Source organism: Lotus japonicus, chromosome 2 (genome assembly GCF_012489685.1).
Source record: "Lotus japonicus ecotype B-129 chromosome 2, LjGifu_v1.2".
In the NCBI taxonomy this organism is placed as follows: domain Eukaryota; kingdom Viridiplantae; phylum Streptophyta; class Magnoliopsida; order Fabales; family Fabaceae; genus Lotus; species Lotus japonicus.
In genome coordinates this window covers 91274319-91525370 of record NC_080042.1, presented here as the reverse complement: position 1 = coordinate 91525370, position 251052 = coordinate 91274319, and the positions used below count along the sequence as shown (strand labels likewise).

The 251052-nt window shown below is 36.2% G+C and overlaps 31 protein-coding genes, 3 long non-coding RNA genes and 5 other non-coding genes across 54 annotated transcripts in view; 20 read left to right on the top strand and 19 right to left on the bottom strand.

Annotated features, from left to right (window-relative positions):
* Positions 1 to 8885: 8885 nt before the first annotated feature.
* Positions 8886 to 22327, bottom strand: LOC130740994 (uncharacterized). Of its 3 annotated transcripts, none has more exons than XM_057593743.1 (23): positions 22114 to 22327; positions 20841 to 21736; positions 20210 to 20325; positions 19630 to 19838; positions 18035 to 18154; positions 17761 to 17889; positions 17524 to 17649; positions 16970 to 17025; positions 16742 to 16841; positions 16233 to 16350; positions 15891 to 16100; positions 15377 to 15701; positions 15035 to 15128; positions 14302 to 14410; positions 13955 to 14220; positions 13714 to 13838; positions 12923 to 13157; positions 12271 to 12459; positions 11899 to 12182; positions 10797 to 11004; positions 10477 to 10716; positions 9430 to 9512; positions 8886 to 9291 (listed from the first exon to the last, which is right to left on the bottom strand). In XM_057593743.1, the coding sequence occupies exons 2-23, from the start codon at positions 21680 to 21682 to the stop codon at positions 9132 to 9134; spliced, it is 4344 nt and encodes a 1447-aa protein (XP_057449726.1). In that variant the 5' UTR covers positions 21683 to 21736; positions 22114 to 22327; the 3' UTR covers positions 8886 to 9131. The 3 variants fall into 3 exon arrangements, with proteins under 3 accessions (XP_057449726.1, XP_057449728.1, XP_057449727.1); XM_057593745.1 differs by having other exon boundaries at positions 17530 to 17649; XM_057593744.1 differs by having other exon boundaries at positions 20841 to 21730.
* A 672-nt stretch (positions 22328 to 22999) lies between these two features.
* TRNAV-AAC (transfer RNA valine (anticodon AAC)) lies at positions 23000 to 23073 on the bottom strand. Its single transcript has one exon. It is a non-coding gene; the product is annotated as a tRNA-Val (tRNA).
* An 817-nt stretch (positions 23074 to 23890) lies between these two features.
* On the bottom strand, positions 23891 to 35146 carry LOC130740993 (regulator of nonsense transcripts 1 homolog). The gene is made up of 29 exons (XM_057593742.1): positions 34437 to 35146; positions 32612 to 32863; positions 32356 to 32526; positions 32187 to 32237; positions 31918 to 32010; positions 31665 to 31760; positions 31178 to 31228; positions 30974 to 31092; positions 30497 to 30605; positions 29353 to 29475; positions 29167 to 29238; positions 29011 to 29082; positions 28834 to 28900; positions 28571 to 28713; positions 28422 to 28493; positions 28220 to 28348; positions 27899 to 28054; positions 27597 to 27710; positions 27416 to 27514; positions 27262 to 27339; positions 26990 to 27124; positions 26567 to 26641; positions 26278 to 26389; positions 25756 to 26129; positions 25590 to 25652; positions 25424 to 25495; positions 25124 to 25255; positions 24911 to 25030; positions 23891 to 24730 (listed from the first exon to the last, which is right to left on the bottom strand). The coding sequence occupies exons 1-29, from the start codon at positions 34947 to 34949 to the stop codon at positions 24608 to 24610; spliced, it is 3786 nt and encodes a 1261-aa protein (XP_057449725.1). The 5' UTR covers positions 34950 to 35146; the 3' UTR covers positions 23891 to 24607.
* A 1240-nt stretch (positions 35147 to 36386) lies between these two features.
* Positions 36387 to 37594, bottom strand: LOC130735867 (uncharacterized). Its single transcript, XR_009018586.1, has 4 exons — positions 37280 to 37594; positions 37040 to 37125; positions 36856 to 36937; positions 36387 to 36643 (listed from the first exon to the last, which is right to left on the bottom strand). It is a non-coding gene; the product is annotated as an uncharacterized LOC130735867 (long non-coding RNA).
* Positions 37595 to 39391: 1797 nt separating this feature from the next.
* Positions 39392 to 42987, bottom strand: LOC130740992 (immune-associated nucleotide-binding protein 9-like). Its single transcript, XM_057593740.1, has 6 exons — positions 42828 to 42987; positions 42250 to 42491; positions 41894 to 42171; positions 41043 to 41207; positions 40827 to 40949; positions 39392 to 39807 (listed from the first exon to the last, which is right to left on the bottom strand). Exons 2-6 carry the CDS (start codon positions 42479 to 42481, stop codon positions 39607 to 39609), a joined length of 999 nt encoding a protein of 332 aa, XP_057449723.1. The 5' UTR covers positions 42482 to 42491; positions 42828 to 42987; the 3' UTR covers positions 39392 to 39606.
* A 954-nt stretch (positions 42988 to 43941) lies between these two features.
* LOC130740991 (haloacid dehalogenase-like hydrolase domain-containing protein Sgpp) lies at positions 43942 to 46398 on the top strand. 2 transcript variants are annotated; one of them, XM_057593739.1, is made up of 6 exons: positions 43958 to 44100; positions 44280 to 44439; positions 45048 to 45162; positions 45329 to 45480; positions 45570 to 45831; positions 45908 to 46398. In XM_057593739.1, the coding sequence occupies exons 2-6, from the start codon at positions 44435 to 44437 to the stop codon at positions 46082 to 46084; spliced, it is 711 nt and encodes a 236-aa protein (XP_057449722.1). In that variant the 5' UTR covers positions 43958 to 44100; positions 44280 to 44434; the 3' UTR covers positions 46085 to 46398. The 2 variants fall into 2 exon arrangements, with proteins under 2 accessions (XP_057449721.1, XP_057449722.1); XM_057593738.1 differs by lacking the exon at positions 44280 to 44439 and having other exon boundaries at positions 43942 to 44100.
* A 1027-nt stretch (positions 46399 to 47425) lies between these two features.
* On the top strand, positions 47426 to 50011 carry LOC130737283 (protein FAR1-RELATED SEQUENCE 8-like). Its single transcript, XM_057589035.1, has 4 exons — positions 47426 to 47506; positions 47589 to 48748; positions 48846 to 49890; positions 50006 to 50011. The coding sequence occupies exons 1-4, from the start codon at positions 47426 to 47428 to the stop codon at positions 50009 to 50011; spliced, it is 2292 nt and encodes a 763-aa protein (XP_057445018.1).
* Positions 50012 to 56557: 6546 nt separating this feature from the next.
* Positions 56558 to 60157, bottom strand: LOC130740990 (immune-associated nucleotide-binding protein 9-like). The gene is made up of 6 exons (XM_057593737.1): positions 59998 to 60157; positions 59269 to 59502; positions 58896 to 59173; positions 57994 to 58158; positions 57773 to 57907; positions 56558 to 56877 (listed from the first exon to the last, which is right to left on the bottom strand). The coding sequence occupies exons 2-6, from the start codon at positions 59495 to 59497 to the stop codon at positions 56677 to 56679; spliced, it is 1008 nt and encodes a 335-aa protein (XP_057449720.1). The 5' UTR covers positions 59498 to 59502; positions 59998 to 60157; the 3' UTR covers positions 56558 to 56676.
* Positions 60158 to 62709: 2552 nt separating this feature from the next.
* Positions 62710 to 67315, top strand: LOC130740989 (uncharacterized). 2 transcript variants are annotated; one of them, XR_009020290.1, is made up of 5 exons: positions 62710 to 63873; positions 63964 to 64274; positions 64357 to 66300; positions 66393 to 66494; positions 66576 to 67315. XR_009020290.1 is itself a non-coding variant. In XM_057593736.1 (3 exons), the coding sequence occupies exons 1-3, from the start codon at positions 62720 to 62722 to the stop codon at positions 65241 to 65243; spliced, it is 2352 nt and encodes a 783-aa protein (XP_057449719.1). In that variant the 5' UTR covers positions 62710 to 62719; the 3' UTR covers positions 65244 to 66382. The 2 variants fall into 2 exon arrangements, 1 of the variants encoding a protein (XP_057449719.1); XM_057593736.1 differs by lacking the exons at positions 66393 to 66494; positions 66576 to 67315 and having other exon boundaries at positions 64357 to 66382.
* Positions 66381 to 70111, bottom strand: LOC130737282 (protein MAINTENANCE OF MERISTEMS-like). Its single transcript, XM_057589034.1, has 3 exons — positions 68213 to 70111; positions 67368 to 68128; positions 66381 to 66503 (listed from the first exon to the last, which is right to left on the bottom strand). The coding sequence occupies exons 1-3, from the start codon at positions 69261 to 69263 to the stop codon at positions 66381 to 66383; spliced, it is 1935 nt and encodes a 644-aa protein (XP_057445017.1). The 5' UTR covers positions 69264 to 70111.
* Positions 70112 to 70133: 22 nt separating this feature from the next.
* LOC130740988 (haloacid dehalogenase-like hydrolase domain-containing protein Sgpp) lies at positions 70134 to 72970 on the top strand. Of its 4 annotated transcripts, none has more exons than XM_057593733.1 (6): positions 70139 to 70287; positions 70696 to 70879; positions 71707 to 71821; positions 71994 to 72145; positions 72217 to 72478; positions 72555 to 72970. In XM_057593733.1, exons 2-6 carry the CDS (start codon positions 70731 to 70733, stop codon positions 72729 to 72731), a joined length of 855 nt encoding a protein of 284 aa, XP_057449716.1. In that variant the 5' UTR covers positions 70139 to 70287; positions 70696 to 70730; the 3' UTR covers positions 72732 to 72970. The 4 variants fall into 4 exon arrangements, with proteins under 4 accessions (XP_057449718.1, XP_057449716.1, XP_057449715.1 ...); XM_057593732.1 differs by having other exon boundaries at positions 71665 to 71821; XM_057593735.1 differs by lacking the exon at positions 70696 to 70879 and having other exon boundaries at positions 70134 to 70287.
* Positions 72971 to 75893: 2923 nt separating this feature from the next.
* On the bottom strand, positions 75894 to 79930 carry LOC130740986 (phosphoacetylglucosamine mutase). Its single transcript, XM_057593730.1, has 9 exons — positions 79776 to 79930; positions 79444 to 79706; positions 79161 to 79280; positions 78917 to 79059; positions 78553 to 78804; positions 77903 to 78306; positions 77630 to 77805; positions 76992 to 77088; positions 75894 to 76292 (listed from the first exon to the last, which is right to left on the bottom strand). The coding sequence occupies exons 1-9, from the start codon at positions 79834 to 79836 to the stop codon at positions 76150 to 76152; spliced, it is 1659 nt and encodes a 552-aa protein (XP_057449713.1). The 5' UTR covers positions 79837 to 79930; the 3' UTR covers positions 75894 to 76149.
* Positions 79931 to 80234: 304 nt separating this feature from the next.
* LOC130737281 (uncharacterized) lies at positions 80235 to 80534 on the top strand. The gene has a single exon (XM_057589033.1). It carries the CDS (start codon positions 80235 to 80237, stop codon positions 80532 to 80534), a length of 300 nt encoding a protein of 99 aa, XP_057445016.1.
* Positions 80535 to 81866: 1332 nt separating this feature from the next.
* Positions 81867 to 84110, bottom strand: LOC130740987 (vacuolar protein sorting-associated protein 55 homolog). Its single transcript, XM_057593731.1, has 5 exons — positions 83925 to 84110; positions 82846 to 82991; positions 82715 to 82754; positions 82492 to 82576; positions 81867 to 82298 (listed from the first exon to the last, which is right to left on the bottom strand). The coding sequence occupies exons 2-5, from the start codon at positions 82942 to 82944 to the stop codon at positions 82103 to 82105; spliced, it is 420 nt and encodes a 139-aa protein (XP_057449714.1). The 5' UTR covers positions 82945 to 82991; positions 83925 to 84110; the 3' UTR covers positions 81867 to 82102.
* A 381-nt stretch (positions 84111 to 84491) lies between these two features.
* On the top strand, positions 84492 to 87552 carry LOC130735866 (uncharacterized). The gene is made up of 3 exons (XR_009018585.1): positions 84492 to 85649; positions 85741 to 85836; positions 86052 to 87552. It is a non-coding gene; the product is annotated as an uncharacterized LOC130735866 (long non-coding RNA).
* Positions 87553 to 89235: 1683 nt separating this feature from the next.
* On the top strand, positions 89236 to 90549 carry LOC130737280 (uncharacterized). Its single transcript, XM_057589032.1, has one exon. The coding sequence runs from the start codon at positions 89236 to 89238 to the stop codon at positions 90547 to 90549; it is 1314 nt and encodes a 437-aa protein (XP_057445015.1).
* Positions 90550 to 101250: 10701 nt separating this feature from the next.
* LOC130737279 (uncharacterized) lies at positions 101251 to 101808 on the top strand. Its single transcript, XM_057589030.1, has one exon. The coding sequence runs from the start codon at positions 101251 to 101253 to the stop codon at positions 101806 to 101808; it is 558 nt and encodes a 185-aa protein (XP_057445013.1).
* Positions 101809 to 103148: 1340 nt separating this feature from the next.
* On the top strand, positions 103149 to 107091 carry LOC130740985 (uncharacterized). Its single transcript, XM_057593729.1, has 10 exons — positions 103149 to 103506; positions 103601 to 103728; positions 103848 to 103919; positions 104062 to 104198; positions 104283 to 104397; positions 104486 to 104566; positions 105010 to 105147; positions 105708 to 105795; positions 106307 to 106417; positions 106508 to 107091. Exons 1-10 carry the CDS (start codon positions 103281 to 103283, stop codon positions 106528 to 106530), a joined length of 1119 nt encoding a protein of 372 aa, XP_057449712.1. The 5' UTR covers positions 103149 to 103280; the 3' UTR covers positions 106531 to 107091.
* Positions 107092 to 108454: 1363 nt separating this feature from the next.
* Positions 108455 to 108527, top strand: TRNAK-CUU (transfer RNA lysine (anticodon CUU)). The gene has a single exon. It is a non-coding gene; the product is annotated as a tRNA-Lys (tRNA).
* An 8724-nt stretch (positions 108528 to 117251) lies between these two features.
* On the top strand, positions 117252 to 124808 carry LOC130740984 (two-component response regulator-like APRR2). Of its 3 annotated transcripts, none has more exons than XM_057593726.1 (12): positions 117252 to 117476; positions 118174 to 118323; positions 119333 to 119412; positions 119933 to 119999; positions 120411 to 120457; positions 120774 to 120851; positions 120939 to 121481; positions 122077 to 122217; positions 122372 to 122665; positions 122779 to 122847; positions 122975 to 123052; positions 124133 to 124808. In XM_057593726.1, exons 2-12 carry the CDS (start codon positions 118194 to 118196, stop codon positions 124301 to 124303), a joined length of 1698 nt encoding a protein of 565 aa, XP_057449709.1. In that variant the 5' UTR covers positions 117252 to 117476; positions 118174 to 118193; the 3' UTR covers positions 124304 to 124808. The 3 variants fall into 3 exon arrangements, with proteins under 3 accessions (XP_057449709.1, XP_057449711.1, XP_057449710.1); XM_057593728.1 differs by having other exon boundaries at positions 117259 to 117476; positions 122372 to 122641; XM_057593727.1 differs by lacking the exon at positions 117252 to 117476 and adding an exon at positions 117744 to 118021.
* Positions 124809 to 126919: 2111 nt separating this feature from the next.
* Positions 126920 to 132007, top strand: LOC130740983 (tobamovirus multiplication protein 2A-like). Of its 2 annotated transcripts, none has more exons than XM_057593724.1 (7): positions 126920 to 127080; positions 127376 to 127669; positions 127794 to 127893; positions 129335 to 129415; positions 129508 to 129612; positions 130395 to 130604; positions 131578 to 132007. In XM_057593724.1, exons 2-7 carry the CDS (start codon positions 127422 to 127424, stop codon positions 131683 to 131685), a joined length of 852 nt encoding a protein of 283 aa, XP_057449707.1. In that variant the 5' UTR covers positions 126920 to 127080; positions 127376 to 127421; the 3' UTR covers positions 131686 to 132007. The 2 variants fall into 2 exon arrangements, with proteins under 2 accessions (XP_057449707.1, XP_057449708.1); XM_057593725.1 differs by lacking the exon at positions 126920 to 127080 and adding an exon at positions 127125 to 127223.
* A 7058-nt stretch (positions 132008 to 139065) lies between these two features.
* On the top strand, positions 139066 to 144348 carry LOC130740979 (type I inositol polyphosphate 5-phosphatase 2-like). 2 transcript variants are annotated; one of them, XM_057593720.1, is made up of 12 exons: positions 139066 to 139174; positions 140188 to 140243; positions 140334 to 140439; positions 140522 to 140614; positions 140823 to 140910; positions 141002 to 141106; positions 141277 to 142045; positions 142497 to 142681; positions 142784 to 142892; positions 143056 to 143204; positions 143463 to 143724; positions 143906 to 144348. In XM_057593720.1, exons 2-11 carry the CDS (start codon positions 140214 to 140216, stop codon positions 143683 to 143685), a joined length of 1857 nt encoding a protein of 618 aa, XP_057449703.1. In that variant the 5' UTR covers positions 139066 to 139174; positions 140188 to 140213; the 3' UTR covers positions 143686 to 143724; positions 143906 to 144348. The 2 variants fall into 2 exon arrangements, with proteins under 2 accessions (XP_057449703.1, XP_057449704.1); XM_057593721.1 differs by lacking the exon at positions 139066 to 139174 and adding an exon at positions 139877 to 140111.
* Positions 144349 to 144838: 490 nt separating this feature from the next.
* Positions 144839 to 146742, top strand: LOC130740980 (peroxidase 20). Of its 2 annotated transcripts, none has more exons than XM_057593722.1 (4): positions 144839 to 145404; positions 145508 to 145705; positions 145988 to 146153; positions 146256 to 146742. In XM_057593722.1, the coding sequence occupies exons 1-4, from the start codon at positions 145192 to 145194 to the stop codon at positions 146681 to 146683; spliced, it is 1005 nt and encodes a 334-aa protein (XP_057449705.1). In that variant the 5' UTR covers positions 144839 to 145191; the 3' UTR covers positions 146684 to 146742. The 2 variants fall into 2 exon arrangements, with proteins under 2 accessions (XP_057449705.1, XP_057449706.1); XM_057593723.1 differs by having other exon boundaries at positions 144842 to 145404; positions 145508 to 145699.
* An 81-nt stretch (positions 146743 to 146823) lies between these two features.
* On the bottom strand, positions 146824 to 147615 carry LOC130740982 (uncharacterized). Its single transcript, XR_009020286.1, has 2 exons — positions 147267 to 147615; positions 146824 to 147119 (listed from the first exon to the last, which is right to left on the bottom strand). It is a non-coding gene; the product is annotated as an uncharacterized LOC130740982 (long non-coding RNA).
* On the bottom strand, positions 146839 to 146931 carry LOC130741653 (small nucleolar RNA Z101). Its single transcript, XR_009020539.1, has one exon. It is a non-coding gene; the product is annotated as a small nucleolar RNA Z101 (small nucleolar RNA).
* Positions 147015 to 147099, bottom strand: LOC130741659 (small nucleolar RNA snoR14). Its single transcript, XR_009020545.1, has one exon. It is a non-coding gene; the product is annotated as a small nucleolar RNA snoR14 (small nucleolar RNA).
* Positions 147616 to 149182: 1567 nt separating the features above from the next.
* Positions 149183 to 150761, bottom strand: LOC130740978 (uncharacterized). Its single transcript, XM_057593719.1, has one exon. It carries the CDS (start codon positions 150597 to 150599, stop codon positions 149460 to 149462), a length of 1140 nt encoding a protein of 379 aa, XP_057449702.1. The 5' UTR covers positions 150600 to 150761; the 3' UTR covers positions 149183 to 149459.
* A 255-nt stretch (positions 150762 to 151016) lies between these two features.
* On the top strand, positions 151017 to 157358 carry LOC130740977 (pyruvate kinase isozyme G, chloroplastic). Of its 2 annotated transcripts, XM_057593718.1 has the most exons (12): positions 151018 to 151300; positions 151418 to 151687; positions 151797 to 151962; positions 152311 to 152445; positions 152579 to 152689; positions 152814 to 152902; positions 153790 to 153852; positions 154564 to 154739; positions 156320 to 156422; positions 156563 to 156711; positions 156848 to 156956; positions 157043 to 157358. In XM_057593718.1, exons 1-12 carry the CDS (start codon positions 151124 to 151126, stop codon positions 157154 to 157156), a joined length of 1662 nt encoding a protein of 553 aa, XP_057449701.1. In that variant the 5' UTR covers positions 151018 to 151123; the 3' UTR covers positions 157157 to 157358. The 2 variants fall into 2 exon arrangements, with proteins under 2 accessions (XP_057449700.1, XP_057449701.1); XM_057593717.1 differs by having other exon boundaries at positions 151017 to 151687.
* A 1001-nt stretch (positions 157359 to 158359) lies between these two features.
* LOC130740976 (protein NRT1/ PTR FAMILY 7.3-like) lies at positions 158360 to 164465 on the bottom strand. Its single transcript, XM_057593716.1, has 5 exons — positions 164287 to 164465; positions 163881 to 163992; positions 160428 to 160645; positions 159730 to 160292; positions 158360 to 159560 (listed from the first exon to the last, which is right to left on the bottom strand). Exons 1-5 carry the CDS (start codon positions 164317 to 164319, stop codon positions 158687 to 158689), a joined length of 1800 nt encoding a protein of 599 aa, XP_057449699.1. The 5' UTR covers positions 164320 to 164465; the 3' UTR covers positions 158360 to 158686.
* Positions 164466 to 176779: 12314 nt separating this feature from the next.
* LOC130740974 (beta-amyrin 11-oxidase-like) lies at positions 176780 to 179924 on the top strand. The gene is made up of 8 exons (XM_057593713.1): positions 176780 to 177111; positions 177390 to 177873; positions 178198 to 178461; positions 178694 to 178783; positions 178861 to 178939; positions 179046 to 179152; positions 179271 to 179392; positions 179564 to 179924. The coding sequence occupies exons 1-8, from the start codon at positions 176870 to 176872 to the stop codon at positions 179655 to 179657; spliced, it is 1482 nt and encodes a 493-aa protein (XP_057449696.1). The 5' UTR covers positions 176780 to 176869; the 3' UTR covers positions 179658 to 179924.
* Positions 179925 to 180637: 713 nt separating this feature from the next.
* Positions 180638 to 182151, top strand: LOC130740975 (glycine cleavage system H protein 3, mitochondrial). Its single transcript, XM_057593715.1, has 4 exons — positions 180638 to 180873; positions 180955 to 181043; positions 181137 to 181307; positions 181819 to 182151. The coding sequence occupies exons 1-4, from the start codon at positions 180762 to 180764 to the stop codon at positions 181945 to 181947; spliced, it is 501 nt and encodes a 166-aa protein (XP_057449698.1). The 5' UTR covers positions 180638 to 180761; the 3' UTR covers positions 181948 to 182151.
* A 1133-nt stretch (positions 182152 to 183284) lies between these two features.
* Positions 183285 to 183413, bottom strand: LOC130741654 (U6atac minor spliceosomal RNA). Its single transcript, XR_009020540.1, has one exon. It is a non-coding gene; the product is annotated as a U6atac minor spliceosomal RNA (small nuclear RNA).
* A 1409-nt stretch (positions 183414 to 184822) lies between these two features.
* Positions 184823 to 187782, bottom strand: LOC130740973 (protein ABCI7, chloroplastic). The gene is made up of 3 exons (XM_057593712.1): positions 186837 to 187782; positions 185745 to 186004; positions 184823 to 185219 (listed from the first exon to the last, which is right to left on the bottom strand). Exons 1-3 carry the CDS (start codon positions 187743 to 187745, stop codon positions 184913 to 184915), a joined length of 1476 nt encoding a protein of 491 aa, XP_057449695.1. The 5' UTR covers positions 187746 to 187782; the 3' UTR covers positions 184823 to 184912.
* Positions 187783 to 200389: 12607 nt separating this feature from the next.
* Positions 200390 to 202798, top strand: LOC130740972 (NAC domain-containing protein 71-like). Its single transcript, XM_057593711.1, has 4 exons — positions 200390 to 201079; positions 201277 to 201566; positions 201770 to 202033; positions 202133 to 202798. Exons 1-4 carry the CDS (start codon positions 200929 to 200931, stop codon positions 202394 to 202396), a joined length of 969 nt encoding a protein of 322 aa, XP_057449694.1. The 5' UTR covers positions 200390 to 200928; the 3' UTR covers positions 202397 to 202798.
* Positions 202799 to 203352: 554 nt separating this feature from the next.
* On the bottom strand, positions 203353 to 206474 carry LOC130740970 (aluminum-activated malate transporter 12-like). The gene is made up of 6 exons (XM_057593710.1): positions 205980 to 206474; positions 205470 to 205610; positions 205072 to 205344; positions 204866 to 204987; positions 204630 to 204773; positions 203353 to 204295 (listed from the first exon to the last, which is right to left on the bottom strand). The coding sequence occupies exons 1-6, from the start codon at positions 206305 to 206307 to the stop codon at positions 203669 to 203671; spliced, it is 1635 nt and encodes a 544-aa protein (XP_057449693.1). The 5' UTR covers positions 206308 to 206474; the 3' UTR covers positions 203353 to 203668.
* An 8034-nt stretch (positions 206475 to 214508) lies between these two features.
* LOC130740969 (protein LOL1-like) lies at positions 214509 to 217088 on the top strand. 3 transcript variants are annotated; one of them, XM_057593708.1, is made up of 6 exons: positions 214509 to 214770; positions 214920 to 215055; positions 215964 to 216077; positions 216201 to 216314; positions 216408 to 216517; positions 216636 to 217088. In XM_057593708.1, the coding sequence occupies exons 2-6, from the start codon at positions 214992 to 214994 to the stop codon at positions 216672 to 216674; spliced, it is 441 nt and encodes a 146-aa protein (XP_057449691.1). In that variant the 5' UTR covers positions 214509 to 214770; positions 214920 to 214991; the 3' UTR covers positions 216675 to 217088. The 3 variants fall into 3 exon arrangements, with proteins under 3 accessions (XP_057449691.1, XP_057449692.1, XP_057449690.1); XM_057593709.1 differs by having other exon boundaries at positions 214510 to 214676; XM_057593707.1 differs by having other exon boundaries at positions 214510 to 214813.
* A 1704-nt stretch (positions 217089 to 218792) lies between these two features.
* LOC130740968 (uncharacterized) lies at positions 218793 to 220706 on the bottom strand. Its single transcript, XM_057593706.1, has 2 exons — positions 220253 to 220706; positions 218793 to 219307 (listed from the first exon to the last, which is right to left on the bottom strand). The coding sequence occupies exons 1-2, from the start codon at positions 220487 to 220489 to the stop codon at positions 219074 to 219076; spliced, it is 471 nt and encodes a 156-aa protein (XP_057449689.1). The 5' UTR covers positions 220490 to 220706; the 3' UTR covers positions 218793 to 219073.
* A 1903-nt stretch (positions 220707 to 222609) lies between these two features.
* Positions 222610 to 228264, bottom strand: LOC130740967 (AP-2 complex subunit mu). The gene is made up of 13 exons (XM_057593705.1): positions 227955 to 228264; positions 227440 to 227617; positions 227140 to 227230; positions 226332 to 226426; positions 225982 to 226071; positions 225851 to 225899; positions 225640 to 225778; positions 225355 to 225471; positions 224301 to 224391; positions 224076 to 224218; positions 223572 to 223686; positions 223073 to 223117; positions 222610 to 222998 (listed from the first exon to the last, which is right to left on the bottom strand). The coding sequence occupies exons 1-13, from the start codon at positions 228035 to 228037 to the stop codon at positions 222918 to 222920; spliced, it is 1317 nt and encodes a 438-aa protein (XP_057449688.1). The 5' UTR covers positions 228038 to 228264; the 3' UTR covers positions 222610 to 222917.
* A 21879-nt stretch (positions 228265 to 250143) lies between these two features.
* The window catches only part of LOC130740966 (AT-hook motif nuclear-localized protein 8-like), a 3805-nt gene continuing 2896 nt past the window's right edge, over positions 250144 to 251052 (top strand). The window contains exons 1-2 of the mRNA XM_057593704.1: positions 250144 to 250653; positions 250741 to 250793. Coding sequence (XP_057449687.1) covers positions 250266 to 250653; positions 250741 to 250793 — 441 coding nt within the window. The 5' untranslated portion in view covers positions 250144 to 250265. The remainder of the gene's footprint in view (positions 250654 to 250740; positions 250794 to 251052) is intronic.

Genomic DNA, 251052 nt, shown 5'->3' with positions numbered 1-251052 from the left:
GCAAGCCCAAGTTGAGTATCTCACTCAGCGGCAGGATTTTAAGCAAGAACAACGCCTGGAGGCGGAGGATGTAGTTGAATTTCAACCTTTTGTTCCAGCCATCACTAGGGTGGACATTCCAAAGCACCTGCAAACCATGGCATTAGACGCCTTTTCGGGCGAATCTGATCCTATGGAGCACCTTAGATATTTCAATACCAAAATGGTGATCGGCGGGGCGACGGATGCGGTAAAATGTCGATTATTGCCTTCCACGTTCAAAGGCATGGCGATGCAGTGGTTCATTCGACAACCGCTCTTCTCCATTGATAATTTCACTGATCTGTCCACTAAGTTTCTGACTCAATTTTCCGCCAATAAAACCACAAAAGCAACAATGTTTGATCTTATCAGCATACATCAGCAACCAGGCGAGAAATTAAAAACCTACATGGCACGCTTCACCAAGATGGCGGTGCAGTTGGAGGAGGAAAATCCAGATGTCTGTTTGGCGTCATTCAAAAATGGCCTTCGGGCGGGAGATTGAATAGAGGAAGGATATGATGGATCTTCGCGCACGTGTTCAAGAGTTCATATTGATCGAGCAAGATGATCAGAAGAAACAAGAAAGAGAGGAAGGACGCAAGCAGTCTCAATCTGGCGGTGTTTCACAGGACAAATCCAAGGCGGGGAAGGAAACCAGGGTAGCGCAAACCCCCCGTGTACCAAGACCGGGACCATACCAAAACTCTAAACCTGACTTTCAAAATACATGGCACAGAAATTCACAAGGTCCCACTGCTGCCACAGCTGGTCAGCCTGGTGCTTCGCCAACGCCAGTCCCACTTACTAAGTTGAATGCACCCTTAAGTACCATTTTAAGGGCAGTTGGGCAGACCAACGTTGTGCAGTACCCACCACCCCCACGGCGGCCGCCAGCTAACGTGGATACCAATAGGTGGTGCGAGTACCACAGGGCGTTGGGGCATACAACAGATAATTGTTGGAATTTAAGGCGGGAAATTGATTGCTTGATTAAAGTTGGCCATTTGGCAAACTTTGTTAAAGACACAGCAGCGCCGGAGGTAGCTAAGATCACTCAAGGGGACAAAGGCAAAGGTAAAGAGATAGTTGAAGAGTTGGGCGATCCTGTTGGGGAATGCTCATCTATTGCAGGAGGATTTGGTGGGGGTGCAATTTCAAGTAAGGCTAGAAAACGCTACGTGGCGGCAGTACACTCAGTACAGGAGTCGAACGAAGGCGAATGTTGGGTGAATCATTCCCCTATTATATTTACCCCTCAGGATTTCGCGCATGTAATTCCTCATGACAACGATCCAATTGTGGTGACAATCAGGGTTAACAATTATGTGACAAAGAAAGTATTCTTAGACCAGGGATCTTCGGCGGATATCATCTATGGAGACGCCTTTGATCGCTTGGGACTAAAGGAATCAGATTTGAAACCATACAAGGGAACTTTGGTGGGATTCACAGGGGACCGTGTCAGTGTGCGGGGATACGTCGAAATTCCGACTGCCTTTGGAGAAGGAGAGTTTGTCAAGAAATTTCAAGTAAAGTACTTAGTATTGGCGTGTAGAGCCAATTACAATGTACTCTTGGGGCGAGACACCCTCAACAAGGTCTGCGCGGTCATCTCAACCGCTCATTTAACTGTTAAATATCCCGCCTGCAACGGGAAGGTCGGGATATTGCGTGTAGACCAGAATGCAGCAAGGGAATGCTATTTGAGAAGCGTGGCGCTCTATGGGCGAAAGGCCGCCAAGGAGAGCCATCGAATTACAGAAATCTTCCCACAAGAAGGATTTAGCTTGGACCCAAGAGACGATGCTGATGATTTTCGCCCACAACCTCTGGAAGAAACTAAGCAGGTGCAAGTCAAGGACAAGCTTCTAAAGATTGGCAGTAGTTTGACAGCAGAACAAGAGGAAAGACTAATCACCCTTCTGGGTGATAATCTAGATCTCTTCGCATGGACCATCAATGATGTACCAGGGATTGATCCCAAGGTGATCACTCACAAACTAGCCATACGACCAGGGGCGACCCCAGTCATCCAACCAAGGCGAAGAATGAGTGAAGAAAAGAACAAGGCTGTACAATTAGAGACTGAAAAATTGGTCAAGGCCCGCTTCATCCGTGAGGTACAGTACCCAACGTGGCTCGCCAATGTTGTAATGGTCAAGAAGGCCAATGGGAAATGGCGAATGTGCACGGACTACACAAGCCTGAACAAAATGTGTCCCAAAGATTCGTACCCACTTCCCAATGTTGATAAGCTTGTGGATGGAGCTTCAGGGAATGAACTTTTAAGTCTCATGGACGCTTATTCGGGCTATAATCAGATTATGATGCACCCCTCGGATGAAGAAAGTACAGCATTTATGACTAATCAGGCGAACTATTGTTACAAGACAATGCCTTTTGGTTTGAAGAATGCAGGAGCTACGTACCAACGGCTTATGGATAAAAAAATTTCAAAACAAGTAGGCAGGAATATGGAGGTGTATGTGGACGACATGATCGTAAAGTCCGCCAGGGCTAGTGATCATGGGGGTGATCTCAAAGAAGCGTTTACTCAGTTAAGAACATATCAAATGAAGTTGAATCCTGAGAAGTGTTCTTTTGGGATCCAGGGAGGAAAGTTCTTGGGATTTATGTTAACATCAAGAGGAATAGAAGTGAACCCTGATAAGGGAAGGGCGATCTTGGAGATGAAAAGCCCAACAAGTGTAAAGGAGGTTCAGCGTTTGACAGGGCGAATGGCCGCCTTGTCATGTTTCTTGCCAATGGCGGGTGACAAAGCGGCCCCGTTCTTCACATGTTTAAAAAAGAATTCAAAGTTTCAGTGGACAGAGGAATGCGAACAAGCTTTTACCAAATTGAAAGAAACATTGGCCACATTACCAGTACTCTCCAAGCCAACACCAGGCGTTCCATTAGTGCTCTATTTAGCGGTTACTGACAAGGCGGTAAGTACGGTGTTGCTCCAGGAAGAAGGAAAAAAAAGCAGAAAGTTATATATTTCGTGAGCCATACTTTACAGGGGGCAGAATTGCGGTACCAAAAAATTGAAAAGGCGGCTTTGGCAATTCTGAAAACTGCAAGGCGCCTCAGACCTTACTTCCAAAGTTTCCAAGTCAAAGTTAAAACTGATGTTCCCTTAAGGCAAGTACTTCAGAAGCCTGATTTATCAGGGCGATTGGTTAGCTGGTCAGTTGAGCTATCAGAATATGACATACAATATGAGCCAAGGGGCCAAGTCACAGTCCAGAGTTTAATTGACTTCGTGGCGGAATTAACACCCACTGAAGGAGAGAAGACTCAAGGAGAATGGGTCCTGTCTGTGGATGGATCCTCTAATAACACTGGAAGTGGGGCGGGAATAACAATTGAAAGTCCAGATAAAATGATCATTGAACAGTCTCTCAAGTTCGAGTTCAAGGCGAGCAATAATCAATCTGAGTACGAGGCTCTGATTGCTGGCTTAAGGTTGGCCATTGAGTTGGGAGTCCAGAAGTTATTTATCAAAGGAGATTCGCAGTTAGTGGTTAAACAAGTGAAAGGCGAGTACCAGGTGAAGGATCCGCAACTGTCCAAATATCTGGAAGTGGTGCGCAGATTGATGATGGAGGTCAAAGAAATCAAAATAGAACATGTCCCGAGGGGACAAAATGAGAGGGCTGATGTGTTGGCAAAGTTGGCAAGCACAGGGAGATTGGGCAACTACCAAACAGTCATTCAAGAAACCCTGCCTCGCCCGAGCATTGATTTGGTAGAAATAAAGTTGAAAGCTGTAAAGTCAGTCAGTGAGGGCGAGCTACCTTGGATGGAATCAATTAAGACCTTCTTAGAGAACCCACCAAAGGAGGATGATTTGAACACGAGAACAAAACGCAGGGAAGCTAGTTTCTACACACTGGTGGATGGTGAGTTGTATCGGCGGGGAATCATGTCTCCTATGCTCAAATGTGTCGATACCAAGGACGCTCTCGGAATATTGACGGAAGTCCATAAAGGTGTGTGTTCTAGTCATATCGGCGGGCGATCCTTGGCAGTAAAAGTGATAAGAGCAGGATTCTATTGGCCAACAATGAAGAAGGATTGTTTGGAGTATGTTAAGAAATGCGAAAAATGTCAAGTCTTTTCTGACTTACACAAGGCTCCACCGGAAGAATTAACAACCATGATGGCGCCTTGGCCATTCGCCATGTGGGGGACTGATATCTTAGGACCATTCCCTGTAGCGAAGGCACAAATGAAATATATCATCGTGGCGGTTGATTACTTCACTAAGTGGATAGAAGCCGAGGCAGTGGCGACTATCACAGCTGCCAAGGTCAGGAACTTCCTGTGGCGAAGGATCGTTTGTAGATTTGGGGTCCCCATGGCGTTAGTAATGGATAATGGAACCCAATTCACAAGTAGTGTTACCCGGGAATTCTGTGCAGAAATGGGAATCGAGATGCGATTTGCCTCTGTAGAACATCCACAAACCAATGGGCAGGCTGAGTCGGCTAACAAGGTTATCCTGAAAGGGTTAAAGAAGAAACTGGATGAAGCAAAAGGGCTTTGGGCGGAGGAACTGCCAGGCGTTCTTTGGGCATACAACACCACTGAATAGTCAAGCACAAAGGAAACCCCGTATCGATTAACTTATGGGACTGACGCCATGCTCCCGGTAGAAATAGAAAACCAAAGTTGGCGAGTGGCTCGGTTTAATGAGAATGACAACGGGGAAAATCTGATAGCAAATCTAATTATGTTGCCAGAGGAACAACGGGAGGCACACATAAGGAATGAGGCGGGAAAAGTGAAGGTTGCAAGAAAATTCTCAACAAAAGTCGTGCCAAGAAAAATGAGGGTGGGAGACTTAGTGCTCCGAAAAAACACAATACCTGAAAAGCACAACAAGCTTTCGCCCAATTGGGGCGGGCCTTACAGGATTATAGGCGACGTTGGAGGAGGAGCTTATAAGTTGGAACAACTAAGCGGTCAAAAGGTTCCACGAACATGGAACGCCTCTCATCTAAAGCAGTATTTTAGTTAATAGAAACAACAAATGTAAATGAAGTCGCACTCTTTTTCCCTTTCTTTGGAAAGGTTTTTAATGAGGCGACATTTATAATGAAGGGACAATTGTTCCCATACGAAAGAAAATTAATGAAAAGATCATTTCAACAGAATCGCATATATTTTTTAATTTATATTATGAGTTCATGCAATGCAAATCGTATCAAGGTATGCAATACCGCGAGTAAACCTTTCGGAATAAGAGAGTATCGCCTTCAAAAGTTAAAAGCCTTGGCAATTCTAGTGGCCACTAGAAACCAAGCCTCGTCGAAAAATCGGCTAAGGTATGTAAACCAAAGTAACAACGAAAGTTGGAAACAACTAAAACAACGAATGAACTTAAGATGATATCCATTTAAAGTAGGGAAAAGGGGGCGACGCCCATACATGATTGGGAATGAAAATAAAAGACAGGGCAATGCCCAAAGAAAAATTTCAACTTCATAAAATAAAAAAAAATTCAAGCCAGGTTCTCGTTGTTGGCGTTGTTGCCCTGGCTTGTCCCAGCTTGAGGATCTTCCTTCTCTTGATCCTCATTCCTGTGCTGCTCATTCCCATCCTCGCCATCTTCTTCAGGCTCACTCTCATCATCGAATTGGGGAAGGAGGTCGAGGCTAATGTCATCATCACCAACTACTTGACCATCCTTGATCTCCTTCAGCCACCCAATGCGGGAAAGATCAAAGCCCGGCTCAACCACACTGATCTGCTCTTTGGCCGTCAGAAAGCCTTGATCATATTGAAGAGAAGCACGCCCTATGATGGAAGCATTCAGGCGATCATATTTCTTTTCCAACTTTTGATATTTGGCTTGAATGGCAGTGTGTTTGTCATTTATGGCTTCTTTAAGAGACTTGGTCTTTTGAAGAAGCAGGTCCGAAGCAGCCAAGTCTTCAGTTAACTTAGCACACTTCTCCTCAGCAGATTTCAGCTTTTTGTTGGCAGTCTCAGCATCAGTTTTAGCCCGCTCATAGGCTGTCTTATAATCAGCCGCCTTCTTTTCATAACGGTTCTTGGCCGATATCAACTCCTTCACGCACTGAGCCATTCCCGCCACAGTACTGGCGGCAGAAAGTGCGTGATGGATCGCCACGGAAGCAATGTTGGGGGGGCCTTGACCGGAAATGTCCTTGTGAATCCGGTTGTCAAAAGTACGGGTCATGAATTCAAGCCCATTGAAGTGAGGATCCGACAAGTTCAGCAAGGGGGGAGGAGCCTCGCCACCAATGGCTAAGCTAGGGCCAGCTTGGTTAAATGGAGTTGGTGGGCGGTTGATTAGCGCGCTTGAATCTTGTTGAGGGGGCGGGACATTGTCATGTCCCTTCTTTTTCTCAGCCGGATGACTTCTTGGATCGAGAGTCGATTGGTGGAGAGGCCTACCACCAGCAGCACTTGAAGTTTTTTGACGTTTAGGGTCCCTGACGTTGTCAGAACCCGAAGTACCTTCATTCTTCTTCTTTTGCTCAGTTTCGGCGGCCCTCTTCTTTGCCGCCGCAGCAGACTGGGCGAGGTACTCCTTCATCTTGATTGGGTTCGCGTCAACCTTGCTTTTTCCCATCGTAGCTGTATGAAAAACACCAATTAGACGAGATACATGAACAAAAAAAAAAAAAAAGTTACGTGTAAAGATTATGAACTTACTAAAAAACTGATTTAAAGTGCCGGATTTCGACGCCTCAATCAAGTCGTGACCGGAAATTACTGGTAGTGTGCGGAGGTAATCGGCGACGCCTTGTTCAGATTCATCCAAGGCGTCGTATGAAACGGATATTTTTCGGCGAGGGTTCTTTGTCCAGTAAAAAGGGAAGAGAGGGTTATTGTCGGAATCTCGGAACAAGTTCTTTATTTCGGGCGACTCCATAACTTTAAAGTATTTTTTCTGCCATACTTTGTAATGGCTTTTAAGTTCGGTAAACCGACTCATGTTCTTACGGGCTAAAAGTGGAACCCATTTCACAGAAGTAGGTTTAGTGGTGACTGATTTATAGAAAAGGAAGAACAAAGGATAGGTTGGAGTGAAACTCAAGTGTTCACAAAGAATTTCAAAGCAGCGGAGAAAACCCCAGGCGTTGGGCTGGAGTTGGCAAGGCGCCACATTCAGAAAAGAAAGAACGTGACATATAAACGGCGAGAAAGGAAGTTTGATGTTCAAATCTAAGAAGAAATAGCCATAAACAAAGAAGAAATCGGGCGATTCATCGGCTGGTTCTTTACGCAACAGAACACAGTCATCTTCGCCACATGGGAGGACATTTAACAGATGATCTTCATTATTCGAGGTGGCGGGATTTATCTTCGTGAACCCTTGAGCAGATATTCGAAGCGAATTAATGCTCCCAACGCTGCTCCAGATAGAACGCAACAGACATTTATCTTCAACTAAATGCACGTCAGAGCGCCATTCAGGTGAAGATAAATCTCCATTAGAGGAGAGAATTGAGTCTACAGAGCCGGCGGGACCGGAATCATCATGGGTAGAAGGCGAGGAGTGAATTTCAATTATAGAGGGGGCGACAACTTCCTCCTCCGTGGAGGGTGAAGAAAGTTCTAGGGAAGAAAGGCTAGCGTTTGGTAAAGACATGCGAGGCAGTTTCATAAAAAGAAGAAAGAAGATGAACAAACTAAAAGTAAAAAGAAGATGAACAGAGTCAAAAGAAGAAAGAAGATGAACAAACTAAAAGTAAAAAGAAGATGAACAGAGTCAAAAGAAGAAAGAAGATGAACAGAGTCAGAGAAAAAAGAAGTAAACGAAGAATCTCAGGAAAGAGAAAAACTAACCAGGGAAAGAACTGTGGATTTGAGAAAGGAGAACGTCGGCGATAGGGGAGCACCGCGCAATGACGACGGCCGGAGGAAGAAAAGGTTCACCGGAGTTCAAAGAAGAGAATGAAAGCTGCGGTGAAAAGGTTTTCAGAACAAAAGTTTTAAGAAAGTGAAAAATGAAAAGTGAAAAGGGGTTTTTATAGAGAGAAAGGAGGAGAGAGAATGAGTGGGGGAAGATCGTGGGATTGTGAGATTTGAAATTCGAAAAGGTAGGAAGCGAAAAGACATTACTCCTCGAGACGCACAACTGAAAATTGCATTTATAACAAATGATGACGAAATCCCGGAAAACAAGGATACGTGCGTCAGTTGAAAAGACGTGATTGACGGTTATAACTAATGGCGACATATCTTTGAAACGGCAACAAAGGTGGCGAAGCGTGAAAATGGCGATGTAACAACGAAAGTAAAATGGCGATGAACGAATAAACAATAGAGGCGAACTACTAGGTAACATGATGAAGACATTTCGACTCATTACTCGAGTCTCATGTCTTGGGGACATGTGGACTGGGCGGGACATAAAGAAGATTATGTCCCGCCCAAAATAAACAATAAACCATTGAAGATAGCCATGGCGGGAAGTGCGACACAACGAGCTTCATTGCCCTCCCTTAGATGATGGACCCACAAGCCAACTGGAAGATTCCTTTGGATTTGTCTTATATGTACAGGGATTTGGGCCCTGATTGTCAGGCCCAAATATAGGAAAGATCCATATCATGACCACCCCCTCTATAAAAGGGGAGGTCATCCACTTGTACGAAACCAACTTTTTTCAGCATTAATGAGAATATTCCTTTTATGGTAGTTTTGCTATTTTAGTGCTCTGCTAGGGTTTACTTTCTGTCATTCTTTTACGTAAGCTTGCCCTAGTACAGAACAGTTACCATCAAAATTTGGTGACAATATGAAAAAATTGAAATTAATGATAAAATACATAGATAAAGAACGACATAAATTTCAAAAAAAAAAAAACGCTTTGGTAATTAACCTCTGAGAAAGAGTCCCACTAATTTGAGACAAAAAAATACACGAATCTTGTATTATCCTTTGGAACCTGTGAAGTTTTTTTACAAAGCGAAAAATGCAGAACTAGATTCCCCTGTACATCTATAAATATATTCACACCGCAAGTTGGCAAGGCAACTAAGATACTCACGACCAAGCTAAATTCTAAAACTAGTCAAAAAATTAACGTCCATATTCACATTCTAATGATTCTACTCCTTTTGTCATAAACCAGATTCATGAGCCCAAAAAGCATCTGGATCCGGACAGAATAGAGAAAAATCTTGGATTTCTAGATTCGCTATGTGCCAATTGACTAAACGGACTTGTACAGACTTGAATAGAAAAAGGATGACAGGCAAAAGCCAGCATTTATCATCTTCCCTGCAAGAGAATTGTATCAAAAAGTTGAAAATAAATAATGCCAAGTTGATTTCTTACTGTACTGTCACAGGAAAATTTAAACAAGAAATGTAGGTTTCCTTGTTATATGGTCTTGTTTGAGATAAATTCAAGCATTACCTCTTGACACTACGTGTACTTGCCTCGTCAGGGTGAAGGTGGGATACTGCATAGTGAACTAGGCAACAGATAAAAGCCACACCCTGAACACATAGGCGCACATAAGTGTTACGTAAAAGCAGGAAATATATTTCAAATGATTGCATGAATATATAAAGTTAAGGATTCAATATGCCCAGAACTCCGTAAGTGCCATCCCCTGAACCAACAATGGTAAGGGATATAGGGCCTTGCCACCTCTGCAGTGTGAGAAACTGTGAGGGGGAGTCATTAAAAGAATTGATACAAGCGTCATTTGTAACTCGATAAATTCCAGCAATTCCCATTATGTATCTAATCTACGTTTACACAGAAGATTGCCCACAACAAACCTAGTCAGAGTGTATCCAGTGACGATTACTAAGTAATTTAGGCACTTTAAAACTATTCTAGACTGCTTACACCTCATTTTGAATGATCACATTAATGTTAAGTATCATAAGCATGATGGGGAAAAATTCTGCATGCAACTCATGATGAAATGATTATCATAAACTTTTTAGGGTAATATCAACCGGTGCCCTTAATATTATCAATGCATTAGAATGATTATTACAATTATAAAACTTTTTAGGGAAGCTGTTGAGGAAGAAAATTTTTCTTGGTAAATGTTGAATTCAACATTTCCCATGCATTAAGGGATTTCACCTAGGCTTCTGGCCCGGGTTCGATCCCCTCTGAGGTAAAAAAATAATACCTTTGTGGCCAGGGACATCACTACCGTATCCCGAGCCAGATTAGTCACGTGGGGCCCCTTTTCCCCGTGGAGACTGGTGGCCAAAGGACCAAAAAAACATTTCCCATGCATTATATACTGTAATTAAAAAAAGTTTCTATTTTTGGATTTCTGAACAAGTGACCTATGGCCACTGGTTAGCAGGACCCGACTTTTTATTAAAGTTCAATGAGCTCGGCATAATATTGTAATTGCAAGAGAAGCATGCTTCCTGCTTCTCATATGATTCACAAATGTGGCAACTATACCTAATGGGATTGCACAGAACTTACAATATTAGATAGAGAAGTAGCGCTCCACAGTGCATATACTCGAGAAAGTGAAGCTCTTCTAGGTTCTTTACTGAATAATGCGTTCAAACCGGCAGGAAATGGAGATAGTAGAGAAAGAGGGAGGATTAGTAAAACAGAAAGAAAAGCTGCAAGAGAAATCCAGTAGAACTGAAGTAACATGAGGAGAGTAACAGAAAGATCTGCTAAAAGCATCAGAGTGATCAGCAGTTGCACAGTATCCTGAAACAAATATGTCATGTATTAGATAATGTTCAGTTTATTGCTGTGGAGAGTTGAAGCACTGAAAATAAGTTAACTACCTGACGACCAACAGGTCTAGTGTTGCACAACAGCAGAGAAAGTGGGAATAGAAGATCCCTTTTAAAGTCTAGTGATTTTAAGGTAGCATCATTTATCAGGCCACCATTAATTCCTCCAGTTATCTTTTTAAGAGATAATGGATTGCTCATGTATGGCCGACTATGCTGCAGCTGCTTAAGATTCTTTCTACCACATGCCACATTTTTCCTGTCATGAGTATTAAACAAAAACCCTGTCAAGCTGATACAAATAAGGGACTTATAAAACAAACATAAAAATGAACACTGTCAAGAAGCCATGCAACTTAAAAGCTAATAGCAACTAGTTACAAAAGACTTCTGCATCCCTGACATGCTTCCTGATGAGAGAATCTACAAGCTTCGAAACATCATACATTCATTTTGCTATTCCAAGTTGTTAGGATAGAAAGATAAGGGGAAATTAGTTAAGGACAGTTAGAGGGGATTTGTAAGATAAATAATGGGAACCAAGATGGAGGGAGTCATTCAGAGAATTTAGAAAGTTGGATAAAAAAGGAAACTTTTGGTAAAAAATAAACCCTTGGAGGAGAGTTCTTTCTTTCTATCCGTTTTTCTTTTTTCAGTACCTATTAAATCTGTCAAATCCTCTTTGTGATCATGAAGTCAAGAACTGGATCCTTGGAAATGTCAATTGAATATCACAAAAAGGTGGCCAGGGAACATTGTTCTGAGATCTCAAAGATCAAAAAGAATGTCGGTGCAATAGACAGCATCGAACAGCTCTTGAGTATGTGGATGTAGAAGCAGGGCATCGAATGGGAGGACGAAGATAATAGTGAACAACCTTCGTGGAGGCGGCTCAACCTCACTTGACCAAGCAGTTCAAGAAAAATGTCAAAAGAGATGGGTCAGGGGAAATTTCTTAGCTATTCAACAATTTGTTCCTTATCTTTGTTTCTATCCATTTATGGTTTCTCTTTTGTGGGTTCATATATGGTTTCTACTGTTACTAGTAATTCTCGTAGGACAAACATGGTTGATCTCACTCCCTCCATTATTATTGGAATAAACTGTGGCTACAGTCTTTTGTATAAAGCATTAACTCAGGATCATTAATTACCCCATAGCTTCATCAGTACCGACCCAAGTATCAGACTGGTGCAAATCATGAAGGGAATAATCCCCAACTGCTACCACGATACCCAGCTGATAGTAACCAGAGGCTGTTGCTTGGAACCATCCAAGCTCAATTTTAACTCCATGGAACTCAAGTTGGGGATTTGCATGGCTATTTATCCAATCAACAACAGGACCTAGTGTGACACGAATTGATCCATGCCTCACTGTCCGTAACTGAGCATTCAGGCCAGCTACCAAACGATTCCAAACAGTTGCTGGGACATGCTGTGGATATCAAGTTTAGGTTTGTATCAGTTATGTATATAGAAAAAATAACAGACTAGATCTTGCAATGTTGATAATCAAGAGACACCTGGGCAAGGAGGTTGGTCAACAGTGCATCACTGTGAAGATTGTAAGGTGCCATGTAACTCCCATCCCCACCAAAAAGTATGCACATGGGAAATCTCTCCTGTATAATTGATACAATGTCTAATCGCTTCTCATCACCACCAAGGAAAAAATCAATGTATGAGACCATTAAATCCGGAGTCGCCCCAACCTGCATCATTTGTTTCTTAAATCAAAGACACCTCTTATATGAAAGTTTGCATCATTTAACACAATGGGAACCTTTTTACATTCCAATACAAGCTAGTCAGGAAGAATATAAATAAAATATGTTATACTTACATATGTATGAACAAAAATAATGCTGATGTTTATAATCACAGTATGCATACATATGCATAATAAAAATAAAACTGATGCTTATAATAACAGTGTTTTTTTTATACAAAAAAAAAAGGAATGCAAATAAAGGAATGCAGTCTAATAAACATGGCAACATCTGTATTATATAAAGCCATATTGCCAGTTGCTAGCTGAATATAAAAGTAGTGACTTCCTTTAGGAACTCCAAATCCAATGACAGAAATAACCAACAAAACTTGGTGAATCCAAGTGTTTCCAATTGAGGAAATTATAGCAGTTACTTATGATGTTAAATGCTTTTCAAATCAAACCTTCATCCCTTTGTACAAAGCTCGGGAACGGCAGGAGCGTAAACAAGAATGGTCATATTCAGACTTGACATATTCCTGAAGGCGACTAATTTTAACTCTTCGACGCCAATGTTTCCAGGACCAAGCACAAGGATATGCCACGACTGAAAGTATACTGTGCACTGATCCCTCCCACCAATCATATGCAGCAACTGAGTTGATCTCATCAATAAATCTATTAAAAGCATCTTCATACCTGCATCCCAGTAAGGATCAAATCTTAATCGAAACTAGACTTATTGTTAAGCTGAAATATAAAATCATTAACTTATCCACGCCTAATAGCTTGCGCTTTTAGGATGGTTGGTTCATGTCATGGTCCCAAAAGCATAAGATGTTAGATGAAGTGAAACGACATCTAAATTAATTACACCTCTAACAGATTCTATATCGAAAGATCATGACATATGGTAATATTAAATGAGATTTGAATGCTTATATATCATTAATATTCCCAAGCTGAGCTATCTCTTCCTTTATACTAAGATGCTTGATGTAGAATCATTACTGAATGTCTTTTAAACAAAGACATTTTTTGCAGTAGAAACTGTTAAGAGAAAATAAGTGTTTAGATGGTAAATATCAGGAGTTTTGTAGGATAAGTTTGACTTAGAGGGAAGACATGATCTTCAGAACACTGAAGATTGGTAATTTCAACTAAAATAAATGTTTTCAAAATTTATCAGCACATAGTCCACATATATGACATCACGATCCAAGACATGCACAAATGAATATGTAGTTTCTCTTACACAATTTCAATTATAGCGTGGGGAGGTGAGTAAGGAAGATGCCAGGGTTCTCTAAAAGTATTAGGACCCATAAAGTACATTCTGTGTACATGACTTTGAGTCTCTTCAGCTCTGGCTCCACGCACCTAGTTTTCAAACAGCAAAAATATTTTAGAGTTAAATAGTTTCAAAGGAGTTCAGGTTCAATTAATCCCGCAGAAATAACTAATTAAAAAGCGGAAATTTGTTATCAGAATAGTACCTCAGACAGAGATAGAAGATATGGAAAACGGTGATTATTATGGTGCTCAGTAGAACTTGAACTATGATATGAACCAGAACCAATCAACTTGACTCTCAAAGTACTTAGTAGTAGAGCCATAAGCAATAAAACTAATGACAACATTACTGAAAATGGCCAGGGACCACCAAATGTATAAATAAGCTCCTCTAGAGGTGTATAACAGTTGGGCATCCGATACTTGTCTGATATACATTTATATGGACAAGAACGCTTTGTAACCCCCCCTGCAGTGTAAAGGAGCATCCTAAAATTGAGAGAGGATATAAAGTTGGGCATGTAAAGCCAAGCTACACCATCAAACATACCTCGTTGATATATTAAATTTGCACGGTTCGGAAGAAGATCAAGAGGACAAGGAATGCAAAGATGTGGATCAGAACCATCAACATCTTTGTAAGTACCCAGAGGACATTCCTGAAAATTAACTTGCATGGTTCAATAAAATTTCGGAAAGTACATTCAATGCATTTGCAAGTATTATTAGATTTGCAGAGGGATTGGGCTGCCTCACTGCATTCCAACTCTCCTTATTTATGCTGTTTTGTTTTGTTTTACCTTTTCTCAGCGCTTGAAAAATAACTTATCCTTAACCTAAGGGAGTTAGTCTCTTACTTTCAATAATAATTTTTCAATCCAGACAAAAGAATAGAAAGACTTAACAATAAGACAGACAGCTTAAATACAGTAATACTTTTAATGACATACTGAAACCGGCAAAAGCAGATATGCCAGAAGTAGACATCTAAATTACAGTAACCATCCTCAGACAAACCAAACCGATGAACCACATAACTAATAGCATAAGCTGTTAAATGAAGTTGATAGAATAGATCTTCATTGATTTTTTTCTGTTAAATAAAAAAACATGCATTACAGAAGAGAAGGAGAATATTAAGAGCAGAGGATATGATATCATCCTAAAGATACTCAAAAAAGGTGGGGCGTAAGAAAGAAATTCATCTAAGTAGACTCACCGGTATCTTTGCTTACTTTATTTTCTGTGAAAAAAAGGAGTATGAAAAGAAACCTAGAACAAACCTCGCAGAAAATTCCATAAAGGCCTTTAGGGCATGCTTTCCCAGTTATGGTACCCTCCTGTCCATGAAGGCCATCATGGTCCCCAGCTCCTCCACTGTTGAAAATCATGAAGAAGGGATGCTGATTCTTTTAGAAGTTTATTTAAAGACAATGTCTATTACCATTCTACAAAAATAGTGGTGAAATTATTTACAGATGATCATGTTTCGAGTTCTTCAAAAGAGTAAACTTTCAACGATGGATTATATATCACCACATTAGTTCTAGCCCAAAAAATAGCAATAAGAGTCTATTATGTTCCAATTCTAAAGACAATAACAGAGGCATCATTAATATGTATACCTATAGTTCATGGTGCCACTGATACTTGCAACAGGCACGTACTCCTCCCCAATACCAATCTTTGACCAATGGAAATGAACTCGACCTCCACCTCCACCACCACCACCAAGGGAGCCACCATTGCCACCAACAACTGATAAGGAGGAATTCTCCAAAATCCTGAGTTCTTGAAGGAAAAGCAGGACTGTTCCACCAGAACCTCCACCAAGACCACCAACCAAAGATCCATCACTGCTTGTTATTGCTTTGCTAAAGCTTTCACCATCTGCCCTCAAGGACCCGTAAAGGTCAAGCCTCGAAAGTGGCCACTGAATGGATCCCATCACTAGCCAAAATTAACAAAAAATACTGTGATTGGAGAATATTATAAAAAGTAGATATTTTCCATTATATTAAGACAAGAGGCAAAGACAGATATAGCATTTGCTGCCATCTGCATCCATGCTAAGTAGTCAGAAGTCAAGCCAGAGAATCCCTTGAAACATATATACTCAAACGTATTTAAAATTATTACCAATCATCCCGCCTCCAACAACATGCCCATATGACTCATTAGGGCCCTTAGTTCCACTACCCAATTCACATGGAAGAATAGCATTTCCATATTCATCACCGCCAATACTCATTCTCCCATTGAAATATCCAGATCCTCCTCTTCCTCCATGTCCAGCACCACCGCCAGCTCCATTCAAAAAGTTTCCCTTGCCAATACCTTCAGTGCAACCTGAAAAGGTCATGGTCTAATCAGAATCTTAAAATTCTGCTATCCTTTGTTGCTACATAGCATTTTTACTAACATGGAATACAGGGACGAGCAGAAAGTAGCCATAAAAGGTTTTCAAAGAATTTTAATTACCTAATTCGGATGCAGTAATCATACCCTCAGTATCAACAATCACAGTTCTTGCCCTGTGAATGTGAATTATGCTTCCCTTCATTTTACCATTTACAAGAAGATCCTCAACTCGACAAATCTACAAAAACTAAGAACCCCACATAAGATTCTATTTGAATTTTGAACACCAAAATTGTGTTGTTTGTTTCATCGTATATAAGCCCAACCACAAACTGATGCCCAGAAAATGTTGACCGAAGGTAATGACGCCAATGAAAGAAAGACGTTAAATCTCATATATTACACATGCAGTAAATATACCCAAATATATGTACAAGCAAAATCCAAATGTAGCATTATAGCATGATTTAAAAACTAATATGGTGCTGAATATTTATTGCATATATGGAAAATTTTATTTTTTGGATACCAAGAGTTTAAAAAAATGAATACCAAAATAATCAGGCAAGAATTTCACTTTTAAAATATAGTACATATAAAAATTGGCCGGGCCTATTAACAAATCTTACTTGAAGTGAGAAGGAGAGTGTATAATTGACATGACAATCATCAGGTGGAGTTATTAAATCTATCGGGCATCTCTGTGTATCACAAAGATGTGTTGTCACCCTGCAAACATTATTAAAAAGACAAAACAATAAAATAGATTAAGTTTAGATTAGAGTTTCAAAGGAGTCCACAGGCTGGGCGGAACATGTTTAAATCTAGCAATGTAACTAGAAAGCAGTCCGACTTACGTGCCTCTACTAGCATCATCATCCAAAGGAGCTTCAAGTAAAGAACCTGATCCAACCTGTCAGGAGAGGAAGGCTGTTAAAATGCTGCACACAATGCAACTCCAAAGGGGGAAATATTGTGAATTTGAGGAAAACCGAAAACATCATGCCAAAATATATCTTAGTACGAAGGAGCTGAGCTATAACCAATATCAATTGAAGAATCTTCTTAACATCTCATATTGACAAGAGATATGGCCAAAATAGTCATATAAGTTTTTTGGCGATCTTCACCCTACAAGCTAGCTCTTTGGGTTGAGATAGATCAGGCCTAAATTCTAAGAAAGGTAAAGCCTTAAAAAGAGAACAGCTACAAAACATGTGCAGAGCATTAAAATACTATTGTTCTAATTCATTTGCACTGCAACTATTAAGGTATTTGCTTCTACTCAGAACAGGTAGAATGATCAGGAGAATATATTATTCAATTATCATTTTATTATATTAATCTCTTGCAAGTTGTAACCACCTAACATTATAAAAATATAAGAATTATTGTATATATAATTGCTTACAGTTACATTATAGAAGAGAGACAAGGATAGTCGCTGGCCTTTGATTGCATCACCATCACCAGTCAATTGTAGCAGTCCTTGACCATATAAGCCCAAGTTCGTGTTTGAACTAATGACAGAGGTTTGCTGCAAAGGCAAGAAATCACAACAGTGAAATCTCCGACTTAGCAAGAACAAAATATGGTTCTGTAGCCAAGGAAACTACAAGACTCGAATAAAGGATAAAGACCATTATACCCTTAGAACAGCAAGATTTCTCACTTCAAGTACTGAAGCAGCCACAACAGTACTTTTACCACCATCAATTTGAATCGTGGAGTTCCACATGAGTAGCATTTTAACAGAAACTCTAAATGCACCGAAAACCTTCATATATTGAAAGTATAATTGTTAAATAATGAGCTGAGACTGTAGCTCAACGAAATAGTAGTCCAAAACAAGTGACACCGATATAGGTCAAGAATGGGACCAAATATATAACAGTAAAACACTTTGAATCACAACCTAGTACCTTTACAATAGAATCACTCAATAAAAGCTCTTCTGCAACAAGCTCAAATTCAGAAATTGGATAATCTGACAGTCCAAAGATTAAGCTTCCGCCACTATATACACTGATCTGGCCTCTTACCTTCATAATTGGGGCATTCAAATTAATATCAAACATTACGCTTCAAGGTTTAAAACTTGCAAGGACTAATTAATTAAGGAAAAAATATAAAATGCAGCATTATTTTCAAAGACAACACAAAATGTAATACTACAAGATATAATCTTCACAGTTCACACAAGATCCTTGTTTATCTTTTCTTCAAGAATACTTTTACGGTTAAAGAGATGAAACTTTAAAAAGGGCCACTAAGAAAAACAATCGGCTCACTAAAATCCTAATAAAGATATCAGTGTAATGCAGGAGAATGTGAAATGTCCACAACATATAGGAAACATCCCTAGAATATCAACTAACATTGATGGGTTGAGCCACTTTGATATATGCTTTTAAAAGGTGGCCTTGACATATACAAGGGTATAAAAGGTGCTGCAATCCATGGAAGATAGGAAGTAGTAAATGAAGGAGGAAACAAGAAACAAATGATTGAATCCGAAGTCTAAGTTAAACAGCGAGGCTATATTATGAAGACATAATGTAATAATTACAAGATATTTTAGCCTACTTATATTATTTACTTATAATCCAACCCTCTCCCTCAAGCTAGAGCATATAAGCCATACGCACCAAGCTTAGTAGTTGGGACATGCATAACCTCTCACTACCTACGTATTTTTCAAATTGGGAATTATTCATAGGACCAAACCTTACTCTTGATATCATATTGAGAGGAAGAGAAACTAGGTTGAGAGAGCATTAGAAAGAGAGATCTGAGAATGAAAACAAAATATGATTTCTCGTGTGATTGATTGATCAAGAGACACAAGGAAAGCTCTTACACAGAGAGCTGAAACATGAAGCTTACAATGGAAGCTTATAACCGAAACTAACAGAACTCATCATAACAGAATAAAAAACTATAACAATCAAAATTAGAAACTGAATACGACAAACTGAAACAGAAACTTAAACCAACAGTTTACTCTAATAGACATGATGAAAGTGAGACTGATACAATAATTTTTACGGCAACAAACCAGTGTAAGCATGCTTTGCTAATTAAAATTTGCAACACCAAAAGAAGCAAACTTTCAAAAATAGATAATGGATAAAATGGCAATATGTGCTTGTGTGTATGTCTGTGGTAGTAAATAGACATACACAGGGCAGCTGAAACATGAAGCTTACAATGGAAGCTTATAACCGAAACTAACAGAACTCATCATAACAGAATAAAAAACTATAACAATCAAAATTAGAAACTGAATACGACAAACTGAAACAGAAACTTAAACCAACAGTTTACTCTAATAGACATGATGAAAGTGAGACTGATACAAGAATTTTTACGGCAACAAACCAGTGTAAGCATGCTTTGCTAATTAAAATTTGCAACACCAAAAGAAGCAAACTTTCAAAAATAGATAATGGATAAAATGGCAATATGTGCTTGTGTGTATGTCTGTGGTAGTACATAGCGTGTATAACTTTCTTACCTGAACTCTGGACCAGACAAGTGGAACCAAAACTTTCGCATTATTTTCCACATAAACGTTGGACCATAAAGGGCTGGTTGAGAAGTCAAGCAAAGGAGTCTCAGTTTCTGTTGTGACATTGTCATTGCTAACTTTCAAACTTAGTAAATTTGCATTGAAAAATGTGCCAGCTGCTCCAGAATTCCCAGGGCAGCCAATACTCAAACCTCCTGTGTCACAACAAATGCATGTAGAAGTTACTTCTTACTATCCTCATAAGAACAATGACACTTGCATATTATGTTATTTAGAAAGAAAGAAAAAAAATGATACAACTATGACAATGTCAACCAAAATCTTCTTATCAAAAGAAATAAAACTATCATATGCATAGTGTAGCACCACCAAAATATTCAGATCTTATGTGCATAACATAACTTATCTCAAATCTAATTTTATCTTATCATAACAAAACATATCTAATATCTCAACAGGTACTTTGATTCGCGTAGATTAAACTTAAGATTCTTGCAGTATAATTAAATATCAAGCTGGAGTCATCATTGGTTTAACCATGTACAGAAAGTGAATTGGAGCAAACCATGGACAGTAATTTTTAGATCTTCTTGGATGCTGTAACAATCAAGTGATAGTCTTCCTCCACCGCCTCCACCCCATCCCATCCCACCAGCAGCACTGATAGTACCATATCCCTTCCTACACTCATCCAACAAATAAAGCACAAAAGAGAAGTTACTAGCATAATCCATCCCTATGAAAGCTTCAATAGAGATTTCTGTAAACTAGAAATAAACCTTCAACAAAGACAAAACATTTCCAAAACCATCAGCATATTCTTCAGAAGAAAAAGAATACTGCTGTATGTAATTTGCAAATGACCATCAGTCAAATGAAAAATTAAATCCATGTAAAAAGAAAATTGGACAATATACCATCATCAAAACAAGCCACAAATCTCTGCCTCTATAATCATAATTTTCTTAAAAACGTCTGATATTATCTTACCATTTACACTTTACTCTTTGGCATGTAATAAAAAATTAAAAATACAAATTAAAATGTTGCAACTATCCGTAAAAGTGACTTACCATGCCAAAAAAAATTGCATTTAACTCAGTATTAGCTACAGTCTTAGGCCTTAACAGTAGTTTAGAAGCCATAATATGAAAAACAGGTATATGGTCATAAACTGACAAGTAGTTCATACTCACAGCTTTTTGGCATGTACCAATATACTTCCGCCAGAGCCACCTCCCCCATCAGATCCCCCATCTCCTCCTTTTGCAGTAATCGACCCATTTACAAATATAGTGTCATTCACTAGAATCTTAATACGCCCCCCACCATTCCCACCATATTGTTCTTTAGTATATTTACCACCACCCTTGCTCCCATAACTCCATGGTTGAGACAAAGTGGACCAAGCATATACATCCCCACCCCAATTCGTTTTAGTTTTTTTTACACAGGATGCACCACGCCCACCATGCCCTCCACCAGCTCCTTCATTGCCAACAGGTGTCCCACTAGTTTGTGAAGGCGGTGACCCACCCAAAGACGATGAGTTTATAGAAGATCTGTGTTCCATAGTCAGATTGGATGCTGATAAAACCACAGTACCAGCAACAATAGACGCATTTTGACCCAGTTTAACGTTGCCAGACACATTGACTGTTATCATGCACCCTTCGACAGGGCATGAAAGCGAAACATGAGAGAGTATCTCCATATTTCCAACCCCATATATGTAAATATCAGATTTCAAATAATGAGATGAGCTTAATAAGCATGTGGTATTAAAAGATCCTACACCTTCCAAGTCCTCACATGAAACTGACTCATTCAATGGCAATCTCAAAGTTGATGTTTTAGCAAATTCCGAAGCATGGAATGCAGAATCATCTCTTACAAGTGATCCAGAATAACTCAACCAGGTTTGTAAGGCAGTAGTCCTATTCAAATGCTGTCCTGAACTAAGAGAAAGGCGCGATATATAAAGGCATCCGAATAAAATGCAGCAGCAGAGGTACCTATGCATTATCACAAAATGCATCGCCGCCTAAGGACCGGTATCCACGGAAGTGAGTTCTATACATATATTCTGCAACTAAATAGAAAGGAAATATCAAACAATTAGAAAAATAGAAAGGTTAGGGTACTTTAGTTTTCATGTTTTTACATATAATAGAATAACACACTAAAGACTCTACACATTTCCAGAGAATCATCATGCATAATTTATAATCAACCTAATCAATCATATCATAGTGATTTTCAAGTCCACTGGCCAAATTGCCTAACTCAATTGCGAATCCATTAAAAAAACGCGAAAATAAACAAATAACTCATGCAATGTGATTGTGATCCGAATCAAGAAGAAAGAACGCATGATTGAAAACAAACAATTAATCAACATCGATGAGAATTTCAAAGCTGAAAAAGTGGAAAATCATGGAAGCGATTGTAGCTGAAGAAGTGACTAACCGTAAGGAGAGTTGAAAATTGGAGTGAATCGTTTGATAGTTTGAATTAGTAATGGTTGTTGGTCCAAGTCAGAAGCTGAATGGTGAGCATCGTTTTCTTTTTGCTTTTTGCTTTCTCGGTTTCGATGAGTAGAGAAGAGAAGAGAGAGTGTGATGGATGGAGTACGTGGTAGAAAGGAAGAGTCTCTATACGAGTCCAAGCTACGTTTTGCATAGCTGGATTCTCATTTCTATTAAACAAAACAAAACACAGCTAGTTTTCTGAATTATTGCACCAACTCTTTCTGGATCTACCCTCCGTCTTTTCCCTAATTTCGGAATTGCCCCACTCCTTCCATTCACCTTCGCTTATTTTCTACAACACAAATGGGAAAACATCAGAGATAGATACACGCGGTGTCTGTCTAGAAAACTGAATAAGACTTGAACGATATTTAATTTACGTTTGTGGGGTATATGTTTTCACTAGAAAATTAAAACTACTTTTTTTAGAGTATTCTATGTTATCTTTATTTATAACAAAAGAATGAGTCATGCAACTCACTTATCTTGTTATTTCAACCATCACCATGAATAAGCGACACAACATATGACTATTTTCATTCTTCTACTTTGAGGAAATTAAATACTCCACCCACATATCTTCGTACACCAGCCACACTTTGAAAAATGTCTAAAATACTATGTCATTCAAAAAAACTAACTATAAAGAGTAGGCTTTAAAAAATTATATATAATACTTTTGAAAAAAAAAATACATAATAGGTAACATTATTTGAATGATGTGAAAAGTACTGAACACTGAACAGGAAAGGCATTAGCTGAATTGACGATGCCGAACACAACTGGAAAAGATTAAACAAACTGAAAATTAGGATGGAAAAAAATGGCTTCGCCCGGGTTCGAACCGGAGACCTTCAGTGTGTTAGACTGACGTGATAACCAACTACACCACGAAACCGATTTGTACATAACTCGCTACGCTTAGTTATTTATACGCACTTAAATTGAAAACTGATCCATCTTCATATAATTATTCGTCATCTTAACGTGGAAAAAAAAATTTATCAATCAATTTTAATTCAGAAGGCTCAGTCTTTCAAAAAAAAAATTCAGAAGGCTAAGTAATTATCATGACCCCCATATCTTTACTGTTTTTTACATGAACCCAGATATACTAAATTACTAACTAAAATTATCCTCACACCATTAGGATGAAAATCTTCGAGGGAATTACCTCATTTACGGGTTTGATCTTGAAGAAATTTTCTCCATGAGGATGAGAACGAGAGTAGAATCTTGTAACAGAGCCTCGGAGTATGTCAGAAGCACACCTTAAGTTCGTTGAGAAAAATTATTTCTTGAAACAGACCAAAATCATCTGTCTCCTTTGATTCATTCCATGTCCCAACAATTAACTATATCACACCATTTAAAATTCACATGTATGTTTTATTTTGGTTACATGCAAGTTCATGCTCCCGTGCACTTTTTTTTTATTAACATGACAATTGACAATTAAGGAGAAACCAAATGGGGTAGAGGATCTTAATCACAAATTAAAATGGTCGACTTCTGTCTTCCTTTTCATTCCACCAATGTTAATAGACAAAATCAAAAACTCAACAAGTAAATCTGTCAACGAGGAAGAAATATTTGTGTAGGTTAAATACAAAGTACAACTTTAAATTGTTACCCAAAAATTAATATAACAAATTTTGATAAGCATTGAAACAATTTTATCACAATTTTAACCGTAACTATTATAGAAAATCCTGTTAAGACTTTTAAGGGCGATGAATATAATTGGATTTCAAACTTCTAACACAGAATGGTGTTTAACCCAGGAGATTGAACAATCTCATTTTTGGGAATTAGGCACTCATGACTAGCACTTGTTGCAAACCTAATTTACATGAAAAACAATCACACCTTTATATGCCCACACAATTTTGAGTGGCAATAGTTGCATAGTCTATAACTTTCCGACATATCAAGGAGTCTTAAAATATATCGAGTATAATTACATGTCAGGAAGAGCTGAAAGGGTTCACCGCATTCCTGCCTTCTGTACAGAACTCCCTTTGGCGATGATCAGTGCCATGTGGATTACTATATTAATCAGTATTTCACCGACGACAACAATTCAAACAGCTCCTTCTGCTTCCAAGATCGAAACCCTTTCGCCAAAACCATTCCATGTAATGCTTTCTCGAACAATTTCACTCTAATCCCAAACAATACAAAATTTCATCAAGGTAACAGGGTTATCTTTTCATTTTTCAGCTCGGGATGTGTCTGCCAGTATCTTCTTAATGCGCCACAATTGCACCAAACTCAGATCATATATACCAATCCTTTAGTATGGGTATCCCATGATGGAAATCCTTTAGACGTCTCATGCAACATATTTCAGCACAAAAGACAGGCACAAACCCAATTGCTGAATGCAAAGACTATAACCCATCAAAGCCACATTAAGCTCCTACAGTTTCTCAACCGTTGTAGTGAATTTTCTGATTTTGGGAGCTCTGACCCTGAGGCTGCTGTTGGGAAGCCTGCATGTTTGGCGGCTGTGTGTTGTAGTGAGCAAAAGGCTGAGAGTAGAGAGAACTCATCTGCAAAGAACCCAGATAAATTATTGGATGGAAGAGTTGCACGTGTCAAATAACATCAACAACCAAGATTGTCACTTGTCAGGAAAACAAGGGATAAAACAACCACATTATTTCAATTTTAATTGCTAATTGTTATATTATTAGGCATCATCATTATAAAAAGCTGGAACTACAGGAAACCTGAGATTGAAGAGGGTTAGCATTTGCCATGTTGAAATGGTTCTGTGTTGCATCATCTTGCAAGGGATCGCTGAATCCAACCTGAGTGAAGAGACCCTGTGATCCATGGGCCATGTAGTCCTGTAGATTAAAAAAAGGAAAATAAGAACAGGAATGACTAAGCAATTCAAATTGATGGGGAAAGAAAGATTCAATAGTAGCAACTTCAGCAACCTGAGACATAAAGTCATTTCCAGAACCAAAACGTGAATACCCAGCTTGAGAATTCTGATTAAGAAAGTTCCCTGGGAATCCACCTTGTGCTCCTTGTGTAGCATAATCAACAGCATACCCACTTTGAGAAGCCTTCCAGTAGACAAAGTGTTCGGAGGAAAAAAAATAGAAAGCAACAAAAAAATGAGCTGAATATTTAAAGCTTATGACTAATAAAAAGGCAGTAAATGAATGACGGGATTTAGGTTTCATAAAAACAAAGACTTGTGATGTACAAATTAACCATAACAGTTCACAAACCTGTGTAGAGAAATCCGTTACATTATAAGGAACATGAGATCCCTGGCTTTTGAAGTCATCACCCAAGAAGTCCTGATGATAATTTAAAACAAGACGACAACAATGAGCACATTTTACATAGAAATTAGAAACAATATCAAGATGCTACCAAATTAATATTAAGCACCTGAGACAATCCAGGTACAGTAAATTGATCTCGAAATGACTGGCCTGCCCCTTGGACTGGCATCTAATATTTGCAAGAAAATTAAAATCAGAACTTAACCGGAAAAAGAAAAGGTCACGGGCGCATGAAAATAGAACGATGAAGCTGGAATAAGGAAATTACATACATTATTGGCGAACCCAGGTTGCGACAGTGGGCCACCAACAGATGGCTGGCTGTTAGGACTCTCTAAACCAGGGAAGTTAAATGTAGATCCAATATTCCCAATAGGCTGTTGCGTGCCCTGTTGGTGTGGAAGATGATTACCAATTGGAGCACCGGAATTACCTCTACCTGCCCCAAAACCCCGACTTCCCGGAGATGGGACATGAGGAACAGCACCAACTGGTCCGTGAACAGCCCCACGAGATGGAATTGCATATGGTTGAGATTGGGGACCACCATGAAAAGGAGGCAAGGGAACCCTTGGTACAGGATATGCAGCAGGGTGCAATCCGGGTTTATGGGCTCCGTTTGGTGGGCCAGGAGGTATATAAGATCCTAAAGTTGACAGCAAAAATCATAAAGTCTAAGTGATTGAACAAAAGCTCCAGAAGCCAGAAGAGGGCGTAGGAGATAATAAGAACTTAATAAAACACCAGAAGTGTATTGAAAAAGAAACCAAGTCCCAAGAATAATAATTACATACCCCTTCCACGACCGCTCCGCCGATCTGAACTTGTGCCAGCACCAGAACCAAAATTGTCATTAGCTGCAATTCCAGGTCCACCCCCATAAAAAAGCCTTCGTTCATTGTAGATCTGTACAAAACAAGATGAAGTGTTATATTGATATGTAACATTGTTATTGTTGATAAACACATGCCTCATCAGAAAAACAACCCAGAAAAAAACCCTGGTGAATCCATTAACAACACTCTGCCACAGCCCGGGGTGTGAGGTACATAAACCAACACACTGTAATAATTTGATACCTACCTTCTTGGGTTTCTGGAACTGAACCATACTCTGCTTCAAGTTATTTAAAGGTCCTTCAACTAAGCATTCATGTTCCTGTTTAGAAAATGGGGGCAAAGCACAGCTCATTTAGAAAATTATAAACACTGCACAAAATGGAAACGTATCAAATCCCACATAAAATATGAGGGAGAAATTTTAACAATGAATCATAAAGGAGCAGTACTTGTCAAGATTAGCTTATTTTGAGGAAATAATGGTTTAGTGACTTCCTGAGAGAGCTTATGATAGGGGGGAAAATAGACTTTAAATGGGTGCGAAATAGATTTCTGTAGTTTCCACAAATATTCCAAATAAACTTCCAGCTCTTGCTGTGCTTGTATGTCTATTTTCAAAAAAGAAATCAACTACAGGAGCAATATATTTCTAATACACAAGAACTACCTTGTAGTGAGTCAATAAACCATTCCACAAAGGCTGCTTGCTCAGAACTTTAGGGTTTCCCAGAATAACAATACCATATCTTGCTCGTGTCAGAGCAACATTTAGCCTCCTAGGATCATTCAGGAATCCAATGCCCTAAAAAGGTATAGAAGCCAACCATTGATCCATCAAAATTTATAATAATAATGGCAACAAAATGTAGACATTTGAAGCAAGTGAACTTAGAACAAAGCCACAAATAATGCTAGCAAAAGGATGGGTTAGCTATCAACCTGATGTTCATTACTTCTAACACATGATAGAATAATGTAGTCTTTCTCCCTTCCTTGGAAGGAATCAACACTAGCAACCTGAAAAGAACAACATTAATGCTGCAACTGTGGCTAGGTCAGAGATAGCATATAAAACATGGTATCAGTATGAAACCTCAATCTCTTTGTAAAGTTGCTGCCTAAGAGAACCATTTCTTGACATATAGTTCACAATATAAGCTCTTTGCCCCTCATAAGGTGTTATCACACCAATCTGTTTAACATTAAAAGAGAGGAAAATATAAATATTAACAGCATTGACATAACATAACAACTAAATCCAGACCAAAAGATACCTGACTAGGAACCACCCCACTTTTTAAGAAAGTGGTTACAATCTTTTCAACATTTGCAGCTTCAGTCCTATTTAAATAAGATGTTCCGCTAGCACTTATCTCTTCTTGTCCCATCTAGACAACATTCCATAAACAATAAAAAGAAAACTGAGAGAACAGCAGAAGGGACAAAGGATATGATAAGTGGCAAGTTAAAAGAAGAAAACCAAAAATTCAATAGTGTCCATGGATGACCATCGAAATATTGCTACAACAAGAATCAACATTCACAAACATGACAAGTGTAATACGTATCACAATACCTGAACATAAAAAAGCATGGGACGGTTTGGTACAGGCCATGGGAAATCAATTCCTGAAGATTGCCTTTCATTAACAGTGACTCCATTTTGCAGAGTGCCTTCGTAAAAGCTGTTTGAGGGAAATTCTGAAAGGCATGGATGCATACGGTACTGAACCTGATATTTGACAGAGTAAAACAAAAACTTATAGTCAGCAAATAAAAAGTCAAGCCAAAACTAAAAGAACTCAGCATGAGATCCCAAGCCCTGACATAATCCAGCAGCTTGTCAAGATAGCAATTCATCCATGAATCGTCACATGAAAATTAAGAGATCCATTACCTGCAACCTAATTGGTTTGACACCGAGTAGAACAAGGCGCTCAAAAAGCGATTGTGCTAACCCAGCACGAGCTGCTTTCTTGCACATAATAACTGGACCAAGCTGACAATGATCACCAACAAGAACAACCTAAACAGAAACATCATGTTAAAACATCAACAATTAAAGAGTACACAACTGCATGTGCAGATTTGACAAATACCTGCTTTGCTCCAAGAACCAAAGGAATGAGGCACTCAGGTTCTGTTGCTTGGGTGGACTCGTCAATAAGTACCTTAAAAAGATATCGAAGGTGTAAGGAATTGAACAAGAATATGGCAATTATACATTGCAAGTAACATATATATCAACCTGACGGAACCTAAAGTTTGCAAGCCGAGGATCTCCAGCACCAACACATGTACAGCAGATCACATCAGCACTCTGAGAAATCTCCCTCTCGGTTGCTCGCTTAAGTGCTTTGTATTTTTTCTCATCACTGCTGGAAAGTTCTCCTGAAACATGATTAAACAAAATAATTGTCATTTTTGTAAGACAATATTTTCTGAACTTAGGATACCAATCAGACTATTTTCTAAGATTGATTAGCTTTTGAGCACAAATAAAGCCCAGACCTTGTTCATCCTTTAGCTGTTGTAACTTATGAAGTTCACTCTTATCAGATGTGTCAAGATGTCGAACCTGCAGGAGCCAATCACATTCAGACAATGTTCACCATTGATTTAAGAGGAAAAATAAACTAAAATGGCCAAGGTATGGAAAGAAAATTGGTGCTGAAATGTAACACTAACCTGATAGTGAAGAGTTAAATGCTCTACAGGTGAACTCACAGCTTCCCTCGATTTTGCACATAGCCTCACAACCTTGAATGAAATAATTGTATTACATGGAAGGTTAACAATTTTAATATATAACCAACTCTGAAACAGAATAAATAGCAATGATACCTTTAATCCAGTAGAACTTATTTTTTCAGCCAGTTGATCCACAGCTACATTACTGGGTGCACAAACCAAAACCTGAAAAATAAGTTGGGAGAGGAGTGGGCGATAGAATATGTGAATAAACAGAAGCAAGAGAAAAGCTGGAAAAGAAACTATAGATTTATATCTAGAAAAAATTTAAGAACATACCTGTCCCTGACCTTGTTTGGCCATGTGGTATACAAGCGCTGCAGAAGTTACAGTCTTACCAGTTCCAGGTGGTCCTTGAATCAAACTAATAGGCCTCTGGAGAACACTCTTGACGGCATAAACCTAGAACGTAGGAGATCAGTGAGTTTAAAAAACACCATCCAGAGGAAATTTTAAAAATAGTTTGTGATGAAGAGAGAATGAATATGAAAATGAGTATATTGTGCATTCTAATCTGAAACCTGATATTATAATCTCCTAGATAACTAATGTGCATAATGAAGCTTCTTAAGGAAGTTGTAACAGCTGTAACTAAGAGCAACAGTAAGCCTAAGCATAACAATAATCACCAGATATGCTGATCTATACTTCCAACATTTCATGAAACCATATCTAGTACAAAATAAAATTGAAGTTATTATTCCAATTTTGTGTAGGTATCATAATCTTTCACATTACTAAGTTAAGCATAGGAAAGTAATTCAAAAATCTAGAGTAACAACTAATAACAAATTCTTTCACTAAAATCCTTATTTGGATGAAGCCCGATTGGATAATGGAGGAGAAGAGAAGATCAAAGGAAAGCATTATCCTTACTTTAGAGATTTCTTAACTGAGAAGGGAAAATGAGACTCTGAAGTGTCCAAAATCCTCCAGCACAAACTTTTCAAAGTTCCCTAATTAGGGGGATTTTGGAGGAGACTAAAGTTGCTATATACCTTTAAATTTATAGCTACATCTCTGCTACATATTATAGTTAAAATATATTTTATAAGAATCATCATTAGAATACGCAGTTAGCATAACAGTTAGTTATTAATATATATATATATATATATATATATATATATATATATCTTTTAGGAAATAACGTTATCATAATAGTCAGTTAATAACAAAATTTAAAATGCCATATGTTTTCTCATCAATCTCAACCATCCAAATAAAGGATAACAGCATTTTGCTACACTATCCCCCACACCTCAAATAGGTTTGCTACCAATTCCCATAACATATTCTAAGAACAGATGAATGGGAAGTAGTTGATCTGACAACAGCAAGAAACAAAATGGAGATGTAAAACATGTTTGCGAGAATAATAAAACATGACTACGATAATAGATCAGGGGAAACTACACCATACTTGTGATGCATTCAGTTCGGGAAGCCCTGGTGCACCAAAGCGACGAGGCAATGCATTACGCACCAACTGAACCTCAACTTCATGACCCAATAAGTGATGATATATATACCTGCATATTAATCAGCAAAGTTAAGAATTACAGATGAACAAATGCAAAGCAAAAATCCATCAGAACAATATAAACTTTGTTAGGAGATCCCATAGTTAGTTAAAACAGACATAAAACTGCAATGATGCTATTGACATGATTGTTCCCTTACAATACACATATGCTCAAGCATGACTTCACACAACTGTCTCCTAAATCATCCTACGGACAAAACACTCAGTCCCAGGTAATAAAAGGATAGTGTATACTGGCCCATTGCCCACCCAATCCTAACCCCAAACAATGGAGGAAACATAACGTAAATGGAATAGTAGGAAATATAGCGCATCCAAACTAATGCGATTAAGCCCTGCCTAGGACCAACTTACCCACTAACACTTGTCTCATCTACGGCAAAGGTTTTCATAGCTCCTTGCATCCTATCAAAGCTGGTACTCTTCCAGACAAAATCAACACTGAAACCATGGTTAACATCAACTGGAACCCCCTGCATACGACCAAAGGAAATAAACACCAGGCAAGGATAAAGAGCTCGAGAGGTCTTACAGTTTGTAAATTAAAGCTAAATTTACCTGACTAGCGCGAAGCTCCAGTGCAACCTCCTCTTGTGCAGTTAACTTGATCTGAAAATAGAATATAATCACCTTACACAGCACATTACTGAATAATTAAAAGAAAGAAAAGAAACTAATTGTAGATATTAAAATAATCATAAATGTAGTTCCATATTAGTTGTTTGCATGCAGTAAACAAAGTGAACAATAAAACAAATTAACAGAGCAGTCAGCAGAGCTTCTTTTACTTTCAACAAAAGAATAGATAATGGGTAGTCGAAAGACTAATGGATCTAAAAAAGAGGATGATATAGGAGAGTTAAATTAAGTAGGAGTTTCACTATTTGAAAATAATTTTCGTTATTTTTTTATCAACCTTTTTCTTATTAATATTTTTTACTAAATTTAGGAATACTAACAGAGTAACAGTGCAGTTGAATGAGATTTTAACACAGACAGTAAGTTTTCGTTTTAGTACTGAAGATAAAATAACAGCCATGCATACCACATGACCCACTGACTGCCATGCAGGATGTGCAGCATCACCAGAATAACGCAAGCGTAGTTCATCACCAGGTACCAGCCGCAACTCGTTATCTTCCTACAATGACACAACCTTGTTTATCATCCAACAGCTAGAGTATAAATAACAAAGAAAACATTGAATATAAACAGTGAAAAACATAAGATGATATAATGAACATATAATAATGTACAACCATAGTAGTAACAATTGCACTGTGCAGAAGATATATTACCTTTGGAAATACAAAGTATGCAATACGCTTCTTGTTAAGACCAATATCCCATCGAATTGTGACATTGTCCTTGCTTTGTGATTCTTTCATCATCTACATCAACATGACGCATATAAGATACCAAACAAACATTATAAAAGATGGGAGGTATGGAGGAAAATCAGACTTTTTTTATAGTCGGTGAAGGTCAAAAAGTACATATAGTAAAATTAAAAAGCTAAGCAGCTAATGATACAATGTTATAAAACTGGAGTAAAGAAAAATATTACCTTATCATAATCAGCTTCAAGCTTAATAAGAGGTGCAAATACATTTTGATACTGAGAAACAAGGCAAAAAAAGAAACATAATAAGGTAAGCCCCCAAGGGTAAACCATGAAAATGGTGACATCTCCATAATACAAAAGCAAAACTTAAGAAGCCATCCTGAAGACGCACCTGATATGCATCTTCATATTTCAAAGCCACAGACTGAGGTTCATCATCTACACCAGGCTTCTCAAGGTCGTCAAAAGAAGCATCAGGATTTGTCTTCCACAACTCTTCCACCTTATTTATTTGTTGTGCACTAATTTGGCGTGCCCTTAACTGCTCTTGTTCAGATGGGATCTGCAGAAAACCACATTGTAACAAAGTTTAGCAAAATAAATAACCTTAGATTAATTAACACAAGGAAAGTAAGAAGCATAGAAACCTTGACAAGCCACTGCAAGAAACACCTATCATCAATCAAGGGGCACCATTGACTAAGGTCCCAATTCATGTCCTTCAAGGCATTAACACTTAAGCACGGTTCGCGACAAAGAAGGACAACTACACTTTCTGTCTTCGCAGAAATAAATCCAAGAAGAAACACATTACGACACCCGCAGTTGTAGCATTCAAGAATAGTTTCTCCCAATGGACTATCTTTGTGTAGACATACTTCCTTGTGTTTTGCTCGAACCTACATGAACAACAAAATAAGGAGAAATCGAAGCAAATTACTCATCAATGACAAATATATACTTAAAATATCCATACAACAGCAAAAATTTCAGGAGTTATGAGTCAACTAGTGATATGTTTGAATCTGAAATTCATAAACATATCCACTCCAAAGTCCAAAAAGCAACTTATTTATCGTCACTCACTGACTATATATAAAAATTGTGAGTTTTTGAAATTCAAACTAACCAGAGGAGATAGACAGTACAGATATAAATAGATTTTTATATTCATTTTTCTAGTATTTCCATTACAAGGCCTAATTACCCGCCATGTTACTTTGTAAGGATACTTTTAACTGTTTACGCAGTATTAAATCAGCTAAATGCAGTTAGTAGATAAAAAGAGATGATAAAGTGATCGTATACATAGTCATAAAAAAGGTAATAAAAGGAACATAGGCGGGTAAATGGCAAACATGCAAATCCAAAAGCAGTAATCGAACACACACACAAATCAATGATAAATATTACTTGAAATTCATAGCATATGCATACTTTAATAGTAGCAAACTAGCAATAAAAATCATAGGTCTTGAACAAAAGTTATATAACTAAAAAACAAAAAGATACATGGTACTTAACTACTTAAATACTAAAGTCGTAGGCCTACCTTAGCAGAGGATAGGGCAGAAGCTACCTAAGCAGAGCAGAGGAGATGTAAAAAACAGAGCTAGGGTTTAGTCCATTGCGAAACTCGGAAATTCCCCTAAATAAACAACCCAACGTTTAAATTTGGAGGGCATTTTTGGAAAACAGGAAATTTCACTGTCCTGCGGGGATCCCGCAGGAAATGCTGGGCTGGGATTGACAGGATGGGGGTGGTCATCCCAGTACTTGGCCGGGATGGGATGGGAAACTGGGATCCCGCCAGGATTGACAACTTAGATCTGATATACATTATCTATCAATATCTTAACATATCTTATCACCTGGATTCAAGAATAAAATGACAGCCTTCTGATCAAGAGACATCATATATATAACACAATGTGACGGACGGTCAGAAGAACAGTGTTACAGAATGAAAGTTTTTGCTAAAATCCAAAAGGGGGCATAAGCTAATATAAAGCGAATATAAATATATATTCTATAATAATCAAAACTTTTAAACTAAGACCTGTGATCATTGTCGTCCTATAGCTGCAAAGCAACGTCAATGTCAACAGTTTTAACACCATTATTAAGTTAGGGAAATGGAACCAAATATTCAAGTCACTTTCCAATTGGTGGTCATTGCAACTATCAACTTCATTCATTTGTCTAAATAACTATGTTCTAACAACATCAATTACCACATTTGATAAGTTGTGTAATAGGCACCCCTCAACTACTCTTAGTTTTTCAAATAACTATCTGATATTTGGTCAAAATAGATCCATACATCAGCATTTGATGAAGAACAAGCTAGAACTTCCTTACTCTCCAATTTCTAAATACACAAGATGAGTTCACCACTAACCCAAATACAAAGAACAACACAAATCGAAAATCAAACAACCAAAAAATGGCAATGCCGATACAACAACTCACCAGGTGATTCACGATATGCGATCCGGAAGTGTTCCCCCGCGAATTACAGAACCATTTGCGACAGGAAGGCACATTGCACCTCACGACACACGCAGGATTGGAAACCCCGCAATAACGACAAGCATGTTCAGTGAAATCCCCTTTACCATACTCATAATTATCATCATCCCCAGTATCCTCGAAATTCAACCCGCTCATCCCCGCAGCCAGTGCATCCACCACCTGGCTACTCCCACCGCTGCTCCCAGACCGCCCCTTGGTCGCGCTTCCAGGAGCCACCGAAACAGGCGAGGCATCAGACTGTTGGTCCGACCCGGCTCCACCTCGCTCAGACGGGTCAGCCAGCGAATCGGACGGTGTAGGCCATGCCACCGGTGACCTAATCGGGTCGCGAAACTCCGGGTAGTCGAAATCTTCTCCCTGAGTGTTGAATTCGAGGAAAGTGTAAGCGTCGTTGGCGGTGTCGGGTTGCGAAGCGGTGTCGAAGAGATTGTTGTTCTGCTGTGAATCCATCGGAAGGGGTTATCGGCGATCTTGTTGAGTTAGGGTTTTTGAGAGAGTGCGTTGTTGTTGTTGTGAGAGATTGGAAGAGAAAGGGTCATGAATTTTTGTGATTAGGGTTAGGGTTGGGAGTGAGAAAGGGAAAGGAAGAGGAAATAAAGAAGGAGACACTCGAACAACAACACATGATATGAGAATGAAATGAAGAGAGATAGACGTAGTAGAAACAAGATGAATGAGCGTATGAGTGTGTACACGCACGCGTATGTATGCTTGTGGTTGTCGACGTACAATATACGCACTCCTTGCTCACTGTCACGTGAGTAGTCACGTGAAGTATATAATTATACGAGTCAAATATATTTATAGTCTTTAATAAAATAAATAGATTTTAAAAAAAGACGAAATTCATTAATCAAGAAAACAAAAAAAATACATGGAGGCGAAAATGTCACGGTAAGTGAAGGAAGAAATGCTAGTGGAGATTTCTTTACCTGAACATAATTCTGAAAGGACTTAACACTTTCATAATTTTCTACCATTTATTGTAATACTCCACCGTCTCAAATTCCACCAATTTGATAATCTCACTTAACTTGGAACTTGGCAAATTCATCGGCTACAAAAGAACATTGACTTATTAGGGTTAATAACCTATCTAGAGACTTGGTCATAAGAAGCAAGAACTTGCTAAATGCACACTGTTTCTTGATCAGTTGCCCGGACAAATATGATATTGTAATTTGCAATCAACAAATTAGATATGAAAAGAGCAAACCTTGCAATTTGAATTCCACAAAGGGTAGATGAAACAATAGATTTATAAATCTGAGCATAAAATACTTCACCACACAAAATAAAGATGGACGAATGCTCCAATTTGTCTCTGAAAATGTTCCTTGAAAGATACCTTTTAAAGTCCTTGGATCTAATAAGTCGGTTAAGATGAATTAATGGTACCTGTTATTGGTTTTTATAATTTATTACAGTTAATTTGTATTTTACATCAAATCCCCTTTAGTGTAATTTATCCTTTCTCCTTCACCCTTCTTTGATTGCTTCTTTAGTGTAATTTATCCTTTCTCCTTCACCCTTCTTTGATACCCTTCTTTGATTGCTTCCCCAATCAAGCGTGCCACCATGACCATCTATGGTCAACCACCGTGTTCAGCTTTTCGCAGCGGAAATGCGTCAAATACAAGAGACGATTCAAAACCGCTTGAGAACTCTCAATTTATTTATAAGAAATTGAAGCGGTAGATTAAGTTACAACAGATGAACGCATTCACACATCTTAACCGACTTATTAGATCCAACAACTCTAAAAGATCTTAAACCAATGCAAAAATTAACAACTTGACCGGTATCTCAACTTGTAACTTAGAAGCCTCCATGAAAAACAAACACAATTCCACTTAATGTTAATTTTTTTATACAATAGTCATTTCATTCCAGGGTACCACGAATAGTAACAACACTCATATACAGTTCTTTATCACTTTCCTCTTCTCACATTACATCAATATCACATTTATTCTTTTTCTTTATTCTCATATATTTCAATGTATACAGTAAACAAAATGTGTCTACTATTTTATTGTGAAGTCTATGCACTAGGGTTGCACTTTAAAAAAAGGGATTTCCTATATAGCCTATATTTCTCCAGGGAACCTTCCCTCTGCTCTTTCTCTATCCCATTCTGCAATCTGCAAAACATAGAAATAAAAAAAATTAGAACAACAACAACAACAACAATAATAATAAAAATAATAAAACCTGGCTTCATTGTTCACATGTTTAAAATGAGATAGATTAAAAAGAAAAGTTCAGATTCCAATAAATTCTTTCTTAAATTATTTATTTCTTTGACAGTTTAATGAATCCCCCTTAAATTTTGAATTGCAAAGTGCTCACTGACCCATTCGGTTGGACAAGAGGACCTAAAATAGGTGGCCAGTTTCTCACATTCAGGTGCTTTTTCGCCCTTCTGCTGAATGCATCTGCTTTCCATCGTCACACAAACTTCTGAGTTTAGACACCGGAAGAAAACTAGAGGTTCTTGTTATTGAGCAAGAGAGAAGAAGAAATCGTGCATGACTTACCTGTGATACTCCACATATTTGACATAACAGTGGCGTGTTTGGTAATTTGTGGCAGCTGGTGATTCAGCTGCCTCTGGCGTTTCCCCCTGTTTCGAGTATAATTAAAGTGTCCAATTAGTTAAAGTATTTTAGAGCTCATGAACAATTTATTCCCTAAAGTATTTATAGTATCTAAATAATCATATCATATGTGAGGAATGGATTTGGAAATGGTTAAATCACATCGAAACATGTTGTTACCTTCCTGTTCTTCCTGTTCTTCTTGAACCTTCCTTGCCCTCATCTTGTCATGCGGATCCACCTGCGCCGCCGACATCTCTCTTCTCTTTTCCTCTCTGTCTGTGGATTCTGCTTGCTTCTACCGTGATTTTGCTTATGTGCCTGCGATTTTGCTTATATGCCTGCGTACTCAAATTGAAACAATTAACACACGAGTGTGATAAATAGTTAGTGGAATCATCAAAAGTCAAAAGCGGTTGTTTCTAATTTCACTTTTTTGTTACAATCTAGTTTCATGTGTCTTTGATAATACGCGCCATGTTTTGGCAATGCCACTTTGCAGTGATATGACACCTCACACCTAGCTTTTGGTCTCTAATACTCGTGTCATCACTCTGCCATAGCAAAGATTCTCATTTATATGTTATGAAAAAAAAATCTCATTCATGTGTCCTTCCTTTTAATTTTTAATTACAATTACAATTACAATTACAATTTTTATCATTATCTATCCATCTATTTGATCGTGTGACTTGACTCATTAATATTTACAATTTTAAATGAGTATATTTGGTCACATTTTTTTATTTTGTGAAAAATTATGTCATTCCTCTTCCCTCTAATTGATTACAAGAGTAGGGGTTTTAAGCGATGAAACACAAAAAATTATGACATAAAACATAAAGTATTGCATAGGTAGAGAGTAAAAAAAATTCAACATTAGAATGTTAATCACAATACTTAAAATGACCACCAACTTGTAAAAAATTATAGATGACATCAACGCTATCTAAATCCAGTGACATGGAAGAACTAACCTATAACCTATGTAACATTCATTTAATAACATGTATGTGCCTAACAGCCTAAGTGTATTTTACTTAAGCACAAAATATTATTTCTTTTAAAGAACGTCAAGTCATTTTTTTTTCTTCAACCCTCTCTCTCAAACCCCTCTTCATCTCAACCACCACCCATGCTCCATGGAAGTCCTCCTCCGTTTCCTTTTCATTGGCTCCAGTTACCGAGGATACAAAACCCTTTACCTACCTTGCCTAAACTTCTTTTAGGCTTCGTTTGGTAGAGAAGAGAGAGATAAAGAAGAGAGAGTAGGGAAGAGAGAAGTTGAGTAGAGAGAAATAGGTAAGAAATAGAGTGAATTTAGATATTGTTTGGTATGATAGAGATAAATGAGAAGTAATGAGGTGGAAGAGTGAGAAAATATTACTTTTAAAAGTTGATAAGACATTTTTATATATATTAAATCTTTTTGGCGGTCCAAAAGTCAATTAGTTGGGATGTGGCACCGCCACAAACAGGTTAACTATAAAAAAGAAAAAAAAAAGCTGCTGCAGTTGGATTTCTTCGCAATTTGCGAAGAGAGAAAAAATAAGGTGGGGCCCGCAATATTTGTCTCTCTCTTCTTTGGTTGTGTTGAACCAAACAAGGGAGGTAACTCCAACTCTCTTCTATCTCTCTCTTGGCTATCTCCCTCTCCTCAAACTCTTCTCTAACAAACAGGCCCTTATGGGTGACAATTCGGGTTGGTAGGCCGACCTCTATTGGCATGTTGAAACACGGGTCAGATTAAGTTGACCCACCTTTGAAATTTGGGTTAAAATTGACACTCAAATAGAATATCCCATTTTAAAAATAAAGTGAAATAAAAAAAGTTGAAGAAACTATCCAATCTATATATTAAAGAAATTAGATTGAAGAAATTTTCCAATCTATCAAAGAAAGATCGAAGCAACAATACATCAATACCTAAAAAAAAATATGGAAAAATGAATATTTTTTTTAACCAATCCGGGTATCTTGTCAAATTTTATAACCAAAATGAGGTCATAACCCACACTCCAATAAAATAGGCAATATGTAACACAAGCAATCGAAACAAACAACTATAAGAAAATGGGAAAAAGGAGGAGGTTGACAAATAGAAACCGCACCAGCATAACAGAATCCACAGCTGCCAAGAGAACCCTGAGTCGCAAGCATAATCCACGCAAACACTGACGAGTAAAGGAAAATATCATGATTTTATTGTTAAATTGCTCTCACAATTCCAACCCGAGTGTTCCAAGAGTGTGACTCATAAAAATCAAACTCTCGACCTAGGGGATCAAATAGTTACTAGAATAAAACACTCAGTTTCATATCACATTAAAGCCAGCCAGATTAGAAAGGATCTCCAATCTCATAATGCATTAAACACAAAATAAAAGTAATTACGAAAGGATCATGGCATTTACATGGAGCAAGGCTTAACCAAAGCAACAAATATTTGAAATCACTATCCAGCAGAAAAATAAAATGCTCTTTGAAAGTCTGAAGTAGTTGTGCAATCAGAGAATGGCACAACGGTTTTCACCATGCTTGCGGAGTTCTTCACGTGCCTTATTTGCATTCTCTTCTGCCTTAAATAGCTGTTCTCTTAGCTCACGTATTTCCTTATTTGCATTCTCTTGTGCCTTAAGCCTTGCAGCTTGCTCTTCTTTCAATTGTTGCTCAAGCCTCACAGTTGCCGCCTTCAACTTTGATTCAACCTATGAAACCAGGTAATTATTCAAAAACAAAAATACTGGAGCCTGGAGGATACAATCAACCTCGAATGTTAATGCTATATATATTATATAAGTTAAGCTTAGAACACTAGAAAAGAAGAATGCATCAGAATAATAATAACAAAGTACCAGCTAAGCCAAGAATCAAAAGTAACCTAGCTGTAAATATATGTTTCCTGAAAAACATACCAACTGGTGGAGCTAACTTCATATGACAACTTCTAACTCACAAATCTAATCCAAAAGAATTGATAAAACTTAGAAGTCATATCTCCCCAATTTCTTTCTTCATCTCTCAAGGACAAAATCAAACATTGTAAGTGTAACAGGACTTACTGCACACATTTCCCTTATACTTTGTAGAAGTCAGAGATAGGTTGCGCTCATGGGCTCTCACACTAGGTATGATAAGAATTGTAAAGCAATTTGAGGGGGGGGGGGGGAGAGGAGGGAATGGTGCTTGGATTCAAAAGTGAAGAGTACAAGAGTCTCAATTTCATTAATTGTCATGAAAAATATTTCTCATTAAAATTTAACCTACCTAACTTCCTGACTGCCACTGGCAATAACTAACCAGACCGTATACTGTATCCTTTGGGAAATATACCCTCCAAATCTTAGTCACCTACTCACCTCCATAAATATATACATGTGGATGAAAACATTAAATGACTAGAACCCTGATTTTATTCAATGATAGAGGGAACCAGAGAGAACTGCTGTCCCTAACCCAAATCCCAAATGATAACCAAAAGATGCAAAAAAAGCCCTAATGCTCCCTAACCGCCTCTTATTTATAGTCAAATTGCCTCATAAACCCTTTAACTCATTAACAAACTACTAATGCTTCTTAACTAACCCCAGTGCCTATCATACATGAATAATGCTGCTATACAAATTTTGATAACAAAGAAGTGAGTGTTTAACTTCCGGAAAAATAAATTAAATGACTTCCAGCAAGATAAAATGACGAATATCACAAAATAGGAAATAAAAGGTACCATCTCAGAAATTCGTTTTAGCTGATCATCATATTCTTGCTTCGCTTGCTTTCTGTACTCCAATATCTCTTGTCCTTGTAAATTAACCTGTCTTTGTTGGTTATGCAGCTCCATTGCTCCTTTCTACATTCAAATATGAATTCACTGATTATGTATATTATATTATTTTTTCAAATATTTAACAAACAAGTTAAAAATAATTTGCAAAACAACCACCTTCAGTTCTGCAAATAACTCATCTGAATAAGGTCGTCCACCATTCTGTGCTAGAATGGTGTTTACAAAGGATAAAAGTTGTTGAACTTGTTCAGACTGCTTCATTTCATCCTCAGTTTCGTTATTAAAGAGCACACAACGATTCTTACAAAGACTAAGAATATCCTACAAAAGTCAGATGAAATCAACAAAATTATTAACTTTACATTAAAGATTTGATAATGGACTTTCCTATAATCCAATATATCATGAAACACAAAGAGTCTTTTACTACTAAATGAAAAGCAATTGATAACTAGGAAAGTGAGTTCATGGTTGAAACCATGAAAAATGGAGCATTAAGATAGCAGCATGCAAACAGGGCAAGTGAAGCATTCTGAAGAAGATAGTTTCGGTCAAATAAAAACTCTTCATTCCTTTTAGAATAAGAAAGTTTATAACAAATACAAGAAACATGTACCAGAATACAGTAAAAGATATAACCTAAATAACAAAAAACAAATGCAATAGCTACAAGACCAAGAGAAGCTAATAAAGTAAATAAACTACACCAACTTCAGCAAACGTTCTACATATCTATGCTATAAACTTATTAATCTCCAAATGGCATAAGATGGTAGTTTAAGTCCCTCTAGTTGTTCTTTTATCAAAAATAAAAGCTTGATTAAAAACAAAGTTTAATTTTTTTGATAATTAAATTAGTTTTTTTGGTGGGGTGCAAAAAAAAAAATCAAAATAAAAGAAATTTTAGGCAGTTAGGAAAAGTAGATTCAGGAAAAATGCTATATCATATGAATTAAAATGCATAAAAAGCAGATTTGGCTCCTCTTCCAGGTCTAAAGCATAAAAACCTTTAAAGGCTCTGGACAGCTGCTTCCCAAGTAATCTTGCAGTGTCTTCTTCCTGTTTTCCAATACATCTCCTCCAGTGAAGACCACGATCATGTAATCAGCAATTTTCTCTCCAAATAACATCTGTAAGCTCCGCAGCGCAGTTTCTTCTTCCTTAGAAAACCGTGATTGAACAGAAAACACTACAAGGACAGCATGGATCCCATCTTTAGCCAATTTTATGCAATTAACTATTTCTTTACCAATAAACTCCGATTCCGCAGAAATATCAAATAATCCTGTGAAGAAATATGACAAGTGTCAATAACACTACCATTTTGGTCATGACTTGAGAACAAGCATATAATGCCTTTTACCTGGAGTATCGATAACATTAACAGTTTGTCCATCCTTCAATTCGGTTGTGTGCCGTTCGCAACGGGAGGTTACACCAGAAGAGCTGTAATCCGACTTAAAGACCTTCTTCCCAATAATACTATTCGCAGTCGCACTCTTGCCGTTTCCAGTGCGACCAACCAACACAAGTGTTAGACCTTCATTATTAGGGTAAGTGAGCTCCCAATCATCATCAAATGAACTTCCTCCCATTGTCAAGTTACTGAGTCGAGGCACAAAACATATAAAAAGAAATAATCGATCAATTATTATACTTAGACACCCAAAAGTTATATGTATCTCTCTAATAAACAATTGAACTATTAAAATCAATCATGTGAATATTAACAGGGTAAGTAAACCATGCTGCTCGATTGCAACGAGAACAAATACGATGATCAAGATGATTAAGCACTGAACGATGAAACATACTAGTAATAAATCAAAATTGAACTATTAAAATCATGCAAAAGACAAAAATAGAATCATAAAAATACAGTGATGATCATCAGTTCATCGCTACTATCAAGAAAAGAGTGTAGAATTGAATTATTCTAACCTGAGAGCTTTTCGCCAAACAATATAGACGCAAGGAACAAGTCTACAAAACCCAAAACCTAAGGGAGAGAGATATTTATTCTACCCGAGTCTCGAAGCAATCTATCCACCGTTTTATATTCTCATTTATCCATTAACATCAGCAATCTTTTGAAAATCTGTTGATAAATGATAATGATATTGTTCTCCTAATATTTTAATTGAATTTGGAATGGTAAAGTTCTTTTTTTTTTGCTACAATGGTAAAGTTCTTTTCATAGCATATAAAAATTTTAAATTAAGTATTTTCTAATATTAATTTGTAAAATAGAAACCACTATATAATAACTACTAGGGAGTAAAATTAAGAGATAAAATATTTCAAAAAATTTAAAAAGTTTAGAGATAAAAGTCATTTTATTTTTGTCAAAGAGATAAAAGTATTAAAAGATGGTGGAGGGTGTGGTAGTGGGGGTTGATGTGGCGGTGACAATGGTAATGGAGAGTGGTGTTGGTGGTGATAGTGGTAATATGGTGGTGGTTGTGTTAATGGCGGCTACGTTGTTGAAAGGTGTGGTGGCGACGACAAAGGCAGTAGAGAAGGGTGGTGCAGATAGTAGTGGTCGAAGGTGTGGTGGTGATAGTAATAATGATGGCAATCAGAAGTTTTCTTCTTAAAAAACATGTGAGTTGAGATACTTGTTGAAAAGACTCGCATTGTTGTGAGTATAAAATATTACAAAATCAATATAAAACATATACATTTTAGATTGCGGTATATTGCGGGGAATGAGTGGTCATTATTTTCTTATATGCACTTATATAAAACGACAAAAAAAAAATTGATGCAGCACATGGCATTTAGTAGTTGTTGGCAATTTGATGTTTTTTTTAGTAAATTAATGCTTATTTAAGCCATGTTGCAAGGTTATTAAATAAACGTGTTTGACTAAAAAATTATCTTTGAATAAAATATAAATAAATGAAGTAAAGTAAACATCTTAAAAAATTATAGTTTTAAACGAATATTATTAATAATCATAGAAATAAAAACCTGAATTAAATAAAATAAAAAAATGCAATTTGAAAAGGAAACAGAGAGGAAATAAAAGAATAAACGCATGGCATATATTGACATGCGATTTCGATTCTGTGGCAGATTCCATCACCATTATTCTTGCTGCAAAGCCAAGTGCCAAGGAAGTAACTACCTCCATCTCCATCCATCTCTCTCTCGCTCTCCTTTCATCTGGCAGGTAAACCATGACGGCTTCTTCTGCGAATCGCGTTGAAAGGTAACGTTCTTGCTCCACCATTTGCGATTTTCTTTGATTTCATCTTTCGTTTTCGATACTGCGATTGCTTATACATTTCCATATTCTACATCTTTGTATGCTTTACTCGCCATTCAAAATTCATAACATGGATCGATTAGAAAGCATGTATGTTGAATTTATTTATTATAAATGTGCAGAGTGCCTAGCCGACTACTATAAGCAGCTTAGGTGATTCATTGGTTTGGATCTATATATATATTTCTATAAATCCAATTCGATGAATTTCTGAATATTATTCAAGATATCGCGATTTAGGGATCTGCAATGAACCAATCATCTGTCCCGGCCATTTATGATGTAGGTAGTATGATACTTTTGGTTTTTGCATAACTTCATCTTCTAACTAGCTGAAAATGTCTGCAATGAGTTGCTAAGAGATGTCTTTGTTAACTGAAGGAAGATCTGTTACAATTTTGATCCATTTCCCTTCCGTTTTTGAATATTTTAAGGGGTATCCAATGATGAGTTATCAAATTATCTATTTGACTTGGTTTCTTGTTACAACTATATGAATTAGTACTCTACGCCCAAACTAGCGAATGCAATCGTGTGTGATATGTCAAATTCTGTCATAATTTCCACGTTCTTGCAGAGAGAGGGGTATTACGAGCTTAAAACCTCTATAGCCACGTGGTCTAGAGTTTGATCTATATTATTTTCATTCTTTTGTATACAAGTTAAATTTTAGCTCTAGGTAAGGTTGCTATGTGCATTATCTATGCTTAGGTCCAGCGTATTCTAGCGTAAGAGGATGTGTTCGTAAATGTACTTCATGTGCTTTCATCTAATAACTTAAGTTTTTGGGGATTCATTGGATGCTTTGTGATAGAAACTTTGTAATATACGCATATCCTGTTTATCATTTGCTGCCCATGTCACTTATCACCTTCATGCTTTGGCCACAGCCAGAGTTCTCTCACAAGACTTGCTCCGCTTGAAGCAGTGCTCTTTGATATAGACGGGACCCTTTGTGATTCTGATCCTCTCCACTATTATGCTTTTCGTGAAATGCTTCAGGAGGTAGTGTTTCTTTTCTTGGTAAAAAAAGTTTTAAGCCTGAACTTTCAGAAAATAGATATTATAGTTTTTTATTGCCATATTCCTCTTATCGTGTTTATAAATCAGCATGATTAAGCACATTTTCAATACCAATTAGAAAATTAACAGAAACTTTGGTGGTTGTCAGATTGGTTTCAATGGAGGTGTTCCCATAACAGAGGAATTTTTTATTGAGACTGTTGCTGGCAAGCACAATGATGATATTGCAGCGGCTCTCTTTCCCGGTGACCTGGAACGAGGTTTGAAGTTTGTAGATGATAAGGAAGCCATGTTTCGGAGGTAAACCCCACTATCTCTCACTCTCTTCCCCTTTTTCCATTGTTGTTCATTCAAATCTTAAGAAGATAATTCCATGATGAACTATCCAGATTGGCGGCTGAGCAAGTAAAGCCTTTAAATGGTCTTGATAAAGTGAGGAAATGGATCGAAGATCGTGGATTGAAGCGAGCTGCAGTTACTAATGCTCCTAGAGCAAATGCAGAACTCATGCTCTCAATATTAGGTCTCACAGATTTCTTTGAGGCTGTTATTATTGGTGGTGAATGTGAACATGCCAAGCCTCATCCAGAACCCTACTTGAAAGGTCTTGAAGCTCTGAAGGCATCAAAGGATCACACATTTGTATTTGAGGTCTGCATTTTTCATGCATTCTTATAGAATAATTTGTTCTGGTTCTGCTTTTGACAAACCTATTCTGTTGTCATAGGATTCTGTCTCAGGAATCAAAGCTGGAGTGGCAGCTGGGATGCCAGTTATAGGTATAGCTACCCGAAACCCAGAGGATTTACTGATGGAAGCAAAGCCTGCCTTTCTGATAAAGGATTATGCCGATCCTAAATTGTGGGCGGCTTTGGAAGAACTTGACAAGACTAATGCTTCTTAGAATTTTGAATTACACTGACACAATTCTTAGTAAAGCAATTAAGTAGCAAGTTTCATATTGAAGTCACAGGATCAGCTGCATAATATTGTTGTAGGGACGATATCACAATACTAGTTCATTATCAATGTTGCTTTGAAAAGGCAAACAATTATATTCTATAAGCGATTTGTAATAATTTCATTGTTGGCTATGAAATCGCGGGCCGAGACCAATGAAATAGCAATACATATGTGTACTATTTTTTTATACTCTACAAAATATTAGAATCACATCTATAACAAATAATGAAAAATCTTGTTTACATTTTAATTTCAGAGGATCTGATGTGAAATAATGGAAAAAAATGTGTATGTATGTTTTTACTATCAAACTTCAATAATTTATTTTATGTCCCGTAGGATAGCTCAAGTGGTAGGAGCTGAGATATATATGTGGGTTGGTAGGGGGAGCTCCAGGGATCGATTATTGGCGGGTACAATTTATCTTTCCGATGTAAAAAAAAAACTTCAATAATTTATGGAACCTTATTTTCTTTTGAAACCATACTCATAATTGTATGCATCCTCTTTTAATAATATTTAAAACCATGATCCTTCTTTCAAAAAAAAAAAACCATGATTCTATCATACTCCCTCCGTTCCTATTTAACTGTTCACTTTGAGTGCAGGCACACATATTAAGGGTGTGATTAATTTTAGGCAGAGACTATTTGCGCCTCCCTGTTTTGCTAAGTCCGCCATCTCCTTTTTTAAAAATTCCAACAATGCCCTTAGTAAAAAAAACATAAAAAGGTAATATTTAATTTTTACTTCCCACACACCATCTCCTTCTTCCTCCTCACCCTCCTCCTCACTCTCCTCTTAATCCTCCACTCCTCCACTCCTCCACCCCAAAGCTCTTTTGGGTGATCTCAAGTCAAGAATAGAAGCTTACCCATGTAAGTTTTTACCTTTTTCCGAGCTTTTTTTCAGCTTTTTTTAGCTTCCATCGCGATTTCGCGACTTTCTGACGTAACTGGATAGTCCCGCCCTTAAAACTGCGGTAATGAAACAAATTACACGCTCCCGTTAACATACGTGCGGACGTGTTAAATTTATACCTTCCGCTAACTTGTTAGCGGAAGTCAAAAAAACTTAGTCATTTCAATCGTCTTAAGTTCTGGTACTGCTACTATCTAAATAAAATTGATTTTCCCGTTAACATACGTGCGGAAAGTGATATGTTGGAATAATAGGTCCGCCAGTTAAACTGCGGAAGGCAAATATGTGCTGCCGCATATTAAAGTGCGGACAGAACAAAGTTTTTTAGATTGATTGAGCTTATTTTGTTGATTGCAGCATAATGATACCTGAGGAAGTAAATAGGCCCAATATGGAGATTGTGCCTTCTGTGGATCTTACAAAAGCTTTCACCACTAGCCAAGTAAGTTTTGTTCAATTTAACAAGTTAGGCACTATGTGTAGGTCATGCGATGTATACTTAATTGAGTTTTTAAATGTTGTAGGCTTTTGAATCCTCCAAAGATCTTGTTAATTGGGCCAAAGCTGTAGGTAAAGAGCATGACTATGTTATTATTATTCAGAAGTCGGACTATGGATCTGACAAAAGGAGGGTCGTGATGACACTAGGATGTGAGCGTGGCGGCAAATATAAACCATCCACATCGGTGTTAAAGCGAAATCGGACTGGAACTAAGAAGTGTAATTGTCCATTCAGGCTAAGGGCAAGGCGTAGTAATAAAGATAAAATGTGGACGGTGCTTGTGCATAGTGGGATCCATAATCATGACACTGCTGAGGTTTTGCAGGGTCACTCATATGTTGGCCGTCTAAATCCAGAGGAAAAGGCGATGGTGGGAGAAATGATTGAAGAAAGGGTCAAGGCCAGTGATATTTTGATTGCTATAAGGAAACACAACCCAACCAACTTGACTAGAATTAAACAGATTTACAATGAGAAGCAAGCATACAACAGGTTGAAGAGGGGATCGTTGACCGAGATGCAACACTTGATGAAGTTGTTGGAAGAACACAAATACGCACATTGGTCCAGGGTGCATGATGGTACTGATGTGGTCAGATCTTTGTTTTGGGCACACCCTGATTCCATTCACTTATTCAATGAGTTTCCTCATGTTGTGATTCTGGATAGTACATACAAGACCAATAGGTACAGGATCCCTTTACTTGAGATGGTGGGGGTTACGTCGACAAATTTGACATACTCAATTGCTTTTGCGTACATGGAGAATGAGCAAAAGGATGAGGTTGTTTGGGCTGTGAATAGATTAAAAGACTTGATCATTAATGAGGACAATCTGCCGAAGGTCTTTGTTACAGACAAAGACCAAGTTTTGATGGAAGCATTGGAAACTGTTTTTCCCGCAGCTCGCTGTCTTCTATGTCAGTTTCATGTACTTAAGAGTGTAACTGGCGAGATGAAGAAACTTGTGAAAGACATTGAGACACGTGAAGACATTACTGATAGATGGAATCGGTTGATGTATGCTGCCAACGAGGTTGAGTATGATAAAGCTGTGGGTGCTATGTCGAATACCGGTGAGCTCTGGACTTACATTGAGACTAACTGGTTGCCTTTGAGAAGCAAGTTTGTGAAGTTTGAGATTGATACTTGTATGCACATGGGGTGCACGACAACAAACAAGTAATTTGTTGCTATCCTTCACTTTTTTTACTTCAACTGTAAAATGTTTGGCAAAATGTTTTATGTTTTTTTTATTTCATGTTTATACCATGCGCAGAGTTGAGGGGGCACACTCAAAGCTGAAGAAACTATTGTCCGACAGTAAGGGTGACTTGGTCATTGCGTGGACTGCGATGAACAAGCTTATTATCATGCAGCATGACAAGATAAAGGAGTCCTTCCAGCTCAGCATATTTGTCACAGAGCATTCTGTGAATGACCCGTTCTATAAGCATTTGCGCGAGTTTGTATTTAGAGCCGCATTGCACATTATTGTTAAAGAGAAGACTCAAATTGGCATGATTGGGGTTGGTGGTATATACTGTGAATGTGTACTTAGGAGAACCCATGGACTACCATGTGCTTGTGAGCTCATGAAGTTTGAATCTGTTCCATTACTTGCAATTCATCCACATTGGAGGAAATTGACTTGGGATTCTTCGGACCGTGACATGGATCCAACATTGGGTTTGAGTTTTGAGTCTGAATTTGATAAATTACGAACCAAGTTCGAGGAGTCTTCTCACGGAGTTAGAATGTCGATCATTGAGAGCCTTAGAATGATTACTTATCCAGAAACGACTTCTATGTGCGCTCCAACAAAGAAGAAAACAAGGGGTAGGCCAATGGGATTCACTAACAAGCCCAAGAAGTTTGCCAAGGGATGTAGTGAGACCTCTACAAAGCGCATTCCTTGTAGATGGGAGACTATTGACAAGGAGTATCCGGGCTCGTGGTGTGATAACAACACGACACCATTACATCCAAAGGTTAGGTCTCAAAAGGCTTCTAAGGCTTCTAAGGTTTCTACGGCTTCTAAGGCTTCTAAGGTACAAAGTCCTCTGATCCGGATGGTGTGTACAAAGAATAAGAAGCCTGTGAGTAGTTACCTACGTCGGCGCTACCTTAAACAAATCCCTGATGAGTTTCATCCATTCGTTGTTGACTTTATAAATGTAAAGGGAGATGGCCACTGTGGATATAGATGTGTTGCATCGTTGAAGGGTCTTGCAGAAGACGATTGGCCACTTATACGTAGGGAACTTCTGACAGAGATTGATTCGGATGCTAATATGTACATCAACATGTTTGGAGCCAGTGAGGTTAACCAAATGCGTTTAGCTCTAACAGTTAAGGATACTAAGCCCGTAGGTGAAGACAAGTGGATGATGATACCAAATATGGCCTACCTTATTTCCACAACATATAAGTTCATAGTGTTGACTATTGCTAATACCGGATGCAACACTTTTTATCCGTTAAAAGGAAAGGCGGACCTAGTGGAAGAACACAAATTCATGCCGATTGTGCTTGTCAATAAAGATCATTTCGTTGGGGTAAATCCTTATCCTTTATCCTTCATAATACGTATATGTAAAACCTTATACTTTTATGCTTATACTCTTCTTTGCCTGTAGGTTACTCTTCGTGAAGGCCATCCAATGCCGACCACAGCTCACTTGTGGGCATACAACTGTCACCCGGATGCAAGAAAATGGGAAGAGCCTTACAAAGAGCGCATTGAAGAATACGCTAGGCCTGTCCAACTTTTTTGGGCCCGACCGAAACCGACCGGCCCGCTACCAAAAAAGGCCTTTTCGGTTCGGTCGGGTCGGGTGGCGGGTTGAGTAATAAAAAAACCGGCTCCATTTGGGTTGGTTCGGTCGGTTACGGTTTGGAGCCTGGTCCGACCGAACCGACCGAACCCAATATAAAAAAAAATATTCACCCGGCCCAATAAGGCCCAAACCCAACCCACCCAAACTAAACCTAATAATATCCGGCTCCTCTCTCTTTCTCTTCAGTCTTCACCTCTTCCTCTTCTTCTTCTTCTCTCAATTCTCAAACCCTCAAACCCGCCGCCGCCACCACCCTTCTCCTCTTCTTCTTCTTCTTCTCTCAAACCCTACCTCTCAAACCCACCGCCGCCACCACCCTTCTCCTCTTCTTCTTCTTCTTCTCTCAAAGTCTCAAACCCTACCTCTCAAACCCGCCGCCGCCACCACCCTTCTCTTCTTCTTCTTCTTCTCTCAAAGTCTCAAACCCTACCTCTCAAACCCGCCACCACCACCCTTCTCCCCTTCTTCTTCTTCTCTCCAAACCCTAGCAGCCACCACCCTTCTCCTTATCCTCTGCGCCGCCATCCTCTGCGCCCTCACACATCTCAAACCCTAGCGGCCTAGCCACTCCACCACCACACTCCACAGTTCTCCTCATCCTCCCGCCACCACCCTTCTCCTCCTCCTTTCCGCCGCCACTTCAACATCTCCATCACCCATCTCAGAATATCCTCAGTCCTCACACATCTCAAAAGTCAAACCCTAGCCACTCCACCACCACAGTCACAGTGCATGGCTTTTTCCTTCACACGTCTCAAACCTCCATGCTTCTCTGATCCGAAATAGTTTGTTCATCTTCATTGCCATCGATTCTGATATGAAATCGCAAGGATGAAGTGAACAATCTATTTCGCATGAGGAAAGCAATGGAAAACTTGGTAGTTGGTATCTCCGGATCTGATCTGACACTTGTTCTTGGTTTTTTCTTATTCTTGGTTTTTTTTTTTGATAAGCTGATTTTGTTCTTAGTTTAATGAAATTAGGGTTCTATGTTGAACCCGACCGACCCGCCTCATAACCCGACCAACCCGAAACCGACCCAAACCGAAACATCTCACGGTCGGTTACGGGCCCAGTTTTGTGTCATGCGGGTTCGGTCGGTGGAGCTTTTTGGGCCCGAAACCGACCGGTGGACACCCCTAGAATACGCGGCTTATTTGAAACAAAAAAATGGAGGATGTAGTGATGATATTATTGACCTTAGTGATGATTAATTATGTTGGATCATTAAGTTGTTTTGTAACGAATTGCTTGTAATTTATATGCGTGTAACGGATGATTACTTTGAACTTTATAACTGTCTCATTAAATAGCTTGTGATGCCTCTGGATTGTTATAACTGACAGGAAATCAGTCTGTGCATGCCTCTGTTATAACTGTCATTAATTTTCAACCTGTCCGCACTTATAATTGCGGTAGGTCATGACGCATCTGTAAGAGGTACTGTAAGCCTCATTAATAGAACCAATTTCCCGTGGTTATAACTGCGGATGTGTTTATATTTTCACCCTGTCCGCACTTATAACTGCGGTAGGTCATGATGCATCTGTAAGAGGTACTGTAAGCCTCATTAATAGAATTGATTTCCCGTGGTTATAACTGCGGAGGTGTTTATATTTTCAACCTGTCTGCACTTATAACTGCGGTAGGTCATGACGCATCTGTAAGAGGTTACTGTAAGCCTGATTAATAGAACCAATTTCCCGTGGTTATAACTGCGGAGGTGTTTATATTTTCAACCTGTCCGCACTTATAACTGCGGTAGGTCATGACGCATCTGTAAGAGGTACTGTAAGCCTCATTAATAGAACCAATTTGGGCAAGTGATAAAATGAATGTATGATGCTAAACAAATTATCCAACAACACATAACAAAAGATCTGAAATTATCCAACAAACACATAGTTGCATTATCCAACTAAACATAACAGAAGATCCGAAATTATCCAACAAACACACATAGATGCATTATCCAACAAAACACATAACAAAAGACCCGAAATTAAACAACATTATCCAACAAAATAAATATAAAAGTACAAAGGTCCCTAAATCTAACGCCCAGAATTTGAAGGCCCAGCTCCCGAGTCCCGTCCCCTAATCTTTCTTCCCCTCCCGTGCACTGCTCCCTCGATGATGGTATGCATATTGTGCACCGCATCCCACATCGGTGAACCCGGCGGGGGCGATCCATCTGTCGTCGGATCAACCGCAATGCCAGAGTACAACGCAAGCTCCGCAAACTGGCTCTGAAATGACAATATATAAGGTCAATATACACATGGGCATACACATAATCGTAATGTAAGCCACATGGCAAAAACAAGTGTCAGTACCTCTAGAAATGCGAAGCGGTCGCCTTTGTACTCATCTGGGACCATGTAAGGGTGTGAGACCTTGATATACCAAGGAGTGTATTCGCCAGTGGTCTGAAAAGGGAAAGCAGCTTCTTCCGACAGATGGCAAATGTGATCATTCCAGTGCGCAAGAAATAACACGAAATACAACCTAAGCCTCGAAAACTTGTAAGAAATAACTTACATTGTTGTTCTTCTTGTGGGTTATGGGTTGTTGTTGTATTTTGTGGGTTACTCCTTCTTGACTTGGTCTCCTTCTTCCTCTTCTACTTCAACTTCTTCTTCTTACTTCTTCTTCTTACTGGTTGTCCTCCTTTCTCTTCCTCTTCTTGACTTGGTTGTGGGTTAATGTGGGTTTGAGAGACTTGATTTTGTGAGGGTTGAAACTTTTGAAATTGGGTGGGAGAGGAAGATGGTATACGGTTGAAAGAGGGGGAGGGTTTGTAGAGATAAGGTAATTTTTTTTTAAATTTAAATTACTGAAGGGTATTTTAGTCTTTTCGCGTATTTATGGATGACTGACTTAGCAAAAAAGGGGGCGCAAATAGTCTCTGCCTTAATTTTATTGGTTTTTAAAAAAAGTGAGGATTATTTTCCTATTTTACCCTTTAAAGTATGTGTTATCTCTCCTCATTTATTGTACTGAAAATGACATTTGTTGTAAAAACATCATTTAATGCTCTCTTGAAATGCTAAGTGGACAGTTAAATAGGAAGGAAGAGAGTATTTACAAGCTATCCAAAACATCATTGATTCTTGCAGGATCGGTGGGCTGAAATATATATTCCCAAAGCAGGCAATGTTAAATAAGCACTACCACTAGACCTTCTCAACCCAGAATGTATGAGTGGCCATATATGTTCTTCAGTGAGTGGCCAAACAAGTTAAAACAATAACATCAAGATAAAATGACCAAATAAAAAAGGAACAAAAGGTAAATTTGTTTTGACTGATCTATCTTCATCTTCATATGCTTGTTTTTCATTTGAATTTCCTCCAACTCCAAGGAATCAACCTCTCTTTTAGGCCTGTCCACCGGTCGGGTTCGGTCGGTTTCGGGCCCAAAAAGCTCCACCGACCGAACCCGCATGACATAAAACTGGGCCCGTAACCGACCATGAGATGTGTCGGTTTGGATTGGTTTCGGGTTGGTCGGGTAACGGGCGGGTCGGGTCGGTTCCACCGGGTTTTGCAGAGAATAGAAAGATGAAGAGCAAAGAACCCTAATTTGAGTAATTTCATTCAATTTCATCAAAAAAAAATTAACCAAAAACAACATAGATCAGATCTGGATATACCATTACCAACTTACCAAGAAGTCAAGAACAATTTTTCAATTGCTTATCTCATGCGAAATAGCATGTTCACTTCATCTTGCGATATCAGAATCGATTGAGGCAAAATGAAGATGAACAAGCTATCTCGGACCAGAGAAGCATGGAGGAAGAAGGCAAGAAGCTATGCAGATGCAGTGGTGGAGTGGCTAGGGTGGTGGCGGCGCAGGTCATGAGGAGAAGAGTGGTGGCGGTGGTGAGGAGCTAGGGTTTGGAGAGAAGAAGAAGAGGAGAAGGGTGGTGGCGGCGAGAGAAGAGGAGTCAGGGTTGAGAGAAGAAGAAGAAGTGAAGACTGAAGAGAGAGAGGAGCTAGGGTTAAATTTTTGGGTTTGGGTCTTTGGGCCATTGCTTCACTTGGGCCGTTTGTAATTTTTTTTTATATTAGGTTCGGTCGGACTGGGCTCCAAACCGTAACCGACCGATCCAACTCATATGGAGCCGGTTTTTTCCCTCCCTCAACCCGCCATCCGACCCGCCCGAACCGAGTGGGCCTGTTTTTTGTCGCGGGCCGGTCGGTTTCGGTCGGGCCAAACATTTCTGGACAGCCCTACTCTCTTTAGTCGCTATCCTGTTTCATTGCTCCTTTCTATATATAGTCAAATATATGAATTCACTGATATTTATTACAATATATAATTTCTTAAGCGTGAGATATTATGTTGACACTTGAACAATAGCACTTTAAATACTATTTCCACATCAATTGTTTAGGTGAGGTGTCAATTTGAACACTATCCCGACCTTTCAAATACATTTGATATTTTATAACCCTTATAATAATAACAATTCAATATCTTAATTACAATTTAATGATAAAATTTAGTTAAAATTTGACTTCACCTTCAAACAATTTCCTTAAATTTTTACTTTTTAATATCTAAATTATAAAGATATCTTTATAAAAAAAAGTAACTTACAATTACAATCACAAAAGTAGGTTTCTGAGTTTATAGAATTTAAAACGATGTCAATTAAGCTGCAGAGCTGTCAATATGGGTTCCATCCCGTGGGCCAGCTCGACGGGTTGGCTAAATGAGCCGGGTTTGGTTGATTAAATTCCAGCTCGAAAAGAACTTGGGTTAGTGCAACCTGGCTCGTTTAACCCGCGGGTTAGACGGGCCAACCCGCGGGTCAAGCGAGCCAACCCGTCGGGTTAGAGTCATTTTTTATTAAAAATTTGTTTTATTTGTCTTTAATTTCATGTTTGTTTTATGGATTTTTTTTAGATAGAAAAATGGAAATTTTCATTTCTTTAAATTTGAGTCAATTTTTTGTGTTTTATTTATTGTTATTCTATTATTTATCTCATTTTAAATGTGACAGTAAAATAACTGTGTTCTCAAAACCTGTAAACTAAATTCTTTTTCTATATTTCAAATGTGAGATAAAAGTAATTGCGTTAATAAACCTCTTTCTTATGAGTTGGTACCAATTTCTGTAAGTATTTTTTTAAAATTATTTTTTTTATAACATTTTAAATATTTTCTAATCCAATTTCTCTATTTTTTTATTTATTTCACTCAACCCGCGAGCTAGCCCGCCAACCCGCGAGCTCGTAGCGAGCCGGGTTGGGTTCATATTTTCCTGGCTCGTTGAGACCTCGGGTTGACACAACCCAACCCGTTTTCAACCCAACCCATACGAGCTGACCCATATGGGCTGGGCTGGCCCATATTGAGCTGCTTAATACATCCACTTACTCCAAGAGAGTTCAAGTTTCCACCCCATCACTCAATTTTACGGAGATTTAAAACCTATTAGTGTGTATTTTTAAGCTGCTTGTTTGCCATTAACCACAATATGACTGATGTGAGACAGCTCTAGTAGCTCCGGTGGTGTTTCCTCATCATGAAGTGGTATGAAACCTTTTCCATGCATTGTGGTTCGTGGTTGAAACTATTCACTAAATTTGGATTTTGTTACAGATTCGGGGAGTTCATCAGGTAGTGATTCTGAAGTAGATAATGATTAATGAGCACTCCTAGCAGGGAAGGACATGGCTTTTGGAACTAATGGTCAATGAGAAGACCAGGGCAGGTTAGCAGATGAAAGAATGCTTACTTCATTGAGATTGTGCTTGGACTGCGTGAGCTAGGCTGCCAATTTTCAATTGATGTTGTATATCTCTTTTGCATGTTGTTGCTATAACTTCAAATCTTTCGCAAAAACATAACATATTGGATTTTAAATCATGGTATGTTAAAACAATCTAGCTTAAAAATACACTAACGGGTTTTAAATCTCAGTAGTGTTAAAAATTACAGTTACGGTTTTAAAATTTCAGTTTGCAATAAGTATCTCCGACTATTGTCGATGTTCGTCGGTGCGCTGCAACTATGGTTTAAAAAAACAAACCCATTTCCCCCTTGGTTTTAAAACAATTTTTGGTGCTCACCCTTTTTCTCTGCAGTTCTCAATTGAAAGATCTCCAATCTCATAATGGGCTATGTCAACACAGAATAAACATAACTATGAAACAATCATGGCATTCACATAAGTCTTTACCAAAGCAACAAATATTTGATGTCATGATCAAGGTGAAAAGTAAAATACTCTGAAAATTTGAAGCAGAGCTACGATTATAGAATGCCACAACGATTTTCACCATGCTTGCGTAGTTCTTCATGTGCCCTCTCGAGATGTTTTCTCAGCTCACGAATTTCCTTATCTGATCTCACTCGAGCTAAATTTGCATTCTCTTCTGCCTTGAGTCTGGCAGCTTGCTCTTTTGCCAATTGTTGCTCAAGCCTCAAAGTCGCATCCCTCAACTTTGACTCAACCTACAAAACCAGATAATAATTCTAAAACAAAAATACAGAGGGATACGCTAACCTTATATGTTAATGCTATATCTAATATATGTTAAGTTTAGAGCATCAGAAAGTAGAATGCATCAGAATAATAAGAGCCCCAACCAAGTGAAAAATCAAAAGAATCCTAGCTGCACATCTATGTTTCCTCATAAAATCTACCTATGCTAACCTCTAACTTACACAAATCTCATCCAAAAGGATTGATATTAATAAAACTTATATCTCCAGATTTTCTTTCTTCATCTTTCAAGGCCATAATCAAACATAAGTGTAACATGACTTACTGCACACATTCTAGGCTTACGAAATTTGAAAATCAAACAAAAATCAGATAGATTGACATTTTCATTTTCTTGCTATAATCTTAGTCCCCTTATACTTTGTAGAAGTCAGAAATAGGCTGTGCTCATGGGCTCTCAATCTAGGAATGATAAAGTATTCAAAAGTGAAACGTACAAGAGTCTCCTTTTCATTTATTGTCCTGAAAGATGCTTTCCCACTAAAATTTACCCTACCTAACCTCCCGAAACCTTATACTGTTTATCCTTTTTTAAATGAAAAAAGGAAGCACAATATTAGACTATCAATATTACATTTCATGTCAAAAAATGATGATATTTTACCTGGACTAAGGAAACTTTTCAGTAAGTGTAAATACCAACTAAATGTCAGTTTCAATTGACCAAAATGGCTAAATCTGCTTATTATGTTGTTTTGCACCATGCAGTAATACATGAATAATGCTGCTATGGAAAATTTGATAAAAAAGAAGCGTGACCATGTTTAACTTCCAGTAAAATAAGTTAAATGACATCCAACAAGATAAAATGACGAATATCACAAAATAGGAAACAAAAGGTACCATCTCAGCAATTCGTTTAAGCTGATCGTCATATGCTTGCTTCGCTTGCTTTTTATACTCCAATATCTCCTTGTTTGAATGTCCTTCCAAGGAATTAACCTGACTTTGTTGGTTATGCAGCTTCAGTGCTCCTTTCTACAGTTAAATATGAATTCAATGATATTGTATAATTTTTTTCAAAGATTTAAGAAAAAAGTTAAAATAATTTGCAAAACATCCACCTTCAGTTCTGCAAATAAATCATCTGTATAAGGTCGCCCACCATTCTGTGATAGAACCATGTTTACGAAAGAGAAAAGTTGTTGAACTTGTTCAGACCGCTTCCTTTCATCCTTAGTCTTGTTATCAAAAAGCAGACGACGATTCTCACACAGAGAAAGAAGATCCTACAATGTTGTTAAAAGTCAAACAAAGGTTAACAAAGTTATTTACTTTCCATTAGATCCGATATATTCAGGCATTGGAACCAGGGCAAATGGAGCATTAAGAATAGTTACCAACATGCAACCAGGAACAAATACAGGGAATGAGAACAAGCATACAGTAAAAGATATACCCTACACCGAAAATAAGATACTGGACCAAGACAACTAATAAACTAAGCAGACTTCACCAACCCTTCTGCATTTCTTTGTTTATAAATCTTCGAAACGCATCGATGGTTTGTCTGTGCTTTTGTGATTTTTGTTATTGATAATGCATAGTTTTCAGGGGGAGAGCAAAAATCAAAATAAAATAAATTTTAGGCAATTAGAACTTAGAAAAAGTAGATACGGGAAAAGGGCTATATCATGGGAGCCCATGATTAAAATGCATATAATGCCTAATGATTTGCATTGCTAGTGGAGGGAGTTCAAGAAGGCAGATTTGACTCTTTTAGAGTGAGATATTCAAGTGCATACATATAATCACAATCTAAACGGTTGATTTTCAAATCAATGGGCAACATAGAATATTAGTTTCACCACTAAAGTGAATCTCACACTACTGAATCACAAGAAAACACAGTTTTAAAATTGAAAGTTATTATACAGTCGGATATTTGTGAACCGACCCCGACCATTCAAACTAGCCACTAAATGACTAAAATAAACCATAAAATTCTAACTCCAAACTATATCACCTTTAAAGGCTCTGGACAGTCGCAGCCTAAGTAATCTTCCAGCGTCTGATCTTCTTCTTCCAATTCATCCCCTCCAGTGAAGACAACGACTGTGTAATCATAAATTTTGTCTCCAAATAATGTCTGCAAGCTACGTAGAGCAGTTGCTTCTTCCTGAGAAAAGCGTGTTCTGACCGAAAACACTACAATGATGGCATGGATCCCATCCTTAGCCAAATTTATGCAATTAACTATTTCTTTACCCACAAAATCAGATCCAGCCGAAATATCAAATAATCCTGCACATGTGAGAGAATTATGATAGGTGTCAATAACATTGAGATTTTGTTAATTATTTAGTCATGATTTTAGTAAATGCAAAGTGCCCTTGTACCTGGAGTGTCAATAACATTGACAGTTTGTCCATCCAGTTCAATAGTGTGTGATTCACAGGAGGAGGTTACACCAACAGAGCTAGCTCTCGACTTGAAGACCTTCTTTCCAAGAATACTATTACCGGTTGCACTCTTACCATTGCCGGTTCGTCCGACCAACACAACTGTTCGAACTTCATTAGCTGAGGAAGTGAGCTCCCAATCCTCATCAAAAGAATTTCCTCCCATGGTTACTGAGCCATGGCACAAAACAGACAAAAAGAAATAACCATTATGATAATTTAGACATCTACAAACATCTCAATCAAATCATGTATTATTCACATCAATTACTTTTTTCTTCTCTCTTTTTCTCATTCTGGTTTACCAACAGTTTCCATAACCAATAAGCACTTGTGTGCAGTACCAGTAGTAACTAGTCAATCATGTAACAGGGCAATATATGAAAACAAATAAGATGACCTAGATGATTAAATAGTGACACACTAAACAAACAAAATTGAACAATTAAAGTCAAAATATGTGGAGGGGAAAAAGCAAAAAAAGAAATATTCAGAAAAATATAAAATTGAATCAAGAACCACCGGTGAATTGTTGTAGGTATATATGGAAAGAACAAATAAGATGACATAGATGAACGATAAACGCACAAAACAAACAAAATTGAACTAAAAATACAGTGATCATCACTGTATCAAGAACAGCAGGTAGAATTGAATTGCTCTAACCTGTAGAAGAGGCAACGCAAACACACGCAAGGAACAACTCCACAAAACACAAAACACAAAACCTAAGTTTTATAGGAAAACTGTGAGCTACTACCCTTCTACACGAAGACGGTTCATACTCACAAGTCACAACAGTTTAGCTCTCCACCATTTTATATTCTATTCTCATTTATCCATCAACTTTGAAAATTTGTTAGTATCTTCTCCTAATTTTTTATTGAATTTTGAATGAGTATTTATCTTTTTCTTTACATACTTCTACCTAAATTTTTTTTTCTTTATTTTATCAATAGCAATATCTAGCATATCAATCAACTATATCAAAATATAGCATATCGAATTTTTAAATTAGCTATTACAGTATCTAATATCTAATGTTAAATTCAAACCAAAAGTATCTATCTTGAATAAGACATTTCACCTAGCTTTACCAAATATACTAGGGCCAGGGAGGGTGAGTTAGGGAAAATGAAATTATTTGCAGGGTGAAGAGTCAGGGTTCAAACTCTGATAAAATAACTAATTTAATAACAATTTACATTTACAAATATAAAAAACAAGGTATGATACTCATGATAGTATATTTTCACTTTAGTTAATGATTATGTCTGTTTGCTTGTAATAATTTGGCTTAAAAGCATTTCATGCCCCTGATGTATCATGATTGTGCAAAAGTCGCCCCTACTCTTTTTTCGTCTACGTTTGTACCCTTCATGTTTCTAAAGAGTGCACCGAATGCCCTTCCGTCACTCTGGAGATGGAAAAATATGGACTTTAATGTAGTTGGGGATGAAGATGATGAAGAAAATGATGAGACTATGAAGATGATGATGAATGAGTATGATATAAATAAAATTTTGGTCATGATATAACAAATTGGTTTTGTAGCTCAACTGGTAAAGTGTGTGTTTTGTTTGTTCAAGGTCTTGGGTTCGAATTCCCCACCCCATTTTCGCAAGTTCTTTTTTTATTTAATGACATGTCACACCACGTAGGACGCTGACGTGACCCATTTTTTAACGTCAAAGTGACATAGGGGCATTCTGTGCACTTTTTAGAAACATGAAGGGTACAAATGTAGATGAAAAAAGAGTAGGAGCGACTTTTGCACAATCATCATACATTGGGGGCATGAAATGCTTTTAAGCCTAATAATTTTAGTTTTGCTGAGTTAAAAAAAATGATTTTTTTTTTTCTAGTTTCTTGGCTGTTGTTGGTGGGTTTTGTGAGATTTCGAGGGCTTTGCTATGTTTTAATGAGTGTCTAACTGTTTTTTTTTTTTGGCTTGTTTTCTTAGGACATCTTACTCAAATTTAACTTGGCAAGAAATATCACTTTTGATGATTTGGATATGTTAAGCAGCATATAAGTAAGATGACTCATACACCTAATACTATGTTTTAGTTTTAAGTTAAAAAATATATTATCCAATCCACATGTATTGTTTACTCTTAGGCCTTAGCCTCTCTAAGAGTTTAGCACCTCACAACTCAATATCTATTGCACTAAACGATGAGTTATCTGTCAATTAAAGTAAAGTAAGTATAATAATTAAAAATAATTAAAACACTTTTCATTATATTTACTGTTTTTAATTTTATTTACACAACACTTAACATAATTATAGTGTTCATTATCATTTTGTCTTTGATACAAATAATCTCCTTATTTAAAAAAATGACTAATTTTAAAATATATTTTAAAACTTTTATTAAGCTGAAAAGTTTAATAAAAATAACTTTAAAGCTGAAAAATGCTAAGCCTATCGCTCCCTGATACAGGGGATTTGGGTTTGGCACCCCACCCTTTAGGCTACGCGCCCCAGCATTTTTTTTTATTCCAAAACTACCCATCGGTAAATGATTTGCCGATGTAAAAATAACAATCGGTAAATGATTTACCGTTATTGTTCCTCAGTATGAACACCTTTATCCCATTACCCAGAACACGAAGAACAATATCGGTTAATCATTAACCGATTCTTATATTGATATCGGTATATCATTTACCGATTGGTAATCTGGCAGTTTGATCACCTTTTCACCATTACTCCTCCCTCCACCAACCCCTCCACCATTACTCCTCCCTCCAACAACCCCCCACCAGCCCCCCATAACTCGCCCAAACTACCTTATTCTACCATTACTCCACTCCTCCCTCACATTTCACCTTCCCACCACCACCACCATCTCCACATTTCCACCACCACCACCACTACCACCAAGGGAAAGCTTTTAACTTCTGGTAAGTGGTGTTAGCTTTGGTACTTTATTTATAGTTAGTTTAAGTAGTTAGTTGTTAGTTTAAGTAGTTAGTTTAGTTAGTTAAGTTGGTAATTTAGGCTGCTGAATCGTGAATCGAATCGGTAAATGAATTGCCGTTAATGTATCGGATTATGATTTACCGTTATTATACCGGAATTTGATTTACCGTTATATGGTCGGTTATTGATTTACCGTTTTTGTTCCAGGGATGACAGAGTCCTTTTTCTTTGGTGAATCACAATTGATACATGCTGCTGGATTGGAAAATGATAATCCAGAGGAGCAACCATCACTAGCTGAACCTCCGATTATATCTATAGATGTCTCTCATTTGTATCATACTGATCAGGTACTCATTGCACAAATTTTTGCATGCTTTGTTTGCTTTGTTTATGCCTTGTTTTATGCCTTATGCCTTGTTTATCCTGAAACAATGTTTCCCTTTGAAAGATGATCTTATGAAATGGGTTCGCGACATTTCTATGGCAAATAATTTTGTTTTGGTGACAACAAAGTCTGATAGTGGTGCGAAGGGAAGAAAAGAATATGTCATTCTGGGGTGTGAGAAGCATGGTGCGTATATTCCCTACAGAGAACCGGATCTTGTTGAAGGAACGTCAACACAAAAGACAGGTTGTCCTTTTAGGCTAAAAGGACGACGTACGAAAGATGATAAAGGTTGGTGGTTGAAGGTGATGGACGGTAGACACATCCATCTCGCAGCTGAGTCACTAGTTGGCCACAATTACGCTGGTAGACTGAATAGTGAGGCGAAGGAGGACGTGATAAATCAGGCTAAGACTTGGGTTCCACCTAGAAAGATGTTGGCGTCCTTGAAGGAAAAAGATCCTTCAAACTTGACTACCATCCAACAAATTTATAGTGTTTGCAAGCGGTTCAGACAATCCGTTCGTGGGTCACTGACAGAGATACAATACTTGCTGAAGAAGTTGGACGGTGAGAAGTATGTTCACTTCGAACGAAATGAACCCGGATCGGAAGTGATTAGAGATATATTTTGGGCTCATCCGAATGCCGTCAAACTTTTCAACACATTCCCATATGTAGTGATCATGGATTGCACATACAAGACCAGCAAATACAAACTACCCTTGCTCGAGATTGTTGGCCTGACCTCCACGGATAAAACATACTCAATAGCATTCTGTTACATTGGCAGTGAGACCACAGAGGACTACATTTGGGCATTGGAGTGTATGAAGTCTCTGATTTCCGACCAATCCAGGTTGCCTAGAGTGATTGTGACGGATAGAGATCTTGCTTTATTGAGTGCTGCTTCACAAAGCCTTCCCACCACCACCCATTTACTATGCTTGTGGCACATCAACAAGTGTGTTTTGGCAAAGTGCAAAGAGTATGTTGGCACGGATGATTTTGCTCAAGAGGTTATGGACAAGTGGGCCGAATTGGTAGATGCTCCAACAGTTCCAGAATTTGAAGCTCATTGGATTGAATTGTTTAACATGTGCAAGCATAAACACAAGTTGAAATTTGCCACTTATTGTTCTACTACATGGTTGGTCCACAAGCAGAAATTTGCCAAGGCATGGACAAATCATGTGATGCATTTTGGAACAACAACAAGTAACAGGTACAAAAATTATGTTATGACTTGTTATATGTATTTCATTTCATAGATTATTACAATATTAATTCTTACATGTGCGTTGTTGGTTTGCAGGGCTGAAGGTGCACATGCCAGCTTGAAGTTGATGTTGCGGAACAGTAAGGGTGACCTGGCCACATCATGGAATGCGTCGCATAGTTTGACCACCAATCGCCACACTGAGATAGTAGCATCGTTTGAGCGCAGTATGAATAAAATTGATCACCTTTTCAAGACCCCTTTCTACACAAATATTAGGGGATTTGTGTCAATCAAATGCCTGAAACTCATTGATGCTGAACTGACAAGAATGCGAGCCTGCGGCGGCAGATGCGATTGCTTATTGAGAGAGACTCATGGACTACCTTGCGGTTGTCAACTTGCAGGTTACCGGTCAACCACTCTCCTCTCAACTACTTCCAATTATTTATATTTGTGATTCAATGTAACATGTTTGTGAACTTGCAGATTATGAGAGGATTCCGTACGAGGCCATTCATCCATTCTGGAAGAGCCTAAGTTGGGAGCATGTACCTGTTGCAGATACTGGCAGCTCAGATATTTGCGGACTAAACCATGGAGAGATGCACCCAGAAGTTGAGGCACTGACACGTTATTTCCATTCTTTGGATACTGGAGGGCAGAGTATGGTAAGGAGGAAGCTTCAAGCGATATATTGTCCTGAAAGGAGTACACTATGTACTCCTGAGCTTCGGATAAAGTCCAACCGCACTCCTAAGTTGAAAGAGAGCAAACAACCCAAGGGTCGAGCAATAGGATCCTTGACTCGTGATCCTTCAGCGTTTGAACTTACAGACAAGAAGATTAAAGAGGAAAAGAAGTCTTCACAACCAGCAAAGAGGAAGAAGCGTGTGAAGAAGTCTGATACAAGCCATTTCATGTGTAACTTTCCAGCCTTTCTCCATCCATATATTGGCACAATTACAGATGTTGAGGATGATGGTAACTGTGGCTATAGATCCATTGCTGCATTAATGGGGCATTCCGCCGGTCAGGACGGTTGGCCTTGGGTTAGGGCTACATTGATACAAGAACTTGAGACCAATGTGGTAATGTATAATAGGATGTGGGGCACAGATGTTGTTTATGGCTTACATAATCGTCTCACTCTTCCTATTGGTGACCCGGCCACCCCTGACAAATGGTTTCAACTGCCAGAGATGGGATACCTTGTTGCCACAAAGTACCAATTGGTTCTCGTATCCTTATCCTCTATGGGTTGTAACACATACTTTCCACTGATAGGAGCCGACCCACGAGATGAGCATTCTGTTATAGCTATTGGACATGTGATAAATCACTGGGTACAGGTATATTTTGACCAAATACACTAATATTTTAGTTGCCTACTAGCTTGTCGATTAATTTTTGTATGTGGAAGTTATCTAATTTTATGGTTATTCTCTAAAATGCAGCTCCAATTAACTCCTGGACATCCTATGCCGACTATTGCTCCCCAGTGGGAATGGCACAGTGATCTTGCCTCCAAATACTGGCGCAACCTATATGGTCCACGTTTAGGCATGTATGATGCACAATTCCAAGCTTGGCTTGGTGCTTTTAGTGGTCATGCGGACTATGTGGACATCACCACAGATTGAATGTTCTTGTATTGTGCAATATTAATTTGTAAACTCTCTGTAATTTGGTAGAATGTGGCCCTTATCACAGGTTGTTGTTAATGATGAAAATCTAGACATCATCGTAGATTGGCAGGTTCATGCGTGTACTTTTGGTAATGTTAATTTGATGCACTTTTGGTAATGTTAATTTGATGCACTTTTGGTAATGTTAATTTGATGTACTCTTGTCATTTTCATTTTCATTACCCTCCACCACCAACCCTGACATTACTCTCAACCACCAGCCCCAACCACTCTTCTACCATCCACCAGTACACCTTAAATGTTTTGACCGCACGCCTGAGCTATAAATATATGTTGTGTCTTGCCTCTTCTTCTTACTCTTCATTCCTCATCTTCCTGTCTATTGTGTCTTGCCTCTTCTTATTACTCCTCTTTCTACACGATGGAACAAGACCCAAATCCATTCCTCCGCCATTGCAAAGGTCAAAGCAACAACTCTGGCAGCTCTCGTCCTCTCATTCCTGGCCCGGCTGGCGCCATCCAGGCTGCCATGTATGCCCGTAGATCCACCCCTAACACACCACTCATTCCGACCCAGGAAATCGTGAGGCGTGTGCTAGATCATGGATCAACCGAAACCGATCCTGATTTCAACTCACATGCTTGGCTATCAGCCCTGCAAGAGTGGGGAATAGCCACTCCGCTGGGCTCTCTGACAGCGAACGTTGAGAGGGTGGAGAATGTTGTTGCTGTTATCAAATCTTGCACTCCCAATGGGTTTGGAGATGCGAAAGTTACCCTCAAGGTATGTCTTGTCCTTGCTTTTGTAAGGCCTTGCTTTTGGTCCCCCTTGACTAACCGTTCTAATTTACTTCTCAAACGATTTCAAAAATTTAGGACCCCACGGGTGCTGTTGATGCTAGCATCCACCGCAAGGCATTTACTCACAGTGAATTTGCGAATGACATAACTGTTGGATCTGTTCTCGTTCTCCAAAAGGTCTGAAACCTAAACATGAAACTTGCTTCATTTTTTGGACAGTTAAGCATGGTTTAATTAAAGTATACATTTCACATGCAGGTTGCTGTGTTTGCACCTAGAGGAACTGTTTGTTATCTTAATATAACATTGCCCAACCTAGTGAAGGTATTCCCAAAAGATTGCGGACCCCATGACTTCATCGATATCACAGAGGAATAATTTTGTTTTCGGTGTTGCTTATGTTTAATTTGGTTGTGTAACCGTTTAACTTATTGTCATGGATTACTACATGCTTTGAATTATTTATATGTTGTCGTTGTTTCTGTTTTTTTCATTATAAGAGTCATAATATTAAGACTAAAAATATAACACATGTAAATAAAACGAGGCAAGAGTCATAACATAACATAAAAAGTCCTAACATATACATAATAATGGATCCCACATAACAAGTGTAATAAAATCACTCTCCCCGACCCCGCCCCCTGCGACCTCTGGGTCCACGAGCTCGACCTCCACGAACACCCTCTCCAGGATCACCCTCTCCACGAGCTCTGCCTCCACGAGCTCCGCCTCCACGGGGTCTGCCTCCACGAGCTCTGCCTCCACGAGCTCTGCCTCCCGCAGCTGCGGCTCCTCGAATAGCAGAAAAGGCAACTCCCTGGGTACCAACGAAGGAACTCCGTCGAAAGAGATCGAGCGCCCTCTCCGTGAGGATCCGGGGCTGTGTCCCTGGAGCAAGAGCACCTGGCACCTCCAGGGACTGCTCCAACAACTCCACACCCCTACGTATGGCAGACTGCATAAAAATAATATACAAAAATAATTTCATTAACAAAAATCACAATTGAATGAATAAAAATAATATACAAGTTTAGAATCCAAACTTACCACGACACTAAGCTCATCCCTCCTATCCTCAGGGATGATGAACACATGTGACACTCTGCTATACCACCTCATGTAACCCTCCACCGCCTCTCCCGGATATGTAGCAGGTATCCCCTGAGGGCGGAGGTGCGGCTCAAACTCAGCATAGGCAGCATCTGTGGTCTCAGCAAGGGACCCCGTCGTCTGGATCTCAGAGGGGTGTCGAGGGATGTCCTGTATGAAGCCAAACTGGCGCATAACCCGCTCTGGTAGATGTCGGCTCACAGACCGGCCGTAAGGTGTCCGGATGTAGCCGGAATAGAGGGCCCTGGGATCCCGCGGTCGAACATCTCGATGGTCCTCAAAAGGGGTCCATGTGATATCATCCACTGTAAGCTCATCGAGCATGACTCGTCTCTCATCGAGTCCGGAATGCGCGATCCGAGACGTGGACCACCGCTGCGCCCTAGGCTGGTCCTGTGTGTAGCCGGGGACCTCCGTCCTGATAATGACGCTGCTGGATATGTACTCATACGCCCATGACAGCACGAGGGAGGTGAACCCACCGATCTGCGCTGTCTTCCTGCGGGATGCACGACTCAGCTGTTCGTACAACGAAGCCAGCGCAATCGCACCCCACGCGTACTCCGACACGCGACCGAGGTCCTCAAGCATCCCGATCCAGTAGACAGTAGTGTGGTAACCACCACTCTTGCTGGCAAAGAGGGTGGCACCAAGCTGGTTCACCAGCCAGATCCTAGCAGCATCCTCATAGCGTCCCCCTACAATGAAATGAATTAAGTTAACAGTTATTAATAATACTCTAAAAATAAATACAACTTAATAAAGTAATTATTAAGACATACCATCCATAGCAGACGTGTACATGGTCTTCAGAGTAATGAACCGAATGTTCTGGCCACCCGCCGCCTCAAACTCAGCCAGATAAGCAGCAACAGATCCTCCCAGGAGCTGGGCGCAGAGCGCTGCAACCTCGTCTCGCTCCCCTCTGCCCGGAGTGTAGAACCTCGACCCTGTGGGAAGATGGAGAAGAGCAGACACATCGTCCAGGGTGATAGTCATCTCCCCGAACGGCATGTGGAAGCTACTCGTCTCCTCATGCCATCTCTCAACAAGGGCCAATACGACAGCTGGGTCTGTCTCCGGTAACCCGCACCAAGGCAGGTGATACAAACCCGTCTGCTGCAGCAGCTGTCGCACATGTGTGTGGGCCTCTGAATCGCCATCACAGGGGAGGTTCCATACCTTCCCCCCAACAGTGGCCACCCTCAATGTCCGACGGTCCACGTACCGCGGGTCTGTGCGAAGAAGTGCCTGCCACGTCCAAGGAGCCTTGTGGTCAGGATAATGCGCAAGAAGCGACAGATCCTCAGGCCCCCCGGGAAACGGTGCCACCCTCTGGATGAGGTCGTCATCCGCGCCGCCCTCTGCCACCACATCTAGCACAACATCAGCAGCATCAATCTCCTCCTGGAGAATAAGAGGCTCCTCCTCCTCACCACTGGCCTCAGAAGCAGTCTCAGAAGCAGACTCCTCGCCACTGGGCTCCGAAGAAGACTGCTCGCCAGATGTCTCCTCAAGAGGTAACTCAACCATCGGAGAGACCGGAGTAGGATGAGGCTGAGGCTCAGCCGGAGTACCTGACGGAGCTGTAGTAGATGGACCACCTGACGGAGCTGTAGCAGACGGACACGGAGACGGAGCCCCGGCCGGAGTAGCAGACGGAGACGGAGACGGGGCCGAAGCCTCAACCGCCTGACTAGTTGCTCGATGGTCGCCGCGCCGCGTAGAAGCATGCAAGCGCTCGTGGCGATCCTCTGCATCATCTACTGTAGAAGATCGAGACCTCTTCCTCCCGCCCTTCATTCTCCTATGAAAAGCAAACAAATTTAACATCAAATTACAACTTGAACAACTTTAACAGTTACAACTTGTACAAACATCTCTCATATAGCAACAAACATCTCTCATATAGAAACAAACATCTCTCATATAGCATCAACACCCTTTCTAATTTGTCAATCTAGATAACTAAAATGCAACATTAAGGAAGTTCCCTAGTTCTAATAAGCCGATACCATCAACACCCTTTCCCAGTGTCATGACACTAAAATATTTGAAAATTTGTACAAAATATTCAGCCCAATAGATGGAGGAAAACTAAAAAAAACTGGCTTAAAAAAACTGCCTTAAACTGCCTTAAACTGGTTTAGAATCGGGAAATGTTTTCCCATTACAGAATCGGAAAAACATTTTCCATTACAGAATCGGAAAATGTTTTTCCGATTTTACAGTAACCCAGAAACCAGAACTGGAAATGACCCACTCGTGCCCATGACCGTTTCATGCCATTTCAGTCAATAAAACCTACCTCTAATCAATAATCAACTACCCTAGTGTTCAACATTCACCTAATAATCCATCAACTACCTCTAATCATCAATCAATGTGAGAGAATCAATAAAAATCAAACTTACCTTTTGAATGTAATGGAATGGGAGTTCCGGTGCTTTGAGGAAGCTTTGATGATGATGGGACCGAAGCTTGGAGTGGTGGAACGCAAGTTTGGGAGAGATTTGAAGAGGGAGTGATTTGGGGAGGGAAATGGGTTTTGAAAATTATGTTTCAAAACCTATCTGATGCTGTTATATCAATACGAATCGGTAAATGATAAACCGATACGTATCGGAAAATCATTTACCGATATTAATCCTGAGGGTTTCCGGTAATTTCCCCACTTTAAGTGGGGCGAGAAGCCTAAGGGCTGGGGTGTTAAACCCAATTCCCCTGATACAGTGATACCCTGCGTTTTTATTCTTTGGTGAATTCCATTAGCATTGTTCTTGCTGCGAAGTAACTACCCCCTCTCTCTCTCTCACTGGTTAACCATGAGAGCTTCTTCTGAGAATTGCGTTGAAAGGTAAAGTTCTTGCTGCCAATACTAGCACTTATCATTCAGAAATCAGAAACCTCTTTGATTGTTTTATCATTATGTTCAGTTCCATTTCCATTTTTCTTCAGTTCTGTTCTGTTGTAATAACAGTGCCCATCGATGTAATAAAAAAAACATGTATGTTGGATTTATCATATATGTGTAGAGTGCCAAGCCAACTACTATTAGCTAAGGTGATTGATTGTGATTGGATCAATATATATATTTATAAAAATCCAATTTGATGAATCTCTATATATATTGTTGAAGATGAGGCAAATTTAGGGTTCTGCAATGAACCGGCAATCTGTGCTATTTATGATATATAGTATTAAGAAGACTTCTGGTTTCTGCATACTCCTGCTGCTAACTAGCTAAAAGTGTATGTAATAGCAGGGTTTTAAATTGAGGTTGCGGTCGTGGTTGTAGTTATGTTGCGGAATTGCGGACAAATGCGGCTTGATGTGGCCGCAATTGGTGTCGTGATGCCGTTTTGGGGAATCAAAAACCATTTACGTTGTGGCCGCAATTGTGGACCACAATTTAAAACCCTGTGTTATAGTGCCAGCCATTGTCTAAGGTGATTGGATTTATATACATTTATGAAAACCCAAGTCAATGATTCTTAGTATATGCTATCAAAGAGGTAAAAATTTAGGGATCATCAGTTAATTAACAACCTGTGCTATTTATGATAAAATATGTACTGCTTTCTGCTGTGGTTAGTATTTACTTAGTAGTAGTGCTACTTTTGGATTTGGTATAAATTCTGCTAACTTACTCAAAACGTGTGTGGTGTGTTGCTAAGTGGCGTCAATGTTTTCTGCAAGATCAGTTAAGTTGCTAATGTTTGAATGAGAGTAGCAAACCCCCACGTAATGTAGTCATGTTCTGTATAGCTTGTAAAATTCACTATCTTGCAATCTATCTATCTATTATGGTCTAATAAAACTGAATCTTGTGATCAATTATTGTCAAATCATCACCATTTTTGTCAAATCATCAAATATAATTTGTATTTTCATACATGTCCTACTTTTCTTAAATATTTTGTAAATATCCAATCAATCACCAGTTATTTCATTGGTTTACATGCCTTTGCTGTTATACCTATGTACATTAATACTCAATGCACAAAATATGGCTTCATCTGTTTGACATGTCAAACTCATTGTCATAATTTTCAATTTGCAATGTTCTTGTTTGACTGATCAGCTTGTGTGGGGCTGGCACCCTTGTTGTTGAGATATGCTTTGTATTGTGTAAAAAATAAAAACTATTCATGTGCCTTCAGTCCTTCACTAATTGGTTCATGATATGTTTTGTATAGAAACTTCATTATACAGCCATTTCCTGTTTTATCAGTTGCTGCACTTATCAGTCACTTCCTTCGTGTTGTGGCTGCAGTAAGAATTTTCTCACCAAACTTGCTCCACTTGAAGCAGTTCTCTTTGATATAGATGGAACTCTTTGTGATTCCGATCCCCTCCACTACGATGCTTTACGTGAAATGCTCCAGGAGGTAATAGTGTTTCTTTTCTTTGAAAGAAAGATTTGTGGAAAAAATATTCAGAAAATAGATATTATAGTTTATTGCTATATTCCTTTTATTGTATTTATAAGTCATCATCACTAAGCACATGATCCATGACTATTAGAAAACTAACTTAAACTTTGGTGTTGGTGGTTTTCAGATTGGTTTTAATGGAGGTATTCCTATTACAGAGGAGTTTTTCATTAAGAACTTTGCTGGCAAGCACAGTAATGATACAGCCTTGTTTGTTTTTCCTGGTGATCTTGAACGAGGTTTAAAGTTTGTAGAAGAAAAGGAAGCCATGTTTCGGAGGTAACCCCTGCACCTTTTCAATTATAGTTCATTCGAAGCTTAAGAAGATAATTCCATGATGGACTATCCAGATTGGCGGCTGAGCAACTGAAGCCTTTAAGTGGTCTTGATAAAGTGATGAAATGGATTGAAAATCATGGATTGAAACGAGCTGCCGTTACCAATGCTCCAAGAGAAAACGCAGAACTCATTATCTCAAAACTTGGTCTCTCATATTTCTTTGATGCTGTTATTCTTGGTGATGAATGTGAACATGCCAAGCCTCATCCAGAACCCTATTTGAAAGGTCTTGAAGCTCTGAAGGCATCAAAGAATCACACATTTGTATTTGAGGTCTGGGTTTTTCATGCATTCTTATAGAATAATTTGTTCTAGTTCAGCTTTTAACACACATGTTCTGTTGTCATAGGATTCTGTGTCAGGAATCAAAGCTGGAGTGGCAGCTGGGATGCCTGTTATAGGTTTAGCTACCCGAAACCCCGAGGATTTACTCATGGAAGCAAAGCCTGCTTTTCTGATTAAGGATTATGACGATCCAAAATTGTGGGCAGCTCTGGAAGAACTTGACAATGCTGGTACTAGTTAAAATTTTGAATTACTAGTGCACAAAATGTATTCAAGTAGCGTGTTCATCGTAAAGTTAAAGGATCATGAGAATAATGTTTATAAGGGTTGGCATTATAATACTAGTCCTTAATCAATGTTGCTTTTGAAAGAGAGAGCAAACAGTCGTATACTTATATTCTGTTTGTGTTTTGTAATAATATCATTTTTTGCTATGAAAATGCCGGTCAAGAGAGACCAAGGAGTGTTCACAATACATAACATGAAGCATAACATGATCGTGGCATAAGGATTAAGCTATTGTAAGATAAAAGGTTATTTTAAAGAAAGAATATTTATAATCATTGATGGAAAAATTTTTAGTTGGAGTAATATAAGGACATGTGTAATAAGATATTGATGAAAATATTAATAATTGAAAATGAAATGGAAATTAAGTTAATATGTTCCAAAAAGTTTTGCTCTTTGATTATTATTATTTTCAACTAATGACTACAAATTGTGTTAATTAGTCTGTTAAAAATATATGTTTGAAGGGAAGATACTGGTATATGCCTATATCAGTTAGACAGTTATGTTCAGTAGGCAGATTCATCAGTGTAAATGCACTCGCTTATCAAAAAAAAATCAGTGTAAATGCACCCATGCATATAAAGCATTGTTTTGGTGTGGAATAATGAAATCTCATTTTTCATCTAATTTTAGAAGATTCCTTATTTTCACACACATATAATATGTGCGTAAGATTGTCTCAAATATTTATCATGATGTGTGAATGTAAGAAATCTTTCATCTAGAAATATCTTTACACACATATTATAATGTGGAAAATTCACAGATATTTCTACGTTCACACTTATGTTATGGAAAATTCAATGAAGTTTTCAAAAACTAATTTATAAGTTATAACCAAATATATGTTCACACATTTTTTGTTGCAATTTTTTATAGTTTTTATAGTGTTTTTTCAAAGGCTATTTGTAGCATCTTCTTCTGCATCTACAAGGGCTAAAATACATTTCCAACAAGTTTTGCATTTTGCCGTTCTTATTTTTAATGATCAAGTATTTCATAGTTCGAACTAGTTAGGGTTTAGTCTTCAAGACGTTACGCATAGTACATAAAACACATGCAGTTCCATTTCATGATAAGTGGTCCATTTTGTTAGAGAATTGCTTGTAGCGCATGCTTCAAGCATTGGTTGTGTGTAGATCTGTTAATATCGGTTACAACCTGCGGGCTAGCTCGACGGGTTGGCTAAACAATCCGAGTTGGGTTGGTTAAATTTCCCCTCGAAAAGAACATGGGTTAGTGCAACCCGACTCGTTTAATCCGTGAGTTAGGCGAGCCAACCCGCGGGTCAAGCGAGTTCATTAAAAAATTTATTTTATTTGGTCTTAATTCAAGATTAGTTTAATGGATTATTTTTAGATAGAAAAATGGAAATTTTCATTTCTTTAAATTTGAGACCATTTTTTATGTTTTATTTGTTGTTATTCTATTATTTATCTCATTTTAAATGTGACGGTAAAATAATTGTGTCTTAAATCCTGTAAATTAAATTCTTTTACTATATTTCAAATGTGACAAGCTTATAAAAAAATGTGACAGAAAAATAATTGCATTGATAAACCTCTTTCTTTCTTATGAGTTGATACCAATTTCTGTAAGTATTTTTTTGAAATTATTATTTTTATAACTTTTTCTAATCCAATTTCTCTATTTTTAAGATTTTTTATAATTATTTCAATCAACCCGCGAGCCAGCCCGCCAACCCGCGAGCTCGTAGCGAGTCGGGTTCATATTTTCCTGACTCGTCAAGACCCCGGATTGACCCAACTCGTTTTCAACCCAACCCGTACAGGCTGGTCCATATGGGTCGGGTTGGCCTGTATTGACAGCTCTAGTTGTGTGTAAGAAAACGCTTTAATGAGAGAGATGTGTTTGGTTGTTCATCTAGCACACAATCCAAAACACATTATTTCAAAAGTACACATTGTAGCTTATGATTCATTGTAGTTTTTGGCTAAATGTTAGATCTAGAAGTGAAACAAAAAACCCGATAAAGTTGACATCAGTAATCTCTAGTTCTTTACCCGGTTGTGGGCAAGAACTTAAGCGTTTGAGCTGGTACCATGCATTTGTAACAATATGTTTGTCATCTGAACATTGAACACACAAACAAAGAAACAAACAAATTGAAGAGTTAAATTCGTGTAATGTGGAGGGAAAAAGCAATAAAAAATACAGTGATATGATGTCAAGGACACCCATAAAACCCAGCAACAACATAAAGATAAATTGAAGAGAAATCATCAAAGAAAACTCACCAAGAACCTGGTAGAATCGAATTTCCCTTATATGTTACAGATCTTTTTCCGAAAGATACTGCATGGTAAGACTCTGTTTGTTTATGGGAATTATAAACTTTCACCAAGTAATGAGAATACACTATCATCACTCTCGTAAAGAGAACGGAAAAATAGGGAGGAGTGGTAGATTCTAAAACATTGTTTTAGTGTGGAAGAATGAAATCTCATTTTTTCATCTAACTTCAGAAGATTCCTTATTTCCACAGTGTGTGGAAGGGTGTGTCTTATATATTTCTCATGATGTGTGTATGTAAGAAATCTTTCATGTAGAAGTATCTTTACACACATATTATAACGTGGAAAATTCACAAATATTTCTACATTCACACTTATGAAAAATTCAAAGAAATTTTTAAAAACTAATTTATAAGTTATAACCAAATATCTGTTCACACATTTTTGTTGCAATTTTTGGTTTTTTTATCGTGATTTTCAATAGGTCATTGTAGCATCTCCTTCACACATTTTTGTTGCAATTTTTAGCTTTTTATCGTGATTTTTCATAGGCCATTTGTAGCATCTCCTTCTGCATTTACAATGGCTAAAATACATTTCCAGTAGGTTTTGCATTTGACAGTTCTTATTTTTAACGATCAAAGGCGTGTGAATGTTCATCTAGCACACAATCCAAAACACATTTCAAAAGCTACACATTGTAGCTCATGATTCAACATGGTTTGTGGTTTTTGTTTTATCTATAGTCATTTACGAGAAAGGAAATAATCTTCTGACCGTCAACTCGAGGATACTTTTAGTTCATGAAATTCATACAGGTTCCACTCTAAACTAACATGTTGATATACAAAAGTACATTGAAATTTAAGTTACACAAAAGTACATTGCAATAGGAATGAGCGTTAATAGTCGAACATGAAGATCAGTTGTAGCCAAATTAAGAATTTAGTTGGTGAACATGTAAATACGGTAACCATCTCCAAAGTAAAATGCAAGAAAATTTTATTGTCGATTTCAAAACTTTCAAAGCCAGATTAATTCTGTGGTAATCGGTCCTGTTAGCTTTAAATAAAAGAAAACACAGCCAAAGGAAGAGTCACGTCAAGAGTTGTTTCACCCTAAGAATTGGTCCACGAGTTTAGCCACAGAGTTGGCTAGGGTATCTGTTGCTTCCTGCGTGGATGTCTCGGCATATACACGAACAACATCCTCGGTGCCAGATGGTCGCACAAAGCATCGACCCTGAGGGTATTTAGCTGTAAACCAGAAAATCATGCTGAGGTATTAGTAAATTGAAATTTCAAAACTATTTTCAATTCTCTTACTAATAAAACATTCATAGATGGATGAATCTCACTGATATATCCACCCTCATGCAATTATCTACTTGGACTTCATAATATCATCAATCCTGATTTTTAAACATACATCCAATTTTTTCACTCTATTTCTCTCTTCATATTACATCACGTCTTATATGGTATCTATTATTTTTCCCTCCTCTTCCTTTTTTACACATACCATTTTGGGTGTCCAATGTCTACCAACATTTTTGTACACCATTAATATAATCCAATGAACAAGAGGCACCAACTTTTCAGAACCTAGGGGAGGATTTGTTTTCATATTCTTTTTTCCTCCTTCCTTCCCTCTTTCTCTCACCCTGCCATGCCATTCCTCATTTCTTGGGGTAAAAGCAGGCAACAGTTGGTTTTATTTCACAGATAAAAGCAAGCAACCAATGATGAAACTAATAATAATGCTAATGGCATGATGCTATGAGTAACCATGCGACAAGCCAAAAAAGCTCAAACAAATCTTGCAGACTACTTTTTGGAAAAATGGCACTAGTCTCCCTCCTTCAATCGATGGGGATGAATGCAACAGGCCTGAATTTTAGAATGAATGGTGCAATATCATGGCAACAAAGAGAAAAATATAAAGAGCAAAGATACCAGTTTCTGCATCAATGGCGTCTTGTAGACCAGGAGGGCTGACAACTACAGTTTCTGCATTTGCTGTAATCACGGCAGTTCTGTCCGCAACTTTAACCTGATAGTGAAAAACAAAACAAAGCGAACATTCATCAGAGTTTAACAAAGTAATTAGTAATAAAAATTAAATTGACGCAAGACAAACGTGATCTACACATAAATAACAAATGAAGGAACATGCTTAATCCTTCATTACTAGGCCAATAATTTGCAATAATATCAATAATGACAATAAAGAAGGGAAGATTAAAATTTTTAAATTCAATAATAACTTCACAACCGAGGTGAAATGTGAAATTTTGGTTAAAAGCATAACCACCACATTGCAAATGTTGAGACAGAAATGATAAGTCATGGATTAAACTAATCTACAATTCTACATTAAAACAAAGTCTCTCAAGCTGGCTAAGTTTAAACTACGATTAGCATTTCAGGCATTACAGGATCACAGAATTAAAAACTAAGTTAAGTATTTCACTGTACAAGTAAATTATTATCTTGAACGGGAAAATACAAGGAGTATATATTTATGATCCAGACGCAGCTTCTGATAGCAGTAACAAAATTCTGCGAACAAAAAAAGAAAAATAATAACGGACCTTGAGCTGCCTGCTGGGCAAATCGTGATAAAGTTCACTCCATCTGTGTATTGACCATCCCGTGTGCTGTAATATGACTTCCACCAAGAGCAATCCACTCAAAGCATCTCCTACTGCTTGGTTGATCAACTTACTGACAGCCAATAATCTCAAAACAGCCTTTTCCGCTTCTGAACCTGAAACAAACAACCAAAAGATTTACGTTTCCTTCTGCAGTTGATTTTTATATGTAAAGTCAGAATAGTCAGAAACCACCAAATAAATCATTGGAACCTGAAGAAAGTTTGTTAGCTTTGGCCTCTAACCACCCTACGAAAGATTCTGAAAACAAGACAGCTCCATGACCATTTGCCTCGAAATAGATACCAATATCAAACTCAGCAGCTTTTTCATGCAGGTATTTCACTCCAGTTGGAGTAAAATTGACTTCAAGTCCCAAATGTTTGAGGTAATCAGTGGATGCCCCATTTGCATAAGCAGTTTGTACAATACCAAGACGAGCTTGGTGGCAGTCTTTTATGTCTTCTTTCTCATTAAGAAAGCTTAGTTGCTCCTTGATAAATATGGCAAACAAAGATAGCATCTTGTCCCCATCAACAAGATCAATCGTACTATTGCTTTCATGAGGCACAGAAAAGTAAACAAGCCGATCAGCATCTCCGTCAAAACTAGCACACCTGCAAACTAGAACTAGCTCCATTAGTAGGACCCCAATTATTATAGCAATGCTAAAAGAATACATTTCTTAAATCAAATGGTAGCACACATTTATCAGTGCAGAATTGAATAAATCATTCATAATCTCTTGTTAAAAAATAATCCCGACTGTTATAGTCGGAAGTTCCAGGAATGTAGATTACACTGTGTTTCTATACAACACAATTCAACCAGCATACTTATACCAACTTGATGAACAGACTAACCTTATCCCAGAATCTTTAGAACCAAAGGCACGTGGAACAACCTTCTCTTTCTGCACATAATCAGCGCCAGCTCCATCATTCAGTACACCTTCATCATCACTACTATTCCGGACCTCAATATCCAAAACATTCAATAATTTCTGCAAAACTTTAAGTTTTACTCCACCAACACCATTAGCTCCATCCACAATCAATTTGTCATTCATCCCACTGGACTTGCCTTTTTCAGCTGGGATCAAATCCATTAAGCACCTGATCCAATCACACAATGATCCTAAAAGGATGTGTTCAGTGATGATTTTACCATCAATAAAAAAAGGAACAAAACGGAGTAATCTCAATATCTAAAATGGATTGGACTAACCTGAATGAGCTTGAAAGCTGCTCAAAGTAATCCTGCTCTGAGGCCTTCATGCCCTTATTTCTAGCACGAACCATCCAATGTAGTTGCGGAGTTGTCAAAATCCCCATGTCCATCGCAACAGCGCCAACAATCGAAGTAACCCCCTTCATTTTTATTCCAATTATATAAGATTAAATTTGGCAAAAGAGAACATAATACAAAGCTCATAAAAGCTGAATATATTATTGTTTGTGGCTCTCCATACTTCTCTAGCAGCTTGAAGCAAAGCCTCTCCGCTCGGCCTCGTGTCTCTCCCCAAAAGTATTTCAGCAGGCTTAACCCCATCAAATGGAATCCTTTCTTTGTCAACAAATTCATCTATCAACTGCCAGTTAAATAGAACCACATTCACAAGGAATTATGTTTCAGTAAGCTCAAAACCACCCCAGAAAATCAACACAACATGACACAACATAAAAGGTAATGCAAAATTTCATTGTAAAGCATAAACCCAGTTTGATCACACAAAAAAATCAGTGGGAACTAACCTGAATGAGGTGTTGAGGAGAAGGGGCATTGGCGATGGCGTCGGCGAAGGGCTCCCAATGCTGAGAGAGCATACCCCCACTCGGGTCAGCGATTTTGACCCCGTTGTCGGAAACCTGGTTATGCGACGCCGTGATCATGACGCCGATGACCGACTGCGTCTTCAACGATCTCAGAGCCGCCAGGATCCCAACCCTGTACACCGTCGATGAAAGAAGCAACGCATCTTCCCTGAACCCAGATGTACCATACGATAGCTTCACTCCTGCAAAAATCCAAACCATAAGTAACAACAACAACAACATCATCATCATAGTGGTTTCAGAGTACAAACCTTGAGGTGGCAAGAAGCGAGAAGATGAGTTGAGAAGCAGAGAGCGTTGTTCCTGGTTCATGGTTTCAGAGATCGCTTCTTTCTTCTTCTTCTGAAATCTGAATGCTGCTTCTTCTTTCCTTTATTTATTTTTTTTTTTTTAAGACAAGTGTCTTCAATGACAATCATGTTCGAGTCGGAACATTATAGTAGGGTTAACTCTTCCGGCGGATGTTTTTTTTACTATTTTTCATCTACAAGACTCGAACCCGAGACCTTGTTTAAGGCACCCGTTGCGTGGCCGTTGGTCTTCTTTCCTTTATTTACCGAGTCAAATCACGATTAATTAAATTTTAATGTAGGTTTATACTAATTAATTAATTTCCTTTGATGAAATTATCGAAAGGGCAATAAGGTCATTTGACTAAACTGAAGATATGATAAATCTTGTGAAATCCCTAGTGGAGTGTAAGCGAAGCGATGGGTATACTTTGGTGGCGGAACGGGAAGAAGTCTCAGCCGGAAGAGAAGTCGCCGGTTGAGAAGGCCAACGGTGGCGCCGCCGCAGGAGTGCAGGTGCCAGGTATGAACGGCGCTATGGAGGTTAAACGTCCACCGAACACGAGCGTCACCGTTTTCGAGTTTGGTTCCGTCGCTGCTTCTAACGATAAGGTCACACTCGCCGGCTATTGCCCTGTCTCGGAAGACCTCGAGCCTTGCCGGTGGGAGATCCTCCCCGCGATTCAGTCCAACGCGCCGCAGTTTCGCGTCGTCTTCTGATAGCTCTTCCCAATTTCGTGTTTGTGGAGCAAAATTGATGTACTGTTTGGGTTTTTGAGGAAAATTTGACTATTTCTGATGTTGTTATGATTTTAAGCAGTGAGGTTGAATCGTTGATGCATGCCCGGAATATTATAATTGTGACTCTGAGTTGATTTTATGTTCATATTGTGCTATTTGTGTTCTCTTCAACTCTTTGCATTTGCTCCGTTTATGTGTTTGGTTTATTTTTACAAATCAATTTTGAAGTTTCAAAATCATTTCTAACTACAAAGTAATTATACCTTTCCCCTATTCTAGCAATGTGTTTGGCTTGACATTGACTTGATATGTGTTAGTGTTTGATAGGGTCATGTCCATAACTATCCAAACTCCTTTGGGAAATTAAAATCCTCAAAGGCTTAAACAGTTTGACTTAGGCTACCCCTTTGGCTACCCCTTTTGACAATAGGTTAAGTGATAAGTTTAGCTGTGTAAAAAACAACGGATTCTGTTTTCAGATGGTGGACAAAATTGATGGTCACATTGTATATGTCAGCTGCTATGTGAATCTTAATTAGAGGTCTACGTTTGGTTATCAGCTTATCAGCGCTTTTGACAATAAGCGTTTATCGCATAAGTGCTTATTCATAAGTTAATTTAAAAGTACTTATTGAAATAAGCTGAGAATGAACTCTTATTTGTAACTGGAGCTGAAATGCTTATGAAAATAAATTCAAATGGCTTATTGGTAGGTCATAAACTATTTCTCACAAACACTTGCTTAAACGTTTAAATAAGTTTTTCGAAGCAAAACTTATATTGAATTAGTATAAAAGGAAAGAAAACATAGAGAAAAATTTGAGGGGTGCGTCTGGAGGTACATTTTTTACCCATAACCTCATACAATCTATCAAAGTCCTTTATCACTAGCCCAATTCATTCAATAAGTGGCTATAAATATAATAGATTTACTAATCATGTATGCCTTTTTTCTTCTGCATCTTCAGAATTAGGGATTTTACTAAAACCAGTAACTTGAAACTGTTTTGCAGAGTATCCCCTTCCGGTACAAGTGAAGAAATAGGTTTCCCATGTGCTCACTTTTTCTTTTTTTCATGCCTTTATAATGTGTATAACAGTTTCTCTAATTAAGTCTTGGGATTCTCAGTCGTGAGGCCCTTCCTCTATTTTATTGGTTTGGTGGAAATTGTTGCCAATAGTTAAGTGACTGCTTCTTGTTGGGAAACCAAGCTGTGGTTATATTCTAGAGTAGAAGTTTGTAACATTCCTGTCATTGGCATAGGCCAATACCTGATGTTTAATGTGTTCAAGACGATATTACCAATGACATTTTCGCAAGCATAATTCCAAATATTGATTTAATTGTTGGTATGCCTTTACAAGATTTGGAGTCTCCTCTACGATTAGGAGTCTAGAAATCATTGCTAAACGCAATAATAGAGGCTTAATGGATTTCAATATTTCGAATGAGAAAAAATGTTGAGGTGAAGCTCACCAAAGCAAAGAAATGAATATTAACAAATGCATTTTTACAAAGATCAAGCAAGCCCTTCTGAACTCCCATCTCATATCATACTGTAGTAATCATCTTCACCGCTCATCCCCAGGAAACACAGTACAGCTAATATAAACACAAAGAAGGAAGAAAGTTCCATTGCAAAGGCTCCCCAACCGATAACCCCAGCATGGATTAATATGCTCGGAATGGCAATGCCTCCGACAAGCGAGGATCCGGTCAAGAACTTGGTAAAATTCACCCAGCTGCTCCGGCATCCAACAGACCACAAAACAAAAAAAAGATAAATGATTAATCCCGCATCTTAAGACAGAATTTTACTTTTTTCTAAAATAAAATTCAAAACTCACTTCAGTGATCATCAAGCTTATTTAACAAGTTGTATGATAGAGTTGAATGATTTTACTTTTCAATTTAGCCAAAACATAACGGTTTTACCTGTTATCAGATTCTGAAAATATAGAATCGCCATCAGACCCCGCAAAGAACAACAAAGGCATTGGAAGAAGCACATAAGTTATAGCTGCAAGAGAGCAAAATACCAGATGTCATAACAAACAAGGGGATGTTCTCCCCGTAAAAATCCCATTGATGAGAAAAGTAAATATATACAATACTGGAATCAAACTTAATCTGAATGATGATGCTTCATCTCACTCACCACTTAGCATCGGCCACCAATTATTATACAGGGCACATGCCTAACAACATAACACAGATGTAAGTAACCAGTAACTTTTTACCAATAAGTTGCCATCTATTTATTTACTTAAAACAAGAACAAATACTGACCAAAATCTGCAAGACAATTCCTCCAGAGACTAAAATTGCCAAAAATGCAAGTTTCCCTGTGTTCAAACAGGAACGTAGATATCCTGGTAATTCTGCCATCTCCAAGTCACCTCATGTTATAGGGAGTAATAACTGAAGTTAAAATCCTGTGGGTATAATGTACAAGGGTTAGATCAGAAGAAAATACTAGATGAAGAAGCAACTCTAGGAACTCTAGGTTAAAAGAGATCAAGTCTTTTTTTTTGGTGTAGAGAGATGAAGTCAAATAACAGAGCAGCGGTCTATACTCGAAGTCAGTCTTATGTATCATGTTCAATTCACACATTGATCATTTATCATCAGAATTGATCATTTATCGTCACAATGGTTGTCCGCACAGATAAACAAAATCCAGTAGCTTAAGATGAAGGACAAGCAAATAAAGCATAGTAGGTGTTTGGATTAGCAATAAGCATACAACAATGTACAACATCCTGATACGGTACATTTCGTGACTTTCCCTAAAGTGATCATAGGGCTTTCAACCACATAATAAAATAAGTTGTTCAGGTCGCATATTAATTAGAAATATGACCAAAATAGTTATTCTAAATGGTAGAGTTAAGTTTAACCCGAATTCTAAGATGGTATCATAACATGTCCTGGATCAGTTTATTTGGTCACTAAAAAATATCTAGTCATGCAAATTTCACGCTATTGGGGATAGAGTTGGGCCTAACATGAATTCTAAGATGCACACTACATATAATAAGTACCAAGCAAACTAACAATATCAAAAAGAAAACAAAAGCCATATTTTGTTGAGAGGCAACACCATTGAAAGCAATATGGTTTTAAACAGCAGCAGCGATGCTTTATAACATAGAGAAGAAAAATTAGGAAATTGAATTGATCAAGCAACCCACATAGATAAGGAAAAAAACTACGGGCAGAAATATTAAACAAATTTCAATAATGAGCAGATTAGAGTTAAGAAAATATTATAATTTCCCTAATATTACAGGGTGAGAAGAAGGAAGCAACAAAGGAGTAACGCTGAAATCCAGATGAAATTGGAAGACAGCGTCGGAAACTCGTACCTCAAACTTGGTAGCAGAATTTGATATTTGAAAAGGGTTTGTTGTTGGGGTTTGAGGATGCTTTTATTTAGGTTTGAATGATTGATTTATGCATCCATCATCGGCCCAAATCTCTGCCTCCGATACAGAGTAGCGTAGCGGTCCAATCTTTCAAGAATCCTCCGTCTTTACCTTATTTTGTCCAATCTATATCTATCTATCTATCTACTCCCTCCGGTCCTATTTATAAGCATGAAAGAGAAGAAAAATCTTGGTCCTTTTTATAAGAACCAAATGAAAGTTTGAGCTATATTAATTATTTTTTTCTAATGATGCCCTTATTAATTCTAGCTTGTAAAATGTGTCTCATTAATTATTCTCTCTCTTTCCCACTTTCCAACACTAATAACAAAGGGTAATTTTGGAAGTTTATTTTGATTCAAGACATATTTAATGCATTTTATCTAGTTTAACTACATTTCTTAAACTATGTGATTTTTTTTTGCTGCTTATAAATAGGACCGGAGGGAGTATCTATCTATCTATAAACTATATAAAGGAAGAGTTTTTGCAACTTTAGGGGCAAAAAAGTATTTCAATAATTTATTCTACTACAATTGAATTCTCTACACGGATATTTTGGTAAAACACCACATTATTTTGCAAGGATTCAATCCTGGCCGTTGAAAAATTTGTGGCAATTCAGCTTCAGGTTTGTTGCTCATGCTCTTCTGTATTCCACCGTTTCTCTCAACTAGATTTTATTTGCTCTTCTTTTGTAACTCCCTGGTCATTTCTTCTTCAGTTCTTCGTATTAAACATCTCAACCGTTGCGTCTTTCATTCTTCCTATCGCATCACCTTAAAGGTCTTCGCTCTGCAGAAGCAAGGATTAGAATTCTTTCGCTGTGAGAACCTTCTTCAGAACCAAGGAAGGAGAACGCTGGTGCTGGTCGTGGATGTGGGAACGATTTTCTTTATGAGAATGCGGTTGAATCTGGAAATCAAACGCTTTTCCCTCTTTCTCCTTGATGCTACTGCTTTCAAGTCTCGAGAATTTGGGATTTTTTGCATCTCATTCACATATTCAAAGCCCTCCGGCACCGATCTGCATCCCAATCCAATTAGGTATTATGCTTCTTTCCCTGGATCCCTACATCTCATGTCCAAGTTACCATCTTTGCCATTAACTGCATTCTTTTGTTCTGGGTTTATGTATTTCCTTTTTAACTTTCTTGCCTGCTAAATTACTCCTTTTTTCCCTTTGCATTTAGTCATGCTTGCAGGCCCTAATCTAAAAGAAGGAGACGTGATTTGCTTGATGACCTTCAATGTTAAGTATCACCTTTATGATATTTGATAATTTTCTTATCCATTTTCTCATATTTAGCTAAAACAATAACCAATTTATCAGACAAAAAATTGTTCTATCAAGTAACATCAGGGACCTATCCTGCAAATTCCTTTGGTAAGAATTGGCTTTCATCTAGGAAAGTGTCATAGGTACTAGCTATGTGTCATCAATTTTAACCGGAATTACTTTTAGATGCTACATTTTTTGCCTTCTTCTGTGACCATTTTTTTGTTGTTAATGAATTCATCAGCCTTATCCTTAACTTTTGATTTCAGCAAATGGGGCCTGGGTTTGTCATAACCAATTTTTTATTATGTTATGATGACGATGAAGAAGATGGAGTAATCAGTTATCAACCATCATCATCACAACTTGAGTGAAATTCGCTATACGGTCAGACACCTAAATGACTACAAAGTTTCAAATTTTGAGTTTTTTTGCAAACTTACAGCAATCTGATTTATGACATGGATGCGGTTACTAGAAAAACATGAGAAATCATCGCCAGAAGCTCTTATAGAAGATTAGAAACACATCCATATGTTGGAAAAGGAGCTGCTGGATGGTTCTCAAGTGGGAGGTACCTTTTTTTAATTTCAGCATTTTAAATTGCATACGTGTATGTGTATACACATTGCATATATGAATTGAAAAACCTTATTTAGACAGATGATTTCCATTGAATAGTAGTTTTTTCCTTTCTTCTATGTCTTTTTTACCTGAATATTATGTTTTAGATTTTTTTAATTCCCATGGAATGCATTTATTTATTGAATGTGGCAGTTACTTTTTCAGGTTTTAGAGCTCTTTCATTGAATTTAGAGTCAGTGGAATCAGTGGACCACACAATTGCTGTGTTGAAGCATCATTTGATCCGAAAATTTGGAGTGAAGATTGTGTCATCTTTGTTATGGGAGATTTTTTTTTTTGTTTCTCTGGGTAAGTTTTCTTCACCCACTCTACTACTACAAACTTAAAGGTTGGCTGTAAAAGAGGTACCTTTTAATAGAATACAATTTATTTCCACATCTAACTTTCTGGGGTTTAATAATTCAAAATTCAATTAAATTTTAATCTATGAAAATGACATACCAATCCTTTCTTTCAACCTTAAAGAATTACATTGTTTTATAATGTGAATAGTTCCATACTATATGGTTGGCTTTTCCCAAAATTTGCTGTTGTGATTTCACCATGGCAGGTTAGTGAATTTGTATTCTTATCCCTAGGCTATTTCGATTAAATTGAAGGACTCAAGAGGGATGCTTACTAATAGATATTCTTGCATGGAATGTGCATCTGTAATTAGTGGAGTCCTAGACTGATATTCTTACAAATTCTTTTACATCTGTAGGCTGTTGTCTTTATTCTCATTTCTCCTCTTCCACTCCAGTAAATACGGTATTTATTCTTCAATTCAATTTGTTTTTCACATTAGGTTGTTATCTTCTTTTATTTTATTCCTCATATGGGTGTATGATTTCAAAAATGACATCTTATGAAGTATCCCCTGGCTCAAGAAGTTCCCCAATACTATAATTCATTTTCTTCTCTCCTCATACTGTTATAGTGTTATCTCAGTTGATTCTCCTAATTATTTACTAAACCTCTCTTCTACTTTCTATTAAAAAGATATTCTTTTTAATTTTTAAGGGCCAAGAATTGTCACTCATACATTTACAAGTTTCAATGCCCTCATTTAGGAAGAGCTCTCTTATAAGGTCAAAGGTGACATCTTCTTTTTCATTTATATGTGCTTATTGTGGTTATTGAAGAATTTAGTGGTTACATATTAGTAACTAATATCAGTTACCGAATTCCAGAGGGCATGATTAGTTGGTTAGGATTTATACAAGACATTAGTCCTAAAAACTAAAAGTTGACGCTTTAAACATTTAATTTGATATCAATGCCAATAAAAACTTTCCACTAACCCTTTCCACTACAACAATTACAGGTACTAACTCCAAGTCTAACTATTTTTCTTCTCTATTTGTGGTCATTCAATATACAAGCTGATTTAGTTTTGAATGCATATATTGACAGGAGTGGGAAAGACCTAAGTCAGGTGGTACAACTCCTATTGAAGAGGACAACGAGGGGGGAAGAGAAGCAAGAGGAAGAAGAAAATGATGATTTTGAGAAGCAGGAAAACGATAGTGCCGTAAATGAATTTTCTTTGTTTCTTCAACTTTCTTGATAAGTTGTTTCCAAGTGTTGCTTGCTATACTTAATTTAAGGGTATGCTATGAACATCATGTTATTGCATCAGAAAGTTTGAGCTTTCTTAATTTGTATAGCCACCATTACAATGTATCAAAAATAAAGGTGGATGTTTTAACATTAAACTTTATAAGAATGAAAAAAAAAATACTCACCAAAATAAAATGGTTAGTATCAGATGGTATTCCAAAGGTTAATATCACCTACGATTTTTTTATTTAGTGTTTAGTTAAAATAATTACACAGTAAATCAAAATTAATTTTAATTATTGAACTTCTTTGCATTGGAATTGATTATTTGACATTATTTAATAAGAATGTTTCTTATAAAAAGGACCACAAAAAAATTCCATAGTGTTTTTTTTTTTTTTTGAAAGGTAAAAGTATATAAATAGATTATCACAAAAAACCCCTAAGGACAGGACCCTCAGGGGGCGAAGATCACCCACTAATACCAAGGCACTTCGACGAACAAAAAGAAGCCCGCAAACCGAACAGGAACTAAACAGGCAAAAAAAAACAAGAGCATAGGCCACAAAGAACCTCCTAACTCTATCACAGACATAAACAGGATATACAAGCGAGACTCAAGTCTTAAAATGATCCTCATAGACCTTCTCCAAACCACGGATAGCCTCTATGTCGCTTCCCTCGAACTCTAACCCCAATACTTTGCCAAGCAACCACGTCTTTTTCGAACGCGTGAAGTAAGGTCCACCACTACCAGGAGAAGCGCCAGCTTCCTCTAAATCACCCCGCTGCTCCTCGCAGCCCAAAAACGGATTACTCTGGTAGGGAGGAGGAACCTTTTTGGGACGCCCACGACTACGAGGTAGCTGAACTTCCATAGTGTTTCTTATAAAAAGAACATGAGGGAGTATTTGTTACATATCAAATACAATAAGTTAATATCAGTAATAGAATTACATTGGACATGATGAATTATTTTAATTTTCTATTATATATTATTTAATATTAATATTAATCTAAAAAAACTTAATATCAGTTACAAAATTTCATAAGACATCATAAATTATTTTGGTTTTATGTAATAAATTAATTAATATTAATACTAATATTTAAAAAAACTAATACTATCATTTATGGAATTACTTGATAAATTATTTTTGGATTTATATAATATATTAATTAATATTTATATTAATCTTCAGCAATTCAAGGTTGGGATTTTACCATTAAATTTGATAAAAATGTCAACTTAAACTTGCAAATAATCTTTTGACCTACACTAAATTTCTTATTATTAGAGTTTAATTAATATTAGTAATAAATCAAATAAAAATAAAATCATATACGAAATTCCATAGGACATGAAAATTATTTTTAATTTATATAAAATCAATATTTTTAATCTTGAAAATGTGATATTAATCTTTAATATTAAAGTTTGAGATTTTTAAATAAAATATGATATGAATTCGACATTAAAATTTCTACTAACCCTTCGCCTCCACTTAGTTTTTTGTTTACTATTTAGTTACTATTTACACATCAAATAAAAATCAAATATCAGTTGTGAAATTAAACTGCAGTGACAGACTTGGCACATCCCCGGATCTCCTCCCCCCAGAAGCTAGGTTCTGAGGCTAATGTGGAATCCAGAGCCGTTAAGAACTTGGGACTTGCACTCTCTGCGACTATGGGAGACAATTCTAAGGAGCACCCCCCTGACCACCTAGTGGATGCCATGGACGGTTGAAGTCCAGTGCCTGTTCTCCCCCTTCCACTCGTCTCCATGATTGAGTTCGAAGATTTAAACATACTTGCATGGAATGTGAGGGGAGCAGCGAGTGCCTCGAGAAAGAGGCATATGCAGGAGGTGATTAGAGCCAAACACATTTCTCTAATCTTTTTGTTCGAAACTCATGTTGCCTTCCACAAAGTCAGCACTTTTTGGTCCAGGCTAGGCTTTCAGCCTATTCATGTCGTGGAGGCTCAAGGCCACGCGGGTGGCATTTGGTGCTTGGCTTCAGTTAGCATTGCAGGGTGCTTCTCTGTGGTTGATATTCATAACCAAGCAATTACTGTTCGAGCTTCGAAAGGTGGCCAGTCTTGGTTTTGCACCGGAGTTTATGCGAGCCCTATTCCTTCTGCTCGGTTGCACTGTTGGGAGCATTTGAAAAATCTCCGGACTTCTGTGGATGCTCCTTGGATGGTCTTGGGTGATTTTAATAACTCTCTTTACCATTCCGATCAACGGGGAGGCAACTTTTCGTTTGCTCAAGCTGTCCCTTTCAGAGACATGGTGGACTCTTGTAACTTACTCGACATCAATCCGGCTGGCTATAAGTTTACTTGGGTCCGTCGTAGAGGTGGGGTCCCGATCCTTTTCAAAAAATTAGATTGGTGCTTCATTGATGCAGGCTGGCGCACGGCTTTCCCTGAGGGGGCAGCGGACGTCCTTCCTCGCTTGTCCTCAGATCATCACCCCATCTTGGTTCGCTGTGGCCCAACTCCTCTTCGTGGTCCTCGCCCTTTCAGGTTTGAAGCTGCGTGGTTGATGCATGAGCAGTATGCGGGTTTGGTGCAAGACGCTTGGGCCTTGCAAGGAGATGTGTCTAGCAAGCTCGAGTTGGTCAAAGATAAGTCAGTGCTTTTTAATAAGGAGGTTTTTGGTAATATTTTTTTTCGAAAGCACGAGCTTGAGGCTAGGTTGAGAGGTGCCCAACGTAAATTGGAAAGGGTGGACTCGGCTAGTCTTTGGCGACTGCATGATTCTCTTGAGCAGGAATTGGATGGTGTTCTTAAGCAGGAAGAGCTTCTTTGGTTTCAGAAGTCCCGAGAGCAGTCCTTTCTGCTTGGTGATCGGAACACCAAGTACTTTCATACTCAGACCATTGTTAGACGGCGTCGTAGCAGGATTCATTCTTTGGCCCTTCCTTCTGGGGAGATTTGTGATCAGGAGGATGTCCTTAAGAGGGAAGCTTTATTATTTTACAAATCTTTGTTCTGCTCGCAAGTTCAGGTGTCCCCGTGCTCTATGTCTTCTGTTTTTCCTCCACCTCTGACGGAGGCTTGGAGCTGTGGGCCTTACTCAGGGAGTGACTAAAGAGGAAGTGTGGAATGCGCTCTCTTCCATGCAACCTTTTAAGTCTCCGGGTCCTGATGGTTTCCAGGTGGTGTTCTTTAAGAACTTTTGGCACATTGTTGGTGATGATGTTTGGCATTTTGTCTCACAGGCGGTGGCGACAGGCTCTTTTGATGCTTCTATCTCTGAGACTTTGATAGCCCTGATTCCGAAAGTGGATGTCTCGTCCTCGTTTAAGGAGCTTCGTCCGATAAGCCTTTGTAATGTAGTTTATAAGCTCATTACTAAGGTGTTAGTGGCCCGCATTCGGCCGTTTATTTCTGAGATTGTTGGTCCTTTGCAGAGTAGTTTCATTCCTGGTAGAGGTACTTCTGATAATGCCATGGTTCTCCAGGAGATGGTTCATGCTATGTCTCGGCGTGACCGGCGGAATAAGCATCTTATTTTTAAGCTTGACCTGGAGAAAGCTTATGATAAGGTGAGTTGGTCCTTCTTGCGGGATACTCTGGGTTTCTTTGGCTTCCCCCAGCGTACTATTGAGCTCATTATGTTTTGTGTGTCCTCCTCTTCTCTATCTCTGCTTTGGAATGGGGTGCGACTCCCGACCTTTTCTCCGGCTAAGGGTTTGAGGCAGGGTGACCCGCTGTCTCCCTATCTGTTTGTGTTATGTATGGAACGGCTTGGTCTCTTGATTCAGCGTCAGGTTGATGATAATCATTGGTTGCCAGTCTCTCTCTCTAGGGGTGGTCCTTTGGTGTCTCATTTATTCTTTGCGGATGACGTTTTGTTCTTTTCTAAGGCTAAGCTCTCCCAGGTTAAGGTCATTCAGGGTGTGCTTGAGGAGTTCTGTCGTATCTCAGGGCTCTCGGTTAATCTGGCGAAGTCCAGAATTTTTGCTTCCAGGTCGGTGCCTCATAGCAAGCGTGCTCGGATCACTGCTTGTACTTCTATCTTATTTACAGATTGCATTGATAAGTACCTGGGCTTCCCTATTTTTACTGGGAGGCAAACCAAGGCTCATTTCCAATATGTTTTGGATCGAGTTGCTCGGAAGCTCTCTTCTTGGAAGAGTAGCTTATTGAGTAGAGCTGGAAAGGTGACCCTGGCGAAGTCTGTTTTGAGCGCCATGCCTATTCATGCGATGCAGCTTTACTGGTTTCCCCAATCTATTTGTCACCAGCTTGATGCGGTTGCACGCAATTTCATTTGGAGCAAAGGGCAAGCTCGAGGGATGCATATGGTCTCTTGGGATACCATGACGCTCCCGAAGCGTATGGGTGGTTTGGGCATTCGTAGAGCAAGGGAGACGAACACTGCTATGCTTGGTAAACAAGTCTGGCATATGATACATGGGGATCAAAAGTTGTGGGTTCAGATAATGCGGGATAAATATGTCAGGAATCAGAACTTTCTCTCTGTTGTTCCCTCTGTTTGTTCCCCTGGCTGGCGTGCGGTTTGTAAGGCTAGGGATGTGCTTCTTGATGGGTTTGCATGGCGCATTGGTGAAGGAGAGCTGTTCTTCTGGGTTGATGATTGGTCAGGGCTTGGTCCTCTTTGTGAGCTGGTCTCGTTCGTGCATGTGGATGATCTTGAGATGCGGGTGCGTGATGTTTGTTTGTCGGGTACTGTTAATTTCCAACTTCTTCGTTCCTTTTTCCCTCTCGCACTTCGGAACTCTTTGTCCTCCATTACTGTTTGCATTGATGATAATGTTCATGATCTTCTGACTTGGCAAAGTAGTACCCATGGGGTTTACTCTGTTAAGGATGGGTATAACTGGCTACGGCGCCATGCAGTGGGGAGCTTTTCCAGTGAGTCTTGGAACTGGATTTGGTCGTTACACATCCCCGAGAAGATGCGCCTTTTTGTTTGGCAATGCTGCCATAGCTCGGTCCCTACGGCTTGTACCCTGGTTCGTCGGGGCATCCCCATGCTTGAGCTTTGTCTTTGCTGCAAGCGGGCGCCAGAGAGCCTCATCCACTGTTTGCGGGATTGCGAGGTAGCCAGGCAAGTGTGGCACTCGTCGGGATTTGGTGTGGGGAATTTCTGGACCTGTACTACGTTTCGCTCTTGGGTTGACGTGATCCCGAAGGAGAGCCGTGGTATCTTCTTCATTATTCTCTGGTGCATTTGGCGATCCCGTTGTTCTCAGGTCCTTGATGGTGCGGCGCGTTCCCTGCATTCTGTGTGGGGATTGGCTAACCCGCTTATTCGCGTTTTGGATCGTGGTCGGGATGGGGTGGTTCCGTCATCTCCGCATTGGGTGCGGTGGCGTTTTCCGCCGCTGGGTTGGATTTCTTTGACGGTGGATGGTAGCTCCAAAGGTAATCCGGGGCCAGCCGGCTTTGGCGGTGTGCTTCGGACAGATCTTGGTGGTTTTATTTGCTGTTTTGCTGGGTCCATTGGGCACTCTGAAATTTTGCAAGCTGAGTTAATGGCGTTTTTCCAGGGTCTGAAGGTCTGTTGGGACAAGGGTTATAGGAAGGTTGCGGTTTCCTCTGATTCTACTCTAGCTATTGCGGTTGTGCTTGGGTCTGTGTCGCGGTTCCATGCGCATGCATCGTTGATTCATCGTATCAAAGCTTTGATTGGTCAGGATTGGTCTGTTGATGTGCAGCATATGCTTCGGGAGGGGAATGGGCCGGCTGATTTCATGGCTAAGCTTGGCGCTGACCTGCCTTCCGTTCAGGTGGAGGTCTTCCAGGTTCCTCCGCAAGGATTGGCGTCGCTCCTTCTTGCAGATAGGATGGGTGTTCCTCATCTGAGGCCTTAGTTTTCTTTTTCTTTAGCGTCATTTACCAAAAAAAAAATTCCATAAGACATGATAAATTTTCTTGGGAATTATAATATCAGTTACGGAATTTCACAGGACATGAAAAATTATTATCAAATTTAAATATATAAATAAATATTAATATTTTTCAAATTTATAAATTATGTAATTTAATATAGATATTAATCTTTAGATATTAAAGTTTGAGATTTTTAAATAAAATATGATATGAATTCGACATTAAAATTTCTACTAACCCTTCGCCTCCACTTAGTTTTTTGTTTACTATTTAGTTACTATTTACACATCAAATAAAAAACAAATATCAGTTACGAAATTCCATAAGACATGATAAATTTTCTTGAAAATTATAATATCAGTTACGGAATTTCACAGACATGAAAAATTATTGTCAAATTTATATATATAAATAAATATTAATTTTATTCTTTATAAATTAATTTAGAAATTTAACATAATAAACCTTTTACTGACATTTTCGCTTACACTTAAATATTTTATTGGTGTTTAATTGATATTATTTACACACCAATTAAAAAGTTTAATATCAGTTACGGAAATCCATAGGACATGCTAGATAATTTATTTAGGATTATAGAATATAATATGTAATATTATTATTATTATTAATCTTTAAAATTTTAATATCATTTACAAAATTCCATAGGACATGGTAAATTATTTTAGATTTATAAAATATATAAATATTAAACTAAGGAAAAGATGTGTATTGTGATTATGATTTTATTAAACGGTTGAATAAAATTATACTAATGAAAATTTTATCATGATTTTGTTTGAACAAAATTTGTTAATATATTCAATAATTCTTTTGCTGCCCAAATTTTGGTACGTTACAATAAAAAGAGTTGTAACTTTCTTGCTCCATGTAGTTAACGTATGGGAAAATTAATTTAATAAATATGAAACAAATCCAAATATATTTATCCCATTATACTAATTATTATCTATTTTTTTCTTATATTTCGGAAAAGCTAACGGGTCAATCAAAACGTCAAGTTTCATTCTTAATATAATAATCATTATATTTGTAAACAAATATTAGTATAATCATTACTTACTCAATGTCTTTTATTAGCTCATATATAATATTTCATCTCACTAAACTAAACAATTAATTTTTTATTTAAAAGACCAAATTAAATAGTTCAACATTAAAATAAACGTAAAAAACACAAATTGGTATAATTATCACGCTACTAAAAATAAATACAAACACATATGACACACACACAAACATTTAAAATTTAAGTTAACTTACATCTAAAATTAAATTTTTTTAATTCTTAAATTTTTTTTATAAACCTGATAAAGATAACAATACTCTATTAAATTTTAACTCAATAAACATAAATAATACCCAGTGCAAGCACAAGCACAGGTAACAAATCAATTTTTTTCCTCTATAAGAAACTAAATTAAATAGTGCAACATTAAAGACAAAACCTAAGAATACATAAAATGGTTGTGCTTCTACAAAATAAAATAAAAAAACAAATTCTCGACCAAAAATTTTTATAAATTTGTGTTTTCTTATATTCAAAATTATTTGTCTTTTTAATTCGTAAACTATTTTTTATTGTTCCCGAATGTTAGCTCAAGTAGTAAGAGTTAGGGGACATAAGGGTTAGGGGAATGAAGGGTGAAGGATGGAGCGTTCGAACACCGATGATTGACTAATTTACTAACATTTTTTACAACTAACATTTTCCTATCAATTCTTTTTAATAAACATAACACAAATTTTAAAAATTCTGTACAATAAACAAAAATTAAAATCCCCCGTGCATCGCACGGGTAAACGTACTAGTATGGCATTAAAATAAAGGACTGTTTTTTTTGACGTCGACATTTTTTTTGACGTCGACATTATAATAAAGGACTGTTGATGTCATATCAATAATTAAATTTAAATTAATATTTTGTTTGCGAATTTAATATATTTTACAATAATTTCCAATGTACAATCAATTAATTTTGTATCATATAAAACATGTTGAGTTTATAAATTTTTTAACTAAATAGTAAACTTTGCACTTGCCTATTAATCGGCAAATTTGGTTCAATCTAACTATAGTAGACGATGTCTATGCTTATAGCTTCATACGAATGGTTTGACATATTTCTTTTTCTTTTTTTTTTACTTCATCGGAGTACCTCTTTTTTCTATAACACTTGCAATATTACCCTTTTTTTAATTATTTTAGGTGGTTATTTTACATCGTTTTGACCTAGTTTCTCAAGTATCACCTAATAACAATTTTTAATAAACAAGATCCTTGTGAAGAAGTGAGCATATAACATATCTTTAAGAATTTCCGTTTATGTGTCTTTAGGAGTTTATTCCAAAGTAATAAGAATATGGTTTCATGTAGAAAAGAAAGAGCTTACTAAGACATATTTATGGAACACATGGCAAGTATTACTCATGAGGTGGATATCTTCATTTTACGACATAAGAGGGTAGTGCATTCTATAGGAAATTATCTCGATTAAATTAAACTTACATGACTCATCACCTAACACATTTTAATAATACAAGTGTTTTTTTACTCAATGTGTTGTTATGCTTACAACTCAACAAACTTACTTTATCATATGAACCTCCGGGTTTGGGTAAAAACTTTGGCTAGAGGTCCGAATGCGAACGGGTTCTTGGCTGGAATTTGGAACGCGTGGAAATGGCGTAACAATGCTCTGTTGGATCCCCACCCTTGGACGGAGGAGCAGGTATGGCGCATGACTTGTAATGACCATGATGATTTTGTCAGGCTCACGTCTCACTCGAATTTAGCTTTATTTGGGGTGTTATTACAACATTCCTGGAGGCCCTCGACAGTAGGTATTGTCAAATGCAACTCTGATGGTAGCTTCAGAGAGAATGCTATGGTAATGGGTGGTGGAGGTTTGATCCGAGACCACCAAGGCAAGTGGCTAGCAGGCTTCTACTCTAACTCCCCGGCGGGCAATGCTCTGATGGCCGAGGCGAGTGCTCTTCGTGATGTCTTGCGGTTTGCTTGGGACCAGGTCATAGGAGGGTATGTTGCGAAGTAGATTGTGCAGAACTGGTGGCTCTTATTGAAGAGGGAGAGGACCTCCAATTGCATTCAGCTTATCCAGTGTTGTTCGACATTAAGCAGGCCATGGCCAGAAATTGGTCAGTGTCTCTTAGCCTTATTTCTCGAGATTGCAATGAAGCAGCGGATTACTTGACCTCCAAAAAAGTGATTAGAAAATAGAGAAATCTATATTTGTATACAATAAAAAAGAAAATGTGGTTTATGTTGTAAAACCTTGCTATCTAATTTTACAATGGGTTAGAATCAACCTCAAAAGCTTATCTTAGGGTTAAATAAAAAAAGAGGAATCTAATAATATATAGTTTGAGAGTCATTGAAAGCTTAGGTGTCAATAATGTACAGCTTCCACAATTGTAGGGACATGTGTCAAGCTATTAAAACTCATGAATTATTACATAGTCAAGTTTCATATTATTCATCTAATAAACCTATATACTATTTGAAATTCAAAATATAAACCTGTACTTTAGTGGTCAAAAGTTTTGAATTTTGAATAAAAAATCTTATAATATAATATGAGATTATAATTTCTTTAATTGCAATATTCTAGAATATATACTAACCAAAACTAAAACGTGAAACATCTTTGTGGATTAGTTTAGATTTAGTCAAAGTATAAGTATTTGAGGTTAACAATGCACCTGGTCTTATATTCATTCATCTTTAACTCATAAAAAAAAGGCAAATTTAAAATACAAAATTTAAAATAATTTAAAAATAAAAACTTCATTATAAAAAAACCATTATCACACATTTCAGAATTCACGTTCCCTATCTCAAAAATTCTCACACAACTCTCTCTACTTCCCCCTCCTTCCTCTCAACCATGACAGATCTCATATCAGATGTTTGTCTTTTAAAAGCAACAAGTTCCTTCGCTGCAAGGATATTACGTCTATGGACTCTGTCTTCCTTTGACAATCCATCAGACATAGGTACTACTTATATACTTTCATTTATCCAATTGATCGATACGTTGTGTTGATTTTTTATAGTTAACCATGTTTTTTCATGTTTCATTGATAGACAATTCCCAAACAGATTTCAAATAAATATTTTGGAAAAGGTAAAGCTGCTGTTAAATTGAGAGGTCCAATTGCGTCTCAAGATAAATGCAAACTGTTAAAGGGTTATAAGTCAAATGGCATCATGAAATTCGAAGCTGGGTGGAAACAGTTTTTGCACGAAGAATGTTCTCCAGGAGGGTGATATCTGCTGCTTCAAATTCAATCATATGGAATCATGGATCATTGATGTGAACGTAGTCTACCGTACGATTTAGGCTTTTGATTATTTGAAACATCTGTGTTCTTTTTTTTTTTACTGGATTCCTATCCAGAACTCTATGTATTTATGACATTTTAAATAAATTTAATGCTACTTATGATTTTACATGATTCTCTAATTAAGTTTTTTTACCGAAAGAATAAAGTTATATCATTTCTTTTAACAAATTAAGTTATATAATTGAAAGTGAAAGATTTGGAAATACACATTATAAAATAAAATAATTTTTTTAATCTACTATGCATTAAAAAAAGTTAAGATATTTCAATTCCATTTTGATACTATTATAGGAATGCTAACATGGTCTAATTTAAGCATTTTATATTGTTATACATTAAATGTGGTCTATTTGGAGTGTGATAAGTTTCAAATGATATAACATAAGTTTTTTTTAGTAGAATACATTCACACCTGATAAGGTTTCTTATTAAAATAGCACTTTAATCCATTCTCGTATAAAATCTACACCTCATCCCACTCACTCGCTCATATAAACCTCATCCAAAAAGATGCTAACTAAATATTCCATTTAACTAAAAATTATTTAATTATATTTTTCAAAATAAAAAACAATGTAGAGCAACAATATCAATATATCCAAAACCATGAAGATAAAAAATAGAGCAGGTTTTCTTTCTCCTAATGCGTGCACCTGGTCACAAATGATGAAAGTTACAATTGAAATTTTCAAACTAAAAAAAATTACAATTTTTTTTTTTTTTGAAATTTACAATTTTGTTATACTTTGAACTAGATTAGCTAAAATTTAGATTATCCTTCTTTAGTTTGCCGCCCAATGTATCAAATTTTAAATTTCAATTATTCTAAAGGAACTTTTAGAACGTGATATAAGGGAAGTTAAATTTCAAACGGTTAAAACTTAAAATTCCCTATAAATTTAACACCACCACATGTGAGGGTTATCATACTTCCAAGAGTTTTTCAGTCCGGTTTATTAGTATTTATTTCTCCATTAGCAACCACAAAATCCATCGCCATTGTCATGGGTTTTCCATATCAGAATCCGATACAAAATGAAGATACTGAGTATGTAAATGCTATCAAAGAGGCTAACGAGATGGGCGCATCAGGAAATCAACTAAGAAGGATATTTGCCACAATATTGATATATAATACTGTGATCAGACCAGACACCGTATGAGAAAGTCCTTGGAAGTGGTTAGCTGAAGGCATTGAATACTCATTAAGCATATCCCTTGACATACCATGTGTCTTGCTAAACATATATCAAAAAATCTTCCAATGCATTTTGTAATATAACTAATACTTATTCTTTTTTCTAACAGTTTTATGCTTATCTTTGCAAATTTGAAAATTGAAGAATCTAACCTGAGGAAATTATGTCTTATAAAAATTGACGATATTTTGAAGTCTAATGGGAAGTCTTTATCCGATTTTACAGGCTTCTCAAATGTTGACTTATTTGGGGTTGTACACTGTCGAGGAAACCGACCTTGAATGAGGAAGAAGAAGTGTAAAAGTGATGAAAGTCATTGATCTTGTGTGGTTGGTGACATTATAAAATTTGGTGGGGTGTGAGTGTTGGATGTGACAATTTAGTATTACTTTTCTCTATTTATTATGTTTTTTTTTTCAATTTATACTTATTTGAGAGAGTTGTTCTCATAATTAATATTTTATATTTAAGGTAGCGTTTGACCCAGCTTTTTTGCAGCTTTTAAGTTACTTTTAAGTTTAAGCTCAAAATAAGAGCTTTAAAAAAAAGACAGAAGTTGTTTGTCAATTTTCATTTTTTAAAATATTTTTGAAAGTTGTTAAAAGTTGTTTGGTAAAATATTTTTGAAAGTTTTAAATTTATTTTAATCTTATAAATTGAAAAATATATATAATGTGCACTGGTATGTTTCCCTTCTTTCTTTCTTTTTTCCTCTCCTCATTGCTTTCCAATCTACCAACGAATCCATTGAAACAATGAAACAGAAAACAACCCCACTCACAATGAAACTTTTAATTGTTCGTGGTACGTGACAAATCCCAGAAAACTTTTGATCTAAGAAACTGTCAAATCAAAAACTAATATGAAACACGTACCATCAATTTTTTTCCTAAAACTAGGAGAACACCTACCACCAACAATGGAAAAATAAAAAACCAAGAAAAACAACCCCACTCACAAGAAAATCAAGGATGAACAAAGCCACGTACACAGCGGAAAATAAAGAAAGCAAAGAGGAGAGGAAAAGAAAGAAAGAAGAGAAACATATCAGAGAAGAGAACGATGGAGTCCTGCGCAACTAAAGGAGGAAGGTGTTGCAACTTAGGGTTACTCTCAACAGCTTATTAGAAAAAGCTCCATTTTTTAACTTTTTCCTTAAAAGTTACTTTTTTATATTTCTTTGTAAAAAAATAAGTAACTTAATTTTTAAGATCTTATTAAAAATTGTGTTTAGCCCAACTTTTGCTTAAAAATAACTTAAAAGTTAAAAAGAAGCTGGGCCAAACACCACCTTATACTCATTTGAGAGAGTTGTTCTCATAATTAATATTTTATATTAGATATGACAATTTAGTAGTATTTTTTTTACTCGGTTATATAACAATTAATTAAATTTTAACTATAGAATATACTATTAGAATCTTTAAATATGAGGTTCAAAAAATCATTTAGGGAAGTACCTTTATAAACTGTGTTTGCTAATAAAAAATGAGATTAGAAAATGTTTTAAGAATATAAATTTTTAAACAATAAAAAATTAAAAACCGATGGAGTTTCCTTAATCTCTATTGTAAATTCCACCAACTAACAACTATACAATTAATTAGGAAATAAAGGAAAAGTCAAACGGTATCTGCATAAAAAATGTCTACACTTATCATTAAATCCAAAAGATATCATGGAAAGTATATAATTCAAAAGAAATTCAAAATTAACGTAAAAGATAACAAAAAGATTTAAAAATGAATCACATAAATTAAAAAAGAAAGAAAGATTGGAAGCCCAAAAAAAAAATTTCTCACCGTTTTTCATTGATAACAAAATTTCTCAGCACTATCCCCCCCAAAAAAAAAAACATAAGCACCAGCACGAGAGCAAAACGAGATGCAGTAAAATCTGGTGGGAAGATCCGGTCCGTAGAGTTTGATCACATCAGTATATCGCTCCTTGTGCTTTGCCCTCATCACAATCCTCACTAACCTCTCCACCGCCGTCACGTTTTATAGGTGGTTCTGGGCAAAACCCCCTTTTTGATACGAAATCACCATAATAGGTAACAATTTGTGAGGATTTATGCAGTTTTTTGATTGAATTTAAAAGAATTGAAACTAACTTACATCTGTTAAAATTATTATCCATGAATGGAAAGAAACAGCATTGAAATGCCAATGAACCGTTTGGAGGTAAGGTAGTTGTATTAGGAGGGAACTTCAGACAAATACTCCCTGTTATTCAAAAGGGGTCTAGACAAGATATAGTTGCAGCTACTGTAAATTCTTCATATTTATGAGAAAACTGCAAAGTTCTTTCCTTGTCAAAAAATATGAGGTTACTCAATACGAATGGACATCAAGATAATGATGTGGATTCTTAAATTGGGAAACGGTGAATCAGCAACCAATGATGACGGTGAAATGCTTATTGATGTTCCTCATGATCTTTTGATTATTGATCCATCTGAATCGTTGCTCCAACTTATACAGTTTGTTTATCCAGATATGGTTTCTCATCTTACAGATCCAACCTTTTATCAAGAAAGAGCTATATTAGCCCCCACATTAGAATCAGTTGAAAAAGTCAATCAATATATTTTATCTTGCATTAAAGGGGAAGAAAAAGAATATCTGAGTTGTGAATCTGCTTGCAAGTCTGATGAGGACAATGATGTTGAAGCTGCATGGTTAAGCCCTGAGTTTCTACATGAAGTAAAATGTTCTGGAATTCCAAATCACAAATTGGTGTTGAAGAAATGGGTGTCTGTCATGCTTCTAAGAAACTTAGACCAATCCTCTGAATTATGTAATGGAACTAGACTTTTAATAGAGGATTTGTGCCCAAATGTGACCGATGCGACTGTTGTGACTGGAACAAATTCCGGAAAAAAAAGTTTACATTGGTAGAATGAGTTTGATTCCCCAAGACTCTGGTCTTCCATTCAAATTTGAAAGGCGACAGTTTCCATTGGCTGTTTGTTACGCAATGACCATCAACAAGAGTCAAGGGCAGTCTTTGAACCATGTTGGATTATACCTTCCTAGACCAGTATTCACTCATGGTCAGTTCTACGTAGCAGTATCAAGAGTCAAAAGTAGAAAAGGGTTAAGAATCCTAATACTGGATGATGAAGGAGAAATTACCACTTTAACAACAAATGTTGTCTACAGGGAGGTCTATAAAAATATTTGAGGTTTATTCTTTATCTAATATTTTTAGTCAATTGAAATTACTTTGTACTTTCAATATATATATTTGGTACTTGAATGATGAGATTTCAATTTAATTGTGTGATTCCTTTTATTTTTGTTGTTGAATTTTATGATTGAAGGTTGCAAGAGATATTGTGTGGCAAAATACCCATAGAGTCTTTCAGCCTGATAGATAACTGTGTTGATAATAATAGTTTTACTTAAAAGCTGTTAGATGATTTCTACTATTGATTCTGATAATTTATTTGAAGTGCATATTGCATTCATCTTATTTTGGAATAATCATATTAGTCAAATGTTATGATATTATATGTTCCTATGATGCTTAAGCTATTACGTGGTGGGAATACAATTGTCTATCACTACATACATGAAATTTCAAGCTACTTAAATATGCACTAATCTGTCATCTGACTACAAATATGTTATTATTTTAGTAATACATATTGTTTTTCTCTTGATAAATAGTTTTAGTCCTAACCAGTTAGTGATGTAATTTTTATGGTGTCTCATTCTTTGCAGGTGGAGACTTGTGAAAAAGAAAAAGGAAAAATGTCACTTTATCGAAAAAAAATCGAAGACATTTTTACATTGCTATTTTTATTTTATAATAATGAATTTTCCGGTTCAAGTGGTTTTCACATTTTAAGGATCTTTCTGAATCTATTTATTATGTAATTTGGTTCATTGTACCTCTAATTAAAATACTATTTCAGATGTGGGTTATTTCATATTTCTACGTTATATACGTCAATTTGGATGAAATTTATCTTATATCTTATTACTTTTTTTTAACTCATGGCGATCAACGGATGCAAGATTATACCTATGAATATAATACATACATGATTCTTTGTATGATAGTGTCTTCTCTAAAACTAAAGTAAAAATTAAACATAACCAAAGCATACCCAAATGCAACTCGACTCAGTTAAAACAAAAAGATCATATAAAAACATTATTTATTACTCTTAACTTCATTTTTATTTCTTTTTCCATATTATTTCATTGGTGCACGCACGGTTCGGATACTAGTTTCAAACGTTTACAAAGCGTGATTCAGAGTCCAGACAGACGAGACAGACACTGAAACAATTTGGGGATAACTTGCTACCGTGGGCATATAAAGTTGAGTTTAGCAACTTCACAGTTGAAGGCAAAATGAGATGATGAATGGGCGAAGTGAATCGAGACGCAGGTCCATTGCAAAATCATCACTGATTGAAATCGAACCCCCTCAGAAACTGTTTCCCTCGAAACACGAGTTTCCCAAACTCCTCGCCGTCATCGCCGTCGCATCGGCAGTTGCTTGGACCTGCAACCTCCTCTTCACCAATCCACCGGCGAAACCCTTCTGCGACACCAACCTCCACTCTTCTGATTACTTTCCCGGTTAGTCTCTCTCAAATCGTAGTCTCAACAACATGTAGGTTTCTTCAAATTATTTGTTTCTTGTGTAGTTTGTGTTGATTGGTTATTGTTGCAGATACTTGTGAACCTTGTCCCAGCAATGGAGAATGCAATTATGGCAAGTTGCAATGTCTTCAGGGTTACCAGAGGAATGGGGACTTGTGTGTAGAAGATGGAGATATTAATGAATCAGCTCGTAAAATTGTGTGTCCCTAGAACTTAATTTCTTGCTGTTTACTGATTCTGACAAATAAATGTTGTCTGTTATTTGCATTTTGTTTATATCATTCTGAATGGCAAGTTGTTTGTTTGGTTGACCACAGGTGGAGAGAGTGGAAAATCACCTCTGTGCAGAACATGCTCAATATTTGTGCTATGGAACTGGATCAATTTGGGTTAGTTTTTTCAAATTTAACCCTCAGATTGTAGAGTTTACTTGTATTTATTGAATGTTTGGCTGTATTAAGTACTTTTTAATTGATCTTTACTTATTTTATTGTTGCTGATTTCGAATTCTCGTTTGTATTTCCATCTCAGGTTCTTGGGGATGATTTGTGGAATCATTTTGAGCAAATAGGAAATGTCGAAGTGGACAATGCAGTTTATAATTATACAAAACAAAGAGCAGTTGATACAATGGTTAAAGTATTGGAAATGAGGTTAAACTCTCATGGGTATATCATCTTCTCTACTTTTAAACGTGTGTTTCTTAACAGGCTAAAACTTTTGCTTAGGATGTTTGCTTGTGTCTCTTGTAGGATGAAGGAGTTTAAGTGTCCCAATTTGCTGGCAGAGCAATACAAGCCATATGCTTGCCGTTTCCGTCAGTGGATCTCACAGCATATTCTAGTTGTTGTACCCAGTTGTGCCATGGTATCCTTTTCTCAAAGACAGACTTGAATGCATATATTTATTTCTATTATCAATGAGTAATCATGTTAACGCTCTTAAGATTTAACAGCTTGTTGGATGTATAGCTTTGCTCTTGAATGTCCGTCGGAAGTTACGTACGTCAAGACGAGTAGAGGAGCTTTACAACAAGGTATAGTAGAATGTGTGTGACCGTGTGTGATATAATATATATATACAAGTTCTAATAGAATACTCTTGTTAGGTAGATCACAAAATAGTATGGTAAGTGGTAACTGTCAAAGTGAAGTTGCATCGAGAGTATAGCTGCATAAGGTTCATGTGCCCCATATTTTACCATTTGATATCTATTAGTATTAGTATTACAGCTCTGTAGGTTTCAGAGATTGAAAAGAATATCCATATTCACTAACACAGTGGGCCAGTAGTTCAGATGACAGATGGTAAAGCAAGTCTGTCATGTGGTTTTTATCAAATAAATATATAAATAAAATTGTGTGGCTTTTTTCTCCTGTGAAATCCATTACTCTATGTCCGAAGCTTCTTCTGTCTGGGTGACTGTGGATTTATTCTGATTCCATCTATAATAAAACTTCTTTCTTGCTGATGTTACAGGTCTGTGAAATACTTGAAGATAATGCTTTGACATCAAAGAGCGTAAATGGTGAATGTGAACCCTGGGTAGTTGCATCTAGGTTACGGGATCACTTGCTTTTGCCAAGAGAGAGGAGGGACTCTTTATTATGGAAAAAGGTAGTTTTGAAGTTATTTTGAAATTATAGCTCTTGATTATGCTGTATCATCATAATAATAACTAATCAATCAGCAAAGCAGAATAAACTGATTCATTTTATCTGGCAGTAGTTTAAGCCATGCTTTCTGTTGGTCTTCTGCTGCAGAAGTTTCCCTTGTTCATCTGCTTATTTTAGAATTATGTTTCAGCATGCACTTTACTCTGATTCCATCGGCTAATATTTTTCTGTGCTGAGATCCTGCATCATCACTCCTTATGCTTCTGTGCATTCTATTAAACTTTATGCTGGAAAATAGACACTCTTCAATTTTTAGGGTATCAATGAGGATCAACCCATACTTTCTTGTGGCATATCCTTGTAAATCAACAGAATTCAGTTACTTTTTCTTTTCTCATTCCACATATTAATTGCGAAGGGTGGAATGTGCTCACCCCCCTGTACTTTTAGAGCTGTTGTTGATGACATCACTTGTTCTATGTTAAAAGTTGAATATTTCGATAGATTTTTACAATTAACTAAGTGAATGATTATTTGTAATAACTTTGTCCGGGATTACAGGTAGAAGACTTGGTTCAAGAAGATTCTCGAGTAGATCGCTATCCGAAGTTGGTGAAGGGTGAATCCAAAGTGGTATGGGAATGGCAAGGTAAATGGAGTAACTATAACATGTTTGTGTAGTCAATTTAAACAAGATGTTCTGAATAAAATTACTTCAAAATTGGAAAATTTTTGTTAAATTGCTTCCAATGTTTTTGTTAAGCAATATTATGAAAATCCATTCCTTCCAGTAATGATGAGCAGCTGACATTTGTGTTTTCAGCCAAAAATTCTGATTATTTGTCTTATTATTTAGGCTAAAAAGCATTTTTGGCCCCTGATGTTTCAAGTTTGTGCAAATTCTGCCCCTACTCTATTTTTGTCGATGTTTCTACCCCTCATGTTTTCAAACAGTGCATCGTCTACCCCTCATATTTTTAAACAGTGCATCGTCTACCCCTGACGGAGGGGTAGACGGTGCACTGTTTGAAAACATGAGGGGTAGAAACATCGACAAAAATAGATAGGGGCAGAATTTGCACAAACTTGAAACATCAGGGGCCAAAAATGCTTTTTAGCCTATTATTTACTATATACTTATATTTTTTCTTGCCCTTCAGTTGAAGGCTCTTTGAGCGCCTCAAAGATAATGACAAAAAGAGATGGTAGCAAAACGATGGTCGTCGAAAACATGGACTCTAATCATCTACAACGCCCTACAATAAAAGCAGGTCAGTGGTTATTTTGGTAGCATATGCTTTATATCATGCTTGTTTCCTGATGTAGTAATATTGATATGTCGCCCCATCAATTTGATGCAGAGCCCATGGAACCGCTTTTTTGATACGGAGACTTCAACTATGATTGCCTAAACTCATGTCTCAGCTGAAGCATAGTATTACCTTGTTTGTACTATAAGAAGGTTGGGTAAGATATCATGACATTTTGTTTATGTTTACAGCTGCAAGGGAGCAATCGTGACCTGCATTTAATCGAACATTTGTTCACCGAAAAAAGTGTTGATTCATGGGACCTGCATACTTATATTATGAAATATACTTACAACTTAGAAAGAAGATTCAAGTCCTTGAAACTACCTACCTCCGTTGGTCTTGATTGACAGTTATGTGGTGCTAACTAAATTCAATTGAGCATTTCTCTTCTGAAAGACAAAATGCAATGTACACTCCATTACTCCAACAGACAAAGACCGGCATGGTATGATATGTAGAAAAGTTTAGTCAAGAAAAACATGGATGCAAGTTCGAATGCTGAATGCAATTAAATTTGGGCTATAATATTTGCGGATTTGGCTTATTATATTATGATTTCTGTTCTGCCCGCGTTAATTTTTATATGAATACAATCATATTATATATAAAAAATAACTCTCGTTTTATATTTATCTTTGGGTAAGTTATGTTTCTTTCTATGTTGAGCAGTTTATTACATTTTCTTCCTACCTGAATTTGCACGCCGTACACTTTAGTATTAGTAACTACTATGAACTATTAGATTGTGGACAAAAAAGAAGAAATGATAATTTATTTTTGTTTAAATATTTTTAGAAGTATTGATGAAGCATTTTTTTTTTTTATAAGCATTGATGAAGCATATATTCTAAGGTAGATTCTTGGATGGGTCCCGGGGAAAAGGGAACACCTTTTTTTTGGTAGAAGGTACAATCCTTTATTGATTAAAAGACCCAAAAGGCCAGATACAAGCAGCAATAATGCTAGGCCCAAATAATTCTAAGTGAGGGGGGCAGCCCGCTTGCTGGTAGGGAAAACAGCATAAAGCATACAAGAGAAGCAAATGAAAAGGGAAAAACTTTGAGAATATAAGGCAACAGGCCCTAAATCGAGTAAATGTGGGAAGAACCAAACCCTAGAAGCTTCCATTGCGGCGCAAAGATGAGTAGGGTTGCTCGCAAGGTTTGGGAACGCGAGGGGGCTAGATACCATAGTGGGCTGTCGCGTGTTTATTCTTTCGTAGTTCCAAGGAGAGGGACGGTGTGTGGGGGGGGGGGGGGGAGGGGGGTTGTCCATGTCGGAGAAGAGCTAGTTGAGCAACCATGTACAAATTATACATTGATATGATAATTAAAAAGTTGAACGACCCATATATGTTTACCGAAAAGGTTTACGGTTCAAATTCGTCAAAGAAGCAATAGAAAATACATTGGGTCTGATAGTGGCAGAGGCCAATGTCACGAAATATGCATCGTCACACCTGGAAATACTACTACAAATTGGCAATTTATAGGCTCAATTGCAATTAAACTCGGCCCATTCTTTTGCTACAAAGGATTGAGACAAATACAATACATAATACAAAGATATTTCATTTTAGTTAGTTTGTTGCTTGCTTTTCAATACCTACTCGTGCAAACCTCACTAGTCGCGTGACTTGAGATGGATTTCACGTTTAACTAGTTCGGGCCGGGTTTAAAACAATGGTGAGGTTGTTCTCATGAGATATTGTTCGTGGCATGACCACAACATCTTCATAAGGTGACCTAGAAACACTTATGTCACCTCCCTCATTGTTGTCAACACCATAAAGATATTTCTTGATTTTCTTCGATTGCCAATTCTCCATGGAAGTCCTTTAGGGGTGGGAAAACTTAGGGGAAAAAGTTTGAATTAGATATGATGATTTCTTTTTTATTTGATGTTATGGTGAGCAGAACCTAGTGTTTTAAACTTTATGGTGAACAATAATATATTCATACAATAAGTATAAACATATGAGTAAATATAGCATCTGCCCGTCTAGCTCAGTTGGTAGAGCGCAAGGCTCTTAACCTTGTGGTCGTGGGTTCGAGCCCCACGGTGGGCGATTTGTTTTGTTTTTTTCTTTATTTTTTAACTTTTCTCACTCTTTAAACCCAAAGCATTGAATATTGATGATTCATCTCTTATCTGTTTTATCTGATTCTTCCAATGCAGTCGACACATTTAAAGCAACAGCTCCCAAAGCATGCCATTAATTAATCTAATCAAAATTTGCCTATATCATCTCGTGCTTCTCAAACACCACTGATTGGCCCTCCATTCTCACCAGTAACACCAACACTGTAATTACGTACACATGCAATTAGTTTCTTTTTAGTTAATTTCTCATTCGGTCAAATTTCACACACCTAAACCATAAATGTTTATTTGTTGTTTAAATATTTTGATTTTTTGCTAAATGAGTATATGAAATAATTTTAAAAGCTTTTAATAAAAATTACTTGATATAAAAAATTCAAGGATTTCACAAGCAAAGTGGAAAATAAGTTGGAATTAAGAGCCCAACAAAAAGAAGGGTAATGATGTAGCGGTAAAATCAATCAACCACAACCAAATAGTCGAGACTCTTTTTATTAATTTCACCTATCAACTATTTTTTTTCTGCTTCGGAAAATAACCTATTAACTATGAAAGGACGACAAGGAAATGAAGGAATTCCTTAATTTGGCTCTACTTTGAATTCTGCTAGGATGCTGTAAAGTTCAAACCCAAAACCAAAAAGTTTACAGTTGGTAATAGACTAATAGTTGAGTTTGTTAAGCATTTATTTTAGTCTAAAATTCTATCTCTGAACGGTATGTATGACTAATTATTTATTGTAACAGTGTGAGAGTCTTACTACTCGCTTAACCAATCTTCCAGTCTTCTTGAGAAAATTATATCAATATTGTTGCCGACCTGGGAAAACATCTTCTCAACAGAAAGATGAAAAATGGTGGTGCCTTTGAAAATATTGAAGAAAGATATGGCATGATCAAAGAAGAAAAGAAAAGCAACATAGAGACAAGATATTTGGAGGCGTTTACTATGGACCACTTTTTTGTGGTCTATAGTTGCACCACTTCCCTTTTGACCTGCTATGGCAGGTTTCTCAGTTTTTAAAAAAAAATAAAAAAATATATTTATTAATCATAAAAATTAATTAGGATTAACTTTCTAATCCCTAAATTAAACCCTTCACCCTAAAATCAACAAACCCAACCCAGAAAGCTTGAATCTTTAAAACAAGTTCTGCAGATTTTTCCGGTGAGATTGGCTGGAGAAGATGGCGGAGTACGGCGGCCAGTGGCGGCAATGTCGCAGGAGAAGAAAAGGAGTAGAGGGTCTTGTTCCTCTCTCCGTGTAGAGCATGGTGGTGGTGGTTTCGTGGCCAACGGAGGCCGAAGGACGGAGATATGGCCAGTTGTAGGGCGGAGGCTCGCCGGCGGAGGGCGGCAAAACGGAAAATTTCTTGAGGGGTTTTGTTGCGGACGGTGAGAGGAGTGCAGTGGTGGTGTTGGTTTCTCCAAATGGTGAGTGGTTCGCCGGAGATCGGGGATTGAAGATAGCGGCGACTAGGGTTTCGTGGTGGCTTCATTGCTTCGTGAAGGAGACATGGAGGTAGCGGTGCTCGCGGTTGGAACAGAGGAAAAGGAAGGAGAAGAGTTCGTGGTGGTGGTGGCTTCCTCGTGGCGGCTGGAGGAAGAATCCATGGTGGTTTCTAGTTCCAGTACCTCCTTGGCTCTCTGCATCTCTATTCACTCATCTCTTCCTCACACATCTTCACTTCTTCCTCTTTCTTTTTCTTCTCACCTTTTCTGGTATCATCACGGTAGCAACGAGTCAACACAACGGCGGTGGATATTTTATTTTTCATTGTTTGGACTATTTCCAGAATCAAGCACATGAATAAAAAAGTGAAAAAGGATTCCATAATTTTTTGTGGGTATGTTTGATAAAATAAAACAATTCGCAGAATGATAGGGGGCTGTATGTTGATATAAAAAAATGAAATGGGTGAAATCAAGCTGGAGGTTCGAGACCAGTTTCTATAATTTAGGGGTGGTTGAGAAGTTCTGTGATTAAAACTGATGAGTGGGTGTATTTTCTAGAACTTGATATTCGAGACCAGTTTCTCTATTTCTCCCTCCTCCATGTCCTTGCTAGCCACCACCTTGGTTACTAGTCGCGACCCTCATCCAAACCCCATAACGTGGTTGTGCATTTTCTGAACATGTTGAATCTGGGTGAATGAGTTTCAATTCATCTAATTGAGGATTAATGTATTTGACCATTTAAGTTAAAAGCTAATTCAATTAACCTAATAATTAATTAAAGATTAAGAAAATGTGTTTTTTGATTTTTTTTTAAAACCTGTTATTGTAAGTCAAAAGGAAGTGGTCTAAGTTTACACCACCAAAAAGTGGTCCATAATAAATTTTTCCAAGATATTTAGGCAAAAATCCCTTGTTTTGATCAAACTGTGGGCGATGGTTTGGTGAGTCAGTGGGTTTTTTGATTTTCCTTTATGTCATTGTTGTACTGAGTACTGACAATTTGACATGCCTAAACTGGTATCACTGCTTCTGACATGGATCATGTAGACGTAGCATAATATTGGTATATATGATATGCAGCATTTAGGTGGGTGGACCTATAGCTAAATCAACTTATTATTATCAATTTCTAAAGGAAGGAAAACTCACTTTCCTATTTTCCATATTATCTGTCTTTCTATAAATATTTGTCTTTTAATTTTTACAATTTCAATACTTGTTATGCCTGCATGTACTTTATATATTTTAAACATTTTTCCTCTCAACTTTTATTTTTATTCAATTACGATAAAGTTCTCATATATATAATAGCTCAAGTGGTAATAACTAATAAGAGTTGAGAGACATATGAGTTATGAGTTGAGAGGGGAATGTCAAGAGATCAATTCAATCCCTAAAGAGAATAATTTATCTAGCATACATAAAATAAAATTATATGATAAATCCATATTTATAATCTTCATATTTGTTTATGGTATGATTAACTTTTCAGTAATTCAGACAACCCCATAGGACAAATGTTGGAGCTAGGTAAAAGAATTGAAAGTAAAATTAATAAGTATTTGGGTTTGGGTACCCTGTTAGGCTCCCAATCAAGAAAATATATCATAGGATTAGGAGAGGTGGCCGGGATGAGACCCAACGAGAGTGGGGCCACATGAGGAACCGCAGAGTTCATTAGCAGTTAGCATATTTAGTGAAAGAATTAAGATGTGTGGAGGGAAGTGATCAGAAGAGTGCCTTGTGTAAGATGCTTCTGTGCTGGGAGTTCCAGGCTCTAAGTCCTGGGTATTCTTTCCTGTCATTCATCGATCTCCTTCAGGATTTCTTGTTCCAAAAAGGAACCATAAAGATTCTTTTTGTTCTTTATAAAAAAAATTATTCGGTTCAAATATGGGGGGAAGGGAGAGATTTCATTGGAGACGAGGGGGAAAGGGGGAAATATGTCAATGAATAGGAAAGAAAAGGAAAGACTTATGGTTAATTAATAGAAGCGGAGTAGGGATGAAAATATGTCTAAGTAAAGATACACTCTTAGTTAAGCAGTCTTTTTTTCTAACCAGGGGTATTTAGACCATTGACGACTATGATTAATTTCCTTGCCACATTGCTTGTACTAAGCGATAAACAGTTGATAACAAAATGTGCTATATTCTCATAAGTAAGAATTAAATCTCAAACTTCATAGAAGTTAACGGTGCCCACTAGGGTGAACCTTTTATATTTTGGTCCACCCATGCACGGGTTATATTAGTAATTTGCAAAAAGGAAAATATTTAAAAAAATTAATTCCTAAAATGAAACTCTCTCTCCTCACTCACGCATCTCTCTCCGTCTCTCAATCCTCTTCACGCTTCTTCTGGAAAATCCCCACCACCATGGCATTCGTTCTTCATTCTGACAAATCACCAGCACCATGGCTTTCCTTCTTTATCTCCCTGAAACCCCTCTCTTTTTGCACATGCCGAGAGCCCCAAGAGCCACTGTGGATTGTGCGACGTCACGGTGGCGGCCGGCGGGGTAACGCGACGCGGCACGGTGCTAGATCGACGGCGCAACGAGTGTGAGTCTAGATCGGTGTGAACAGAGTGAATCGAACCCAGATCTGAAAGGGTGAATCGAACCCAGATCGGTGTGAACATAGTGAAACGAACCAGATCTGTGGATCTTGAGGCATGGTGGACGATGCTGCTTTTCAGAATATAGGCAGTGGGGAGCCTGATTTGAGTTTGAAGATTTTGAAGGTCACAATGACGGGCATTGGCATTTTTGTGAATTGGTTTTTTTCAATCTAATTCCATCTTATTGCACGATTTTTGAATATTTCTATGTTTATGTGAATGTGTTGTAGGACCTGCTTGATTTATGCCCATAAAAGTAGAAAATTATGAAGAGAAGTTGAAGAACTTGTGTTGTAAGATCTGCTTGATTTATGCTCAGGAAAAATGGAAAATTATGAAGAGAACTTGAAGAACTTCTGCACTGCAACTTGAGGTGTTGGGAAATGGAGTTGAGAAATGGAGGTAGAAGTTCGAACTGCGTCTGCAATGGACAGTGGTTCAGTTCCGGCAAGAAGGGGAAGGGGTGGGGAAGAAGGGTTTGACATTTTTACCCTTTTTTCATCAATTAAATCTTGACCATCCAATTAAAAAATATTCCAAAATGTTAAGATCCAATGGTTATGAATCACGGTGCACCGGTGGACCAAAATATTAATGGTCCACCCTAGTGGGCACCGAAGTTAACTACCACGTACGTTACACTTTGTTATTTTTTATTTTTTCTATGATCTTACTACATTTACAATTTCTCAAGTTAGCTAGCTAGTTTCTAAAATTTATAAATTAAACACACTTTGTTATTTTTTTTTTCACTCTAGTTTCTACTAAAACCTGTAGATACATTGCGTGTCATGTTTCTGTTGATTATATTTACGACAACAAACTTGTTGTGAGTGTTTGTTAAGTGAAGTGGAACCGGGTGCATGCGATTACTACAGTTAACTTACATTATAATTAACGAACTAACTACCAAGACATGCTTAAGCAATTCTTCAAGCTTGAACTGCTAACCTGAGATTACCCAAATGCCCATAGTCTAAATTAACAATGGAGCCATGCCTTTCAATTTAATATTATATATGTATTTTGCATTCACTTTATTTTTTCTATTTCAATCCACTTTGCACCTGAAGGCCCATTAAAAAGACATTTCTTTTTACACACTAAAATGAAATTCTTTAAATATCCTTAAATAAGTATTTATGTTTACACTATCTCACCATCAATATATTTTTTATCGGCAATTTTTTTTAAATTTTATTTTGAGAGAGAGTTTTATCCTTTATAGAGAGATCAGTCACTGCACGTCTGCGCCTGCACATGCGGCATGCCCGTCAGCTCTTATCACTCTCAAACCATTCTTTGGGTACTAAAAACCAAATATACCTGCTATCTAAAACAAGATGAGCTATGGGATTTCCAGTATACAACAAAAAATTCAGCATTTGCATCATATTTTATTTTTTTCATTAATTTGTGCATAATGTTCAATGTGACAAATCATTTATCCATACTTGTTTTGTTGCATATATATTTATCTCGTTATAGTGTCTATCATCAATTTCAAGACTTGTTGTACATTATGAAAAAATGTGCATTAGATTTGAAGAAAAGTGTGCTGGTATATTGTGAGGAAAGGGAAACTCACCTGATCAATGCCTCACATGGAATTTTTTTGCATCATCATGATAGGCGACGAAATAGGGAAAGCAACACACTGCTAATACGGGCCAAAAGTTACGTCACTTTGCTTTTGGCAATTATTGTCACATTGTTTCATCAAAAATAAGTTAATGATTATTAATGTTGTTTTGAGGAGGCCACTTTGCCCAGGCGAAAAATATACTTATACTCAATTGCACCTTTTGTGGTGGGGCAAATTTGATTTGGATGTGGGTAAATACTCTTAATTGCACTTTAATGTTGGTAATTTTTTTTTTTGATAAACAAAGCTTACAAAAAAAACAAAAACAAAGACTAAATTCTCATAAACTCTGTTCCCATTTGATCCGCCCTCAACATAGGCACAAGACTCTGCAGGGGAGAAGCCCAAACCAAAAACGCCGACTGCGCAGATGCACCATACTTAGCTAAGAAATCCGCCACCGAATTTCCCTCGCGAAGAATATGCTGACACCAAACCTGCCACGACCGCTGAAGTAACGTCTTAATCCGCCCAATAATCGCAGCATAGCGGTGAAAGACAGGATGCAGATCCATAATCAAACCCAAAGCGAGCAGAGAATCTGAAAACAAATCCACCTGCCTATACCCATGGTCCCAGCAGACTTCCAACCCACGAAGAATGGACACTAATTCCGCAAGCAAACTATCTGCCTCACCAATAGAACCCGCATAACCCAAGAGCCAGTTCCCATGCTCAGATCGCACGACACCACCAATCCCCGCAGCACCCGGATTCCCCAGCGAACTGCCATCGGTGTTTAGAGCAACAAAATTCTCCCTAGGGGGCTGCCAGCGAACCCAGCGAACCGCCGGCGAAGTAGCTCCACGGTGATACGTATCAGCAATGAGTAACCACAGTTCCCGTGCCTCACGAACAACCTTGTGGACCACTAGCTGCTGGGACGCGAAAACGAAACGACAACGCTCCTTCCAAATCACCCAAGCCGTAGCCAGCACGATATGCAACCCAAAACCATCAAAAATACGCAGCACCTCCCCAAAATTCTGGACTGCATAAAATGCTTGAGGGAGAATGAAACCGGTGCCACGCCAAACGCGCCTTGCATCCGCACAGTCACGAAGACAGTGCAAAATCGATTCGTCCCCAACTCCACACCTAGGGCACAAAGCGGACGTAGCCAAGGAACGGCGTAACAGAAGGCAGCGGGTGGGCAATGCATCATGTAAGACCAGCCAGAGGAAGACACGAATATTTTCTGGAGCATTCACCTTCCAAACCACATTCCATAAACCACCAACGGGACCTGAATCAACGTCAACCTCCTCCTGATGCAGCAGCCACTGGAACGCATCTTTAACTGTGTAATTCCCATTCATATTATGAGCCCATATCAAGCAATCCCGAGTCCCGGAATCAAAGAAAACATGCTTGAAAGTGAACAAGAACTGATTAACCTCAGGTGGCAACTCGGTGTACAACAAGGAGGAGTTGAAAGATCCTTCAGAATGTTGGTAATTTTTTTGAACGTATGTTGGGAATTACTAGTGTGGCAATTAAGCAAGAAATATTTGGTTCGTACGACATAAGAGGGGAGAAATAGAGAAATTACTATTTTATTATTTGGTTCATAAGAGAGTTGATAAATTTTAAAAGAAAATTAGCTTAGTTATTCGTATTTTTAAAAGAGTTTTAAAGCTATGCCAATTTTATTTAATGAAATATTCCCTTTAAATCCTTTCACTTTTGGATGAGAAACAAAATAGAGTTAACCTTAGCTCTATTCCCTTCCCCTCCTAAAAATCAAACCAACTAAGATAAATTTAAAAATTACTCTCCTCAGTTCTTCTCAATTTCTCTCTGACCAAACATTACACTACAAATTTTCATAACTGTATAAAAATGTTTTGTTTTTAACAATGAAAAGATAAATTACCGTCTTTAGAAATTGAATTCTGAACATTTCCTTCTCCAACTCATATATCCTCAAACTCATATTATTTGAGTTATCATTCGTAGACGGTGTAAAAATGTTTTACATACTCTAAGACTACTTTCATCTTCTGAATAGTTTAGTTTTACCTCTATATCTCTTCAAATATATATTTTTCTTCCATTTTTACTTGTACTATTTAATAGGGGTGTACAAGACCCGGCCCTACCCGCCAACCCGTCCCGACCCAAGCCTTTAGGGCCGGGTTTAACCCAGGCCGATCATTAAAAGAGACCGGGTTCGGGTTGATCTTTGAGTTACCCGACTTCGGGTAGGGTCGGGTTCGGGTTCGGGTTGACACTCGGGTCACCCGGCCCGTCCCACATATATATTTTATAAAATTTTAATTTGTTATAATGATTAAAATGTGATACATGATGCTCAAATTTATCTTACCATGTAGATGAAATTAAAATGTTTAACATTTACCTTATGAATTAAATAAACGTTGGTCAAACTATGAACACTTTCATGCTCTAATAAGAGAAAATCATGTGTGTGTATTATGCATATGTGAGACAAGTGGAGAAATGATCAAACAAAATGTAAACCTCTTAAGTGCAATAGATTATGAAAGAATTGGATCCTTTCAAGTTATTTCTTCTAAAAAATAGTTCCAACTTATAACTCTTTTAGTATATTATTATCTTTAAATATTACAATTAGTATCAAATAGTCTTAAACTTATTGTCCCTCGGGCCAACCCGGTCCCGTCCTACATAGACCCGTCCTAAATTGGACCCGCATAATGTCGGGTTGCTTCGGGTCTAGGGACGGGTTAGGGTCTATGAATTGGCCCGATCAATATTTAGGGTCGGGTTAGGGTTAACCAAAACCCGTCCCAACCCGTCCCTTGTACACTCCTACTATTTAAGGTATTCACTCAAATGAGTATCTTTTAACCATTTTTCCCAATAAAGGGAAACCTTGGTTCGTTCCGTGCTACAAGTATAGTTGAAGTTTATAATTAGTAACCACTAATCACTCTTCAATTTTGTATTTTGGTAGGAAAAAGAATGATGAAAGTTGAGGGTAGATTTGGAATAATATTGTACCTTGAAATTGAAATAAGCAGCTTAGCAGAAAGGCTCCTTTTTCTGCATATATCATGTGCTTCTTCTCAATAATGCCAACTATTCACCTCCAACGACCGTAGTTAAACCTCTCTTCTCCCTTCCTTCCTTCAATCCTCATGATTTCTTCAAAAGATTAAAACTTTACCCAGATGAACTAGTGGGGCATTTTCTTTTCTGCCAAGGTAGTCACAGTAGCATCTTGCAACAAAAAACACTTTTTTATGCATGTTCATTTTTTCTCTCTAGTCTAGTGTTCATTTGTTTAAGAATTGATTTGGTTTGGTGTTGTTTTTTTATTCTCTTTTGTCTCTTTTTGGATTAAAATATGTGCATGGCATGTCATGTTTGCCACTCTGAGCTGTTTCCTTCTTTTTCTGGGTTCAAGGTGATGAATTGCCTGGGTTTCTAACTCTCCCTGTTTGATAATTTCATGTTTTTCTATGATGATTGGAGTTCTCTTAGCAAGATCTTACCTGTGTCCTTTTCTCCTTTACTGTTGTTCTGTGAAAGTTTCTTCTGCAAATTAGATCTTCACTGTTTTTCATATCAAGTACAGGTTTTGAGTTTGCTTATGTTGAGGAAATGCGTATTATGAATCTTTGAGCTGATTCATGCATGATCAGAACTTTATGATTCTTGAGCTGAACCTCGTTTTGGTGTGAACTTCAGAGGGCATGGTGTTAACATTCTACATTATCTGTTAGCTATTTCATAACTTTTTTACCATGTGAGCTGAGCAAATTTGAGTTTCAATGGAGTTTCTGTTTGTTTATTTTTTTTTTTATCTTTTTAATTGTTCTGTTGTTTAGATTGTGGTGTTATGGATCTTGCAGAAAGGATTGGTTATTGATGAGAAATTTTGATTTGTTGTTTGTGTAGGGAGACGATGCAAGCCAGCTATGGTTTGCACTGCCAGTGATTTACAGCAATGGAAAGATTTTCCAAAAGGGCTTCGGGTTCTTCTTCTTGAAGGAGATAGCGGTTCTGCTACCGAGATAAGAGCAAAGCTTGAGGCCATGGACTATATTGGTAAGACTTTTTGGATCCCCTCTTTTCTTTTTGGGATGCCTCACTTCTTCCTACACTTGAAATTTTTGCCTAGCAATTCTCACTTTTCTCAATTAGTGGGTAAAGTTGGTCTTTTCTTTCTGAAAAATGGCATCTTATAAAGTTGCATTGCCTTTGATAGTCTCTATATCTTGGTTTTGTGGGAAATTATGGCCTGAGATTTTAGTTGCATAGAAAGGTAGAAAAAATTATAGAACCCCCTTTTCTCTTCCTTTCTCGTGATGTTAGCATATATGGTATATCTTTAGATGACTCATGAAGCTCAGAAGCTGCTAAAATTCTCATTCGTGCTTAAACTATACGCTCAGTGCTTTGAAAACCTGAAAGTGGTCCAAATTCTAAAAGTATTGTGGATAAAAGAATTTCAGGTTGCTGGACTTTATGAACCACTGATTTTATTCTGTTTTTGTAATTTGGATTTTGGTGGCTTTTAATTGCTGAGCCAATATGTATTAGTTGACTGCAGAAAATGAGTATATATTATGGAAAAACAAGGTTTCCATGAATCATAGTTAATAGCATATTTGGTTCCACTTTTTCGAGTGTTGAGAATGATTCTCCAATGTCAGAATCATTTCTTAGGTGTTTGGATTGTTTTCTTTCACAATTGATTCCTGCTCCAACATCAATTTTGAGATGAAGCTAAAAATCATAGCTTATGCGATGGACATAATCAAGTGTGGAATTTCACAACTGGATTTTTCACAATATTGCCCCACATAACTCAATTTTCTCATAAATGAATATGAACATCAATCACTTCACTTTCATAAAACTTTTACTATAATCAATTTAACCTAAATCAGTTCTATGCACAATCAATTATGAAAATACTGATTCAAACGTGCAGTGTTAATAAAGTCCTTAGTATTTTTTATAAGTCCACTACCATACCCCCGATTATTCCTTGTTTTCCATGCATGATTGTTTAGTCGTTTAATTTGTTATTAAAACCTCAGTGTATGTGCAGTTTTTACTTTCTACAATGAGAATGAGGCCTTGTCAGCAATCTCTAGTGATCCTGAAGGCTTCCATGTTGCCGTGGTGGAGGTAATCAACTTTCATTTTCTGTATGAATGATAAAATCATAATGTTGTAGTTGTATAATTTGAACAAAATAAACATAAAAGGATGTTCCAATTAAAATGATGTGAATTTGGAGAAAATGATAGTCCTCTTGACTATAATTAGGTGCTGCATACTTCCATCATAGGAGTCATTTATCTTATAAGTTGTGAAACACTAGCAATAAGTAATAACTGAAGGCTATTATCATCTTATGCATTTCTCTTTAATTGTTTTTCACTTTTTGCCAACATGAATCGACTTTCATCTTATGCAGACTTTCATCTTGTGCATTTTGCTTTAATTATTTTTAGCTTTTTGTCAACCTGAATTGACTTTCATCCCAATTCATAAGAAAAATTTTGTTCACTTTTTGTCTTTAAGTGCGTGTTTGCGTCCATTGGCATATCCAAACATAGTCTTGTGAATGGTCTCTTTTACATTGTTACACTAATTCAGCCTTGATGATTTTACTTGTAACCACATGCATATATTTGGGTTGTAGGTGAGTACAAGCAGCAACCAGGGTGGTTTCAAATTCCTTGAGAATGTGAAGGACTTGCCTACCATTAGTAAGTACAGAATGGTCTCTCGTATTTCTTTATAAGCCACCCCCTTTCTCTCATGAAAAAAAAATTCCACTTCATTGTAATGGTGTTTACAAGACAAATGTCTAGTCTGAATGTTAATCTAAATTTACTTCCTAGAAGGAGAAGGAAAATCATTGTTCCTTCCAAATCTAATTTTATGTCTTTTATATTTAACTCTTCAGTAATAGTAATACTTGTGTTTTTTTTTCTTCCTTATTTGATTTGTAATTGGTGCTTGCTCATTCAACAATTCCATTCTCTTTCTGAAGCTTTCAACAATAGAAATTGATGAATGATCTAACAAAGGAACATGCCAACAGAAAATACGATAAAAAGTTTATTTCAAGGTTATGCTTGCTGTAAATTTTCTAACCACAGTAATTTTTTATGCAGTGACTTCCAACAGTCAATGCCTGAATACAATGATGAAGTGCATCGCGGTAAGATTTTTGTTTGGTTATGTCAGTTATTTGTGGGTTAATACCTGATTATACAATTATCTTTTAGCTCACTCATATTTTCTATTTTACCATAATTTTTTGTTAACTCATAATTCTTTTGGATGTTTCAAATTGTAAACCAAACTGAGCTTCCTCTTAAAATTATTACACTAATAAAACTAGTTTTTGAATTGTTTTTTAGTTCAATATTTGCAGGACATTGATCTTCAACTCTACTCTTTACATAGATTACTTCTCATACTTCCGGATTGTTAATGCTCACCTCTTGACTCTTTGATCCATTTTTTTTTTTCAGCTTGGCGCAGTTGAATTCCTCACTAAACCACTCTCTGAGGATAAGCTCAAAAATATTTGGCAGCATGTAGTTCACAAGGTTTGTTGATATTGATGAAATTACATTAGCATTTACTATTAACAGAATTTGAGAAAAATAGTTTCTAATGTAGTTGAATTCTATCAGGCATTCAATGCTGGGACAAATGCTCCGTCTGAATCACTAAGACCTGTCAAAGAATCTGTAGAGTCCATTTTACAGCTCCAAACTGATAATGGACAGCATGAAAGTAATATTTCAATAGATATAGAGAACGTGTCCAGGTTAGGTGATAATGACCATGAGCAGTCGGTTGGAAGTGATAAATATCCGGCTCCTTCAACCCCGCAATTAAAACAAGGGGCAAGGTTACTAGATGATGGTGATTGCCATGAGCAAACTAATTGCTCAACAGAAAAAGAAAGTGGGGAACATGATGAGGAATCTAAATCTGTCGAAATTTCTTGTGAGAATTTAAACACGGAAAGTTCTTCTCAGCTTAGTAAACCTGAAAAGACTCTGATTAAGGAGGAAGAGGCTTTTGCCGATGGTTCCAAGGGTGAGATTGCTGTTTCACAGAATGAAGATAATAGAAAGTTTCTCGGCAGTGCTGAGGGTAATGAATCTCCAAATAAAACAGGTGTTCTTAGTGATTCCTGTGAGAAGAAAGCTAATCGGAAGAAGATGAAAGTAAGCTCGACTATGACCATTTATTCCTTTATCATATATGTGAATGTGATGTAATCCCTCCCTGAAATTGCAATATGCATACATCAACACCTATGTACCCTTCTCCTTCCTCTTGCCCTCTACCGCTTTGCTTACACATGCTTATGAAATTGAACCAATGGCACTAGCATGGCACACATACTATAAATTATTTTCAAAATTTTGTTTAAGCCTTCAATGTTTCAAGCATGTTCTATCTGCATGTTTGAGCTATTAAAGATTCATATGTCCGGTTAATGCAAAACTCCTTTGTAAATTTGGGAGCTCATAGCAGTGACCGGTGACTACATATCCATAAATAATTATTTAGCTTGAGAAAAATGGCATACTTATGAAACTCCTAAAATATTCCAACTGCATGTTGTCTGTGAACTATTATTTCATCTGAAAGACTTCAATTTGATCTCATGAATTTCAATAAATGTTTCTGTAACATCATAAATATTGTGTTGATCTCATCCTTATTTTATTATTCATGTAATTGTTTTTTCGGTTTCGTAAATTATCCCCTGGTATTACTATTTGAATACAATTGTGGTATCTGGTTTTTGTTCAGGTTAACTGGACACCTGAATTGCACAAGAAATTTGTAAAGGCAGTGGAACAGTTGGGTATTGATCATGCCATCCCGTCTCGAATATTGGAGATCATGAAAGTGGAGGGCTTGACGAGGCACAATGTTGCAAGCCATCTTCAGGTCATTACTATACTTTATGGTTATAGATATCAGTTTCTATTCCAATTCCAAAGCTGCAACTAGAATGACTATTTTCAACACCCTTCTGATAATAAAGAAAAACATCCATATATCCTCTTGCATAAGATTCATTAATAGTTTTTCCCCCACGCAGAAATATAGAATACACAAGAAACAAATCATGCCTGGGGAAGACGACCGAAAATGTCAGAATCCAAGAGATCCAATGCAAAGGAGCTATTGTTTGCAAAGACCAATCATGGCCTACCCACCATATCATTCTAACCACACCCTTCCTCCGGCTCCTATGTATCCAATGTGGGGACAACCTGGCAGTCAAACAGCTGGTGTGCAGATTTGGGGTAATCATGGTTATCCCCTTTGGCATCCTACAGAAAGTTGGCACTGGAAGCCATATCCCGGAGTAATTTTTTTATTCAGGATCAAAGCAGGATATACACACGCGCGTGCGCACACACATATACGTACACAAATTTTCTTCTTTGTCTGTGAAGTGGAAATTATGGATGCTGTTTGATATGTAGTGACTTGATGTTTCAGATGCATGTGGATGCATGGGGGTGTCCAGTGTTGCCATCTCCTCAAGCTTCTCCTTTTCCCTACACTCAAGTATGAACGAATTGACATCTGATTCTGTTTCTATACTATTTTTATCTTTTAATTGTTAATGTAATGTGTGCATAGTTTGTCGTTGCCGTTAGAGTGATGCTAATTAGATACTTTCATCAAAATGCAGAATGTGGCTGGGTGGCACAATGCTAAAGCAATGGATTATAGATTCAGCATGCCACAGAGTTCTGTAGAGAATTATCCGGTAATGCAGGTTTTCTGTTCAGTTTCTCACTCACTAGTTCATACCTTCTGTTAAAATTGTCTCTCTAGTTGAAATAAATTAATGATTGAAAATAGTAAAAAAACTTGGTGCTTTTTATCCCTTGACAGAATACAAAGTGAGGTACTGAGATGTATGTCAATCATATTTCACATATCTTCTATTAAGCATGTATCTTGCAAATTGCATCCAATATAAGACATGTTATCTGGTACATGTTTGATTCCCTTTAAGCAATGTCTCCAGTTCAAGTCTTGTGAATAGAAAAAATGAAACCTGTTAGGAGTGTAAACCCCAAAGCCCCACCATAATATGAATGTTTATAGCTCGAACGTGATTGCCTCATGCAGAGGCCCGGGTAGGCTAGACTTGATAAATAAATTAGTCTAGGACTCAAGCCAATGTGAAAGCCTTTTAGGCCTAGTAGACTTGCATATTTAAGTAAGTGTAAAAAATATAAGTATTTTGTAACAAAAAAAAAAGAATATAAGTATTTATGATCACATAAGACTTTTATTATATGTATCTTGAAATTATATTTTTATTGGCTTATTTAAAGATTTAAGCATGTTGATTTATGTAAGGAATTCAGCCTATGAATCTATTAAGAGACAGACTAATGACCTACCTGATTATGAAGTAGGCTTAGTCTTTGGAACCAATTTAGGCTTAGAAAAAGGTTAGATTAGGCTTGCAAAATGGCCTACATTATGCCTAAAGGTCTGAACTTGAATTTGAGTTTAGGAAATAGGTTAGGCTCAGCCTATTTACTTCCTATTTACTATATACAAATTTTTTAGTTTTTTCAAATGTGTTTCTGTAAGCTTATGAAAAAGCACTTTGTATTTTTTCCAAAAAAATAGGTATTAGAATTTTTTGAAACATTTATTAATTAAAAAGGATTTTTCTTAAAAATAAACACAAACGAAGTGGCCCTAAAATCAATTCTCAGTCATATGATACTGGTTTAAAACTGAATTGAATCCTATTTGTCTAACCTAACCATGCAATACATACACTATGAACTTTTCCTCATAGATGGTGTTTGTTGTATGCATGCAGGCGGAGGAGGTGGTGGACAAGGTTGTGAAGGAGGCAATGAGCAAGCCATGGCTCCCCTTGCCCTTAGGCCTCAAACCTCCTTCCATGGATACTGTCTTGTCTGAGCTCTCCAGCCAAGGCATATCCGGCATCATCCCTTTTAGCAGCACCAAGGGCTCTATACCCCGCTGACCTGTACTCCAGATAACTGACCCCACTTATGGCGATGCGATGCTGTAGCTGGCATGTGTCAATCATGTACAAATGCCACTGTCAACACTCATTTTTCAACACTCTGTCAACACTCATTTTTCAACACTCTTTTACTCAATCTAATTCTTGTGTTCCAACAGTGAGACCCATATAATTTAGTACATCCCACATCTTTTACGATGAATAAAAGATTGTTAAAGTGAGTGTTGATAGCATTTGTCAATTATTTTTGAGCAATTTCTTTGGGTAGCCCATTTAAATTGGAGAGGTTGCATACCTTTTTGCCTTAGACTTGTCATGCTTTCTTTTTGTACTAAACTTCTGTAATTTACAATCTTGTCCTTTATATTCTAAACAATGGATTGAAGGGTACTGAACCCTCTCATTTTCAAAGGATACCAGAACAAGGCAACGTCCTTATTTTTGTACCTCAAATTTTATCTCAGGGTCCAACTATAGTAGGTTGCCTCTGAAATTGAGACTATTATTTTTGCCTGGTGGTCCCCACTGCTAACCTCAACCATTTACTATGTCTCAGTCTAAGCTGTTGATGAGTATGAGGTAGGTCATTCAATACGATGTTGCCACTCAAATGGACATGGATCCTATTCCTCGGCACTACTCTCCCCAAAAGAAAAAAAAAGGTTTGGCTATTGAGTAGTTCTAATTTAATGCAGTACATGGTGCCTAGTTTTGGCAGATGAGACTAGCCACACATTTGTTGAAGCACTACACAAAAATGTTGTGGCTGAAAATAAACCCAGAATTCATGATATTTGCAATTTTGATTCTGGATAGTGAGTGAGTAGTGACCAATAATGGGGACATTGTGATATTGGCAAGGGATAGGGATTGTCTCTGTTGGTGTAGTTGGGAGGGGCCTAATAGAGGTATCTATAATAATTAATAATGGCATGAGCGGGTAGGATGAAATAATGTTGTGAATGTAGATGATGATGAATTGCATGATTTATTGCATTCAAATATTGTTGGTCCATAATAGCCCAAATTTGAATTACGCAGAAAAAGGCCCAACCAAATGTCTCTTGGGACAGACTGGGCCTGTATTTTGGGCAAAAAAAGAAAAGATTTATATTACATGTCAAAAGTCACAACTCACAATTTAAGATTATCCATACAGGAGCCTTTTCTAAATTCAATTAATTTCCTCTGCTAGGGTTTGAAGAGAAGCTAGCCGCCACCCCCTTTTGGGGGCTCCTCCCCCCTTGGGGGGCTCCTCCTCCTCCATGGAGGTTTCTACTGCTCTTTGTAGGTAGTTTTCTCCCACAATAGGTGGGTTCCCTTCCACAGTAGGTGGATTTGCTACCCAATAAGTGGGTTGTTTTCTCCTTTTGCTTATTTTCCCTTTTATGTTACCGTCCTCCCCGCCTACCTCCACCCACCGGCCGCCGCCGTCGCACCTTTCTGCAGCCTTGTGCCTCTACCGTCGTCTCTGTGTCTCTACCACCGCTTCCTCCGCCGCTGTCATCTTCATATGTTGTTGGCTTTGTTCTGAAGACCACCTTCGCCTGTTTTTCACCCCTGTTTTGCTTCTCCTTGTTGCTGCCTCTGGTGCCACGACCGTGACCTCCACCACCATCCACCAACTGCGGCTTCCATCGCTCATAACAGTTTCTTCGTCTCATCCTTTCTTTCCTCCAGATCTGGTTTGTTTGCTGCGGGGCTTGCCCCTGACTTAAAGGTGTTGAACACCTGAGTTTATGATAGCCTTGTAGCAGAGATTGCTGACGGCAGAGCCGGCAAGGTATAAGAAGTGACGTTTAAAGATGTGAATATCAAATTTTCTCTTCTGTTTGCAGCAGATTTACTTTGGATTTGAGCTATGGAGCCGCCGCTGATCCCCGCCACCACTGCTACTGTTCCGCTACCCTGGTTAGGGTTTGGAGATCCTGAAGGCTAGGGTTTGTCTGGCCTAGTCTTCATGGGCTCAGTGCTATTGGGCCTGTTTGTTTTTGCAAGTAGTTGTCATTAATCTCCTAGTTCTAACTTAGGTGTAGATAGGAGTCATGAGCTCAAGTGTAAGAAACTGACTTGTAATTCTCTGTGGGCTTGCCCAAGCAGTTGTACTACCCTTTTGGGTTATGGGCCTGGCCCATGTTATCAATGAAATGTTCACCTTTGACCAAAAAAAAAAGTCACAACTCACAAGGAAAGGGAAATATGAAAATACAAGACATTCAGTTGCCAAATGTATTGTGACGGGTGGTTGCTTACTGGTAGATAGATGTACATTTATATTCCATTCTAGAGAAGAGAATTGAGAGAAACTCATACTGCTAATTTTTTTTTTATGAAAACAATTTTGGATGAGTTTAACTTTGGTCATTATCACGGATCAAGATTTTACTACTAAGGTTATGTTTCGATATCAAACAAAAAATGAAATATAATAAAAAAGTTGTCAAGTAGTATTATTTAATAAATTAATTTTATAGTCTAAACTAAAAAATGACAAAGCATAAAATATGGAAAATATCATATCTCACTTGATTTATTAATTAAATTTACATATAGGATAAAATAAATAAAACACAAATTAGGGGCATGCATGTCATTTCCGCCCCAGACTCACAACTCAGCACGTTGCGAATGCCAGAGTGGCTCTCTCTTTCTCTTTCTCTGTGACGTTATCTCTCTCTCATCTTGTTCTATTCTCTTCCCTTCCCTGTGTCAATTTTGTAAACCCAATCAATCATTCGCAACTGTAGAATCGTCGATTCCTTCCTTCTCAAACTGTAAGTTTCTTCTCCACTTCTGACCCCTCCATTTATACTTAATTGCTTTTCGGTTCCACGAATCGCCGAACCTTCCTCCACAATTTTCTCAGCTACACACTTCACTACGAACAACACCATTCAATTTCATCTCAACCAACATGGTCGATCACTCAATCATATATATGTTTTCAATTTTTACAATCGATGATATTAAATTGCATTCATTCTTCACACAATTCTTGTTTTCCAGATAGTTTCTAATTATCATTCACTGATTTTATATGATAATTTGGGGAAATGCCTGTTTCTGCAGAAAATTACATAGGGTTTTGGCCTCTGTTTCCGAATTCTGGTAGAGGATGGCGTGTAGGGGGTTTTGGGAGTGCCTTTTGAAGCTTTTTAACTTCATAATGACCTTGATTGGTCTCACCATGGTGGGATATGGGATCTATCTGCTGGTTGAATTCATCAAAGCTTCAGGTAGTGATGATGACACACCGGCGGTTTCTCCGGCTAGCGATGATCAAGCCCTAATTCAACTTGGTCGACCGATGCTTTTGGCGGTGTCTCTATCTGAGAGCATTTTTGATAAGTTGCCCAAGGCTTGGTATGCTCACTGCACCTTTCATATTGTTGCACATTCATATTGTTAATTTTGGATGAAGTGATAAAATCCAATTTATATTGTTTTTGTACTGTCTAATCCTAATTGCATGTTTCATATCTGGCAGGTTTATTTACTTATTTATTGGTATTGGAGTAGTTCTCTTTGTTATTTCTTGTTTTGGTTGTATTGGAGCGGGGATGCGGAATGGATGCTGCTTGTGCTGTGTATCCTTATAGAATGAATGTCTTATGCTATGCTATGACTAAAAGTATTTCATGGTCTCATAAATTTCCACTAACTTTCACTTGAGACTGAGATCTGATATTTGATGTGTATTTTCATAAATGGAATATACAGTATTTATATACATGTTTAACTAGTCAATCCCTTAAGTTTTGGGATTACAATATTAGCTAAATAGGGAAACATTGGAGACTTTGATAATGTGATGCACAGCAAAATATGCAGAATCTGCACCCAATCACTTTAATAGAACAGAATAATATCTCAACACTCCCCTTTAAGCTAAAGCGTATAGATATGCGTCCAACTTAGATAGAACATATGTATGAGATATCCTCAGACCTGTAAAGACTTAGTGAAGATATCAGCAAGCAAATTCTTGGAGAAAACAAAAGAAGTTTGATTATGCCAAAAAATTATGTTCTATGATGGAATGACAATAGAATTCTACATGCTTTGCTCTCTTATGAAATACTGGATTGAGGGAAAGGTGCTAAGTGACTAGTTATCACACATGAACTCTCTGAGACCAATCTTGCAGTAATGTAATTGTTGTAGTAATTGCTTAAACCACAGGGGCTCACAAGTTGTGTGAACCACAGCCCAATACTTAACTTTTGTACTTGACCAGACAAAAACACTTTGCCATTTACTCTTTCATGACATAAGATTTTCACCCATTCAAACAAAATAACCCAAATTGAACCATCTATGGTATCACTTGCCCAATCGGCATTTGAGGATCCAACTATCTCTGTGTGACCTTGGTATGTGCCTTTCTTGGCAACCCGTTGATGTAGGATTTGAATACTGCTTGCCAATGACTATCACAAGGGGAATTGAGGAATGGACTTATAATACTGATCGAAAAAGATATATAAGTCGAGTCATTGTGAGATAATTTAATTTTCTCATTAATCTTTGATATCTTCTTGTGTCAGGATAGGGCTGCCCTCATTGGGCTTAAGCTTCATATCAGGGTCCATGGGGGTGTCATCTGGCCTGCATTCTTGACGACCTATCTTCTCAAACATGTCAAGAGCATACTTCCTCTATGAACAACTCTGCTTGACTTTGACTGCACCCCCTCAATCTTAAGAAAATAATGCAAAGGGCACAAGTCCTTAGTCTAAAAGTGATGAAAGAAGTGTTTTTTAAAGACTTTTATACCCTCTTGATCATCACCACTCCAGTGATCACAGTTTCATCCACTTAAGTTTCTAGATATATTTATTTGATGATGAGCATTTAAAGAAAACAATGAATATATTAACACAATAATATCTTAACAGATACGAAGTATGAGTTGAAGCTTATCTTCCACTTTCCTGTTGTTTGTAGCAGTATGTGTGTGCATATATACATGCATTAATCTGTCATAGTCTTAATGGTAATATTATGAGTTTCCTTAAGTCAACAAAGTATTCGATTCTTGTGGCGTTGTTGATCTTAGTCGAGCTGGGATGTGCAGCCTTTATATTCTTTGACAAAAGCTGGAAAGAAGTAAGTAAAATTGTTTATGGTAATTTATGATCTGAAATTAAATAAGATATATTGCCATCTTACATTTATATATATAATTTTTTTGTTTTCAGGTAGTTCCATCAGACAAAACTGGAGATTTTGATACGATATATGAATTTCTGAGAGAGAATTGGAATATTGTGAAATGGGTTGCTCTTGGGATTGTTGTCTTTGAGGTAAAAAAAAAGTTGTATGATTGGCTTTTAAAAGAAAGCAAATTTGTTTTGCAGACTCGCGTGTATCCTTGTGCATGTACCCACTGCAGGTCCTAAGATTATCATTGGGCCAGTAAAAGATTGTTTGAGCTTTTGATAAGAAGATTACACTGGTTTTCTTCGCTGAGAGATACATCTGAGAGACTAGCAAGACAAGGGAAATAAATTGATTCATCATCTTGTTAATCTCATGAGTCACTCATCAGTCATCAACGACAACGATGATAGGATTTTAGTCCCCCCACCCTGGATTTAAGCAATAGCTCCAGCCCAGGAGCCAACTTTTTCAATGATATTTCTTTTTTGATGACTGATTAGAAAGTGTTATAGGGATATACACGGCGAGTCGTGGACCTTATTTATTGTACGAAATAACAGTTCTGATATTAATAGGTGTCAAGGAATATAAAGAAAAAGCTGGAAGAGACGAAGGAAGAGGGAGTAGTAAAGAGAGAAGTTTAAAAATTGCTAATTCAGCAATAAGCTACTATGAAATTCAGGAATTTTGGAAACAAATTAATGCCCTATAAGAAGCCTCGCCTTATCTGTTGGTATAATATAATATTCCGCTAATTCTGAAATGTACTTAGAGTACTGTATTGAAATGTCTTCACCTAACTTGCTCACCTACCACTAGAAGGAGAATGCTTTAAAAATGTAGCGATGTAATGTAACATGCCCATTGTTATGTTTGTTGAACATAAAATTTGGTGAATTCTTATCATATATTGTTATGTTTGCAGGTCCTTCTTTTCTTGTTAGCCCTTATTGTTAGGGCCTCAAATAGACCAGCAGATTATGATAGTGATGAAGAGTTCATCAATCCAAGGCAGCAAGCTCGGCAGCCATTGCTCAACCGACCAGCAGGTCCAGCAACAGGCCCCCCAGCTTCTGGGACACTTGATCAGCGCCCAAGCAGAAATGATGCATGGAGTACAAGGATGAGGGAGAAGGTTTAAACTTGTTTTCTTCAGTTAACTTTGTCTTATTTTTGTGATGCAATTTTTTTTACGCTTTGTCTGAACTTTTATGTGTGCCAATTGAAACATTTTGAAAACCAAATGAACTGCAAAATAAATGCTTTTGGGGCTGTGAAAGTAGCTCTATCGTTCGTGCTCCTCACCTGAGGATCACTCGCTTGATTAGCTCATTTCCCTCCGCGGGTTTTCCCTGCAGGGCAGAGACACACGAGAGTACTTGAGGATTGCACTACCATACTTGTGTGTTGATGTGCTCGAGCCCTCATAGCCTTATGGTTTACTAGGCATTTTCCCCTACAAATATGTGTGTGTATGGCTTTGACGTTTTCCTTCCTAAGTTAAAGTTCTGTCTTTTTCCTGTCATATTTGATCGCCGTTGAGTGCCAAGAAAAGGATGATCTTTATGCAGTCGTCTAGTTTTTTACCACTGTCCCAACCATCCATCCACATATGTGTATGTGTGTGTGTGTCTGGACTCTGGGTCTCTTTCTGTGTGTAATAGTAGTTTCTTTCGGTCTAAGTTTGTTGTGCATTTTAATTTTTATTGAGTTTCCTGATATAACCACAAAAGCCCTTTTACATTTGGTAGAGTTAGCTACATGAATCAAATGACACCACAATTTCCTATCATGAATCACTGTAATCAAGTGTTTTTTTGATGAAGTTACATTTTTTAAGAACATTGCATTATTGAAATAGCATTGTTCAAATAATTTTGTGGGAGATTTTATGAAGTTTTCAATCAAGATTGTTACATTGACTTCATGTCTCAAGTGAATGGCCAAACCTGAATTATATCTAATGTTTTCCCGATCGCAAAGCAGGATATCCTTTTCACTTAAAACACTTTTTATTGGTTTTGTTAGTTGTAGCTTTTGTTGTTACTGTTGTATTATGTGTGGTTTGTTTTACTGTCTAACACTATACTGCATTTCTGCTTATTCAGTATGGGCTTGATACTTCAGAATTTACATACAACCCATCCGAGTCACAAAGGTTCCAGCAAGTAAATGCACCTCCAACTGAAGAAAGGAGTCGCTGTACCATCATGTAATCACTTTGTGGATGCTATTCAAAGCCATGGCAGATTGACTTTCTATTATTATTTTTGTGGTCAATGCCTTTGAGACTGGAAATTTGTTGGAAAAAATCTCTGTTGCTGAGTTTTTGTACAACTCGCATATTACTGGATAATATGACATTGGCAACATCATGTTCATTTTATATTGGGTGTAATATTGTGTTGTGTCATCTGGGTTTATTTTGGCGTTGCTTATGTTGTTTAGGATTAGGTGATAGGGGGTGATGATGGTTAGAATCTCCATTTAAGAAGACATGGATTCAAATTTACATGGACAGTAATTTTTTTTTGTCAAGATTTATTATCGATAGGGTGCTTATGTGTGCAGATTTAAATTTTAGAAAGTGCAATTACAGGGTGTGGTGTGATTCAGATCCACATTTGTATTTTGTAAACTAAATATAATTTTTTAGATCTGGAATTAGGGAAAAATTTCAGATAGGAATGACAATTAGATTTAGACTGAACGGTACTCATAAATAAGTAGTCATAAAATTTGGGTGAGGGTATGATAATAATAGTACTTATTGTTACCTACTCGTACTATAAGTTTATGACGTTTATAAATGAGACCTTGAAATTTTGTTATTTAAGATAAATGATTATATTTGTAATTCAAGTAATTAGAAAGTAGATTGTTCCCTTCCAATAACCAAAAAGAAAATAGATTGTTCCCTCCCAATAACCAAAAAGAAAATAGATTGTTCAGTTATATTACTTTATGCTGTATTTTGTGTGTGGAAGTTATATTACTTTATGCTGTATTTTGTGTGTGGAAGAAAATAGATTATACTTTAATCAATACTTAATTTGTTTTGTTGATTTTTCAAAAAACTTAAAATGGATAATTTAATAGTATTTAATTATTTATCTCACTATAAATAACACAACACAACACAACACATGAGCTCATATTTTAAATTATTTAAAATAATTTTCAATTTAGAGTAAATAACATAACAAATTTCCCATGTCCGTACCGTGACCTCAAATTTCATTGCTATACAACATGATTGACTTGTAGGATGACTCATGTTAATATGCTATGAACCAATGGTTCAGTTTATTATTTTTTGGGTTGACATGATGAATTTATTGAAGCAGAATTGGACAAAGATTTTAGGTCTCATTGTCTCAGGAAGATGTTTCACGCTTCTTTAGTTGACCCAAAAATAAATCTTAATATTTGGTGGGAATTTAAATTTTTAGTTGGAAAATGATGTCTTTTTTCCTTGCACGAGTGAACACAAAAGTTAAGGTGTACTAAGCACGAGTTGCGGTGGGATGGTTGTTTACCTTATCTTTTAACTGTGAGACCGGAGGTTTGATCTTGCCAATACAAATAGATCATATTTTGTGATCATTCATTTTGCAAGCGCCTAGCAAGAAAATTAATTACTGATTTCTACATTGGATATATTGGTCTAAAAAAAAAGTAAGGAGGTGTACGGGTGCCGAAAGATACAGCAAAAATAATAGAGGTTGGGAATGACGGTCCAATTGATAAGAGAAGCTTCTGATGTCCCTATAAATCTATTGATTATCTTGACCAAAAATAAATAAGTATATATGTCTAAGATGGCTCTCGAAAGTCATTTGGTTATTAAGTCTCTTTCAGCGTAGGTGTAGAAGAAATCTTAATACACAAAAATTTATACTACATCTAATTTGCTCCTGAGAAATGGATTTTAAAAAGTCAAGTTAGGTGGATGCATGCACCACATGTTCAGGGCAATTGCATGCATAATACAATATTTTATTCTGCAACTAACAAACTCACTTACGCAACTCAAGGACTATGAATCAAATTGTAGCAATATATTTAATATATATATAGTTAGCAAAATCACTTGATTAATTAATTAGTCATTTTAGTTATTGGATTCCTCCTTGTAAGAGGAGATGAACAACTTCTTAATCAAATGACATTTTCATTAATGGTGATGGAAACCCCACTTCCTCCCGGAACATTTTTTTTATATATTCCCGGAAACTTTTATCTGGCTGATCGAGTTTTCTTTCAATTTTTATATATTTCTAGACTTTTAAACTAGACTTTTTTTTCAACCTGTGAAAGTGTCCCTATCATTATTTTTTGTGTTGATTGCTACTAGCTACTTGCTAGCTAGCATCCCATAGGCAAGCAAGTACGTTGCAATTACTTTTGGAAAAAATAAAATAAAAGCAGAGCTAGGGGAGAAAATTAAATCGGTTTTAATAGTGTTTATGATGGTTGACTTATTTTTATTCTAGCTTTACTAAGAATATATAACCTGTACATTTCTTAAAAAAATATGTTAACAAATATAGTTGAATGATTTTTCCTCTATGGTTCAATTCATATTCTCAAATATCTGAAATTAATCTGTCAAAAAAAAAACTAGGTACTTATTAGTAAGTTCTTTTACGGTTAATTCTAAAATCAAGTATATCCACTTATAAAAGAAGTTTCAGTGAACAATTTTTAAATATCAGAATTGATTCTTGGGAAGAAAAAAATTAGTTATTATTTATTCACACAACATTTTCTTTAATATAATATCATTTTTACTCATTAATTTACTCGATTTTTCTATTACACCATATGTCTTATCTCTCATATCTTCTTATATCTCTTTTGGTATAATTTGATTTTTTTTCTAAGGGGCTAAATGCCCAAACTACTTCTTCTATAGAGAGAATTATAAGAATCAAACAACAAATGAACTAAACAAAAACACGGAGCACTGACATTGATCTTCATAGATATAGACATGGCATGTCATTCTTAGCCTCCATGGCCAGGATAGGCACGCTCCCATTTGAACTAGCCAAATTGATTGACCACGTTCTTGATTTCCCTAACCAAGGTGCACTCAGATTTGAATCATGACAACTTTTATTGAGGAGCCTAATGGCCAATTATGAATCAGATTCTATCAAGACGTTAGAGAAATCCCTCAATAAGGTATAATTTGATTTAGAATGTGAATAAAACATTTTAAAAAACTTATACAAAAATGTACGTACTACCCTTTTCATCAGTACTATTATTGCGTTTGGTAGAAGTGCATCTATTCCTATCTGCTTATGCGTTTTTCTCGATTTACCTGATAAAAAGTTTATAGATTATAGATAGTGTGGTCCAGGAACTAACAAAAAATTGAAAAATAGAAACTCTGGTCTCTTTCTTTTAGTTGGAGAATGACCATTCATTTATTGAGTCTTTTCAAGGTACCATTTTGTGCTTGTAGAGATTGTAAGAATAGGAACTTTATCTCTGGTAGAATAGGATTTAATCAACGACATGCTTATCATAATTAAGGGTGTTCATGATATCCCTCTTATTGAAAATTAATTAATGGAAACAACATGTACATAAATTCATAATAGAATTAGATTCCTTAATTTCCAGCTCCACGCTATAGCCAGCAATACTGTTTTATTCCTTAATTAAACAATTAATACGATGTTTAATCAGCAGAGGTTCTGTTTAGTGTTCTACCTTTTTATTATGCATTGGTATGATATGATCTGTTAGAATATAAAAGGAGTACGTTGACATTTTTAAATTGCCAAATGCCACTATAGTCCTAAAAAAATATAATTAATACCCGTATGGTTAAGTAATTAAGTGTCTCATAATCATTTTAAAGAAAAAACTTATAAAGTGCAGGTGAATTCAAGTGATATTTGGATTCTCTCATGTGTTAATTCTCACATGACATGGTCATGTGGAAATCCTGATTTTCAATTCTATTTTAATGAAATTTGGGCCTTTAATAAATATATGTAGAGAGAAAAATAATACTGGTCATCGTCATTAAATTATCCTGTTTTAAATTGTACATCCACCGTCAATAATAATTAAGATGCTAATAATAATAATGTAGTATCATATTTGTAGTTCAATTTTGTAAGTGGCGTAAGTTTGTTTTTTGTTTTCTTTGTTCTATTTTGGCAGCGAGTCTATATAGGTGATGGAGGCCAGCAATATATTAACGGATTTTGTAGCTAATTATTAACTGTCAACAAAATGGCAAAGCCGCAAAGACGAAAAAGAAAAGGAAAGGAACGAAAATTACACCCAATATCATTATGTCGTCAATGCATTATTATCCAATCACATCACGTAACACAAGTTCGAATTTTCATTGTCTACCCCATAAGCGAATGAGCTACTATAATAAAGTAGAGACCCCATTCTAATTAGAGAAGAATTCTAACTAAAAACTCACTCTGAATCAGCTACATTATCACTTTACAATTATCTCAATTTTTGCAATTTTATATTTCCACATTCTCTCTCATCCTTTAAAACAAAATGTTAAAGGAAATCTCTCAAATTCAAACAACAAGTTGATATTTTTAAATTCAAGTTACTTTGATTTTCTCCATCATAAACTTAATTTTTATTTATATTTTTTTGTAGCAATTTTTAATATTAGTCAGATCATCTGAAATTACAAGTAGAACAATGTTTTTACTTTAAAATACATTAATATTATTATATTGTATATAATGTATCCACAATTTGTTAAATTCTTTACTATTGTTTTCAAAATAATTTTTAATATATGTAATACTAAGAAATAATTTCATACTTTAAATATTTTTTAAAAAATCAGTGCATTGCACGGGCAACTTTTTAGTAATCCATTAATATTATGTCACATGAAAATTACTGTTGGAGTGAAATATTATATTTATCTCTTTTTTATTTTTTTGAATAGTATCTCTTTTTTATTAAAATGATGTAAATGTGAATTTTTATTTATTAAAAATAAATATTCAATGATCACATCTTTTAATATACATGAAAAGAGTAATATACACTAAATAAGTTTAAGATGAATGTCTCATTAATTCTCACGTAAAGTTTCTAGTTCAGATGTGAGAAAATCCAAATCTAGCTGCCACTAATAATTAGTTGGTGCGTTCACCTTAAAAGTGGTACTCCCTCCGGTCCTATTTATAAGCAACAAAAAAAAAATTCACATAGTTTAAGAAATGTAGTTAAACTAGATAAAATGCATTAAATTTGTCTTAAATTAAAATGAACTTCCAAAATTACCCTTTGTTATTAGTGTTGGAAAGTGGAAAAGAAAGAGAATACTCCCTCCGTTCCTAAATATAAGACCTAGTTTCAAAATTTTGAAGTTCCTAAATATAAGACCTAGTTACAATAATCTAACAAAAGGTTTTGTACTCTTCCATTTTTACCCTCCACATTAATTATATGTTTTTAATTCCCAAGTTTTGATTACCACTTACCATTAATTAGTTAGAGAAAATGACAAAGGGTAAATATGGAGAAATGTATGCATTTTTAAAAAACCAATACACTAATTGAACACATTTAATACTTTCTTAATAAGCGTAATTTTTTGTATTAGGTCTTATATTTAGGAACGGAGGGAGTAATTAATGAGACACATTTTACAAGTTAGAATTAATAAGGGCATCATTGGAAAAAATTAATTAATATAGCTCAAACTTTCATTTGATTCTTATAAAAAGGACCAAGATTTTTCTTCTCTTTCATGCTTATAAATAGGACCGGAGGGAGTAGTACTCTAGAGTATGAGAACAAATGGCTCGATATTTAGAATTGAGTAAATGACCAAATTTGTCCATAAAAAGAAGAAAATGGGTTTAAAAATGGCCTTTCCCAAATATTAGTTAAATTTAGTGAAAATAAACCTTGGGTTATCCTGCACTTGGAAGAAGAAGTAGAAAAAGGAAGAAATATAGTGATAATTTGATTCTTCGTCGCCGTACTAAATAGCAGAGTAAAGAAAATAGAATTTGTTTCTTCGTCTTTACAAAAAAAAGGTGGTCTCCATGCCAGAATGTGGTACCAAAGCGCTTTGCATCAAATTAAATCACATGCTCCACCGCTTGTGCGGGCCCCCGTCAATTCCTTTGAGTTTCATTCTTGCGAAGTTTTCCCTCCTTGTAACCCAACATGTATCTCCTGTCTCCGACCGGGAGATAGAGACTCCTTCATGCAAGTGATGGAAAAGAACGGATATCTTTCACATATCCACCTAATTTGGTCGACACGCGTACATGGCTAAAATTCACTCCCCCTCAAGTATTTCACCTTTTCAATTTGGTCCTCCATATGAGTCAAGATGTGGTTATTCAAATTGGAAAGCAATTCATCCCTACAACCTTCACTTCGAGAAGAAGAACATCATGCTCTTGTTACCCTCTAGATAAAGAACCACTACTTTCATGGCGCAGAAGTTTAAAAACACAATTTTTTAAGGCATGTTGGTGAAGATTCTGGTTACGTTGAAGGTGGATAACATTCGAGTTTGTTAACCTAACAATACTTTCATACCAATAAATTCGAGCGTTATTTACCTTCAACGTAACCCGAGTTTTTAGCATCACACACCCAAAAATTAGATTTTTGAAATTAACTTATACATAATGAAAGAAGTATAGTTGCTAAAATAGAGGGTAACAAAAGCGACCATGCTCTTCTTCTGTAAGGTGAAGGGTTGGGGCGGAATTGGTGTCCAATATGAACAACCCCTGCTTGACACGTATGCAGGGACCATACGAAAGGGTGGAAATTTAAGTGGGAGTGAGATTTCGCCATGTGTGAGTGTCTATATGTCACTTAACATGCCACATCACAATTTATGTTAATTTTAACTAATGTCAAGGAGTAGAGAGACAAACATGATTGACTTTCACACTTTGAGAGATTTATGAAGTCAATTTCTTCTTGTGGGGATCGAATCGTGAGTGTCATGAACTTATAATGACGAATTTGGTTATTTTCTCATTTTTCTTATTTATTTCATGGAATATAAGATCTTGAGAGTTGTGAGTGTCTAATAACTAATAAGTAGCAACTTTGATATATTCACACATAATTTTATCTCTCATATAATTTCCATAATTTTAAATTTTTTTTATCTATCTTTTCTTTTTCTATCATATCCCCTACTATATTTTTAATAGTTTAACGTATTTCTTTTCTATTTCTTTAACTGATGTGTGGATTAATTTCTTGTTTCTCTCACCCTAAGCAACATTCTCCTACTTCCTAGGATTTAAAGGCTCACGCCACTTCCAAAGGGCATCTTTATGGTAAATCTTTGTTTACACTTTTTACTAACCTTCCTAATTGTTTACAAAAAAGAAGATTGCTTCCTTTTTGCTTCCACTTGTGCATGGTTGTAAAGTTGTTGACATTATCCTATTATTTTATCTGTTCACTCTAGGGGATCATTGTCAAAATTCCTACCAAAACACACTAGGAGTCAGAGAAGTGTTTCTCTTGTATATCCATTCTCCTCCGCGTTGCTTCATAAATTTGAGGTCGGCATTTATAAAGTGGGTTACAATTTATATATGTGATCGGTGGAAAACTCAGAATTTTGTTCTTCACATATAGTGCTAGCTAGTGCGTTGGTCCTACATGTGTGGTCTCTTCTCCCTCTCCTCATCCTTCAGTTTGCGGGTATGTCTGTCTTCTCTCTTTCTTTTTTATTCATTCCATTCTTGTCATGTTCTAAACCAATGAGTCTACAGCTGTCTCTGAAATGATGAAATCTTTGTTTACTTTACTCTCTAGCTAGTTGTCCATTTGAGCTAAGCTAAGCTAAGCTAAGCATCAATTTTATCAAAGGGTCAACTTCTGTTTAGCTTAATTAATTCATGATTAGTGATAACTCTGGTTTCTTCTTACTGACACCTTCTCATTTGTGGGGTCATCATTGCACATCTTGGCTGTGATTTTACGCTTATTTATTTCTATCCTTGGATCTTCTTGTTTTTTTTATTGCCAGTTTTTCATCAACCCTGGTGTCTGCTACAGTGGTATATCTCTAGTAATGACTCCTAGCAGCTAATGATTTGGATTATTATTCTAAATATTTTTAAAAAATTAATTAGTTTTTGTTTATCAACTAATTGCTTGATTGATAACATGTTTGATTCCATCTTGATTTTGTGAAAATCAATTCTGGCACTCAGAAACGGCTCACAGCGGAATTGATTTTGGCTTTATGACAATATTTTCTGTTGCTTTTCTTGCCTATTCGAAATAAATAATATTAATGTCTTCTGTGTGTCGATGCAGTCCAATGATTATATTTTTCAGAAATTGCTATGTAAGTGTTCTGCTGAAAGTGACCTTGTTTTTTGTTTGTACCGAAATTTCAATTTAGAATGTTGTGTGAGGACCAGCAGTATTGTTTTCCTTAAGCAAGTTGCTGTAGTGGATGTCCATTGTCTTGCTTACTTCATGTTCACACATTTTTCTGTCCTTTTCTATTTGGTCTTCATAGGGATCTTCCTTCCCATCAGCATTCAGATAATCCCAAACTTTTGTACTATTACAATCTGTCAATGAGATATCCTCTATTTAAGTACCACATATTAACTGCCAAATAAATGTCAGTGACTACTCATTCCACCATATTTAAGAACTTATGCTTTGAAAGTCTAGCATAACACGCAAGTGTTTTACAGGTTCTGTTCTGTTGTGACCTGAAACAATGAAGGCAAGAAGAGGAAAACGCTCTGAGGTAAGCTTTAACATGAAGCTTTGATACTTGCTTTTGACTTGTATATTACTTGCAGATTTTCTCAGCTCATTTCATTTTATTTCATTGCAGGCCTTTTGGCCTTCCATGGTGATGAAAAAATGGTTAAACATCAAGCCTAAGGTGAATGATTTTAGTGAAGATGAAGTTGACACTGAAACTGAGAGTGAAGATGATGGTATGCTATGTGTTTTATTATACCCTTTTACTGTTTAGTTGAATCGTTTCCTTTCTCTCTGATCCTTTCAATTTTCACACAGCTTGCTCTCCTAAAGCTTCAAGAATGGCTGCGTGTGAAGATAATCCACTTAGAACACAAAGGACTCAATCCATATTGCAAAGTCAAATATCAAGTAACAATTCCTTCTTCTTTCAGTACTCTAGATCTTTTGAGAACACAAATCAATAAATTCCACACTGATGAAGAATAGTATGAAGCTAAAGAAACTTTATAAGTCAACCATCTTGGTTAATTATGTGAACTCAAATTATATTTTTTGTCACCTGATTGATTCAGAGTGCTAAAGTCACCATCATCCTGATTAGATATCTGTAATTCAGGTGCATCTTGTAAGGGCTACAAAACAAGACACCGAAGAGGAAAATCAGAAACTCTGCGTGCTCAGTACATAAAAACTAAGGAAGTGAGGTATGGTGCTAGCCTGATTATGCAGCATGACATTAGAGTTACTTATTTAATGATATCAATGGAATGCATCTGAAATTTGGTTATTTTCCAGGGTAACAATTGGCACTTGGAATGTTGCTGGAAAAGTTCCATCTTTAGATCTTGAGATTGATGACTGGCTATGTACTGAAGAACCAGCTGATATTTACATTCTTGGGTGAGTAGTTCCTAAATTTCCTGAAGTTCCTGATGCTATTTTATTTCTGCTGAAATTTATGTTCTGTTTACCAAAATTTGCTAGTATCATGTGGCTGTGGTTGTTGCATAAGTTACTCATAAGTCATATCATGGTCTTCTGATAGCTAAAGTCTTTATGGCCATTCACAGTTTCCAGGAGGTAGTTCCACTGAATGCTGGAAATGTATTGGGAGCAGAGGATAATACACCTATTCACAAATGGGAGGAAATCATTCGAAGATCTCTAAACAAATCTTCTGAGCCTAATAGCAAAAAATTAAGCCAAAGTGCCCCTCCTTCACCAGTGTTAAGAACTTCTTCTGCTGATGATGTGCTAGCTGACAATATGGGTGCTGCTAATCCAATAGATATGATGAATGATGAGTATATAGGAAGAACTATTGACGATTTTGAGCTGAAACCGCGAGAAGTCAATAACATAATTGGTAGCATTAATCTTGACTGGCCTGAACGTCCGTTAGATGCAATCTCCCAAATTGTTGATTCCAATCCAAAGTTCAGGAGAGTCCTGAGCAGCTCAGCAAGAATTGGCTTTAACTTGACTGAGAATTCTTTGGTATATGGTGGAGGGTTGAAACGGTCACACAACAGTTCTGGAAATTTGGGTTTGTTATGGAAACAGCAACAGGTGATACCTGAAGTAGTTGATTCCTTAGCTGATGTCTGTGGCGTGTCACCCCCGGAGGATGATGACACTTTTCTTGACTTACCTGATAACCAAGATGATATAGAATTAGGTGGCGCCATGGACACACGTCCGAGGTATGTTCGGATTGTCAGCAAGCAGATGGTAGGGATATATGTATCTGTTTGGGTGCAGAGGAGGTTGAGAAGGCATATCAATAATCTTAAAGTTTCCCCTGTTGGGGTTGGCATTATGGGCTACATAGGAAACAAGGTAAGACATGATTCACACTGAATGTGACATCTTTATTGCAGACATGTATTCAATGCATTCCAGGCCATTAGGAATTCCATGTCATGTTTTAACTAGTATGTGCTATATACATTTAATGATCACTATGCTGAAGAAGGGTGCTTGCTTCCCATACTTTTGTTCTCATATTTTGTAGCTTTTATTAGACAACAAGTTGCCCTACATAAGTTTGTGAGTTATAATGTGATCAATAGCAAGCTATGTGCATTATTTGGATTGGATCCTCAGAAGTGACATGAACACGGGGAGAGATCTCAGCTATCTTATTCTTAACATATTTCAGCTGAGATCTTTCTCGTGGCCATGTCACTTGAGAGGCCGTGCATTGGTACATGTAGAGGTGTGCACTTAGTGACAAGACTAGCTCATTTTGAAATCAATGGATGTGACAAATACATTCTCACTGATGCAGGGTTCTGTCTCAGTTAGCATGTCTCTCTTTCAGTCACGCATGTGCTTTGTTTGTTCCCATCTGAGTTCTGGTCAGAAAGATGGAGCTGAACAGAGGCGAAACTCTAACGTTCATGAAATTCTAAGACGCACTTGCTTCTCATCTGTCTTTGATAGTGATCAACCACTAACAATACCATCTCACGAGTAAGCTAAATTTATCATGTGATTGAAGTTTTCCTTTATCAATTCTACGCGTTGTTTTTCTTACAGTTTAAGTTCATTCATGGATTGTTTTCTGCTAAACAGCCAGATTTTCTGGTTCGGGGATTTGAATTACCGTATCAGTATGCTAGATGCAGAGGTTCGGAAATTGGTAGCTCTAAAAAAGTGGGATGAACTCATGAATTATGATCAGGTGAGACTCATGAAACACCAACCCTGCAAAATATGGTTAATTTTCAGTTTTCATTTGGTATTGAATTTTCTAGAATGAGATATTAATTTCATGAGTTGATTTGTTGTTCTTAATGAATACAAGTTATCCTAGATGATTTAGAATTACTTCATTTGAATTGCAGCTAAACAAAGAATTGCGTGTTGGGCGTGTATTTGATGGATGGAAAGAGGGGTTGATAAACTTCCCACCCACTTACAAGTATGAAATTAACTCAGATAGATATGTTGGTGAGTGCCCAAAAGAAGGGGAAAAGATGAGAGCTCCTGCATGGTAAGTGCAAATGGATTTCAAACCTATGAATATTTTGTTGGTTCATGTTGTTCAAGCAGTGAACTAGGAGACAGAGCTAGGTCAAAATAGTCTAACATAAGGCTAAATATGTATGATCACCTTTGTACCAAAAGCTGAGTTAGATTATTTTGACCTAGCTCGGTCTCTTGGTTCACTTCGTGAACACATGTTATATAATAAATATTGAATAGGCCAAGTAAGATGCAGTAGCTAAATTTGGGTAAGATTAATATGCAGGTGTGATCGTATATTATGGCTTGGGAAAGGAATTAAGCAACTAGAATATGGACGTTCAGAAATTAGGATCTCTGATCATAGACCTGTTAGTTCGATGTTCTTGGTTGAAGTTGAAGTGTTTGACCAACGCAAGCTAAAAATAGCTCTGAATTTCACTAATACTGCAGCAGTACACCCAGCGATTTTCACTGATGAAGATGGCGACATATTATCATCCTATTGAAGATGCGAATCAATCAACAATCATATCAAGTAAAAACTGGTATATATATTTTTCTATCCTTTTCAACAATCCAATCCATCGTCTTGGTTAACCATAATTAAGTTCATTTGTTGAAAAAATGGCAAATTGTGTTTTTAGTTCATGTATTTATTCTCCTGTGAAATATGTGTGTTATGATTTAGCTTGCATGCGTGTGTTAAATGGATTTATTCTCCTGCAGGTTTTGAAATTTTTTGCTGTCTTTCAAGTGATGTTGCCAATTGGAGACAACTATTATACTCTTTCTAAACATAGCTTCAAGATCTCAAATTCAAGAAGCATTAAATCCTATCAAGTTAGCTCTGAAAGAAGCCTACTTTTGAGATTATTAATCAAATGGGTGTGGAGCTTTTTGTGAATCTGAATCAGTCACGAAGAATCCATTGAGATTTGAGATAGTTATAAACTGTATATAAAATAGGATGATTATAGGATTTTTTCTTTTAATCCTTAGAAAACAACCATTATTTGATTCTGGCCTCATCAGTTCTGCGTTTTTCTATACTTGGACAGTAATCATTGGGGTGGGTTATTTTTCTGTAACAATACAATAGAATGTAAGCTGATACTGATTTGTACCATGAACTTAAACTAATATAATGCCATTGGCTGGCTTCTGTTGTATTTTTGTTGCAAACACATTTAACAGTTTGATTTTGGGGTGCTAATCAGTTTGCTGATGCTTTGTAAATCGTTATCAAATTATTGAGTGTTCATTCATAAATTTAGAAGTTAGGACTACTAACTCTACGTATTCTCTGTTAAGCAATGAACCGTCCAGGTTTCTGTACATCATAAATAGAATCAATTTTTTTGTTTACAGGGGAAAAAGTAAATAGAACCGATTTTATTATTATTACTAAAAAATAAGATTAAAAAAATGATTTAATTAGCAACCAAGGGTGAAAGTCATATATGCCATCAAGCATATAAATCACCTTACTTAAGATTATTTTAGCTTAATCAGATTGTCTAGAATATGAGTCAATGTGAATCAAGCTAAGTTAAATAATTGGTAGAAAGAGTTTAGCGACCCATAAGTCTTAGCTCAAACAAAAAAGATAAAAACATATAAGCCATTGACCTAGTATTTATATCATGATGTCACAAGATAAAACATATATGCCATAAACCTAGTATTTATATCATGATGTCACTTTTTCTGCCAAGTAGCACTTCACAAGAATCCCCTCATTATTTAACTAAAGCCAGTACCAAAAGGAAGAATTTATCTCCAGAACAGAATTAAAAAAACAACAGGTCAAGTTAGTTGCATCAACTCTTGGTGAAAACCACAAGCACCTGAGAAAATTCTCTACAACAAGGTTGGTTTGACAATGTAGAAAGAAACACCAACAAACGATACATGAAAACATCTTTATCAAGAATTTCATTCCTTTCATTCTATGCACATTGAGCTTAAGACTAATACAGCATCCCCTCTCCCTTTCTTCATCATTTCCTTTAATGGAGCGTCTAGGACTCTTGCTGATCTTGATTACTATTCTGTTCAATACTCAAACTCTGAGTGGCAATGAACTTCTTATTCATGATTACTACAAGGAGAAATGCCCCTTAGCTGAAGAAATTGTGAGACATAATGTGGGGGTAGCACTCCTAAAAGATCCACGTTTAGCAGCCTCGCTACTTCGCTTACATTTCCATGATTGTTTTGTCCTGGTAACCATTTTATGCATTTTTCCTTCTTCCCATTTTTCATGGCCCATGATTCTCTTGGTCGTTTAAGCTTCTATTTCTCTGATTGTTGGTTGTTGAAAATAAGGGATGTGATGCATCTGTACTTCTAGACAGCGTTGAGGGCATGCCAAGTGAAAAGCAAGCAGGACCAAATCTGAACTCTTTACGTGGATTTGAAGTTATAGACAAGATAAAGTATCTGCTGGAAGAGGAATGTCCTTACACAGTTTCATGTGCAGACATCCTTGCCATGGTTGCTCGTGATGCTGTTGAACTGGTATTGGTATACACATCTAATTCAATTGCATCAATGAGTCACGTAACAAAACAAGTGCATGTTTGATTACACAGAAAAAACCAAAAGCTCAGGGAATTGTTTCTGTTTAATTAGATTTTGGCTGAACATGGTTTTTGTGTATGCAAACATGTACAATATCCCTTTTGAGGCAACAAGTAATTGGGATGTTGAAAATTAAAATGTGTCTATGTCAGAATGACATGGTCAAATAAATGTTCTTCACTATTTTCACTTTCTTTGTAACAATTGATGTTGTCTGTTTTGAAGAGAGGAGGACCAAGGTGGGAAGTATGGCTTGGGAGGAAGGACTCTCTAGAATCAAGTTTCAGTGGTGCTAATCTATTCATCCCTGCCCCAAATTCCTCTTTGGAGACTCTCATCAATAATTTTAAGCAACAGGGTCTTGACATAGAAGACTTGGTGGCTCTATCAGGTATACATTACTGTTTATTCATGCTATGTTGAACCAATTAACATTTCAGAGAATCAGAAAAGAACTTATAATCATGTAGAGCTCCTACTTAACAAAAAACAGGTAGTCATACTATAGGAAGAGCAAGATGCACAAGCTTTAGGCAGAGGATATATGAGCCAAAGCAGGAATATCACTACGGCTATGATCGTTACAAACGATACACAAACTTCAGAAGAATCCTAGGGTCCATATGCCCTGTCACAGGAAGGGACAACAAATTTGCACCCTTGGATTTCCAAACCCCGAAAAGGTTCGATAACCACTACTTCATAAACATTCTTGAAGGAAAGGGCTTGTTGGGCTCTGACAATGTTTTGATCAGCCAAGACTTGGATGGAAAGATCACAGAGCAGGTGTGGGCTTATGCCTCCAATGAAAAGCTTTTCTTTGCTTCATTTGCTAAATCTATGATGAAGATGGGAAACATCAATGTTCTCACAGGAAATGAGGGAGAAATAAGGAGGAATTGTAGGTTTGTCAATGCTTAGTTGTTAATGCAATGAATGTATCTGCATGTGGTTTGCAATGAAAACTTGTTAAAACCTAATATTTTATCACTGTATGGAGAGAATAATTATCTATATATGCATGCATAGATATAGACTAAAAACTATCCATTTCACTAAACAAAAAATATGAACCATAAAGGCATCAGTTCTCCAAGGTGAATAAAGCATCAATGAATTTCAGACGCAAATTACCCATTAGTTAAAATGAGATTCATCACATGCCCATTATGTGTTCAATTTCTAAAGACAAAAAACAATGTACGCTAAAAATGTTTGAGCTAAAACAAAAGACCAAAGAGGGAATGAAGTAGCGATCAGAACCTGTCGGGATTCATGAATACATCACGATAGTATCAGTGAATTGACATACCATTGAAGTGATATCGTCACCTCGCTTTTCCCTCTAAACCAAACCCTAATACAAATAAATGATTTTCATTAACCCAAGTTCGGCACTATAGTAAATTTAATAGAAGAAAAAAAAGAGAGGAGAAATTGAAAAAGTTTTCCATGAATGATTCAAAATCAGAGAAAATAAACACGAAAACCCTAAAGATGTTACCCGCTAAACAGTTGCGTAGAGAATGAGGAAGAAGCTGGTCACAATTTATAGATGAAGATTAGGGTTTCATGTAATCGAAGAGTGAATTGGATCTTGGGTCGGAATTCAATTTTCAGACTAGCCCATTATATTTACGACCACTTTCAAAAAAAAAGACCACTTTCTCCAAAAATAAAATAAAAGAATGGAATACGGGTTGGATTATGCTTTGCTTATTTTTCATTTCAAAAAAAAAAATGCTTTGCTTATTTTGACATTTTTTTGGCATTTCAGGTTATTTATTATATATAATATTGGTTAAAAATGTCATTTCATAAAAATATTTTTTCTCTTCATTTTTCATCACCCATTTCATGTATTCTCAATAATATTTCATAATGTCACATCATTTTTATTCTCACTAATTTTATTTAATTTTTTTAACTATCGATAATTATGAGGTTAATCTCTCATTCCACTATTAATGCATTAGCATTAGGATACTTGCCCAAAGAGATTTATCCATTCACATGAGTTAAGATTCGAACCCCCCAATCACTTACTAAGGGACGAAAATTTAAACCACTACACCAACTAACTAATATCATTTTAACCTATCTACCTCGAAGAATTTTTTAAATAGATACCATTATCAACTTCATATTTTAACTAGGTCCCCACAATATCCCAAGAGTCACGGAATTTGTAGAATTTTTTTTTTTCTATAGGAAATATAGATTAGGGGCGTGTGGCCCCATGACCTCCATTGGGAGATTGGGTGCCTCCCCTCCAGCCTGCGGCTGGTCCTCCTGTTTCGAAGAACGTGTGTTGTTAGAATCGATGCCATCTTCAAACGAATCCAGCGAGAGGGACTTCGAAGCCTTGCCTTAATTCAACAAGCTAGAAATAGCAATAGAAAACTAGCCATATGGTGACAACGAAAAGGCGTTTTTTTCTTATTGAGTTGCTCTTCGTCAATAAAGCAATTGGCACAAGAGTAGCTAAAGTTAAAGCAACCACCGTTGGACATGTTCATGAGTTTGTTTTGTCCATGATTATTTTTAAATCAAAATGGAACTAAAACTTTAGTCCTTTATTTTCAAACAAATCAATAGATAAAGAAGACTAAAAAAGTAAACGAAGAAACTTTGGAAAACAATTCAGAAAGCTTCCTTCAAAAGAAAATAGTGTAAATTCTTTTTTATGATAGGATAATTATAATTTTCCATTTAGTAAGTTAAAATTGTTGATTGAAAGCACGATAAACACCCAGATGCCCACTGAATAACACTTTCCATAGCATTCTCCCAGTTGCAATTAAAAAAATCTTATCAAAAGAAACATCAATTCAAGTTGTTTCAAAAAAGTTCCCAACTTGAAGAAAATGGAATCCTCAAGCATTTTGAGACGGGGGACTGGGGGGAGAGACATCATAGGAAAGCATTATTTCATATGAAAGGCAGAATCACAACTCCAAAGCAGGGTGAGGATATAGTATAAATTGCTCAAGACATAATCAATATCTGATGATCTAAACTATAGACTACTCTAACTTGCCAGAAATCAAGAACACTAATAAACAGTGGCTAGGCAAGGAGACTTTGAGTAAATGGCTTAATTAAACACTTATCAACAATAAGTCATTATCACATAAGCATTCATTTAGAAGCTTATTTGATAAACTTGTTAACATAAGTTCAATTAGCTTATAGATAGACATAAGTTCTTATTCATAAGCTAATCTCATAAGTTTATGCAAATAAGCTCAAAATATCTTATAGATAGGTATTTCATAAGCTTATCAGATTTGCATAAAGTGCTTATGCTGTAAACTATGTCCAAATAAACTCTTCCAAAAGTACCCTAAACACATGCAGTGAGACTCCATGTCAAATATAATCCCAGTTAACCATTGGATATGGGAAGGAGTTCAGATATCTCACCAATCTGTACTGTATCATATTATCAACTAGTCATAGACAGTATAACATCCATCAAAATGCAGCTTCCTGGCTCAGTTCTGATTACAGTATTACACTTAACCAAATGGTCTAGCTACTCATAATATCCCTCATGTACCATATAGAAGTATCATTTATCAATTGTAGATTACAACAAAAAATAAACAAAAACTGAGATTTTATACACATTGCAAGACAAGGCAGACAAACTTAGAAAGCATTAAAAAGTGGTAGTGATGACCTTAAGACCTTGCTATGAGGAAGCAGCCTTGATGGCTTTCTGCAATTCCGCTTCCAAATCACTCGCTACGCTTTGAGACTTATCTTGTTGCTTCTTCTCATTCTCCTGTCTATCACTCTTGCTGCTTCTCCAACGCTGAAACTCACTAGAGACTTCACCCAATTGCGGCGAAAGCCTCTTCTCGACGTTTCCATTAATGCTTGCTTCACGGTAACTCGTGGAAACCCCCACTTTCATCTCCTCCAAAACTCGTTTCATCTCCTTATTTTCCTTCTCAACATTCTCCAAATCCCTTTTCATCCAAAAGCAAACACCCTTCAACAGCTGCTTATCTCCATCAGAACTGTCCTGGCTCTGCTTACTCTGCTTCACTTCCTCAACAACCCTCTCTAACCCTATCTTGCTCACAGTCAAATAAGGCAATTTCAACACCAAATTCCTCGGAAAATTCACACCCCATCGAAAATTCAATGACAGCCCTTGTGTCAATGGCACCACCGTCCTCGCCATAACCGCAACGCCAGGCGAAAGCCCGTGTTTGGCACCGTTCTTCTCAGTCAATCCCCTTTCAGAGACAACATCATAAGGCTCCAATTTCAGTTCCTGCCAACCAGATGATCCATCCACCACAAACCCCTTTCTTCCAATTTGAGATTCACGATGATCAGGTTGTGGCGCGGTGGGGAGAGAAACAGGGTCGGTGCTAGGGTCGGATTTAGGTTCAGAGAAGACGGTTTTGTTGAGAGAGAAGTGGCCGAACTGGGGTTTGAAGTGAAGGAAGAAAGACGGGACAGGGGTGAAGGTGTTGGTGGTCGGAGAGAGGGAAAGAGAGAGGTTGGCGGAGAAGGTGAGAGGGGAGTGGCGAGGGGAACCGGAAGTACCGAGACCGGATTTGAGGGAGAGAGAGAAGGGGGGGAGAGAGGAGGCGGTGGGGGAGTAAGCGAGCTTGAAGGATGGACCGGTTGGGAAGTTGGTGGAGAGTGAGAAGGAAAACTCGGAGGATTCAGAGTTGGCGGTGGTGGTGGTTGCTTTGACGGCGGAGATGAAGGGGTTGTTGAGTACAGTGATGGGTACTTTTGCTGTCATGATTTGGGTGCTGTGTTGTTGATCTTCTTCAGTGCCATCGCCGTGAAACTTGAGAGATAGCTTCATGTTGCAGAAGGTGAGGTTGGAATTACAAGGAAGGGTGAACCAGAACCAGAACCAGAACCAGAACCAGAACCAGAACCACCATGAAAGCTACAGAGAGAGAGAGGATGAGGAGGATTTTTATTTTTGGTTCGAAAGATGATGAAGACGTGGAAGAAGAGTGATAAAGAACCAATGGGCTTCATTTTATTTTTTTTAATTAAGGCCTGACTTTTAAGAAAAAAATCAAAATGTAATAATAAGCAATTTTTTAATTGCAGTAGGGTTTTTTTTTTTGTCAAATTGCAATAGATTTATTTGATGTTTATTTGCTAACGTGTCATCAATTTTGTAGTGCATACTATACTACAGTGTATGGCATGCTGTGAGTCTTTGACTATCCTTATATGTGACTGTCGTTTGACTTGACTTAAGAATATGAACCCCGAACCCTTCATTTGGTCCACCTCCCTCTGTACACTACACACCACACTCCTTTGTCGTTCGTAACTGGCAACTGAACAAGAATCATAATTCATACTATAGGCATGGCAACCATTCATCTTTCTTCTGCTTTTGCCGCCACCATCTCATTCTCCCTCTTCAAATATCTCACCGTCACCGACCTTCCATTTCCATTCGATTCCAAGCCCCCAACCACAACGAAACGCATTCCATTCCACACCGTCACGCAAATCAACTCCTCCTATGCCTCCCCCTCACTCGTTCGTAACTTCTTCTCTTTCATCCAGTTTCTCTCTACCACTTGTTTATTTATGGCAATCGATCGATCGTGTTTGTTTGTTTGTTTGTTTGTTTGTTTGTTTGTGTTGTTGTTGCAGTTCGAGTCTGGTAATCATGGCGTGGGACACACAGGGGAAAATTATTCAGATGCAGAAGAAGCACGTACGAAAACGAAGATCGTATGCACGATTGGTCCATCTACAAGCTCACGTGACATGATTTGGAAACTCGCTCAAGCGGGAATGAACGTCGCGCGTTTAAACATGTCGCACGGGGACCATGCTTCTCACCAGAGAACCATCCATTTCGTCAATGAGTACAATTCTCACTTCCAAGACAAGGTCATTGCCATCATGCTTGACACCAAGGTACTCAATCAATTGCTTCTTCCAAATAATGCATTTCATCATTGAATTATCATCTAACAACTCATCAATGAGAATTGGTGTATTAAGTATTAACTGAATTTGTTTGCAGGGTCCTGAAGTTAGGAGTGGAGATGTACCACAGCCAATTTTGCTGAAAGAGGGGCAAGCATTCAATTTCACCATTAGGAGAGGGGTATGCACAGAAGACACTGTAAGTGTGAATTATGATGGTTTTGTCAATGATGTCGAGGTTGGAGACGTCCTCCTCGTTGATGGTAGGCATCGTTCGTAGCCGCTTGTGTGTATTGAAAAATGTTAATGACCTCTAAGTGTGCATCTGTGAAATATTTGTATTGACTTACTGTGAAATGTGCTAACACAGCTTAACTATATTTTGCTGGAAATCCAATGCTTGTGATCTTGCTTGACTCGGTGGTTTTTTGTTCATTTATTGTCTAATTAATTGCTAACCTTGAATGAACTACCAATGAGGTACTCCTGCTATTTTGAGTATATTTTTATGATCTAATTAACAATATTTTAGAGGGATTTGTTCAACTGTTGCATGATCGTCAAGTTGGATTATCTGTTAAGATTTTAAAATCTTCTGGTTGTTATTTTAGGAGGAATGATGTCTCTTGCTGTAAAGTCAAAGACAAAAGACATTGTTAGTTGTGAAGTTATTGATGGTGGAGAACTGCAATCTAGGCGTCATTTAAATGTCCGTGGAAAAAGTGCAACGCTTCCTTCCATAACTGGTATAATCATGTTATTATTGTCAATGATGACTCATTGCGCTGTTATGAAATTTCAGTAATTATGGATAGGATAAATGTGTACAAAAGCATCTGACAATTTGATGCTCTGTTGCCATATGTTTCAAATTCACAGACAAGGACTGGGAAGATATCAAGTTTGGCGTGGACAATCAAGTAGACTTCTATGCTGTATCATTTGTCAAGGATGCTGCAGTGGTTTATGAGTTAAAAAAATTTCTCAAAAGTAATTCTTTTTATGTCTAGTACTCTAATTTCTTTTCTGTGTTTGTGCACTGGGTGTGTCCTTTTCTTCTTTATTGGGTTATTTAAGCTTCTCTTCATGAACTAATTGTAAGCCTTTTCTATAGGTCATAATGCTGATATACACGTGATTGTAAAGATTGAAAGTGCAGATTCCATTCCAAATCTTCATTCAATACTTTCAGCTTCAGATGGGGTTAGTCCTTTACTCTCCATATTATGTATTAATGATTTACATAGGTATATCTTCCAGTCAAAATGATTGGATTTTATACTATGTTGGCAATCAATTTTATTTGCAGTTGACATTGTATTTATTTTTCTTGGTGAAGTTGTTGCTGAACATATAGAAACAAGAAGTGATTTTAGGGAGGAATAGATATGTACTATGAATAACAATTCTATAGTTCTCTTACTTATGCTTTTTGTGAACATAGTCCCTGGAGAAACTAAAAAATGGATCATTTCAGTTCAGGTTAAATTGTCACTGGTCCAGCGAGAGGACTTGAAAATATTCTTTAGTCCTTGTATAAGGCACAAATTCAAGTCATAAGATTTCTGTTTTCGTAGTAAGTTGATCAGACTCTGAAATGTATTCTTCAGTCTCAGCAAATCTCATATTCTGCATGGGGTACAAGAGGAACATAATTGCACCTTGAGCCAATGAGTAGAAGCCATTATAATTTCCCACTCTAAGTATTGCGCATCATATCATGATCATGGTGCATTCCTTGGACTAAATTACACTTTCCTAACTTAGGTAGCCATTTGATTCAATCATGTCATTTAACTAATAGATAACATATAAAAATGATTTTGTTTGACAAATGCCAAATTACGAAAACCTATTGCATATCTTTTAACTAAGTTGTGGTGAAAACTTCCACTTATAACTGATTTTACTAGTAGTAAATACTCTGAACTCTTCTGCACCTTCTGCTAGGTTTTTCAACACCTTCATAGTCTACATTTTAAATAAAGAAAATTAGAATTTGAAATTTATGCAATATTATGGATCAAAATACGTTTTTTTATCTGTGTGTAGCATCCGGTTTCATTTTGCGAGTTCTCTCTATTTTGTAGGCCATGGTTGCTCGGGGGGACCTTGGAGCTGAACTTCCCATAGAGGAGGTTCCTTTATTGCAGGTGATCTGATACTCACAGTAGCACATGTGTGCCATTTTTGAACGATGTATACCAGTTACTTCATGAAATAGTCTACTTATTATGTAGGTAATCTTTGTCTGGGTACATCTGATTAGGGATGCAGTGTCTAGTGTCATAGTGAAAATATAATAAAATAAGAGCAACTGCATTAGTTGTTCTGAATTTTATTTTGTAGGATCCTTCTGATATCTTTAGTCTAGTGCATCAATTTTGAGGAAAGCCTTTCTCTTGCTGCTTGCGTAGTTTCACTGCATGCTGTCATGATGTTCTAGAGGGCAGTGAACTCTAAACTTCTCAAAGGCCATCTCACCTTCTGTAAAGGGTGAGATAGAGTTTACATACACTTAGATTCAAATATTTGTCTGTATTTGTGTATAAGCGGTGGCTTTATAAAGGAATTCACTGGATGTCTTAGGTTTAGAGTTTCAAATAATAGGCAATGTGAAACTTTACACAAACTAGATGGTGGAAGTCTTAGATGATGATGTATGCTGCTTTCGAACTGTTGCTTCTGTTCTCAGTTTTGTTAGTTTTCTGATATCAGTTCTGCATAAATAAGTTGTTTCTTGTATCAATTTTTTTTCCTTAAATATTACTGGAATAATATATTTCTCCTTGGACTGAAATTATGAAGTAGGACTAGGTTAATTCCGAGTTCTATGGAGTTCATTCCTCGTTTTTATCTATCAGGAGGACATCATTAGAAGATGTCATAATATGAAAAAGCCAGTTATTGTGGCAACAAATATGCTTGAAAGCATGATTAATCATCCCACACCAACTAGGGCAGAAGTTTCGGACATTGCAATTGCAGTAAGACAAGGTGCTGATGGTATCATGCTTTCAGGAGAAACTGCACATGGAAAGTGAGTTTGCTATTCCTTGGTGATCTTGGATTTTTTTGTCTTTATGTTTTTTTTTTTATCAATTATGTTGTTTTTTAAATTTTCATTTTACTATGTTTGTTTTGGTACATTGGAAGATAAACTACATCCCTCCATGGTTGAACCCTAGACCTCCCCCTCCCTAACTCATATGTCCACCAGCTCTTACTACTTGAGCTATCCTTCGGGTAGTTCATTTCACTATTTGAAATGCAAAATAGATACTGATTACCTCTTTTCATATAGAAAAAGTATCATTAGAGAAGAGAATGAATAATTACAAGAATGGGGGTATCATATCATTTTATTCTTAGACGAAACTAAAAAAATACAAAAAGAAGAACAAATTAAAGAACCTAAACTAAACAAAGCGTGAGAATCTCTCTGCATATTCAACAAAGGGGAAATATACCTTAATTTAGTCTACTTCAAAACTGTGGTCTTTTTCTCTTTTTAATAATTTTCTATAGGCTTAAATACTCTATTAGCCCCTGAAATTATAAAGGGAATCAAACCTAGTCCTTGTAAAATTTTCGCATCAAATTGGGTCCCTAAAATAATTTTTTTAATCTAATTGGGTCCAAAGTGTGTCTGAGTCTGATGTGGATTGTTTTTAATCTCAATCATCTTTTCCACGTGACTTTTTTTAATATAATTATTTGTTCTTATTATTTTTTAATTCCAACTCATAATTAATGAAAAACCTAATTAATCAATTTCTGAAAAACACTAATAACTCAGACCAAATAAAAAGAAAAAATTAGAACCATATCCTTTTTATCATTCAACTCCATCTTTGATAACCCAAAAATTATGAGAAGCAAAGAGAGTTATACTAAATAACTCATAAGGATTTCAAATTTGTTATGTTAATTAATTATCTTTATATTTTCAAAAAGTAAAAAATATATTAATAAGTTGAAACCAACGTTAGTTTTTTTTTATGATTAGATTAGGTTTTTTTAATGATATGAGTTGGAATTAAAAAAAACAAATAATTATATTAAAAAAAAGAAAAAGCCACATGGAAAAGCTGACCAAGATTAAAAAGAAGCCACATCAGATTCAGACACACTTTGGACTCAATTAGATTAAAAAAAATATATTAGGGACTTAATTTGATGCGAAAAATTTACAAGGACTAAGTTTGATTCCCTTTTCAATTTCAGGGACTAATAGAGTATTTAAGTCTTTTCTATATTAAATTTTTCTGGCGGTTTACAATTGGAAGGCTTATCTTTTTCTGGAGTACAATGCTTTCAGGAAAAAAAAATCATTCATAATAATAATTAGTTCTTGTTGTCCTGCAATGGCTACTCTAATTTGTCAGACTTTTGTATGTATGTTTGTAGGTTATAATAATTACTATAGTTTATAGAACTACATTCCATTTAAAGATGTATGTCATTCAATTCTTTTTCTTGTTTGTTTTTGGAACCTGGTAATGTAAGAATCATTTGACAGTATGTGTGTTATGCTGATCAATTATGCATTTGATGCATTTCTTTTTCAATATTTTTACTTCAATAAAATTATTTTAAAGACAATTACAACTGCTTCAGGTATCCATTGAAAGCAGTTAAAGTTATGCATTCGGTGGCTCTAAGAAATGAATCAAGTGTTCCCAGAAGTGATGCTTATCCATATCAATTGAGTTCCCATAAAGTACGTTCTTTACTCAGAAATAAGTCTCCTTGTAACTCATGCAGTTTTGGAATTTTGTTTCACGTGCTGTAGAGGATTTATTGATATAGATTGATTATTAATATCTTAAAATCTAATTAATTTTCATTTACTTTTGACAGAACCATATGGGAGAAATGTTTGCTTTCCATGCGACAACTATGTCCAACACTCTTAATACTCCTATTATTGTTTTCACCAGAACAGGATCCATGGCTATTTTTTTGAGCCATTATAGGCCCTACTCAACAATCTTTGCATTCACAAATGAGTGAGTATCTGCAACATGCGTTAATTTTTTATGTCATACGTATATGTATGTGAGATGTAGAAATTATTGTAGGCATGTGATATTCTTTGTTCTTGGTCAATAATCTTTTGCATCCACAACTTCATGATTTTCGCAGTGCAAGGATTAAGCAGAGGTTGGGACTTTATCATGGTGTCACGCCCATATACATGCACTTTTCAAATGATGCAGAAGAGACCTTCTCTAGAGCCCTCAAACTACTATTGGTGAGTAATATCTCTTTCACTTGCACACATCTCCCTTTTCTTGATGGATTTTGTTATAAATGATGCTGAAAGTCTTCATGCTTCAGAGTAAGGGTCGTTTACAGAAGGGACAGCATGTTACTCTTGTTCAAAGTGGTGCACAACCAATCTGGCGTAAGGATTCCACTCACCACATTCAAGTTCGTCAGGTTTATGGATAAAATTTATCTTTGAAGGATCTTTCTACATCCTGACCATGCAATTGTTTATCCCCCTGTCCCTCCCCCCTCTTGTTTTCTCTCTTGTAACTAGTTATGCTTCCTTTGAATTATAGTTATGGCTGTAATGCTTGTGAAACCCCAAAGTTGGACCATGTAGGAATCTTTATGATGCAAATAAGGATTTATTGATGTGTATTACCAATTACCATGGCTTCCATAAATTTTTCTCTCTTGTACTATCTATAATTCTATTCTTCAACATACTTGTCATCATGATGTTTTTCTTGGCTGAAAAAAATCACCTTGTTCTATTGCTATTTGTGCAACCACTGTGACATAGATTTGATTAGTTATGATATTCCATTGTGGCATAATGTCCTCTTTTCACGAGGGTAAGGTTGTTACTTCTGACTTCTGAGTGCCGACATTCACAATGGTGAGCCTTGGGATTACATACACTGGGCCACCCTTTATATCGGGTACAATTTTCAGTCTATACATTTCAAAGGTGACATTAGACATCAAAACAAGAAAAAATAATGAAAGAAGTTAAGTTCTACCTTGTACTACTTGATGAAAGAGAAAACTGGGCCAAACAGGTATACCACTTGTGCCAGATAACAAACGGTGGGACTTGATGGAATTGAATGAGTCGCTCACACAACTATACTTTGGATTAGGAATGATTATACAATTTCATGTTTCCACTTTTATTTTGCAAAAATTTATTCTTTGGATCAAGCATTGCATCAATTAGCAAATTTTTATATTTTCTATTAGTGCTGGGGGAGTTCTTGGTACCCTTAAAGCGCATTTTGTAAGTTTCTTATTCTGTCAAATATATTGCAAACAATATAATTTAATGCTTTATATTGTTGTTTGTAAGTGATCTTATCCATAATTCCTTGCCTGACCACGTTACTGTAGGAATGGCATTGGATCTGCTACTCTGCCAGTTCAGATTTTATTTGGTGGTTGATTGGCTAAACCAGCTAAATTAAAATATACAGGGAAGTTCTCACAAAAAAATTCTGTTTCTGCGTCTTTGAATTTTTTTACTTAATTTGTGGATTGTCCCCCGATTGCAGTACTTGTTCACGAGAGTTTCAGACATCAGGGAGTGGAGTTCTTGTGTTAGGAATGGACTTCACAAGAGAGAAGGGACGCTTCTATAAATAGTTGGAACCATTTAACACTAGGAAATTAAAATAGCAATATGTAACTTCTTTAAAATGGAACTTAATTACAAGGTGAATGGATGCTTCTAGGACCCTAAACAGTCATTGTCTCATCAAAGTTTAGTTTACATAACTCAGGCTTGAAGATACATAAACTGAAAATCCAAAGGTGTCGTAAATACAAACTCCAGTTGGAAGATGGCCAGAGACTCGTGCAGGAAGGGCTTCTCTTTCTGTGAACCTGAAGGAATTTCTTGAAATGGTAAACCACGGTTATTTTGACTAGTTTCTCCTTTCTTTCTCTTACTAACATATGCTGTTACTACTGCCTTAGAATGACATCTCTTGCAAATCAGACTGAGAAGCTACCAGGCTCATTATTCTCTCCACCACGTTTCTCATCCAGTTGTATATTCTTGTACCACTTTGCACATGCAATATAGGCGATCAAGTCGATCGATGTCAAGGCAGCTAAGAGGAAGAAAAACCTGTCTAGGTGACCTTTATTGAGGTTTGCAGGGATCCACCCTGGCACATGATCCTCGGTGGAGATCTTCATAACTATGCTAACAATTAAGCTACTCACGTAGTTCCCAAGGGAAATTGATGTCATGCAAAGTGCACTTCCGAAGCTCTTTAAGCCGTCTGGTGTCTGCGCATTGAAGAACTCTAACTGGCCTACATACATAAACACCTCAGAAGCTCCTATGAATGCGTACTGGGGGATTTGCCAGAAGATGGATAAAGTGCTCGTGTCTTTACAGTCGGTACATTCTTGTTTTGCATACCTGAGCCTGTAGCACTCAACTATTCCAGCTGAAAGCATTGCCATCACAGCTATAACAAGTCCAACCCCCATTCTCTGAAGCTCTGTGAGTCCCTTGGAGTTTGACTTTTTAAGTTTTCCGACAAATGGATCAAGAACTCGACGGTAAAAGAAAATGAAGAGACATACACTGAGGATATCAAAGCAAGACATGCTAGCTGCTGGTATTCTGAAATGGAAAACAGTGGAATCCATGACAGCACCTTGCTCCACAAAAAGAGAAGCCATTTGTGTGAAAACCACGGAGTATATTATAGTACAGAGCCATATTGGAAGAAGTCTCAGTATGCATTTCACTTCTTCAACTTGACTTACAGGACAGAGCCGCCAGGGGTTGTAACGGCCGTCTTTCTGGTCCACTACATCTCTTGAAGATATAAGCGCTGCCCTGTCCAAGAACCTTCAATGCAGCAACAAATGGCAAATTGATCAAATCGTTAGCTTGGTAGAATAAAAAATGGCCAAGAAATGCTGGTAAAGCATATCATGCAGCCAGCCTTAGCTATCAGCATCAGGTATATATAAAAATCAGATAGCAGTTTCAGCTGAAAATAGCGTCTACTACTTACTTGAATCCGTGAGTGTGGAGGATTTTTCTATTGGCATTGGTGGAAGACTCCATTGTATCCAAGTTAAATAAGTCCTCTCCATTTGATGGCATTTGAACTCTCGATTTCCTCGATGCAGCGACAAGGACTTGGCAAAACCTGGGGAGAGGGTTTCCACTGGGCTTGAAGTGTCTATACCTTTTGGTGCCTGCAAGGAACAATACCAGTGCAGCAAAGGCAGAGCCTGCAGACACCCAGAAACCTAGAGCCCACATTCCTTCATCCTCCAAATATACCAGACCAGTGTTTGAGAAGAGTTGCCCAAAGTTCAGAGCTAGGTAGAAGTAGCTAAAGAAGGCCACCTTTAAGCGACCCTCTTTCGAGTGCTCCTCATCAAACTGATCAGCTCCAAATGTGGCGATATTTGGTTGATAACCTCCATTCCCCAGGGCAATGAGATAGATTGAGAGGTAGAACATCCCCATCTCCAAACTTGAGTGTTTCCCACATTGAAGTGATTCCTTCCCACAACCTTTAGGTTTTAGCAAGAAGAGGTATGATGACAGGGATAAGGACATTAGACCCTGTTGTATCAAGCCACAAGGCTCGTTTAGTCTAGGGATTCATGTAGTAGCAGGCAGAAGTTAAGGAGAGAGAGAGAGAGAGAGAGAGAGATTAAGGACAATAAAACTAGAGAGAAAAATTAAGGTGTTACTTACTATCACAAAGATGACCTGAAACACAGCACAAGTTTTATATCTTCCCCAGTAAGAATCACTGAGGAAAGCACCCACAAGGGAGAAGATGTAAACAGTTCCAGTCCACTTGCTCACATTGTTGGCTGCTTCAGCATTGTTTTGTCCCACCACCCTTGTCAGGAACAGCACCAGGTTCACTCCGATCCCAAAGAATGCAAGGGTTGCCAGACCTTGGTTCACTAATTAATGCAATCAATGAATCACATAACAAGCAGCATTAGCTCCTTGTTCTTAACTGGATGCGTGAATTAAATACACGCTAACATGCATATATTGTGCAGCTAGCTATAACTACATGCTTGCCACATTGATAAATATCTATCTATGTGTCCAAGGTTGTGTGTGAATGGGATTCACTTTATCTGAAGTGAGGATTCAGCTAATTAGAGGAGAAAGACATTCTGTTAAGATCATTTACTAAAGTTCCTTTTGAAGTCGGAAATAGTCAATGCACGCCTTGCTCAGGTAGAGTTGCATGCTAAGGAATATGATTCTTTTTTATATAAAAGGAAAAATCATTGAATGTTTTATATGCATGGCTAATTAAGTCAAAGCCGCATCAGTCATCACTCCCTACTATTGTGAGTGTTGGTTGATCTATATATACGTGCACTCTTTTCTAAAATAGACCAAGGACTTTGATGACGCCTCCATGAACTTTTCACTGAGAGATTATTGCATTGCCATTTATAAACATTATATTTATATATATATCATCACCATATATTTATTTATAAACATTATATTTATATATATATATCATCACCATATAGTTAGTCGTTAGGTCTGATAGGGTTTGCCTTTATATAGCACGCCCTCATAATAGTGGTTTCACAGGTGACATAACACTGAAAGACTAGGTTTGTAAAACGAAATCAATATATAAATATAAATATATATATATATATATATTTTAACTACTTTTTTTTATAAAGTGATAAATGATTTTCATATCGTGATGACGTGATTCATGAATTCACCCTGTTATGTCACCGTATGCCGGGTGGAAGACACCTTTGCAAGTCTTTTTTTATTAACACCAAAATCGATATTTAAATATAACGCAAACAAAGTTGATTTATTTTTTCACAAATTTATATTTATTTATTATAATATTATCTTTCCTTTTATTCACACACAAACAACCTCAATTGACATGGTTTCAGTGTCAGGTATTATTTAATTATCTACACACTTCGCACCACCATAATACCATTTGGTAAATGAGAATTCCCTTCCATCACCACAAAACAAATTACTGTATAACAAATAAACACAATCCTATATAATTTGTAGCATAAATTAATATATCCTTTTGAATTTTTTTCATTCGCGATAAAATTAGATTTGTAAATTACAATTCTTTTATCGTTTTTTTTAAAAGGCCAAAAATGCAATTCTTTTGTCTTGATGCCCAATCTCCGAAAATAGAAAAGAAGAAGACATTTTATTTCGCCTTCCTAGAACAATGACACATTTCATGCTTGTACATTACTTGTTCACATTCTTTATCTCAGCACTTAACGGATGCGAGTCAGAAATAACCTAAAGAGGATTCTAGAATCTAGATAGATAATTAAGGAACTATACTATTACTAGCTATAGCACTAATCAAGCAACACGCAATAACCATCTATTACCTAGTATAACAAGCTTAGTTGTCATGCATGCTCTTTTTCTATGCGATAAAAATATACTAAATATACATATAAACCTACACATGTATTCCGCGGTAAAATGATATATGTCAATGAGTCATGACACATGTCACCACCCTGATTACGTGTCAGTCAAGCATTTCTCTCAAATGCATGCATGCTAAATTTGCTCCATTTTGTATTTATCCTGTTTTCAAAGTTACCGCTTCTTAGTGCCACAGTTTCTGGACTGATGTCGTGTATACACATAAGTCAAGCCAAAAACTTCCATCAAGATTCAGAATCTCTTACTTTCCATTTCCTTGATTCATATCCACTTCATATAAAATTTCTTAACCATCTAGAAGATAGATACAGTGTATATATGCATGCTACAATGGATCATGAGGTAAGCGATAGCCAGGTTGTAACTAGCTGCATAGCACAATTCTCCAGGCAATGCAAACAAAGCTGACAGAAGCTTCGTCTGGTTCATATGGAACACGTTCCTGCATCTGTGTTGTCGTTTCTCCTGATTTAGATAACTTAAGAGCTTGTTTGCTTGTGGCTGTGCAGAACACAAAAGCAAACTTCCCTTGATAAGCTATCTAAATATATACGTCATTATATTTGTGAATTTAATTTCTATCTCTTCAACCAGGTTTCTCAAACTTATACGTCACCACCATAGTGTCTGCCACCTGCGACTGCTCACGTCTATCATCATGAACTATATCCGTGTACGTATACGTATTATTTATACATACGTATTTGCATGTGTATTTTCTTTTTCTTTTTCAGGATTTATTAATCAATAAGCTCAAACTACAAGATATCAATACTAGTTATACTTTTATTACCCCAAGTGATGGATATAATCTTGGAACTGGTAAAAGAAATCTCCATTAGGAGAAAAGGAAGTAGTACTAGTAGTTATACTAGTACACTACTGCTACTCTACTTCGGTTTCCTAGATTTCTGTTTCTTGTACATATGGATAAAACCAACTATAAATAACGAAAGATATGTTTATTGGTGACAAAGTTTTTTTTAAAGAGGTAACAAAGTGAATTAGTCCTATATATAAATTTATGAGAATATATATATATAAATATATATATATATATATATAATTAGTTATATAAAAATTTCCTTTTATCTCTCTTTAAATATTTTGCTTTACTTTACTTTGTACTTTAAAAAAAATATTTTATATAAGTACAAAAAAAAAAATATTTTATATAAGTACAAAAAAATATTTTATATTTTCTTTCTTTTATGTAACTCATTAGCACCGCTTCATACTTTTGTGTTGATGGTGAGGTGAATAATTAATCTTATGCAAGGCGTATCTGAGGGATCTAACAGTGCCATACTCCTAAGAATTAATCTAATGCAGGGCGTATATGATGGATTTAGCAGGGTCATACTCCTAAGAATTTTAATGTATTTATCAACCACATTTTTATATAGAGAATATTAATGTATTTAATTATCAACCATATTTTTATATAGATATTTTGTATTCTAAGTCCAGCCCAAAAAAAATTGTAGATTTTTAACATTTCGTTTTGGCACCTCAATGATAAATCTGGGATAGACCCCTGGTCTCATGGCTATCTAGTCTTATGTGAACCGCATTTTAATTTGTAAATTAAAAGACTGAAGAAGGTGTAGGATTTTCTTATATATGATTTAATGCATTGCTCAATTACAAAAACAAAATAGAAAAATATACTAAAAAAATTACTCTGCAGATTATGATTTTGAAGCTTACAGAGTATGATAATTCCAGCAACCCATCTTCCAGATTTGGCTCTGATAGCAGGACGGCCATGGAGATCAACACTTCCATCAAGAGTGATTTCTGATTCTTCTTTGAAATGGTCCTGCACAGAGTTTTGAACACAAAATAAATAACAGGATTATTCATTTTTACCACACCCATATTGTTGATAATCCTGATGATGCCCGTGCTTAATTAGAAGATGCATAAGGTGATCACCACAATGTAGTAACAAAAACAACTAGAATTCTGATCCATGGCTCTACATATATGGTCTTTGACTCAGACAAAGGATAATTAAGGCATGATAATGAGTCCTTTCAGGTTTTTAAGAATTAATTAGCATGGAATCAATAAACTTGTAATGAATGTATTAGCTTGATTTGTTTAGACTAACCTCTTGGCAGACCTGTAACGCTGAGCAAGACATTGGTGATCACAAAGACTGAAAGAAGTTCTATTGTTTTTTTAATTCTGCTGCAAAATGCAGGGGAGGGAACACTGGAACAGGGGCAGAGGAAGATTGTCAATTGAGGTGAGGTGAAGGCTAATGAGAAGAAGGAAAGTTACTCAAGATAGAAGGAGTGACATCAATATATAGAGGAACTGAAGGGTGATACATGCATGAACGGTGGAGATTTCAGGGTCCACATGACACCACAAAATCATCCAAAACTGTGAAAATTCAATTTCACAAAAGTATCATGATATTTGATGCGTAACTAGAGATACTACATTTTAAGTAAAAGTAAAGAGGTGTTATAGAAGTAGAAGTTAACAACACAAGGAAAATGTTTTTTTGTGCAGTTTTGATTGTTCTTATATATAACTAACTAAGTGTTTATAAACAATATAACATATTCACACCACACCTATGCTATTTTTTGGGTAGACTACATAAGACATAGGTCAAAATTTAAATTGATTATCAGAATCGATCTTTAAAAAAATGAATTAAGTTTTAATTTGTTAGTTGGTGATTACCTATATATAAGTCATTTGTAAAGGTTTTTTTTTTTACCGATTTTACATTGTAAATGTTCAGTTCTAGCTGTGTGTGATGAGAAGTATCATAGACACCACATTTTGAATGTTAGTATACTAAAACAATTCCATTTTAATTTAAATAGTTCAATTATGTTACTATGTATTTACCTAAAAGTATGTGCACCTTAATATATTTGTTACTAGAGAAATGCGAAAGAGAGAAACGTTACAGATAGAGTAAGCCCAAAAAAAAGGTATTGTCTTAATATATTTGTTACTAGAGAAATGTGAAAGAGAGAAACGTCACAGATAGAGTAAGCCCAAAAAAAGGTATTGTAACTCTGTATGGTTTGTGTAAAGACAAATATGAGAGAAAAGTAGGACATGTGTAAAAATACTTTTTGCAACCTCTTCATTTTGAAGAGAAACGCTCATTTTATTTTTTTCTTTTTACCCTTCTAGGTGCGGGAGTCTAACACCTAAAAATATATCTTTGACCGTTAGAAACTAGTAGCTTCTAGATAAAAATGTCTTTTAAGCAAAAAGAACAACTTTCAACACAATCTTTTCTCATAATATTTTTATCGTATCATAAAGGATGGCTTTGTACATGTTCGCTCTTTAATCAATATATATTTTACTTTCTATAAAAAATTATAAATTTATTTCTCACATGTTCTTTCTACTAATTATCTTCACACATTTCTCTTTCTCTCTTCCCTTTTTCTTAATTTCCTCAACCAACCAAAGCCTAAAAGAGTTTTGTATTTGGTCGAGCTATTTGGTCATCTCATTCTTGAGATGTCTAATTGACATTAATCAGTTGTTTGTGACGATTTTTACTCTATCAGAATTAAAAAAATACCATGACATACAATTCTTATTGTCAAACACTGTCGTATAGAGTACTGCTCTCTGCTCATATGATTTTACATACACGTAGTTTGTGTTTCAGATTGTAAACATTCATATGTATACAGATCAACTAAATTAGAATCTACCAAATATAGATGCAGTTTCTTTGCTCTTCAAAAAACAAATTTGACATGTGTTTACACCAAATTTTGGTAAACACAAATAAAGAATCCAAAGATCAATCTGGGACTGGATTCGAGTCCTCTTGGGTTCTTTGGTGAAAATGAATTAAATTTAGTCACTCAAAACTAAAGAAATTTAATAACAAATTAGAAACAAAACGAATAAATTCGACTTAAATGATAAAAACATAAATGAACTTTCTGAATCTGAATAATAATAATGAACTATAAGATGCAAAGTGTTACACGAATCCCTACTTTTTCACTCTAACTTGGCTTGTAATCATTGTGATCGATTGTAAGCACTTGAGAGTTTTTGAGTAAAGATTATGAACCCCTATTCTTTCTACAAACCTGCTATTTATAGACTTAAAATGTAACTGACTTCTAACGGTCAATTAATACAACTATTACAAGTGTCTTCTGAACATAGCTTCGTCCTACACGTGTCTTTCTATTCTATACGTGTCCCTCGTGAATCATCTTTCAAAGACAAACCGGCTTCTCATATGGAACTCTCCGTATCTCGAAAAACAGTACTTTACAGTCGAAGTCGTTGAATACTTGATAAATTTCCTTGATTCCCTTCACTTTCGACTTCGAAGGTTGAACCCAGTATAAATTCCAATCGAAATGTCCAACAATAGGTCGAAATTATATGCAATTAACAAAACAAATAGAGAATCCAAAGATCAATCTGGGGACTGGATTCGAGTCCTCTTGGGTTCTTTGGTTAAAACATTTTAAGTGTCAATTCTGGATTTTTGACATTTCATGAAGAACAAGATAAAGTTCCTCACAAAATTTAGTCAAGAACTAAACGTTTGCAGAAATTAAAAAGATTGAAACAAGTAAAAAACAAATGAAAGGAAGAAAAGAGAAACAAAAGATGAAACAGTACAAATTATAATGCAAAGTAGATGAGATTACACCACAATCATGCTCATGATCTTCTAATTGTCATTTGTCTGTGTGATTGACTTGTTGGCTTTCAGAGTCTAAGAGCCTAAATGTGTGAAATCTTATTATTTTACAAACAAAAGTTCTATTTATAGAACTTGGAATGAAACTACTATTTTAATCCTATGGATAATACTAAATCAGAAAAGAACTCCCTATCTTAGAGCCATACACTTGGCATAATTACAATGAAGTATAATAACTTGAACTAACTTCCAGTAACTCCTTCTCCATGACTTTCACTTTGGCTGTAACTTTACTGTCGAAAGGGGTGGTATTCTTCGACATTCTACTTTGTCTTCGAGCTTTAACATTACAATTTCTTCAATCTTGTTCCTCGAACCAAACCACCAATTTAGTCGAACCTTTCCCTTAGTATCATATAAAGTTGCAATCTAATATATATTGTTTTCACATGAGATCAAATCACAATCTTTCCTAAGGAGTTCATCGAAAAATCATATTCGAATGCCACTATCCAACACTTCGGCCATATTTTTATTTGTTACCAATAGCACTATTAAAACTTTCATCATCGAAAGAAACCAAGTGACAATGGTATGAAAATTAATGTGACTAACAACCAGTACATGTATTGCATGGTCGAAATTACTAAAAGGTCTTACAAGTCATGATTCGAATTCTAACACTATGTTTTCCTTAATACTTAGTTCTGTAAAATTTTGGTGTTAACAGAGGCCCCCCAAAATGTTTTTTCTCGAAAGAAGTAAAGGGAATAACATTTTGAGTTATATCACCAAAATTGACCAAACATTATATGGCTTTTTTAAATAACTTAGCCTTTTTTTTTTTTTTACTTAGCCAAATTTAGTAGCATAAATTTTCGACCTCTAAAATATACAACGCTCTCTACTTTTCTCATTTCAGGTCGAAAATTAAACTAACTCTCTCAAAGTTTTGGGTCGAAATATTATTTTCACTTAATCAAAATTTTTCCAACACTCTGTCAAACAAATGTGACTAAGTAAGAATTTCGACCAATCTTGACAATCAATATATGTTAGTCGAAACTAGCAATCATATTTATCAATTGCTTGAGTTTATTTACTTTCCAAGCAAAGACTAATACTACTTTTTAATTTGGCATTTGTAAAACAATGGCGTTAAAGTTCAGCACCATTTATAATCCACTTTCGATTAATAGCCATTTTAGCCTAACTTCAAAGTCAATTTTAAATTCAAAATACTGTAGGCTTATATTGTTTAAAAAATTGCTAACAATTAGCCTCTTTGCTATTTCGACTCACAGCAACCATTTCACTCCAGAATATGAAGTATATATCTTCTGGCCTTTTAAAAGTGCTTTTTTTTTCGGTCATAAATTAAAGAAGACTGTTTCTCATTCTTTCGGTTATGTATGCCGAAATTCGAACAAAAATACTTGTACTTCATCCAATTCCTTTTCGTGGAAGTGATACTGAATGTATCATGTATGAAATTCTTAAACTTGAAACTCCAAAACTTGAAGTATTATTATCCATAAAAACTAAATTTTTCCAATGGACAGGGCTTACAACAAACTTAGAAATCCCCAGTGAAGTGGCCAATTTATTATCGGACATTTTCATAAAAAATCTTCTTCTCAATTTGGAATCGAAATGATTTCTTCCTCCAATTAAAATTGATAATATATATAGCCTTTTTATCCAACAAACCGTGTCAGATGGAAAATTTGAACCAAGACTAGAAATCTAGTCGCGATGGTCTTGGTACAGAATTTTTAAATTCCAAAAATCAACATATAGATTCTTGAAATCAACTTCGACCAATATCTTAACCAACGTGAAACTAAGCACGTTTGGAGTTCGAACCAGATTTAGAATGACACTTCAAAAACTTAATTTTCACAATCTTATCTCATCGGGCTTATTTTCCCGATAAGCCCCGCTTAAAAGCATCCTTTCTTTTATTTTTTTCTACATTTTTCCTTTCTAATCCTCAAATCAAATCGTCAAATCGAGATGCAATTAGCTAGGCCAGTGTTTAAGTCTTAATGTGCATATAATATAGATATATATTGTATCTCGTTGTTGGATATGATCTAATTTGAGCCTAACAGTTTTCAAGCACTTCCTTTATTGCATTCCAAATTGGCACGCACAAAGTTTACAATTTAGACCTCGACTCAGCACAAGTTTCTTTAGCATTAACAATTTAATGCAACAATATTGTACCGTAAAAAGTATAAAAAGTTTTGTTAATTTATCTCTAAAAGTGTGGCTTAAATAGGAGTTTTGGGATAGGTTTATTGTAATACACTCAAACTTTAACATTAGCAACCATATCAATAGAACCTGTGGTTCAAAGGATCTCCAATGTCTTAATCAGAAATCATTTACGCGCAATTAAGTTGTTCAAATTTAAAGTGTAAATTTTACAAAGAATACAACTGTTAACCACGACCTAACTCACTCCAATATATTTCCCCTTTGTCGCAGATGGAAAATGATAGAAAGAGATAGATCAGCTGACTGGAGCAAGATTGACCCATTTATACTGTACAATGTTTAATTTGAGGTGTAATCAAGAGCTTAATCATAACGTAAATATATGCTTTTGAAACATCTACAGCATAAATCCTAATACACCACTGGTTATTGTTCCATCCTGTAAAGTGCTCCACCCAGGTGGGGTAACAGAGTATGCAAACAAAACTGAATACCACAATAACTTACATCACTTACAAACCTAGTGCATTCTGATATACGATTGACATACGAGTTTGTAGTAGTTTTGGACCGTCACAACTCAAGAAATTACAAAAAAAAAAATTGAAAATGCATTTTTAATGGTCACACGGCCAAAAACACAAATGTCCAAGTATATCCACATTCCACAACGTACTAGAGTGTAAGTATTCTAGTCATGAATTTGACTCTCTCCGTCCATTTTTTCTCCATCTTATTTTTAATTTGAATGAGTCTGTGATATAACTGTATAATTTCGGTATGAACTTGAACCAAAAATGGACCTATCACAAATTTATTTTAATCATTTGGTAAGAACTTGAACAAAAAATGGACCTTAGGAGTACAAATTTATTTAAATCGTTTGGTAGAGTCATGTGATTTAGATATTATCTTTTACGTTCGATCGACATACGATGAGTTTATAGGAGTATAAAATCACCACAAATCGCAAAACCGTAAAAAGGGGAAAACATAATTTTATCGACCCAAAAATGTGGTTTTCCTTTTTTTTTTATAACTACACTATTTATTACTGATGAGTTAAACCAATACTGCTGATTGTCTAAATTAAAAGATACTAACACTATTTCAGATCAACAGGTCAAATCTCGAATAGAAAATATGAATAGTTGAGACAATTTGGATGGAGGATACATCGGCTGAGACAAGACAGAGGCTAGGTTGTTGTCCGACACTAGTGCAGAAATGGACATGATTTGGCAAGTGTTTATCTTAAGAGGTCAATTTTAGGTTAAGATAAGAAAATATATATTCAAAAGAGTGAGGATTGTGGCCGGGTTAGCAAGTACTGAAACTTCAATTTTATGATTATGGTTAATAAGTTGATGTTGTTGATCACTTACTCTGGCTGTGAAATGGCATTGCTCGTATTGGATCTATGTATACTGACTTATCAACAGTAACACCATTCATATAAACCAATTAATTAAGCAGGATGTGGATTTAATTTAATTTGGTACGTACGCACTAGCAGCATTTAATTAACAACATTAATTAAGACTCAGATGTTATCATCGATCGATCTGCTGTTGCCATGTTTCACTTTAATTTGTTCTTTTCCATCTTCTAAATTCCACGTGAATACTCAGATCCCACCGGCCACCCATTAATTACATCAACGTCATGACCAAATTTTAATCAGAAGATGCATTTTCCTAGCTATAATAACAAGATTGATGATGTACGTTTGTCAAAGTATATAAGGGGCGAGGCAGACAATGACCCGTTTTTAGCCCATGCTCATTCATATAGTACTTTATGCACATCCATTCATATTATATTGTTGCCATATGGTCCTTGATTAATTGGCCTTTCTTGGTGTATACTAAATATTAGTTTAATTTTACTTTGTTCCTCACTTCACACAATTGTGCAAATGAAGTTTCTATACTTTGATAATCCCAATTTTAGTCTCCACATTTAGTGTCATTTTCAGTTTCAGTCTTCTGTTAGTATTCCTTCTAAAAACTAACATTTCTTAGGTTTTAAATTTTAATTAAATTAAAAAATTAAAACCTACAAAACATTAGTTTTAAGACCAAAACTGCAAACAACATGCAGTTAATGTATGGACCAAAATTGGAATTTTCAAAATTTAAGGACCCCATTTTGCACAATTGCATAAAATGAGATTTTTTTTTTAGAAACACACATTGTCATTTAGTTTTAGCATATATCCAGCAAATCAGTGTAAACACAAGTCATCTGCCTCATCGTCATAGTTTCTTACATAACATGCAGCCACTTAGTTTGAAACCATTATTAGTAGAGAGCATAAGCAAAGTACTGCTGCAAGAAATGAGAATTAAAAGTGCAATTAAGCCTTAAATATTATTGTAATTGGTACTTCAATTTTTGAATTCACTTATCATTCTTCTAATTAGGTGTGATTCCGTGTTTACAATAATCATTCTTACCTTAACTAGCTACTCTGAATCACAAATATCTGATTTGATGAGGGCACTAGTGTGATATCATGTACTACTATTTTTCTCTTGCTTTCTGATTCCGTAAGCTCCATTAGAGAAGCTTCAATTAATAGATTTAACTAATTCCATATTCTTCCATGTGTATATTGTAGGTATGTAATTAAGTAGTTAATTAGTACCGCGCATGCTAGCTAGCTAGTCCTTGATGAATACTAAAAGATGACAATTATCTCATATCCTTTTTGAATGTAAAATAAACAATTGTTGGATATTAACTAATGGTGGACATGGATCCTCCCGGCCACTGCGGTGGATCGAGGCAGATGAGATATGTTATCAATTGTGCTTGAGATTTCATTTCAATCCTAATTAATTAGGTCGATCCATAAATTAAACAAATCCTATTCTTTAGATTCTTTCCTCTTTATTTCATCTTCTTATATTATATGGTATGAAGTGAAAAACTTGTCTATTCTTATCTTTAAATATGCTCAATAGCCCAAGTACACCTCAAGTAAAATTAAAACTTTAAATTGTTTGGTAAGGATCCTATGAGTGATTTTATATTATTTCTCAAAACAGAAAGTAATAACAAACAGTCAAAATTACACCTTATATGGATGACTACTTGCATTGTTTATTTGGTGTACTGTGCAACATGTCGTTTGCCACTACCTGAGGAATTAGAGGATGTGGCCTTGAATTGAATGGCACTCTTTCAGGATCTATCTAACAATGAGGATGGAAGTAAACTCCTAGTGGAAGACTAAAATGAATCTTACACAAGAATGGATGTGAGTGTACCTACCAGCCATCTTATCAATTAGGTCGATCACTTCCGTAAATCAATAATGTCATAAACACTTTTGTTTTTTTATATTTGTATATCAGAATCGGGCCTAAGTTACCTTATAAGGGGGCAGTGAAATATATATTTCATAAAGAATTTCAGATATGCGTTTCATATATATGGTATATATCTATTTCCAGCTAATTAGCACCTCTGTTTTCTGCTTGCTGCTAGCTGGTGAATCAGAAACATCAAAGTTCTTTGTGATTGATATGGTTGGTTACTATTGCTAATGTGATTGAATAAGTTCTCATAAAATATACTTCTGCTAGAATTACTTTTCCCACAAATGTGAAAAACTACTGAAATTTCAAAGACACTAAGTTGAGGTGGCATCCATTGGAACCTGTCAAGCAAAATCGTCCAGGGTAAATGGAAAAGCTGTGACTGATCATGATTGATTCTATGTTGTATGTGTCTCTCAAACATGAAAAGTATTAGTGAACTTTTTGTCGTATGTGTTAAATTTGTGACAAAAGAGATAGGAGTGCCTGAAACGATTGAAACTTTGCTAAAATAAGTAAGCAGAACAGATCTATATGAGGAGAAAACTTGCTATAGGTATCAAATAAAACTCAAATGCAATCCCTTGTGTTACCAAAACAAAACAACTGATTAATATGTAAGAGAGATTACTCTAATATGCTTAAACTATACTTATTGTAGATGATATTACATTCATAATGAATTCAGATTCTTTACCGTCTCTCGAGCCTCTACGGCTCATCAATCAACCTTTTTTATTTAGATTAATCCTAATTATTAATTTCAAAAGTCAATGACCTATTATTATGCACGAAAGAGTTGTAGAGAATCTCTGCGGTCGGGGATTCAAATTCATTCATAATATTCTGTTAAATATAATGGGGGTCTAAATTTGGGTTTTCACTTCTTAACCCTATAATAAAATGGAAAGAGGTAGACCATAACTTGTGGACAAAAATAACGAATAAGCAAATCACTACATTTGCTTTCTCACAATCAGGTATGTTTTCTAATATTTGTTACCTTCTGTTGGGACTTGGGATGTTCCACTAAATTAGGCTGCCTAACAAATTTGTTTCTTAAATTAAATAGATTTGCCCAGATAAAAAAAGAGCTCTAACTTACATTGTCCAGCCTTTTTTAGATCTTTACCCATTTGTAAATCTTGCTGGCATTCAAACCTAATTAAAAATGGAAGTTTCTTTTTAGACCTTTCTGTTAAAGATGGCACTTTAGAAAGGTGTGCAGGGGAAAAAAAAAGAAAAGAATGGACACTTTGGATTTCCACCTGAGCGACAGCATTATAACAAATCAGAATGAATTTCAGTACCTTCTGACTGTTTCTCATAGGATAAATAATGTTAGTGAGCAAAACATAAGATATCAGTGTATGCATGACTTAAGTTTTTCATTGCTTAGATTGAAATGAGTACATTTGGGGTTTAAACAGATAGGATTTTTCTTCCCCTGTTTTCTCTGTTTGCACTTGCTAAAATTTACAAAAATATTTGTTGAGCTTAAAATCAATCTTTAGTGTATGTTTAGAGATTCTTCTACAATTAAAAAAGCAGAATTGTGAGCTTTTAAATTTGATAATTAATTATGATAGAAGGGAAGTTAATATTTAAATACGTTATAAGTCGAGTAATGATCGGGAAGCGACCAAACTACCCGGTGACAAGGGGTAGGAGAGAGGAAGGGGGGAGGTGGTGAGCCTTCGAGCTGGACGTTCCCGAGAGGGGCTCCTGCAAGGGACTCCGATGCTTAAGTCAGTAAAGGAGGGTGAAGTGTTTATGGAGAAGGGTTGAAGAGAATATGTTACCTTAGCATGGAGGAGAAGTCCTCCTTATATACTCGTAGAGGAATTAGGGTTGGAGCCATGCAACGTCATGCATGGCTAGTACTTGGTTCATCCTCGGCCGTTCGATTCCCTGCTATCCCTTTCGTAAAGCAGTAATCTAACGGCCCAGGGTACCTCGGAATACATGTCCAACCATTAGTTCCGTAGGGTGGTTGGCCTAGGTCAACTCCTACGTAGTGGGACCGGCTGTTGTCTTGTACCGAAGGGTGGGCCCGGTTGTCAGCTCCGGTGGGGATACAGGGACGGGGGTGATCGTCCTGTTAGGTAATCGTCCCCCTATGGCGGTGATCGTCCCGTTAGGTATCCGTCCGGTTATGCCGGTCGTCCACACTCGAGGTTTCCTATAACAAGTAATTTGAAATGTTCAGTCTACTCTTTTGATAGACATATGTTAGACCATGTTTTGGTTTGTGCTCTTTGGTAATTATTAATGAGGTGGTAGATAGGTTTGTTGGTTTTTTTTGAAACATGGGTTGTAGGTGGATTAATGAGATTTTAATTTTATGGTTTATATTAAAGATTTAAAATAAAAAAAATACTAAAACTTAAAATAAATAAAATTCATTATATATAGTGCGAATTGTACTTTGTCCAATGTTTGTTTATTGATCTCTCATCGATTAATTTTATAAAATGCTCTGACCTCTCATACTTCATACATCATTTCGAATAATAAATAAATGATAAGTGTTATGATAAGAAATCGTAAATGTCACTGCAATAATCATAAACCTCGGGAGAGGTTACTTCAACGCCCCCAATAAAATAATATAATGGTGGTTACTGGTTAGCGTCTGATTAAAAAATAAAAGGGTAATTTAGCTAGTCATTAATTGTAGAGGTGTGATACACACATCTTAGTTTGTTTTCTACTCATTTCAAAAAAAAAAAGTTTGTTTTCTACTCACTTATTTTTGGTCAATGTTTTCTACTCACTAAATATTAACCAGCTGGGTTTGTAATATCTCTTTTGGGCCTTTTTTTTTTTACCTTTTATTTGACAATGATCTAGCCTGCTACCAAATTGCTGAAGGTAAAATGGGTAGTTTTTTGTCAAAGAGGCTAAGTGGGCTTGAGTCTGATGAAAATTGATGGAATATTGGGCTTGTAATGGTTGTAGAAACTTATAAATATTGTACCGGGCAACCATTTGCCATGAATCGAAGCATCGAAAAAATTTTGGAATTATTTATCGGTGTTTGATTAAAGTATCAAATAATCAGACTAATTCATTGTCCCATAAACAATGCATTGAGTAGTAGTAGACGAAATGCTGAACGACTACGCTAACATCATTCATCACTCGCTTTCATATCTATATTTCAAAATTTAGTGTTATATATCAAACTTAACTCTAACCAGAAATTTCCATTTATAATTTTATTCTGAACTAGTTATTCAACTCTTGTGTTCCGATGCAGAAAAAAATGTTATTCAACTCGGTTTCTTGTATGAATTAATCACCATTTAAGTTGCAAGCAGGAACATTAGGCAGGGTCACAACTTACAATGTCAAGCTTCTTGGGAGAGTTAGACAAGTTATATGTATTTAAATACCTCATTGAAATCTTTCCCAACAATTAGTCAAATCTGTAACCCAAATACATCAGGTAATTTGGAATGGATATTGATTTTTCAGCGAAAATCTGAACTCAAAAGTCTTGAGTAAAATGGATGTTTATTATTAATGTAATTAAGTAAACTAATTAACTTGAAGTGCACTTCGAGTCGGTTACCATGTAAAGATCATTTCATCCATCACATGTGTTGGTTCAGTTGGTACTTCATCCCATAATAACTTGTGTGTTTGATTCTCGTTAATATGAGATTGTGCTAGTGAGACCTGTGTTGATGAACGATATCTAAATACCTCTGCAAACGACTTGTAATCCTAAAAATATGTCATGTCCCATAATGGTGACTACAACCAGCCGAATCCACCCAAACTTTTTATTTATCTGAAAAAAATTGTAAAGATGATTTCAACTAGGTTACTGAATTAACACCGTCCTATCAACCAACCTGTTGCCACCTTGCAGACACCTTTCAGTTGCACGTTACTCAATTGGAAAAACATAAACAAATACATGCATGGAGAATAAGTAAAAGCATCAACAAGCCAGAAATGTAACAATTCGTCAAAGTACTCTCCATCAACTACGAACTGGTTGAATTTTTTATTAGACAGCTTTTGAATTATAATTTAACTTACTTATATATATGAAGTGTCCAGTAATTCATCATACAGAAGGAAAGTGATTTCGTTATACATCCAATTAATTGGTAGACAATGAAATAGTAATTTTAGAGTTCGGTACCAACTTCAAACCAAAGATCTTATGTTAATTTCTTTTGGGAGAAAATTTTAACTAATTAAGCCCAGTTGACATTTGACTAGTCAAATGTACGTATAAATCAATTACAAATTAATCACCATGCACAACATTGTTTCAATTTTTCAACATGCAAAGAGAGTACGGAATGGTGACCACTTTACTCTATAAATACCCCTGAATCTTGGGTAGAAATTAAGGATCGTACCTACTAGGAGTACTCCCAAAAAAGATGAACTAAACAAAAGGGTTTATGAGAGGGGACAAAAAAATAAATTGTATTAAATAAACAGCAAAAAACTAAAAAATGGTGTTAGTACTAGATTATTCCTTGTGCTTCATCTTAGTAGCAGCTTTACTGGGTGGATATGCATTTGTGTTTGAGTTCCTTAGGAGAGTGAATGAGTTGTACTATGTTGGCAGGTTGGGGAAAATGCAACACCCTCTCCCACCTGGTGATCTGGGTTGGCCTTTCCTTGGCAACATGCTCACCTTCCTCAAAGCTTTCAAGTCTGATCCTGATTCCTTCATCTATGACCTTTTTTCCAGGTTCCCTTTATGTTCCCTCTCATACACACATAAATGCACTCAATTGCACCCACAATAAATAGCACTTCAGGGTTTTAAATTGCGGTCCGCATCAACAATTGTTGCTCAACATAAAGGGATTTGGAGTCCCCGCAATGATATTGTGTTCGCAATGGCAGATAAATTGACCTGAATTTGTCCATAATTCCGCAACACAGTTGCAAATGCAAGCAACTGGAACCGCAATTTAAAACTCACGGTACTCATTAAAGTAAGTAACATTTTGTATATGCCTATAGATATGGCAGGACAGGCATGTATAGAACACACTTGTTGGGGTGCCCCAGCATCATAGTTTGCACACCAGAGACATGCAGGAAGGTTTTGACAGATGAGGAGCAATTCAAGCTTGGATACCCTGCTTCCACCATGGCCCTCACAGGAAAAAGATCATTCCACGGCATCTCAATGACAGAGCACAAGCGTCTACGCCGCCTAATCACCTCTCCCATAAACGGCCATGAGGAGTTGTCGGCCTATGTTGTCCTCATAGAGGGTCTTGCTGTGAAGCTTCTGGAAGAGTTGTCTTCCATGAACAGGCCATGCCAGTTCCTCACAGAGTTGAGGAAGTTCGCTTTTGAGGTCATCACTACCATTTTTGTAGCTTCTGATGGTGATCATGTGGACCTTGGCTTGTTTGAGAACCTGTACACTGATTTGAACCGGGGAATGAAGTCCCTCGCCATTAACCTCCCAGGATTTGCATTCCATAAAGCACTCAAGGTTCAAAATTCATTACGTTGCGGACGCAATTGCATTTGCATATTGCAATTTGATACATTCTTCATGTTTGTTAATCCTTTTGCAATTGATTCTAAAACTAAATTAATTTTGGGTGATTCTGGTGAAAGAGAAACTGATTAACTTGTGTCCTACTCATACTGAACACTATCTATCTCTTGTGTCACACCACACCACCTGTCATAGAGACTTTCTAATTCTATGATAATGAAGTTATCTGATATATGGGAGAAAACTCAATATTGTTTCATGTGGTTGATGTTACAGATTTTAGTTTTTTAGTGTACTTTGTTTTTGTGTATTCAGGCACGGAAGAAGTTGATGAAGCTATTGCAAGCCCTGGTGGACCGGAAGAGGAGGAGCAATAATAGAGAGACAATTAAGAGCAAGAAAGATATGATGGATTTGTTGATGGAAGTCAAAGATGAAGATGGTAGGCAGCTGGAAGATGAAGACATTATAGACTTAGTTCTGGTTTTCTTGTTAGCTGGTCATGAAAGCTCTGCTCATGGGATATTGTGGACAATTATCTACCTCATTGATCACCCACATGTACTCCACATGGCCAAGGTTTCACTCCATCTATCTATTCTTTGGATCAGATTCTTTTTCATTAGAATTAATTTTGAAACTCACAAGTTACTCATATAAGCTTCTCTTCAGAATTAGTTTTACCTTCAAAATCAATTATATAATGATTTTCAAACATGCACTTGGGAAAATATCCTTGTTTATTGCTTACACTTTCAAAATGATTATATTAATTAATGATTTTTTTTCTCACAAAACTATATGCATTCAGAAAGAACAAGAGGAGATCACGGAAAGAAGACCCTTCATGCAGAAAGGGCTGAACCTTCATGAAATTAAGCAAATGAATTATCTCTCAAAGGTATATTGCATGTAACTTATTACTTAATTAACTATTAATCATAATGTTGAGTTTGACAATGATATATTATATGATAGGTTATTGATGAGATGCTGCGCAGAACAAGTATCTCATTTGCAAACTTTAGACAGGCAAAAGTTGATGTCAACATCAATGGTTAGTTATATATTCCATTCCATATATTTACAGTGCTTCCTCAGTTAGTTTTTTTTTGTTAGTTACAAACAACCGTTTAGCATTTTAAAATAATGAAAAATTGCAGGCTATACTATACCAAAAGGATGGAAAGTTTTGGTGTGGAACAGAGGTGTTCACATGGATCCTGAGACTTATGTCAACCCAAAGGAGTATGATCCTTCCAGATGGGATGTATGTATAGTAATTGAAAATTTTGTTTTATTACTTACTGTTTGATTAACTATGAACAAATGTATTTAACTGAATGAATGAAAAGTGTAACATGTTAGATGTTAAAAATTGGGTGCAGAATTACAGGGCAAGAGCAGGGTCATTCCTTCCATTTGGATTAGGAAGCAGGTTTTGTCCCGGAGGTGACCTGGCCAAGCTTCAGATCACTATTTTCCTCCATCATTTTCTTCTTAATTACAGGTTAACTAAAGCTTTATCTAGATGCTTATGGTAAAGAACATAATAAAGTATGCACTCAATCTTGTTCTGTCTCTGGAAATCAAACAAGGAAAAAGGAAACATAATCTCTAATTAATTACTGACATATTATATGTGAATGTGATTGATTTTAACTTTTAACGGTGCATGCAGGATGGAAAGAATGAATCCGGAGTGTGCAGTTACTTACCTACCATTGCCAAGGCCTTTAGACAATTGCCTTGCAACAATTATAAGAGCGACATGATGAATCTTGGGATTAATTTGCCACTTGTAATTCAGCAAGGTCAATAGCTTGTAATAATAAGTTCTTGCAAATCACGTTTGAATAAATTTCAAGTCATGGGTTGGGGCCCTGGAATTTTGATATTTTGCGTTAGCTTGTATAATAGGCTAGAAAATAGAGAAATCAATTGTCAGCACTTGGCAGTGCATGAAATTTAAGAAAAACAAATGAATCTTGCCCTACCTACCTCAATTTCTATCAACATCAAACCACGCCCAGTTTTCTCTGCTCTCAGCATCATCAATTTCATTCGTTTTTTTTTTTAATTTCATGGATGGCGGATCAATTGGGCTTTTCCTTTTATTGGGCTAGGACGCATATAAGTATGAAACAAAGCAGAGCAGTCCACCAAACTCCAACAAAAAAAACCAGTCTATGAAATGGTCTTAGAGCCTAAAGATGTTTTGACCAAAAAAGAGCCTAAAGATGTAACATGCCACATGCTCACTTTAATTTCCACCTCATCTTTTCAGTTTTGTCTACCTTATTACCTGTATTGAATTAAAAGAGAAATGGTTTTTACATGGTGATATTTATATGAATCCCACTAATTTGAGAGAGAGACCAATATCACTTTGTGGATTCCACATTGGTTTTGATAGTTTGCACATTAATATTCTTTAGATTTTTTTATAAGGTTAGGCAGAATCTGGGAGAATAATGTTTACTTATTGAATAATATATGTAGTCTAATTTTGATACACTATTCTACACTGACCTCCAATTGTTTCATACCAAATCTGCTCACTTTAAGAAAAAAGTTACATATTTTTCATTTTAATTAATTTTTTTTTTTGAAACTTACATTATGAACATTAAACAATGTAAAGATATTTTACATGAGAGTACATTATGTAAAAGGCAGGGCATATTGGCATAACATAAAATTACATGATTAAAGAGGATGAGACCGTGCAAGTGCAAGGATGAGGCATTCTCTGCCTACCATTCATCCAAGATAAAGTTTGAGAAAACATATATCAAAAGCACCACCTCCAATATCTCATTGTTTCAGTGACAAAACAGAGAAGAGAGACACACACACAGAAACACTAGTCTAATCTAATGGCTCTGAGGATGTGGGCTTCTTCAACTGCAAATGCACTCAAACTTTCTTCCTCTGCCTCCAGGCTTCACCTTTCTCCTCCTTTTTCTCTCTCAAGATGCTTCTCTTCTGGTAACATCATCTTTCTTCACATTTAAGTTCATGTTTTGCATAATTCACCTTACATTACATGTTTTTTTGCTGAATATGCAGTCTTGGATGGACTCAAGTACGCTTCTTCACATGAATGGGTCAAGCATGAAGGCTCTGTAGCTACCATTGGTATCACTGATCATGCCCAGGTTCGTTTGCTTTGCTTAGCTTTGGTTTAGTTTCACATTTTCACTTCAATTTCATTGTTGAATCAATTGCTGTGGTTGTTGTTGTTGTTGCAGGACCATCTTGGAGAGGTTGTGTTTGTGGAGCTGCCAGAATCCGGTAAGCCAGTTACTAAAGGTGACGGTTTTGGAGCAGTTGAGAGTGTTAAAGCTACAAGTGATATCAACTCTCCAATCTCAGGGGAGATTATTGAGGTTAACACTAAGCTCTCCGAACAACCTGGCCTGGTAATCTCAATCAATTCTTCTAACTTTCATTCATTCATTTTACCCAATATTAATCTAGTTGTTCATTGTTATTGTTGTTTTTCTATATTTTCTTTATCAAAAGGGAAGAAAACCTCATTTACTCAAAATTTAGTATAAAATGTGCCCATGTGTAGCATTAGAATCTGTAACCGTTGACAACCAAGCGCGTAGATCAACTGGTCGGGCGGTTGTTCTAGCTTAAGCAGAGATTTCGGGTTCATGTGAATGTTCTGCGGTTGTGTTAAATACTTAGTTTTCAACCATCTATTCCTGTTTGCCTGAATTTTCTACCCAAACAAGAACAACATAGTTCTTTATACTAATTGATCTAAGAAGACTTGGTTGCAAAATTTAAGAAAAAAAAATTCAAGACCTTAATGAGGCACTACTTATTATACATGGCTGTTTATTTTGATAGTGAACTGGATTTCACTGAATAACAGCTTATATATACATACTTATACTTATTTATCTTCTTTTGTGACATAAGATCAACACAAGCCCATACGAAGATGGATGGATGATCAAAGTGAAGCCAAGCAGTCCATCTGAATTAGATTCCTTGTTGGGTCCACAGGAGTATACAAAATTCTGTGAGGAAGAAGATGCTGCACATTGAAGTTTGAACTCGTTACTGCAGTTATATTGGACTGACTGTTTCTCATATGTTTATGTTCTTAATTAATTATCATGTTTTAAACAGTTTTTTTCAAGTACAATACAACTGCTTTCCAATTTTTCTTTCTCTGCAATTTATTGTTACTGACACTTCAGTGTGTCTACCTCCTCATCTAATGCACTATTACTTTGGCTTGGTTGTCCATTTTTTGTTTTTTACTATGCACTTTTAAATATTTCACTTTGATTTTGATCCAAGAGACACTGGTGAAAGAACAAGGTTAAAAAACAGGCAGATATAACACATTTGAGATTTTGAGTGTGTTGAATTCTTGTAGTTACGTGTTGCCAAATATGGAGGATATCTTTAAGACATAGAGTGTGAAATGTTTTACAAATCATTGTTGCTAAACTCGTGAGTCAACTCGTAACTCGTACGAGTTTGGAAGTTTACATGGGAAAATTGAGCTAACTCTACCATAGACTCGGTTTTTCCTTGACTCAATCAAACTCGAGTGCACCATAGAATCGTGAGTTAGCTTGCAACTTTGCAAGTATGGTGGAAACCGGGATTTGACCTAACTCCCAATTTAAAATGAGTATTTTGAATTATTTCCAAGTCACTTTGCCTTCTCATTTTGCATCGCAAACCTTAGTTGTTCGAAGAGAAGAACCTCGCGACTTGAGGGAAGGAGGCCGCCTTCGTTCTGAACCTCGAAGCTGCCGCCTAAGACTGTTGTGCCGCTGCTAGACCTGCTTCGATGCAGCTGTGTCATCCTCTTTGTCTCTCAAGTATATTCTTCCTGCCATGCTTCTTCTCTTTGTTCTTCTTCTTTATGCTTCTCCTCTTGTATCATCCTCCTTTCCCTCCACCAATTGTTCTCCTCTCCTCCTTGTCGTGTCAACTCTCAACTCTCATTCTTAATGAAATGTGGCAGATTCCATAATGTTTGGGGTTGGTGCACCAAATGCTTCAAGCAACTCAGCTGTTGCTACATCTAAATCTTGAAATAATGCCCCTGAGAATATTGATTGTAGATAAAGAAGATGAATGACTTAGTCTATGACATGTACAATATGAAGTTGTAGAGATGATGAATGGATAACTTAGGGAGGAGAAGGAGAATATATTAATGTCAATGAAGAAGATGTTGGACAATCTCTTGATGTAAGCAATGTTGATTTGGTTGGAAGTATAAGCCATCCAACTTCAGTTGATGTGGATGTAATTCAAGAAACATTTGCATCTATGAAGAGAAGCTTGATGAAGATGATCATGATGTGGGCCTTAGGCCCTCCAAATTATCAAGAAAAAAAGATGATGGAGGAAGAACTTGCAAAAAAAATTTGGTTATAGATCCACCACGAAGGTGGGTAGCCTTAACCGGTATGTGTAACAGGAAAGCCCGAAGGCTATTCCCATCCCTGTCAGGGGAGATGCCAACCATCTCTCCTTTTCACGAACACGTCTTTAAATGTGCAAACTGCCATATATAAACAATGAAATAGTCTAAGCAGCATACGATGTGGGACTTTTTTTTTGTTTTTTTGAATAAGCAATTGATTGAATAAATAAGGCACAAGGGGTGCCACCCAAAAAAAAAGTCAAGGTAAATAATAATACATAAGCTAGGAAATAAGAATAGAGCTGCAAGGAGCTAAACGTATACAATAAACAACAGGGGAAAAGCAAAGAAAAATGAACAAGAAATAGCCTATAGGAATGGTTCAGCCCAGCAGTATAAAATAGCCCAGTGAAACACGGTTTCTAGGAATAGCATTAGAGAGTCCCACTCGATATTCCAAGATCATTCTCTACTCAAACCAGAACAGATTAACACGCAGCTTTAATGCATAATATGGGTTGCTGAAGCCATTCATATAGAGAGAAGTGAAAGTCTTTAGCCTTCCCCTTTGAGCCAGTGCCAAGCTCTGATTTGAGCACCTTCCAATAATTCCAGGCCTTCCTTAACAGTGTAGGCGCCTTCCAACTCTGCTGTCCACCTCCATGTATCACTGATTCCGTCCGTAGGTGACCTGCTTCCGATCAGATTACACAAATCCATCAGTAAATTGTTCTCGCGGCTACTCAAAACCCTCCTCCACTTAAACGACCACACCCAATTCCCTTCCTCCCTTTTCCCCAAATTCAGAATGGTATTGTTTTTCTGCACAGTTAGGTGAAAAAGCTTGCGAAAGCTACTGCTTAGTGGTACATCTCCGCACCACGTATCCTTCCAAAAGCGGATCAAACTCCCATTTCCCAAATTCTGACGGATCCCCGCATCAAACCAGCAAGGTCCTTCCTTAGAGTTTAATAACTACTATAAACTTACCTTAAGTGAAATTGTTAGACTTGTTTAACGCTTTGAATGCCATGAAATGCTGGACTATGAATTGTCAAAACCCATTTTACATTTCAGAATTTAGTCCAGTAGTGCTATAAAGTGGGAAATTTTCCATTATTTTACTAATATCTTTAACACTAATTCTACTAACTGCCCCAGAACATTCTGCAAGCAGATGAGCCTTTTTTTCGGGATGATGAAAACTGCTCACTCACGAAGATAGAGAGATCATGTTATTAAAATGACAAATAAAAAAATAAAATTCAAGTTCCTGTATATAAACAAGGAGTCCTGCTATAAAGAATAAACAGTTGTTTTTGTACACAAGAATCCTTATCCACGCACACATGAAGGAATCCTTTAAACAAATGATGAAATGAATTTTTCACATGAAAAAACACAACCAAAAATTACTTGTATGCGGTGATACATGAAACACCAATTGCTATCAGTTACACTTCCTAAAGCAGTCCAATCTTCATTCTTATAGAAGGACTGAAGAAGTAATGAGCTGGTTGAAAACTGTGATCAAGCAAAAAGAATTCTATTTTGATTTCAGATTCATATTTTACCAGGAAATGTAGAATGTTTACACTTGGTACACACCAATAATGACAATCAATTAGGAGATGGATCCAATAAACTTTTAAACTGACTTCGTACTCTCTCTCTAATGGAATCAGGAAATTTGTCTATCACCTCCCCTCCAAAGGCATCAATAAGAAGCTTTCTAGCTGTTGCTGGATCAATGCCGCGTGCGACAAAATAAAAGAGTTGAGACTCTTCCAGGTCACTTATTGCAGCTCCATGGGAGCATTTGACATCATCAGCCACAATTTGGAGATTTGGTTTCACATTTACAGTTGCGCGAGGTTCAAGGAGAAGGCTTCTTGTTAACTGTCCTGCATCTGTCTGCTGTGCATACCTATACAAGAAAAATATAGTTACTGATATAAAGTGGCATATCTGATAAAATAAACTCAAATCTGATAAAGTGGCATTTGAAAACAAACCTAATTTGGTCAATAATGACTGGAAACAATTTTCTACCCACTTAAACTCAATAGATTATTAGCCGTATGCTACACCTTTTTTTCCTAAAAAAATGTCACTTTTCCTTGAAAAAAACTACTTAAATACTTAACTGAGTTTAAGAATGTGAAAAAAAAAAGATTTCGCATTATTTTGAAAGCGACTTAAAGTAGCTTTTAGAAAGGAAAAAAAATAAGCAGAAATTATAACTACTTTTTTATATCTTTTAAATTACTTGTATAAAAAGTTTGAACAAATAGGCCCTATATAGTTGGATTTCAGACACATTCCAGATATGATAGCTCATTTACACAATAACCAGGAGAGTAAAAGTGAAGCTTGTATAGAATTTGCCATTTGTACTCTGTAAAACAATAACATTACATAAATGACATGTATTGCTAAAAGACAGAATTACCTGTTGACCTTTACGTTTCCATCAAAAACTGCCTGTCCCTGTGAATGAGCCACTATGCACTTATGAAGCTGACGGGAATAGCCCCTTGGATGGTCTAATACAAGACTACTGTGAAGATCCTGTGTTTGATCGCCAACAGACAAGTGTAAAGTTGTTAACTCCGTCACAGTGTCTGGGCCTAGTTGTTTGATATGAAGATTGTGCCTGCTCAGTTTCCCTCCTGTGCTTACCTCTGTAAGCTCGTATTTACTAGATGATTCCTGGAAACAAATGACAAAAGAATCACTAGCTGCTCCAACAAAATTTCTACAGATCCATTATTGCATAACTTCTCAAAATATAGCGGTACTTTTTTTAAGTTGATACTCTTTATAGATTATAAAGGCAAGAAATGTACTTGTAGTGGGATATGAATCTTATGATACTTGATGGCAATACCTTCATCAGGTATTCTATAATAAAGGAGAAAGTCTTTAAAGTGATCCCATCTTTCCATCAGGTCGTGTAGAAACTTTTGCATTCGATCCAAAATCAATTTTAGGTAATACATGCAGTGCTGTTTGAATAGGAGGAAGAATAGCAGCATGACCTCCAATCAATTGTATGAACATGGTCTCAGCTGACAATTGAATGCTTAAAAATTAAAATCTAATTGGGAACATACATGACGGTTCGAAGCCACGGCATTCACTATCTAAGAGTATGTATATTAAACAAGTCACTAACTAAAGCTATATCTTGATACTTGCATCCTTGAATGACTCGCATCCTGATCCACATTCAATAAAGTCCAGCAAACTTATCTTGGTGACTGCTTCTATCCTAAGCACAGACCACAAGTATGAAGCGGCTTATTCTAAAAATAGTAGAGGACACTCTGCGACCTCTATCTCTATCCACACACTCATTTATGTTAAATCAAACTCTAGTTTTCTCTCAAGATATATACCGGTAACTAATCAACATACTGGTAATTAACTAACTACTGAGAGAGTGCCAATGAGTTCATGATGACACCTACTAGTTCAGTAACTATGACATAAATGGACAACAGAAATCAATCTTCCTATTGAAATATCTGAGGTAATTCACCTGGCGAATGGAGGTCCATTTGATATGAGCTGCACTGGATGACTGAGTCTGAATATAAGAATGCGTAACCTTGGCGCCTTCTCGAATCACTGCCTCCAATGCAGAATTTGTCCAGTAACACTCATTCCCATTCCCTTCTGTACTGCAAAACTCCTCAATTATACCTACTTCTCCACCCTTCTCCACCACCACCAACACCCTCGGATTCGAAACCGGCAACGTTTTCGAACCCTCCCCACTACCCTCCACTGCATAGTACACCAAATGGATGGGGCTCTCAACACGGCACCCTTCAGGGACATAAACCACGGTGAGATCAGGAGCGCCGATCCCATTGATTGACCAGAACAAATCACCACCGTCCAATCCGCAAACCAATTCCGAAACCCTATCCATGACGGAGCTAGAGGCGAGACCGGAGAGGCTACCAACGTAAACCCCTTGTGGAAGCTCGGGAACATTGGAGAGCGATTGCAGGAAGTGGCCGTCGACGATTGCGAGGCGGCAGGGGAAGTCGTCGTCGGCGTGGGTGGGGAGGGCGGAGAGGGGTTTTGTGGGGTGTGCGACGGGGAGGATTTTGGAGGAGCGGATGAGGGAGAGGTCGGTGAAGCGGAAGGGCTCGTCCTTGCGGGATGGCCATGGAGTGGAGATGAGGGATTGGGAGGAAGCGTCTCGGAGCTTGTGGAGGAGTGGAGTGGAGGAAGGGAGAGAGTCTTCCAAGGTTTCGGCGAGTTCGAGAACGAAGGGGTCAGAGGAAGAGAACAAGGGTTGTGGTGAAGGTGAGAGTGAGACTCTGCAACTGGTTTTAGGTTTGTGAGATTTGAAGGAAGAAGATGAAGAAGAAGAAGAAGGGAATGTGGGACTGTAAGCAACCAGAGTCAAGGATGCACCAGTCATTGTCATTGTCATTCTTATTGGTGCTGCTCTTACCTCTGTTTCTTCATCATCAACTCATTTTTAGTTTTATTCTTGTTAGTTTCTTGCTATTATTATTTTTTTTTCTTTTTTTCACTTTGGGCTATTTTATGGGCCTTCCAAAGGCATCAACAATAGAATGAATGGACAAACAAAATTCAGAATAATGGAGATTTTTTACAAGAAAAAAAAACACAATAGAAACTGGGATTTTTTTTGGTAAAGTAGGAAAATTAAACAACAAAACTAAAACTCGCCTAAATTCTGAGCTAACATTAAGGATGATCATCAAGATTAGTAACAGCGCACTGCAAGTGAACTCTCATTCCTGCCAAACAATCCGCGGTTCATTGACCTCATGAAGGATATGACAAATGCGAACATCTCAATCCCTTAACAGACCTCTTTGACAAAAAAAAAATAATTGAATTCACATTAATATTGTTAAATCTCTATACTCAGTTGAGAAAACCTTATTTTGCGAACCCCAATGCCCAATGTCACTTCTGTCGGCCATTTTCAGGGACTACAAAGCTATTTTGATCATCGAAAGATGAAAAATGACAACACATGTCACATTTAGGACCAAATTAACCATTTACCCTCAAATATCATATACCACACACCCACTTAATGCAGTGAAGTAACTTGTCACATCTCTTCCACGGCCACGATCGAGTAAGGGTAATGAATCTTAAATGGTCAAATATCCCATTAAGTTTCATGAAGAGGGAAAAAAGTGTATTACAGAAATTGTTTTTTTTTTTAATAATAATTGAACAAATCTAGCAGCTTCACTCTCACAGTATCACTGTATCAATGATGCACCTTCAATAGATCCAATATCTACCCACCAAGTGTAAATGGATGACCAGGGTTTGTCTTCATCATGATCAAATGTCTCCACTGTTATATAGCGGCTTGATGTGAGGAGGCTGCCAAGTTAATAAGCACCCGGAGTGAGACCAACAGACCAAAAGGAGCAGACAAACAACGACAAGGATAAGGTCAAATGTCCTTCTATTCAAATAATTACTGTAACTTGATATCAAAAAAAATTGCTAGCTAGCAGTCAAAGCACATTGAGTCATGGACATCTCTCTCTTTTCCAATTTTCATGTTACATTCAAAATTCAACACTATTGACATTCACACAATGATATATGGAAATCTCGCGAGCTATGCTGAAGGAATGAAACCAATTACACGCGTGACATTAATTATTCTTTTTCCTTCCATATTCCATCTTTTCTTAATTAAAATCAGCGCATAATGTTTTATGTGAAACAGACATTTTGTTTTTTTCAAATTCAAATGAAAAGACTAAATATGAACGTGTACATGATATTTAATTAATTGTTGTAATGATAATGTCACTACAATTTATATCTATATACTTTATAAAAGAGATCATTATCCAGAACAAAAGCTGAGGTGGCGTTCCAAGATTGTCTCTCACCCACCCCTCTCATTTCATGACAAGTGTCTCCCTCTTATTAATTTGGACCAGAATTTTCGAAGCCCATTTTTAATAGCATGTGGTAATGAGACCCATTCGAAATCGGTTTTAATGCAATAATTTTGATTGGAAGTTATTGCAATATTAATACGGTGACTTTTAGTAGCCATGATTGCAATAATAAATTGACTCACCCAGATTTGTCACCAAATTGAGGCTTTTGCATTGATTTTGCATTTGAATTTGAATGAGAAACTGAATGCAAAATGAGATGAGAAGAACCAGATGAGATGAGAAGTGAATGAGAAACAAATGCGTTGATTTTGCATTTGAATTTGGTAAAGAGATTTTGAAGAATGAGAGAAGAACAAACTGCTGAGTAAAATGAAAATAACCAAGCAAGGAGGGGGCGCGTGTGTTTTACGGATAGAGGAAAAGGAGAGAGTATGAAGATTTTTTAAAAATATATGACGTGGCTAAATGTGAAAGAGAGTATTGGAATTGAGTTTCTCACTCTCCAAATTGAGGTCTCTAAATTATTAGATAACAGGGTGGATTAGTTATTGCAATTTAAAACGGTCATGATTGCTTTAACTTCGAGATCATTCCACTCTTGACAAGGTTTATTGTCACTCAAAATCTGAATTAACGAGCATTAAAATTTATAATTTGACTTTTTTAAATTCAGAAAACAAAATCACATGTAAGCTGGCTTATGTTAATAATTTATGGGCTATATTCAATTTCCGGTTTATTCTTTTTATTTCCTATACAGACAAAATTTAATATGGACATTAATTATGAGTTATTGATTTTATTCAATAAAAATGAAAATACATAAATTGATTCGTAAATGAATATTCATTTGTGGATGAATATTTTGAATAAAAACTTACAATTGTGTTACACTGATTCTTCCATTAAGAGTTGAAATAATAAAACGGAAATTGAGGATGAATTTCGAAATAATATAAATTCAAATTTGAATGAAAAAATTAAATTAAAATTGATTCCATTTAATGATTGACTTTTATTTATAACGATATTAGTTGCGAGGGATTTGATTAAAAATTATTTAATTCTCTAAAATAAAAATTCAAATTTGAATGAAAAGGTCAAATTAGTATGGATTCTATTTAATGATCTCGAATTTGAGCATGTTTGAATGGGAAAAAAATACGGGTCTTGATATTTATGTAAAACGGGCATTCTATGTAAAAAATATGGCATTGATGAAAAAAACGGGCCTTTATATTTATTTTGAAAAATTCAAATAAATTCGGTTTAGAAATTCGAATAAAAAAAATATCCGAATCAAATTTGAATGAAAAAGTCAAATTAACATTGATTCTAATTAAGGCTGTTGAATTAAAGCATTTTCAAATGTAAAAAAAAATTTAAATTTGAATGGAATATTCTTTTCATCTTTTCTCATCATTAACCCTAATTCCAACTCAACTATATGTACTCCCTTAAGTTGCACCTCTCCTCCATCATTCCAGATTCAGATATGATGGAATATTATTGTGCTTCCCTCGACTGAGAAATGCTATTCAGTTTGATACATCTTTATCTCTTATTTTAATTTATAAATATTGCAATCTTTTAACCTACATGAACTTTAGAACTCTAAACTGCAATCTGTTCACACTTATCTATCATTTTTATGAATTGAATTTAAGTTCAATGTACAATGATGATAACATTGTACTGTTTTGCTTTACATTGATCTGTGACCTATGGTACTCTTATTGCAGATTGTAATTGGAGCTGCGAGTTTATATGGAAGATTCTTCAAGTGTGAAAACAACATGTGAGGTTTTCCCCCCCCCCATTACTTTCTCTTAGATTTTGCTGTAAATTTTTTGTTTTGATGGTTATCACGACCATTACATTTTTATTTTTTCTTGCTGTATTTTTCTGACTTGAAAACATTTGGATTATGTTCTGCAGTTCAAGAAGTCATGGTCAAGGAGAATGTTCACATTAACATTTTTGACATTCAAGGTGCCCCTTTATTTTATCAATGGGTATGTTACTTTCATTAAGCTTCAAATTTGATTGGATAAAAAAAAGTAATGTTCATGGAGTGTTGTGCTTGAGTGGGGAGTTTTTGATTCAGGTTCAATGTGAAAATTTCTTATTATTTTTATTCTCTTTAGATTGTTATTACTTCAGTTGTATTGGGCACTATTGATTATGATATCAGTTTGAAATATATCAGTTTTTATGTTGTTATCATGTTAAATCCAGACATAAAAAAATTAATCGGGTTACGTTTACTTTTTTAAAATATGAATTAAAAAAAGTCATGATCTCATAGATTAAGGAGTAGATATTCAATTTTAGTCAACATTTTTATTATTTTTAAAAGAGAAAAAGTTTGATGCACCGACGGTGTAAAGTTTTTTTACACCGTCAACCAATCAGATTTTAAGGATGTGAGAAAATCTCTCTTTTCATTTAATTTATTTAATTGACATGTCACATCCTTAAAATATGATTGGTTGACGGTGTAAAAAAACTTTACACCGTCGGTGCATCAAAATTAAACTCTTTTTAAAAATGTCAAAATAATATAGAGATTTGATTTTGAAATTTAAGATTTAAATTTGGCATTAAATATTAGTAATTAATGTAAAATTTCAGTAAGAATTATGATTTTTTTTTTGTTTAAAGAAACTCATGACGTTGACCTGAATAAATTATTAATTCAATTATGATTTTGCATTTATTTTACATGCATTTAAAATTGAATTTTTTTCCCTAAATCATGTTTAAATTGTTTTCCATCATATTCAAATCAGTTTTAAATGTTAAAAACACATTTTTTTTAGTAAAATTGAAATCATATTCAATCGAGAAAGAAACAAATTAGTGGGTTACATTTACTTTTTTTTAAAATAAACTAATAAAAGTCATGATCTCATAAATTAATGAGTAAGTATTCAATTTTAGTTAATGCTTTTATTATTTTGAAAATTGTAAAAGTACAATAGAGATTTGAGTTTTAAATTTAAAATTTAACAATTTAAATTTAGTATTAAACATTAGTAATTAAGGCCAACTTTCAGACAGAATTTATGACGTATTTTTTTTTGTTGAAAGAAACTTATGACGTTAAACTTAATAAATTATTGATTAAATTATACTTTTGTATTTATTTATATGCATTTAAAATTGGAAGTTTTTTTCCCCCTAAATCACGTTTAAATTATTTATCATTATATTCAAATCAGTTTTAAATTTTAAAAACATGTTTCTTTAGAAAAAAAATGAAATCAATATTCAACCTATACATAAAAAAAATTAATGGGGTTACGTTTACTTTTTTTTTGTTGGTAATTTCAAAAAAAAAAACTTTTTGGAAAAATAAATTAAAAATGTCATGATCTCATAGATTAATGAGTAGATATTCAATTTTAGTAAATTCTTTTATTATTTTAAAAAATGTAAAAATAATATAGAGATACTATAGTCAACTATATTATTGTTGATTTGCATGCCCTTAGAGTAAGTAATTTAATTTAAACTTTTTTATTTTTCAAATTTAATAACTACCTATTTACTCTAGCGATTAAATTCCAGGGGAAGGGAAATCTTGCGGTATACACTATGGGAAGATTTCGCTCAACAATTTTTACAGTATGTTGCCAAAGGACACAACGGTCCAATGGTTTCTTATTCTGTAGTTGGCTAAAATGAAAATATACAAAGGTATTATGTTGTAATTACAAAAAACTACGTATTTTTCAAATGAAAACTAATATAAAAATGATTTTTCATATTACTAAGTATTTTTAAAAAATTTAAGAGTAAATATAAGTAATGGTATGATAAATTAAAAGTGAAAATATGATTTGAAAACACAATTATATATATATATATGGAAAAACATTTTACATAAAAAACTTAATGTAAAATCCAATAATTTTTACTAACTCTTCATTTCCCTCCTTATGTCGTCTTTCTCTTACCAATTTTGCTAACTCTCGGGAACATATATATAGGATTAAATATATATGAGGTTGTTGTCAAATTTTGTAAGTTTTGTGACACTTATTGTGATTTTGTTTGGTTGAATGCTCATTTTTATATATTCTGATTTATTAATACATGCCTAAATAATGAGATCAATATTCACCGTGCCACGCACGGAGTAAAAACGCTAGTATATATGAAAGGAATGTTTTATTCTAGAAGATCTATGCCACATGTCCCATCATAAGTAATTCATTTTCCTTCCAAAACAAAAATTTCATCCAACATTTTTTGTTTCAACATGAACATCTCATATCCTATTTAATTCACTTAATTTTCTATTTCAAAATATTATTTTTAAAATTTCGAAAATTATTATCAGTTTTAATTATTAATATATTAAATAATAATAATTAATGATCATAATTATTTAGATTAAAAATAAACATTATATTTTTCATGTTAAAGCATTATTTTTTTAATTTTGATTTTTCAAAATTGCATTTGATTTCTTTTTATTTATTGTCTAATTAATATTATATTGGTTCTGAAATATCGTGTACCATATGACATTTCAAAGGACAAAAATGCCACTAAGTTAACAACTACTTGTGTTTATTACCGCACATGTAAGGCACCTAATGAATATCATCTCATACCTGCATATGACATTTCAAATGACAAAAATGCCACTTATAAACTAGCAACTACTTGTGTAATTGTGTTGTCGCACACTATATATAATATATATATCACAGTGGGTCACCCCAATCCCTCCTCATCCTATATCCACACTTCCCATTAGAAGGAGCACGAGAAGAAAAAAATAAAAGGGTATTACTATCATCTTCATTATAATTGAAAGATTGTCTAAAACTCTTTTACACTTGTTAGTGCATAATTACTAAACACTAATTAGAGTTTTTTTTGTGCATTATGTTTCTATTACAAAGCAGGGTACATAAGTATAAAAAAATTAAAATTTATGTAAAAGTTATATTGTTTTGTAAAAAATAAATAAAGTACTAAAATTCAAATTTTTAGTTTAAAAATTTTGATTTAATCCCTAGTTTGGATAATGTGTGATATTAATCCACTGATAAATTTTTGAACACATTAATTAAGTCCCTCAAAATTTCAATTGTTACAAATTAAGTTTCCATATCTTTGTTTTCCTATTTAAAACTCTCAAGCTCTCTTTTTTTTTAAAAAAAAAAACTTCACAAATTGAATCAACTTAGTCATTGTAGACGTTAAGCATTAATAAATTGATGATAAATGTGAAAATTTGTATAATTTTTTTAATCATTGCGGGTGTTAACTTGTTCGGGATACGGTAATCATCTCTCCCAACATTTGTTTACGAGGATCTAGTTTGCCTACTCCTAGACCAACACCTTATTGGTGTATAATTTTTTTTAAAATTCAATGCTTTAATTAAGTTCAGTATAATTGTCTTAACATAACCTTATAATTAGGGACAACTAGAGTAAAAAGTGGTACCTCCCTGCATCACTCACCCCTTGCAGTTACCTCAATTCATTCGAGCATAAAGAATACCTAAACCTTTTGAGTAAGGGTGGTAAAATGAGTTTGACCGCTGGATCAGCTCGTTTGGCCCACCTCTTTTGACGGGTTAGGTTGAGACTTTAAACCTAAATCTTAAAAGTGGGACAACTCGATCAACCCAACCCATATATTGGCGTGTTAATGGCGTATTGAGTCGGTATGTCAACCCATATTTCCACCTTTATTTGTAGGTTATGTTTTATCTAAAATTTTCATGATTTCTTGACATTATCGTTTATAATTATTGGTTGATTACTATTGGTTAAAGTAAACTCTTTATGTTAAAAAAAAAGTAAACTCTTTATGATGATGTTAGCTAGAGCACATCTAGCAATGTTAAGAAGATTAAGTGAATGTGTATTAAAGAAAAAATGACATTTACAAATGATTTGGTAAATGTCACTGAAACCAACACTTAACCGTTGTTATTGATGTCCCTAAAAGCTTCTTTAGCGCCCCTGTTTCCTTCTGTGCACTTACTTGAATTGGCTTTTTCCCTCGTTTTCAAACCTTACTACTTTTGTTGTTCTAAAGACCAACTTTATCTGAATTACTCTGTATGGCAGAAGAACAACTAATGTGTGAGAACACAAAGCGTGTGAGTTCATATGAACTACGCAGTAAAGAACATTTGAACTAAAACCAAAACTCTTTCACTTACTCAGAAAAATCTCTCCACCATGCCAATGAACTACGTGCGCACTGCGTGCCCGTGTGCATGTTGATGGATAGATAGATATATTAGCATTTACAAAGTCAATATAAGTTAGGTTTTATAAAAAGAAAAACATGAAATCAATTTTCTAAACTCTATGTAAGCTTCATAAAGATACTAAAAGGAATCACTCTCTCATCATCTGTAATATTGTCATCTAAATAATGTTTCTCAATTGACATCAACATGTTTTATTTATAAAAAAAATTAGATATTTTGTAAATATGAATATATAATATGAAAAAAACTTAAAATATATATATTTCTAACAACCATTTATACATTTTTGTAATTAAAAATTAGGATTTTTTTAAATATATTATTACATAAAATTTAAATTTTATATCACCAAAGTCACCCGTGCATTGCAGGGTTACTCTGCTAGTAAAGTTAAAACCATAGTATTAGAAATCATGATATTAATTAACCGTGACTTCCTTCTAGGTGTACCCCATAGATAGATTAATTTTTTTGGTAGATTAATAGAAAATTCAATTAGCATCGTTATTTTTTATACAAGTACCGTTATATGGATCGAAAAAATCAAATACGAATTCAACAAATTCACAATACAGCCAATCAATTAAGTTTTGTCACAACACAAATTAAAAGTTATACACTTCAAATAAATTTAAATTTGGATTAGATTAGCTACATTAAACATGTAAGGCACTTAATGAATATTATCGCGTACCATATGACATTTCAAAGGACAAAGATGTCACTAAGTTAGCAACTACTTGTGTTTATTAACGCACATGTAAGATACCTAATGAATATCATCTCATACCTGCATATGACATTTCAAATGACAAAAATGCCACTTATAAACTAGCAACTACTTGTGTAATTGTGTTGCTGCACATTATATATATATATATATATATATATATATATATATATATATATATCACAGTGGGTCACCCCAATCCCTCATCATCCTATATCCACACTTCCCATGAGAAGGGGCACGAGAAGAAAAAAATAGAAGGGTATTACTATCATCTTCATTATAATTGAAAGATTGTCTAAAACTCTTTTACACTTGTTAGTGCATAATTACTAAACACTAATTAGAGTTTTTTATGCATTATGTTTCTATTACAAAGCAGGGTACATAAGTATAAAAAAATTAAAATTTATGTAAAGTTAAATTGTTTTTTAAAAAATAAATAAAATACTAAAATTCAAATTTTTAGTTTAAAAATTTTGATTTAATCCCTAGTTTGGATAATGTGTGATATTAATCCACTGATAAATTTGTGAACACATTAATTAAGTCCCTCAAAATTTCAATTGTTACAAACTAAGTTTTCATATCTTTGTTTTCCTATATAAAACTCCCAAGCTCTCTTTTTTTTTTAAAAAAAAAAAACTTCACAAATTGAATCAACTTAGTCATCGTAGACGTTAAGCATTAATAAATTGATGACAAATGTGAAAATTTGTATAATTTTTTTTAATCATTGCGGGTGTTAACTTGTCCGGGATACGGTAATCATCTCTCCCAACATTTGTTTACGAGGATCTAGTTTGCCAACTCCTAGACCAACACCTTATTGGTGTATAATTTTTTTTTAAATTCAATGCTTTAATTAAATTCAGTATAATTGTCTTAACATAACCTTATAATTAGGGACAACTAGAGTAAAAAGTGGTACCTCCCTGCATCACTCACCCCTTGCAGTTACCTCAATTCATTCGAGCATAAAGAATACCTAAACCTTTTGAGTAAGGGTGGTAAAATGAGTTTGACCGCTGGATTAGCTCGTTTGGCCCACCTCTTTTGACGGGTTAGGTTGAGTCGGTATGTCAACCCATATTTCCACCTTTATTTGTAGGTTATGTTTTATCTAAAATTTTCATGATTTCTTGACATCGTTTATAATTATTTGTTGATTACTATTGGTTAACTCTTTATGATGATGTTAGCTAGAGCACATCTAGCAATGTTAAGAAGATTAAGTGAATGTGTATTAAAGAAAAAATGACATTTACAAATGATTTGGTAAATGTCACTGAAACCAACACTTAACCCTTGTTATTGATGTCCCTAAAAGCTTCTTTAGCGCCCCTGTTTCCTTCTATGCACTTACTTGAATTGGTTTTTTCCCTCGTTTTCAAACCTTACTATTTTTGTTGTTCTAAAGACCAACTTTATCTGAATTACTTTGTATGGCAGAAGAACAAATAATGTGTGAGAACACAAAGTGTGTGAGTTCATATGAACTACGCAGTAAAGAACATTTGAACTAAAACCAGAACTCTTTCACTTACTCAGAAAAAACTCTCCACCATGCCAATGAACTACGTGCGCGCTGCGTGCCCGTGTGCATGTTGATGGATAGATAGATATATTAGCATTCACAAAGTCAATATAAGTTAGTTTCTATAAAAAGAAAAATATGAAATCAATTTTCTAAACTCTATGTGAGCTTCATAAAAATACTAAGAGGAATCACTCTCTCATCATCTGTAATATTATCATCTAAATAATGTTTCTCAATTGACATTAACATGTTTTATTTATAAAAAAAATTAGATTTTTTGTAAATATGAATATATAATATGAAAAAAAACTTAAAATATATATATTTCTAACAACCATTTATACATTTTTGTAATTAAAAATTAGGATTTTTTTTAAATATACTATTACATAAAATTTAAATTTTATATCACCAAAGTCACCCGTGCATTGCACGAGTTACTCCGCTAGTGAAAAAAAATAGTAACGTAAAAATGCAGTTACGGTCTCTTTTTCATTAAATTTTACAACCTTAAGCTACTATAATGTCCTTAAGATTAACCCATTTCATATAAAGTTAACAATTTCAATTATTTGGGTCCAAAAAAATATATATATGTTGCTAATACACACACATGATTACCATATATACATGCATGAATGTGGATCCATTACTTTTGTGGATTGAAGATTCGATATCGTTAATGCTATATATGATCATGTAGTTTAATTACATAAGCATAAGATCTTGCAATGTGAGGGTCAAAGTTGAGATAAATGGAGTGTGACACATTAATTAATTGCGACCAAAACTTTACTTTAACGATTTATAGTGCTTCATCCGGTCTAATATAAGAATCAAGCAACTACTTCACAATTTACACCCTTTAAAATTAATTTACTTAATTGTTTTAAAGTTGTTCTAAAATTTATCAATTTTCCAAAATTGATCATAAAGCCACTTTCTAAATTTTTATGCATTATTAACATTCGTAAGAGTGGAAAGAGAGCGAAATTTCAATTAAATAAGAATATTTTTATCAAAAAATAATTAATACACTACAAATTTTAAATTGATTCTCCAATTAGATTCTTACGGATAAAGTAGTATGTATGTGTCATATTTAAGCTATTTATCTTCCGATATGGACCAAAATAGCAGTCCGGCATTGGCTTTCTTTTAGTTTATTAATTATTAGTCTATTTCCTCCTATTCCTAATGTCTGAATGCAAAATTCTAGTGGTCTTTTTTCCAAATTCAAACATCAGCATCCAAGTACCATTATCATTTCCAAAATTTTACGAACGAGTAGCGGTTAGATTCATAACTAAATGGTAAGCATATCGCATAAAGCTTAAGAGTAAACTAACACAATGAGGTGTTAAAGCAAGCTTTAGTTTCATCTTTTGTCCTTTTGCTTTGATATATACACAAGATATTCCACTAATTAACCTCAGCAACCACTCCTTGAATGGTCCCACTAACAGGAGTTTAGACTTTAGAGATAGTAAGATTGCTTAAACAATTAACATCTATATGTGAATTCATAAGAAGAAAGGAACCTATGTAAGTTAAAAAACTCATTCTACACTTTCTGATATTTTCCTTTTGACAGGATGGACCCGCTTGATGACACAATCAGTTCAACAATAAAAAGGTAAAGTGCTTCAATCCGACTCTGAAAGGGGAATTTGGTTTGGCACCCCACCTATTGGGTTTCGCACCCCACTTTATTAAAAACGGGAATTTAAATTCCGATTTTAATACGAAAAAAACGGAAATTAAAAAACCGTTATGTATTTTAACATATGTGGCACATTTTCAACCGTTCATTGCATATAAAAAACAAATCGGAATTTTAAATTCCGTTTTGAAAACGGAAATTAAATTTCCGTATTGAATACATGGGGTGCCAAACCCAATAGGTGGGGTGCCAAACCCAAATCCCCTCAGAAAGTCATTGAATAAACTTAGGGGTGGTGTCATTGAATCTTTCCTTGCAGTGTTACGATTAAAGAGAATATTTTTGGTTCTGTCGGAGCAAAAACTTGCTCTGTACAATATGTATACATCATCTCAGTTATATGAAAACTTAAATATGCAAGCTTAGGAGACAGAAAAAATTTACTTAAGGCTATTAATATGTGAACCGTGAAACATTAGCGACCACTATTATACATCTAAACCGCCACAAAATAAGATGTCAGAGTTTGTGTATCGAAATTGTTTACATAAATGTAGCATAAGTATTTTATTTTTTGTGATTAAGTACTAATAGCTCATAATTATGGGCTTGCTGAATTTTGTAAGGCTTGACGCGGATCAATGATGAACTGGAGTGCACTTTGAAGACATAGAACTAGACTGCTCTACTTTAGCCAACGATTGTTCAACTTAGATGCAGAGGAAATGATAGCTCATGCCTCTTGGGGAAAGAAAAAAGAAACCAAGAAATCAAATAACGGTCGTGAATTATTTGAACTTTTGCAGGTGTGAACACTGAAGTGAACAGGTTTGAAGTGGTGGGCCATTTTTGCTTTGGAATTTTGAGTACACTGGGGACAAGCAATCTCAAAGACCCCAACTTTCGGTGTGTATAATTTTGGACTATTGGTTCCCTTCCCTTCCCAAATGCTATATATATATCACACCATCACTACCATCTTATACTCTACTCTCTCTTCTCTTCCTCATCACTCTCAACTCACTCATCTATCAGCAACTGCTTACTTTTCAATTTGATTTATTTTTCAATTCTAGTGTTTGAAACTTTCAACTGTTGGAAAAATAGTGACTTATCCAACATCAACTTTTGGAAATATTTTCATAGCTCTTCTCAAATTTTCAAACTTTTGAATATTGAATTTTTTGGGTAGGGGTTGGGGGTGAGATAGCTTCATTAGAGACCTTGAATTTCTTTCAAAACGATGATTCTGGCGCATAATGGATGCACTCCATTGAAGTGTCACCTCACTCTTGATAAAAATTATATTGTATACAAAAGTTTTTATTTTTGGATTTTCCAGATATTTGATAGGTATAGTTTGGGTACTTAACAGTACCAGAAGTTCTGTTTACATCTTTCCAACATATCTGGAATCTGGATTCACATTTTTTTTTGGGTTTATTTTTAAACTGATATTGGGAGATACTAGAGCTTTCAATAGCTTTGTTTAGTCAATTTCACTTGCACAAAAATTTAGAATGGGAGGGTTGCCTCCAGGTTTTCGTTTTCATCCAACTGATGAAGAACTGCTAGGCTATTACCTGAATAGGAAAGTTGAGGGTCTTGAAATTGAGCTTGAAGTTATCCCTGAGATTGATTTCTACAAATTTGATCCTTGGGAGTTGCCTGGTAATCTTCAATTTCATATGCTGCTGATCATGTGCAACAGTAAAAAAAAAATAGTATAAGGGAAAAGAAAATCTTTCAAGCTAGTGTGAACTTAGACTTTATAACTTTATGAATGCTAGAAAGTAGAAACCAGTGTTTGATTACTTTTTATGCACTTTACTTTGAGAAGCCTAATTTGTGTGAGGTGTGGAATGCAGATAAATCTTTCCTTCCAAGAAGAGATTTGGACTGGTTCTTCTTCTGTCCGCGAGATCGCAAGTACCCAAATGGATCAAGGACAAATAGAGCTACCAAAGCTGGCTATTGGAAAGCCACTGGAAAAGACAGGAAAGTTGTGTGCCACCCTAGTCCATTCACTTCGCCCGTGACAGTGACCGGGTACCGGAAGACCCTTGTGTTTTATCGCGGAAGGGCCCCCTTAGGGGATCGAACGGATTGGGTCATGCATGAGTATCGCCTTTGTGATGATCCTGGCCAAGGTCCACAGGTAAAAAGTTTTTCCTTATAGCATGTTTAGATCAACTTCTATATCTTTAGAATCCATTCTGAAATCCAGAAGCTACACACAGAAGCCTCTCAATAGAATTGATTCTAACTTTAGAATCAATTATAGAAAATTTTCACTTAGTTGCATTTCATGGGTTAGCTTGGGATTGTTCTGAATTTTTGCTTCTTGGGGTAACTTTGTAGGGTGCTTTTGCTTTGTGCCGAGTTATGAAAAAGAATGAGAAGGCCAATGAGAAAGGTAAAGGCAGGGCTGGGAACAATGGTAGTACCACCAATGGGAATGACACCTCAATGAGATTCTCCAACTCTGGTGACATTTCCTCTCTTTCAAGTCCTATTGATTCTCCAAGCCATATGGCTCCGGTGTCCGGGTTTGAGCAAGCTTCAACGGACACCAATTCTTCTAGCTTCTGGCTCTCTCCTGATATGATTCTTGATTCTTCAAAGGTATTTGTGTTATGTATGAATGTTGTATAAGGAAATTTGAGATTGAATAGCTAGATGTTAGAGAAGTTTCTCTTGACAAATTTCCTCCTCCAAATACAGGAATACTCTCAAACACAAGATGTTGTTGGATACTTTTCACAGCATGACTTAATGAACACAACAACACCTTGTCAATCATTTGGACATGCTGAAATATCACCGAGTTCATCCTACTCTAATTTTAATGGGGAAACTGAATTTTCTGATGCTCTCATGTCACCTTACTCTGGACAAGGAATCTTCATGGACTTGTGTGTAAATGAAGATATGGCTTATGAATACTATGACCAAATTAATTCAATCAGTGATCCAAAACAATTCTGAAAAGAAAAAGAAGTGCATATGAGTTGGGATCAAGCTCCAATTTGCAGAAAAGGTGGCCATGGGAGTCTAGGAGAGCTTAGTGGTCTGTGGTTGCAGGAAGACAATTCAAATGATTGTGAACTTGTGACATGAGGGGTTGGAAAAGATGTCTGAGACAACTCCTTTTAATGTATGTCTTGGAGTGATAAAATAATGAGTACAATCCCCTTCAGATGCACCACAGGCAGAAGCTACTCTCTTCTTCAAGTGCTTTAGACTAAGTTTATCATCTATGGTGTTATGTAGGATTCAGGGTGACATCACTTTTATCGATTTCACCTTAAGTTGGTTTGTATTCATTGTATGTGTGGCTTTATAATCAAGGAGGACTTCTTATATATGCTTGTCTAATTTGTGGGACCATGAACTGGTGTTGGATATTGAAACATTGCTTCTATTAGTCTTATTGCTGTATAATTATATCAGACTTCATTGCAGTAAGACAACAGGTTTTAAGATGATTTTCTGTTCCCGCCATCAACAGGAGAAAAAAAAAAAGGGTATGGTTAATTTTGAAAAGCTTCAAGTGAAAACTAACATGAAGGAGATTATGCATGTGAACAAAGTAGGAATCCTGTTTCTACTTTCAGTTGCAAGAGCCGCATTTTATCTTTTTCATGTATCATTTCAGAGTTCTCTTTTAGGGACAAAGTTAAGGGTAAGTGTTGATTAGACATTTCAGATTTCCAGCGTGTAGTTTCCTCGAGAATCATCCATCCAACAAACTGTTGGATACACACGTGAGAATCCAAGATGGGACAAGTTTGGGGAAAATTTTGTTTGGAAATCTTTGTTTTGACTACATTTGGTGTTACCCTTTTGGTTATATGTTCCAACCAATTAATAACAAAACTTGCTCAAATTGGTTTCACACATTGGCAATATCAACACAAACTTTATGGTAGCTTAAATCTCAATAATTCATATCAGAATCCTCTCATGTGGAAACTCCCTCATATTGAATTTTTGTATAGTTACAATGTTTGAGTATTTATGAAGAGAAAAATAAACCTGAATGTTTCACTTGACGTTGTCATATGATATTCTTGAACTTATGTATTCAATTTATAACTTAAAATATATCATCATCCTGAGCAATACTCCTGTTGAGTATTAGCAGTAGATCAAAAATTTAAAACACAGTTAAATATATTATTTTTAGCTTTCACACCATCATTTTTCAAAAAGACCATTCATATCCATGAAGCAATGCACTTTCTCAAAATTAGTCTACTAATCAGCTCCATGAGAAGGCAAATGGTTCTCTAACACATCAACTCGGGTTTCCTCACAAGTCACAACAATCTCATCACCGGGTATAAACTCCTTGTAGCACGCTAATCTCCCCAGTTCTTCAATCTCCTCTATGACAAGGTCCAGTTTCGCCACAGTTTCTACAAGCAAAGACGCAAAAGCAGCGAATAGAAGAGCCTCAGAAAACTCAAGACTAGTGATTGCAATTTTACTCAGTTGAGGTCTCAAAGATTTCCGTTCTGTTTCCTTTAACCGTTCAGCCGAACCCCTTTTAGTTTTCCATTCTAGCAATGCAGAAGAGTCAGTTTTAACGCTTGATAATCCAGAGGTTTTTCCATGTCTTTCGTGTCCGACTTGTGCAGCTGCTATTTTGAGCATGTTGGAAGCATGGTTATGTTTGTGCTTGGGGCCTAAGAAGAGGCGAGGTTGAGATTTTATGGCGGTGTTGAGGTCCTGTAGGGCTTCATGAAGATGATCGGAGAGTATTTCTGGCGAGCAGTGGCGGCGATTCTTTACGCTGCTGGCAAGTTCTATCAGTACTTTGGATACCTCTGCTGCAAGCCGAATGCAGGGGTCCTTGAACAAGGCTCTAACAGATCGTGGTGTCTAAAATAAATTTTCAAGTTAAAGGGTATAAATAACAATATTTAGAGGGATTGAAAAAAATAACAATCATCTAATTTCATTTACTAATTGAGTCCAAATGATCCAAATTGATCACAAGTAACAACATACTATCATGGACCTGATACATTAAAGCTCCTGCTATGAGCAGGGTCCAAGAAATGGGTCGACCACCTAGTCTATTATATGCAGTCTTACCTTACATTTTATACAGGATGATGTTTCCAGGACTTAAACCCGTGACGTGGCAGCAACTTTTTACCTTGTGCTAAGACTAAAATAAGAGGTCAAATTTATGAAACAACTCAAGTGTTACCTGAATTTCTGTTCTCAAACAGCCATGCAAGGCTACCACAGTATACCCAAATTGACGAAGAACAGCTCCAACTTTTACATACTGCTGCCATGGAAACCTGTGACAGTACCTTGAATGCCTTGGCTCCCAACTTGCATGCAATGCCTGTCCAACTCAAAATCGAAGAAATAAATTATCTGTTTTCAATGCTTTTTGGAATTTAATGAAATGATTCAAAAGATGACAAATGGCCTAACCAATGTTTCATCTGTGGATTTTGAATCCAAAACAGCCTTGTAACCTTTATATATAGGATCCTCTGATGATTTGTTATCTCCAGAGGCTTCAATTTCTCCATAGAAGTACTCATTCACACAAGCTGCAAGATTTTACCTAGACTAGGTGTTAATTCAAATTCAATTTCTCAGGCAAAGGCAAATAGAATTTCGAGAACAGTATATACCCTCTATTGATTTGGCAAGGCCTTCAAGCTTGTAAATGGTGGAATTATGGAGGTCTTCACCTGACCAATTTGGAAATACCAGTAGACTCATGAGAAGGCAAATGGCACATCCTATGGCAATGGTGTATACGCGGTCATGTGCAATCTTCAACACATTCTCCACCCGGTAGCTCGATATAGTAATCAGGTTGAAAGTCAAGAGGAATATAACTAGACCATAGTCATAGTTCTTCTTTATATACGGAATGAACCTCATATAAGAAGCCAAAGTTCCTGCAAAAACAAAACCACAGGAAAAAGCACATATTTAGTTAAGAATATAATGCGTAGTCATCACAAGCTTGTTAGTTCTCACTATTATAAAAGTTACTACTTGTAAGGTGTAACCATTAATATACCTATAAGAAAAACTGCAGCACCGATGAAGATAGCTTGAAAGACACGACCAGAAGCTTTTCCAATGTACCCAATAAGAAAAGCCAATAATCCTGCTAAAAGTGTCCCTAATCCTCTGTTGAGCCCTTTGCATAAAGTTGCCCCTGCAACCAAAACAAAGTTATGAAAATTTAAGGTCATCAAACTCATGCAAGAAGGACTAATGTCTAGCTTTAATGTAACATCCGAGTTTCAGCACCTATGTGCATGCCTTGTGATGTAAGCATTTCCCCGTCCCCTCGAGCGAGTACTTTACCTTACCCATAAGGGGATCCTAGGAGCTGAGGACTAAGTACCTTTGATAGCTCAATTGGAACTAGACTTACATGCCCAAGTAATTTAGCCCTCGAGTCTTGGGATAGAGTCTGGGGAAGGGAAATTACTGTAGGGGCAAGGAAATGCTTTACGTGTACATCGCGGGGCAGACTCAGAGGTTGTGAAGGAATAAATTGAGGTTAAAGAAAAATATGCACCTGCGGTGAATTCAAGCACAACAACTACCGTCATGACAGCCCAAATAGCACTCTGTCCAATCCCATTGTAGAGTGGCTCCAACAGATATAACAGAGAAACTAGAGCAAGAGACAAACCCACTTTCAATGCATGGATGACCCTTCTTGGATCTTCACTTCCTACCTTCCATGTAGTCTGCCATGCCATACTAGGATATCTCATCAACCTATCACAGAAAACATGCATACTTTTCTTCCAGTTCCAAGTGATTCTGCCATTTTCATTCTCATTCTCATTGTCATTCCCAGCCATTGCCATTTCCTTGCCAGCATGAACTTTAGAGACCATTTTAATGTGTGGGATTAGACCGAGACATATGGGAATAGGAGGTGAAGAAGATCATGGAAATTCAAATGGTCTTTTATGTTTCATCCCAATAGCAAGTAGCCATAGAAAATTAAATGTCTTGTGAAAATGGGCAAAGGAACTGGTATTTTTTGACACTGGGGAGTCTAATGTGTGATATGAGAATCCCAATTATGTCAAAGAAGCAAGTCTGAACTTTATAAGGTGGGGGAAAGGGAGAAGCTGGCGATGTCATTTTTAAGTTCACATGCATTCCATTAAAGTTGGTAGCTTTTCCTAAAGTCTTAATTGGAAGTCAGCAAAGAGTACAAGAACTGCAATTATGCCAGTACAATACTATATTTTTTGTGGTGAATAGTTTTCATGTCACCTTGTATTAATCCTTTTTCAGGAAATGATTTGTAGACATTTGGTAGTGTAAACATTCAAAAGACTGAAAAATGAAGAAAAGATAAAAGTAATGGATGTGATATATGATAGAAGAAAGAGATAAAGAGAAAAACAAAGTATTTATTGAATGTTTGCATTGTTTGTACGCCTAAATATCATTCTCAACCTACTTCCAATATTAGGAGGGGAACATAAAACCATTAAAAATAGCGAGAATTGCTGGGTCTTTTCCTACCATAACTGTTAAAACGAATTTTTTTTTAGAATACTCCCTCCGTCCCTAATTATAAGCTAACATTGAGACTTTTTTTGTGTCACTAAATATAAGCTAACCTTGCAAAAGTTAATATTTCTTTCCATATTCACCCTTGCATTTATTGGTAGTGGAGCACCACCATTAGTAGTACAATGCTGAAAAAGTGTTATCATAAATAGGGGTAAACATAGAAAGTTGTACATTTTTTTTGAAAACCAATGCATCAATTAAGGCTTTCTTAATAAGTGTGATTTTTACAACTTTAGCTTATAATTAGGGACGGAGGGAGTATTAATCTTGTTGAATATTGTGAAGGTGATACCCGACCAAGGCAACGTACATAAAAGTACAATTGAGGACATAAGTTTCAAAGCTACTTAAATTATCTATTTACTATGTTATACTATTGGTGGGTTTGCACAACTTAATATAGTGTTTATGCCAATAAGTGTTTAAGACATAAACGTTTATCATAAACTAATTTGACAGAAATTTATTAAAATAAAATCAAAATAAGTAATAGGTAAGTAAAAGAGTTTATCCATAAGCTAGTTTAAGTAGTTTAATAAAATAAGTTCAAACAGTTTATAGGTAGGTCATAAACTATTAACATAAGTTTTTTCAAACACTTGCATAAACGTTTATATTATTAATCAAACAAGTATATATCATTTTTTATACCCAAGATATGGCTTTAATCTCCTACACTTAGTAATAATTTACTTCATTGTATTTTTAGCCCTCTTAATTTGGATTATTGTAATTGATGAGTTTTGGTGGCAACTGGCAAGAGCATTTACAATGATTAGATTTTTGCAGAGTATGCTTCCATGTGATAGATGGGAGAGACTAATCTCACGAGTTACTGGCGAGCACCAAAGTGACTTTCAACCGTGTTTTTATCTTACACATGCATCCATGTACTGCAATTAATCCATCATGGAGTTTAATTTAATGACTCGCATTTCATTCACTAAGCTAGCAGGTAGCGCAATTAAGCCATTCCTCAATCTTATTGGCCTGGTTGAGAGTCTCATTGGCATTAAAGCGTGCAGCTGCCAGCTACAAAAAAGAATTCAAAGGTGCACTTGACTCCTTGGGCTTCACGGGAAAACAGAAATACAACCAAATAATGGTACCAATAATAGCAAGGAAAGAACCGTGTGAACTGTTCCATTAGTAAACCTTTTTGAATCAACATGCGTGCGCTCACTCTGCTCTGTTGTCCTCAAACAGCTGGGGTTCATGTCTCGTGCATTTTCAACTTCTCCATCACTCTCACTCTGTCGATTATTTGAAGCTCAGATTTCACCATGTGGCTCCATACACAAACTGCCATTTGTGTGGCGTTCAGTTACGTAAATGCTAGCTAGAAATCTATTATAGTAATACATAGTAATTGTAAGATGTGGGCTGTTATATACCCACTTAGCTATTAGATTCATCACATAATCAGCACTTTTATGGCAATTTCAATGTTTTTGCTTAATTATCATCCCCTCATCAATTTATATTACTTTTCATTATATTTGTCATCACTCATCAACGGGTAAGAATGATTTGCAACGCCAATATTGTTATATGTAGAGATGAGGAGAGGATGGTTGTTGTATAGAGGACTAATTTGTGGGTGGTATTTATGTCTATTCAATATACAATTCGACTAAGGAAAGAGTTTAGTTCACACACCTTAACTCTTCACACACTCAGAGAGAAAAATAAAAGATATAACGATTGTGTCAATGTTATGTTTGCTTATGATGACATTGCCTATGTACAAGAAGTAGGTCTAAAGCTTGTTGGCTCCTAAGGAGATTAGAGAGGTCTCCACGGATTAGGCTAAGAAGATCGGTGATTAGAGTAGGCCAAAAGCCGACGCTAAACCCAATTTAGTAGCGTCGGCTTCGTATCGGCGTCGAGGCAAACATTGAAAAGGTTGATGCTAATCTTTAAGGTTGACACTAAATTTAGCATAAGTAAAGTCGACATTTATCTAATGTTATTCACTTGACAAGAAGGTGCTAATGTCTTTTTTTATGTAGCCGACGCTAATTTATCAAGTGGGCATATGTTGACAACTTGTGGGCAGTTAAAAGAGACATGTAGGCTATAAATAGAAAATACTAACCACAACCAACGAATCAAACATGGATGAAATATAGTGTAAAAGCATACATAAAAATATAAAAAACACATAAGGAGTCACAAATTCCAATCTAATTGTGGGAAACTAATAAAAAATGACACAGAACTAGTTTGAAGAAATTGTGAGAAAAGTGTTACATTTAGAAGAAGTAGGAGTAGGAGACTTGGTATCAAACCCAAGAATCAGGGCCCGTTTGGTGTGACGTATAGTATAAGGCCTGATAGTATAAGGCCTGATAGTATTAGGCCTGATAGTATAAGCCCTGATAATTTTCTTATACTATACAGCGTTTGGACATACACTGTATAATTTACCATATCGTTTAAATTAATGCAATTTTATGTTTAATGAAGTATTGAATAATGATATAAAATAAAAATCAAATATGGAGGTGATTATAACGGTGGTGGCGGTGGTGATGGAAGTAGTGGTAGGTTGGTGGTGGTGGTGGCAATGGTGGTAGGTTGGTGTTGGTGGCGGTGGTGGTGACAGTGGAGATAGGTTGGTGGTGGTGGTGGCAGCGATGGTGGTTGTGGTGGTGGTGATGATAGGGTGGTGGTGGTGGTGGTAAGGCGGTGGCGGCTACAGTGGAGGGTGGAGGCAATGGTGGTGGTGGTGGCGGCGATAGGGTGGTGGTTGTGGTGTCGGTGGTGGCAATAGAGTGGTGGCGACAATTATGGTGGTGGTGGCGATAGGGTGGTGGTTGTGGTGGCGGTAGGGCGGTGGCGGTGGCGGCAACATCGGTGGTGGCGGTGGTGGCAGCGATGGTGGTTGTGGTGTTGGCGACGATAGAGTGTGGTGGTGGTAGTAAGGCGGTGGCGGCTTAGTAGGGTGGTGGTGACGGTGGAGGGTGGAGGCAATGGTGGTGGTGGTGGTGGTGGCGATAGGGTGGTGGTTGTGGTGTCGGTGGTGGCGGCGATTATGGTGGTGGTGGCGATAGGGTTGTGGTGGCGGCGATTATGGTGGTGGTGGCGGTAGGGCGGCGGTGGTGGTGGTGGTGGCAACACCAGTGGTGACGGTAGGGCGGTGGTGGCGGCGGCGGCGGTGATCGGATGGTGGTGGTGGTGGTGGTGGTGCCAATGGTGGTGTAAGTTGGCAGCAATAGAGGGTGGTGGTGATGGTGACTTATACGTCGCAACCTTATCATGTCTTATCCATCACTCACATGATGGATTAAATAATACGTCATTTTAACGTATAAGGGGACTTTGATGGATAAGCTTATACAATACAATGTCATCACCAAACAATGGATAAACTCATAATGTATTGTATAAGCTTATACTATCATGCCTAATACGGCGTGCCAAACGAGCCCTCAGATTAGGCATGTTTTCTAATTTGGGAATCAAATGCTACTAGTATTTGTTCCTATTAAGCTAGTATAACCCCATTCAAAAAAAAAGTATAACCATTAAACTATAAAGTAAAACTCATATAATAACAGTTGAATTGAATGATTAACTAGAATTAACCAGGAAAAACAACGGTAGAAGAAGACTAACTTACTTCGCTTCTAAAATAGCAACGCAATCTCCATTCGGCCCGAGCAAGCCCACATGGGAACTTGGTGTCATCATCAATAGCCAAACACAATGGGGAGGGACATGCTCCTTCAACCGGAGTGAATTGTAATGCCATGGTGGAGAGGGCGGAGGTTCTGGTGTCTCAGTGGAGGGTTTGGCGGAAGCCCGTGGAGAGGGGCTGGGGTTGCTGGTCATGGCAGCGCTGGCGCGGCGGTTCTCGTGGGTGTGGACGGAGGGAGGATGATGGGACAGGGGGGGGGTGAAGAGAGAGGTTAATTAAAACATGTTTTTGTGAAATTCTTAGAAGCACTTCAAGCAACAAAATCATGTTGAGACAAGTAAAAAATCAATTTTTGAGTTAACATGAATGTGATTTTATCTATTCTCACAAGATATTTCTATTAATTTCTTATAAAAATCATTTTTATAGTAAATATATTTAACATAAATCACATCACGTTCAATTTATTTTTACCATAATCAATTTTGTCATAACCAATTTCATAAAAAAAATCATCAAAAATTACTTCCTACAAGGCTAAACCAAAATGGACTAATGCAACTATCATAAATTTTGGTGTTTTTCCTACATAAGCAAAAATTCCACATGAGACAAAATGATCCTTTTCAAACTATCCCAAAGATTATAGATATGAATATATCGAGCCTATTATGAGACACTTAAATTGAATTTAACAGTGCTGAAAAGGCTTGAGAGATATGGAGAGAAATGCTAACAGTTATTTATTGAAGCATTTTATATCATTGGGAATGGATTATATGTTTATTCCAAAAGCCAAAAGGGATAACACTCTGGAAAAGTTTGTGGAAGCAAAGTTTTCACATGAGACAGAAAAATGATATTCTTAAAACTATGGCAAAGATTTTGGATATAAATATATCGATGCTATTATGGTTTAGTCTGAGACATTTGGATTGAATCTTACAAATTACAATACTGAAAATGCTTGAGATCAGATATGAACAGAACTTGCAATCCAGCAAATGAAAACATGTAGCAAGAAAATATACCAACTCATTTGAGAACAAAACATAGAAGCATCACATTATTTATGAACAAAGGAATTCAGATTGTTTATGTACTTTCTACTGTATCAATAAGGAAGCAATTGACAATTATCTACAAACACAGCACTTGACAGAAAAGTAAAAACTAAAAGAATGTTGGGAAAACAGAGGTGTCCTGCTTGTTGAGCAAAAAGTAATTATTTTACAGATTGGTAGTAATGCTACAACAACACACAAGTCACCTGACTTGTAGTAACAGGGAATTCAAACACATGCTTTCAAATGGAAGCAACCAATCTGCTAGACACTTCTGGAAGCAAGTTTCCAAATGCAGAACAACCTGAAATTAATTAAGAAATTACCATCAAAGGTCATTAATTAGATCAAGCTTATACAGAAGAACGGATCACAAAGGATTGAAAATTGAAATATGTGTGAAATAAGAGGAACATTAACCTCATGAACTAGTCCTTTTACAGTTGAAATAGAAAAATCAATACTAGTGATCATTCATTCCTCTTTCTTTTACCTAAAACAACAATCATCATGCGATGGTGGTGGAGTGGACCATTGTGGCGGGGGAGAGTGCGGCGGTGATTGGTCCGATGAAGAAGTGGATGATGATGATGATGGAAGAGGAGAGGGAGAGTTGGGGGCGGCGGAGGATGGTGATAAACGGGAACTAATTGGTAATGTTGCGGTTGAGGTTGGTCGTCTAGTCCGAGCGGCGGGGGGGAAGCGGGGACTTGGTGATCGTGATCTTGCGGAGGAGGATCCATGGCGGTTTCTTGCAACTGATTCATAGTGAGTCAGTTAGTTAGTTAGTTATAGTGTGAATAACAAACTCGCTAACTGACAATCTTGCAGTTAGTTAGTTAGTTAGTTCGTTAACCAGTGCCAGCTCTATCAATAACTGACTCTTGCTGTTAGCGCCTGCTTACACACTGCCAATAAATTATTCATATAATTTTCTTTTTTTTTGGGTCAAATATTCATATAATTTTCAAATTTTTAATGGGCCTAGCCCAAAGTGCAGAGTCCAGAAATTTATTTATTACTAGGTAGGTCAAGAAAAAAAAACAAAGCAAGAAGTTAGAGACAAGTTCAATATGTGATCCTGAAATGTGAGGCACTAGTTGGTTCTTTCATAAATTAAGAAAAATGACTGTTGTAGTTTCTAATGTTGTCAATTATCGGTCACATTAGTCCCTATGTCAAAAAATGTTAACTAGCATTAATGTGAGGGCTATGTTCAAAAAAAAATGCCAGATGTGTCTTGTTAAATGCCAAAATGAGATTTTCACAATTGGAAAAGAAGTTTATACACTTTTTTTTACATGAAAAAACGCCTATACACTTTTTTTCTAAACAAAATAAAAACAATTTTTCAAGTAAAGAGTGTTTTTTATTACTATAATAAGAGAAAAACTTGTGTGAGTCGATAAAAACAACATAACCAATAATATGATGATTTACTTTACTCATTAATCCTTATAGTGAGAGGAATCACTCATGCCCAAAGAAATTGGTTTATACATAATTTAAGTTGTTTTGTTCAGATTTGAAATTTACAAAATTTTCAGCTTGGAAATGTGGGCTATTCAAAGCTGAAACTGGAGTTGCATGCATAACTACAATTTGGACGGTCCTGATTGCCTTGTTTAATTAACGTGGATGCATGATCATGTACCATAAAAACTGTAACAAGAAAATGAAAGGAGAGAGTTTAATATGCAGTAAGGGATGGCAATGGGTCTAGGACCCATAGGGTACCCGCAAAAAATACTCATTATGGGTAGAGTAAAAACCCGCTAGATGGGTATGGGGTTGGGTATGGGTAATTACCCGCAAAAAGTAGCGGGTATGGGTGCAGGCATGGGTATTATAGTACCCAACCCGCCCCATACCCGCACACACATAATATTATTATTATTATTATTATTATTATTATTATTATTATTATTATTATTATTATTATTATTATTATTATTATTATATAACAAATTAACTTAAGCAATACCTTTCAAACTTACTCTTTTTTAAAAAAGTAGGTGAGTATTTAAGGTATTCATAATCATCACTAATTTACTCCCACTTATTTTTAAAATTTGTAAGTTATTAATCTACAACTAAGGGCTATATTATAAATCTAAATTGTAGTTGTATTTTTGTTTTCTATTAACAAAAATAGTGAAAAATATATTTTGGTTAGCTAAATTGCGGGTAATGGGCACGGGTATGGGCAAATAGGTACCCAGAGGGTACGGGGACGGGCATTCAAGTTGTTACCCACGCAGGTATGGGGACGGGTACGGGTAATTTTTGAAAACGCGGGTATGAAGATGGGTACTATAATACCCTACCCAGACCCTACCCATTGCCATCCCTAAATGATATTGATGGAGCTTTAAAAAGAGAGATGGGGAGAGACGTTGGACCAGTCTACCTTGTCTCGATAGACATGCCGCCAACAGAATCACCCACGGAAACCACAGAATCAAACCATGGAACTTTCGTTTACTATTAAATTGGAGATAAATAGAATCAAGCTTAACATCTTTTCCCAAACTTTTCTTTTAAAAATGTAGTGTGTTTGGCAATGCTTAAATTAGTTTTGTAACACACAAAAAAAAATTAGTTTAAAATCTATTTATCATTCATTCATTTTTATAAGCTTAATTTTTTTTTGTCCTGTTGACTTAGTTCAACTAATTTCCATGACAACTAAAAAAATAGCTTCTATCCACTATAATTTTGGTTTACTATATTTTATAAGGTATATCCATAGACACATATTGGTATATAGAAATTTTTCTCTTTTCTTTCTTTATTTTCCTCTTCCTAACATATATAGCTGTCTACTGCCAAAATGGATGTCCAATACCCATTTTCCTTGTGAGCTTGAAGAACACACCCTCTTTTGCTATATTCCCTCTCTCTCTACTTCATGTTTAACAGCTTGTCAAGGGCCTGTGCTTGCCCCACTTCCACAATATTCAACTGAGTTGAGTTTCTGATGATAGCATAGCACCTTAACACCTCTCTTTTCCTTGGATCTTTCTTCCTACCTTCATGCATGGCTTCCTAAAAGGAACAAAGTTTGTCATTTCATTTCACTCTGCTTCTTGATTTATTTAACTTGTATGTTCATGGCAAGGCAAACTGTAGTTCAACTTTCACTTATTTTTATTCCACCATCATGATTCATGATTAACAAGATCACTTAAACCATTCAACTATTTTGCAGGAGTTGTTAAAATGGGAAAAAGAGTTCTTTTCTGCAAATAGAGTTTGGAAGAAAAAGATAACATTTTCTACAATGCCAGTTCCACTTGCCCCCTACCCAACAACACCCCCAGCTCTATACACACATGCGCCAAATGGTACCTTGCTTACTTATTCATGTTATTTATCTCATCACTCACTGCATGGTGTTGAAATGATTGAACACTGTTTTTTTCGGTTGATTGAAAATGTACAATGTTCAATTTTGCTACCATGAGGGGATGGAGGGAGGGGAAAGTTATTTTGAAGACCAAGTCCATTAGATAGATTCACTGATAAAAGTTGGAAATACCAAATTTACCAAGAAGGAAAGAGATCAATGTTGAGATATTAGATGTGTTTTGTTATGATAAGATAAGATTAGATTTGAGATATGTTTGAAGTAAGATTAATTTTGTAGATAGTGTTTGAGTGGACTAGGAAACCTATTGTTGAGATAGACTAGGACACTTATCTAATGTTTGAGATAGATTTGGACATTTACCTATGCATTGTACTTCCAAGTTATGTGTAATACACATCATTTAATTATCAATAACTATTCAGAATATTTCCAGTTCCAAGAGAGAAGTTTATTTCACTTTCCCCTTAGCTATAAAAAGGGAGACATGATGGGTTCAGTATGAATATGTGTTCAGTGAAATTCCTCTGAGATTCATGATTTATCTGGAATGTGTGGATTGGAGATATCAGAATTCTAGTTAAATGTCCATTTCTTTAAGTGCAGTTGTTCATTCTAGTCCAGTTTCTCAACTGATCAGACTTGTCATTTGTAAATTGGACCTGTATTAAGGACAGGACAAACGCTAGAGCCACTGACAGAACAAGAAAAATAAATAGACCGAAAATATAACACATTAATCAAAATTAACAATGTCTAATTGGAAGAAGTAATATACAAATTTTGAGGGGGACAGATACAACATTTGAATACTATTTTATTGAGAATTTTTTAAGATCATGTGGTCATTTAATAACTTGTGTCAAAACTTTCCTTGCTGATCAGGTGCACAGAGTCAACTTGTCTGTTCCGGGTGTAGAAACCTTCTGCTATATCCAGTTGGAGCCACCACTGTGTGCTGTGCTGTTTGCAATGCAGTCACAGCAGTTCCACCTCCTGGTATGATGCAGTTTTTCTCCCTAAATCCCCATCCAATCTGTAGTTTACTTCAAACTTCAACTTGCTACCCATGAGGCATTCTTTGCAATGAAGCAAAAAGATGACCAACATTTATGTGAACAGGCACAGAAATGGCCCAGTTAGTTTGTGGAGGCTGTCACACTTTGATCATGTACATCCGCGGCGCCACAAGTGTTCAATGCTCTTGTTGTCACACGGTGAACCTAGCTTTGGAAGGTATTCAGCTATTAACTGGCCTAATGAGCTTCAGATTTTGTGTGTGTGTGTGTTGTGTTCTTTAGTGAGCTAAATGGTTATGATTTATAACAGCAAATCAGGTGGCACATGTCCACTGTGGGAACTGTAAGATGCTACTCATGTACCAATATGGAGCAGGATCTGTCAAATGTGCAGTTTGCAGTTTTGTAACATTAGTTGAGGTTTGTACACTAATCTCTTGTTGCCTTACTCTGTAGATTGCTAAATGTGAAAAATTGTTTTTTATTTTTTATTTTTTATGTTTGAGAATGAATTTGAATGTGTTACTTGATGATGCAGGCCTCAACAAGCATCAATGAGCAGAAAATCAGCACCTAAATCTTTGTGTAGAAGTTGTTACAGACTCCACTCCCTTGGTTTTGATAGTTACTAACTTACTATCAGTAACCTTGAGGAATAACAGGTGCATGAAATTGCAGAGGAAATTCTCTTCACATGTATAGAGCTACTATTGTCCCCTTGAATACAATGATTAAATAATTTTGGCATTGGTTGTATCATGTAGCACACAGTTTGGACTTTGGAGTGCTAGTTGACATGTGTCTACTTCTAGTTGTAAACCTATTCGGGAAGGGGTCTTGTCCCATCAGTGTCTATTTAGCATTTGGAATAGCTGTTTATGATAAGATTATTGATTCTTAGTGCTTTTGAAAATTCGCACATTTATTATTTAGATAAGGTAAGGTACATTTGCCTTACTAATTTTGTCTATGAAGATTGAAAGAGAACCAATCATATCTTTGACAGGATTTTCTGCCTCTTGAATCATCAAAAGGCCCAAGTACGGTCACCGAATCTGTGCTTTCAAATTAGGTGGGTTCATAAATCCAACAACATAGCATCTGAGTCTGAGTATAGAATCTCAATATGAAATTCATGTGAGGATAATGGAGAAAATAATTTGTTAACATCCTACAATACCCATGAATAAAGGCTGATGTCAAATGAAACAGCACAGAAATACTGATGTAACTCAATTCTCCATTTCTGCATTTAAGACTATAAAAACATATGTCATCAATCTTAATAGACTGCTGCACAGAACAGCTATAATTAGTATAATAAGAGCCACTAATTCCTTCCCTTATTTTATCTTCTTGAAGCATCATTCATCACATTCCCTTATTTTATCTTCTTGAAGCATCATTCATCACATTTCTTTCTTTGTCTATGTGAAACCAGCAATAAGAAACAGTTAAGTACAGCTTTACACTAACATTTTTCCTTCCCAAAGTGCTTTCCCTGATTGCTTTAAAAGGCTTTCAGTGGTGGAGAAAGAAGAAAAAAAGAAAGAAATGACAGCACTCAAACTGGACACGTTAAAAGCCTATGGCCACATTGACTGGCTTTTCCTTCAAGGAGTGCTGACCTCTATGGATTTCATAAATACTAGCATATTATGTGATGTGTCACTTTTGTTTCATAGTGAAATGCTATAGAATCACTTCTAATTATAAGTTAAAATGCCTAAATTCTAAGAATAAGTGCACTAAATTCTGAGCAAATTGTGAAACCAAAGCATGCGTGGGGACTCTTAAACATGGGAACTCCATTTCCCCTACCTCTTTATCTTCTGTGCATAATACTGCCTATAAATTTGTTAACAGAGTTAAAAAAACGGTGAGGAAATAAAACAATTATGAAGTTTGACATGTATTGCGGGTTCAACCATATTACACATTACAGTATGTAACATGTCCCAGACAGGTTTACTGGTCCAATGTCTCTTTTCATGACCAGCTAAAGGAGGGTAAGAGTCAAATTGGATTAAGGTGGGATAAAGTTATATTGGATAAAAATCATGTTTTATAGTGAAGTTTTTTTTTTTTTGAATGAAAGTTTAAAAGAATGAATTTACATTTGAAAATGATGTGTATAAGTTTGAAAGAAAAAAATGAATGTAATTTGAATAGAATAAAATACTTTTAGAAATAAAATTATTAAAAAGGACATTGCTAGTAATGGTTGAAGAGTGTTTATGATAGACAAATGTGGGGTAACTTTGTAACTGTAGTAGTTAACAGAAGAAATGAAAACGGAAAAGTATCATCTCATACTTCAAAATTAACTATGATTTCGAATGTGAAACATGATTCTTATTAACTGAGTTTTGAACCCCCAAAAAAAAAACACCAAAACCAAATAGTATGTTAAGTGAAGCAAAACGTCATTATTTCTAACAGGAACAGAGATCCAAACGAACTCTAATACCAATCTGACAAAATTTTCTGAAACTTCATTTACTAGAATCAGTTAGTAGAATCACACGTCCAACATTCCATTGCTCACAGGAAACTCTCATGCCTCACCTAAAACTTCACTTCATCAACATCTACTAAGTTAAAGTTCAGATCTTCGTATGGTCCTGATCACCCTATTCCCTTTTATACATCATTCAATGTCTACCAGAAACGAATTCTACCACTAGACCAGAAATCTAGAAAGTTTCCGTGATATAGCTTAGACATTAGATTCTGTTGCTCAATTAGGGTAACATCTTGAGACATGCTTAAATTACACTAACATACTTTCACTAAATGCAGCAATTCCCAGACAAACTTTCAGAGCTAGTGTAAGCCAACCAAAGAATAAAAAGGAACCATCAAGTAATGCTCAGTTATAATAATACTAGTGTTTTAACTGCAGGTTCCAACCGTGCACAAGTAAACGACAAAGCCCAAAGACTCAATGACCAGACCAATTTCTGAAATGATTGTTCATACCAACTGCAATCTGCCCTGGTGCTCCACACGGTGCTGAACTTTCCCATCTGATAGCACCTGTTGTTTCACTTTGACTGGCCTAGTGCCATCCTTCAATTTAAACCTTGCAGCTTTTTTATGATGACCAGCTGCCACTGCCGATCTCCCTGAAGAAACCTCTTCAAGGAACGTATCAGCTACATCTCCATCTTGATCTATCCTAAGGCGCTTAGCGTACCACCTCAGACCCTGATCAAGAAAAGGACAAGAACCGAGAAATGTGAATGACCTGTTAGCAGTAAAATAATTGGCAAAGGAAACATGATCTAACCAAGCAGCTCCCATAACTTGATTGACAATGCTAAAAAAAGACAAGGTGCAAGTTAAAAAAAGAAGCATCCAAATCACAAAATTGAAAGAGTTGTCATGCAATTGCAATGCACTGAAACACAAAATATTAGCAATGAAGAGTTGTAGACAAACAAATGTTAGCAGGTGAAAGTGAAACAGTAAGGCCTAACGTTTGATTATATTGTTTTTTCCACCATTGCTTTAGCTTTAATTCAAATAATGGTATAAAACCAAAGGACTCTTTGGTTAAAATATTTCCAATTCAAAAAATACTAATCACACCAGGGATAGCAATGTGCAGCAGCCCCTGCTAGCTCCTAGTTGCTCCATAGCATCCAGTTTAGTGTAAAATCCAAAAATGCCCTAAAAAGTTAACATTTAGGGTCATACTGAAAAAGGTTGTTTAAAGAGGATGATGGTGAGGAAAATATCTAGAAATGTGATAGTAGTGAAAGAGTTGAAGAGGAAGGCTTGAATCTATAAGAGGTTGATTGACGATATTCCATAAGTATTTAAGCCTTTTTCTTTAAACTTTGATGTTTTGAGGCAGAGCAGTTTAACATTCATATATGCATATACTATAACAAAAATTGAGGCACCTTGGTATACACTAAACTGCTATAGCCTTTTTCAGTTGGGTGCGTTGCTAATGGTTAACAATTTTGAAATGTGGTTGATCAGGTAAATAGATAGCGCATTACACATAGTCATAGATGAACTAAATCTAGTAGAATACAGTAACCATCAGCAACCTACCTAAATCCTCTCAGTTAAAGTTATAATACAAATAGCATCAAATGTTATCAATCCAAATCCCAATTGAAATGATGAGAAAGGGAGGACCTGAACGCCGCCGTCGCCGGAAGGTGAAGGGGCGAGAACGGGACCGAGCTGGGGGCGATCGACGACAACCTCGGCAGAGACGGCGAAGCCCCTGCGAGGTTGGCCAGTCTCGTGGACGCGATACGGCGTCGGCGTGGGACGAGGATGAGCGTCGTCGGAGTCATCCTTGGAATTGTGTTCGTGGTCGTCGTCCTTTGCTAACCCTAGAATTCCAAGGATCTTTTTCAATAACCCCATCAGTCGATGTGAAGACGAAGAAAACGACGTCGCAGACTCGCAGCAGGTGAAGGACCGTCCGTTCGTTCGTTCTCTTTTACACAGAAACTGGGAAAGTCTATGCAGCTTTAAGTCATGAATGATCAACCCATGCGACGCGAGAGAAGACTCACAGAAGCATCCAATACACTCACTCGCGTCAGTCGTATGTACTGCCTTTTCACATTTCACTCACCAATTTAGGGTTTAATATGAATGTGCATTTTAATTCATATTTATAAAAATAAATTATGATCAATATGTGAGTATAATATTATTAAGAGTAAAATACACTCACCCCTCAAGATTTGTAAGAATGACACTCCACCCCATTCTTTTTTTATATCTACACTCCATCCCATTTTTTATAAAGACAAAATTTAGTGATGAAAACAAATTCGTCACTAATAAAATATAATTACTAATTAGTTAAAATTTAAATAAGTTTAATGCATATACACTATCATACATTAATTTATGAAAATAATTTTACTTAATTAAATTTAAAAAAACAATCCACTCTGTCTGTTAAGTCCACGTCTCATCTGTCTCCAAATCATATTTCTCACCACAAACGGTCACCACCAAGCCTTTGCTCCCTTTAACACGACGGTCACTGTCCCAGAATGTGAAACCTCATGGCACCACCATGCATCAAAGTTTTGTTGCGACCTGAACCACAGAACGTGAATCGCACATTCCCAAAGCTACATGTTCAACTACTTCTTGTGAACTTCACCCCATTTAAGTTGCGAGCGAACGCTCTGTTGGTTTAAGATGTCGTTGGATTTTGTTAAAAACGGTGCTCCACCGCATCGTTGGGTTCTAATAACCTCCGATCCACTTCATATTTCTTAATTTTGTTTCTCTATTTTCTTCACCCATTTGTCTTGCTTTTTGGGTCTACAATCCAATTTTCAAAATTTGAGGTATAAAGAGATTATTTTGATTAAAATTGAATTATTACCAAATATGAAAACACAAGCATGTTTCCCTATGTTCGAGATATGGTTTGTAAACCGGTCGGGTGTGCTATTGCAGAATTTGCATTGTGAATTTACGAAGGAAGACCGCGATTGAGAGAATGAGGAGGACTGTGATGTTTTCATTTTTAAATTTATTGGATTATATTGAAAATATTTTTTGAAATTATTGATTAACAATTTAAATAATAACTAATTATTAATGAAGAATATTTTTCGTCACTAAATTTGCATCTATATAAAATGGGGTGGGGTGTAGATTTTAGACAAGAATGGGGTGGAGTGTAATTCTAAAAAACCTTGAGAGGAGTGAGTGTACTTTACTCTATTATTAATGATTGGGAAAGCTAAATCAGGACAACTCTCTCATCAAGCATGGATAAAAACAAACCAAATAGGATACTTCTTTAATGTTTATTTAAAAGTGAAATTATTTCACATGAAAACTTCCAAATTTTGTTATGTACGTGGTTTTATAGCAGTCAAAACCATTTAAAATTGGTATCAATACCAATATTTGGTTATCAAATTATTTTTTTTACACTTGGAAAATGGTTCTCTAACAATTTGTGACTGATTTTTACTGACACAAATTGGTTGTATAAAAAGCAAAATAAATTAAAATTTCTTAAGCTTTACTTAAATATCTATCACTTATCCTAATTTGATTGTATTTTCAAATTCACACTAATTTCATAATTTTCAAAAGAAATTATAATCGGTAAGTACAAATTCTCAAGGAGGAGAAAGCTCTAAGATTTGGATGCATTAGTCGACTATAAATATTATAACCATCAAATAACGAATCCAAAAGGGAATATTCAGTATCCATTCACATAAGGAACTATCAAAATAAGGAACCCGAAAGAGAATATTCAGCATTTTTAGTTCCCTATATTTTTTTTTTTTGATGTAAAATTTTCAATTAATCTACTCCATTTTTTAGTGCGGCACATAACAGGACTTCTCTCTGATCAACGAAACAATCCCTCACCCCTTCAAAGATACACCAAATACACCAGTTTAATTTAATGAGCGACCATATAAATTATAAGTATAAACACAGCAATCTCTCACATTTATATTTTGAAGGACGAGCAAATTAGTGTGACAAGTAAATTACAGAATGCATAACTCAATAAACATAATCATTAAAACAAAATACAAGTGTACAGTACAAGGGAGACAGAAAATGAATTTAAGTTTCCATTAACAAACTGGCTATGGAAACAAAAAAATATTGAACTGATATTTCACAAGCACAATCGTTTTGACAACACACTATGAGAGGAAAGACGCCTCAACCATAATAAGAAACTCTGCAGAACCTGGATAACTAGATGGAACTGCGCCTTTAATTATTTAGGGTCGCTTCAATCTCCATCAATGAATCTCTGTCACTTGAAACCAGCAATACCAATGTGTGTCTAGCACCTAATCTCATATGATCCTGCTTTTGTAATATAACGAACCCACTCCACGGTGTTGTATCCGCTCTTCTCCCAGACCTTCAAAAGAGTAAATTATATAAAAACGAGTTTTAAACAGATGCAGAAAAGGAAAAAAAGTAAGAGCGTGATACCTTCAGGAAACGAACACGTAAACCAGATGCCGTGAACATGGGAACCTGCATTAACAAATATCACACAAGTAGATCAAGCTACTATGTAAGTAAATGAAAGGAAATTTGTGAAGACATGATAGGTGAATGTGATATATACTTCAAAAGTTTGGCTCACAGCAGAGCGACAACATCCACAGAGATTACCAAAAGAAAATAGGGAGCTAAGAAGTTTTTGTTTTGTTTTGAGAGAGAAAAGAAGCACATATGCTACAATGTACACTAGAGACAACTGCATATATCAAACTAATAATGAATACACATGTCCTATCTCCAAATCTCCCTATTTAACGTATATACATCAAAGTTGGACATTAAACTAAGCTAGATCAATTACATATCCTAAATTTTTATGAATAAGCTTTCACAAATACTTTAACAGGGATCAGAAAGTTCCAGCCAATTTTCATGGATCTAGTTAAAGTAACTGTGGATCTAGTTAAAGTAACTGATAACAAACCTGAAACTCCATCTGAATTGGTGGCCTAGTCCAAGATTTCTTTTCTGTCATCGTGGAAATAAGCTCAACTTCTGCACTCAAGGTAGGCTCAGTTTGCCCAGGAAATTTTCTTATCCTGCAAATTAAAAATGAAATTGGATATTAGTAAGGTACTCAAGGGAAAAACGCAAGAGTACCAATAGAAAAACCGGGGAAGGCTGGAAAGGGAGAGTAACAATTCATTCATAAAAATACCATTTGAAGATAACCGAAAGAGAAGTCTCTTAGGCTAAAAGTGAAAAATAATAACGCATAAATGACATATGATGTACATGTATCAAAATATAAAATTACCAAGTAAAAGCATACATCTTAATGTTTAACTAGAGCCAATTCTTTCGTGAGTGTGACAGAAAACACTTAATATTTTGCTCAAGAGTCAAGATCCTTTTTGAGTGTGTACCTGAAACCCATTTTCCATAACCTTTATTTCACATAGTAATCATAATATTGTGAGATACTTACTTCCAAACCAAACAATCAATAGATGCATTATATTTCGCACGGCCAGATGTGACTGTGAAATTCGTTTTTGCTGTTTGTTTTGGCACAGGAATTTTGACAACAACCCCTAGTGCAAACATCTTTGCACCAAAGACACTCTTTACCTGAAAAACATGTTAAAAATAAATAAAAAAACAAATGGATGATAGATAAATTATATGACCTTCAACGTGAAAAATTTCAAACCTTAACATTTACTTCCATCCGTGTTCGGCCTAGTTCCTTGATGGTAGGCAAAACTTTGAAGGGAAGATTAACACCTTCAGTGATACGATACCTACCAATATAATTATAAAATAAATTTAGCAGGCATCAGACAAACCATGGCACCATTAAGAATTGACCTGATGCTATTGTAATTTTTTAAAAACCAAGTGATACAAAATGGTAAAATAGACTTCTTGAAAGTTGAAACGACAAAATAAGATTTGAAGTCATGCTAACACTGTAGGAGGAGACTATCATTTGCATGCCACAAACATCATAAAATGAAGAAACTAATCTAATAACAAAGAGAGCATCACAAAAATAATAACAACCATAGCATTTTCCCACCAGGTGGAGTTGGTCCATGGATCAAAAAACTCCATAATACCCTTATATGAATCATGTCTAATGAAAGATCATTTAAATCCAAATCTCTCTTAATGGTTTAGCCTATAACTTTCCTTGTTCAATGGAGAGCACAATCATCCATCTAAATAAATGAAACTAGTATTCAAGGAAACTGCAAACTGCAAGAACAAAAAATAGACTTTGATGACAATACCTGTAACAGCATATAAGTTAAATTCTTAGGCTAGGACGCTAGGTAGGGAAAAGTGGAAAAGAAAGTGAAGAAATGGACACTTAGAACTTGTAAGCAATATTATCAAATTCAGTTAGAGTTCAATGTTGTTTTTGGTGGCCTATTGGAGTTTCTTAGAAGGAACTGGGAAAAAAACCCTTTTATAGAAGACCTAAATCATAGCATAGAGATGCCCATTTTCCAAATCAAAGCTTGATGATGGAGATCTACTAAGAAATAGATTATCAAGTGCCAACTGCCAAGTAGAAAAATCAACAAAGAGTGATTATGGAAGTTACTCAAAATTAGTTCAAAGGGCAACATGAGTAATTACAAACCCTTCTACCCACCTGCCCCTTTTCCAGACAAAGCATGCATGTGAATATGTGATATACTTGGTATAGATTCATGAAATTAGATAAAACAAGATAGAATACAAGAGCAAGAACTCACTTCATTAGTTCAAATTCACCATCAGGTGGCACAAAACTAACAGTTTTCTCTGAGTTGAACCTCGTCAAATTTACACATTGATGGAAAGTGACATCATCAAGCTCAATAGTTTTACCACTGCAAAATAGATTATGTTGATGATAGAAACGTTATTCCTAGAATAGTAGAGGAAAAAATACAGGAGGAACAGCACCAGTATTTTCTACGATAGGAGAAACATAAACATACTTTCAAACAACTATGTCAAAGGAAAGTACGATTGGAGGGAAAACATGTCCAAATTACCTTTTTGTAGGACGGGATTTAATCTGTGACTCTTTCTCAAGACCAATCTTATCATTCAAACCCAACTTCAAATCAGGCATTCCAGAAAGAAAGCACTTCATAAGAATCTTCCCCGTCACATCACAACGCAGAACGACACCTAAAACCATGGAACAATTAGCAGGCAATCTTGCAAACATCAACATGAAGAAAATCAAAATACACAACCCACCTTTTGAAGACATAAGAAGATTTACACTTTCCACGATATCTAGGAAGACCTGCAACAGGTCAATGTTGTAAACTTGTAATAGTATGTGGCAATAATCATATAGAGTGGATGTAAGATAGTATTAAACTCACCTCATTCTTTTTGTACGCAAGGCCTTCTCTCCGCCAACCAACAGCACCAGTAACTTGTAAAGTCGCATTCGGAACAGGTCTATCTGCGGGCTGTATCCCAATCATTGCACACATCATAATATGAATTGAAATATTATGGAATATTCAACAGACAAAACATATTGTGAAATGTATATGACTAAACAAACAAAAAATGATATTAAGTATCTTAACATCTTCATGCAATTACATATATTTTATTCTCCAAAATTCCATTTTCTAGTTTTTTCAAGTCAGTATACCCATGATTGCATCCTATCAAGTCTATGTCCTTATTTCATGGTATTTGCAAATAGCATGTGCACACTAACCTTTGATGAAAATGGGGAACGGACTCCTTCCTGAGTGATATAAAGCTTTAAGATCTCCGGTGAAAGATTTTGAGGATAGCCAAAGTCCATGATTTCTGCAAATATTTGTCGTAAACATTTATCATAAACCCATTCGATGATTACTAAACGTTATCAAGCAAGAGCGCAGCTGCAGTTTCACACATACAAGCCCAACATACCAACCATCTCCATAACAGTTCACAATCAAAGCCCTAGGTTGGCACTTATTTTAACCATCGCAGTTTCTATCAAACTCTGAAGAGCAGATATAAATATAACTATCATTTTGGTCAAGCTATTATTACCACATAATTTATAGTTTTCAAGAAGCATGAAAATAGCAACAAACAAAATGTATGCTAACCTTTATTAGCCTGGATCTTTTGCACCATAAATAATTGTCTTAGTTTACAAGAAGATTCTTTATGTTTTCCTAACTAAAAGCTCAGTTTCATAAATTACGTCATGTGTGTTGTATTTCATATTTCCACCAAATTCAAATCATATAAATATTTTGTAATGCTCTTGCATCTCCCTCTCCAGTTTAGGCACTAGGCACCCACTTCGCATAGTTAACTCTTCACTTGAAGAAATTTGGTCAGAAATAGTAACTCTGCTAGAAAATATTCTGCTAAGTAATGATGGATTTCTAACTAATGCCAGGTATTGAAGTTATAGGAAACATTGCCCTTAGCATTGACTTCCAGTGGTGGTATTCCTTCCTTAGAGAAAAATATAAAAGTTGAACTAATAGGGATTTAATTTATCACCATGTAAATTTACATACCATCTAGAAGCTCATAAATGAGTACAAAATTATTGCGGATTGCATCCTCATCAAAAGAGCCGCCAAAATATGATTTGAAAAGTGCAACAGCCTGCATCAAAAAGAGGGACAAATGATCAACTACAATCATTCATGCAATCCCAAGTAAATGATAATTATAATAAAAAATACAAAATTGGTAGCCAGAAAGTCATGCACAAGTAACCAAGACAACAGATCCTTCCTCTCAGCGATATGAGCAAGGATGGAACTAAAGCAGTACACATCAGATAATGGCAATGGCAGTTAAAGGTTGAATACCTCAACAACAAACTTGAAAGCGCAAGCTACATTAGCATTGCTGCTGACAACAATGACGATGTAGACATTGCTGATCCTCATGTAAAAGAAAGAGCAGCCACCAATCTGCTTCACAGGACAGGTACCGAGTTCTTTGGTTTGCATTATATGCGTCCGAAAAGCATCAACCATATTTCCCCTGTAAAACCATGAATTAGAGTACACATAAATGAAATTTTAACAGCTCAATCAAAAGGTTCTAGGGTTTCATGAAGAAGCATTCTAATAGCAAAAACTCAGCAATCACAAGTCCTAGCTGCATTACGAGTGAAATATTCTGCATACGGCCAAAAAATTGTTCGAAGTTGAAACACAGGCTTTGGTTCAAACATGCTTAAATTCCAGAATTCGAGCTCACAAATATTTAGAAATAAAATCAAATTAGGTTACGTCGTGATTGAGAGTGCAAACAGCGGTTCATTTCAATTCATCACTGAGGATCTTCAGAGAGAGAGAGGGGGAGAGAGATGTGTTACCCGACATCGTCTCGATAGAGGCGATTGATGAGAACATCTCCGCGGAGGTTGAGGAAGTATATAGCGGAAGCAGCCACCGGCATCTCAGATCCAGTGTGTGGACGAAGAAGAAGATCGATCAGAATAAATGGTAGCTCCGCCGCAGATCTGCACAATTTGGGGAGCAATCGAATGTGCGTCACCGACGGAGAGAAGAGAAGATGAAGCGGAAATGATGAAATTTTGCTGTCAACTCTCCGTTACGAGTCAGCGGAATTTGCACACCAGCACCGTTCAACAATGCATGTGGGATGGCACGTGCGTCTCTTGTGGGTGCTTTAGTGAATGTTAATGTCGACTTTTCTTTCTACCTACTATTACTCAAGGACTTGGAATCGATCTCTCTTTCCATTCGTGAAATCAAAATGTATACAAAAATTATTAAATTTGACGACAACAGACCCGACCGACATGGCGCCAATTTGGTCTAACCCACCTGGCCTACACGGCCCGACATTGACCTACTTACTGTAGCGCTGGCTGGTCTGATCTTCTCAATGTCAACTCGCCCTACTTTGGTCCTGACCTGACTAATTTTCCCACCCTAACACGGCACCGACCTACTCAGTTTGTTAGCCCAACCCGCCTGCGACCCGTTCGTTTTTCCCGCCCTGGCCTGATGTGACCTGCTTGTTTCCCCACCTAGAGGCGACGAGCCCCACCTCAGGTGGAGGGAATTCATCTCTTGAAGTCTTTCTTAAACTAATGGTTTTTTTTATTTTAATTAAATGATGCAATGAGATTTAAAATGTTATGGATATGTCATTATCCATCCACCGAGCTAAGTTTTTTTTTTTTTTGATAAGCCAAATTTGTATTGCATAGAAGTACAATGAGTACTTCAACCCAATACATGAAAATCAAGATACAAAGAAAAATGGGAACATCAATTAAAAAACATCAATGAGTACAATGTTTTTCTATTTCACCCTTTAAAATGTATTTTATCTTTCTTCATTTATTGTTTCTGTAAGGGCATTTCTTAGAAAAACATCAATTAAAAAACTCTTGAAACTCTAAGTGGACAGATATATAGGCACAAATTTTTTTTCTTCAAAGTGAACAGTTAATAAGGAACGAATGGAGTAGCTGATCTGAGCACATGGTTAACATTGCTATAGGGCGCTTTTGTGTTAGTTTACCTTCATCAAGAGCGGAGTAGAGGATGATTCATAGGGACATTGAGACTAGGACTGTGTTGTCAGTGAGAACTTTAAAGTTTAAATTGATGTGTTCAGCTACGGGGTGGTGGTGCTCGAGGTGGCTTGCAGAGATAGGTCAATTGAGAGGAAGGTGGTTCAAAGATGGTGAATTTGGTTGTTTGGGTTTGAGGGTTGCATCTATATCTATATATATATGAAAATAATGTTTCCTTCTAGAAGCCTATGCCACATGGCACCCTCAAATTCTTCCAGTTTCCCTCCAAGAAAAAAAAATCCTTCCTTTTTTTTTTCCAACATAAAACCACATGACTCACATAATTATTGTTATCTAATTTAATTTTCTGTTTTCTTTGATAAACATAAAATAGAAACAATTACAAAGCACATGCCTAACATTCAAAAAATTAAACAATACGGATTGAAAATTATTTTTTTATTTTTTTATTAAACAATACAGATTCAAAAAAAAAATTTAGGAATGAAACACATGCCTAACATAAAAAACCCAGATTCTTTGTTATTAATTTTTTTTACATCAAATCTATATATATTAACCCAGCTTTTTTTTATACAAAATAACCACAATACAGCTGTTAAAATAAAAATCTCATGATGTTTTAACAGTATAAATAAATAGTGCAAAATTATAAGTTCAACCCCATGTTTAACACTATTTATTTGCAAAAAAAATAAAACACAGCTTTTAAAATAATACCAAAGAAAAGATGATTTGCAATACAAGTATATTAAAAAAATTCATTCAAATAATTTTAAAAAAATTTCTATTTAAAAAAAACTATTGTTTTTTTTTTAATTTAAACAGCCATTGTTAATTCGGTCAAAATCATAAAGTTTGTACATAAATTATAAATGTTTTCCTATTTTTAATAACCATCAATCCTAAAATTGATTGCATCATATGAAAAGAAGGTTTTCTTCTAGAAATCTATGACACATGGCACCTCCAAAGTTATCCATTTTCCCTCCAAGAAAAAAAAACCAATCTACTTTTTTGTCACAACATTCAATCATAACTCACCTTAATTATTGTGGTCTAATTTATTACATTTTAATTTTCAGTTTTCTTTTATAACCATAATTTTGAAAACATTGCAAAAATAATGCCTAATGTAACGCCCCAATTTCTCAACCGAGGAGTCACATTAGTAACCTAATAAGTCTAAGGACTATTTCGTAATCCTGAGAAAACACAATATATATTTTTTTTTTTCCTTTTCGAAACAACTGAACATAATTGAATACTTAACATAGACTTTATTCAACAACCCGTTCCCGACATATAATAATAGTGTCATACAATATCGTAAGCAGGTTTCCAAAATAAGTACGCTCACTGGAACAGTGGCGGAGATAAAGTTTAAACAACAGAGTTTTCAGATGGGGGGAAAGAAACTCAGACATAGTCCAGCAAAAGGAAGAAGCAACTGCTTCATCCACCTCTACTCGACCGCCCACGATCACGGTCTCCAACTTGAACAGCTAAGCTTCAGCGGAAGGCTCTCCATCGCCTAATAGCGTTAAGCGCCCAAACAACAAGTAGCAAATAGAAAGGGTTAACTCCATACAATTACCATGTAAGAAAGAGAAAATCATGCTATTCAAATTTAACTACCTATCATGGTAAATAAACCAACAACATAACTAAACTCATATATCAACTATATAACATCAATTCAGATATCGACAACCTAACATATAACATCAATTCAAATATCGACAACCTAACATATAACATCAAATCAGATATCAATAAACTAATAACTAAAATCCAACAACATAGGGTTAGGTGTTAGTTCCCTATAATGCAACTATATGCTTCTACCAAAATGGATCGATCAGCAACGTCTCTCAAGACGGGACAATCACGCGGGACCACACCCACCTCATTGCCACTTAACGCCACTCCGGACGGGACAATCGCGTGGGACCACACCCACCTCATCGCCACTTTAGAACATCTCGAAAGATGGGACAATCCCGCGGGACCACACCCACCTCATTGCCACTTTATAACGCCTCGAAAGACGGGACAATCACGTGGGACCACACCCACCTCATCGCCACTTAAGGACCAAAGCCTATATGCCAAGTCAGTCAACAACAATCCCCAAACCAATGATTAATTCGGAGTAACCACATGTTATTCCTATTATCAACGAACATAACTCAATTCAATTGCATACCAACTCAGTTTAATGACAGAAACCAGTAAACGGTCGAAGCCTCTCAGAAAACGGAGACACACGTCTCAATAAGTTTACTCGGCCGAAGCCTTCAGAAAACATTTGGCACAAGCCTCAGAAACAGTCAATATAAGCAAGCATACAACATTGCAAGCATAATAATCATAATCCAATGCCAATCAATATAAACATCTTCATCTCAAACGCATGCAGTGCGATAAAAGCAGGCAAGACTCAAGGACACGCTAAAACCGAGTTACCCTTACCTTCGTGAGTAGAAGTTGGGCATGGAAATTGCGAACCTAGAACAAATAAAACACAATCATCAACACAAGCTTCACTAGGAGCAACACGATCTACTAATACTAATCGAAATCGTAAAGAAAGCCTCTAAAGCTTCAGAGTTCCTATTTAGGCACAAATTGACAACGGAGACTTCGTTCGCTAAAACGAGCATAACTCGAGCTACAGAACTCAGAATGACACGAAACCGGCGCCAAAATTTCGACAATTGAAAGAGCTACGCAATGGCTCAGGTCATAGAGACCCAAAAATTATTTTTGGACACGGTACCCTAAGCAATAGGTTTCGGCCACTATGTAAAATAGGGTTCCCGAACTTTCCCTTCGATCTAAATCGATTCCTAGGTATTCTTAGGCGATATCTAGGCCAGGGAAACTCTCAGAAAAATTATCGGATCGAAAACTGTCACAGGGGTATTTTGGTCAATATTTTTAGCTCGGAAACTCAAAATCAGAATTTCGAAAAACAAATTAGATGGGGTCGACACCAACGACGATTATGACGACTAATCCTACTAACGCTAAGCTCAGTCGAGAGTTTTAAGCCCAAAGGACGGAACTTTAGCCAAAAATGGGTATTTCCTACATAAATGAATTCCGACAGCATTTCGGCGACATTCGGCAAAATGTAATCCGCTAGAAGTACTCTTGGGTACGAAGAGAATATATTTAGACACTAAAATCAACCTATTTGGACAGTTTTACAAAAAGCTCAAAACTTGGAGCACAGAAAGACATAACAAAAAGCGACGAAATTTAAGATCAGAAGAAAGAAATAACATCAGTACCTCGAGGCCTACGCGTAGCAACGAACAGAACGACGATCAGGCAAGAACCGGAAAAAAACTCTTCCTCCTTTCTCCCTCAAGCTCACCCACAACCAACAAAGAAAATGAAAAGAAAAAGAAAAGAAAGACCAGAGAACGTGGTCTGCAGAAGAAGAAGAAAGAAAATGAAGGTGTGATTTTTTCTTAGTTTCTGAAGTCCTATATATAGGAAATTGAAAACGCGAGAAAATGATTATTTCGCGATTCCGATTTTTCCTACTGATTCCAACGTATTTTAGACACGATATTCTTCCCGCTGAATCTTCTAATTCTTCAAAGAAATATCAGTATGATTTTTGGTTTTCGAGGCTTGTTTTTAATGTTTACTGGCTTAAAATGCACTTTATGCACTTTTTGATTTTGACCTCGGATGCAGAAACTTCCTTCTGAAGAAAGATTTGGAACGTCGATTAGAGTGGGCCTACGCGTGTGGAATCTTCGTTTGAAGCTCCGAATAGAAAAAGTCTTCATTGTCGGGTGATTCTAGGGTTTTGAAATACCAGGGTTTCAGTTTCGGCAAACTTCCGATGATTGGAATCGGACGTTCGTAGATCCTAGAGTTTCGCCTCGAAACGATTGTGATATATGGAAAAAGAGAAGTTCTAACATTTCTCTGAAGATTTTTGGACTAAATTCCTACAGTGTTCCAAGGGTGGAAGATTGTTGGAAATTTTATTACTATAGTGTTCCAAGGGTGGAACATAGTCTTTTCCTAAGGTTTTTATCCTAGGTTTAAGCGAATCGATCGTGCTATACCTTTTTATCGATTTTGATACAATCCTTAGACTTTTCCTGAACTTTCTCCTTCATAAATTTATTTCATCCGATAAACTCTTGTTCAGGTTTTTCCTTCGCGATACATCAAGCCTAATCGTAAATGGAAGTCTCTTCCACTTATTCTAAGCTTAAAACTTGGGTCTTACAATACTACCCCCCAAAAAGAAAGTTTCGTCCTCGAAACTTGGTGTCAGAGGAACTCGGGAGTGCCATTCCCTCACATAACATTTTCTAAGTTATCCTCTAGGTCTCGTTTGCCCTTAGGTTCTTGGTGACTCTCTCACAAATAACAACCTTCAGTCTGCAACTCAAGGCTAGAACTTTCCGTTCTTAACCTTGTCACTCCTATGTCAATCAAATCCTTAGCTTACTATCCAAAGTCTGACAGTCTCCAGGTTTTATCCACTTAGGACAAGAATTCTCAGACTTAAGGTCTACTATACCTTTAATAAGTTTGGACCTCTATTATCCTTTCGCTCTCTCACACTCCTCCTTGCAAAAGATACTACCCTACTCCTGGAACTCATACGACCTCTCATCAGAATCCGTCTCTTAACTTCTATTCCTTCTACTGTTTCATCCTTATGAAACAAGATTAGATACTATCAGGTCGAATGGTAATTCTGTCACATCTAGTTTTAACCACGTCGCACAAGCTAAGTCTATAACAGAAGGTGTAGCACCATAGTTTAAATAGTACGATAAGGGAATTACCCGGGATCTCGCGGTTACCGTGGATTAGACCCTCGTCTTCATCAACTTCAGTTCCACTAATGAAGTAGACCCTTCCACCAGCAGTGGGCCTCCTAGCCCCAGCAACATTTGCAGCATCCTCAACCTTAGGAATCCTGCAACCCCTAGCGAGATGGCCTGGCTTGTTGCAGTTCCAACACATCAGAGGACCCTCGGGACAGTGGCTGGCATAATGTCCCTTTTGGTTACACTTGAAGCATGTCACACCGTCCAAACTTACTGCTAGAGGTCTCGATGCAATAGCATTCCCACCCGTGGGATAAAAAGAACCAGAAGCTGTCCCCTGACCCTGAGGACGAACATACGGCTTCTTCTGGTAATGCCTACCCTTGTCATTTCTTCCTTGATTAGTCCTAGTCGGACCTCCATTTCCTTGGTTAGGCTTGTTCTGACCTTGGAATTTTCCCCTTGCATTATCAATGGCCTCAATCCCCTTGGTCTTCTCCACCAGCACTTGGTAGCGATTCAGTCCTAGCGGTTGCACCGCCCTCTGCAGCTCATAACTCAGCCCATCAATGAAGCGCTCGCACATATAGCCTTCATCTATCTGTCCTCGAAAGTAGCGGAAATGTTTCGCCAACGACTCCAACTTAGAAGCATACTCAGCTACGGTCATGCCTCCTTGACGGAGTCTCAGAAATTGTGCTTCCTTAGCGGCTCTAGCACTATTAGGAAAGTACTTGTCCAGGAAAGCTCCCCGGAAGCACTCCCAAGTGATAGCTTGATGGTCGGCTTCCATCATAGCTCTAGCCCCGCGCCACCAATACTCAGCTTCACCAGTCAGCAGGTAAGTCGCATAATCCACTTTCATCTCTGCAGTGGTACGCAGAAAGGTGAAGATCTTCTCCAACTCCTGGAGCCATAAGTCAGCTTCCTCCGGATCGAAGCCCCCAGAGAACTTCGGCGGATCCTGACGCTTGAAATCGTTCAGACCCCTGGTCTGAGCAGCAGCTTGTTCACGCTCCTCATGCTGAACACGACGAGCATTTTCTTCAGCATGGTTTTGTGCAGCCACCAAAGCAGCAGTAGCAACACGTTGAGCTTCAGCTTCCTCCCTTGCAGCGGAGTTGGTAACTTGTTGTGCCATAAGGGCAGTCAGGTTAGCAATAGCTTGCTCCATCGGATTCATGTTGTCTGAACCTTGAGTCTCGTCCAGTTGTGGAAACCTCCTGTTCCTGTTTTCATGAACAGTCAAAGACCACAACAGATACTCAGGCCAGAACAACACGAGGCTCTATAATAACTAACTATGTATATACTTATATCAAATGTATAATTAACGATAACTAGCATAAGGTTATTCACCTACGAACAACCTTCAAGAATAATTTATATAAACAGTAATCAAGCACACTCTTCCTCCGATTGACACCACATTAATCGGTCTCAGAGTTCAAGCATCTTAAGCAGACACTCTACCCAAAAGCTCTGGTTTTCTAGACCAAAGCTCTGATACCACAATTGTAACGCCCCACTTTCTCAACCGAGGAGTCACATTAGTAACCTAATAAGTCTAAGGACTATTTCGTAATCCTGAGAAAACACAATATATTTTTTTTTTCCTTTTCGAAACAACTGAACATAATTGAATACTTAACATATACTTTATTCAACAACCCATTCCCGACATATAATAATAGTGTCATACAATATCGTAAGCAGGTTTCCAAAATAAGTACGCTCACTGGAATAGTGGCGGAGATAAAGTTTAAACAACAGAGTTTTCAGATGGGGGGAAAGAAACTCAGACATAGTCCAGCAAAAGGAAGAAGCAACTGCTTCATCCACCTCTACTCGACCGCCCACGATCACGGTCTCCAACTTGAACAGCTAAGCTTCAGCGGAAGGCTCTCCATCGCCTAATAGCGTTAAGCGCCCAAACAACAAGTAGCAAATAGAAAGGGTTAACTCCATACAATTACCATGTATGAAAGAGAAAATCATGCTATTCAAATTTAACTACCTATCAGGGTAAATAAACCAACAACATAACTAAACTCATATATCAACTATATAACATCAATTCAGATATCGACAACCTAACATATAACATCAATTCAAATATTGACAACCTAACATATAACATCAAATCAGATATCAATAAACTAATAACTAAAATCCAACAACATAGGGTTAGGTGTTAGTTCCCTATAATGCAACTATATGCTTCTACCAAAATGGATCGATCAGCAACGTCTCTCAAGACGGGACAATCACGCGGGACCACACCCACCTCATTGCCACTTAACGCCACTCCGGACGGGACAAACGCGTGGGACCACACCCACCTCATCGCCACTTTAGAACATCTCGAAAGATGGGACAATCCCGCGGGACCACACCCACCTCATTGCCACTTTATAACGCCTCGAAAGACGGGACAATCACGTGGGACCACACCCACCTCATCGCCACTTAAGGACCAAAGCCTATATGCCAAGTCAGTCAACAACAATCCCCAAACCAATGATTAATTCGGAGTAACCACATGTTATTCCTATTATCAACGAACATAACTCAATTCAATTGCATACCAACTCAGTTTAATGACAGAAACCAGTAAACGGTCGAAGCCTCTCAGAAAACGGAGACACACGTCTCAATAAGTTTACTCGGCCGAAGCCTTCAGAAAACATTTGGCACAAGCCTCAGAAACAGTCAATATAAGCAAGCATACAACATTGCAAGCATAATAATCATAATCCAATGCCAATCAATATAAACATCTTCATCTCAAACGCATGCAGTGCGATAAAAGCAGGCAAGACTCAAGGACACGCTAAAACCGAGTTACCCTTACCTTCGTGAGTAGAAGTTGGGCATGGAAATTGCGAACCTAGAACAAATAAAACACAATCATCAACACAAGCTTCACTAGGAGCAACACGATCTACTAATACTAATCGAAATCGTAAAGAAAGCCTCTAAAGCTTCAGAGTTCCTATTTAGGCACAAATTGACAACGGAGACTTCGTTCGCTAAAACGAGCATAACTCGAGCTACAGAACTCAGAATGACACGAAACCGGCGCCAAAATTTCGACAATTGAAAGAGCTACGCAATGGCTCAGGTCATAGAGACCCAAAAATTATTTTTGGACACGGTACCCTAAGCAATAGGTTTCGGCCACTATGTAAAATAGGGTTCCCGAACTTTCCCTTCGATCTAAATCGATTCCTAGGTATTCTTAGGCGATATCTAGGCCAGGGAAACTCTCAGAAAAATTATCGGATCGAAAACTGTCACAGGGGTATTTTGGTCAGTATTTTTAGCTCGGAAACTCAAAATCAGAATTTCGAAAAACAAATTAGATGGGGTCGACACCAACGACGATTATGACGACTAATCCTACTAACGCTAAGCTCAGTCGAGAGTTTTAAGCCCAAAGGACGGAACTTTAGCCAAAAATGGGTATTTCCTACAGAAATGAATTCCGGCAGCATTTCGGCGACATTCGGCAAAATGTAATCCGCTAGAAGTACTCTTGGGTACGAAGAGAATATATTTAGACACTAAAATCAACCTATTTAGACAGTTTTACAAAAAGCTCAAAACTTGGAGCACAGAAAGACATAACAAAAAGCGACGGAATTTAAGATCAGAAGAAAGAAATAACATCAGTACCTCGAGGCCTACGCGTAGCAACGAACAGAACGAAGATCAGGCAAGAACCGGAAAAAAACTCTTCCTCCTTTCTCCCTCAAGCTCACCCACAACCAACAAAGAAAATGAAAAGAAAAAGAAAAGAAAGACCAGAGAACGTGGTCTACAGAAGAAGAAGAAAGAAAATGAAGGTGTGATTTTTTCTTAGTTTCTGAAGTCCTATATATAGGAAATTGAAAACGCGAGAAAATGATTTTTTCGCGATTCCGATTTTTCCTACTGATTCCAACGTATTTTAGACACGATATTCTTCCCGCTGAATCTTCTAATTCTTCAAAGAAATATCAGTATGATTTTTGGTTTTCGAGGCTTGTTTTTAATGTTTACTGGCTTAAAATGCACTTTATGCACTTTTTGATTTTGACCTCGGATGCAGAAACTTCCTTCTGAAGAAAGATTTGGAACGTCGATTAGAGTGGGCCTACGCGTGTGGAATCTTCGTTTGAAGCTCCGAATAGAAAAAGTCTTCATTGTCGGGTGATTCTAGGGTTTTGAAATACCAGGGTTTCAGTTTCGGCAAACTTCCGATGATTGGAATCGGACGTTCGTAGATCCTAGAGTTTCGCCTCGAAACGATTGTGATATATGGAAAAAGAGAAGTTCTAACATTTCTCTGAAGATTTTTGGACTAAATTCCTACAGTGTTCCAAGGGTGGAAGATTGTTGGAAATTTTATTACTATAGTGTTCCAAGGGTGGAACATAGTCTTTTTCTAAGGTTCTTATCCTAGGTTTAAGCGAATCGATCGTGCTATACCTTTTTATCGATTTTGATACAATCCTTAGACTTTTCCTGAACTTTCTCCTTCATAAATTTATTTCATCCGATAAACTCTTGTTCAGGTTTTTCCTTCGCGATACATCAAGCCTAATCGTAAATGGAAGTCTCTTCCACTTATTCTAAGCTTAAAACTTGGGTCTTACACCTAACACTCATTGAATTAAATAATACGAAAATAAAGATTTGAAAATAATAATTGCATAATTTTTTAAAATATTAAATAAATAATGAAGAATTATACATTTAACAATTATATGAAATTAAGAATTTGAACATTTTAATTGAATAAGGTCTTAAAAAAACTGATATTTACGAAAAAATAGCATGAAATCCATATTTGTTTTTACAAATATTATCAAAAAACAAAAATATTAAAATAATAATTCATTAATTTAAAAAATAAACATATATTAATGAAAAAAAATTGACATTCATATGTCGTTTTTATATATATTAAAATACAACTATATTAAAAAAAGTCATTCAAATTTCAAATTTTTTTCCTATTTTAAACAACCTTTAAAACAATCATTACGAGGTTTCTCCATACTCATTATTAAGTTTCTCCAATCACTACATAAATTTCAAATTTTTTCCTATTTTAAACAACCATTAATGCACGTTAAAAAAAACGTTAATGCTAAAATTGATTGAATTATATGAAATTAAGAATTTGAACATTTTAATTGAATAAGGTCTTAAAAAAACTGATATTTACGAAAAAATAGCATGAAATCCAGATTTGTTTTTACAAATATAATATTATCAAAAAACAAAAATATTAAAATAATAATTTATTAATTTAAAAAATAAACATATATTAATGAAAAAAAATATTGACATTCATATGTCGTTTTTTATATATATTAAAATACAGCTATATTAAAAAAAGTCATTCAAATTTCAAATTTTTTTCCTATTTTAAACAACCGTTAAAACAATCATTATTAGGTTTCTCCATACTCATTATTAACTTTCTTCAATCACTACATAAATTTCAAATTTTTTCCTATTTTAAACAACCATTAATGCACGTTCAAAAAAAAACGTTAATGCTAAAATTGATTGAATAGCTTTTAAAAATAATAATTGAATATTGTAATAAAATATTAAATAAATAATGAAAAGATATAAATTATACATTTAAAAATTATATGAAATTAAGGATTTGAACATTATAATTGAATAATGTTTTTAAAAAAAAAAACGATATTAACGAAATTGACATGATCCTCCTGGATGCTAAGGTTTATTTACAAACAAATTCATGCCCTTGCGGTTTTTTAGATATGAGCATGTTGATCTGTTTTAAAAAAAAACAATCTTTCATCCATATTTTTTTTAACGAAAATCCAACAATTTTCATGGTGACAAGATTCAGGCTACAATGTGGAGCAGCCACGTTGTAAAATTTGAGTCAGCCTTAAAAGAGGGGGTGTGCTATGAAATTGTCATTCTCAGCGTCGCTATCAATAATTACAAATAGACACCTTGCACGCATCCATGCAGGTTGTATTTCAAGTTGCAAACTGAAGTGAAACCTATAGAAGCTCGAAAAATTCCCTATTATGGGTTTAGCTTCGCACCATATGGTTCAATATTTGAAAATCTTAAAGAGGACGAGGAATTGATCGGCATGTGTAAAAAGTATTTGTATTTTTTAAATAAATATAGAGATCATCGCTTTTAATATTTTGATGCAGACGCCATAGGTGTTGTCGTAGCCAAATGATAACTATCAGACTTCAAGAAAGAAGTTACTACAGTCAACTATATTGTTGATTTGGATGCTCTAGAGTAAGTATTATATTTAAAATTTCCTTCAATTTTTTAAATTTAAACACTATCTATTCATTTTATCAATTAAATTATAGCGGAAGTGAAATCCTAAGGTGTACACTGTGGGAAGATTTTGCTCAACAATTTTTACAATATGTTGCTGAAGGACACGATGGTCCAGTGGTTCTTATTCTGCAGTTGGCTAAAATGAAAATGTACAAAGGTACTGACATATATTACCAAAAAAATTCGTATTTTATTTATTAGTAAATACTTGGATGTGTAGGATTATATCTTCCAAGGCGAGTCTTCAGCCATTGACAATTATATGTTGCTCTATCTAGAGTAAAAAACAAACAAGGGCTACAGATCCTAATAGAAAATCATGATGATCTACCTTCTGACAAAACAATTCATGTTGTGTACGAGAGAGTATTTTCAAATATAACTCTATAAGGTATGGTTTATAGAGTACTATAGATTCATTTACATTCGGTATTATAAATAATTTATGTGTTAATATGTTAATTCTAGCATGTAAAATATTTTTTGGTGTTTAGGTGGGTTGTATTATATTTTTTCATGCATCATCTGAGTTTAATAGGTTCAGGGAAGGAAGAACAATCGTAAGTATATAACGTACATGATTCTTTGTATTATAGTCATATAGTTTTTTTTTTGATAGGCAAATGTTAGTGGTTAGTTGCTAGTAAGTTAGAAAATCCCTTCAAATTTCCCTTCCAGGATTCGAACCTTGGACCTTCCCCTCCCCAACCCTTATGTCCCCTAACTCTTACCACTTGAGCTAACTCTCGGTGACATTATAGGCATATAATATTCTATGAAAATAGTATTAATTGTTCTTTTTACTAAATAAATATTACAAAATTCACTTAATTATATTGGATGTGAATTTATGCAGGTCAAGAAAGCATGCACGAAGCAACAAGGGATTTGTGTCAGAAGATTCTGGATCGCTGTCTTATGTGTAGTTCATGTTTTACACCACAATTCCGCTCCTTGCTGTTCTTTATGAATGAAGACCATTTGTTAATCTTTTTTAGTATTACACAATAATCTAACCATTGGTTTCATCAGCCTTTCAATTTCCACTTAAAGACTTTAGACATTACGCTCGAGTACATTTATGTATGCCTGTTTACAGTATCTATCATTCAGATTGAGTGCTTTTATTGAAGGAAAACAAATTGAAAATAAGGACTCATTGAACTAAAAATAAAGAAATAGAAAGATCACTTGTTTTACTGCTCTTGAACTTGCACCAGAAACTCAATTCTTGATCATCCTTTTCTGCTTCCTATCAACAGTATTTTCCACCATGTCCTCAAGAGCCATCATTTTCCTTCCATGTTTTTTTATATTAGACACATCATAGGTGGAGGAAGTGCAACTTGGTTAAAAGCATCAAAAAAAATTGAGCGAAGCACAGCCATTCAACAGGCTGCTTAAGGCTGTTCATATTTTATAAGCACAAAATGAATGAAATAAAGAAAACGCATGGATGTAAGAAGCATGAAGAAATTAAGAAGGCAAATTGAACTGTTGGAGAAAAAGAGATGGACATGGCGTAATCATTCTCTCTTTTTTCCAAGTCTTTTGGGTCTCACCAAATATAAACCAAGCAATACATTATTTTTGGTTAAGCAAAATTGTATTGAAACAAAACCAGTTCCAAGCTAGAGAATCCATGGAAGAAAGAAATGGTGCAGGTTTTGGGGCTGATGAATGTTACGATTGAGAGAAACATAGGGTAAAAATGTCGATTCTGGAAAATGCTGATGGAAGATAAAAGGATGAGCTTTTTGGGGCCATTTTGTAATGTGAGAGAGAAATCATAAGGAAAAAAAAAATGTTCAGATAAAATAAAATACATTTTTTTAATGGGAAAAAGAACATTAAAACAGGGACGAAGGTTGTTGAACAACTATAAACAATATATAATTGAATTGAATTGTCTTTTTTTTTTTTAAAAGAAATTTGGTGGTCAATGAGTCAATCTATCTAAGATTTAAGAATTTAATTTCAAAAAAACATTTGGCATCCTTAATATTATATCTTCTACCTTTCGAAATAAAATTATCTCTCTCTTATTCATTTAACAAAAAAAAAGTTATTCCTCTTATATTTTATTTCACAACTTTATAGTTTAAAATTCAAATGAATTAAAAACATATTTTGACTTTAAACGTTGAGTGAATTTAAGTATTTTAAAAAAATTCTTAATTTCTTTCATAATTAATTAACTAAAAATTTAGGTTAATTAATACAAAATATTCACTATTAAGAATATATACTTGAACCATTTGTTAAAAACATATTTACTAAAAAGATAAAAAAAACATTATAAATATGGTTAAATGGTTAAGTATGTATGCCAAAATTTAAGTAAATAAATACTTTCAGTTTGGTTTGGATCGGTTCGATTTTGAACATGGGAAGAAAATATCGATTTTTGCGGTTTTCGGTTTTTTTGGTTTTGATTTTTTTGGATCGGTTTGAGCGATTTTAATTGGTTTGGTTCCGTTATGAACATCCCTATTTCATGATCCTATTATTTACTCATTCTTCTATTGTCGATTCACAATTATATATTGTTCACCTCTTTTTTAAATCATGAATGGGATCGAAAGACGGAAATCCTTCCATTTTATCTGCTTGGATTGATAAAATGGATTTTTCCTCCATCGTCCCTGGTAGCCGGTGGTTACCAAAGGTATGATCAAAGGATCAAAGACAACTTTTCAAAAAAAAAAAAGAGCCAAAGACAAAAGACTAAAAAGGGGAACGGGTTCAAACTTAAAAGTAATAGTCACGTGAGACTTTATTCAAAAATAAGAGAAGTCTTTGGATCTAAATAATTTTGGTAAATTATCTATTATTTTGGTTTATTTAATTTGGGGATTTACTCCTATGATTTGATTTGTGTTTTATTAGAAGTGGGGTTTCATTTTTTTATTACATATTGATTTCTCTTTGAAATTAAATTTTTGAATCAAAATATATATATTATTATTATTTATATTGTTATTATAAATAGAAATATTGATACGGAAAATGATCAATCGAATATTAATAATTAGACATGTATTAAAAAATTAAAAATACTGATTTAATTTAATGTATATACAAAATTTTTAGTGAATTTAAGTCTTATAAGTTAAAAAATTTGAATTTTTTTATATTTAAATAAGTAAAAATTTATGGTACATTAATACACAATTGTCAATATTAAGAACATATAGTTGAAACAATTATTAAGATATATTTACTAAAAAGATACAAAATATAATATTACAAGAAATTTAAATTGTAAATAACAAAAGTCATCCGTGCAGAGCACGGGTAATTCCGCTAGTTATGATAGAAAAATGTGAATGAGGAATTTGAGGAGGAGGAACGAGGAATATGCAATTATTGGGGTTGATATGCGACAAACATAGTGGTGTTTGGAATTTGAGTGATTTACTGGGAGCTGCATTTTTTTCAAGATAACTAGTAAGTTACCCGTGCATCTGCACGGGTCGCGGTCGGTCGACCGCGATCGATTTAACTTAACAATTTTTAAATCGTTTAAATTTAACATCAATTAAATATTAAATAATTTTATGACATGTCGTTTTTTTTAAGATTTTTTCATAACTAATCTCTATATAATATCAAAAATTATTAAATAATAATTTTAAAAAATTATTAGTTTTGTTAGCATAGATATTTTTCCCGTTAATTGATAAAATTGTTTATGTAACCATTCAAAAAATAATCTAATAGTTAGTAAAATTATTTATTTATTCATTAAAAATAATTTTATATGAAAATTTAATGTATAGTAACTCTGAATAAATAAAGATATAACTAATCTCTATATAATATAAAAATCCTAAGAATTTTTTAAAATAAATAACTTTCATTAGCATAGATATTTTCCCTGTTGATTCATGAAATTATTTATTTAAACAATGAAAAATAAATTATTTAAATAATTGATTAGTTTACCAAAATAGATCAAATATTAATTAAATTATTTAGTCAATAACTAAAAATATAATTTTATATTAAAATTTAATGTATATTAACTCTATATAAAAGTAGATTTAAATTACCTTCATAACATATAAAATTTCATTAGGAAGAATTTTTTAAAAAAATATAATTCTTGATAGAAGAAATATTTTCCCCATTGATTTATGAAATTATTTATTTAAAAATTAAAAAATAATTTATTTACAAACCAAATAGTTTAAATAATATTCAAATTATTTAGTAAAGTTTAAAAATCATTTTATAATAAAAGTTAATTTTATTTCTACTTTTGCCCTCGAATAATAGCTCAAGTGGTAAGAGCTAGAAGACATATCGATTAAGCGGGATCAACATATGGACGGTGCAATTTATCTTTCCGATGCAAAAAAAAAAACTTTTTGTAAATGAAAATAGAACTAATCTCTATGTAATATAAAAGTTATTATGTAATATTTTTTAAAAAATAGTTAGCAAGGATACTTTCCCGTTGATTAATGAAATCATTTATTTAAACGTTGAAGAATAGTTTATGTAAATAATTTATTAATTATCCAAAATAAAAGTTAACTTTGTTTTACTATTGTCCTTGAATGATAGATCAAGTGGTAAGAGACATATGAATTACGTGGGAAGGTCTATGGATCAACATATGGAGGGTGTAATTTATCTTTTCGATGCACAAAAAGAAAACTTTGTGTAAATGAAGATAGAACTAATCTCTATATAATATAAAAATTATTATGTAATATTTTTTAAAATTTGTTAGCCAGGATACTTTCCCCGTTGATTAATTAAATTATTTATTCAAACGTTGAAGAATAGTTAATGTAAATAATTTATTACTTAACCAAAATAATTTATATTGTAATGAAAATAATTATTTAAACTTTTTTTTTGGTACCATGGTCGGGCAAGGCCCTGAAAAGCAAAAAGCTACACGACAGGAACTCTAAGGGAAGCAAAAGCCTCAACCGCGTCCTAGTACAAGAGATGACGACATTTAATCAACAGAATATCCAAAATGTGCACTCCAAAACCAAAAACATGAGCCTATTTATTTAAACTTTGAAAAAATAATTTTATACTAAAACTTAATATAAATTAACTATGTATAAATGAAGATATGTCAATCCCTATATGATATAAAAAATTATGAGAATAATTTTTATGCATTGACGGTGTAAATAAATTTTACACAATCATTTAATCACATCTCTCCATTTTGGTAACTCATAATTAAAAAATTATTACTTTAGCTAGCATAGATAGTTTCCCGTTGATTATTTATTTAAACATTGAAAAATATTTTATTTAAATAATTTATGAACCAACAAAATTAAATTATAATGAAATTATCAATTTAAACTTCGAAAAAATAATTTATAATTAAATTTAACGTAAATTAACTCTGTATAAATAAAGATATGTCAAGTCTCCGTAGGATAGCTCACGTGGTAGGAGCCGAGGGATAAATGGGTTTGGTAGGAGAGGTCAGGGATCGATTTTTGGCGGGTGCAATTTATCTTTCCAATGTACCAAAAATGATATGTCAATCTCTATATAATATAAAAATTCTTTATGTATGAGTTAAAAAGAAAAACTATTTTAGGTAGCACTGATATTTTCCCGGTTAACTTTGCAATTTATTTATTTAAATAATTTATTAATTTAGAAAAACAATTTGAATTATAATTAAATGAATTATTGTTTTAGTTAGCCACTTAGCGTAGACATTTTCTCAATTGCTTAATCACATTATTTATTTAAACATTAATAATATGGTTTATTTAAATAATTTTAGTATATGAATTTTCCGTAAATCAATGTTGTACTCGAAGAACCATATAATGGCTCTACCATAACCATTATCTTTATCATCATGCCTAATAGTCTTCTTTCACATGCTCTCTATCTTCCTGCCATAACACAATCAAACATTATAGTGAAACCAAAATCATCTCCACAAATAGATCAACCATATTTTTTTTTGGTAAGCAATAGATCAACAATATGATAGTTATATGTTAAACTATGGAATCCAGATTACGGAGTAGTATAACACTAATCAAAATAACTAAAAGAATAAGAAAAGTAGCATCACAAAGTTGACATTAATGCACAATAAGTTAGCAACTATGAAATAGAACTAATAATTAGGACCCAGACCATAATGCCAAAGAGATAGAGCACCCGGACATTCTCATAATGTGGGAGCATTTAGTTACTTCATGAACAAACTTCAAGAGGTAGACATTGTAATATGAACATAGTCCCACTAAATTCATCATTTACTATATAGAAACTCAAAGAACAATAGAAACAAAAGAATAGTCATCTCTATAACACTAAAAAAAAGACATTTGAGGCTGTCACTTGACAAATTAAAAGAGAGCAGCAATGACTTATTGCAAAAAGTGACAAATCCAAAGCTATCACTAATGAAAAGTGACGTGGAAAAACTAATGAACAAAGAAATAGAAACAAAAAGAACAAAGAGAACTAATTCTAGCTCACGGTAAAGGGATATAAATGTAGATTACAAGTAGCATCTAGTACACAATATTGCTATATAGCTTGGGGGAAATCCAGCAAGAAGCATAATAGGAGGATGTTAACCAATGAATCAGCTAGATGAAGGCAAATTAAGTTCTTCATCACATCATTTATAAAATTAAGATCGATGAGTACAACCAACATTGGCATTCCACGTTTCAGAAGCAAATCCCGCAACTAATCACAAAGAAAAACTAATTATCAGTAGACTAAAGATTATAATAGGCATGTGGTGAACCTTTCATGGTCTGCTTTACTCTTACGCAAATGTGTGGATCTTAGGGTCAGCGATCTTCAGATTTAGCACCGAATTCTACTTCCCATGGCTCTTTCAAAAGCAAGCCTTCAGATGCTAGCAAAAAAGATCAAAGCATTCTTCAAAATCTAATAGAACAGAAAAAAATATCAAAGCTTTGTATTCAAAGAAGTTGTAGCAAACTATGTCTCAAACACAAAACTGTGAGAGCAAGAGTAAAGCATTATCAATTAATAGCATACAAATAAGCTCAAAGATGAAGGCTTCAAAATGGAAAAAGAGGAATAGCAGAAAAAATTAAAATTCAAGAGTGATGAGGGAGAAAAAAGCGAAGTTGAGTTAAAAATTTAGAGGGTAAAAAATCTAAACCTTAATGCAATGAACATCCTTGATTAGTGGAAACCTCCAACGACTAAAAAATGAAGAGAAAAAGTAAGGCCACAAACACCAAAAGAACTCCATAGACAACCGAAACAACACTAAGCCTACTCAAACAATACTAAGCCTACCAAAATAACTCAAACACCTTACGGTACCGTTCCTTGGGGGATCAGGTTGGATTCAGTTTTCACAAAGAATCAAGCTACAAACACGGTCAACAAAAAGCTACAAACAACAGTGTTCTAAAACAGCACGCAGATTCAATAAAAAATGTCCAACCAATTCAAAAACAAATGTGCTGACAAAGGAAAATATGCTACCATATAAATAAATTAGGAAAAATAATGAGGAAGAAGAACAACAGAGCAACGAAATAGCAGAAAATAATAAAAATCAAACCTTGATGCGTTGTAGAAGACTGAGATGAAGAGCAACACTTGATTTTCGTTTTCCTGTGAAATGGCAAGCCTTATGAGAAAGAGAGGAAGTGAAAATTAAAACTTTGAAGCAAAGGTTAGGAAAAGAGGAGATGGAACTAACCGGATGCAGAAGATGTAGAAAGAAAAGTGGGATAGGAAAATTTCAAGAGAGATGAAGAAGACGGAAGCAAGGAGTAAAGAAGTGAAAGAGAAAAATGAGAAGAGATAAGGATTTTTTTTTAATATTTCCCTTTCCAATTGATGGTGTGACTGACATGTGCAGCCTTATTTCATTTCAAAGTTTTTTGAAATTTTTCAGAAGAAGAAGAGCGGGAAGTTAAAAGAAGAAGAGCGGGTACTTGAAATAAGAAGAAAACTTAAAATAATACAGGAAAAATGAGAAGGTGACACGTAACCCAGAAGGGGTTTCTTTTCTTAGAGTATATTGATAACTTAACATGTTCATGATTTTTTTCTGGGTGTTCTTCCTTAACAGTGAGTATTTCATAAATACAAAGATGAAGATGGTAGAAGAAGGAATTAGAGACTCAACAAATTATGATTATGAGTTAAGGATTAGGAGAAATGTGATTTTTTATTTTGGATATTTTAATAAAATTGTAACTATTAATTACCCACATGTAAAATAAATTTTAATTGAAATATACATGTTTGTAACGCAAATGCCATTTAAGCACGTGTGCAAGTAGGCGCTTGATCTACACATTTAGTCTCAGATTCAGGTGATGGCTAAACTCAAACTTCATTTCTAATCGTACACAAGGACTCAAATGTAACTTTATTTCGACGAGAGATGAAACTAAGGCCCAGTTTGGAAGAGCTTATTTGAGCTTATCTGACAGCATAAACTCTTATGCCAGTGTTTGGGAGAGTTTATGCAAACAGCTTATGGTCTGCCATAAGCTATTTTCAGCTTATTCTCATAAGCTACTCAGGATAGCTTATGAAAAATAGCTTATGCTTATATACAGCTTATTTTTAATCTATTTTAATAAATTTTAAAAAATAGCTTATGAATAAGCGCTTAATTAAGCTGTTTTTCCAAACAGGGCCTAAAAACATTCCACATTTACATAACCAAAATTATAATTATTCGTAAATAAAATAATGTAAAAAACACAAACCTTCATGTGGTCCCCGATGAGCTCATTTCTTTCTCAATGCACGTTTAGTTGCAAGTCTGGAATCCACAATTCATACCTCGAAATCACGTTAACTCATCAGTTACAATGAAGAGTTTCTTTCCTAGCGTGATTTACGGTGCGTGTCCAACACACATCTGAACATGCAATTAATCTTTCTCCAACTTTGATACATCCGCATTCACTTTTTTCATCCAATTTGTATCACACTACCTATCATGTTTATCATCACTTCATACTTCTTTTTTGTTTTTTAGTAAAGTTGTGATATGTTCTCACTTCACATTCTCTTATAATTCATTATCATACAAGTTATTTTCACTCGTCCTTACATTTTTCATCATATCATCTATCATATCACTAATTTTGTTATCTTTTATCTCTTCTTAAGAGTGTAAGATGACAAGGTCCTAACATAACATGATTCAAGTAATAACTCTATATTCACACTCCTTTACCACATGCACCGATGAGAAGAAAATAAGGGGAAAATAAAGAGAAAAATGAGCAATGTGAACTAAAAGAGACACAAAAAGAACAAAAGAGTGAAAATAAGATAAAATTGAAAGAAAAATGTGAATGAATCAAAAAATTTAAATCAATGTGTATATATATTTTCAGGGCATTTTCTTCAATACTCATATAAAAGCGAAGGTAGCTCAGCTGACAACGCATGTTGAGTGTGTGGAATGAGCTATCGGGTTCGATCCCCACACAATACACTATGAAGAGGAATGAAAAACCTTAATTGTGACCGGATATCAGATGTTTATAAAAAAAAGTGAGAGAGTTATGTACATTTTTTTTCATACTAAACTTGTATAATTCGCAATCTAGTCATATATATTTTTTTTTGTACATTAGAAAGATAAATTGCACCTGTTAGAAATCGGTCCCTGAATCTTCCCTATCCGACTCATGTGTCATCAACTCCTACTACTTGAGCTATCATACGAGGAAAATCTAGTCTTACATAATACATAAATGGGTACTAAATTATAATCCCAAATCCCAATACTCCTCCTTCCGTTCCCTTGGGCTTTTTGTTTTTTTCCTCGCTCTCACAACATAAATACACACTCTCTCTTTCTCTCTGCGTGCTCTTAATAACTGCAACTCTGCAAAGCTAAGAACCAACACTCATTTCCTGGGATTCTCCCAGGACCAAAACCTGCATTGCATTTGGGGTTTACTTTCCTCCCTCCGCCACCATGGATTCTCGCCAACCTCCGCATTCGCAGCCCAACATCACCATGGGACCCACTCCCTACCCCTACCCCCACCCCAACGCCACCATCACCCCCTCCACCATGGCCCCTCGATTCCCACCATTCAACACCCCCACCACCACCACCACCAACAACAACAACCCTTCCGAGCATTTCACCATCACCAGCAACAACACCAACAGCGACGCCTCCGCCTCCTTGAAGCCCTGCGGTTCCGCCTCTGACTCCGTCAAGAGAAAGAGGGGCCGCCCTAGGAAATACTCTCCCGACGGCAACATTGCTCTGGGCTTGGCCCCTTCTCCTTCTTCCTCCGCCAAGAAGAACAGAGGAAGACCCCCTGGCTCCGGGAAGAAGCAACTCCACGCGCTCGGTATGTGACTGCTTTCTCCCATCCCTCAATTTGTTCGATTATTCATTATTCATTGTTTTCATGATCGATCGATTGTTCAATTCTCAGGAACTACTGGCACTGGTTTCACTCCCCATGTTATCACCGTCGATGCTGGCCAGGTATGCACTGATTCTCAATTTCTTCTATTCGCTACATTGCATTCCACTACATACTCACACTCATCTTGCATGTCACTGTTTGGAGCATTTGGGAACCACTATTTTCATCTATTTACCCTATGCTCATACTGTATCACCACTCACAATTTTAAAAGCTTAGTCAATTTCAAAACTGCTGTACTATGCTATGCTAATGTGGATTCATTGTCCAGGGTATATATATTATTATTAATGTTTTATGTTTTAGAAGTTTGTGTTG

Excerpts from the sequence above, each read along its gene's own strand:
- LOC130737279 (XM_057589030.1), top strand. The coding sequence starts at position 101,251 with ATGGACATCAAGATAATGATGTGGATTCTTAAATTGGGAAACGGTGAA.
- LOC130740979 (XM_057593720.1), top strand. The coding sequence starts at position 140,214 with ATGAAGGCAAGAAGAGGAAAACGCTCTGAG. Across the intron at positions 140,244-140,333 it reads GAAGAGGAAAACGCTCTGAG|GCCTTTTGGCCTTCCATGGT; the intron begins GTAAGCTTTAAC and ends ATTTCATTGCAG. Across the intron at positions 140,440-140,521 it reads AACTGAGAGTGAAGATGATG|CTTGCTCTCCTAAAGCTTCA; the intron begins GTATGCTATGTG and ends ATTTTCACACAG.
- LOC130740991 (XM_057593738.1), top strand. The coding sequence starts at position 44,069 with ATGACGGCTTCTTCTGCGAATCGCGTTGAAAG. Across the intron at positions 44,101-45,047 it reads TCTGCGAATCGCGTTGAAAG|CCAGAGTTCTCTCACAAGAC; the intron begins GTAACGTTCTTG and ends CTTTGGCCACAG. Across the intron at positions 45,163-45,328 it reads TTCGTGAAATGCTTCAGGAG|ATTGGTTTCAATGGAGGTGT; the intron begins GTAGTGTTTCTT and ends GGTGGTTGTCAG.
- LOC130740978 (XM_057593719.1), bottom strand. The coding sequence starts at position 150,599 with ATGAAGCTATCTCTCAAGTTTCACGGCGATGGCACTGAAGAAGATCAA.
- LOC130740976 (XM_057593716.1), bottom strand. The coding sequence starts at position 164,319 with ATGTCTTGCTCAGCGTTACAGGTCTGCCAAGAG. Across the intron at positions 163,993-164,286 it reads CGTTACAGGTCTGCCAAGAG|GACCATTTCAAAGAAGAATC; the intron begins GTTAGTCTAAAC and ends AACTCTGTGCAG. Across the intron at positions 160,293-160,427 it reads TTCAGGTCATCTTTGTGATA|GGTCTAATGTCCTTATCCCT; the intron begins GTAAGTAACACC and ends TTGATACAACAG.
- LOC130737281 (XM_057589033.1), top strand. The coding sequence starts at position 80,235 with ATGGGTATACTTTGGTGGCGGAACGGGAAGAAGTCTCAGCCGGAAGAG.
- LOC130740985 (XM_057593729.1), top strand. The coding sequence starts at position 103,281 with ATGATGAATGGGCGAAGTGAATCGAGACGCAGGTCCATTGCAAAATCA. Across the intron at positions 103,507-103,600 it reads CTCTTCTGATTACTTTCCCG|ATACTTGTGAACCTTGTCCC; the intron begins GTTAGTCTCTCT and ends TTATTGTTGCAG. Across the intron at positions 104,199-104,282 it reads ATGAGGTTAAACTCTCATGG|GATGAAGGAGTTTAAGTGTC; the intron begins GTATATCATCTT and ends TGTCTCTTGTAG.
- LOC130740967 (XM_057593705.1), bottom strand. The coding sequence starts at position 228,037 with ATGCCGGTGGCTGCTTCCGCTATATACTTCCTCAACCTCCGCGGAGAT. Across the intron at positions 227,231-227,439 it reads CTTTCAAGTTTGTTGTTGAG|GCTGTTGCACTTTTCAAATC; the intron begins GTATTCAACCTT and ends TTTTTGATGCAG. Across the intron at positions 225,779-225,850 it reads TCTTCTTATGTCTTCAAAAG|GTGTCGTTCTGCGTTGTGAT; the intron begins GTGGGTTGTGTA and ends CCATGGTTTTAG.
- LOC130740972 (XM_057593711.1), top strand. The coding sequence starts at position 200,929 with ATGGGAGGGTTGCCTCCAGGTTTTCGTTTTCATCCAACTGATGAAGAA. Across the intron at positions 201,080-201,276 it reads TGATCCTTGGGAGTTGCCTG|ATAAATCTTTCCTTCCAAGA; the intron begins GTAATCTTCAAT and ends TGTGGAATGCAG. Across the intron at positions 201,567-201,769 it reads ATCCTGGCCAAGGTCCACAG|GGTGCTTTTGCTTTGTGCCG; the intron begins GTAAAAAGTTTT and ends GTAACTTTGTAG.
- LOC130740970 (XM_057593710.1), bottom strand. The coding sequence starts at position 206,307 with ATGGTCTCTAAAGTTCATGCTGGCAAGGAAATGGCAATGGCTGGGAAT. Across the intron at positions 204,988-205,071 it reads CCTTGCCAAATCAATAGAGG|CTTGTGTGAATGAGTACTTC; the intron begins GTATATACTGTT and ends AAAATCTTGCAG. Across the intron at positions 204,296-204,629 it reads GTTTGAGAACAGAAATTCAG|ACACCACGATCTGTTAGAGC; the intron begins GTAACACTTGAG and ends AATTTATTTTAG.
- LOC130740994 (XM_057593743.1), bottom strand. The coding sequence starts at position 21,682 with ATGCATTTTGTGATAATGCATAGGTACCTCTGCTGCTGCATTTTATTC. Across the intron at positions 14,221-14,301 it reads AAATTTAATATATCAACGAG|GGGGGGTTACAAAGCGTTCT; the intron begins GTATGTTTGATG and ends TTTACACTGCAG. Across the intron at positions 12,183-12,270 it reads TGACCAACCTCCTTGCCCAG|CATGTCCCAGCAACTGTTTG; the intron begins GTGTCTCTTGAT and ends TGATATCCACAG.
- LOC130740969 (XM_057593708.1), top strand. The coding sequence starts at position 214,992 with ATGCCAGTTCCACTTGCCCCCTACCCAACAACACCCCCAGCTCTATAC. Across the intron at positions 216,315-216,407 it reads GGTGAACCTAGCTTTGGAAG|CAAATCAGGTGGCACATGTC; the intron begins GTATTCAGCTAT and ends GATTTATAACAG. Across the intron at positions 216,518-216,635 it reads GTTTTGTAACATTAGTTGAG|GCCTCAACAAGCATCAATGA; the intron begins GTTTGTACACTA and ends TTGATGATGCAG.
- LOC130740975 (XM_057593715.1), top strand. The coding sequence starts at position 180,762 with ATGGCTCTGAGGATGTGGGCTTCTTCAACTGCAAATGCACTCAAACTT. Across the intron at positions 181,044-181,136 it reads GTATCACTGATCATGCCCAG|GACCATCTTGGAGAGGTTGT; the intron begins GTTCGTTTGCTT and ends TTGTTGTTGCAG. Across the intron at positions 181,308-181,818 it reads TCTCCGAACAACCTGGCCTG|ATCAACACAAGCCCATACGA; the intron begins GTAATCTCAATC and ends TTGTGACATAAG.
- LOC130737280 (XM_057589032.1), top strand. The coding sequence starts at position 89,236 with ATGATTGAGTTCGAAGATTTAAACATACTTGCATGGAATGTGAGGGGA.
- LOC130740974 (XM_057593713.1), top strand. The coding sequence starts at position 176,870 with ATGGTGTTAGTACTAGATTATTCCTTGTGCTTCATCTTAGTAGCAGCT. Across the intron at positions 178,462-178,693 it reads ATGTACTCCACATGGCCAAG|AAAGAACAAGAGGAGATCAC; the intron begins GTTTCACTCCAT and ends ATATGCATTCAG. Across the intron at positions 178,784-178,860 it reads AAATGAATTATCTCTCAAAG|GTTATTGATGAGATGCTGCG; the intron begins GTATATTGCATG and ends ATTATATGATAG.
- LOC130740973 (XM_057593712.1), bottom strand. The coding sequence starts at position 187,745 with ATGACAATGACAATGACTGGTGCATCCTTGACTCTGGTTGCTTACAGT. Across the intron at positions 186,005-186,836 it reads AATGGACCTCCATTCGCCAG|GAATCATCTAGTAAATACGA; the intron begins GTGAATTACCTC and ends ATTTGTTTCCAG. Across the intron at positions 185,220-185,744 it reads GGAAACGTAAAGGTCAACAG|GTATGCACAGCAGACAGATG; the intron begins GTAATTCTGTCT and ends TTTCTTGTATAG.
- LOC130740983 (XM_057593724.1), top strand. The coding sequence starts at position 127,422 with ATGGCGTGTAGGGGGTTTTGGGAGTGCCTTTTGAAGCTTTTTAACTTC. Across the intron at positions 129,613-130,394 it reads TTGGGATTGTTGTCTTTGAG|GTCCTTCTTTTCTTGTTAGC; the intron begins GTAAAAAAAAAG and ends TTATGTTTGCAG. Across the intron at positions 130,605-131,577 it reads GTACAAGGATGAGGGAGAAG|TATGGGCTTGATACTTCAGA; the intron begins GTTTAAACTTGT and ends CTGCTTATTCAG.
- LOC130740993 (XM_057593742.1), bottom strand. The coding sequence starts at position 34,949 with ATGGATTCACAGCAGAACAACAATCTCTTCGACACCGCTTCGCAACCC. Across the intron at positions 28,055-28,219 it reads TCAAACCAATTAGGTTGCAG|GTTCAGTACCGTATGCATCC; the intron begins GTAATGGATCTC and ends GTCAAATATCAG. Across the intron at positions 25,653-25,755 it reads AACCTGGGTTCGCCAATAAT|ATGCCAGTCCAAGGGGCAGG; the intron begins GTATGTAATTTC and ends TGCAAATATTAG.
- LOC130740987 (XM_057593731.1), bottom strand. The coding sequence starts at position 82,944 with ATGGCAGAATTACCAGGATATCTACGTTCCTGTTTGAACACAGGGAAA. Across the intron at positions 82,755-82,845 it reads GAATTGTCTTGCAGATTTTG|GCATGTGCCCTGTATAATAA; the intron begins GTCAGTATTTGT and ends TTATGTTGTTAG. Across the intron at positions 82,299-82,491 it reads TTTTCAGAATCTGATAACAG|CTGGGTGAATTTTACCAAGT; the intron begins GTAAAACCGTTA and ends ATGCCGGAGCAG.
- LOC130740989 (XM_057593736.1), top strand. The coding sequence starts at position 62,720 with ATGAAATGGGTTCGCGACATTTCTATGGCAAATAATTTTGTTTTGGTG. Across the intron at positions 63,874-63,963 it reads GGAACAACAACAAGTAACAG|GGCTGAAGGTGCACATGCCA; the intron begins GTACAAAAATTA and ends GTTGGTTTGCAG. Across the intron at positions 64,275-64,356 it reads TTGCGGTTGTCAACTTGCAG|ATTATGAGAGGATTCCGTAC; the intron begins GTTACCGGTCAA and ends GTGAACTTGCAG.
- LOC130740968 (XM_057593706.1), bottom strand. The coding sequence starts at position 220,489 with ATGGGGTTATTGAAAAAGATCCTTGGAATTCTAGGGTTAGCAAAGGAC. Across the intron at positions 219,308-220,252 it reads CCGGCGACGGCGGCGTTCAG|GGTCTGAGGTGGTACGCTAA; the intron begins GTCCTCCCTTTC and ends TTTCTTGATCAG.
- LOC130740977 (XM_057593717.1), top strand. The coding sequence starts at position 151,124 with ATGGCAACCATTCATCTTTCTTCTGCTTTTGCCGCCACCATCTCATTC. Across the intron at positions 156,423-156,562 it reads ATCAATTGAGTTCCCATAAA|AACCATATGGGAGAAATGTT; the intron begins GTACGTTCTTTA and ends TACTTTTGACAG. Across the intron at positions 156,957-157,042 it reads GAGCCCTCAAACTACTATTG|AGTAAGGGTCGTTTACAGAA; the intron begins GTGAGTAATATC and ends TTCATGCTTCAG.
- LOC130740986 (XM_057593730.1), bottom strand. The coding sequence starts at position 79,836 with ATGAACCAGGAACAACGCTCTCTGCTTCTCAACTCATCTTCTCGCTTC. Across the intron at positions 79,707-79,775 it reads TCGCTTCTTGCCACCTCAAG|GAGTGAAGCTATCGTATGGT; the intron begins GTTTGTACTCTG and ends GGATTTTTGCAG. Across the intron at positions 77,806-77,902 it reads AGCTAACAAACTTTCTTCAG|GTTCAGAAGCGGAAAAGGCT; the intron begins GTTCCAATGATT and ends TGTTTGTTTCAG.
- LOC130740984 (XM_057593726.1), top strand. The coding sequence starts at position 118,194 with ATGGTTTGCACTGCCAGTGATTTACAGCAATGGAAAGATTTTCCAAAA. Across the intron at positions 120,000-120,410 it reads GAAGGACTTGCCTACCATTA|TGACTTCCAACAGTCAATGC; the intron begins GTAAGTACAGAA and ends TTTTTTATGCAG. Across the intron at positions 122,848-122,974 it reads CTCCTTTTCCCTACACTCAA|AATGTGGCTGGGTGGCACAA; the intron begins GTATGAACGAAT and ends ATCAAAATGCAG.
- LOC130740980 (XM_057593722.1), top strand. The coding sequence starts at position 145,192 with ATGGAGCGTCTAGGACTCTTGCTGATCTTGATTACTATTCTGTTCAAT. Across the intron at positions 145,405-145,507 it reads TCCATGATTGTTTTGTCCTG|GGATGTGATGCATCTGTACT; the intron begins GTAACCATTTTA and ends GTTGAAAATAAG. Across the intron at positions 145,706-145,987 it reads ATGCTGTTGAACTGGTATTG|AGAGGAGGACCAAGGTGGGA; the intron begins GTATACACATCT and ends TCTGTTTTGAAG.
- LOC130737283 (XM_057589035.1), top strand. The coding sequence starts at position 47,426 with ATGATACCTGAGGAAGTAAATAGGCCCAATATGGAGATTGTGCCTTCT. Across the intron at positions 47,507-47,588 it reads AAGCTTTCACCACTAGCCAA|GCTTTTGAATCCTCCAAAGA; the intron begins GTAAGTTTTGTT and ends TAAATGTTGTAG. Across the intron at positions 48,749-48,845 it reads GGGTGCACGACAACAAACAA|AGTTGAGGGGGCACACTCAA; the intron begins GTAATTTGTTGC and ends TACCATGCGCAG.
- LOC130740992 (XM_057593740.1), bottom strand. The coding sequence starts at position 42,481 with ATGGGAGGAAGTTCATTTGATGATGATTGGGAGCTCACTTACCCTAAT. Across the intron at positions 42,172-42,249 it reads TAATGTTATCGATACTCCAG|GATTATTTGATATTTCTGCG; the intron begins GTAAAAGGCATT and ends ATTTCTTCACAG. Across the intron at positions 40,950-41,042 it reads AGTTATTTGCAGAACTGAAG|AAAGGAGCAATGGAGCTGCA; the intron begins GTGGTTGTTTTG and ends ATTTGAATGTAG.
- LOC130740990 (XM_057593737.1), bottom strand. The coding sequence starts at position 59,497 with ATGGGAGGAAATTCTTTTGATGAGGATTGGGAGCTCACTTCCTCAGCT. Across the intron at positions 58,159-58,895 it reads ACTGTCCAGAGCCTTTAAAG|GATCTTCTTTCTCTGTGTGA; the intron begins GTGATATAGTTT and ends ACAACATTGTAG. Across the intron at positions 57,908-57,993 it reads ATTTATTTGCAGAACTGAAG|AAAGGAGCACTGAAGCTGCA; the intron begins GTGGATGTTTTG and ends ATTTAACTGTAG.
- LOC130737282 (XM_057589034.1), bottom strand. The coding sequence starts at position 69,263 with ATGTTAAATTTGTTTGCTTTTCATAGGAGAATGAAGGGCGGGAGGAAG. Across the intron at positions 68,129-68,212 it reads GTACACGTCTGCTATGGATG|GGGGACGCTATGAGGATGCT; the intron begins GTATGTCTTAAT and ends ATTTCATTGTAG. Across the intron at positions 66,504-67,367 it reads GGGATGAGCTTAGTGTCGTG|GTTTCAGACCTTTTGGAGAA; the intron begins GTAAGTTTGGAT and ends TTTCATGTTTAG.
- LOC130740988 (XM_057593732.1), top strand. The coding sequence starts at position 70,731 with ATGTTGCGGAATTGCGGACAAATGCGGCTTGATGTGGCCGCAATTGGT. Across the intron at positions 70,880-71,664 it reads AGTGCCAGCCATTGTCTAAG|TTGCTGCACTTATCAGTCAC; the intron begins GTGATTGGATTT and ends CTGTTTTATCAG. Across the intron at positions 71,822-71,993 it reads TACGTGAAATGCTCCAGGAG|ATTGGTTTTAATGGAGGTAT; the intron begins GTAATAGTGTTT and ends GGTGGTTTTCAG.